This window comes from Uloborus diversus, chromosome 6 (genome assembly GCF_026930045.1).
Source record: "Uloborus diversus isolate 005 chromosome 6, Udiv.v.3.1, whole genome shotgun sequence".
Lineage (NCBI taxonomy): Eukaryota > Metazoa > Arthropoda > Arachnida > Araneae > Uloboridae > Uloborus > Uloborus diversus.
The window spans coordinates 94,515,361-94,803,718 of NC_072736.1; the positions used below are offsets into that span (position 1 = coordinate 94,515,361).

The window sequence follows — 288,358 nt, forward strand, 5'->3', positions numbered from 1 at the left end:
ATGAAACGCAACGTTTTGTGACTTAAACCACTTTTCACTCGCCGTTATTAACACCTTTTGGGGGAAAATATAGCAGTTGACAAGCGTTTAAAATTATATGTGCGCTGAGTGTGGTTTTTCAACTTGTTCGAGGTTTCGCAGTGTGTTTTTGCGTATCAAGGCATAACATTTGCATTTATTTTTGAATTGCATTGTAAAACATAAATACCTTGATTTTCTTACTTTGACGACATGTCATTCTTCTGAATGGCGATAAGTTCCAATCTCATCTTCTGTATGGTCCCTTAAAACATTGAAATGGAATATCTCCTTGAGTTTTTATCACACAAATGTCAAGTTTTTTGTGTCAGTAATAGTTTAAAATGGATATTATTTCTTTAAATATTAGTTAGGGGACCTGAGGCCCGTATAAAAATTTAATTTTTGTATTTTTGACTTATTTTTATTTTAAACTTTTCATATCTTAACTATGCATCTGATTTTGAACATTTTTGCAGTTAGAAGTATACATCTAGGACTAACGGTTGCTAAAATAAAGGTTTTGCAGGTTAAAACGGAACACCATGTATATTTATTTCAATGAAAAGCATGAAAACCAATCATAACATCAAAGGTAGGTACACAGGGACATTTTTTTTTTTTTTTTGAATTAGTCAACTCGATGCATTGGCCGTTCTAGAACATGTAAGTTTTATGTTAGTATACTATAGTGCGTAACAAAGAAACAAAATTTGCTATGAAATACGAGAAGGCAGTTATAACAAGACTCTGTTATGAAAACTGTTGCTGAACTTTTGCCTGCTGATAGCAAACTGCTTATTGATAACGCTTTATCTTCCGTTAGGTATTCAGATAGCGATACAATCACTATCTAGTGAATTTTTGCTACTCTACATAGAAAAACGTGACTGGTCATATTATTCTACATCGCCTTGTCCGTGCATCCACCTTACTAATTTTCTTAGTAAAAAACCTTCACCTGTTGGCGGCAGCTTAATAGCAGTAACCATTGCTGTATCCATCAGATTTTGCCTTATCTCTGTGGAAGAAACAGAGATGTTATGTGATACTCATGCAGGTTTAAGGAGTTGTACTGACTATTTCCGAGTTTTAATGGATTTTTTTCCCTTAATAGTATAGCAATAATGGCCAAAGCTGAGACAGAATTGCAAGTAAGTTTCAAGCATTTTACTCGTCTGAAAATTTTCGAGAGCTACGTACTCCATAAACCTATTTGGGCCCTTTGGGAGCCGTTTCGATCGTGCCAATACACTTTTGAAATACACTTAGTTAATCTTTTAACTGGGATCTAAAAGTATTTTCCACACCAGCAGCAAGTTTGCATTCATTTGACTTGACGTAATTCAGGAAACTTTTCGAAAATGATGCTTGAGTTTTCCAGGAAGTGGATTAAAAACCATTGAAATCCTGAAACGTTACACGGAAATACTCAGAAACGTTTCGGGTTTTTTCTACAGTGCGCCTTGCCTCTCTTTAGTGCGCCTTTACCCAAAGCGACTTGCCTCCGGACACAGACAGAAAATATTTACATGATAAGAGAAGGAATTAACACCCAAGGCACTCGCGGAAATTGAACCCACGGCCTCCGGCGTAGAAGACGAAGCTTCTACCATGGAGGTTCAAAGCACCTATATCTATGGCGAAGCTATCAGAGGCTAATAGTAAGATTCTAAAAGAACTTCTTTCGAATAGAGGCTAAAAGAACTTCTTTCGAATAGAGGCTAAAAGAACTTGTTTCGACAGCTAGTTACTCCTCAGCATTCTTTGTTTTTTCAATGCGTGTAAACCTGCGTTTTACTCGTAAATTACAAATTTAGCATTTTGCTTTCAGGCATTTCTTGATGCTGTTTATTGTAATTGCAACGAATGCTCTAATGCTACTTTACCCCATAGTTGAAGAATTAACTAGATATGCTACAAGAAACCGACTCCATAGTTCGTCCCATTCCAGAGACCCAAGTATACTAAACGGAAAAGTGCCCGAAGTTGCACATGTGAGCAAACAACTTTTGCCATAGCCAACGAGGATTCAAACAGCGCTGCATCCACAGGAAATGAGTGGAGCAAGTAAGTTTCAAGCATTACTACCCATCAAATTCCAAGATTCGTGCGTTCAACGGCGCCCAGTGGCTACCTCTTTGAAGTTGTGTATCTAGTTATACTAAATCCATAGTTTACTCACGGAGCCTATTTTCGGGTTTTTTAATCTGCTTTGCAGAATGTTAAAAATATATAACACTTGGGTCATGATACGTGTGGCCCGTATTTTGACTTGATTTACGCACCGTCGGTTAGCAAAAATAAGCATGAACTTCACACAGTTTTCAGTTATGATTCTTCTGGAGATCAATAGCAAGGTTGATCGGACGTCGCGTTACATTGCTCCAATTTTAGCTTAACATTATGGCCTACATTGTCCATTTTTTCTACCTTAATAACATTCCAATCAAAGCATCAATTCATTTTATTTCGATACCGCTCTGGTCATCCTCTTCTAGCTCATCCTCTTCTTACTGCGCACCATCCTCGTGCATGCATTATGGAATCTATTTTATTTTTGCTCGACCTACTCGACTTTACACCATCCTCTTAAAAAGCAGCACAGTACACAACATCTATCGTCCAGCACACAACATCCAACGTACAGCGCAGAACATCCAGCATCCAGTACACAATATCGAGCACCCAGTACACAACATCCAGCACCTCAGACACAACATCCGGTATCCAGTACACACTATTCAGCAACCAGTACACAATATCCAGCACCTAAAACACAATACCCAACATCCAACACATAACATCTTTTATCCAGTTAAGTACACGGTAAAAATGTCTCTCCTTAAATTTTTATTTCCGATCGCTTTTTGCACAACACTGAAATCTTTAAGAAAATGGACAAGACTTGAATGTTGAATTCAATATCTTTACCGAAAATAACGGCCACGAAAAAAGCTGCACGTTACTTAACGCATCTTTTGAATTTTCAGATCTAATTTCATTGATTCAGAGCTAATGCGACTTCTTTGTCTCATTTTTCTACTATATATTGATTCGAAATTTGTTTGTTCCTTTCCCATTCGGACCCAGGATAAGAAGAAAGGGACAGGAAAAGAAATGCATTGATCCCCTTAATTTGCATTATGTCGAGAGAGAGGAAGCAATAGAAAGAGATAATGCATATAAAGGACTAAAAATGGATACCTTTCTGCTTAGGAACATTGTTCCGAAATGTCGAATAAATGAAGTTTTTTGGGGTCGATTTTCCATTTGAGTAAGAAGCGTCTCTTGCCTTCACTTTTGAAGTGTTATATTCGTATTTTATAAAAAAAGAACATTTACGTGTTCATGTTTCAGATTGATTTGATAGCGTGCAATACTGCTGGAAACAGATCTTTCCTTTAATTAGAACGTTTAGAGCTGAGGTTGTATCATTTAGATTAGCGCTTCCGAACCTTTTTTACACACGAACCTGTAAAACTTTTGACTAATTGGTTGTGTTGTTCAACAGAAAAAGAAAAAAGAACTTTATGAAGTATTAAAAAACTGATATGTAAAATTATTGTATGGTTTAAATTTTGATATTTCCGAAAGATGAAATTATTTGAAATTAAGTAATTATTGTATTCACTGGACGCAAGTTGAACTTTAAGGAAACTCTCAGGAAAAAAAAGGGAAAAGGTAATTCTAAAATTAACGTAAAAGATGTCGTATGAAATGTATTATTTTTTATTACTTATTTTCCAAATGAGGAGACATTTTTTAAAATTAAAGTCAGTGAAAATATTAAAGTATCGGTCAAGTTTCTCTGTGAGTCATTGCCGGCCTCCCAATTGAAAATGATTGGTTAGAAGTTTTTTCTCATTTATAAATGATTGCGTATATAAAGAGGCTCCATCTGTATGCATTCATTCAGAATCTCATGTAAATTGTTCTTTTAAAATGTATTTTTTGTTTAGGGGGGGGGGGGAATCGCCGAATGAATTATTCTCTACATGCTAATGGCTTTTTTTCCCTTCAGTCATAAGTACTACTTTTAGTAACTAAAATTGATTGACTAAGCAAAAATAAAAAAAAAATAAAAAACATGGAGCCAGGAAAACTTTTAGGGTAAAGGCACCAGTAACAGTCATGCTTAAAACATCGCTCTCAGGTTAACTCAATTTTCTGAGCCTTTAAATGTAATTAGATTTTTGAAACTATTTTTCTCCCATGCAAACAACATCTCATCTAACGTTTGGCTGCTTCTGGATTCTCTGAATTATTCAATTATATTTTTATTTGCTAAATTTCGAAGAAAGCTCCGAACCTCAGTAACAGACACCGAAAAATCTGATGATACCCAGTAACAGACAGGCTAAAAGAATGAGTAACAGACAGAATGAGTAATAAAGAAAATTCCATTTTTCTCTTAAAAATTTGTAAACGTTCTTTGTTTCTAGTACAAATTCAAATGAATAATGATTAAGTACCTACCCAACTAGAAAATTTTCATCAAAGAAAAAAATGAATTTTCGTCATTTTAAATTCAAGTTATGTTTTTCGCAATAATGAGCGTGTGTGTGTATGTATGTAGGCCTGTGTGTATGTATGTACGCATGTGTCTTTGTGCAGGCGTGTGCGTGTGTGTATGTACGTGCGCGTTTTTGTGTGTGTAGGCGTCTGTATGTGTGTGTATATGTATACGACAGTGTGTTGGAATTAATGTGTGTAGGATTGCGTGTGTGTATGTATGCGTGTGTGTGCGTAGGATGTGGACGCATCCGGGAGACGGATTTCGTCAGAGGAGCAGCATCGGGAGGGGACGGGAGAGCTGCACAGGAAGGCGGGGGGGGGGGGGAGAATAAAATCATAAGAATGTCATTCAAAGGTCAAATGAAAACAATAAGAAATTCATGATTTTTCAACTGAATTCGACCTTTGAGTTTTGAGCAATGACAGAAACACATTTGGCCAAAAACTAAAACCACGTCTTGCTTGTCATCCACCCTGAATCCGATTTTTCTAATCCCCAACCATATACTAAACTTAGTGCTATCTGGGATTCTTACGTATTTATGGATCACTGTTGGTGGTAGAAGATGCCCAGCAGCGTTTGCAGTGAATAAAACTGACACATTCTTTTTCATCATTGTTCACAACTTTGGTATACAATTTTGTCACCTTTCATTGCAAGCACTCGGGATACCTTTAGGTTGAGAAAAAAAAGCAGTTTCGTCGCAATTAAAAATTCAGTTTGGATTTTCTAAAGTGCCAAGATGATTGTTGTCTTTTAAATAGTCTTAAACGGTCTTGAACCAGTTGCCTAGGCTATCTGTAATTACTTTTAAACGGGACAATGATCCTATGAGCGACTGAAGGATTCCGTTAAGGAAAACCATTGTACCTTGATTTCCCAGGTTTTCTATCAGCAAAAGAATTATTTCTCCCCAATTCCTTTAAAAGCAGCTACACACTGTCTAAAAATTCTTCTTTTAATATCGGAATCCCTGCTTTAGATGATGAGGCTATCCAGAGTACGAGTATTTACTCCTCATCATTTGAAAGCACTAGGTCTGGACCTATCCTTCTTATGCTAGAATAAACCCCTTTCACTTTGTTCAAAAGTGTAACTCGTGGGGCTCTATGTTTTCTTCCTGAAGCGGCAACAGTCATACCATAACTGTTTATATCCAATAAGGCAGTTTGCATCTGTTCTTCGCTGTAAGAGAATTTCCTAGCAGGGGGGGGGCATCCTGAACTGAAAAAAAGAGATTTATTCACTATTCTGAGGTTTCAAAAAAATATGGCATGAGTAACAGACACCCTTCTGGACCAGTAACAGACACCCTGTCTGACACTAGTCACGGTGTTTGATTTGTAATATTGAACCTGTGGGCATAATCAAATCAATGAATAACCTCATCTGGAGCGAAAAAAAAAAAGATAAAAATGAAAAAGGCTTCGAGGACCAATAAGAGACATGGGTGTCTGTAACTAGAAAAGCGAGTTTTCTGGGAATGAGTAACATAGATAAAACTCACATTAGAAGTGATTGTACGTGGAAAACTATGAGAAAACTTAAAAGAGCATAATTCAAACATTAAAAATACCTCCAGCATGCACTCATGTCGACATTTTACAATGCAAAATGATGGTTGAAAACACTCACCTTCTTAACGTAAACAGCTAGATGCAGCATGAAACACCAGCTAACCTCGAGGTAGCTATTCATAACCTTCCACTACTGCCTTGTAAATGCATACTGACTCATGAAATTCACTCTGATAACACCAGATGACTGCACCGCATTCATTGCCCACAGCAACATCAGTTTAACTCGCCTAAAATTCTTATTATTTTAATCCAAACATGACTGTCTGTTACTGGACCCTTGTCTGTTACTGGTGCCGTCACCCTATTTTTTTTTTTTAAATTGTCATTTCTTATTTAACTTTTTATCATTTCCGCTTCTGGAAATAAGGCGTGGTAATATGATTTCAAAAGTAATGTTCTTTGGCGCACTACGCCACTGGCAAGCTGAATGATTGCGCTTTGTTTTTTTTTTAAAGGTTGCTATTAAACAGTAAGATTAAAAGCAGTCATAATGAGAATTTTGAGCGAAGGTTTTCTGAAACAAACATGAAATCCATTAGTATTATTGCGCTATAATATTTTAGTCTTTATCTAATGCCAAAATATTGCGCTGTTCGCAGATAGCATCTGTGAATGGCATTTAATCATTTGTAATGCCATGGGCAGAAGCGTAAAAAATTAAATTGAATCCGGCATCGATTAAAGTATTTTTTTTAAATCACTAAACTCTGTCAAATTATTTTTAAAAAATGTTAAAATCTACGTTTTTAAACATACTCTTTCAGAAAAAAAATCTTCAAGAATTTTGGAAATGACCCAATTTCCTTCACGAGTCAGATTAGCTCAAATAATGCTCTGGTTCGTAGCATATTTGATTTACCGACATATGCTTGCTTTAGCAGGCATTATAGATCTAACATTTATTCACTTAAAGAATTGCTTTTTATCTACGGTTAAAATTTATACGCATATATTTTTTTTCTCCAAAATATATGCTCAATTAGATGCATCTTACCTTTTGCCTGCAATTGTTTTGTAAACTGATACACTGCTGTTTTCAGCCTAATGATCCAAACATCACTTTAGTCTACGAAATTTATGTAATCGTTATTCAATTTAAGTTTTATCAATAATTTATTACAAAATTTAAGGAATCGGAAAAAAAGTTTTAAAAAAATGAAATACTTGTTTTGTTGTCGTGTGCCTGCTAGGCTGGCAATTTTGGGTGCGCTGCTTCACTGTTCCAACTGTAAAGTAATTTAGTGTGAAGTCCGACTTTCCACATTACCTGCATGCCATTAGGACACGTTTTATGGGGTAGACAATAGGATGGGCCGAAAAAAGGAAATATTTGATAAGCAACTTCTAATAGCAAAATAAAGTTGTGTATTGTCATCCTAAACATGGGGAAAAAATTTAAAAATAATATTGCGCATTTTTTGAAAAAAAAAAGAAATAAAATGGTCAATTTTCAAATATTTTTATAACAATCTAAATGTTTAAAATTTTTGTTCAAATCCCGTTTAACTGCTTCATTTTAATAGTCTTTTAATATATGTTTGAAAATATTTAATTCCTTTACTGTTTTTAGTTCGCTCTTAAGCCGCAAAATTACGTGAAATCAACCAAAAATCGACGTTTTTTGCTTATTTTGTGTATTGCAGTATTTCTTCTGTTAGATCCCAGTTATGTATTTTTTATAGTAAGTGTGCACTATACAGCTTTTTGTTGGAACTGCAATTATATTGTGTTGCATTCACCGTTTAACCGCCAAACTATTGACGGAAGATCAAGTTTGAATAATTTTTTGAAATTATGTCTATTTATGTCTAGTAAATACAGAAATGAAAGAAAATTTCCCGAAAAAATTTTTTACTATGTTTTTCAGTGTGTTCCATTTTTGAAAAAATTGGCGCTTTGCATGAAGGATTTTTTTTTTTTTTTTCAGAGAATTTTTTAAACTAAGAGGTTTTGAATGCGGTTTTTATCTTAGCATACTTTATTACGGAAAAAGTAATATTTTAAATTGCATTTATGTACATACCAGAATTCAGAAAATCCAATACAGAAATATCTAATGCCCATGATATAAAAGGAAGCATTGCTGGTGAAGTCGTTTGTCGCAATGGAAACATTCCTTAGTCGTATTTTTTTTTGCACACCGCACAACGTCCTTGGGAAGCAGATACAATATAATGTCCGTCAGACATTCTTGATTGTTTATGTAAATGACAACGAGGCCCTGGATGACTTTGCACTCGTACTTTTCTTTTTAGGAGGTGAGTTGTCATTTCTCTTCGGAACTCTAAATGATTCATCTTGACTTCGTGTAACTCACAATGAAGTAACCAACTAGCTACAACTGAAATATTTAGAGCATTACTAAAAAGATTCCACCACCATTTTTTACTCCTCAAATGAGGTCTGTAGCTCCCTAAAAGTTTATCCAAGACGTCCACATCCCCCATTCCTTCATTGTATCTCTTGATAAGATGAGGCTGTGTCACATCTATCTTGCATTTCTGCTCATTTGAGTAACGTTTTACAGATGCAAGTGACTCATGTGTATAACAATTAGATGCTACTGTAACCACTGCATTATCGTTCAAGCTGCACATGTACACTGATCCATCAGATCGATAGTCAAAATTTCCTCGATCTTCTTTAGAAAGGGCTTTTTTGGATTTCAGTGGACAATGGCCATTCGGTTTTCACGAATTGTTCCTGTTGCTCGTACACCTTTTTTTGATAGCTGATAAATTAAGTCATGTGATGTAAAAATAACTGTGTAAAAGTAGCTAACAGAAGACAAATGAGTAGAACAGCTAACGCTATATTAACTCTATTAAAATTGACTAAAATGTAAAATGGAATATTAGATATGAATAATTAAAGAAACCTTAATTTTAAGTCTGCATATTATAATAATAAATAAAGAGTGATTTGAGGATGCATTTACTATTTTGAAGACATTAGTTTGCGTTGATTGAAAATATCGGATATTTTACATATTTTCGAAAATAGCACTCACATGACATATTTTTTTCTCTCCTGTAAAGTAGCGTATGTGAATCACGTTAGTTTAGCTCTGAGGTACAGATTTGTAATTTATGACCTGTAAAATTACTATCGGATTAGCTTGTAAGGAATTTTACAAAAAGATTTAAAACAAAAGAGACTTTCTAAAAAAGTCCTAGTCAATGCAATAAACAAGTAAATATTGTTCAAAATTCAATTCCTCATTTCTTGCTGAAGTAACTTCAAAAGATTAACGTTTACAAAATAAATTGTTTAAATGTATCTGCTTGCGTCATGTATCATTTATTATTCCTGGTTTAGGCTGATAATTAGTAATCATTTATCCATAGCATTGAGAATAAACTACCTTCTAAAACACTCTGAAAACCAGACAAGGTGTGTACCTTTTGAAATACCCACGGTGGGGGGGGGGGGGTCCTGGTTGAACATTTCGGAAATAAGGCAAGCCTAGGTATACCGCTATTACGATCACTTAGTCTCAAATATGGCGAGATTCGAAACATAAAAATGCACTAATAAAGAAAAAAATATACATATACAAACATAGTATGTAAAAAGTATGCATAGATGTATAAATTTGCAGTGCTTTTTTCCCCCAGCGTTAAAAGAGAAACAACGAATTGCTATTGCGCGGAAGGGGGGAGGGAATTCCTTTATTGCTTTTTATTATTACGTATCATTTCAGGTTATGCAAAACATTACAATCATAACTAAATGCATTTAGCTATTTCATATTGAAATAACTTGTTCCAAATATTGTTTTATAAATGTTGAATATGAGTAGTTAAATTCAATAATAAAATATGTGAATAGTAATTTAGAGCAGTAGTAGGAGATAGCAATTCCAGAGATTTAAAATCTAGATTATTACTTCATAAATATTACAGAAAGTTGTGATTAGTAAAACACGACTGGCTGAAAGGAATTCAACTCGTTTGCTACACGTGTTGAAGGGAGAAATGGGCGGGACGGACCTTGGCAGCATGTCTGGAGGAGTTCCACTCTTCCCTGCGACACGCGTTGAAAAGAAAGGGGTTGAGCTTTGACAGCACGTCCTGCTCAAAAGGGATTAAGTGCTTTTTATCTCCTTCCGAAAGGGGGAGGGAATTTCAAGATAAAAAGTATTGACCATTTCGAGCAGATAGCCATGTTCCCAAGGTGACCTTTTCCAGGTGAAATTCCGCTCGTATGTCAAACCGCCAGAGAGTTAACTTGTATTCATTTATTTATTTGTTTTGTTCAAATTACACACTCAACACAAAAGCACAATAACACTACTAGCGTTAGCTAAATTTAAAAATTAAATTTTAAAAAAGACGATCAAATTTGCTGCTCTTGTAAAAAGGATAAATTTACTTTCTCAGGATAAAGGTAGTTTTCGATAATGCTTCTGTATGCTTCTGCTTAAACATTATCAATGAATACATCATAATTCAGAAGTTTGAGTTTAGAAAAACATTTTTAAGAGTAGGGTTATATATTTCTATAGCCATACGTAATATTTCTCACTACAGTCGACTCCCGCTGCAACGCGACTCGACCTACGCAAAATAGCTGTAGTGCGAGTTTTCCACCGGTAACGAATTTCAGATTTAACGCGAATTTCTCGCCCGCCACACTAACGTTTTTGGAAGGAAATCCGGTGTGCAAATATCGACGTCGATTGGATCTTCTTGAATGGACCTTCATCCCTTTAGCATCACTGACAGCGGAAATTCTCATAGCGTACTAGTCTAAACATCGCTTTGTTAGTGCATACAAATAACTGCTAACAAATTTTCATCTATTTTTTTCATTAAATGCGAAATTTGATAAAAGATATAACACACCTAGGAGCGCTGTTTCATGTAATGTTTTTTTAAGACAGAAAGAAAGAGAAAATGTTTCTGATGATTAAAGAAAGCTAAAGGTTATCGATGTTCTTGAACAACTAAAAAATGTGTTAAAGGTAGCACGACAATAAGGTTTAAGTGAATTTTCCATATGTACAATTAAAAATCAATAAAAGAAAATCCGTAGCAGTTCGTAGAGTAAGCAAAATGCAAAAATTATGAAAAGGGAAGCTGCTTTGTATTGTGGATTAAAAAGACCAGGAAGAGGGATGTTACCATAGATAAATATGTCATAAAAGAACTAGCGAAGCAACTGCATTTAGAAATATATTCGAATTACGGTTTTATCACGCAGCATAAATCATCTTTATTTTATTTTTATAAGTTGTAAATATTATCATTGGATCTACTGTACAGTACTTTTGTAGTGCATTATTTTATTATTATTGCATACTGTACGTACCGTACTTGTTTATTTTACATCCCTTTTTCCCACTGATCATTGATTTTTGGTATCGTAACAGTATTTTATGTTGTATAAAACATCATTAAGAAAAGTATATCGCTCATTTGGAAGAAGAGTGCTACAATACGAAGAAATGAAATTTTACAGGAGAAGCGTTTGAAGTTTAACTCTTCAGGCATTTGCATTAAGAAAAGTGAGTTTGATGTATTCTCCAGCGGTTCATATTCCGACAAAAAATTTCATTATTTTCCAAAGAAAATAACGTCCTTTAAGCGAATAAAAAATTAAATTAAAATTTCGTATTGTGGCCCTTTTCTTACCAAACGAGCGATATACAGTTAAAGTTCAGTGCTTTATGTAGGAAACGGTAATATTCAGTTAAGGAATGGTTTAAAACAGTTTATGGTGGTATTTACAAGTGCCTAAAATAATTGAGTATGTTTCTAAAAATTTGTACATACATCCTTTTCCACAACGCGAAATTTCGACCTACACGAGGGGTCTTGGAACGCGTCTCTCGCATACGTCAGGACTCGGCTGTATATAGGGTCAGTTGTGTTAAAACGAAGCATGAGGTAAAAGAAAACTCTTAATACCACGCGTATATTAATTTTTCAAAAACTTAATTGCTGGTGATTAAAGACTGGGCAGTTCTCAAAAGGTGGGAACAAAAAAAGTTAACTTTGAGCAATTTCAAAAAATTTCGAATTTGATATCAATTTTGCTTTTATTCTATAGTATGCATACCTAGAACACAATATATGAACATGAAAAGACAGCAGGTATTTGTAAAAATTATTAATTAGCAAATTAAATCAGCAGTCTGTAGGTAACAGATTTTGGACATTGTTGTCCTGTAGGTAACGGATTTTGGACATCATCATAACGTAAGTTTCACCATTTTTGACAATTGTTAATCTGATTTTTAACTTTTCCAATGAAAATTTTATTTACTACTTTTTAAATTTTGCAATTCAATAATAAAGAGGATATTAATGAAGTACTTGAAAGGCTATACATACTGCTCTTTACATATAATAAAGTTTTGGAATGATTTTGAAGAAGTTGATGAAAGGTAGAAAAAAGCTTCATGGAAATAATTATACAAACTTGTAGTTTGATTTATTGGGACAAATAAGGAATAAAAATAGAGACAAATAAATACGACATATATATTTTTAAAGCAAAAATAAACAAAATATGCTTTAAGAAAGAATGTAAAAATTGACATCAGTTTTAATAATGAATATTTTTTCTAATGTCATAAGAATTAAAACGATGTCTAAAAAAAGTTATTGAAAAAAGAAATTCGTATTTCTATTTGGAGATCGTTAAATTATGTTTCCAAAAGAAAGAAGAGAAAAAAAAATTCTAAAATAATAAAAGCGGCGGGAAAAAAAATTGCTAGCGCAGGTGATAAAGTCGCCAAAACGTGCAGCTGACGATTAACTACATTTGTCAAACTGGAATCCCCCTCTGGTAACCTTTAGCTTATCATATACTGTATTGTCGCCGACGGAGGTTTGCTTGGCGATTTTCGCGCAAAATGGCTTTCGTTCGATCATAACCAGCCATGTTTCTACTGTAATTTATGTATTGCTCAATGTGTAACGTATTAATTATGCAAAATACCAATGGATTAAAGAAGATAACATCATAATAATCTATTTTATTGATGTTAGAGGACAGTGGATTATAAAAAAATTATAAATAAACGGACAGAATTATCGGCGTCAAGATCGTAACGCCATTTGGACATCTCACATGTATGTTTAAGAAAAACTATTTTTCTTCTAAGATACTGCATAAAAGCTTATGAAAAAACTTTTAAACAATTAAAAACTGATTCTGAGGATCGATAAATACCTTTAAAACGAAAACATCATATACTTAGTTCTCAAATATTAGTATTGTAAAGATCGTAACTTTTGGACATGCATCAAATTTCAAACTTACTTTTTTCTAAAATCGTTTACAAAGTAAATAATCTGTCTTTACTTTTGTTATTTGTGTAAAATATTAACAAAAAATTATTCAGTGTAAGATTCATGCCTTTATTATTATTTTTTTTTGAAACGTATGGAAATAATTAAAAAAAAATTTTTTAATGGTACATTTGCTCAGTTAACGTTTTGGTATGTCCAAAATTGTGCCATTTAGCAAAGAAAATATTTTTTAAGAGCATTTGAAGTGCTTTTTTCCATAATTTATGTCAATTCTTGTCTCTATACAGCATTATAATTAACCTCAAAAATTTTAGAGTTAATTAAGATGAAAGTTATTTGGTGTTGAAGCTTCAAAGTTGAAGTCTGTGTTTGTTCCCACCTTTTGAGAACTGCCCGACTGGGTAACTTTTAGAAGAAACAAAGAACACCGCTTGTTTGTACCAATTTTGTAGGTGTCACCATTGTTTGAAATGACGCTGGGTAAAAACAAAATTGTGTTTCAAAGTTTATTTATCTTATACTTTTCTTTCTAGCAGGTCTACAAATGGCATTAATAATATTATTTTTTAATAACTCTTAAACAAAAACTAAACAACTAAATCACAGAGCAAATCTCACATTTTACCTACCAAGGATGCGGTCTTACTTATGAGAATGAGACTTGACACCAAGAAAAAGTTGCACTAATTGCAACGCGTCTGCGGCAATTTGAGCATGATCCTGAAGAAAAAGACACGCAAAGAAACGCAGCTAATTTTCTACAAAGTTATGGGAATACCTGTTTTGTTATATGGGTCAGAGACCTGAACACTAAAGAACCAAGACTTAAACAGAATCTAAGCATCAAAAATGAGATACCTCCGATCACTAAATGGATGTACAATTGCTGACAAAATACGCAATGCAGATATTATAAAAAAAATATGGATATTAAGCTTGTGTGATAGAGTGAAGGAATACCGCACCAAGTGGAAAAGTCATGTACAGCGCGTACAAGATTCCCTAGAGCTGCCCTCAATTATGCTCCTAAGGGCAGAAGAGACCGTGGCAGTCCCAAAAAAGATGGATGGATCAATGACGCCAGAACAGGCATAATCCTTGCAGCTGATGATGATGATAATGATGATTTATTATTTTATAACGCCTGCAGAAAGATTATCCCGCAGATAAACAGTGGAACAAAATTAAAGGATAACGGAACGAATATTTTTAAACGAAAAACAATTTTTCTTAATCACCGCTTCTAGAATTTAAATTCTCGCAACTTATTTGAGCATGATGACAAACATTTCTTCCACTTTACCTCCCAACGAACCCTTCTACTTAATCTACGCATAGAACACAGTGTATTTCCCAAATTAGATAATTAGAAATGCCTCTATGATCACACGTTTAATTATAGCTCGAACGTATATGCAAATCAAAGATAAAATGCAGGAAAACGTTGATGATTCAACACAAAATGCTCATCCAGGCACTCAAGAGCCGGAAGACATTATTGAAATCTAATTTAAACTGCAATAGGAAATGTCTGGCCAAAACACCGTTAAAGGAAATGAATCATTAGAATAGAGGGGATACCAGGCATTTAATAAACTGCTAGTTGAAATTGAGAATATATTAATTGGTTTGCTTCTAAATTAACTTTATGAGAATCTGACAACGTAATGAATTACCTCATTACAATCAATCACATTTTCCCAAGGAAATTAAATTCGCACCAAACTATTGTACCCAATATTAAAGACTTAAAAATATTCCAATTCAAAAGTGTTTTTTTTTTTTCTTTTTTTTAATTTTTTATTTAAGTAAGGGAATGTGGAGCAAAGGGAAATAGCGAAGCAAAATGAAATAGCGGGACAAAGTAATATGGTGAAATATTTATTCTGCTTTTAACACCATCTACCTATTAATATTCTAACTATGTCGTTACACATGTCGTTGTCGTATGTTTTAGTCACGAAAAAACCCTGTAATAATTAAAAAAATATGATAACACAAGCACTTTTCAAAAATTTATAGTCATTTTATAGTGTAAGTCAAAAATTATTTTTGTCATTATTAAATAATAAAGTTCTAGTTATAAGCATTTTAAATATTAATTAAAGCCCACTAATATTCAGTGCAGTCTTTAGTTGTTTATTATTAAGCTTATTTGTATTTTAAATGCTTTGTAGACTTAGTCAATTGCATTCGGGGCAAAGCAGATGGGGCAATGTGAAATAGTTTATTTCAACTGCTTATTAAATCCTTTATCAAATCACTTACGCATTCATTTATTAATCATTTTATTTACGTTAAATCATTTAATCATTCTCTTATACTTATTCATTCATTCACTTATGTTCTTAATCATTCACTAATTTATTCATTCATTTACTATTTTTCATGTAGTAACTTATTTTTTAATTTATTTGTTCCTTTAATGCTTCATTTCTTTTTCATTTATTCATTCATTTTTTAATTTACTATTTAGTTGATCAAAAATATCTTTAAAAATACCATAGGAAATATTTCACTAGAAAAATATTTTATTTTGCCACATGAAAATAAAGTGAAAAATTTCTACCTTTTTTTGAAGGTACAAACTTACTGCCAAAATAATAATAAGAAGAATGTTTTAACGCAAGTTTTATTATGAAATATATGGGTTTTTTTATGTGCTGTAATTTTCTGAACAAATTTCCTATTTGTTCATTTTGAAAAAGTTAACTTAACTATTTCACTTTGCCTCACACTCCCTTACTGAAAATCAACAACAGAAGCAACAATTAAGAGCTTTACTGCCGTTCTAAGCACAAAAGTCTTATCTACATTTTTTATCATAGTTGAATTACGGACACTAGGTGGTACTTTGTCAAGTATTTTACCTAAATACTATGTTTTATGGTCATTGGTCAACGAGAAATATTTTGGAAAAAAAAATCTAAAAAGTTGCATCTGATTCAGTAGAGAAGTTTTCGATTTTTCAATTTAATTTTTATATGATAGAGTAATATCTATGAACATCATAGGTGAAAAAATTTTGCGATACGATAAGTAGTTTTTTTTAAATTAATTTTTAAAGTTCAAGTGCTTGTGACGTCAAATGGCATAGGAAGGGACGTCATGCGCCCTTCCGATAGGGGAAAAACCGAAGGACGTGCATTCGACTTCGAAGACGAAACGTAAAAGGCTTATCTCCTCGCATTTAACTCCTCGCGTTTCTGGAACATTAAACCTCTCATCCTCTCGGAAATATTCGAATATCGTCATTGATGTTACTTGAGGAAGATTATTTAGATTGTGCTTTAACGAATCCGGCCCCCATAGTGTGTTCAAAAGGATTATTGAATTTCTAAAAAATAAAAATATCAGCGCGCTCAAAATGTCCCTAGCGAAAACAAGGGATCTTCGGCGGAAGGCTGCCCATTAGTGCCCTGTGACGTAAGTTCGTGACGTTTCAGAGGAGCGCACTTTTGCGCGTGGATTTTTAAAAATTCATTAAAAATCAATCACGGTGTCTTAAAATTCGGCGATGGTGAATTTTTTAGTTTTGAGGGTCAATTAACAATATCCCATAGCCAAAATATGAACATTTAATAGGTTGTAACTTTCCTATTACATGAAGGCGTAAAACTTTAAACAGAAATTTCTCATGTTGAACTCAGCTGCAGATTCGACTTTTGCGCTTAGCAAGGCTACTTTTAGAACGTGTGTTTAAAATACTCGTATAATTTGGTAATATATCAAACTATATTGAAGACCAGTTTTTCTTAAGAGGGAGAGACTAATAATAGACGCCTTTCGAGCATTCTGTAGAAAATGATTTACAGAATTTTTTACTGAAGATTTTACTGAAAATATGCAAAGCACTTGTGATAAATCTGAATGTGTTCAAGGCGGAATTTACAGTGATTTTACTGAAAATATGCAAAGCACTTGTGACAAATCTGAGTGTGTTCAAGGCAAAATGCTTTTTTAAATTAAAAATATATCGTAGTTGAAAAACGTAGCATGGTAAAATTTAAGAAAAAACGTAGCCTAAAACATTAATTTTTAATATTCTTCAAGTGCTTGAGATACGCGATAAGAGGTAATATCAATGTTTTAAAATACATTGATAAACAATTCACGAAAATCTACGTTATTAGAAGAGATATACGTGAGGGAGCACAATCCAAACTTCACGTGGTTGTAGAAATAGTTGCGGGAAAAAAAAATTATTCTGAAACAAAGAAAAAACGAACAAATAAAAAAATATATACAAATAAATTCATTCAAATTAATTTTTATAACCTTACGAATGAAGCAAGCATTGATTTTAAAAACAAAATTTTAATGAGCTACCAAGTGATTTGATGAAAAAAAAATTACATGGTGTACTTGTATATCAAGAAGAGAATTTTGAGAACTTCTCAAGAGAAATGAAAAGGTGAGAGGAATGGGACAGTTGCTGCATTTATGACGAAATAAAATGTGAAAAATATTTCTAGCTTGTCAGTATTTGTAGTACTAAGATACTGAATCTCCCACATCCACTACACAAGCTAAAAATATGTTTTTAACATTTTGCTTATGACTTTTGTTGTGAGCCTGTCCCGCTTCTGCCCACTCTATGTGTGTATTGAATGCAAATTTTGAATACGTATATTGAATCAAATACTTAAATTTATTTATACGACTAGATTTTCACACTATAAGTTGTTACCAAAGTCAAAGATATGCCAAAATTTTGCCAGTGGCGTTCGAAACAAATACTAAAAACATAAAATGGATCTTAAAAAATTACAGTACGGGGAAAAGATATACTTCATCTGAGATTTAAACCTAGACACATATTTTAAGACATTTCAACAGTTTTGCATTTGTTGTGAATGAATTTCTATTCACTTGAAAACTTAAAAGAAAAAAAAATTCCGAAATACTAACATCCTTTTACAAACAGCATTTGCTAAGAACTTGAAAAAGTGATTTGAGCGTTACAGGCTCTTTTACTTGAAGCTTGCATGTAAGATACGTAAGAGAAATATTTTTCGGCTTTATTTTTCGTTCCAATTGGATTCGGAAAATGGGTGGAATTCTTTGGAGCTCAGGGAAATTCAAAAGTAGAAGGAAAAATATTTCTATTACTCAAAAGGGATGAAAATTTTTCAAAGGGACATTTCTTTCAAGAAGATTCTATTTAGAATAGACAAATATATTTTCCTTTCACCTCAGAAGACAAATCTCTGGGGTAAAATGGAGTCAATAGAATCTAAATCTTCGTGTCAAATACTGAAGTATGTTTTTCACCTTCAATGCAAAAATAGCAAAGTGAGAAATAAGTTTGTTGAGGATTTCGATGATTGTACAAATCTTGAATTGAGCTATCATGAAAACCAAGATATCGTATGCTCTTATCGTGTTGCCAACTAGAAATATTAAACACACAAGGATAATTTAGGATTTGGTATCTTTTGTTGGCTCAACTGGTATCAAAATGTTATTCTCCAACTTCATACTGAATATTTGAAGCGTACTAAACACGTTTTCGTTTCTTAAAAGCATTAGTTATACAGGATTATTTCGTTCTATAATTTCTCTATTTCTCCAAAACACTTTTATCGTATTATTGCATCTATTGGTATAAAACTGAAGAAAAGCATCTAAAGTATTGCAACGTTGTTCAAAATTGCAGAAAATATTTGAAAAGAGTTAATAGCTTAATTCAAGTGTGCCTTGTAATTTAAAGTAACTTCAAATTATGTAAAAAAAAAGACATAAAATAAATTATTTTTAACTTAACCTAAGTAGTTAACGGTACTTAAGGGCTAAAAACTCTCCTTTTTTATAGCATCAAAATTCTACATTTAGTTTCTCAGGATGAATAATAATACGCTATACTGCCGTGCTAAGCACAAAAGTCGTACCTGCACTTTTTATCAAAATTGAGTTACGGTCACGAAGTGGTTCTATGTTACATTAGGGTGGTCACAAGGTATATGGGGAAAAACTTTTTTCAACAAATCTTTTGCGGCACCCCCCCCCCCCCCCCTAAAATGTGCCAATAGACTAGAAAATGTGATTTGGAAAGTTTCAAGTCATTTCGATGATATTAATACGTCCCGCAAAGAGGCTAAAGTTACGAAAAATGGCAATTTTTAGCAAAAAATCGTAGTTTTTCATTTGTAAAACCAAAACTATTCAGTCTAAAAGCTTCATTCTGGTCTCATATTATAGCGAATTTTATTCTCTTTAAGTCTAATTTCATCTAAATTCTTGTAAAATATATTAAACATTATTTAGGATTTTTCAAGTCAGGTCGTAGCTAATATCCTTAAAATCGCGTAAAAAGAACGAATCATTATAATATAAATTGTATTGCTTGTTTTAGTTAATGGTTGTAACAACCTTACAATGTAGAGATATCAGAGCAAAAACAGCAATATTATCAGAAATATATGCAGTGAAATCCCGTTACAACGAAATATCTGTTTCAACGAAAGAAATTTTCAGCTCCGTTTTGATTTCCATTACGTTGCTTGAATTTCATTACTACAAAATCTCGTTACAACGAAAAAAATTTCTGATAGTTTGAAGTTCGTTGTAACAGAATGTCACTTTACTATATTAATGTCTCTAAACCTCAAAGTTAAAACAAATACCTGCACGTGAAACTTATGAAATTAGCTGTAGAGGCCATAAATACAGAACGTTACTTTCCTCCTCGGTGATCAGCGCTAAACACCAGTTAAAAATTCCAGTCTTGCAAGGGTTTTCGATCCCCCAAACAAAAGAAAAATTACGATTTCCAGGAAAGTGGCCTGTTTTCTTAAACGAGGACTTGTTAGGGCTTTCGTTGCTAAACACCAGTTAAAAATCCCAGTCTTGCAAGGGTTTTCGATACCACAAAGAATGGAAAAACTACGATTCCCAGGAAAGTGGCCTGTGTTCTTAGACGAGGACTTGTTAGGGTTTTCGTTAAACTGACAGTCATTTTATGGCTCCTTTCTGCAGTACAAACCTGCGTTTTGTGAGTACAGTTGTTACAGAAAAATTTTTGTATTTAGCATGTCGCTACCACATCTTAGAAGTCGGTTTAAAAGCAGTTTCGATTTGCAAAATAGGTACGTCCACTAGTCCTCAACCAGATATTTTTCAAGTATTTCATGATGAATGGTCTAGATAAGAGGCTATTCAAAGCAAGTTTTGAAGATTAAAAACAAAATAAGCAATCCAGGTGACATTTCAAGCTATCTTTTTGAGAAATAAAAACAGTAGCAGCTTAGGGATGCCTATAAGAAGTTCATTTCACTTTGCTTAATTTATTTAGGGAGTCTTTCTAAAAATAATGTTAATTTTCGAGTACCTGGCACTATTCATTACACAAGATGGATGGCAAAATCCATATGACGTAGTGAGAAGCAAAGGAATGTAAGTGAACTTTTTCAAGTTCCTTATAAAATGCGTTTAAAGTGCAGATCCTAGGTAGGCTTTCATTGACCTTTCTTTTCTAAATCCTGCTATATAACAGCCCCTACCAGAGCTACTAGTACTCTTGCCCCTAAGCAGAGGAGACGTTCCTCTAATATTTGTAACTTTTATCTCGAAAATTTTAATTTTGTCAATTACATTCCTTTGTTTCTCACTGCCTCATAAACTCTTTAAAAATATATCTTCTTAGTGATCATCTTTCCTTAATCGATTTAAAGGTAAAAGGTATTGAAGATATTAGGTTGTTTTCAACAATATTTACGGAAAAGTATGGTTTATTGTCTGCGATCCAGCTTTGGCCCCCAACCAAGATCTATAGTTAATAAAATCTTTGGTGCCATATAAAAGTATGTATGAGGATGATTTAGGCACAGAACTACCTAAAATAATTAATCATTTGTAGTCCCTGAACTCAGAGAAGGTTGCATTTCCTTTTTTAACCGACTTCAAAAAGGAGGCGGTTATCAGTTCATACCGTATGTATGTTTTTTTTTTTTTTGTTTGTCCACTCATAGCGTCTCACCTAGTGAACCGATTTTGATGATTCTTTTTTTAATGGATAGGGGATGGCTCAACTTAGGTCCCATTACTTTGTTTGACCATATTTGTTCTGTAGAAAAAAAGTTATGGGCAAAAAACAGTAAATTTTATGCAATTAAAATGATATTGTAGCGAAGTTCGCACTTTTTCATCCGTGGATAACGGTGGCTCAGTGGTAGAATTCTCGCCTCCCACACGAGCAACCCGGGTTCAAATCCCGACTAGGACACAGTGAATTTTACTAAAATTTCGTTTCTACTGTTTCCCGTATTTTCTCGAATGTTCTATTAATTTCTGTATCTTTCCAAGTCTGGAAAGTTCCAGCACTTTCTCAAGTTGTATATAAGGAGATGTAACGTTCATTCGTGGTTCTGAAGAAAGATCTCGAGTTGAGACTAACGAGTATTCGCTTCATTTGGCTTTCACATTGTCTTCGCTATCTTCATCTACGCGACAATATGAAACTCATTGTTATAAAAGTTTGGTGCCATATAACAGTAACATTAATAGTAATTGTAATGATAATTTTGAATAAAGGTTTTTCTAAAGCAATACAGTGATATAGAGCCGAACTTCTTCTTTTTACTAGGTAACTTCTTACTTTTACTGAAATATCTACATTTACACTAAAAAGAATGAAATAAAAAAATTTTGAAAAAAAAAAAATAGAACCGACTTCAAAATTGCTCTAAAAAGTGAAAAATAATTTTATTCTTTAAACACCATCGATAATACTTTTAAACATAATTTTTGAAGTTGGCGCAAAAACAAAAAGTAAAATCCATTGTAACCATGCTTCGTTCATATTTTTATCAAAAAATCATCCAAAGTTAGGAACGAAACATTTATATCGTTACTCAAATATGCTGTCATCAATGCGTAATGCATGTGGTAGTGAAGAAGCTGGACCTGGTAAAATTTATACTTGTAGTTGAGTTATGGCTGTGAATGATTTTATCGATCGTTTTTGCGCCAACTTCAAAAATTATGTTTAAAAGTATTATCGATGGTGTTTAAAGAATAAAATTATTTTTCACTTTTTAGAGCAATTTTGAAGTCGGTTCTTTTTTTTTTTTTCAAAATTTTTTTATTGATGATACTTTAGGGAGAAAATAAAAGATCAAAACAAAGAAGGATGCAAAATTAAAATCCGAAGTAGGAGATAATGAAGATCATTGTGATGATAGGGATATAAAAGCACAGTTCAATCTGAAAAAAGCTTAGTTTATTGAACAAAGAAGTAGATTTTTTTCATTTCTCCTCAAACTTTTTAAGAGATACAATTTTTTAAAGAGATTCGAAATCGAAAGAATGTTTTTAAATACTGATCTTGATGAAAAGTGAAAACCAATATTATATTAAGGCTAAAGAGATAGTAAACAGTTTAAGGGTTGTCAATGGCACAGCTGAAACAGGTGTAAAACTAATTTCTAACTAACGACAGTTTCTATTACAAGTTATGTCTGAGTGCAGGCACATTTTTCCACATTTATCAAAATCTGTCACATCGAAGCCATTACCACTTTAACTTCTAAGTGAAAAGTAATAACATAATGATGTCTAATTTAACAGTGTAAGCAATAAAATACAATAGATTTTTTCTTTCCTTTTTTGTAATTTTAACTCTGCTTTTTCTTCCAAACTGCTTAGTTATTTTATTTTAAACCAGCAATATGTTGCATTTAATTTTTAAAGTACCTCAAAATGAAGCCTTTTAATGGATAAATTAAAATTAACAAAGAGCAAATAAATGTAATTGAAGATTGTAATGCTTTTAGATCTTTTCACGAAAATTCCTTTTTGATGATATCTTCCATGACCTGACCTGAAAAATGCCCAGTACCATTCTATAAATAGTTGAAAAAAATGGATTCGATAACTCATCACAAGAATACAATTTCCTATAAAATGAAACCAGAACAAAGTTTCTAGGATGAAAAGTTTGGGTTTTAAAGAAAAAAAACTACCATTTTTGGCTAAAAATCACTGTTTTTCGAAATTTTAGCCTCTGTGCGGCACGTGTTAATATTATCGGATTGACCTGAAACTTTGCAAATCATGTTTTCTAGTCCATTGGCACATTTTAGAGGGGTGCCGCGGAAGAAATTCGAAAATCGATTTTTTTGACCACCCTAATGTTACATATTTCACCTAAATACAATGTTTCATGGTCATTTGTCGAATTAAAGTATTTTCCAAAACATTCTGAAATCTGAAAATGTTGCATCTGAATCAAATACATGGAGGCGCACGCAAAACTTTAAACGGCTTTTTTTCACTTTGAACGCAGCTGCTGATACGACTTTTGCGCTTAGCTTGCCATATTTCAGAAACTTTAAATCAACATTCTCAGGTGTAGTTTCTAATTTTTAACTTAAAAACCAATGGATTGCAAAATCACCTGTGTCCGTTGATGCCAATTTATTTTGTAAAATAAATGGTAGAAAACTGATAGTACCATTTGTCAGCAGTGTATAGAACTTGACTTTCTGCCACTAGACGTTCAATATTCCGGAAGAATATTTTTTAAATTAAAATTCAGATTTTTTAAAAAACGATGAAATATCAAACAAACTTTATTGTAAAATGATCTTCAAACAATAATGAAACATGTCATAAGCATTTGAAGTAATTAATAAAAAAGTATATACCTTTTTAAAAAGTCAGAAAAAAACCTCGTCTTTGCGACAATAATCCATGGTTGGAAAAATGAACCACTCTATCTCCCTACCCCTATATGTTAGTGTTGTCAATTCCAAAACGCAAAGTCACACATCCCAATTGATACTAATTAAAAAAACTACAATGAGTAAACCAAAATCGATGAAAAATTCAATATTCAAATTTGTTTTGTAATCACCAAACGTTGAGCTCATTTTACGACTACCTATTAATTTATTTTCGCGCAGCTAGCTTTAACTGCCTTACGTAGTGATCTCGCTATTATTTTTAGCATGTTTATCACCAGACCTGCTGTTATTTCATCCAATAAAGCTGTAATTATTATATCAGAGATATTACCTTGTGGTGGAATTTGAATTTATGAGTCATTTAAGAAGTTTTATGGGAAAAGGAGAAACAAAGGATTGCGTTGCAAATATTTTCACGAAATATTTCCTATAGACTCTAAAAACATTAATTGGTTCTACGGGGAACCACCTTAATTGCTAGTATAATCTTCCGCGCCATATAAAATCACAATGCATTTACATTTTCGGAAATCCGTGTATGTGCAGAGTAGGGTGGGTCTATTTTAATTTGTTTTAAAAATCCAAACCGCCCATGGTGGGAAAAGTTGTGTATCGCATCAAATTTTCGTGTACAACTATTTTTGGTGATAAAAATATATTTAGATCACCCGGCAGGCCCTTGCGGATTCTTCAAATATATAAAAACTACCATTAAAAAAAATTTTTTTTCACTTCTTTTACATATTTTTTTAGTCGCTTGCCGTGGGAAAAGCTGTGTATTGACATCAAATGCTAATGCATTATATATTTTTTAAATTGTAATCAAAACATACCTAGACCCCTGCCAGGCACTTGAAATTTTGCCAAAAATGTAAAACGTTTGCATTTATTTGGTTTGCTTTAAAATTTTAAATGTAGATTTTTTTAATCACTTTATTGAGACTGTAGCCTAGTAAGATTTTTTGCTCATGGAAAAAAAATATTATGCTACCCTACAATATTTAAGCACCTCCACTCCCCCCCCCCTGCTTCTCACCCGGTGAAATTTGGAATGTTTGCAAAATTTTAATTATCTTTAACCATTTTAAAGCAAAACTTTTACTAAACACTTTTTTTTAATAAATAAAATCGATTTCACAGTTATTTTCTTTGATAACACTACAGAATTCTTTCGAATTAAAACCAAAGTATAAAAGTTAAAGCACCAGAGGACCGCTAATCACAATCTGCGTCGCAGTTTTATAGCAACTCTTTCCTTATTATTTTTTTTTTTTAAGTTAGTTTAAAATAACTTGGAATTTATCTCGAAGAGGTGGCTGCATTTGAACTACACCATAGAAGCCACACAACCATCCACATATAGGCACAATGTTTTTTTTTTCTTTTTTGTAATACAGAAATGTTACACCTTATACTTTGCTTTATTTTCGAAGTTTAGCATGACTTCTCGGGACACCAACGTTGTATGCGTATAAATCCACCACGAATTGTTACTCAACAAACAGATGAAGATGTTTTTGTCACTAACCTAACTGCTGTTTCGGCAGTTTGTTGAATAGCATGGTGAATTCCGCAACTCATTTTCAATACCGTCATCTATTTTGACATTTTCTCAAGTTCCGCATTAGGTATAAGTTTGGTTAGCAGAAAGTCTGTAAGGATAGCTCTGCCAATCGATCAATTCTGTGTAGTATGCTTGAAAATTGAACGGTGGAATGACAAAATCACGAACAGTTTCATTGGTAAGAGCTCGAGCCTTCAGGATTGTTCTGCAGCTAAATTTTCTCACAGAGGACGGTATATCAATGGATTTTAGCAATCGGCAGACTTTCGAATTTACCATAAAAACCATTTCATTGCACAAGGTCAACTAGAAATTTCAGATTATCTCTGAGATATCTTGGATATTGGATAAATTCCCAAAGGTGCTGTGCACTGGCTATGCATGAGGGTTTAATTTTAATGAGACACCAAACTTTTGCATACACTTTTACAATCTATTCGACAGTAGTTTTTATTTCATGTGATGAGTGTTTTGTACAAGTTCTAATCGCTGTTGTAAGCCATCTTTCTTGAGATAGTTTGGTGATTTGGCGGACAATGATTTTGGGCAATATCCGGAACATATCGTTTAAATATAGAACATATCGATTTCTACACAGCCCACATTTACTTTACTAAAAGCCAAGAGCAGGCCAATTTGTAAATCGGGAGAGGGGTGATGGAATTTAAGTCCTTGTATCACTCAATAAGAAGAGCAAAAAGTCTGCGCAGTCGCACCGACTGTCACCGACAGTCAGAACTAAGCAGAAAGGGCGAATAAACCTAGCAAATTTCAAAGTCCTACTGGAGGCAGTACATAAAATGTAAAAATTATTTTGTTCGCAAACAAAGGCTCCTACTATTCAACTATTTACAATGCAGGCGATTTAAAAAATAATACATATTAAATGGCAAAAAACTATTTTTAAACATTTGGCTATTTCTCAAGGGACTGGCGAGGGGTAAAAATGTATTTCAACTGCCAAATAAACTTTTACACGAATATTTTATGCCAATATCTTTTTTTTTCCCACCGCATGCGACTAAAATAATTAAAAATAAGAAATTTATTATTATTATTTTTTACATCATGTCAATTTTGGATGTTTGGCGCAACTTAAGGGCGTACTGAGATGATTTAAATCTATTTTAATTCTGAGTCCCCCCCCCCCGAAAAAAACCTTTACGAATATTTGATGCCAATACACAACGTTACCCTCTACGGTCGATTTCGATTCAAAAGTAAAGTTAACCTCGATCCTCCCTAAAATCTTAAAATAGTGGACATGTTTGATTCACATTTGTTACTGAAAATTATTCTATAAAATTTCACTGCTTTATTTCAGTCCGTTAAAACACCTGCTATGCTCTTCGCTAGTCTGATATGTTAGCATGAAATTGCTCTGGAACACTGTGCATTTAATTTTTTAATCGCTAGGTGTTGCACCCGCAACCACGCTGGTTTTTAATGCAACATTATACATTGCAAATCAGGGGAAACCAATCAGGAAAGAGACAGAGCGATTCTGAAACTTTGTAAGCAGGGACAAGATTACCTATAAAGGTAGCAAACTAGAAAAAATCTGCAACTTAAAAAAAAAAAAAAAGTGAAAAAAAAAAAACAAGGGAAGAACGGTTTTAATTCTTGTTTGAATAAACTTCGAATATTCAAAAAAAAAAAAAAAAAATCATAAAATGCAGAAAACTTAGGGTTTTTAATTAATTTAAAGTTATCAAACACAAGCGCTCTTTTGTGTTACAGTTTTTGAATAATAACTTAAAACTGGAATTTAAAAGAAAAGAAAGAAAGAAAAAAACAATGCGCATTGGAATAGGTCTGTAAACAGTCTCAATTCTAATGAAAAACAAACAGCGCAATGTTCAGCGAAATGCGTCTCGTATAAATCCAGTCTATAAGGAACAAAGAAGCACAAACAAGTATAGTATTTTTTTTACGTATGTCTTTTCAAAAAACTTTGCATGCAAAGAAAAATCATGCGCTTCTCAAATTTATTAATGTCATAGAACTTGTTTTGTGTAATGATCTCTATAAATTTTAACGAACTTGATACGAGAGAATTTTTGATGGGTTAAACAAACTCATATGTTTTTCACGTTTCGTAATCTTGCAGAACTCTCTTCGTGTAATGCTCTTTCTAAATTTGAATAACTTGGTACGAGAAAATATTTGATACGTATTCCACAATCAGTTTAGCATTTTAGAGAAACTAAGCTCTGAAATAAAACCAATAATAAAATATGAACTTATCGGAATTAATTTATCTTAATAATTGAAAATATCGTAAAATGAAAAAATTAAATTTATCGTTTTTTTTTTTTTTTCTGCACAAAAGAAGGGTCATCTAACCTATTAGTTCAGTTCCTTAGTCACGGGGAAACACATCAAAATTACAGCAAGGTGGAAAGCAAATGAAATGACTTTATCGATAATATCGTGAGTAAAAATAGAATATCGATAGCTGAAATAATGGCTGAGTTAAATTATGCTGATTGCCAAAGTTTTACCTTATGAAAATGATCCGATGAATAACGATTTATCAGAAAAATGATTTGAAGTCACAGAAATGTCGAAGAAAATGAAATGAAATGAATAACTTTAGTTTTGCTACATTAACATTGATGACTCCGATGGAGTACATATGGGTTATTTTTATCGAAATCAAATCTCCCAAAATTCATCACTTTCAACTGTAATATATAATCCGGCGACGATTTTTTTTACGACTTTATATTGATATTCTTTTACATAATATTGAAGCATGACTTTTCCCAAAATATAGTTTTACTCACAAAATGTCTTTATAACAAGCAGCTTCAAAAGAACTGTTCAAGCCTTTACAGTTTTCTTAAATATGTGGCATGTATTTGGTAAACTATTTTAAGTCTATTATTATATTGATACTACTAATATTTTTTGAATTAAATGAGTTCAGGAAAATAAATTTATGTAAGCTACTAAAAAACATTTTCTGCCACCTGTTTAGGACGGTTTTCAGAATTTAACATTGGTGTATTGGCTGTATGGCGTAGTGGTTAAGCGTTGGCCTCGTACGCATTTGATCGTGAGATCTAAACCTGTGGCCGAAGTAGTCGGTAAATTTTCAAAGTACAGAAAACAATCGGCGCCCCACGCCTCATCATTACGCGACGTGCTAAATATTTATTGAAAGCTTATTTAGCATAGGCACACTCGGCCAACTGCATTTCTGAGTGCAATTTAGCGTCATCAGATCCCAAATGCGTGCCTCCTAACGGGAAACAGGAAGTCAAAAGTCTGGCGTCAGTACCTAAATGGTGGTCTATGAGAGACTATAGGAAAGGAGGAGTCGCATTAGGTCTGGAAAATGATGAAGACCTCTTATGCAGTCGCAGCGGACAGACAATGATTCTCTAACACAGACTACAAAATAAACTTCTTGGAAATTCAATTAAACTCAGTTAAATTTCTTAAAAGCAATGTTTTTTAACTCAGAAAATAAAAATACTACCACGTCTCTAAAGGTAAATTAAAAGAAATGCAAAATATATTTTAGGAAGAAATATGCATTATAACAAAAAGCAACACTACCAATCCGAGTATGCCACAGGTGTAAAAATTTGGGTCATGCTTCCGATATCCCCCCCCCCTTTCACGAGTGTGTGTGCTCGCGTTATTAATTTTGTCCAGTTTTATTTAATTGGTATATAATTTTTAATAATAAAGTATAGTTTTAATAAAGAAAAGTAGAAGAGGTGCTGGTGGATTTAATTTTTCTGAAGACAGTGTGAAATTTTCGGAAACTATAAGTGCGCTTGAACCGCCCCCCACAACCCCCTTTTAAAATTCTTCAAATATCCATACAAAAATCATTGAAATCATTGAAAAGAAAAAAACATTTTTTTTAAAGTTACTTTATACTTTTAGAATGTGTTATTGTCATCCCAAAATTTTCTGAAACAGCGACACAAAAGTTTCGAAATTTTTGAAAATTTCGGATCATAAACACTTTTGGGAAGTAGATCATGAAGATTTAAAATTACAATTTTTTAAAAAAATCTTGTTTTTCTTTTTTTTAATGACAGATTATTTTTTATCTTTATTTTTCAGTTGCTGAGAAACTGAATACATTAGCGCTGGTATTATCTATTTCACTTCAGTGAGAAAAAAAAAGTGCATGATCTGCTGTTATTTACAAGTCTTGACTTGTTGTTAAAGCACAAAAGATAAAACATTTCTTTTTTCATAGCTCGAACCCTTAATTGGCAGTTTTATTTGATCCTCGCTGAGTGCTTTTCTTCATCTAATGACCTATCATTAAGCCTCAAACCCGTCGGAAATTGAACGGAATTGAGGAAACAATAGGTTACGCTACTAATTAGATCAATCGAGAGAAATTCTTACGATAATTAGCTGAAGATAAACGAAGCTTGGGGTTTATTTTCCTGATATATTACTCACTCGTTATCTTTCTTAGCAGAGAAATTCACGAAAAACTGTGCACTTAATCGAACATATTTTTCTTAATGCATACAATTTGAGTAAAAAAGGAAAAAATAATAAAAATTGTTTTCATTTTTTTCTCTACCTGTATAGTTATAAATAGTAAGTTATTTTTATAGTTAAAATAAGAATCAACTAGTCGCAGTACACATCTTATTTTAAATTATTCTTATTCTTTCGGGCAACGCTTAGGCAGGAATCAGCAGCCATACAATGTAACTCAGGCAGGTATCTACTTTATCACATGAACTGATTTTAGTAAATGTTAAACTTTATGTAATTTCCAACAAGTCGAGAAAAATAAGGTTCAGTACCATGTGTCAGGCCTCAGCAGATGCCAAGCAAAATACAAAGAAGAATTAAAACTCCTATCTAAAAAGGTAGCAAACTGACCAAAGAAGAATATAAGATTTATTATGTACTATCAGTGACAACATGGTCTGATTAGCAGGAGATAATACAGGTTCAAATGCATTAAGCATGTGGTCAAAAAATTGGAAAGGTTGCATTTTCATGTGTTTCTATAAGCTAAAAAGAATCATATTTCATTATGGCTTTCTTCCCACAGTGAACCTAAACGTTCTTTAAATTTAACGGATTCAATAATCGTAAAATGTATCACTATTTCAGACTTAAACTATTATTTGTATGTGATAGAACCTACACAATACCAATATCGTTATATCTCAATAAAATAAATAACGGAAATACTAGTGCTTCGGAAAAGTATTTTTCAATACTTCGTTCTTATATTTAAGATACGGACAAGCAGTGGGTAAGACTTGTTCAGGGTTTAACTGAAAAAAAAAGTAATACAAAATAAAAAAAGATGTATGTATTCTTCGCAAGTTGGAACAAGAATAGTGTCTGATAAGTTCCCAGCATTAAAAAAATAATTAATCTAATGAATCCAACAAGTAAAGCCTACTTTCAAGCGGGGGAGGAGGTTCCAAACAAGTTTATTCAAGAAAACAGGAAAGAACTTAAGGTATCTAATGGATCGTTTGAGAGAGTTTTGAAACTTTTATTTAAACAGTTTGTATTTTTGAAGCAACTTATTTTATTTAAAAGTACATAAAATAACAAAAAAAAAATTATGGTAGTGCCAAATGAAAAGTTTTCATGTACATTGACGAAATATGGTAGCAACTGCTACAGTTGTCATGCTTTTGATGACTGTCGCGAACTTGGAAATAATTAGCTTAAATAATGATAAACCTATTATTTTGCCCATTACTTATATTCTGCACTGTAACCAAACTTTATAAATCTACGGAAGAAAGTACAAAATGTACTAAAATATAATAAACGCATACATGACCTGTATATAAAACATTATACTTGCAACAATAGGGTTAGATTTAGATGTCTGAGATTATACAATTGCCTGGGAAAAATGAATATTAAAAGATTCAATAATAAAACAAATTTTCTTCCATAAAAAAACTTCATCGGCGTTCAGACATTAAACATAACTTTTACACATGATTGCATACCAAAAATAGACATAGTTGCGTTACAACCAAAAGAGAGACAAATATTGACCTAAACACAAATAAACAATTGAAAAAAATAGTTAACTAAACAAAGAAAATAAAAGTAATGCAAATACCTTGAATTTGAATCTCCTTGATCAAAGCCAAAACACACAACTATGCTAACCTAAACACCTTGACTTTACCGAATTATAGCTTCTAACCTACGGAAAAACTTAGCAAGCGATAGAAAGACGAAGTGTGTGCTTAAAACTTCATCTGAATCTTTTTTTTTTTTTTTTAATTTATTGACAACATACATTTCGAGTTCGTGTACTTGGTCACACAGGACCCGTTCATGAACTCACGTCCAATTTGACAGATAGCACAATACAGGGACATAGTGTAGGACAGAATTAACAGCACAGAGAGGGAAATTACAACCAGGGCAACGGGCGGGAATCGAACCCACCACCTCGGGATTACTACAATGACGCGCCAACCAACTGCGCTACCGAGGCCCCATCTGAATCTTATTCCATAGTTTAGGTTTGGACGCATACGGCGAAACTAACCGTTAAGGCCCATGCTGTCGGTTCCCAACAGCAATAGAGGCAAAGCAAAATGGAGAACTGATAAAATGGGAAAGTATGCCAGTGATCACGAACCTAACATACAGAAAATAATGCGTAGGCAACACAGCTTAGACTGTAATAGCTTCAATTCACGCGCATTGCAAAGAAACATTTTTTTCCCGGTACGCATCAATTAGTCAATTGTTGCCACCAAATCCGTTTCTTAAATGCATCAGGTTTTTCGAATTCGTCCTTCATCTTAGAATGAGTTGGATCATTCCGCTTATCACCCTTTTTGCACAGCTAAATATTTAAATTTTTATTGTCAACGTATCCAACAATGACCCCACTAGATGGTACTGACGCTTAACGGGCCTTGACAATTTCTGACTTCTCTGCGTTAAACCGGTGCAGCTCATGCATGCACCAATCCATTTCAACGTTTCAAAGTTTGTTTATTTTTGATTGGCTGTCGCCCATTTTTACCGCAAGAGGCGCTGAGCGGAACCCCTGCATTCCCCAATTAAAGGCAGTGTAACGGAAACAGGGGTTCACTGTAGCGTCTTTTTTGTTGCCATGAGTTTCAGCGATTTTCACGGCCTATAAAAATTAAATGAGGCCATGATCCAACACATAAAACTCAATAACTCAACCATAAAAATAAAAAAAAAATACTTTTACTTTTTAAAGAAATTTTATTTAAACATTCCTTACATATAGTAGTTTTGTAAATACCTACTTGAAATAAATATGCTGAGTAAACTGATCATGAATCGATGTGTTAGGAAATATCGATAATAAAAAAATTTATATTCTATTGAGCGTTATACCTTATATTGATTGCAATTACACTACAACCTAGCTAGCATTGATCTTCGGTATAAAAAAGACCAACATAAAATTCCAAACTAAGTCCATGTCTATACATTAGTCTAATAGAACGGCTCTTTTTCCTGAAAGTTTCAGCAAACTGCATAGTTTGGCTAAAACTGTTGGTTATAGTGAAAAAAAAGGTAAAACTTTCTGTGAATAAAAGTTTTATTTAACAAAACTTTTGTATACAAGGATCACTTTCTTCGGTCAGACAAATCTTTCTGGTCTGGCTGTCCAAGGTCAATAGTTCCAAATAAAATTGGATACACCAATTGATTTCCTTTGTCCCACGTATAAATTTTTTTGTGCTTTGGGTTGTATGTTATCATACTGTTATTTTGAAAAGGGTTCGAAAAGGCGATATTTGCATCCAGCACCTTATCTTGATAAAGATCGAACGCAAATCTGATATGAGTAGAAGCAGTTGTCACTGAGTCAACACCGTACAACACTCCACAAGCGATGAACATTTCACCCACACTTCTATGTGGCAAGGTGATGTTCCATGCATACTCTGGAACTAGAGTGAAAGGATGCACCTTGAGCACAATCGTGTTGTTGGTGAACTTAGAGGCATAAACTAGCCATAGTCCATTCTCGTCGGCCATGACGTCCATGTAACTCATGTCCGTCGAATAAAGATGTGGCCCCTCTGGTGCAGAGGAGTCCCAGATCTTGAGTCCCCAATGTCGGCCATCCTGTAGCTCGAATCTTACCAGAGAAATGGAGTTCGCTTGGTGGTAGTAAAATGATCCATTATAAACCAGGTGTCCAGTGCCAGTGAAGGGGAAGGGAAGTTCGTGGTGGGCCGATTTGTTATCGGCGCGGAAGTTCTCTCGAGAAGAATACTCGTACAGGTGTGTCGGGTCGTAAGCAAAAGTGGCATAATACTTGTGTTCTGATGTGTCAGTAGGGAAGGCATCGCGGAACCAAGAGCCAACTTCTTCCTTGGAGACACGCTGAAACACTGGTTTTCCCAACTGATGAATCATACAATCTGGAAACAAGGCAGGATATTTCATACAATAACAATAATAAAAAAAAATAATAATAACAGTAAAAACACACATTGCTACTTTAATAATGCTAAACTTAAACAGACTTTAAAGTACGATAGTGGATACATTTTTGAGCAACACAGATCTATCAAACACCGTATGAAAAAATTGTTTTTTCCTAACAAAACTAGAAGGAAAAAAAAACGACCATCCTACAGTACCCTATAGGGCAGATTTGGGGAACCCACCGTAATTTTTAACTTTATTTTGTATAAAAAAAGATCATTGGTTTTATTCTTATTCAACCAATTTATCAAGAATATATGTACTTTTGCAATAATTTTAAAAAAAAGTTTAACTCCTCCGATACCTTTGCGGTAAGATTCCGTTCGGCAAAATCAATGCACAGTGTTACTAAATCAGTTCTAATTTCTTGAAATGAATTACATTAGTGTATAGATTACATGTACATTGAACTACCTTTTTTTTGTTCTATTTATTGTACCATTTTTCATTTAAGTAATATTTCCGCCGTTCCACAGACTGCACATTTGTTTTCAAGTTTAAAACAGTTCTTTGAGCCAATTAATTCATACAGTGTAGTATATCCAATTATATTTCCCCCTATATTTTGTTTGTAATAAGATCCTTGCCAACTTAACCCCAAAAAATGTTTGTCGTCTTCCCCAGGGCCGCAGAGAGCCAAGGCTGGCCCCTTGTCAGTTATGTCACCGGACCCCTCCCGCCCCCCCCCCCCAAAAAAAAGGAAAAAAAAAGAAAAGAAAAGGGAAAGAAAAATGAAAGGGGGTGGGGTGAAAGAAAATCAAAACTATTTACTAGAAAACAATTAACTCTATTTTAAGTGAAACAGCAGTAAATACCAAAAGAATACATTTTACTTATTATTTACGCTTTACCTTATTCGGAGACACCCCCCACCCCTTTTCTTTCTTCTTTCCGTGTTTTTCTTTCTTTTTTTTCTTTCCATCTTTTTTTTTCTTTATTTTATTGCGTTTGTCTCGCCGCTCTCCTCCCCCCCATACCCGGGCCCCTAGTTTCCGACTAGGCTGACATGTCCCCTCGTCGGGCTTGGTGTTCCTCCAAAGCATTGGACAAGATGCCACCCACGTAATGTCACGCAGCAGAAACAGGCGAACCCGATTGAGCGACTAATAGACAGTTCATACTTAAAACTTCAAAAAATTACTGTCCGGGTTATTTCTCTACCACCAAAACAACGGTTAACATGAGAAAGTGAAGAATGTGGAGATATGCTTTCGCGTACTTACCAGATCACTTAGAAAGACAAAATGATTTGAAAATACCGCTTAAAATTGTTCTTAATTATCAAAAACTATTTCTATACGCACAATGCTAATGCGCTTTCGTACTATCTGACCAGCAAACTGATTTTGCGTGTGCTTGGACACGTTTTACAGCATCTTGTACAATACGGAGTCTTACCCCAATCTTCTTTGTAGTAAAAAGATACAGACTTTTTTTCTCGCTCTTTTAAGTAATTTTACTTTTAGCTGGATGTGGAAAAAATATTAATATCAAATAGAAACTAATAAAGTTCAAGTGCCGTCAAGAATTGAAAGCACAAAATAGCTTAGGAATATCGGCAAATTTGATGCCCGAAACTTTGTTACGGCAGATGGGAAAAAAAATAAAACTACAATTTACTGGCAGAGCCAAAATGAAGGGCAACAGTATTTTTAGGAAGCAAGTGTCTGTCACGAATGAATAGAAATACGTATTGAAAGGCCATAATGTGCAATTGCGTAACTACGATGCATAACTAACATTCTGCTCCACTTGAGTCAGACAAAAAAAAAAAGAAAAGAAAAAATGCTTTTTAGATAAGTAGGGCGATGACCGATATTTAGCTGATACGAAGAAACTATTCCTGTTACACTTAATTCTATCACTTTATCACAATACTCAGTCTGTTGCATAAATTTCCATTTTCAGTCACACATTGTGCAGATTTTTTAATGATGTGTTTTCTATACCTCTTGAAATATTTCAACGGGGAGAAGATATTAGCGAATATTAGCTTCAAGAAAAACCGGATAGCATATTTTAAGGAAGAATTAATTTCACATCGACACATTATCCGAGCAGACCAAATAGTACAGAACCTTTTTAGATACTGTGAACAAAGGTTATTCGTTCTTTTATGAGACATTTTTTTGTATAGATCACTACAACGCAATCTATATTACGCGAAATGAATGATACATTTTTTTTTTTCAAAAAATGAGATTTTTTGGAAACTATGCGCTTAAGTACCTTCGTGATTACTCTATTCTCTAAAAACTGCAGTAACCAAAGATAATATCATTCACGATAAATAATTCTGATGTACCAAGAAAAACCCACGAAAGGCAGAATATTTTCTGGCCAGTGGCTACTCTTTCTTTGTACTGGCGCTGTCGGACTACAAGCAATATTCAGATCAGCTGCACAGGACCAATCTTCCTCTTATTCCTTCACAGTTAAAATCAACACCACTGTCCCGTACACTGTCATTATTCAAATTTTGTACGTTATCATGATTTAAGCATAAAAATAAATTCCTTCAAAAAAAGAAAGAAGGAAAAGAAAACAATGTAAATAAGAAGAATAAATAACATAATAGAGAAAAGAATCGTTAAAAATTGCTGGCATGGTGTAAATTTAAACTATTTGTGTTGTACTAGCTTTAATTCTTCCTTTTTAAATTTTTTTGAAATAGTTTAGCAAAAAAAGATTTTAACTAATATTACACACAAAAAGTAGCTCTTAAATATGACAAACACATTGAATACGAAAGCCAACACTTTTACAAAACATGGTGTTTAATACTCAGTGCAAGAGGTTAAAAATGAATTTTGTGGAACCTATTCGAAACTGTTTTTTAATTCATGCTACTGGAGTTAAGAGAGTTTTTAAACTAGTGATTAGAACTACTAATTGCATTCAATGAGAACATTTATTCATTCAAAGTTCGTAATGTTTCTTACGATGGAAAATAATAATAACAAATCGTAGAAACGTTTATATTTTATCTCCTAACGAGTTCTGCATCAAAAGTCAAAAGCAGAAAAAATTAAATGAAAACTTTGCTTAATCAATATAATTTTTTAAACAAAGAAAAAACATCAAAAATTTTTACTTACTATCTTTCCTGGGATGGGGTGGAATAAGACCTGTGTAGTTTTGAATTGAAATGCTTTGAACCCGAGATACATCCAAAGAACCTGTAAAAATTATTTCAGCACATCAAACATTGTTTCCAAGGGCAATATTAGACATTATCAGGAAAGAAGTATTATTTTTAAATATACAGCGTTAGCATAAAAGAATATCCCAGTTTAAAAAAAATTATATTTCATAAACTATTACACTTAGTACTATAAATGATACATAAAAATAAACTGTCAAAGTAAATTTTCCTTCACAAATGTTCGATGTGGGCACCCTTCGTAACGCGACACACATCTAACATACAGTTGTTTCACTGTCAATTTTTCGTAATGCTACACATATACCGTCTTTCAGTTATTGCAATGTTGTAGGCAATGGTGGTGAATAAATAATGTCTTTGAATAAACCACATTTAAAGAAAATCACATGGGGATAGGTTTGGGGATATGGTTGGCTAACACATAAAGGGTAAATCATAATTACCTGCACGGCCAATCCATTGTTGCGTAAAGTCAGTGGCGCAGCGAAGTGGAGGGAGGGGGGGGCAATCCTAAAACAGTAGTTATTACACGTGTAAGAATTGTTGTGACCAAAAGAAACACCCTCCAAAAAGAAATTCTGACTGCGCTTATGCGAAACGTGGGCATAGTTAGGTAATATGTTCAAAAAATCTTTGACAGTTTATTTTTATTTATAGGGCTAAGCGTAATAGTTTATGATATTTAAAAGTTTAAAATCGGGTTATTCTCTAATGTTAACGCTGTATACACATATACAAATATATAGTAGTTTAAAAAAATGCTTGGGATGCCAACCAAAAGGAAACATGATTTGAAACAATTGTATTACATACGCATTATTTTTACAATATAAAACCGAATAATTTGGCGAACAGCCAGGCTTCCCCTTTCATTCCTCTCTAGCTACAGCCCTGCATATATAATAAATATATCGCAAAACGCTGGTTTAAAAAAATACACTTAGGGCTTAGCAAAAAGATCCGTCTAACATTATTTAAGATTAATGCTTTACATATAGTTTTCCCGTATTCCCAAGCAAATACGATACGCTGTAACCAAAGATTATTTCTAACAAAGATCCATTTTTCCGCAAGAGTAATCTTCGGCTGACTCTCCCAACAATCCACTCCCTTTTTCTCCATGCATCTTTCATTTTCTTTCAGAGTTTGTATAGAGTTTGGCAACATGTCTCTCGCTGATCCTCTTACTAGAGATAAGTAGACTTACAACTTCCGGTCGCCACAGGATCTTTGGTTTATGAGGCTGAGTGACGAACGTCTCTTCTGTCTTATCTAAGGAGACTTATTCTGGGAAAGTTACTCACGTTCACCTAGTTCCGTTTTCTGCCAATATGTAGTAGCCCCTGTCAATCTTACTTCCGGGAGGAGTTTTTCCTGCTTTCATTTATTTCTTTGACTTCAGATCATTATATATGTTGCAGGATGGTTTGATAAGTTTTAATCTAAAAAATTTAGTGAAAAAAGAAAAAAGCGAGTTGATGTTTGCATCACATGACTTCCTTTTACTCGATTTTAATGTCATTTTCTCATTATTGGCAGTTTTAATATGATTCAATAGTTTACTCTCTAAATATCACCAACAGTGGCCAAATTGAAACCAGATTTTACAAAAATAAATAAATTAAAAAAAAAATCGCCAAATTTGTCCTTCAAGTTGGCGACAAAACTTGGCGACCAAAAGAATGGCGATATATCGCCAAGTTTCCGTTAAATTTTAACACCACGTGAGTTTACATCGAAATTAACAATGATTCCCCCCCCCCAAAAAAGGGGCAAAATACCCCATTTGGTGCATACGAATGCAACCAAAAAGGAAGGTGCACAACTAGACCCCACTAAGAGTCTACGTGCCAAATTTCATTTTTCTAGGACATTCCGTTCTTGAGTTATGCGACATACATACACACATATACACATACACACATACGCACATACATACGTACATACAGACGCCATGAGAAAATTCGTTGTAATTAACTCGGGGATCGTCAAAATATATATTTCGGGTGTATGTACGTTAATAGGCACATATCCACGTGGGTTGGATCGAAAAATAAACTCGACATTTATTCGGGGGTGAGCAAAATGGAATTTAAGGCCGATTTTTGGGTGGAAATATTTTCGCGAAAACAATACTTCCTTTTTTTTTTTTGTAAAAGGAAGTAAAAATAAGCTTATTTGACTTAAGTTTCTCCCTCACAGCTCTTGATTTTGACACTTTCTTTGCAACGTTTTCGGCAGAGTAAAGGCAAATTTAGAGTTTTTATTTGTTTTATATCTATTACTGGCTGTTTTGTTAGTTCGGATGGGATTCGCAGTTCTATAGCTTGAATACCTCCTTGCTGTATATTGAAAAAATTAGCCAAAGAGGTAAAAAATTTCAATTTTGCTCAAACTAGGGAGATGCCTTATTGTAGGGGTGCATACCTAAGGGGGGACATGGCGCAGCCTGTACCATTAGAATATTTAGGGGGCTGAGGGGAGTTTTCTCATTTTTTGGAGGGGACCTTGTTTTGGGAGGATTTTTGCGATGTCTAGGGGGTGCGCCCTTGCTCTTAGGGGGGGGGGGCATCCCTGCTATTGGACGGGTTACATCCTGCGCAAGTAAGTCGGTCTTGGTTTTATCTCTCTCATCTGCCAGTAGCCAGAAATTACAGCGCTTCCTATAGTTGATAGGAATTGCGAATAAGCTTCTCAATCATTGCAAAGAAAATGACAAAGTTATTTGTTAATAAAATTAAAAAGCTAAGTCCAAACCTGAACTTCATCAAGGAAAAAAATTTGGGTTTCAGACCTCTGAAACTTTTTACAGAATTCAGATTGACGAGGCTCTCCTCGAGTATCAAAGTATTTATAAGGAGGAAAACTCCGATGGTTTGAAAATTATGTAAATGAAAGGTTTACCTTACATTTCCGTGACATTTAAGATTTCCTTCCATCTTAAATCTATCAAAAGGTAATGAGAAACTGAAAAACAAGAGGGAGAGGGGGAGAAAATTTCGTGCAGAACAAACGTAGAGGACACCGAATGCAAGATATTTTTCTGATGTTCTATTTTTTTTTTTTCATTACTGTGAAGAATAACTCTAATATAAGGTTTCTTAATAAATCTTAATGATTTGACTACTATTGATTATTCAATACGCTGATTCATTGTACACTAGGACAAGAATAAAAGGTTGGTGTGCTAAAAAAGAAGTTTTCAAAATTATTGTTTAGATAGATTTTTAAACATATACAGTTCGAGAGAATGTATTTTATTTATTTCTGTAACTTGTACAAAAGTAATTTGATGAATGCTAAATAGTATTTAATCGTCGAAATAATTTAAACATTATACAATTTTTGTTATGAGTTTTCTCTTCATGAACAGTTTTTCAATTATTTCGTCCTGCGTGTAAACCTATAAAAACTTTAAATTGTTTTTTGGAAAAAAAAAATATTACCACTGTTTAACGGGAGACGAATATTGAACAAATCTAATGTTGTGTATATTTAGCAAACTTTTAGATAATGGAAAGATTTTTCTTGTCAAATTATTGAATCGTTCTCACTCTTAAGCTTGACGCTAAATCAGAATATACGCAACAGCATTCTATAAAAATTCCAATAGCATTTTTTCATCACGTAATGTGACTTGTAGGGAAATTCATGACGGAAGATCGATTGCTTATTATTTTATACAATTCACATACAAATATACTAGCGATTTTCTGAAGTTATCAAGTTTTCTTTTTAAAACCAATATAGTAAACTCCCGGTCATCCACGGAATTGGGTGGCTCAAGTGCCCCCGGCTAATAAAAACCATGGATAAGCAGCAAAAAGGCAAAAATGAGAGACTAATAAGGTAAAAATTGTCTTTCCTCCAAAAATTAACTGTGTTAATGCACAATACTTTCTTCAAACTCTGAAAAGATATACAGTACTGTAAAAATATTGTGCATTTTTGCACAACATATTTTAATATCAATAAAGTACAAGTGTATATGATACCGCTAATATATGAAATCCGTTATTTTGTAGAATACCTAGTTATTTCATGGAATAACTGATCGTGTCCGTTAAAGTGTAGAACTCTCTTGTATTTCATGGTTTAACTAGTTATTTCATAGAATAACGATCTGCAGCCCGTTAAAGTGTAAAATAATCTTTATCATATATCATGCACGACAAATACATTTACCTTCCACCCGTATTGCATTCACGAACTATTTCAGGCCATAGGGAGAGAACTTGTTTAGCGTGTTTCCGCCAGTTTTTGTAGAGAAATAATGTTCTTTGTAATTCCAAGTGTCACTTTAGTAATCCTTGTTATAACAAATGATTTTATGGTACGTTTCCATAAATACTATTTATACGCTGCATAAAGTAGTTAAATTCCTTTTTTTTTCACCTTAATTGTCAATAATTAGTTTATTTGTAGAATACCTAGTTATTTCATTTCAGATAAATTGTTTATTTTACACTTTAACTGTCTCTCATTAGTTAATTTATAGAATACCTTGTTATTTCATAGAATAACTAGTTAAAGTGTCAAATTAATAACATATTACACACTTTAACGGACACGATCAGTTATTTCATGGAATATCTAGGTATTCTATAAAATAACTGTATTATATACTTTAACGGTAACATATGTTCGGTGAAAAAATCACAATAAATAAATAAATAAATACATAAAACAAAAACTGAGTTTAAATTTACATTTTTTCGACCGAGAAAAAAAAACAGCTTTTGATTTTGGTATTTTACTGCGAAAATACATGTTTCTGATCGTTGACTGACTTTCGGATAATCTGCTAGCGAATAATCGGGAATTCACTGGATTGAACACATAATGAACGCAAAAAACTGCATCAAAATGATTTTTTTTAAACTCTATTAATTTTGTAGCTCGTATAAATAATCCTTAGCAGAACCAAAATGTTATTTTACTACTCTATTAAGTTATTAATACTCCTTCAGATTAAAAAAGAACCTTAATATTATTATCAATGTTTTTTAAAAAGAACAACTTCCTTAATTCGTAATTAAATAACATTTTATAAGTTTGTTCCGTTTAATGAAATTTGACTGTGTGTCCAATTCCAATAAATCTAAAAATCTTAAAACGTGCCCTTACAAACAAAACCATAAACCTGGTATTTTGGGGAGGGAATTAAGGAAACTGTTCCGTCGTAAATTGTGGTGGAAAAATCGCTCGAAGTAAATAAAGAAAGATTGCAGTTAAGCTGATTTATGACACATATCCATGGATCGTGACTCAATGAATATTAACGGTTCCATCCCTTTTTAGGAATATGGTTGATTCCTGAAATATCTCCAAAAGTCGCATCTTCCATTCAAAACAGGTTGAGTTTAAAAGAATATTTGATTTTTTCTCTTTGATAAATGGTTCTTAATATTTATTATAATAAAGACAAGATATGAGCTGCACACTGCGCATATTTAAAAATACACAATTGAATTTAATCACAGGATTTGGCTCAAATTTAACAAATTTGGATACGTACTATTCCTTCATACACTACACTGTAAGATTTATTTCAGAAATAAAGTAAAAGTTTATGAATAAGTATAGCAATTGTACCATTTGAATTTAAAAGAATATTTCATTTTCTTTTCTCTGATAAATGGCTCGTGATATATCTAATAAGAAATAGAAGAAATGGGCAGTACAATGTGCACAAAATACGCAAATAAATTTAATTACAGGATTTGGTTCAGATACAATAAATTTGGACATTTTTCTTCATACAATGCAATGTAAGACTTACTTCAGAAACAAATTCAAACAGTTTTTCAATTAACATAGGAATTGCAATATTTGCATTCAAAAAATATTTGTAGTCAAATAATATTTAAACCCTTAAAATTAACTTTATCGCTTGTAAAATTGGAATTTCACACCTTGTCTTTTTTCCCATTTTTGTCACTAGACAAAAGGACAAAGAATAAAATAGTAAAGCTAAAAGCAGTAGGTGCACATTGCATATAGTGACTGGATAAAACATAAAATAAAGAAGTGAAACCGAAAACGTTTCAGTAAGGAGTGTACTTTTAATTCTAATTGCCAAAAACAACGAGTTGGTTATTGAAGCAAAATATATGAATGTAAAATACATAAACAAAAAATATGAATATTAAATAGTGCACTTGTGGTAATAAAGAAACTTAGAATTCTATTAATTACGGAGTTGTGCATTGTAGTATTTGTAGTAAACACAATGTTCATGAAAATATATTTCTGAAATTAAATCGAATTTAAGCTAACTCATACTTAAAGCTTCCTTAAAGCATATTTCAAATGATTGTCTTAAGGTTTGATATAACCGTTTTGTTACTGTTATAAAATTTAAAAACGTTGTTCGCTCACCAATTTTGAAAAAAAAAAAAGACTGGCTCCTTTAAAGATGTCGGATTTAAGAAATAAAAAAATATCTCTGTGCAGAGTAGTAGATGCAAATCAACTGCGTTTTAACGCACAAAATTAGCAGTTTACTGCATACACGTATTTCAGGGTTTCAAGGAACTCCTTTTTCAAAGCAAAATAATGAGCTTTAGGATGTAAAGACATCCGGTAAAAGCCCGGATGCTTTTACCAGAAACTGCTTAAAATCCCGTAAGCTTGTACCGGATGTCTTTACATCCTAAAACTTACTATTTTAAATTGAAAAGGAGTTGTCTGAAACCCTGCAGTACGTGTACGCAATAACCTGCTAATTTTGTGCGTTAAAACGTTGTTGATATCATTAACGTTGGATTTAGTTACGTTATCTTATTAGTTTAACGGAACTGTCTTGACTTTCTTGGAATGGAGTTAAAATTTGGAATATATAGCGTCTGAATTCCCATTAATTTTGAATTTTCTTGCTGACTCAAAAAGAGGAATATTTTTTTAGTTCTTCATCAAGTAAAATCTAAACATTTTGAAATTATCTTTCTTCAGAAAAAGCACCATCAAAGAGTTACTTTAACGTAAACTATTTTGAAAAATGTAAAGAAAACAATGAAGATGATTCAACCAAAATGTATTTTATGACATCAAGTGATCGTCTTGTATTTAACTAATGAAAATTTTCAAAATTTTTGCGTATTTTAAAGTTAATTCGTACGTAAATGCAGCTAAGTTGTAACTAATGTTTTTTTTATTCAAAAACTTTAGTAATACATCAACTTACTTCAATTTAGAATAGTCAGTTTTAGCTAATGCCTATTATTAATTTCTTTTCCTTTTTACTAACTTAAAATGTTTTTGTATGAATAATATAATGACAAATAATTTCAGAAAAAAAACTAATTTTAAAATGAAACCCCTGTGGCTAAATTTTAAGAAACAGGTCAAGAAGTTAGTTTTGTGTTTAATACAAATAAATATATATACTTAATACACTGAGCTTGTAGTGTGCGAGGATAACATTTTTTAGCTTTGATAGCTTTTATTGCAAAAAAAAAAATCAATACAAAGCAGTTTTTAAAAGAATAATGCTTTTTATTTTTTAATGTTCTGCAGGTGATAAAAATTTTGAAATCACGTACGTGTATGCTAAGTCAGCATTGATCTTTTAAACAGTTATTTCAAAGAACAAGAACAAAAAAATAATTGACTTATGCCATCTGAGGCCAAAGCAATTTCTTTTCCAGGTTTGTTTAACATGCACAGACTGTTTCCGATTTCCAACAGTAGTATAAAAAAATACTTCTTATTACCAAATTGTTTTTCTTTATTTCCCTTTCGATTACATTTATTATATTACAATATTGTTTATTTAAATGTTTTTCCCTCTAAATGTGCATTATTTAGTTCTGTATTTCGAATGAATTTCTAGTAATGCTGTATTCAGTAATTCTGTGTTCGAAAGTTTGGTTATGCGTGATAATTTAACAAACTTTAACATAATATTAACTGCTCTTAGAATTTGGTAAGATGAAAAAACAGAGGAGTATTGTATTAACCTCGAGATATCAAAATATTACACATACACGCGCACACACACGTACATCTACACACGCACACCTACACACACACGAGCTTGCTAGCGCGTGCGCACACACACAAACACTTACATATAGTATATACATATTATCTAGGTGATAACAGTACCTGACGTAGGACAAAATGGTGTCGGATCGCACTTTGTGACACACGGTTCGCAATCCAATGGCTCAACAATTGATGGGGGAGGAGCTGCAAGAAAACACCAAAACTTATATTAAATTATTGATTATTTTGTGGCTATAGAATCTATTTGTCTTCAAAAAAAAAAAAACTAATAATTTATTATTTTGCCGTAAAAAAGGAATCCTAATTTTTTGAAATTCATACGATTAAAAATGGCAGTTTTAGAAAAATACTATTTTATTACTTTATACTGAAGCAGTTTTTACTTTAAGGGGACAAGGGACCTTATACATTCGGAAAATCAACCAAATTTCACAAAAATTGTTTTTGCGCCAAAAAAATAGAGCTTAGTACCAGCTTTGATAATCCATTTTCATTTTTGCGATATTATGATTTTTACGCATTTTATTTACATTTTTAAAAAAGGGAGCGTGGTATTTAAAGGGATAAAAGTATCAGCTGATTTTTGTTTACACGTTTTTAATCATCATTTTTGGCTCGAAATGCTCCCACCGCATTATTTTTCACTGTATCGCTTCAAAATTTTTTGAGCACATTAACAGTCTTATACTTCATAAAACTGGGCATTACTTTACCCAAATACAAAAATTTACTATTTATCCGCTGTTAGCAAAGTAGCATACGTATTAAAAAAACGTAAAATTCTATTCATAATTTGCTTTTTTTTTTCTAGTTTATATACGCACATAGATTGAATTCAATGCCCATTTATGTTCATACGGATAAACTACATCTGGAAAAAAAATATTGTTGGTTTTCGTTTACATGAATTGCGCCTGGAGTGTTTTCAATTCTGCCCATGTTGCGTTCCATATGCCTCACAAAACACCTTTTTTAACCCTAAAATTTTTAAATTAACATTTAAAATGTCTAATATTGATATGAAAATATTATTTTTGTTCTATTACTTCAAATACATGGTGTAAAATTATAAAATTGAAAAGTAAAATTCAAAAGTCCCTTGTTCCCTTAACGTCTTTTAAGTGGTCTGTCTACCAAGAAAATGGAAAGAGAAATACGTATGTAAAAAGTGGTTTAATTTCCTCCAAAAACTTTATTTTAAAGTAATCGCACAGGGGAGTAGCCAAAAAAAAAACAAAAAAAAAACTGACCATTGTCTTTAGATCTCTGATAGGTATGTTTGAATATCGTGTAAAAACACTGTTTATGTATCCTTTAATTGCGAGTCGATAGCAAAAAACGAAAGTACCACATAATATGTGAGACTACAATGGAATCACGTAGTTCAATCTTAAGTCGAGTTTAATTTTTTAAAATGAAAGCATAGGGTCAAGCAAGTATTTTTCTTTTAAATCAAACCTAGAATTTTATCCTTATAAACATCAGGGTTTAAAAAGCAAAATCAACATATTGGTCATTAGCATAAAAGTTCCTGTATGTTGAGATCAGGTATGACATACTTATTTTTTTTTTATCGATGAAACTTCCCTCACCTCCCAAAAAAACCTCTCCAGTTCGGATATTTTCTTTAGTACAGTCGTCCCTCGCTACTTCGTGCTTCGACTTTCGCGGCTTCACTACATCGCGTTTTTTTTTTTTTTTTTTTTTTTTTTTTTTTTTTTTCTTTTTAATACAGTAATTAAAATTTTTTAAGCGTTTGTGTAAACTTTTTACTACAAAAAAAAATAACAAAGTATGTCTTTTAAGTAAGGTGAGCTCTTTTGAGGGGCTGTAGTTGTACTAGTTGAGGGAGTGGAGGTTTAAAATCTTCGAAGAAAGTGAAGGAAATCACTATCTCATTTTAACTGTTATGCACTAACTGAAAAGTATAAATCACTGTATTATTGCTAGGGGATAAATACATCTGTAATGTAGATGGTGTTCAACAATGTACTAGTTTTTAAAGTTGTATACGTAATCCCTTTAATGAGGATGAATGTTGAGGAAAAACGGGTGCTCATGCGGTCACTAACTGGCGATTAATTCATCTTCAAACAGGTTGAGCTTTTTTCATAGATTAGTAGTAGTGTGTAAGAACTACAAGTGTGTGTGTAGTTTATATCCAAATAATTAACAAAGTGATATCTTTTTAGTTTAGTGTATTATTTTCTGCAATATATTGAATACTACAAAATGGTGGCTAAGGGTGCTGTTATGTCTAGGGTGCTCTATCTTAAAAACCTATTTAAATAGTCGTAAGTTTTATGTGCTCTAATAGGGAAAATATTCGGTTTATAAATACAGAATCCTACTTCTCGGAAATTCAGTTATTGCGGTAAAGTCTGGAACGAATTAACCGCAATAAACGAGGGTTGACTGTAGTTTCATATAGAGTGCCTTTACTATAATTTTTATCATGTAAACTGGTGTTTAGTGAATATTCATTATGTTGTCTTTGGAAATGATACGATACATGTTTCATTGGGAATTATTGGTTGTGAGCGTTAGGAGTCTTACAGATGAGGCTGTTAGTTGAATCAATTTGTCGAAAAAAGTGCACGTGTTTCGTTGTGCTCAGACGAGTGTAACTTAGCTGAATCATTTTTGTCCTGAAAAGCCGTATTTATTCCAGCAGCTGGTCCACAGCGCTGTAAAAATGAACAGAGCTTCTCAATTAGTTTGCTAGTGTCTGAAGCGAATGCTTGGCAATGACCTGTTGAGTTGATTTAGCAAAAAAGTAGATTCAACAAAATGGTGGCGGCACATGTGCCTGGCGCTCCTAATGAGTTGACTGCCGTGTGAAGGATGTCGATAGATGCCTTCACTTTTCTACCTGGTTGACCAACTTGACAACCGCAAGTTCAAAAGTTTAAAGTATCATATGAAGGAGGCTGTATTCTCCTGCTAGGAGCTCCCAATTGCACCCTCGCTCTCTCATAAAGGAGTAAGAGGGTGCAGATTAATGTTTTTTCCAAGTTGACCAGCAAAGCTTGCCATACAGGAGCTCTTGGCTTGAGCCAGTGCAACATGCTATCAGCTACGTGCCAGTTTTCCTCTCCTGTAATTGTAGTTAGCAGAAAAAAAATAATCTTAGGTCTAGTAATCTCTTGTTTAATTCTTTTAATTCTTAGTTACGCGTTTTAGTGAATCGAAGATGTATTATAAGAAACGAGGGTAATTGTGGGAACTTAGTCTTGAAATGAACTATCGTTAACAGCTTCAGTTTGCAAATATAGTTTTTCTTTCAATTAATACCAACTATACAATATTTTTACTGCAGTACAAGGTATACAGTCCACATGTATGGATTAAAATCAAAAACCGTCGAATGATGTGATAATATACTGCTTGAAAGTAGCAATAAAATGTTTTAGTTAAAAGATATTTCAATGGAATTTTCAGGCTTATTTTCCACAAAATATTTTAAATTACAATTTTTCTCGTCATTGATACTCCACTGAGTTTAAAGCATAAAATGTCGTACTTAGTCATTAAAATTATGTTAGGGCTATAAAGACGCTGAGATTATCATGACCCAATAATCTTTCTACTTTTAAAAAATATCAGAATACATCTAGAAGTTGAGATAATGACGGTCCATAATTTTAACATTCTAGTCCAATTGTAGCGCAAAAGTACTTTTACGCTTTACATGATTTTCAAAAGAGAAATACTAAAAGGAAATTTGTTGCCATACAAAAATTAAGCAAAACTGTTCTATAATTATGCTTCTGTGAGCTAATGAGCTAACCTGTTGATTATGTCCCCCAAAGCAGCGATGCTCAAGGTTTTAATTTTATATCGTTTGAGGAGTGATAAAAATTAATTAATAGGTATTTATATATATATATATATATATATATATATATATATATATATATATATATATATATATATATATATATATTTACAAAATGTGGTGATGACTTAGTTTGAACAAGCAAGTGCTTTTGCAATTACCTTAGAAGCAAATATTGTTAAAATCTTTTAAGCAATCACAAAGCATTCCTTCATACTTACGGTGGTTCTTAACTACTTACGTTAATAAAAGATTTATACTTACGCTGGCCGTAAATTTCAAATGTTTCGACAGGTGGTTTTCTAGTAGGAGTGTTCGGATCAATTTCTGAAAACAACAGACAAAACTTTGATACATTGAAAAAAATGTAAATGCTTACGTTTGCTACAAAAAGAATTTACACATTAAGTAGTTTAAATAATGAAAAAGAAATCTTCAAAATGTTGAAATTTGGAAGAAAATTATTCCAGTAACATATATTTACTTATATAATCAGATAAAAAGATAACTATGAAAATACAACTACAATGACTTACAACTAACTTCAAGAGACCGGAATTTTTTTTTCGTTGTTACGGGAATTTCGTTGTAATATATTTCAAGCATTGTAATCGCATGTTTATTGCGACAGCACATTTATTTCTTTGAAAGGGATATTTCGTTGTATTGGTATTCGTTGTAACGGGATTTCACAGTGTATATGCAATTCCTTAATAAGTGTGAGTTGCTAATAAGAGTATCTTTGATTTTTTTATTGAAAAAAATATATACACTCTTTAACATGCTAAGCATCGTTTCGACCCTTATATCGAAAGAATAATTTATTGCAATTATTCTAGCATGTAAAACTTTACTTTAGCGCTTAAAAATTAACTTTTCATAATTTAAATAACACTAAAAAATATCCCGCAATATATTTTAATTGTTCAATTTATTGAAGAAATTAAGAAAATGCTGATGAAAACAAGACAATTCTCATAATTTACTTTTTAAAGTAAATATTAGTTAATAAATTAATAATATAAAGTTGTTGGAACATCTAAAAACTTTTTCTAGAAATATATGTCAAAAAATCAGTTTTCTTTGACTTTGTGACAATTTTCTTTCATGGCAAAAGCCCCAAACTTGTTAGCATCAATGCGTGCACTTTGTTGATGCTCTCGCAGTGACACATTAGATACTTTATCTAGTCTTCACTATGTGCAGAGTTTCAACGCTCTTCATGCCAACGACAACAGGATTCCTATTGTTATCGTACTTATTGTCTAATGAATTTGTCCTGTTGAATGTTCTTTTCGACAAGGATATCAAATCTTTGCTAAGAATTTCTTGGTTTCATTATTTATTTCTTCTTTTCTGTTTCGTATTTCTTTTATTCTTCTTTTATCAACAAAATATTAAAAGGACCGCCTGCAAAAACTATAGCAGAGAGCTATCATTCTTCCTTACCCTTCTAGAAGTTATTTTTTAACTTTATGAAAGATCCAACATTTGAACGTATATAATAAAATGCCACATGAAATGCCGGAAGCAAGATTGCATAAGAATCATTAAATGTTTAAGATAGCATATATTTATTAAAGTTTTCAAACTTATGCTTTTTGCAAAACTATTACTAATGTTGAATAAAATATCTCATATCTTTTACAACTCGTCTCTCATTCCAATGTTCGCCTCGACTGTGTTTTAGTCGGGTTGAACCTGTCTTCGTTTTTAATTGCACTGATGATGGCACTTGTATTTTGAAGTGCCGAAACAGCTGTTTGCTGGTTTTTTAACCTTTTTTCATTCTTAATTTGTACTTTATATACGTTGTCATATTTTATTCACTATGCAGTACAAAGTTTTCGACTACTTTTTATGTATTACTAATGTTGATAAAAATTTCTTCAAAAAATGTTTCCAAAATCACATCATCAAATCAAGTCATTCTTTGAAAATAAGTATTATTTGCAACTACTTTTTAAGATATAAATGTATATTATCTTAGGTTTGTGTTTCTTTTTTTTTTTTTTTTTTTGCACGAAATGTAAGTGGCAGAGACCTTTTTTTGATTTATTCCTGGTAACATACGCATTGCTTTAATGTTTTCTAAACGCTTTAAAATGATTTTCACAACGCGGACAACCATTTTAAACCGTTTACGAAACGAAGTCTGCTACCTGAGACATTTAACTCAAATTTTCTAGGAACAGCGAGTCCATCTATAAATATTTAGTATGGCGCAAATATATATTTTTTAATAACTGGTACTTATCTCATTTAAAAGTGATTAACTCCGTCAAACACGCTAAATATATATTTTTAGCTAAGGAAAAAATAAAGGACTACAACTAAAAAATTAAGTTAAATCATTTACCGAAGACCGTGAATACGCCAAGGGTTTTTCCTTTGTCGTTTTTAGAGACACATTTGTACAATCCGTAGTCTAAGGGCTCGATGTAGGTTACATTCAGCACCATGTGAGTCCGGTATCCTTCGTCTTTTTGTTCAATCCGGTACTTCCATCCGTGCTCCACCATCCGGTTGTCACCATGCATCCAATAGTTGACAGCTGGAGGGTGGGCCTCGACAAAGCACTCCAACACGGCGCTGCTGCCGTTTACTGTGCCCACCATTTGGTTACGGATTTTGATCAGAGGAGGAACTGAAACAAAGGTTTTCAAGAAGTTAACAATCTTCGCAATGTGTCACTAGTCGTAATCGTCATGAGTTCAGTCAATTATTAGCAACTCTTTTTAATATCCTGAACTATTATTTACTGTTCAGTATTGTAGTTCTGTGGTACAACCTTCATAAAAGTAAATACACTGTTAATATCCTTGTGTAATTGTAGTTCTTTCCAGTGTTGCTTTAACCATAAACGAAACACATAAATTGACCTTCCTTTTTTAAACCAATTCTGACGTAATTCGGAAACGTTATTACTTTTTTTCACACTTATTCACTTATTTAGTTATACAGATATCAGACTTTTGACTGTTAGGATATTAGTCTTTATCCTGATTCACAATACTTACGAGCCATAGAAATTAAGCAATTAGAGCATCGCATCAGTTAATATGTTTACTATTCATAACTTACCTCAGTCACATAAAGCACTAATAGGAGAGTCTTAAAGACCAACCATGAATAGAAGGTTTTTTAGTAAATTATATCCACACAAAAAAGGAAATATCGACACAGCATCAGATCGATGAAAATGAGGAACAACGGGTTTTAAATAAGAGAAACAATAACAGGAATCCCCCGCAGCTTTGTTCAATAGGTAGGAGGCAAATATTAGTTTAATTAACAGTTTTGCAGTACTTAATGCGGTTTGACTTCTGGTTCACAGCAAACAGCAATTTCTTTCTTAGGCAAAAATTTCGCATTTTCGTTTCATTTTATTCGCAACTCCACCGCTCGAATACAATACATTGATGTGATTTATAAAATTAAAGAAAAAGGTAAAACATTGTGTTCCACATGTGTCTGTTGGTAAACATAGACAGTTTGTTATGAGTATTTATTAACGCATTCGATGGGTCTTTGATTGCTTTCAGCAACAGAAATTGTTTCGTCCCGTAATGGTATTCTCGAGCTTCTCAAAATAATGTTAGTTTTCATCATTTTCCTTTAAAAAGTGAGTTGATTGCCGTAAATGGCGAAAGCATGCGTTTGTTTTACCTTTTTCATCCGCCATTAGACGGTGGCTGCAGTGCCCATATAGTTTGTTGGAGTTGCGAATTCCGCAACAGACAGGTATCTATTTTAGTCAGAAGTATCAGGCAAGATGTCGCTAATCTTTAGTACAACATTCATGACTCTCAATAGAATGACAGCAGAAGGAAAATTAGTTTCATTAAACTCTATAAATATTAAAATCACATTTCAAAGTTCTCTTCTTTTTTTATTTTAAGCATTTTATTTAAGAGTAACTGCAATCTGTAACGTAAAATCCCCAATAATCTTATTTATGAGTCGTTAAAAGTAAAATTAGTGTAAGTCAACTTTTTAATAATTCTTATTTAAACCATCAAAAATTAGCTTTAGCTCATTCTACATCATGCGAAAATGGTGTAAGTAATATTTTTTTTTTTTTTTTTTTGCAATTCTTATTTACTCCATCATAAGTTAGTTTTAACTCATTATACTTCATCCAAATGTGGGGTAAGTTAACCTTTTTATAATTATTTTTTTTACCTCATCAGGAATTTGTTTTAACTCAGTCTACTTCATGCGAAATTGGTGCATGTCTAGTTTCAACCATTTGCCGATAGTTAGTTATCGGAACCGTAGTATTTTGCACAAAAGTGGTTGCTAAACCATTCAATTTTCAAAATCTTGTGCAATTCACGTCCACTTCTTTTACTTTTAACAGGTATTATAATTATTATAATAATTGTTTCTTAAAATGTATTTTTTTACTAATTTATTTTTTTAATTAAAAAAAATATTCTGGATAGTGTCTCAAAAAACAAAAAACAGAAAAACATAAAACGCCTGTGATACATAAAATTATCGTTTAGTCTGGTGAAGGACACTTTAAAATCTGCTCATGTATATTGTAAAGTTTCACAGTGAGGTTCTCGAGCGAACTGCCTACATTTTAAAATGTCTGTACTGCTAAAATTTAGTTTATTTTTTCAGCATCACTTCCAGTGGCTTTTTGTCCTTCTATTGTTGCTGAAATAACCCTGCCCTCATATTAGTTAGTTATTCACAATAAAAAATCTAAACTATTGAGATTCAAATTAAATGTTTATGGAATGATATAAGTAAATAATTATTTATTTAAAAGCAATATGAGTGTCGTTACTTATACACAGAAGAGTTAGGAACAAGAAGAACTAAAAAGAAAAAAACAATTAAAGTCATTACAAGAAATCAACAGAATTCTAAAAGCTTTAAAATGCTTCTAAATGGGTAAGTATTGTGCCTCCCTAGAGATACAATACTTACCAGAATGCAGAAATCATGGGTGAAAACATTTATACTTGCCTACAAAATTGCTACCAACATGCATTTTTTTAAATATACTAATTCTAAATATCAATTAATTTTAGCCGGAAAGATAAAATCGTAAAATTATACTTAGTACGAAATAATTCGTTAAATTAGTCTTATTTCTCACAATTTTTATGAAAACTTCGTTGAAGAAAAGAAGAATAAGAAACGATATGAGTTTTATATGTTGATGACACGACTTCGGCATAACAAATATTACTTTTAGAACAAAAGACACTGAATCGAACAAAATTTTGAAAAGTTAATTTGTGGAAACTGAAACATTTACTTCAAATCATCTTGCAATGACGATTGGCTCATGTTTTACACCAAAAAACTTAAATGCAAGAATATCTTTAGAGATTTTTTATGCTGCTTAATACGTAAGAAACATTGATAAAGGTACTTACAAGCCACTTCCAGTTTGATTTTCTTGATGGCAGGCGGAGGCACTCCATTGGATGCGATGCACATGTACACTCCCATATGGTCCCTGCTTACTTGTTGAATTTCCAAAATGTTTGAATTATACGATGATTCTGTTTAAAAAAAAAACATATACTTATGCAAACGCGTTGGAAAATTGCTAAATCAATTAAATATTCTTGATTGGCGGTCTTAATCACTTTTATTATTAGAGACAGATAAAAAAAAGTTGATTAAATAACCATGTATTATCTAACATCAATTAGTAGTTGTAGAAAAATCCACCAAAAAATGTTCATAAAATAAATTTCAACTATTTCCGTTATGTAAAACTTTGACTTACTGGAATCTTTGACTATTCTAGTTGTTTGCATAGCATTTCTAAACAGATATGCTAACTGAATTTACAACTGACAATGGAATAAAAACTAACGGTTGAGTATCTTAGTTGAAAGTAAATTAAATCGAAAATATCTTTTATGTTTCTAATTTAAGATCAACTATATCAAACTACGTTAATCTTATTAAATATATACTCCATTATGCTAACTAAACTAACGAACTCAATATAGTAACACAAACAATATTTAGTCCTTTTTCTGAGGTATTCAGTATACGTTTAATGTAAATTAAAGAAATTGATTAATGTGTGGTAACGTTTATAGTGGCTGAAATAACGCAGATAGTTCTGCTAGAATTTTAATTGTTTCCATCTGAGTTCATATTTGAAACTAACTCTGCATGTAAATGTGAATCACTCAATGTTTTGGCTTACAAAATATACTTAACTCGTTAAAAGTTTATTTCAGGTAGCACATTTCGTGTCATAAAGTATTAAAAATGCTTTAACTGCTGTGACAATCATATTAAAACGTTTCTAAAATGTTTAAACGTTGCCCATTCTACCTATCAGAATCAACCAGAGTTCTTTGTTTTTTAATATTGCAGTTTACTCTTTAATACTGTAAGTTCTCCTCTAGGCGCCTTTTGATAAAGATGAGAACTTATCTCCAGACTGGCATCCCGAACGTCAGTGAATACGTCATCTGTTAATAAGCATCCATACATTTTGCATTGATCTTATGGTCCGTAGACTGCAAAAGATGAAACAGCGAACTAGCGTACAATGCTATGACTTTTACGTTCCACAACCACAATTTCGCAGCCAAAATCCAGGTAACAGGCCTGAAGTATCTAAAAGCAAACAAGCTTAATAATCACAGCAACAGTCACAGGTCCAGCAACCACAGCAACAGTAACAGGATCACTAAACGACAGCAGCATGTCCAGCATCAGCAGAAACCATAGCAACAGTAACAAGATCAGCCACGACAATAGCCCCTCAATGACCCCTCGTTGCGTGCACCAGAACGCCTAGCATTGGCCTCCCATTTGCATCATTATCTCTCTCTCTCTTTCTGCTCTATCATCTTGAGAAGGAGTAATGCATAGAACAGCTGAAAACTAGTAAGCCAACTTTGTTGCTGTGGCATTGGAAACGTTTTGAGGTAGTGCCCAATGCTCGAATGTCATTCGAAAGGCCCATGGATGAAAACACACCTCAACGAGCCTCCGACTAATCTGCATAAAATTTTCCAGTATCATGGTTCATGTACAACACAGGCTGATGAAGTCAGATTCAGTAAAAGGTTTTTTTTAGTCTGACTTTTTTTTAGTTCTACTTTGGACAAAATGTCCTTCTGTATTTAGTCAAAAAATATCTATATTGGTTATTTTAAATATTCAGAATTGATTCATGCATTGAGCTTTTTGAGAAATTTTGTTCTTACTCATGCTCTAACCTTATAAAAGTTCGGATCAGGCTAATTAGACTATACCGCAAAAAAGGGGGTAACTGTGAAAAAAATACTTACGCTGCCAGGATCTTAGACGAATCGGCTTGCCTTCGTCACTTCTCCAGGTATACATTGGTGGAGGTTCTCCGGTAGCTGAACATTCCAATTTGACCCTGTGACCTTCATCGACTATTAGAGACGTTTGTGAATCCACGTCGATCATGGAAGGAGGTACTGAAAAAGAAAAACAATTATTTTAATATTAAAACGTAATAAGCTGTGCAAAAAAGCAATATAACGAGCTGGAAAGCGGTTAGTTCTATTCCCTAAATTGGTTTATCTTGTCACTAGTTTTGAGTTTCTAAAATCTCTATTGAACTGGCTTCATTTCGAAAGCAAAAACAGAAAATGTTATGACACTCACGTCCTGCTCAATTGGACTAATTCCAATACTTTTTTAACACAATGCACCAGCGCAAAGCGCCAATGACAGAATGTATGTTTCTGTTGCTTTTTGGTTGCATCCAGTCATTATTTATCACCTTAATCGAGAGGCACATTCAACAAACTTGACGTCAATTATTGAAGGTTTGAGTTTTTGCTATTTGTATAAATAAAGCTCCTAATCGCTATTTTCTTACTGAGGCTCAACTGTTATTGATTTAGGCATTTTGATCCCCATAAAGTCTCTATACGTTATTGTATTTCTGCAAGATAATCATTGTTACTGCTCTAACTAAATTGTAGGTTAGCTGTTCAACTAAAAGTCCAACATAATAATATTTTAGCATTAAAAAAATCCAGTTGAGTATGGGTACATAAATGAGAAGTTTTACTGTAAACTGAATACACACTTTACATCAATTATCTAGTCGATGGGTTATTTGATTAAAATGTTAATCATTTATTAACTTGGTGTTACGTATATGGCCGTTAGTAGTCGATTCTATGCAACGAAGGTAACATTAATAATTCGCTAGAAAGTAAAAGTTACAAAGCGCTAAGGTATTGTAAAAAATAGTTTACAATAAACCAAAAGAAAAAAAAACTTGTTTCTATACAAAATATTCGGTTAAAAATCAATGTAGCATTTAACAGTTCAACAAACTTCCATCAGGAAAAAACGCGACCTTTGTATGCAAATTTTTAGAAGCTTGAACTCATAGCGACACGAAAAATATCCTCAATGTCGTCGGTAGATTCTGAAATTTTATTGGAAAACTTTCATATGCAGTTTCAGCAGAAAAGTCTTTTTGTCATGGCTTACAAATTCTTCTTTTTCGGAATTTGCATGCAAGTTTTCTATTGTTAATTTCCAAAAGTTTTATTCAAATGAAAGAAAAGTCATCGTAATGCTTCGATATTTGAAAAGGTAAAGCAAATACTTCGTATGCTTTATCTTTTAGCATAATAGCCCTAAAATGAGCTTTTTGGATGCACGGCCGAGTACATGGCTTTGAAGCATTTCCTTTCATTACAATTTTTTAAAAGAAGTCGATTTGATTTTTTCTCAACGAAATAAAGTGCTTTAAAACATTTTTAGGCTTATTCTCTATAATTTAGCGGTTTTTTTTTTTTTTTTTTTTTTGAATGTAATTTATTTAAATGGCAATTTTCTCATGCATAAAGTTCTTTATTAGAGGAGTTCAAAAAAAAAAAAAATGCATAGTACAGTTAAATTCATTCGAATGCGCGAAACATACAAAAATTATATAATGTACTTGATGCGTTGCCCGGCTTTGCACGGTCTGCCTTGAAAGTAAAATTTATGTCAAGTGACGCGTGTTCAACAATAAAGCATAAATAAGAGAAGAAAAAATACTGTAAAGTTTTTCGTCGAAATAATGATTCTTAAATTTCGATAACGGCAAATCTGAAAGTTCCCAACAAATTAAACGCAACCCTTCAGTAAATACAACTAAAATCCTTAATTATCATTTGCTGGCAGTCCAAAAAGAAATTAAAAAACAAAATAAAAGATAAATGACCAAAAAATAATTAAAAGAGGGAAACTTTTCTTCAAAACAAAGAGCAAGAATTTTATTTTTTCACAGTCGAGGGGAAAAAATTTGCAACAGATCAAAAATAATTTTATTCAGGCTGATTTAATTTGAGCTCGTTGACAAAAATTAAATTTCCTATTTGATTTTGTTGTTCCATTAGGCATAAAAATGCTTATAACTTTTTTCCTATCAATTTTACAGCTTTGTTTTTTTTTTCTTTTTTTTTTTAATTCGAAGGAAGTAAATCAACACTTGGGTTATTTTTTACCGGCTTTCGAATGGGTTTTTAGTCAAGAAAATCGGATGATTGTTTCGAGTAGAAAGAGCCATTTAATGCGATTTTCGGGATCTAAAATTAAAATTCGAACGGTTCAGTTCTTTTTTGGCGGCGTTTCAAAAATCCTCTACGTTCCTACTCGGGCACCCAAATACCTCCCTTCCAAATTTGGTCGAGTTCCGACACAAACTGTGGATTTGTATAGGGAGCACACACACACACACACACACACATATATATATATATATATATATATATATATATATATATATATATATATATATATATATATATATATATATATATATATATATATAGGGGCGGACTGGCCAGGTCGGCTAGTCGTTGATCCCCGACTGGGCCAACCGCCGAGTGGGTCACTTCAAGTCTTTTTTTTTATTGAACTTAACTCAAATTCACACTTGACATTTTTTAAAGTGTCATAAAAAAACATGTAATTTATTTACTCCATGTAAAAAAAGCGTTAGGAAACAGGTTTATTTTTTCCCCACCCTAAGCTGGTACCAAAGTAAATAGTCGAAGTTCACTCGTGAATACTTTCCTCTGCTATCAACTTTCTCTCTAGTTCTTAGAGCTTTGGGGGCCATGGCTCCCACATTGAGAAAAAGGGAGGGGGTCAGAGAAATTGGGTTCCAACGCGGCAAGAAAAGGGGCCCAGGACGATAAAAGAGCGTTAAAAACTTATATTTGTACGTCTATTAACAAGCATTGAAGGGGCCTGCACCATTAGACGAAGCGGTGCGCCCCTGCTATAAATGTGTGGATCATGCTTTGGGGCGGCTATACATGAGCACGAGCAGGAGCGTGGACATGGGGAGGGGAGCAGAAGGGACACCTGTTGGCCCGGTTCCGAGCCTGAAGGAGGTCCGAGATTTTTTTAAATGAGGGGTGAAATATATGTAGGGACGTAGGGGTAAACAAGATAGAGAGGGGTCCGTAAAAGGCATTTGTGACGTGCACCAAAATTTCTGGACACACCCCTGATATTCAGTGGTTGTGACAGATTCAACTAAATGCTGTCAGTAGGCAAGATATTTCATTGGTCTATTGTAAATTTTCGCTATAGAAGTATTTTCATATCCGAATCGCATACGGGAAAACAAGTCTGGAGTACGATAAACTGTATCTGAAACATGACAAAATTTCGACTAAGAAGAAAGAGCTCCTGAATACCGGCGGATTTAGGACCGAGTTCCGGTGGCTGGGGAGGGCAAGGCTTCTTTTCTTTTCTTTTTTTTTTGAGCTACATTAGTTGTAATCAGGCCCAGATTTATACTTAACGAGGTACCTAAGGTGTTTCGGGTATGAGGTCCCTTTGTAGTCTAAAGTCACCGACGATACTAGTCTTAAGTCTACAATTGAGGACTTTGATGCAAGAACCATTTCACACACACAGTCCAAACTTCATTTTTTAAATTCATTTTTGCGTGTGGCCGATAGTAAAAAAGTTTCGATTTGTGCAACAACGGGACACAAATGTAAGATTAGACATCTACTTTCTAGTAAATAATGTGGGAAAGATATTAACCTTTCTACCGGACACTGATGTTATTTGTTGGTCTTACCAAAAATCAGTGAGTCAGGACTTACCTGGTTCTTGGTTCTTGCATCAAGTCCCTCAATTGTGTTTTTCAGATTTACATATCGAAAAAAATTGCCAGAAAAAGTCTTCGAACCTTCGCCATTCCCTTGAAGTCACTAAAGATAGCTTAAAATTTCACTTCTTGAAATTTTCGGGAGAGAGCTCCGTAACCCTTTTATGAGCACTATAGCCTAAAATTGATTTCAATTTCAGAAAAAAAAATGCCCAAAGGGAACAAGTGTTTACCCCAGACCAAAAAAGGGGCAGTGCGCTTTCAAATAAAAGGGTATCGTTTAAGAGAAGTTTTGTAAAATACAAAAGGTGCTTCTTTTACTTTTTGGTTTTCTTGGTACATACAAAGTTCAAGTGTTTTCCAAAGTAATTATTTTTAAAATATTAAAAAGCCTTTTGATGTTTAGTTTTAAAGGTAATTCAAAAAACATTCAGATATATTCTAATAAGATTCTTGTGGATATGTTATTGAAACGAGAAAGTGACGTTTCAAGGACTGACTTATGTGAATCTTTACCTTTTGGAAAAAAAATTTAGCGTTTGTGAAGTTTTGTGTAAACTTTTAAAGGGCAAGGAGGGTTGATCAAGTTAAGGCTCAAAAGTTAGCTTAAAAGCGCGGAAAGGTACATCGCCTTCCTTAGAAATTTTGGGGGAAACACTCCAGAAACCTGTCTCCTTTCCTTCTAATGTTTTTAAATACATTATAAACTTTTGTTTTTTAAATTTCAATGTCGAAAAATTCCGAAGGAGAGTCGCTGGATTCCGTATAGTAACTAAATGCAGTTTAAAATTGAGTAGAGTATACTTCAGTTTTTAAATGTTACCAAATGATATCACTGAGCCTCCTCTTCTCTCAAACGTGACCAATGATAGTTTTTCGTTTTTTAATAGTTGAAAGTCGAAATGTTTTCGTAGAAAGTTCTCGATGCTTCCCTGTTCTAATAATTTTACCAAACGTAATCTAAAACCTCATTTCTAAAACTTTCCATTTCAGAGAATTTCTCGGAAGAGTCCTCGACAATCTATTGTAAACAAAAATAGATTAAAATAGACTTCAATTTAAAAAAAAAGGTAATAAAACAACATCATGGTTGAACCCTTTTTTTTTCCTCTCCTCAACATTACTAAAAATTGTGAAATTATGCTTTTTGACATCAACTTTGAAAACATTGCTTGGAAGGGAACTAGAACCCCTTCTCCCGATTCTTTTCTCCTTATGCCTGTATAGATCAACTATATTCGAAAAATTTCCGGGGGAATTTACCAGATTCCTCTTTTTCCACGTGTCCTTCCTATGTTGTAAGTATAGAAGCCTTAAGATCTGCTTTTTCAGACTTGCATATCCATTAGTATCCTTCTTTGAAGGCACATAAAAAATGGGTCAGTGTTAGCTTTATTTTATGTTTCACAATTTTCTTTTTTAGAACTTCAAAACTTGATTTAGAAATTTGAAGGAAAAGTAGGAACTAGCGGTAGTTTAATGTTTGCTCAGAAGAATCGAGATCCGGTACTGTTTAATTTAACTTTCTTAATTTACAGAGGTGGGCCAAAATACTCTTTTGCCAACTGGGCGAAAATCAGCCAGTCCGCCCCTGTATATATATATATATATATATATATATATATATATATATATATATATATATATATATATATATATATATATATATATATATATTATATATATATATATATATATATATATATATATATTATATATATATATATATATATATATATATATATATATATATATATATTATATATATATATATATATATATATATATATATATATATATATATATATATATATATATATATATATATATATATATACTTACACAATATTCTTTTTTTTTTATAGATTTGATAGTGTGAACGTCCGAAATTTGATAAACATCGACATCAGTCGATAAATGCCAACACCAAGTTACCTAAAAATGGGCGAAAGACCAATTCCAAGTCAATCAATACTCACTATAGAGTATTGCAAACTTTTAAATGTAATCAAATGTTGTATTATTCAAGCATGATATTCTAACTTTTTCGTATAGTATTATTCGTAATAAAAAATAATTTAAAAAAAATAAAAAAGTTGTACATAACTTGCCGAGTGGTTTAGAGTTCAATTACAAAAAACTTTGATTTCCCGCACATAAAACAAATGTCACGATGTTGCTTACATTGTGAACATTTTGCTTAATTCTCAAAAGAGGTAGGGCAAAAAAAAAAAATTTCTGGTGTATTTTTGAAGGTGTTAGTCATTCACTTCAATGTATGTAAAGTCAATAAATACCTTATAACACAAAAATATCTCAACGCAACATACAATTCAAACGAATCTTCACAGCCGATGGGAGCGCGATAGTATATTGATCCATAGCAATTAATATCATACAAAGATATAAAGGAGCTAGCACATATTTGTTTTTCTTATTTTTTTTTCAGTTTGTATCTTTTTTCGTAAACATTGTTTTGTTTTACGACAAACTGTCCTTCTTTAGAAACTTTCCTTCGCATATTACTCGAGTTATGGGACATTTGAGCACTGCTAAAACATTCTCTCAGAGAGAAACAGAGTTACAAAAATTATAACAAATAAAATTATATGGCACATCTTTCCGACACACATACAAATGAAACTTTAATATTATTGGGAAGCACTTGATTGCAGAAAGGGTTGTATTGCTTGTCCATTTGACGAACTCGATGAACCAGTAACACGTCCTAGAACCCCATCAGAGGACAGGCCGATTAACCCTCCATTTTGGTTCAAACAGCACTTGGATCCATACTTGTTTCAAGTACATATGAATGCACTTCACTATAGTAGCTAGTTTCTATGTCGTAAAAATAACTGACGAAAAGGTGAGTATAGCGCACTTTCAGCAAATCTCGCAAAGTAAATATTTTTTTTAAATAAGAAATAGCTCCTCTAGAAATAATTCCTGTTTAGAAAACCAATTTTGAAACCTAAATTCCTTTAAATAGGAACGAAGGAAATCTCCTTTTACTAACTGAAAAAATCAAAATATACGTCTGAAATTAAAAAAACTGTTTTCTTTAACGCGGGTCTCATGCACAAGTTAATATTGCCTCACAGCGCAATCTGACTGGCAATCATAACGGCTCATGCGGCAGAGCACAAAGCTTCGAGCCCATCAGACCCCGGATCGATTCCCGGACAAACTGTTACAGACATATTCACAGCAAATTCGTAAATTTTATTAACAAAAATATATTATACACAACGAGAACATTAAACAATACTCGTAATGCTTAGATTACACACACGTAATATAATGAATGCTCTGTTCATAACCAATAGCTGTAATTAGTGTTAACCATGCCACCTGACGCATGGACAACGAGAAAGAAAGAAAGCGCGACATTTCGCCACAAAAAAAAAAAAAAAAAAAAAAAAAAAAAAGCTGTCTGATCAGAATCAAAACCATCACGATCCGTAACAGTTCTCGCACTTAACGAAAGTGAATACTCACTCAGAATATTGTAGTGAGTTCCATTTATTGTTCCATTTACTGTCCAAGCTTTAATGCCAGGAACACCTATATACAAAAGGATTTTATTAATTTTCATGAAAACATTTGTTAACACGTAACCTAAGAATCACAAAACGGGATCATTTTTAATGTTACACCTTTGGAAAAATAAACGAAACAATTGAAATCATGTGTTATCTACGCAATTAAAATATGGATAATTTTTCCTGGTTTGGCAACAAAAATATTTTTTAATGTTTTTTTTCTAATCATCAGGAAAAATATATTCGCAAAAATTTTTTGATAAAATGATTTTATAGCACATCCATAACTACTATTTGAAACAGTGTTCGCTTCTGATTTTGTAATAAAATTTAAAAATAATGGTCTTGCAGTTAAACTCAATGGGCTTCTCAAGCAAAACAATCATTTTTTAATAAAAATTAGAGCACAAATTTTTGCCAAAATCACGATTTTTAAATACAATCACAGTATTTTGTCTATTTACCAAATTCCTTCATTTAGTCATGACTCACTGACATATTTTAGTTTCCAAATAAATTTATAAAGTCTAAACAATTTTTCGTACCATTTTGAAAGCTCCTCAAAGGAAACCCGTGACAGTTTCTCAAATAATGTAACTGGAAAAGAGTAATTTAAGAAACATTTTTTAAGAGTAAAATGTTTACATTTTGCATGTCATACATTCTACAAAGGAAACAATCCATCCTGACTTTATTCATTCTATTCTGACAGATCCCGGGTTTTTAAAAATAACTCCATAGCAACATGTTCTTTTAAAAAAGAAAGGACATTATCGATTAAAATTTTTTTTATTTAAAATGTTTTAAATCTTTCTTTAGACTTCCCAAATGAAGTAATATTTTCAAGAAAGTAGTATTTACGCTTATTAAGAAGGCACACTTTTCCATCATCTTTTTTACATTTCTTCAGTACAACATAATATAAACGTCTGAACATAATGGGAAGGATTCTAAGACATTTTTTTCAAGTTACGGATTAAATATTTGTTATTATTTGAAAATTTAGACGAAAATGTATCTTTTGAATATTTCAAGTTATCTGTCGCAAAACAACACTTTTACTAACCTCGTCAAATCCAAATTTTCCTGCAGATATCAGATTTTAATACTCTCAACACAATAAAACCAATTGAACCATGATGCGAAGTAACTGCATCTACAATCAAAGACCTCAATAAATTCCCCAAAGAAACTACCTCTTATGCAGCTTACCAACAAATCTTTTATGACGTAAAAGAAAAATATTCAGAATATAAAGCCATTTACACTGACGGATCAAAGGCAAACGATCATGTCGGCTTTGCTTCAATAATTCATTCAAGCTACCGCTGAAAAACTACATCCATCTTGCTCAGTTTTTACCTCCGGAAATAAAAGCTCTATTTACATCTCTACAATCAATACCCCAATCTAACCAAAAAGTGTGTGATTTACACGGACTCAAAGAGTTCAGTCGAAGCCATCACTCACTGCAATAAAAATAGCCACCCCACAGTCATTCAGTCCTAATATTTATACAAAAGTCTGAAGCAAAATGATTTTCTTTTTTTTTTTTTTTGGACCTCTGGTCACGTAGGCATTGCAGACAATGAGGCAGCTGACTATGTGTACTTTTATTTTTTCCTGTCTTTATTTTTGAAGAAAAAATAAATAGTGTATGATAAAAAAAATCGTTTGGTGCAGTATAGCCTTCAAGGGTTTTTGCGCCATAAAAATCAAATAAACCAACCAACCAAATTTTAGTTTAAAACGATAAAAAAGAATAACTTGCATTGTGTGGTGCCTATTTTCTTCTGGATCCTAATGTTTAAACTGAATATGTGCAGTATTGCATTTTAAGTATGCACTCTAACTGTATGGTAAATACCCAGAGATTAAATAGACCCACAGTTGCATGAAAAGCAGACAGAAAACCTTGTACTAAACTGTAGTAAACAGAATACGTACTTTGTAGTAAATGGAATGTGCTTTAAGCTACACAATATAAGTAAAATGGTTCAAACCTGGCGTTCCACTTTTTCCTGGTACTCCTTTTCTTCCTCTTGGGCCTGGGAGACCTGTTGAATAATGAGAAAAGTAAAGTAACGTTAAAAAAAAAAACATGTTTATTAATATTGATCAAAGTTTTCAGGACTTTGATTTACAAATTACATTATGCGTTACTAAATGGGCAATACATTTATTATTCAGACTCTCAATGCATTGATCAGAGATTTGTTTAATACAATGTTGTTTTATTGATATTTAGGCAATATGTCACTAGCATTGCGTGGGTAAAAATATAAATTTATTTATGTTTTCAACGCTCCTATTTTTTATTTTTCCTTAATTCTTTACACTAGGTATCCGACATCCATGTCTTAGAGTCAATGCTTTTCCTAGCCCCAATGTCTTTCGTTCGATGTCGAAGTTTAATGACTGAACAAAAAATATTTCAAAACAGAAAAAATAAGAATATGGGATGCTTATGAAAATATAGTTTAATGATCGCGATATCTACTACATTGGAAAACATTTTCCAGATTTAATTGTCAAAAGAAATACATTTCCGTTGGGAAAAACTTAACATTCCTGTTTTTTCAGCACACTGTTTACTAGACTATTAATTGTTGTTATAGTTCTCCCCAATTTATGTTTCCCAAATAAGTATAGTTGATTCAAATAGGTAAATTAAATTTTAACTTTATAAATATGCACCATATTGTTAATAACAGATCATTTTAAAACGCTATAAATAGTTTACAAATTTTTAATATATTTAAGGTTTTAAATAGAGGAAGGTGGCCCAAAGCGGGTAGGCATTCGCATGCCGCCGTATTGGTGTGCAAACTACGACGCATGCGTATTCGTGTTTACCCGAACACCCTCCAATTTCAGTCAGTCACAGCGAAGCAGCAGTGAAGCGGCATGGCATAACCTGGCTTAAAAAATAAAAAAAATACATATTTTAAGAAACTGAAGTGATTTAACTTGTAATTAGTAGAAGACCAGTTTATTATTATTTTTTTTACTATCAATAATATTACGTTATTCTGACACTATCCACCTACGAACTAGGTCATTTTGTTTGTTTCTTTTTTTTAAATTTAAGGTTATAATTATTAAAATGAAAAGTGTGCCTTCGGGCAAAGCGGGTGTAAGATTTAATAATGTATTTATTTATAATTTCTTGATACATGTGCTGACTTAAATTTTCTATTTCAATAGGAAAAGTATAACTAGAAAAGGTTATTTTTTAAGATGGCAATTAGTTAGTCTATTAATTTAATCAGTTTTTTCTTTATGTTTTATAAACAAATGTGCTGACTTAGATTTTTAATTTTAATTGGATAAGTATAACTTTTTTTTGTAAGAGCTAACATTTTTGTTTTTCGGTTGTTACTAACTTTTTTGCCTCAATAATGTTGTAAGATTCCGGGCTATTGTGCTCTGGTCTGAGTGTTGTTACTCCAAACATTTCGGCCGCATCTGAGCGGCCCTCTTCAGTTTTAGCGTGGTCAAAGCTTCCAGGGAAGCGATTTCCTAGAAACTGATGCAGATATCGAAGTGCTATCACTATTTATGCATGAAGAGCTAGCTGTCCCTCCGTGCCGGGCCAGTATTGGCTCATGAACGTTCGCCCTTGTTTCTGGCTGACTCAGGGTCCGTAGCAGTTTCTGGTTGGCTAGAAGTACCTCTCGGGATAATCGGTCTAAGTGCATCATGCCAAAGTTTGTCGACCTTAATTCCTTCTTCTTTTCTGTTAAAATTGTTGTGATGTTTAAAAATTTCGATCGCTTCTTCGTTTAATTTGGCGTAATAGTGGAAAGTCCTTGAAAGCTTTTTGGTTTCATTGAATTTAATGTTATGGGTGCAATCACTAAAAGTGTGTTCCGCTACTGCTGATTTCTCAGTGTGGCCCAAACGGCAATTTCTCTGGTGTTCTTATATTCTTATATTAACGCTTCTTTCAGTTGTTCCAATGTAGACTGATCCGCAGGAACTTGGTATCTTGTAAAATGATAGCCGCCGCAGATGGGGCAACTTTACTCAGACCACGGCACAACAGCCCGGAATCTGACAACATTATAATTTTTATGGCAGTTAGCTAGTCAATTTATTTAATCATTTATAACTGCATATATGATTGGCAAATGTGCCCCCAAATCACAATTCGTTAAGCTTACCCCCTTTAACCGAACGGCTAACCCGCTTTAGGCTTCCTGTTAAAGCAAAGTGGGTTTTTAGTATGTTTGTAATGTTTGATAATAAATAAATATTGGGTTTGAAATCATGCAAAAATAACTTTTTATTTTGAAGTTCAAGAACCGTGCTAGGAAATAAAACCAAAATTAACAATTTTTTAACGTTTTACGTTAACTTACCCGCTTTGGGCCAGACTCCCCATTCTTCGCACAAGTCAATACGTTTCGGAAAAATCGTCTTGGACTGGTTTTTTTTCTTTCAATTTTTTGTTTCTCCTAGTTTGAAAATCATTATTAATTTATCTAATTAGTTCGCAATCACCATTAAATACCTTGATTTTTGCCTTTGTATAATTCGTGAACATTAAAAGCCTAAACGTGTTATGAAATTTCTCTAAATAATTTATGTTTATTTTCATTTTTTTATCGTTTAACAATATGCTTATTCCTTTTTGTATTGCCATATTTATAAACACAACATTTAAAATAACTCCTTAAGGATACAATAATTTTTATTATAATTGACGTTCCACGGGTAATACAAAAACACTTAGTTATTAATTTATAATTACAAACTATGCATTCACTTCTCCCATAAAAGCATTGGTTTGGGCTTTCAAGGCTTTAAATATTGGTAAAATTTCCCAAGTTTCAAATCAACACAGTTATTGAGATCGATGTATCTGTGCCATCGATGTTTAAGCTGAGAACATCGATATTTTATCGCACCACCGTTATGTACTGTTGATGCAGTTTTATCAATTTATTACTGAAATTAAGAGTACGTTTATAAATATAAAATCTTATTCTCATTTTGCAAGTTCAGATAAAGTCACATAGTTTCAGTTTTAATTGAAAACTTCTGTTTTCTTTCGTTCTTTTTCTCCCTAAAGCAGCTCATATTTTTACTTCTTTCACTAATGAAAAAAGATAAGGCTAAAAAATAAAAATAAATAAAAAAAAACACATATGAATTGAAAGATTTTAATAACAGTAACAAAGTAGTGGAGTAAGATACTCTGATACAAACACATATAGTTTTAATTAAGAAAAAAAAATTAAGGAAAAAATGAATTAAAATGATAACAAATTGAAAAGAAGTCTGTTATTTTCAGTTTTTGATTGTCTTCTATTATTATTCTCGAAAGCTAAATATGGAAACTATTTGAAAACATTAATTTTAGCTTCAATCTCAGGTTATGAAAAAAATTGCAAAAGAATTGATTGAAAAATGTTATGTTTAATTTTTTTGATAGCAATAAAGCTTACGAAATGCTGATTTGTTTTTTTGTCCAAAAATTCCTCAATGTAAAAACTAATTTGTGTTTTGTAATACTTACCGTCAGAAAACCCATTTGTCATTTTTTGTTTAAGCAATTTCTCACTGTTGTAAAAGTCATTTGTTTAATAAGATGAAAATGGTTTCTCAAATTGTGGTTGATAGATTTTATGATTCATTTTCCTTCTTAGAGATGTATTCACCGCACGTAATTAAAAAAAACCCTTCAAACTGAAAATATGTTTCATTATGTTTTTAAAAGTATACAATTCCTGCACAATTTCACTTTCTTAGATGCATAAGAATCTTAATAAATGTTATTTAATGAACCTAAAACTGAACCTAAAGCACGCGCTTCTAATATACAAATATACTGTCATGTGCAGTTCCACTGAAATGACGCACAGCTGATAAAAGTAATTAAAAAACAGAAATATAAAATGTAAAGAACATTTTTTTAGAAATCACAAACGCATGCCTGATTTCTTAAGAAACCTATTTTGCTCGTTGCCTTTTGAAATTATTATTTTTTTAATAAAATATGTTTGATGTCACTTGGGGAACAAAATCGTGGCTTTTTCGTGGAAATGCCTCATTAAGGAGATAAATTATTCATAGAAAGTCATTACAAGAAGTTAAAAGGGAAAATAGTAAGAAAAATTCGGTCAGTTAACACAATTTAAATACAAACAATTTTTAAAAATCAAAAAAAAAAAAAAAGAAGAAGAAGTACTGCCTGCACGAACTACAATTCCCAACTCTAGAGCTCGAATACGCTACCTTGTGGTGATTAACAATACTACCGAAAAAGGTAAAACAGTCCATTCCACGTATTTTCTTTGGGGTAAACAGACAGTTTATGGTGTAATGTAATTTCAGAACAATAGAAAAGAAACAATAAAAAAATACTGTCACTCACAAAGCATCAAAGCAAGTTATAAGTTACGGCATTTGTTTGTTTTACCTTTTTCATCCGCCATTAGACAGTGGCTGCAGCGCCCCCTATAGTTTATTGGTGTTGCGAATAGTATAAATAGTATAAATTGAAATAGTATAAGTCCACTTCTTAACACTTAATCAATATTTTATTAATGAAGCCCGTGTTGAACGTATTTTCATTGCCATGTTTGTCTTGATTTTTATCACTTGATTTTTTTGATTGGTTTTGTTATTTAAGCCGTAGCAGTGTTTTCAAAAACTAATAAACGTTAGTTATTTATATCTTCACTTTAAGATTCTATCTTATATAAACTTCATTTTATCCTCTTTTTCACCAAAATTATACTAAACTGCTTAACGCTTCAGTTTTTAAATGTATTTAATACTGTTATGCTACTTAAGTACTCACCTTGAGGCCCAGGAGGACCTGGTGGACCTCGGGGACCAGGGGAACCAGGAATTCCTAGCAAAAAAAGGGAAGAAAATTAAATACATATTTAACAAACATTATATTGTGATTACAAATTAGCAGTTGCTTTTCGATTTGTATGTGAATAAAAAGAAGAGTAATCCTGGCGTTATTATTTCTTCGGCTGAGTCAACAAGGTGGGGGCAGTTTGGAAAAAACAGAACGTATTAATTTTGCTGAACATTTTTACGCTGACATGAATGTTTCTAGTCAATAAAATTTTTCAATGACAGTTTAGTAACACAGCAATCCTTCTCGTAGTGCACCCTGGTTAACAAGTTCCTTTTTGAGACTGCTGGATAACTGGATAATGTAGATATTTTCGCATTTTACGGGTAATCGTTTTTGCGTATAATACATACGTCGTACCTACAAATACTACTCCAAAACCAATCAAAAAGATTTGAAGTCTGTACAAAAATTATACAGGGTATCCGAGAAATCTTTGACACATTTCGAAAATTCGGTTAAAAAAATAAACGAGACAGAAAGTAAAATTAAATTACATTTATTACCTCACATAGTGAAGTTTTTTAAACGTATCAATGCACCTCGATGTGGGCCCCTTTCGTCGCACGAAGAATATCCATCCTATAATCAATTTCTGACCAAGTTAGTTGTAGCATTGATTCTGTAACTTGTGAGATTGCAGCAGTAATGCGATGTTTAAGATCTGAAATGGTTGTGCGCTTTGGTGGAATACACAGTGTCTTTGACGAGTCCCCAGAGAAAGAAAGCGAGGGCCACTGGATGGGACCATCTCGTCCGATCTACCTGTTTGGGAATTCTCGATTTGAAAAATTCCCGTACCCAATTTTGCATTGCAATTTTGCGGCCATTTTTGCATTAAAAGAACTTTACTATATGAGATAATGAATGTAATTTCATTTTACTTTCTATCTCGTTTATTTTTTTTTCACCGAATTTTTTAAATGTGTCAAAGAGTTCTCGTACACCCTGTACTATTTTGGTTGCAATATACTTGTAAGAACATGACGTTTGTAAAGTTGTCACTTTCAAACCATCCAAAATTCTTTTCAGAATGATTATATTGGACAACGGACTATTACGTTAAAATCAAAGTTTGAAATGTTTACGACCAACGAAAAATTTGTAGTCTCTGTTTCATCTACAGGGAAGTAAAAACAATAACATGAATAAGAGGTTCTTTTTAGATTTAACACAGTATAAAAATACATGAGTCGTGCTAAAAAAATGATTTTAAGCAACACAACTACTTTCAAAAGAGCGTAAGTAGCAATAAGTACGTTTTACAATTTCGAGTTCATTTCCCACTTCAACTACGATTTCAATTAAAATTCAGTTTCATATTACAATTAAAGAGATGAAAGAACTGGAAAATTAATTAAGTGGTAGTTAAATTACTCATCTTTTGAATAATAAAGGAACTGAACTACTTCAGATATTTCTTATCCCTTAATTTAATTACGGTAGATTTTTATTTTTAACTGAGTTCAAAGTAGCGTTTCATTAGGTGATACAAGTAGTACCATTTAATTAAACGACCTCTCTGAATGCAAATAAATACTTTTTCAAAGCATTCTGTTATTTTATCCGTGAAATTAGTTTTAAGTTGCTATATTGTCCTAAAAAACTCTTCATCTTATTCTTCCAATTCTTTTTTATCCAACTATGGAGTTAATACAATGAACTAAAAGTTTGAACACTAAGCGTAATTAAAGTGCTTTAAAAAAATTTTTAAAAGAAAGTAATTTATCATTTCATTTTTCGAAACGAGAATAATTGCTTTACTTTTTAAAAATACTTTTGAGCATTTCAAAGACAAAATAAATTATAATCATCTACTTCGCTATTTCTTAAGGAAGCAGAAATTATGTCTTATGAAATAATACATTTTTTAAAAAGTTAAAATTAACCAAGTTTTAAAAGAAAACTGCACCAAACGACTTGTCAAAACATACTCTTTTATTTTTTTAAACTTATGACAAAGTTCGTTTCTTCATATTTGCTAACAATTTTGTTTCCATATGTCCTTCCGCAATTTTTTACAGTCCTCTCATGTAATATCAGATATTGCGAAACCACTTTGTAAATTTCGGAAACCTTGTAAACTTTTTAAAGTATTTTCAGACTCAAATAAGATTTTAATTGTTCACTAAGTAATACAATTTTACATTTATGAGAAAAGGGAATTGATTGGACATTTTTTGATGAAAGTTACGTTTTTAATGCAAAGTAAAAGTGCACTTTATTATCTTTAAAAATGCCATAGTTAGAATGAAGCAATTTTGCATTATCAAAAAATATAGCTGAAAATAATAACAGTTGAAAACTGACACAACAAACTGACGTAGGATGTGCTGAAGTGGAAAAGAGATTTTGGTCGAAATACCTCTTTTTATTGTGTAGTTGTCATCGTTGACGAACTTTTGCTAGGATAGATAAGGTCAGCTTAGATTGCCAAGTCAGATTTAGTTATTAAAATATACATTTTTTTACAGATGGTTTGAAACAAATTAACATTAAATTTGTAGTGTATTACGGCGATAAACCAACTGCCACCCCCTTTCCCTCCTCAACTACAATACTGAAAAATTGTTTGAAATTAACAAATACTTTTCCAAAAAACGGGGAAGGCAGGACCGTTATTTTGAGCTTTTCCAGAGAGAGGGGCGAAGAATATATACCGTAAAGTGGGGCTATTTGAGCCTCCAGGGGCTATTTGAACCCATGAGAAAAAGAAAAAAGTTTAAAATCCGTCCTGGTCCTATATAACTCAATGTTTAGACCTAAAATTCTTTCTCCATGACTGGTAGCAGTACTAGGTAGGGACTGGAGCGTCAAACAAAGTTTATGCCATTCCCGCCTTTTTAAGCACTTTTATTATACTTGGTCTGATTGTCACGGAGAAATCTGAGGCCTGGTTTTGCTTATATCTCTACCACTAGACCACTTAGAGACTTCGGGATTTCACTAAATGATTTGCTTAATCTTAACACATTGACTGCGTCGTCGACAACCTATATATGGACTCCCTGCGCTAAGCTAATTATTTTTTTCAGCGTGTCCTTCTGTTTCAGCTGTGAAACTGTGTGAAAGGTCATTATCAGTAGATGCAGGTTGAAGGTCTACAAGAGCAGGCCTAGGCTTGATGAAATTAGTCTCTTCATTGTCGATCTCCCTGTCGCTCAAGTTGCAACTGTCTCTGTCACTGTCTTCATCGTCAACTAGTACGTCGTCCGATAACGTAACATACACTGCATCTTCGAGCGACATATACTTACGTTTGCTCATTTTACGGTTTTATTTACTCACAGACTACAGCAAAAAAAAAAAAAAAAAAAAAAAACCTCGCGCTGTTTCGTTTAATCGCGCGCACACCTGCTTGCATCAGAAAATGTTTTCACAGCAAACGTAGTAGTGGCGCCATTTTGTGTTCTCTTTTTGAACCTTGTCTAAATGTTCGTCTATGCGCGGCAGAACAGCCAGGAAAGCCAATGGAACCTGCTGAAAAAATATAGCAACGTGTTGGCGGGGGGACGAGTTATCTCGTCCCTAGCGCATACAGCATAATTCTGGAGGACGCGTTATCTCGTCCCTAGCAGTCAATGTGTTAAGGTACAACTTAGCGCTGAAAAATTAAAATTCTAAAATAAAATTATTATTTCAGTTAGGATGGAAAACAGCAAATTTCATGTAATTTCCCTACTAAATGTTTAAATATACAACCCATTGCTACACATTTTGTTGTCTTGCAAACTGTAATCTTAAAAGCAATCACAATGAAAATTTTGAATCAAGGCTTCTCTGAAACAAACATGAAATTTGCAAGCATAAATCCTAGAGAGGAACAAGGATTAAAGTTTAGTGCCAAATGCTTAAAGTTTTAGACACGTATAGCTTTTTTCCCTTTTAGCACCGAGCATTTATGTGACAAAATAAGGTGAAGTTTCGTGAGGGTAAAATTATTCTAGTTCTGAAATACATTTACACAAAAAAGAATGAAATAATAGATTTTTTGTTAAAAATACCAAGCACTTTTCATAATGCACTCAAAATTACAAAATAACTTTTCTGGGTCAGAAAGGACAATTTCATAATTTCTGTAGTTTTCGAAAATTCTAAGAAAATAACACCACAAACGAAGAAAAGTGCGGTTCATAGTCATTTGAAACCAAACTTTCCCAATAAGAAAAATATGTTTCAACACTCAAAGTTATGGTTGAAAGCTAGATAATGATAAGATATTCTCTTCATGACTTGAGTCGCACTTTTCTTCCTTTATGGCTTCATTTTCTTTGGAATTTTCGAAAACTATAGGAATTCTTAAATTGTCCTTTCTGACCCAGAAAAGTTATTTTGTCCTTTTGAGTACATTATGAAAAGTGCTTGGTATTTTTTAAATAATTCTATTATTCTGGTTGAGGTTATGATTGTGCAAGTTCCCTAAACAGTTGTGTTTTGTGCCTGCAAACTTTAACATGTAAGTTCATGGAAACATCTGATATCATTAAGGTCAAGATAGTTTTATGTTCGCATTGTGTTTCCTTATAAAATAACAGTGTCTTAAGTTTATAGCTATATAATTTACATAGTAACTAATATAAGTTAGTAAAAGTGCACTGGTTGCCTTGAAATGGGCCTACTTGAACCCAGCGTTCAACCAGCCCCAAACTACATTTCATACCTAAATTATGTTAAGTAAGGTTTGTAATCTTTTAAATTTAAGAGGTTAGTTACTATTTATGTGCGTTTTTTGCATATCTGGGGATAAAAAAAAAGTCCGAAAGTAAAAGAGAACCCGTTGAAGCAGGAAATAATGCGGATTATTAAGAAGAAAAATTACAATTTTGTCCAGGCTCAACTAATTTCGGAGAAATGTCTTAGAGAGTGACATGAGCCCATTTTGACTTAAATATATCAACTCTAAAAAGGAAATTAAAAGATTGTTCACAAAACAAGGCTGAGCATCCTGTAGTATTTAGTAGCTAGGAAGAACAAGTAATCAATAATATCAGAGGAAGAAAAATCCACCCAAGTCATTAAATTGAGGGGTTTTCATTCTTTCTAATGTTTAAATAATGAGCCTTTCAATCGGTTTTAACTGTAGTTAGATTATGTTTCTATTTGAGAAATTATGTTTGCCTTAAAAATTTGTTTTTATATATTCGTTGGTTTTATATTAATTTATATAAGTAATTTGCAATTTTTGTAAGTAGTTTGTTCACTAGAATGTACGTTTTGAGTATTTTTCAAAATCATTGGTCCTTCTTGATACCACCACTTGTTTTACAGCTTTTTTCTAATGATTTTGCTAAGTGAGACCTAGTAGCCACTGTGCGGGGCTACTTGAAACCAATTTTTAAGAATAAAAAAAAATAAATAAAGAGTTCAAATTGTTGTTTAAAAAAAGTTTTAGGTGGTAGCAGAACGTCTGAAAAGAGGTAAAAACAATGTTGACAGTTCACATAATGGGTTTAACAAAGCATTCAGTGTAAAACTCGCAAAAAGTATGAAATTTCGGGTCCAAGTAGCCCCACTTTACGGTACCGAAGTAATTTTCACCCGAAATTAAAAAGAAAAAAAAAACAAAACAGCAATACCACTCCCACTTACATACTAATATATTTGTTACCAACAGCCGGGGGGGGGGGAGAGGTAAATTACGCCCCCTAATGACAGGCCTGGGAGGAGGAAACATATTTACACCAGTTTGCTTTTTGGTAGAAACTACAAAATTTTAGAGCTTCTTACCAATTTTAAAATAGGCTTATAGCTAAATTAAATTAGCTTTTCTTTTCATTAAGAAAAAATGTGCTAAACTAGGGGCTAGTGTTTCCATATATTTTCCTCTTTTATTCATATAGTTTTTCTGATGAGAACCAGCGGTCGCAAAATTTGTTTGAATGGATATTTGCTGAATTTTCATTTCCTTTTTTATGAATAAAAAATTTCATTTAAAGTTTGAATAAATTAATAAACTAACTAAAGAAACTAAAATGTAATCTCTATATCTGATGATTTTTGCAAAATATTTTTTAGTTAAGTGAAACTTCGCTAAACCACTTGAAAAAATATTTGAAAAATAATATTTTAACTTTGACGGATGTTGTTGCTATGATTTAAAACTGGCTCATTTGGAACGAAGCACGCTTAAACGTTTACTTAATGGTTATTTTAGCTAAGCAATAAAAAATAACTAATTACGAATAAAAATGAATTCAGAATGGGCAAACATATACCATATCACATATATCATCACATAATAAAACAAATTTTATACGCTTAAAGAATAAAACTTAACTTCTTGATTGCTTCGTAGTTACCGTTTTTATACTCCGTTTTCAAGGAAGAAAAAATTCGTTTTCAAGCGTGTGCCAAATTTGAGTATCACTGGGGATTGCAATACCGAAACAAAAATTCAATACCGCTATTTGGTATTTTTAAAACGTGATTCCGGCATACCGGTATTTGAAATTTCTCCAAAAATGCTTGAAAACACTTTGTTTCGTTGCCACATTTCATAATTTTGTACAAAAATTGTAATCTTTATGAAAACTTATTGTAAACAAATATAAAATGAAGGAACAAATGTCATAATAAAAAATCAATAATAGTAAAAACATATTGCATTTCTTGAATTGCCTTTAAGCCTGGAACTCATTTTAGTGCTCAACTTTCCTGTAGTTTAAAATATTTTTTCTGATTTCATTTAGGTCTGTGGTAGTGTTAACAATGCGTGATTCACTTCTTTTAATTGTCTAGAAATCCTTCTTCTTTACTAGTCTAGAGTTCGATCATTTGCGTGTTATTTTTGAATAAATCCTGTTGTGTGTGTTTCTTTTATATTGTGAACATTATTATTATTATTATTATTATTATTATTATTATTATTATTATTATTTTGATATTATATCAAGTTGTAGTTTTTTTTTTCGGGGGATGATACTTTTTCAATATTAGCATCATTTTCTCTTGAGCTGGAGAGGTTTGTGTTTGCTTTTAAATAGCACTTTGGTTTGAAATTTAGGATTAACTTGACTAAATTTCTTCCTGTGGTTTTTTATGATTCGTTTTCGTATTCTTTTAAAAATTCCTTTGTATTATAATAATGTAACTATCTGAAAATATGTTTCAATTGTATATGCTTTACCTGTATGCAAATTTTCAAGGGACTACATAACTGCTAAATATTATCTTGCCAAAAATAAAGCCAAAGAGTGAGACAGAACAACAAACCAATACCGTTGACAACAAATAACCATTTGTTATGCTAACAAGAAAAAGGTTTTGTCAAAATTTTGTACAGTTCAGACAAATATTTTTTTAAAAAACGTTAAGTATTACTACAATTGATGTTTGGAATAAATTGTTCATAGGACAAATGCATTCAAAATTACACTCAAAATTAATTTCACAAACGGGAAAGGTAATGATCAGGAAAATGGAAAAAATATAAACATTGTGCACAAAAGCGCATAAAAATGCGATTTATCTCACCATCTAGTAATGAAATATAATTTTGCAATCTTTACGCTACTTTTGTTTAATGATTTTCTATAAGTTCGTACTTTTGAGGCCTAAAAATGTTTGCATCAATAAACTGATTTTGGTTCTGTATCATGGAAAAAGAAATGTACATTTGAAATATAAGTAGGTAGTTAATAAGTTAAGTAGAAAAAATTCTTTAATTCAAGCTATTTATTATTTTCAGCTAATATCGAAAATACCGGTATTTTAACTTAGCAATACCGGTATAACGAAATTGCAAAATTTCTCAAAATACCGGTATTCGATATACCGGTATACCATTGTTGCAATCCCTAAGTATCACTAAAAGCAATATATGCAGTATTTATATTTTTTTGCAAAAAATCCTTATTTCTTTAAAAAGAAAACAAGAGAACCTCTAAAATAAAGAAAAACCTTTTTTAAACTCAAAAAACGAATAACTTCATTTTTCAAATTTAATTTGAATTTCACATCTTAACTTAAAGGTGTTATTTAAATCATCGTTAAGATAAGAACAAGCATACTGATCTTCCATTCATGATTGGACAATGACAAATTTACATAAAACAGGAGCATTTTCACCAATACATGAAACACACCGTCAGCTCAGTCAGTGTATTTCATGCATTTCTGCCTTAGCCCTGGCTATAGAGCGGTAACTTATTGAAAACATTTTCATCAATGTTTGAGCTTAATTAGATCGCATTCGCCTTACTTCATTTTGAAAATGATATTTATGAAAACGTTTCTATATATATTTATTTTAGGAACAGGACTTGCCATTTGTGCCATTAATGCCTGATCTCCCTGGGGTACCTGGAATACCAGGAATGCCATCTCTTCCGGGTATACCATCGATGCCATCGCGTCCAGGAACGCCATCCAAGCCTGGTTCACCGGGTATTCCATCACGGCCATCTAATCCTGGAATTCCTGGCTTGCCGTACTCTCCTCATATTCGAAAGAAAAAAACAAAATAATGGATATCTAATCAGTAACCTAAAAATCTTTTTTATATTTTTTAAACCATATAATAATATTTACAGACTATATTATATGCAAATGCTTATGTGGGTATGCAGCTGCATATTTTAACATTTTTTGATGTTTATGCATATTGGATAAAAACAGTTGTTTTTGTAGAAATAACTGCATTATTTTTGTTTTCATTCGCTTAATTTTTTTTTAAATGTATGGTCAGTATGGAAAGTAGGGTTATGGGCTGTAGCAAAACGTATATTCAACAGCATTCAATAGTAAAGTTGAAATGTACAAAAGGATAAAAGATAAGTACAAATACCTTTCGGGCCGATGGGTCCCGGAATACCCGGATGTCCTTGCATGCCTCGGGGTCCCCCTTCTCCAGGTAAGCCTCTATCTCCTCTTTCACCTTTCTCTCCTTTGAAACCAGGTATGCCTGTAACAGAACGACAAAAATCATTTAAAATTGTGGATGGAGTTCATTTCAGATATTAAATCAAGAAATTTATTGTCAAAAAAATAAATAAATAAAAAAAAGTAATAATTTGAATTTTGACAACTGGAAATCAAATTATGTTTTTCGCAATCACAAGTGTGTGTAAGTAGGCGTCTGTGTACAGGCATGAGTGTGTGGGCATGTGTGTGTATGTGTGCAGGCATGAGTGTGTAGGTATGTGTGCGTATGTGTGTGTGTAGATGTGTGTATGTATGCGTGTGTGTGTAGGATATGGACGCAACCTGGAGACCCTGTTTTCTCTGGAGGTGCAGCATCGGGAGGGGCCGGTCGACGGTAGTGCTGTAGAGGGAGGCGGGATGAAAATAAAATCATAGGAACATCAAAACCGTCAAGGGAGAACAATAAGCAATGTGATTGCTCAAAAAAAAAACACTTTAAAACACATGAACTTTATCATTCTTCCTCTTTCTCCCATCTTTCCTTTTTTTTTCGTGTTCGGAAAAATGTAGATTCATCTCTGTTCCTATGCTCGGAGCATTTATTTTAACAGAAATATGCTTGCTTTTTGAATGAAAACGAAAAATAACGCTAAACTTTTCAGAACTAGTGGTTTTTAAGTTATGTCGTAATCTGGTTATCAAAAAAGGGAATAAACATTCAAAGTAACTTCAAATCTTGAAACTGTATGCTTAGATATATAGAGCAGAGAGTCTTAGAGTAAAGCGAAAAAAAAGAGATTCAGTAAGACAAAGGCATTTACTGAATACTGACGATGTCCGACGAATGATTGATTACGTGTTTTATGTAAGTTGACAAACAAATGTTTATAGCTTCAAACGGAACTGCAAGTAACATACTGGTGATATGAGCGGTTTAAAAAAAAACAGTCGTCATTTTTTTTTCTAAATTTTTCTTAGTATATAATGAAGTATAAATCAGTATCACCTAAAATTAGTATTTTTCAGTACCCTTGCAACACAAGCATTATTTCGCGTAAATTAATCACAGACGGAATTATTAATAGCTAATACTTTTTCAAAAATCAATATAAAGGTCAATGTAATAATATTTTTTAAAAAAATCAATGTCAGAAAATTTATATACACTGGTGTAAGAAATTAAGAGAATTTTCAGATTTGGTCAATTATTTTCAGAACCACTGGACCGATTTTAATGAAATTTGGCATTTGCATACATTGAAACAATACAAAACGAATAACCATCTAAAATTTAAAATACACAAGCTTGATCATAAATGACACTCGTTAGAGTAGGATGGTATGAAAGAGCAATTGCAAAACTAAAAAAAAGGGGAGTTAGTAGGGGGCTCGGCCCCTCTAACAGACATATAGGCCTCGCAGTGTGACTCCATACTTGAAATAAAGCAGTTTATGGGATCCTTAAGCAATTATTTCCACTCGTTCAACAACGCCGTTCTCAGGCTATGGATGGTCCCCGGAGGGGTGTTACGTGTTGTTATTGCCCTCCTGAAAGCGTGCCAGACATGTTCTACAGGATTGGAATCTAGAGATCTACTTTAGCAATCCATCGAGTGAATATCCTCCCCTTCCAGAAATTCGTCGACCGGAAGAGCTGTATGTGGTCTTGTGTTAACATCCATTAAAACTAACTCAGTGCTAACAGCGCCCCTCAAGAGGGGATTATAGGGCTCCTAGATCACATCCCTATATTTCGCAACTGTCACAGTCTCTCTCAAAGACGTGGAGGGATGTGCGGCCATCCAACATGATGCCTTCCCAGACCGTCAAACCTCCTCCTCCATAATGGTCGATCCCCCGGACATTGGAGGGTAAATAGCGAGTACCGTTTCAGCTTAAACGACTATTCTTGTCCTACGTTTACATGGATAGAAGCAGGAATCTGCTTCCGAATTTCCAATATCGGCGACCATTATGGCGGTGGTGGTTTGACGGTCAGGGCAGGCATCATGTTGGATGGCCGCACACCCCTTCATGCCTTTGAGAGAGACTATGACAATTTCGAGGTACAGGGATAAAGTCTTGGAGCTCTATGCTCACCTCTTGAGGGGCGATGTTAGCCCTGAGTTATTTTTAATGGATGTTAACACAAGGCCACATACAGCTCTTCTGGTCGACGAATTTCTGGAAGGGGTGGATATTTATTCGATGGATTGGCCAAGCAGATCTCTAGACTCCAATCCTATAGAACATGTCTGGGACGCTCTTGGGAGCGCAATAGCAACTCGCAACACCCCTCCGGGGACCATCCATAGCCTGAGAATGGCGTTGTTGAACGAGTGGAAATAATTGATGAACTGCTTTATTTCAAGTATGGAGTCACACTACGAGGCCTATATGTCTCTTAGAGGGGACCATCCGTCCTACTAACCCATTTTCTTGTTCAATTTTGCAACCGCTGTTTCATGCCATCCGACTCTAACGAATGTTATTTATGATCATGCATGTGTATTTTAAATTTTTGAGGGTTAATTGTTTTGTATTGTTTTAATGTATGCACATACCAAATTTCATTAAAATTAGACCAGTAGTTCTGGAGATAATTGACCAAATCTGAAATTCTCTTAATTTCTTACACCAGTGTAGTTATCATAATATTTTTATAATTATCAACATAATAATGTATATAAATATCAATATAATAATAATTGTATAAATTTCAGTACAATAATATTCATATATAAATATCAAAATATGAAACAAATGTGCAAAACAATAAGCGTATACATGTAGTTTTGAAAGACAGAACTAATAAACAATTTTTATAATGTAGTTGAGAAATCTCTTCAAAAGATGACACTTGTCATTTTAGGAAAAATTCAGAATTCAATAGACAAAAGTGCTCAAGAACTTCTGTATGCAGAAGAGAACTTCACAAAAAGCCGTCACAAAAACAAACCCATTTGGTAACTTTTGGAGCACTTCCTTTATAACGGAACAGATTCGTTATACATTTCAGATTTTTTTTTCATAATGGAACACACTTCGAAACATATTTTCGCACACAGTCAGGCAAATGAGACACTATTCCTGGCTTCATTCAATTCGGTACGCTTAAATTTGTTTCCAAGTTTTATTTTAACAAACATTATAAACATGGCACATTCGGTACACTTTTGAAAAACTCCCTTTATAAAGGAACATATTTGTAAACAAAACTCAGAGTGCTTTTCTGAGAACGGAGAACATTTTTAACATATTATAGCACACTAGTCAGGCAAATAACGTTTTCTTTGACATTTTAACTAGCACTTTTCTGAATTAAAGTGCTCCAAATGTATTTGTAACCTGTGTTCTGTGTTAGGAATTTTTAGTGTGTATTTGTCAGCATTATACGAAAAAAAAAGTATGTAGAAAGGTTTATGAAATCCACAATCAAGACGCAAAACACGCTACTTCACCATAGCAGAGATAGGAAATAAGCGGTGTTTAGCCCCAAAATGGCGGAAGTGTCGGTACGTAAGCTACAATCAAGGGTTTTAGGTTCAACTTCCAGTGTCTTCATAAATAACTTTTTTAATACTTTTTGATAAAAATTGCAAACACAGAGAATAAGTATTTACGAGAGAAATTGAGACCTTCAACAGACAAAATGTTTTATTATTTATACGTTGAAACCTAACTTCATCTTTCTTCTTTTCATCTATTTTTCCCAAGTTTAAAATTGATAGTGCACAGAAATCATCTTACGCGCTTGCAATTCTGTTATCTCTAGGGAGCCATTTATACTTATCTTCACTAAAAGCTATAATCCTGTTGAAATGATTGATTGTTGTCAAGATGACCACTTTTATCGATAATAAATGATCTTATCGAGATTAAACTCTCAATCAAATAACAATTAATCACTCTCGGGATTGTATTTTCTTTTCAGAATGATTACGTTAATTATGCGAAGTTCCAAACATTTACATTAAAGATGGCTTGTTGACGACATTTGGGTACTCCCGGGATATTCTTTGATTGCAAAAGGGGAAGTAGTGTTACCTAGTTGCCAAAAGATATATTTTCAAAGAGATGCATTGATCATTTTTAGAAAGATATTGCAATAAATAGATAATGATAGTGGTTCAGATCCCACTTTGAGATATACATTTCCGAGCGATGTATAAGGACATTTCGGGCTCAGAAAGACTAGCCAAAATAGTCGATTGTGTGAGTCACAACCAGACAAAGAATAATATTAACCAGAAGAAACAACGTAATTAATGCACAAATGATGCAAGAAGTGGCAGATATGTGTTTCTGGGCTTCAATAAACCCCCCTTTTCGAATTAAACGAGCTGATGTGGGCATCACATGACTTTCTTTTACTCCAATTTAATGTCATTTCCCTATTATTGGCAATTTTAATGTGATTCAGTAGTTTACTCTCTAAATATCAAAAAAGTGGCCAAATTGAAACCAAATTAAAAAGAAATCACCAAATTTGTCACCAAGTTGGCGACGAAACTTCGCGACAAAAAGACTGGCGATATATTGACAAGTTTCCGCCAAATTATAACGCCACTTGAGTTTGCATCGAAATTAATAATGATTTCTCCCTTTAAAAAGGGGGCAAAAGCTTCCTTTAGAAACACCTTAATGCAACCAAAAAGGGAGGTACACAACTAGACCCCACTAGGAGTCTACGTTCCAAATTTCAACTTTCTAGGACATACCGTTCGTGAGTTATGTGACGTACATACGCACATACGTACATACGGACGTCACGAGAAAACTCGTAATTAACTCGGGGATCGTCAAAATGGATATTTTGAGTGTTTGTACTTTAATACGCATATATCCACGTGTGGGCGGGTCGAAAAAAAACTCAACTTTCATTCGGGAGCGAGAAAGGATGGATATTAAGGTTGATTTTTGAGTGAAATTTTTTTTGCGAATACAATACTTTCTTTTTTGTAAAAGGAAGTAAAAAGTGTGAGCTTTAGGATGCAAGGATGTAAGATGAAGGCAACGAAAACAAATAATTGAGAGCTTGAATAGTAAAAATTGAAAAAGGCTTTCAGTGAAACCCCGAAATGCATGCCGCAATCCTTTCGGAATAGTAAGGCATGAATTACATTGCTTCTTATGGCTTCTTTATAGCTTAGACATGTTTATTAAGTTCCTACAGCATATTATGATCAACTAATAAACAGGCAGATTGAGGTTAATCCGTTAAAACGTTAGATTGTTGAAGTAATGTAAAACAAAACCCTAATCAATTTAAAAAACGAGCTGATGTGTGCATCACATGACTTCCTTTTACCCCAATTTCATGCCATTTCCGCATTACTGGCAATTTTAATGTGATTTAGTAGTTTACTGTCTAAATATCACCAACAGTGGCCAAATTAAAATCAGATATAAAAATATCGCCAAATTTGTCGCCAAGTTGTCGACAAAACTTGGCGACTAAATGACTGGCAATATATCGCCAAGTGTCCGCCATAGTTTAACACAACTTGAGTTTATATCGAAATTAACAATGATTTCCCCCCAAAATTTGGTAAAAGACCTCTTTAAAAACATCCAAATGCAACCAAAAGAAGAGGTGCACAATTAGACTCTACAAGGAGTCTACGTACCAAATTTCAACTTTCTAGGACATACCGTTTTTGAGTAACGCGTCATACATACGACATACATACGTCACGAGAAAACTCGTTGTAATTAACTCGGGAATCGTCAAAATGTATATTTCGCGTGTCTATACGTTCTTAGGCACTTATTCACGTGTGGTCGAATCGGAAAAAAAAAAACTACTGTTTATTCAGGAGTAAGTAAAATGGAAATTAAGGTCAATTTTTGTGTGAAAATTTTTTTGCGAATACAATACCTCCTTTTTTGTTAAAGGAAGTAAAAAATCAAAAAAATATATTTCTAGTATTATTTTTTTAAAGATGTATAAATGCAGTTCACAAAAAAAGATGCAAAAAATAAATTTAAAAAAAAGGTGCATAAGAGATATGTGTGCATTTATGCGCATATGAAAAGAGTTTCTAAGCATATGCCAATTCACCTCGCAATCCTATAAAAGTCATTGGTATTTTTTATGTTTCGTAAGAATATTTAGAGGGAGCATCGGAAAAACCTCCAATCAAAGAGTAGAAGAAAATTTTAAGTAATAAAAATTTTAAGTATAAAATGACAACTTTAAAGGGAAACTTTTTTTTAAAATATGTTTTGATAAAATAGCGTTTTAAATTACTAATATTGGACTAGATGAAATTAACGGTTACATAATAAAATGGATGAGTAAAGCATCAAACAAAGATTTCATCAAAAAGTGGCGATGATTTGGTTTTTCAGTCACCCTACAATTCTAATGTTTGTGGCTAAACTCAACTTTGAGCTCTGTTTGAAAGGACGATAAAAATCATTCTCCAAAAGTGAATTTCATATAAAAATCCGAGTATCACATAGAAGAAATTGGGAATGTTTGAAATAGAACCTCAAATTGTTTTATATTTAATATTAATTATTGGTATGGCATTATAAAACGAGCTGATGTGTGCATCACATGACTTCCTTTTACTCCAATTTAATGTCATTTTCTCAATATTTGCAGTTTTAATGTGATTCAATAGTTTACTCTCTAAATATCACCAACAACGGCCAAAATAAAACCAGATTTTTAAAAAAAATCGCCAAATTTGACGCCAACTTGGCGACAAAACTTGGCGACTAAAAGACTGGCGATATATCGCCGAGTGTCCGCCAAATTATAACACCACTTGAGTTTACATCAAAATTAACAATGATTTCCCCCCAAAAGGGGACAAAAGACCCCCTTTGCAGCATCCGAATAAAACCAAAAAAGGACGTGCACAACTAGACCCTACTAGGAGTCTCAGTACCAAATTTCAACTTTTTATGACATTCCGTTCTTGAGTTATGCGACATACATACACACATACGCACATACATACGTACATACAGACGTCACGAGAAAACTCGTTGTAATTAACTCGGGGATCGTCAAAATGGATATTTCGGGTGTCTGTACGTTCCTAGACATATGTCCACGTGTGGTCGGGCTGAAAAATAAACTCAACATTGATTTCGGGGTGAACAAATTGGAAATTAAGGCCGATTTTTGAGTGAAAATTTTTTTGCGATTACAATACTTCCTTTTTTGTAAAAGGAAGTAAAAATGAAAATTTTCATCTTTTGGCCAGAATCATCTGACTGTAAAGAAGCTGCCAATTGATTTCTAACCATTTAGAAACCTTTTACAATCTCCTGGTGCTGGCAACCATTCTGTCTTGTGGCATCATTATACCGATTATCGTCATCATTCATTTCGGTGAGAATTGCCAATATCTCCCAGGTAAGTTCCTTTAAATCTTCTTTAAAACTACAGCACCAGTGGTGGCGATTCGAGTCCCCCTCCCCCCACACACACTTTTTATGGTTCAATTTTTTCCACTTTTAGAACAAAAACTAGAAATTAAAAAAAAAAGAAAAGAAAAACAGAAGTGTCAAAACTTTCAGATTATAATTATGTGTTTTAAAAAATATTATTTAACAAAAGCAGTAATTTTTAGCTTATATATTCATTGTTTAGATATTAGTACATCTTACCTACCTACATTTTGTTTACCTCAAACAAGCCATACCTGCTTAATGAAATTATTACCAAGTGTTTGTGACTTCTCAAAATACTTTAGGGTAAATAATGTAAGCCTTATTTATGTCAAAGTGTTTCTCTGGAGAAAGTTATTGTGCACATCAAAATCTTAAGAAAAATGTGAGTAAAGCTGTTAAATTTGCATCAATTACCAATCTTAGGCTCTAAAAACCAGCCTTAGCAAAGTTTTGAATTTTCTTTCCTTTCCTTTTTTTTTTTTTTTTTGCTGCCACTAAAATTTCTACGGCTTTTAGTTGCGGGTTCCCCCCCCCCTTCTTTTCAGTTCCCATTGCCGCCTCTTAACACTACTGCGCGAAAATTGTTTTTTTTTTTTTTTGGTTGTCTTCCTCTCTTCATGCACATGCACATACTTTGGCAATACATTGTGAAAATTCCCAAACAAGTATGTCAATAACTACAAAAATTATAACTCACCGCATATTCAAAGAACAAAACAGATAAATAAATTTAATGCAGACATTAAACGCAGTATCGTGACCAGACATTTCCCGCTTGTTAATAAACGAATGTCATATATTATAGAACATTCCACTTACAGATGCTATTAGCTTACAGCAAATAAATTAGATAATGTTGCACCCATAAAATTTAAACGCTTACTACCGAAGCTAAGAAAGAACGTAAGGCATAAAAAGATCACTTTCAAAAATTCAATTTCGCAAAAATTGTCTTTGAAAATGAAATTGAAACTGCATCATTGGTTAAAGAGAATGGAATTCCTTCTAACGTTTCCAAGCGGGGAAATAATTTTATTAGGTAGTAAATCAAGCTTTTAACTTTTAGTTTTGAAAAGAAATGAGGCATCTTACCAACTCAAGTATCGGAGAAAATGAAGAGGGTTTTTAGTTTAAAGATAAAAAGTGTATCGCTTATTCCATTTCGAGATTGAAAATTGAGCTTTCTATGAAAGAAGGAAGCTCGGCTCTTAAAAAAGGTATTCTTTGATAGCTACGTTAAAGTATTTCGTTCCGCGTTTATTTTCAACGCTACGTGTTTTATCTGAAAATGTGTAAATTATTATTTTTTCTTTCTATGCGTTATTAAGTACATGCAAGTAAAATGCATTTTCATTGAAAAGGAATAAGAATAATTATGTAGCACATATGTGAGTTATAAAAAAACACTTTTATTTATTCATTAACGCAGGTTAAAAATTTCATTCTATTTGAGAGTACAAGCATTTATATATGCATGTATAAAGTGTTTCCAATGGGGTGGTTTCCTTCAGTCGAAAGTACTAAGTTTAGTCATTAAAATGTATAGAATGAGCAAAAAAAAAAAAAAAAACATTGACCCAGAAAATATTTTTATTTTCCCAACAGTTTATTTTTAATTAATTTTTTTAAATGTCCGATTTTTCAAACAAGGTGTGGTATGACGTTATAAATGATGCAATTTGGCGCATTTTTCTTCCGCGTTTCCACGTTATGATAATCAAAGAGCGAATTAAAATTGCACTCTACGCTTGCTATACACGTGAGTAAAGATACTAATTAAACATCTTGCACTGTGTCGGGCATTTCAATTTCGGGCGGGCTCATCATTTATGACGTCATCGGCAGAAGCCCTAAACAATGAAAGCACTCAGATTTAAGTATTTTTTTTAGTATTAAACTTTAACACATTATTTAAAAAATGGTCAGATCCTATGTTTTTAAGCATGCTTTTTCAGAAAAAATACTTTTAAAATTTTGGAAACGACCCCAATGCAAACATAACCATAGATTAATGTATAAAAATGATTTCATTACATTTCGCAAAAGAGTGAAAAATAAAATAATATTTGAGACACATTTGTAAAACAATTCCTACCATGGTTTCAAAAACACGAGAAACCTTTTCTTTGGTGTCTGAAAATGGATTACGTTACAAGAAAAAATGCAAATTTCTTCAATTTATAAGTTTTACTGGACTGAAAAAATAATTCCTGATTTTCCTGAAAAATGTGTATAATTGCAACTGCTGAATAAGTTGAAACATATAACGCTACTGCAATTTTGTCGGAATAAATTGTTAAAATTTATTACTAGCTTGTCCATTAGATGTATCAGCTTTAGACTTGTATGATTCTTATCTGCTACTTCTACTGTAAATGGACAAGTTAGAAAGAATTCTTTAAATTTTATTTCAACATAACGCGCCTCTTCACTACCCCCCAGCTCTCTCCTACTGTCAGCGGTTTAGCAAAATATTAATTTTTTTAGAGATCTATTACTACAGTTGAGCTCTATTCATACAAATAAATGATGCTTGCAAAATTTTAAGTCAATCCATGAATATTAACACGTGCTCCTAGGGCCCCCTTCTTTAAGTTTCGAAGAAAAAATTGCGGATTTTCTCATACCGCTTTTCTGCGCTTATTCCAACCAAGCGGCAGGGGAACGTTTCCTCCCACTAAGATAGACACAAGGGATTCTATAGGTCATTAATAAATGGCCTAGGCCATTAATGAATGATATTTGACAACAACAAATTGCCTCCTCCAGGCTTTGGGGGTGTTGATTTACAAAATTATCTGTGTATGTAATAGGTGTGGCAAATAGAGTCGCAAGGTTTCAATGCTATAAATATAAGTAATTGCAATTATATTTTAATTCGCTGTTCTTTAGTTATAAACATACCTAAATGATTATGCAATTTTTAATTTTTAAAATATAAATTTCGAAAAATCCTCGATTACTCCTAACATAAAAATATACTGTATTTTACATAGCTAAAATATAAATTTTAAAGAAATATCCAGATCGGAACAATGTAAAAATCTATAAATTAATGTTCTTCTATTTCAGTACATAGTCCTTTATTATCATCAAATTCTTGAGATTCACAAGATTTATAAACCGAAATGGGTATCTATCCTAACCTGTTGAACTTTTTCTACGACTGATCTACTACAATGCAAAAAAGCTTGCCAACTATTGATATCATCTCGCCTTTCATCACTGTTAAATAAATGCCATATTAGGGATAAAGATGTTGTTCATTTATTTACAGCCTATGTAGATGCAGTAAATTTAAATCCAAATGATCTAGTGATCAATCGTTTATTCCTTAAGAGAGCAAGAGAAAATCCTCGAGAGGTAAAATTAAATTTCATGAATTTAAATTTAGATTTTGTAGTTATTCCCTGCTATACAAAGCTACATCCAGATGTAACTGGAAAAAGAACGCCGACAGGATTACCGTGATAGCTTCAGGTCCTAATATTGAACAGCTACTCGGAATTCCTTAGATATTTCTTCAGTTGTATATGATATCTTAGATGATAGCTCTTTATTGCTAACTGCTCTAGCTGTAGTGTTTGATACAACGACTTGTAATAACAACCGTATAAATTGTGCATGCAATTTTTTAGAGCAAAAACTGAACGGTGATATATTACATTTGGATTGCCATCATCATGCACTTGAAATCGTACTGCAGAGTGTGTCCTTAAAGAAATTCTTCTATTAGTTCTAGTTCAGATGTTCAATTATTTAAGCGCTTCAAAACTTTGTGGAAAGATCTCCATCATCCAGAACTTATAACATTTCAATCAAGTACACATACCACTCAAATTCTAAAAGACGAAGTTGATGGCATATTATTGATCGTAAAAAGCGGAATTTAGAAGATTACAGAGTATTCTCGTAACTTGTAGTAATATTTCCTGGTGAATTCCATTCCCTCCTACAGGGATATGTTTTCCGCAACCTGGAGCTTATCCCTGAGTCACATGGGTGGCAAAAGGAATTTTTGATTGAAAATTTTTATATTTAGGAAACAAGTTAAATTGACCTTACATAAAAGGAAAGCCCTTCAATACTGTTTTACAATTAAATGCTGTATGTAGATGTGGTTTTTCGCAGCAACCGAATCGAGGCTCCTTTAAATAATATAATATGTCTGAAAAACTAGCAGCGTAAAAAATGATGACAAACATGCAGCAGCAGCAGTGATTGGAAAATTCATAAATCGCTTATATTATTTAGGGGATAAACTAGTAGCTTTGTCGGTAATAGATGAAGGAATTAACTTTGAAGATAGGAAATGAATAGTCCAAAAAATGCTTGTGATAAGGAAGACGTGTCTGATGACTGTTTAACAAATTTCAGATAACAGTAGATGATTTGGAATACTCTTTTAGCAAAGATCTTCCTCTTTATAGAATCAATTACGAGTCAATAAAACTGTTTGGGATAAGTTACAAATACTAAAAGATTTTTTCCTATTTGATCCTGATTCACGGCAAAATGAAGGAAGTTATTTAAAGGGAAGAGAGATCGTTAAAATACTGAAAATTGTGAATGACACAATTGAAAGAGAAGCACAATTAATCGAAGAATTTCACAACTAATTTACCAAATATGAGTCACAAAAACAATTGATTTTACAGACCGTCCAAGACTATCGGAAAAAAATACACACTATCGACATACATTGAGAAAAGCGTACGATTAAGGAACGTTTCTTAAACGTTCCTTAATCGTAACGAACGTTCTGACAATTCGCAATTAGGGCAATTCATAGTCACTTGATAAGAAACAAAACTGAAGCACTTTCCAAGAAGTTTTAGACTCAATTAATTATTTTCAAAAAGTCGAGAACAATTGTTACTAATGCTAATACCACTCGGACCACCGAGCTCGAGTAGCAAGTGCTAGTCGATTTAAGGCAGTGAGGGACGGCTTCCGTTTTAACGAGAACCATTTAGGTGGAAGTCTGAATAAGCTCAGACAGCAAACGATAGATGGAAGCAAAGTCTATCAACAATTCGAAATTTGGAACCAAGCATGAAGACGAATAATTCCTGGTTCAGCATCCCTAGAGGTATTGACTCACGTGGAGAACTTTTATGACTGCGATATATTTAACGTGTCCCAGTCATCATCAGTGAACACGGAGCATCTCCGACCGGCTGGTATTGAACTCGGAACTCTCCAGTTACGAGTCTGGCACTTTACCGATTAGTCCACCTCGGCGATGTATTTTTTTCTTGCGTGCTAAACTGGTATACTGGATGCAGTAGAAGAAAGATAAAAGCAAACAACAACAAAAGAACTTCCAAAATCCTGAATTCGAAATTAAATAAATAGAAAAATATGACGCATATGAGTTACGAAAATTTATCTCAATCAATATGTTTCAGAAAAGTGAGAACCATGATTTGTACATTTTTGCTGCAGGATTCAGTAAGGATGTGAATTTGGCATATTTTGGCATTTCCCCTCCCATTTGTTAAAATTTTAAAATACAAGGTTTGCTGCTACTTTTAAGGCTTTATATATATATATATATATATATATATATATATATATATATATATATATATATATATATATATATATATATATATATATACATATATATATATATATATATATATATATATATATATATATATATATATATATATATACATATATATATATACTAGCAAAAATACCCGGCGTTGCCCGGGTCAGTAATAATTATGAGACAAAATCGTTACTTGCTTTTGTTTTATGTTTTAAGTGAAAGAATTTAAAACACATCTTTTTGACGTGATTAAAAATTGAGTTTCTTCCTTACCCATAAAACTAAAATAGCAATAATAGCAATAAGTATAAAGAACAAAACAGTATTGATTTAGAAACGAAAGCACTATATTTAAGCATATACAAATTTCCAAAACATGGAATTAATCTTCTCATGTTTAAAAAGATTAATCTGTTGATACTTTTTTTTAAACATGGAGTCTAAATCCTTCTCAGTATGGCTAATGAAGTACGAAGTGAAATTGTGCAAAAAGGAAAATTAATGGAAGTTTTTGTGCTGTTTATGGATTTGTTTAATTTAGTTGCTAGATTATTTAACACAGTAAAAAAAGTCTTTTGAAAGTTCTTTGATTTTCGATGTTTTGTTTACATGGTGAAAGCTGAGAAATATTATGACGTAGTTTTCGGCTTCAAAAACAGCGACGTTGAAAAAACTGCCAAATGCATCAGCTACGGAAATCTTTCTGCAAAAATAATGGCGATCTGCTGGTTGATTGGATAATGAGTAAGTGTTCAATCAGCATAAATAATAATAAAAACCATTAATTACATTAAAGTTCCGTTTAAGTGGAAAATGATCAGCCAAATCATGTATTATTTGCCAATCTTGTGCAAAAATCTTATTTCAAGATTTGACTTGAGAAAAGCCTTGAACAGTCACGAAAAGCAAAAATAGTCAACAATTCGCAACTCCAACGAACTATAGGGGGCACTGAAGTCACTGTCTAATGGCGGAATTGAAAACTACAACAAACGCACATGGTAACGAAGAAAATGCTAAAAGTGTTGTGATTTTTGTTCGTACGTATGATTTTTTCGCTTTATTCTTTTAAAATTAATTTTCAAAGTCTTGTGGATATTCTGGCCCACGTAGAAAAAAATGAGAATTCAAGAAGCATTACTAAACGTCAAAGATTCATGCAAACTACGTAGTTCGTAGTTCTAAGCAGCTATTTCCACGATGTTGAATTCGATATTCATCAATTCTTGATAAAACTAAATAATAATTGTGGCCTGACAAGAATAACAATTAATGCTAGAAAATTCAATGTGACATTACAAATTGTTATCGAAAGAAGATGATACTTTTTTGCCTTGCTTGGCTAGCGCTTATTTTTTTTTTCCATTTGTAGTTGAGTTATTTCTCTCGAATTCCCGAATCGGTTCATTTAAAAATTTTCTGTTTCGATTTTTCTAATTTCTGAGTTACGATTTAATTGTGTCATGTTATGCAAATCATCAACAAAATTCTCACGGATATATGGTGGTAGTTTTCTTTTCAGTTGATTGACCATTATTTCCTTTCACTTATCGAATTCTGTAATCTTACTACCATTTTATTCCACTCATGATAAAAATTAAAAATGGTTTAACTAAAAACGCGAAATCTCGCCAAGGCTACTTTGCTCGCACAATACTAAAAATTAATAACCCTAAACAAATTTGGCGAAACCTTTCAGCTGAGAATAAAAGGAATAAAGTAAATTCTTTCTCGGTTATTCATTTTGTTCTACGATAATATATTCAAGAAAATATTTTGCATACTGTCCATTCCAACTAAATGCTGCTGTAAAATATGGTAAGTTTAATTAATTTAAGATTAAAAAACCCCCCATATTCTTACAAATTCATACAAAACAATAAAAAATTTTACCTGGTATAACGTTATCCAATTTTGTTAATCCAGAGTTTTCTTGTTTACGCTTCCACCATTTAATACTTTTTTGAAAGAAATAAGGAAAACTAACATTATTTTGAGAAGCTCGAGAATACTACTAAGGGACGAATTAATTTCTGTTGTTGAAGGCGTTCTTAGACATGTTGAATGCGTTACTCAGAACAAACTGACCGCGTTTACGTCAACAGACACACGTGATGCGCAACGTGGCAATGTTTTAGGTGCAGACGCAGTTTTATAAATCACCGCAAGGTAGCGTATTCGAGCGCTGGAGTTCCGAATACAACAATTGTCGCTATCGACAGGGAGTTGAGATGATACACTAAATACTGTATTGAGTTGAGGAAAGCCTTCGAACATGGAACTAAAAAGCTCATAACTCGTTTTTTATTCTACTTAGAAATTTCGAACAGGTGCCATCTTCAGCAGAAAAATCAGAGCTTTCGATGGACATATAATGTAAATATGTGCAAGTATTTTTTCATCCCAATATTAGAGAATTTATACAAAAATTGTGTTTTATTGCCCCCCTAAGGAGGTTTTGCCCCCCATAACGCGACGAAAACTACCCTATGTGTTATTCTGATGCATAAGCTATATTATTGTAAAGTTTTATCAAAATCCGTTTAGTAGTTTTTGCGTGAAAGAGTAACAAACATCCATACATCCATACAGACAAACTTTCGCATATATAATAGTAGTAAGATATATATATATATATATATATATATATATATATATATATATATATATATATATACTAGAGTGGTCCTTATTTTTGAAGTAGTAGATATTTTACGTGACGCCCCCTCAATTTGTTAAATTATACAAATAAATGACCCATGCAAAATTTTAAGTCAATCCATGAATATTAACACGTGCCCCTAGGGCCCCCTTTTTTGAGTTTTGAAGAAAAAATTGCGGATTTTCTCATTTTTATGTAAAAATATTCCTAGGTTTCATATTTAAAGTAATTTTGAACCTCAATAGATGTTGCAGCTTCCAGACCAACCATTCTCTCAGCTTCATTCTGTAAAATTTTACATATTACATAGGGTACATGTACACCAATGGCCTTGGGACAGGCATACCGCTATTCGCGCTCGTTTCAAACCAAGCCACAGGGGAACATTTTTTCCACCAAGATGGACACAAGGGATTCTAAAGGCAATTAATGAATGGCCTAGGCCATTAATGAATGATTTTTGACAACAACAAATTGCCTCCTCCAGGCTTTGGAGGTGTTGATTTAGAAAATTTTCTGTGTATGTAATAGGTGTGGCAAATAGGGTCACTAGGTTTCCATGCTATAAATATAAGTAATGACAATTACATTTTAATTCGCTGTTCTTTAGTTATATACTTAAATGTTTATGCATACTTATAATTTAAATTTTGAAAAATCCTCGATTACCCTACCATAAAAATAAACTATATTTTCCATATCTAAAATTTAAATTAAAAAAAAATCCTAATCGGAATAATGTAAAAATCTATACTTTAAACCTGTCTTCTATTTCAGTACATAATCCTTTATTATCATCAAATTCCTCTTGCAATTCACAAGATTTAGAAACCGAAATGTTTATCTACCTTAACCTGTTGAACCTTTTTTCTATATCTGGTCAACCACAACGCAAAAAAGCTTGACAACTATTGAGATCTGCTCGCATTTCATCACTGTTAGACAAATGCCATATTAGGGACAAAGATGCTGCTCATTTATTAACAGCCTATGTAGATGCAATAAATTTAAATCCAAATAACCTCATGATCAATCGTACATACCTTAAGAGAGCAAGAGAAAATCTTCGAGAGGTAAAATCAGATTATGAATTTTAATTTAGATTTTTTAGTTATTTCCTGGGATACAAAGCTACATCCAGATGTAACTGAAAAAAAAAATTACCGTGATAGCTTTAGGTTCCAATGTTGAACAGCTACTCAGAATTTCTGAGATATTTCTTCAGTTGTGTATGATATCTTAGATGACTGCTATTTATTGCTAACTGTTCAAGCTATAGTGTTTTATGCAGCGGCTTACAATACCGGCCGTATAAATTGTGCATGTAATTTTTTAGAGCAAAAGCTGAACAGTGATATATTGCATTTGTATTGCTATCATCATGAAATTGAAATCGTACTGCAGAGTGTCTTTAAAGAAGTTCTTGCCTTTCGTAGTTCTAGACTCGATATTCCATTATTTAAGAGCTTAAAAATTCAAAAATTACACATACCACTTAAATTCTAAAAGAAGAATTTGATGACATATTATTGTTCATAGAAAGCGGAATTAAGAAATATTACAGAGAATTCTCATAACGTGTAATAATATTTCTTGGTGAAGTCCTCCCTCCTACAGGGATACGTTTTCGGCAACCTGGAGCTTATCTGTGAGCCAGATGGGAGGCAAAAGGAATTTATCGTTTGAATATTTATATATTTAGGAAACAATTTAAATTGACCTTACATGAAGAGATTGCCCGTAAATGCTGTTTTACAGTTAAATGTTGTATGAAGATATAGTTTTTCGCAGCAACCCATTCTAGGCCTTTTAAATTAATATAAAGTCTAGTGTCTAAAAAACCTGCAGCGTACAAAATGATGACAAACATGCAGCAGAAGCAGTGATTGAAAAATTCATAAATCACTTATGGTACCTAGGGGATGAACTAGTAGTTTTGTCCGTATTGGATGAAGGAATTAACTTTGAAGATAGGAAAAGACTACTTCAAAAAAAAAGCTTGCTGAATAGGAAGACGTGTTTGATGAATGTATAAAAATTTTCAAATAACAGTATATGATTTGGAATACTTTCTTAGTAAAGATCTTCCTCTTTATAGAATCAATTACAAGTCAATACGTTTCAAACACCAAAAGATGTTTTCCTATTTGATCCTGATTCATGGCAAAATGAAGGAAGCTATTTAAAGGTAAGAGATATCGTTAAAATGCTAAAAGTTGTGAATGATAAAACTGAAAGAGAAGCACAATTAATCGAAGAATTTCAAAATCAATTTACCAAATATGAGTCACAAAAAGCAATTTAGTATTTTACAGACACTCCAAGACTATCGGAGAAAAAATGCACACGATTGAAATACATTGAGAAAAGCGTACGATTAAGGTAAAGTTTCTAAAGCAATATTTCATTCTTATTCAATGTAAAATCTTTAGACGATATGAATTAATTAAAAGGATTAATTTTAGTGCTACCTCGCTGTAAAAATATTTTGCAAACATAGGAGAAACGATGTACGGGGTCTGAAGTAAAAACTCGAAGATTTGTGGGAAAATTATCAAAAGTGTTAAAGTTCAACGTCCTAGGGGCACGTGTTTTTATTGACCCATCGAGTTCAAATTTTGCACCGATTATTTTTTATTAAAATGTCACAAAACTAGGGGGCGTCACTTGTTGAATTTCGAAAAAAAAAATTCCCATATAAATAAGGCCCACCCTAACGAAATCACGGCTGAAACGAACATTTACCTCGTTAAGTTTGGTTTGCTATCTAATTTCCTTAAAAATTTCACGCATAAAACGTACAATTAATTGAAAGTTTCGGCAATGACGAACAAAATTTTCTGTAGTAGTTGAAGTCCCGTTGTGTATCAAGAAGAAAACATTAAATATTTTGCATAGAAAATAAAGCCCCTGCATCTGTTTACCCGAGGATATTTCAATTGACTCGGAGATAAAACTGTTCATCTTCCATTGTGGATTACAACCTATTCTGTGATTGCCGATTATCATCTTCCTTTTTTTAATATTTTCCAAAAAACATTCTTTTATAAGAAATAAGGGATTTTTTTACCTTAATATATTAATAGATTACTATGTGTATATTAGTAGTAACATTCTCTAAATATATACGTATAAGCTTTTCTTCGTTTTTACACAATATTACTCAATCTCGGTTGTTACAAATAACGGTTGAAACGAATACATTTGTGGATTTTTGGCATTTCGTATTGACCTAGTACAACTGTATTTGTCAAAAATTGGACATCCAAACCCAAAAATAGCCTATAAATTGGCAAGTTGCAATTTAAAAACCAGCTATTATGGATATTACTTAAAATTAGAAAAGAAATAACGTTAAAAAAGATTATATAAAAGAAATAAAACTTCAAAACCCAAAAACGCTCACAGTGCGTGTGTATGGATGTATGTGTGTGTGTGTGTGTATGTGGTATCTTCTAATCATATATATTTCCGATTGGAGTTCAATTTCTTAGAAACTCACAATGAAAGCAAATCGCATAGTTTATCGAACCAAAATCTCGCCAAACCAAAGACATTTCAATCAGTTTCTATTCTCAGAACTCTTTAAAACTATTCCTTTTTCAAACTTTTTCGTTTAAGAACCAAAGTGAAAAATTGACTTTCGGGAGTGAGCTGTTTGAATGCTTTTAGCATACATTAACTTTTCCATCACATGTCTCCATAAATTGAAAACGAAACAATTTACCTAGAGCAGAAATAGCTCCCCAAGCTCCTTTGAGATTAGATTTCAACCTGATTCGTCATCTGCTTCGCGCTCCAACTTCTAGGATGGAGCTTTTGAATCAATATGCTTCTGAGGATAATGCAATCGAATTTTGATTTTTCTTCCTGGGGTCTTGCTCACATGCAAATTGTGTATAAATAATTCATTAACAAGTTTGAATGCAATGAGTTTTCTCTCTGCGAAGCATTATCAAGAAATAAATATTGGTACATAGTGTCTTCAAGTGTGACATATTAAAATATAAATTACATACGGATGCTTGTAGTTTTGATTACAGTTGGTTTTAGTTCTGATTGCGATCGAAAACCAAAAGAAATATTTTTTTTTTCAATTTTTTATTAGCTATTTCAAAATGTAATATAATTCATTTGCATTTCGTAAGAACTTTTTTACTTTCTTCAATATCTTGTAACTAGAAAAAAGTTTTGGAATCGTGAACATTTTCTAACTAGAAAATCGCCCATCAAGGTATGTCGTATTCGACATTTGATATTGCTTCGACATTTGAACGAAGCAATTGCCTGTTTGATGATGTTTTGATACTTGAAATTTTAACCATAATTCCAATAGATTTACCCTAAACTCCAGTAGATAGCGTTCATTGATAACCACTTTTCCGTTTCTTCATTCCCCTGAAATGAGTCTTACCAGTAAAACAGTTAAGTTACCGCATCCAGTTCAGCTCTGTCAAAATAAAGAATTTCCATGCATGCCAAGCATTGCCAAAAAAACATTATCAAATTATCATGCAATGACGTGAGTTTGATTGTTGGTGACGTTTGAGCGTTTCTCGATCAGCGAATTGGCTATTATATACTACATGAAGATTTCGACGGATCTGCACGCTTCGAGGTGTGCTAAGTTCATTTTGATCATTTTTTGGAAAATTGTTTGTCTGCCCGCGGGTCTGTTTGTCTGTGACCTTCTTTTTAATTGTATTTATTTATTTATTTATTTTATTTATTTTTTCAGTGATGAATCTGAAGCAAAATAACTACTGCAGGAAATCGAACGAAATTTGGTACACATTTCGTAGCCTCAGAACAACAGCAGGAGATCTCTCTGTTATTCCTGGAATTAGATGTCTGACTGCTGCCTTATTGCGACGATATGTACCCCCATGTGATTTGGAGCCCATTAGTTTTCGGTGCTCTAGCTCTTCCAAGGAAGACGGACCAACCGAACGTTTTCTCCGTTATACGTGCCTGCTATATCTCAGGAAATAACGGGTGGAATCAAACAAAATGTGTGCGATACGTTGAACCTAGAGTGTACAGGTGCTGATTCAATTTTTATTCCAATAGTTCAAAAAGGAGTTGAGCAATCAAACGCTTTCTCGGTCCTGTTAACTGCTATATCTCGAGAGATAACTAATAGAAGCAAACATACCTTTATCGGCAAGAAGACCTTAGAAGAAACAAGAGCTGAGTTGTTTTTGTCGCAAGTTGCTCAAAAGGAAATGATGCAATCGAACGTTCATCCTTGTTCATAGCAAGTGCTATATTGCAAGACGTAATAATACATCTATACTAATGCAAAACAGCTGAAGAGTTTGTGTGCTTGTTTATTTGTTTGAACGCGCTAATCTCAAGAACTACTGCTTCGAATTGAAAAAAATATTTTTGTGTTGAATAGTCCATTTATTAAGTAAGGCTATAAACTAGTTATTTTTTTCTTAATCAGATCAACTGAAATATTCCTAATTGTAAATTAAATGTTTAATTAACTGTTTAGTTCTATAAATTCCTTACATATGACGGGATAAGTTAACTCTTTGAGAGGCCGATAGTGTCGATAGCTGCGAGGAATTATGCCGAACGACTCAGACGCTTGGTCGGCTACGCTATCGATAATCAGGTACATGATTTGATTTTGTTAGATTTTTCTATTGGGATTTGTTTTCATAATGTCTTCAACGTTTGTTTTTGTTCTTATAATTTAAGATAGTTACTTCTCTAAGTAACTAATTGGATGTGTCGTATTATTCAATTGTGATTGTTCTTTTTAACGTTTTTATTACAGAATTGTTTGCTTGGCGAAACATTTTACATTACCGAAAAAACCGTTTCACTCGCTAATGGCAGGGTTACGGTAGCGTGGTTGCTTGGTGCGTTAAGCGAACTATACAGTTGAACGATAAAGTTGAAGAATTATTTTGAGTTTTAAAGCTACTGTTGATCTTTTTATGTGTTTTGGCGAATAGTTTTAAACTCCAAACAGACTTTAATAGGTATTATGAAATGGTGTGTACGCATTTTAGTTGAGGAAAAATGATCCTTTCACATCAGAAGATGATGAAGGGCAGGGGATGGATTTTTCTTTTTTAACGGACTTTCTGTAATTCTTAGATCAGGCATCGCCATGCGGGTACTGCTAGTATTAGATATATTTTGAATTAATATAAACGCTAAAGCATGCGGTGATTCAATTTCTGCGTCAATGCTGTAGCTGAAAACAACTTCTTAAATATTTTTTTTTTCGCAAGGTATTTTTTGCATAAAAGTCCTGTGCAATACTAAAAACATTACAATTTAAATGCACCTCCTTTTAGCAAACTGCTGGTTAGAAAAAGAGACCGCTTATAGCTGTTTTTTTTTCTTATATTATCTACACCATTGACACAACAGATCCGATTAACTAAAACATTAGAAACCAAAACCAAAAGTTTAAACAAAAATGGTCAGTTTTCTTCTAAAAGGAGAAAGTTCTTCTTTTCTGTTGAAAGTGAATGAGAGATCAAATAGGAAGCTAACCAAATGCGTAGAATATCTCATCCTCAATATTGGAAGAAGGAACTTTACACACAGCGAATTACCCGGTAAAAAAATAACTCTCCCTGAAAAGATTCAATTTCAATCACATCTAAAAATAACACTTTTCCAACATAAAAGCTAACGGAACTTCAAGCACTGCTTGGAAATTCGTCGCGACTTTGGTGGTTGAGTATAGGAGTAGATTGATAGAAATTTGTGAAATTATGTTACGGAAGTTTTTTTTTTTTTTGTTTTTTTTGAGCATACATTATCTACAAACCTATAATTATCTATATTTTATACTGATTAGCTCTTTTAAGCCAGTACTTTGTTGTAACATGTTGATAAACGAAAAGCAAAAGACATGTGTGAAGGAGGATATTACAACTGGGGCTAAAGAGGAGAGAAGATTATATTAGAAAGTTCTTAGTGCAACATTGCGTTACAATCTTTCAACCAAAGAATTAAATAAAACAATTTAAACATTTTCGTGCAATATTTTTTTTTTCAAATAATGTAAAAAAAAAGTTTAAAAATTTTTCGTCGTAAGCTTCGTTATTGAGATGTTAGTCGTTGTAGTGACATTTGTTGACATAATTGAATCATTGTTTTTTTTTTTTTTTGGACGTTACTACCGTTAAAAAAAAATCCCCCCCCCCCCCCATAAAATTAATATTGAAGATAGCTACTAGTAGAACTTAAACATGGTAATGTATTTACAACGAAATGTCCATTGGTCGAAATAGAGAATATTTATGTGATTAATGGTGCGGCAGTATACTGCCGTGCTAAGCGAAAAAGTTGTATCTGCAGCTGAGCGAGAAACTGCTATTTAAAGTTCTACGCCTCAATGTATTTGCTTCAGACTCTACTTTTTTGGAATCTGTAAAAGAATATTTCCCATTCACAAATGATGTTAAAACATTGCATATTTGTAAAACATGTTATAAAAAACCACCTAGTGAGAATAACTCAATTTTGACAAAAAGTGTAGATACGAATTTTGTGCCTAGCACGGCAGTATTATAGAGAAGTCATAAAACTTTCATCGTGGTAATGAAAATCTTATTTTGCTTTCGAAAAAGGTAGTTTTACTGAATACAGAACGTATTAAAATGAAGTTCTTTTGCGAATAAAACTCTGACTACCCCCCCCCCCGGGCATTTTGAAATTACTAAGCACTAACGGCAAAGAGTACAGTAAACCCTCCGTTTCCTGAGTCTCTTTTTAAAGTAACCTTATTGAAGCGACGTTGATTTCCTTACATTGAAATAATGTAAAAAGTAATTTAACTTTAAAAAACCATTTCAAGGTCATCATAGGCAATCACTTGTGCAACAGGCACCAAACTTTATATGTTTATTTCTATGTTTTCTTTTTTTTTTTTTTTTCGAAATCAGTTGAAATTTTTGAGCTACATTAATTAACAATTTTCTAAATGCTAACTAATGCGAAAGCGTTTAAATCGGAACCCTAAGTGTTGTCGTATTTAATAATGTTTTTATACCCAATTTATGATCAAAATTAGCTTAAAGTTAATAGTCAAAAGAAAGCTTGGTTAGCATTCAAAAGCCCTGTTAAAGATTTTCTTGGAAATAAACGAGCATAGAATTACACCAAAATTGTATAACAACTTGTAGAGAGCTTCCAAAATGTTTGGTTTCCACATGAGCATCAAATTGCATTTTTTACATTGCCATCTTGCAAACTACCCGAAAAGTATTTGATTAATATGGTGAGCGATTCTACCAAGATTTGAAGGTCATGAAGACACGATATCGAGGTAGATTAGATGCGTATATGATGGCTGACTGTTTCTGGAGCATCAAGCAAGAATGTCCAGATTAAACATTCCAGAAAATGCTATAAGCGAAAATATTTACCTGAATAAGTATAAATACACAGTTTTAATTGCGGTAACTATTATTGCCTTTGTGTGAATAAAACTGTTCATTTTAAACATTGGTAAAAACATAGAATGTGGTAAGTTTTTACTTTATTTCACCTAATATACCTAATTTGTATGTCTTTTGAAGGTATCCTGTAGTTTGAAAAATTGACATGATAGACAAAAACTGAAATTATTTTTGGATTCAGAGACCAAAAGTTAATTGAAATTAAGTCACAGATTTAAGACAACAAAATTGCAGTTCTCCAGCGTAATTTTCATATAGGAACTACTTTAAAAATGTGAATTCTTAAATTTTGAATTGAAGTTTCTGCTGACTCCTGACAGCCGTTTTTATCTGCACTCTTTTATCCGGCATTCTTTTATTTGGTTCGGTCCCGAATTCGGTTAAACGATACACTACGGTAATTCTAATAATTCTCTTAGCAGCTGTAAATATTGCATTTCTTACGTATTAGGTACAATTTTCCGTCTGTTTTTATTCCATTGGGTATTCAATGTAATATAATATTAAACAATCTTATAATTTGATATTCAATTAAATTAGGTATTCAATTAAATATCAAAACAAGCTGCAGATAGGAATTAATATTTGAGGTCAAGTTCTTTTTCAGTTGCAGCTTATTCCAGCAACAAATTCAAAAGAATCCACAGACGAAGGAAAATAAATTCTTTAATGTTCTTTAATGCATTCCAAGCTTCTGCGGTGGCTGCAGATTCTTTGAGAAATTCGTTAAAATTAATTAATCTTGAAGCAAAACCGCTGAGTGGAGAAAGAGTTTGAATGTGTAAATAACTGTTGGAATTCCTGAGTAGGATTTACCTTCTTCACTCTATGTGTAAAAAACGAAGGGCATACTTTAGTATTAATTGTAAAGAAAACTTCCTTTAATTTTTTCTTTTGATAAGAAGTTCTTTTCACAGTTCTTGTATGGGAGAGAAGTGTTGGAAGTTATTTATCATTGCATGAAGGAATAAGGGAAAAAATTGTTTAGGTTATGTAAGGGGAAAAAATAACCTATATTGAGGATTACTTTTTTTCAAACTTTCCCGTAAAAGTAAAAAAATACATAGAAGCTCCGTTTAGAGCAAAACGACTCTACTTTCATGTATACAAAAATCGATTTCTAGCATTAGATGAATATTTTCTCCATTAGTTGAGTGCCAAGCATACCTCTTTAACATATAAATCTGATTTCAAACAATTAAATGTTCCTCTCTTTTTTCTATTTAAAAAATAATTAAGGACATTTGATGATACAGAATGTATATCAAATTCAGTTTCTCAAATTATTAGAGTTTATTTCCGAATAAATTTCATTTTTTAACTCGAGAGAGATCGCGCACCTAACAGTGACAAAAGAAATCGCGCGGGGTGACTGTGTTACCCCAATCATTTTTATCTAAAATTTTATAAATCATCATTTTCTATCTTTTCATAATCCGTACGTTTACGTTAGCATGATATAATTCAGAGCACAAAACGATACAAATCCAAAGAGAGAGCTAGAGAACGCAAAACTACGCTCCTTAGAATGAGAAATTTCGAAGCGGAAATAGTAGCTTGGAGAGAGTGAGGCACCCCATGTTGATTTGAATTCTAAGAAATGATTGTTTCTATCGCAGAAAGAAAAGAAAAGCTAAAATAAAACTTTGCCTATCAAGTGAACTGTCTGATAGGAGGATACTGAAAGGGATATTGATTACAGATAAATATTTACCCTGAGACAGGCGTTTGAATAAGACTGGGGTAACTGTGTTCCCCGCATGATCTCTCTAGGGTTAATAAGTTTTCTAGAAGAAAAACTTTGAATAAAGTCATTATGACTAATATTTAATCGCTTGATTTAATGAAAGGCAAATTGATGAACACAAATAAAGAAAAATATATTTTTCCCAACATGTAATATCAATTCTTAATTAAAAAAAATATATAAGAGCAGCAACATCATATTTTCTACAACACAAAGGCAGATATTTTTTTAAACTGTGTATAAATTATATTATATATATAGCTCAAAAAAAGTTTTATAACTCGAAAAAAAAAATTCGTTTGAAAAATAAAAATAATTATTCCGGCATACAGGGATCACGCTGGTTTTTCCTTTAACTAATACATAGTAAGGAAATTCCGAACCATCATAGATGACTTCCGCGGAAGATTCGGGATTTGAAACCAGTTGTGTTCATCAGTTTCCTGTGAAAAACAAGTCATATTGGGAAACCTTTCCTGGATCTCCAAAAATTTTTTGATTGTAGGCATCTCACGTAAAAAACGTTTTCAGCTACCAAAGCAAAGATATACTCAGATACTTTACTAGATGTTTCGTCTTCATCTCAGTTAGAAAAAGTATCCATAGGTGAGCTTTTCCTACACTAAAAAAAATTCCAAAACGTAATGAGTATTTCCTTGTAACGTTTCGGGATTACAATGGTTTTTATCCACTTCCTGGAAAAATCAAGGGTCACAGCATGTTTTATAATATATTGAAATGTTTCGACATGTTTTGTTTCAATTCATTCTACCTTTTTGAAATTCATTATTTGTGAAATGTATTAGTCAAGCTTTTATATTTTATATATAACTCGTGCAAGAAGACAAATAGCCTGCTTTTAAAAGATTGATTTGAAAAATCGATCGAGTTGGTTCCTTTTTCATATACGTTTTAAAATAACTATCACTTTTTCGCACATTTTAAAACAACTTGGATTACGAACTAGGCCAATCTCGATTGCGAATTTGCTGTAAACAGGAAACGCTCTGGGCATTGACTCAGTTCCGACGGATTCTTCTGCTCTGGAAACGGATTAAATTAATTAGTCTCTGCTTGAGTTTTTTTTTAGATTGGCAACAAGATGTAATTTTTGTGAAGTTATAAGACCCCTGACACCTCCAACTTTGGGATCTTCGAGTACTTCTGGAGAGTTCTGCATTGTCTCTACTTTTTGTTTCGCGGATTACCTGCCCAGCCTCGTCCCGAAGAAATCTTGGGGATGTCGCGCTTAGGAGCCGGCGCACATCTCAAGGCTGATTAACTTTCTTTCGTCCCCCCCCCCCACCCCTTGACTGTTTGCTTCTGTCCGTTTCTTCTGGTTTAGCGGTTATTTGTTACGCAAGGGAATTTAGTTCCTGTTTTCCAGAGGCTTTTCGACTTCCGCGGCCTTTGCTATTCCTGGCTCCCTGCAACCAAAGATTTTCTAGATGGAAGCTGATAAATGTCTCTCTCTTCCAGAGTTGATGCATATTTAGCAGCGACGCAGTAAATGAAGACTGAGGTCGACAAGATCACAGGTACCCCATCCTACAACGAATGACCGAACCTGAGTCCAATTCCCGTGAACATTAAACGAACTTTCGGTACTCCAACTAAGGGGGTTTCCCTTTCTTCCATTCGTGAATAGAAAATGCGTTTTAAAAGATATACAGTGTCTTTGTGTTGTTTCTAAAATTATGAAGTTATCCGGATTAAAAGATGTTTTCTTCCAAATGGGTGAGTTTGTTTTTTGATTTAGTGTCCGATCAGAGTGCAGTATCGAGCTTGGTAAAAATTGCAAAGCCCCATCTCTATGTTTTAGCTTGCTCCTGTAACTTATTTAATCCATTTGTTTCAAAAATGCTTTTTCTAAAATGTCCTGGGTTTCCTCCACATATTTCGTTTCTCACGAGCTAAGTCTTGTTTTTCAATTGTGATATTCCTGTGTGTTTCCCCAGGGATCTTTGCACGTTTCTGCCGGATTCCTTTGAATTTTATTTGCAGCAGGAAAAATATTTAACCTAAATGTTTTGTTTTGGGTTTTTCCACAACGCTATGGTACGGCCAATTTCTTTCATTTCTTAATCTTTAATTATAACTTATCACCACATCAAGTATTATCGTCGAAAAATTTCCTGGCTTTCTACAAGATGCACGAATGCAGACTTCTCACTGTTGCGAAAATTATTTTTAGTTCAAAGTTTTAAGATTAACCGAGCGTATTTATAAAGAGTATCGGCTTCTGTTTGGATACGGCCTGTCCATGCTAATTAAGCTACCAAAGGGAGCAAATAAGTATGGACCACGTTGCTTTGCAAGAATTGCAAGCGAGTAATATTCTGGATACTTGCTTGTAATTCAGGCTTAGCTTTGGTTATGCTTGCATTACTGCTTGGGGAAATTCCTTAATAAATTGGGAAGGTGCCAAGCTATTATGTTATACCTACCTAAAGTTACTCTTAAGTTCCAGAAGCACGACAGACTTCAAACCAGAAGATTTCTGAATTTTTCAGGAAGCTACAGTATAATTGCGGGGAGATTACTGAATTTTAGCGGAAAACGTTCCTGATTTTTGTAAGGTATATGACTGGCAGAAATTGGGCACGTAAGCTGCCTATTATTCTCCAGGAACGCTTCTGAATCGTTTTTACAGTGTAGAGCTAAATTTAAGCTTTCAAATTCAATCCTAAATTAGATTTTACTAAGGTCAAACACACATGTCTTTATCGACATTAGGAATCATCGTTGAATTACAAGTAATAAACAAGCAAGGTATATCACCAATACAAAAAACAGCAAAAATTTGAGCGGATCTTGAAGAAGATTACTTCTAGAGTTATGATTTTTCTGCGGAAAAAAAAAAAAGGTTTTCACCCAAACGGTTGAATAAAAATATACGATTAAATAATTTAACCTTATCAAAAGTACATCTCTAATAACATTACAAAGCTACTGCAGTATAATCATTACGCAGAAAAATCTTTAAAATGTATTTTTTTTATTTATTTATATTTTTTATTTATTTATTTTTTTATTTATTTTTTTTTGTTTACCAAAATCCAAGACTATTGTAATGATTTAATTTCTAGAGAAAAAAATGTGTTCAAGATCTTGAGTTACAACACTGAATAAACATTTTATCTTAATAAACGACGCAAATACTTCTTTTCTAGATCCCATTTCTGATTCCACGCTCATAGTTTCTTCATTCTAATAAATATTTCAAGATTCCTTAATGAAATGTAAAAGCATGAGGCGGAAATGAATTAATATTTAATGTAATGTTTCTTTCACTGCTTGAGGTTCACCTCATAACTAATGCCTAACATCTCGGCCTAGAAAATAGACACAAATTAATTAATGGCTTAGTACGCGGTCTGCTGTTTTGGTGTCACAAAATTCTTCCAAGAGAATCTAAAAAAACTAATTAAATCCGGAATAAAAGGACTTCGAGTGAGATTACTCTTCTAGAATGGCTAGGAAATTAAAAGAAATATTTAACCGTTGCGGGCAGAACTTACTTACTTACTTTGTCTAGGTTTTAACAAAAAAAGGAGAAAGACGGATTTTGAACTCGATGTAATGAGTTTTATGCTTTTAAATCATCAAAGTTTGTGTTGACTTCTTACGTTAAGTATAAGCAACAATTAAGCCCATTTTTTGGAAAAACATTGAGCAATGAAATACAGATATTTAATAGCAAAACTGCTTCATCGACGAAGAGCAAGAGCAGTAGTTACATCACTATATTTGAAATTGTCTAAAGAGGTCAGTAGCATACCAGTCAGTGAAGTTTAAGAATGTATAAATGAAAACAGTCAGCATTTTTAGGTTGATTTGAGCACTAAAACGAGTTTTTAGAACACTAGAATGAGTTTTATAGAGGTTTAGAACCAATTTCAGAAAATTAGAGCGCAAACACACACACACACACACATATATATATATATATATATATATATATATATATATATATATATATATATATATATATATATATATATATATATATATATATATATATATGTATGGGGGGTGAAATACACTTATAACAAAAAAAATCGACAAACTGCGAAACTTTACTATCATGAGAACGATACTAACATGAAAAAGTGATTACAAAATGAAAGCAAAATTGTCGTTTAATACAGGAAAAATCTCAAATAAATGAATGTTTTGATATCCTGCTGGGACACATCTAACATGCATGCACGAAATGATACTGGCGAGGATTGAGGCTTAAATATATCGTACGAACGTATATTTGAAGTGGAACGTACGAGTTAACGTTTTTAATGCGGAACGACGTAGCGTTCTACATTTACTGTAAAGGTGCCACTTAGTATTGAAATAGGGCTCCTGGAAAACCGCCTTGAGTACCAACATATGCATCTGAAGCACGACTCAAATGTGCCGTTAAAGGCTGTAATGGTAATGTGACACAATATTAGTGATGACCATGTGTCGTTTACGATAGTACCACGCAACGTCACCCCAGTTGTGGTTGCGGTATACAACTGAAAAGCAAAGGCATTATGGGTTCTCTACGGGCGTACAAGATTATCATTATTACTGAAATTGAATCCAGATTCGTCTCTTAAGATGATCTGAATCCACTTGGTTGCACTCGAATCCCGTCGATTACAACACTACTCCAAATGTAGGTAACAGTGTGACAGTTCTAATCTTTTGTTTTCAGCAGTTACTACACCTGGGGATGTACTATCGGATACCGTAACATATGTTCACCCTTACAATTAATCCACAACAGCATGAGAGCCAAACAGTACGTTTGTACTAGGCTTCAGTCTCATTTGCTGGCACTAGTGACCGGTCTACCAAGATCCCTTTTCTGTACTATTAACACTCCTTTTTTCAGTAATATTTATCGTATAATTTTCCTGAATTTTTAACAGTAACGGAGGTCATGGATTGAAGACGTACGATGTAAATATTGTGATTTAAGCTGCATTTAGCAACATGCCATTCTGTGTTCCAGAACTAGGCGGCGCTACTTAGAGGGGTGTCGCAAAATCATGTTAAAGAGTACGCAGATGTAGAGAAAATAATACTTTGAGAAATAAAGTTAGGAAAAAGCAGGTGGAGGTTTTCTCGGTAACTATAAAACAGACTTAATGTTCTGTCATTAACAAAAATTTGTTTAAAGTTTTTTTTTTTTTTTTTGCTATTTTTTTAAAACTAACAATAACATGTTTTTTTCTGCTAAAAGTCATGTTTTTCTCTCTCAGATTTATCTTATTTTGTTTTATGCATGAATGTTATATAAATTTCCCCTTTCTCGTCATTTCAGCCTAATTTCTTACGTAAGTACCTCATACATATATACACTCTTATTAACACATTTAAATTTGAATAATTTTAAGTTATCTCTTTCATTACCAACTCACGTTATTTAGAAAAAATCTACTTCTTTCTATCTACCTTTTTCCTAACTGATTCCCAACAGTCCAAAAATGAAAAGAAAACATTTTAAAAATATTTTTTCTTTTTCCGTCCCTTTTAGGTGTTAAAAAAAAAAAAAGAGAACTTATTAGATTTACTAACGAATCGTCAAAGAAAACACTATCGTTTGAAACATAAGCTTTTAAAACTCAATATGGTTTTTTTAAGTTTTATAAGCTGTCAACAAAATTCTTTCACTCAATATTTCAGTAATAAAAGCAAGCATATTTTTAGCTTAAAAGTATTCTTTTTTTTTTATAGAAACGTTTGAGCTAATTTAGATACAATAGAGTTTTTTTTTTTTTTTTTTTGTTTACTTTTTCAATATTTCGAATCCGTTGGAGCTCAAATTTCATAACAGCTTCACTTTTTGCCACATAATGCTAGATTTTTCTTATTTCGGGTTGTTGCATAACAAGAAGAGAACTGGCTTACTTGCAGCCTTAAGTGCTTTAGTTTATTTTGGAAACATAATTTAAAAGTACTTATTCTCCTTAACTGAACTCAAACAAAGATAATAAGCAGAACAAAACTAAATTTTCTGCATTTCATTCATCTATAAACTTTTTCTCTTACGAATTAAAATGCAAAGAATAATTATTACTGCTATACAATTATTCATTTATTTTAGTATCAAAGCTTTTGCTCTCTAGCTCAAGTTTCGAATTATTTAAATTTATACTAATGAATATCATACTGTGTTAACTCAAGCAGAAAACTCAGGTTGTTAAACTATTTGAATTCTAATTATACACTGGATATTTTAGTGCTAGGTTTTGAATCTTTAATAATTATTTTTTTTTTGAGTTTGCGTGCGTATTTTTGTGTATAGTTGATTGTAATTTTAATAGAGCATTATTTGAAACAGGTAGTGAGTTAATGATGATGTAAAATGTCTCCGCTGATTTTGTTTTCTAATAAATATCGCGTTTATGTTTTTTTCTTTTTTTTACCGTACACAGTTTTTTCTAAGCGAATGTAATAGAGCAAACGGATGATATTTTGTACCAAAAACACCGAATTAATGTTCGATAATCTCTTTAGGTGTTTTAAAATGAATTACATTTAAATAAAGTCGATACCGTCTCACTGTATGAGAAAAAACCCTATGGTGCCATCATGTCACAGATTGTTTTTTTTTTTTTTTTTTTTTGAAAAAAAAAATTGTTAAAGCATACAATAATGTTTTAATAACCCATTCGTTTGGGTTATTACACAACATCGGTTTTTTAATCGACAAACAAGGAAGTAGTCAACACAACTTTTTTTTTGCTTAACCTCTTAACTGCGTAACCCGAGCTGAGCTCGGGGTGAGGTTTATGTGCCTTTAACTGTGTAGCCCGAGCCCCTTGAGTAGGGGCAGTGGACTTTCCTGCAGTACTCGAAGCAACTAACCGCGGGTGTCTTAAGATAAATTCCGAAAAAGGAGCAACCGCGAGTAGGTGGAGAGTCAGTTGTCGATGTCATTTATTTCCGCTCACTGGACAGGCGCACGTGTACGAGAGCTATGAGTAAGTTCATCTTAACGCTGCTTGAAATGGATGTGTGCTCAGAAATGGTGTATTTTTAGATTACAATTTGGTACTAAAAGTAAATATTCTCGCAAAATGCTGAAAATGAAGTTTTCATTATAATTAATTATCAAATACAAAAAGATCTGGATTAGAAATCTTAGTCTGAAATAAATATAAAAGTATAACTAGCGTGCCAGCATAAAATCTTAATTAATCTGTTCAATTATAAATAATCTGTCAATGATACTTTTTCAAAAATATCATAAATTTAATCTCTCTTATAAAATGAAAGTTCATGGCACTAGCTACTCTAACGTGGGAACTCTAAGTGACACCATTGTCCGATGAAATATAAACTTAATCTAATAATGTGGGTTATGTCATGTATCTTATTTTTTGATGATTAATTCTTTCCGATTTTTTGCGCTAAATCAAGAATTGAGAGGAAAATTTTCTTGTCACACAACACAGTTCCGTAAAATTAAATTTTAGTATTTGCAAAAACATGTGCAAAAAAAAGAACATGTTTACAAGCGATTTTAAATAATGAAATATAAGCACCATTTTGGTTTTAAAAAAATGCAAAGTCCCCCCCCCCAAAAAAAAAACAATGCCGACATCTGTTTTGGAGTTACAAGCCGCCCGTTTTTCAAAGCAAAAAAGGTACGAGCTTATTGGTATAAAATGCATATTTTCCATTAATTAAATTATTTTTTATGAAGTATGTAATACCATCACGAAGCCCTTTTGCTTTATCAACTCTTGAAAAGGAAGTATGAAGGGTTTTTAGAGCAAATTCAATGTGTTCAGAATACTCCCCTAAACATTCGAGATGTCTACAACACTTATCACTTAAAATTAATCCTAAACGTGGACTGATATTTGCAATTCAAGTCTTCTGAAATATATTTATTTACGAACTGTTACGACAAACCCCTCTCAAGATAAAATTCTAACTTGCTATACGTATATCTGTTCTGCGCTTTTCTTTTCTCTACATAATGCCTTTCCGTCAAGTTCTTAATAAATTTCCTATTATGAAATAAATAAATATCTTAATTAAAAAGTAAATGGGGGAAAAATCAACAACTTTGGAAGTAGCACAAGTTTACCAAAAACTTCAGTCACATGTTTCGGGAAAAGGGGAGGGGGCACGAAAGACCTTTTTCATAGCAAAATTTTTTTAAACTTAGGTACGAGCTTTATTGGATGTCCTGATTAACTCATTATATCCAAAGCTCACATCTTCTTATATTACAAGTTTCTCATTGCATTCCTCCTCTTCACTGCAATCCCCTTTTTTCTGCAACATTTTTCTGCAAATTATTGCTGTTTTAAACGTTGTTAAACTTATAAACTTATAAATCACCAAGTGCTTCAAGTTTTTATTTAAAAAAGAAAAATGTTACATATTGCACCTTTTATGCAAATGTTTTCAAAGGAAAATATTAATTATTTTAAGGTGAAATTGCGAAACGCTTCTCATACACCTAAGTAAAGCTCGACCGGAAAAAACTACACAGAAACATGATGAATTATAATATATTCAGGGTGTTTCAGTTGAATGTTTCAGAGCTCCTAGGAGGGGTAGGATGCATCCTGACGACTTGAAATTATATCGCATTGCGGGGTCGAAAATTCTTTCCCTATTCGAGAAATTCGACATAGGCCAGAAGTATTGTGCGAGTTTTGTTGGCAAAAAAAGAGCAATAAATTTAGATTTAAAATAAATATCTAGTACGTTTTTCTCCAATTTTGAGTTGTGTCACTTTCCTTGCAGGAGTGCGAGAGATAAAGATATAATTAGAGAGAACATAAGCAGCTGGTGCACAAAAAAGTTGGAGATACGGGGGGGGAGGGGGGGGAGGTAGGTGGTGCCTCACAAGTGACCTTTTCTAAAATTTAATTTTAACGTCATTATTGACTAACTGACCTTCTGTTAAAATGTCCGGGTCATATGGTACTTCTTTCAATTCGATGCTACATTTTTTAATTTTTATAAAATAATAAGAACCTTTTCTTTTGAAAGAAAAGGGAGCAGTTGTCCCCCATACTAGTCGATTATAAAAATGTTTAAACACAGAGAGAATCTAGTAGGACGTTTTTTTTTTATTACAAAGAGTCAGCTGAATCTAAACTTGTGCGGCGTTTTAGTTTGTGTAAACTAAACGTAGTGCAAAAAAAAAAAAAAAAAAAAAAAATGTAAAATCGCGGCAAAACGTGAATTAATTAAATGTATCAATCTGCAATGATGTAGTTTAAGGGAAAGAGATGCTGCCCCCCCTCGAAATATTTGGATTTCTATTGTAAAAATAATGCATATTGTAATGTAAACTCGTTCAAAACCACCTTTACTTATGCTGTTGCTTTTTGTGGTCCCAAAACCCAAGTTGAGGCTAGTAGTTTTCCTTCTAATCAATATGTTCTCTCTTCCTGTTTTTCCTTTAAAAAAAAATAAGATTTAAAAAGTAAGTTATCACATCGCATCACTTTTACTATTATAGAGTGACAAGGTAGAAAATACAACACGAGTGTGTGAGCTGTTTGCACCTTAAAAAGATATCTATTCAGAAAGGCTTAGAATGCGATGCGAATAAAAGACTTCAACCGATTTCAAGCAATTTAGTTTTTATCATGATCAAATTTTCACCGTCATTTGGGACGTTTAGCCGTGAATGTGAAAAATTAAGAAATAAGAACAAACTTCAATAGTTTGAAAGAAGAAAGGATAAAAATACTAAAATGTATGCTTTCCCCTCTTACTTATATATACACGTATATTATATATGCATTAGTTTAAACATATACAAACACAACCCAGAATTTTTCGAGTACTAATTCTAACCACAGAAACTAGATTCTAATGCTCGTTCAAGCACGAATTCCCATGTTGATTCTTCTACAATAGTTCAGGTTTTCTTTTGAAAGGGGAATAATTCTTTGCTCGTGCTTTTCATGGGTGCAATGTCTGATGAGGTGTATAATGGCTGAGAATGCGCACTTCACAGTAGCTACATTGATGTATCTACAACGAGAAGGACTTCATTCTTTGTTGAACATTCTCGATGCATTTAGAACATTTTCTTCTTAGAGAATACTTATATGCTTCATGATGTCAGACACAGATTATTCGACCAACGACAGCTCTGATTATAGTATTTATTCTGATGACGAAGAATCTTCTGATCTCCTGTAACTGTTTTTTTTTTGGTTTTTCCAAAGCATTTTTTTACGTCAGGAATAATAGTTGAAATCTACAAGTCTGCAACCTGATAAATACTGCGAGCCCAATATGTTTCAGTACAGTAAACTCCGATTATTCGTGGGTGGATTATCTGCGGCCTTTCACAAATAAAAAAGAAAAGTTATTTTATTACATTTTTTCTTTAGCGATGATTAACTGAATGAAGATAAATGAACACATTTGAACGGAACAAAAATCTATTTTTAGACATTCCAATTTCTTTCTCACTTGTGGAAACCCTCCACGAAACCCAGGTCAAAGTCCTCTGTCACAAATCAAGCACATTTATGTTCCCGGATTTGCTATTAATCATCATTATTTCAAAGCATTTTATTAACAGTTTAAAAATCGTATCATTGTAGAAAAGTTGCGTATCAAAAAACATGACAGTACGAAGAGAGATAGCAAGAGGGTTTAGAGTTAATGCCCAACGGGATTTCTCCTTTTTTTTTGTAATAGGTTGTATCGCAATAGCAAAATACACCCCCCCCCCATCTCCGCCGAAAGAATACGTACTACCACGATCCGACAACGATACTTGAGTCGCTAGTCACCATCTTTATTTGGGGGCCCTCCCCTCTCCTGCTTATATTGTTTATAAGTTTAGAACAGCGATTCTCTCTTGGTGGTTGTGTAAACCGGTACCGTCCGAAGGAAAATTTGCCGGTCCTCAGGGGTTTTTGCTCGTCCTCGATTTAAAATCTAAATAAATAAAACATTCAATATATATATATGTGTGTGTATGGCTCCCTATACAAATCCACAGTTTACGTTGGATCTCGAACAATTTGGCAGGGAGGTAATTGAGCACCCACGAAAGAACGTAAGGGGGTTTTCGAACGCCAAAAAAAGAACCGAACCGTTTGAATTCAAATAATAAGATCCCAAAATGGCTTTTTTCTATAATATGAGGGCAAAATAATGCTCACCAAAATTAGAATAAAACATCCATGGAAACCTCTGATTTTTCTGCATCATTTGTTCCAATGTCTCAAGGTGATAAGAACGTGAGTGTACAACTGTTTTTAACTAATTTCAATCTTAAAATGTAAGTAAGCCTTCAATTTGAAATTCATTGCTGCTTACGGTCATTGCTGAACAATGATTTTATTAAAATTAGTAGCGTGAAGAAAATCATTGAGAAGAGGGATCTCTTGCCGTTTTTTTTTTCCTCGAATATGAACGAATAAAATTCTGCGTTTTGTTTTGTGGCTTTTTCAATAATTGGGAAATTTAAAAATTTTCTATTTTGGTAACTTTTCCTCGCTTCGTCAGGAAATTTTGCAGATTTTTTATATTTTTTAGCCTGATCGTTTGACATTACTTTTATTTTCGAGGTAGACCGAGTGAAGCCTGGGCGACGCAGCTATGAAGTAAACAAATTAAAAATTCTTTATTCAAAAACAAATAAAGAAATAAATATAAAAGTCTAATAATATCCTATGTAACGGTTTTTGCATGAATTTGGTGATTAATTTTCAAAATTGTCTGATTTTTCTCAAATGTTCACTTACTTATGGATAGTTGTTACAACAATTAGCTATCTACAACCTTTGCTATGAAATGTTTTGCAACAAATCTTTAATATGTAGTAAAAAAGCAAAAAAAAACTCAGCTGCCCACTAACTTTTTCCACAACAATCCGCGAGTCTAGTATTTACTTTTTTTTTTTTTTTTTGAGAAAAAAAAACAAAAAATAAGAAGAAAAGATGGGGGAGGGAAGGGGGGGGGGATTCTCCGGTCCAAAAGTTTTTTTAGCAGATTTTTCAGGTTCTGCGAGTTAATTTCTTTTTTTTTCATATTAAAAAAAATAAATAAATAAAGAAGAGAAGAAAAAAACTGACCGGTCTGGGAGTTCTTTTAAAAAGATATTGCCGGCCCGCGGGTCAAAAAAGGTTGAAAGAAAAATCAATTTGGTGCTTAGGTATTATAGTAGTTAGTCACTGGCGTAATCAGAATTACAATCTGGGGAACTAGGACGTAGCCTACGGCTCCTGCTTTTAAAATGCTCTCAAGTGGCTACGATTTTGATTTAGCCAATGGCGCACATGGCACCCCCGCAACCCCGCGGTGCGGTGGGGTATGAGGGAGTACGTTCAGAAAAATAAGCTCTATGGTGAAATTTTTAAAAAACCTTGCGGGGGGGGGGAGGAGAGCATCAAAGTCTATCTACGCCTCTCTCCCCATATATTAGTCGGATCCTGCATATGATTTTGATTTCAGTTACAGTTGAGGTAAACCTAACCTGACAGCGTCGTGATGTTGTCATTAGGATCTGCTCAGTCTTCAAAATGCTACCAGGTTAGGTTTGTCCCATCTACAGTTACATTTTGTAAACAAACTCTTCTTCAATTGTAAATTTGTTGTAGACGTCGGTTCCGAATGACAATATAACATATACGAAGCATTCAAGTTTATCGTTTAACAAAAATAAAATTGCTGTTGAATTTTTTACGGGCTTGAAATTATTAATATAGAACTTGATAAATTATAAATGTTTCAGTCTGAATTTCATTGCTAGAAAACTTTGGTTTTAAGTTGGTTGGAGCCAAGGAAACATTAGCACACCCAGGTAAATGGGTTTGACTCAAGCCATACGTAATGAAAGTTAATGCCCCAGCTTTTGGCTACCATATTAAAATTTATGCAGCAAAACTATAAACCGTTAGTTTGTAAAAAAATAAAATAACATTGCTTATCACAGTATATAATCATGTAGCAAATACTAAGCTTCGCAGTTTTAATAAGCAATCTAATTGTCCATAGATTATAAAGAACTTCATGTTAAAGTTTGTGGTAAGGGAAAGTTATTTCAACTTCCATCAATTTTTGTTTCTTTTTTAAAATCTTATTTTTTTAATTTTTAAATTAAATTGATTTAATTGCGCAGTTTTAAAAGTTGAACAGCAAATTTCAATAACTAAACTAGTTGACTAGAATTTACAAAAAATATAACGTCTGTCTGAGCATAAGTAAATATTTCGAAATTTCGTAGTAAAATGCTTAGAGGTCCTTTTGAAGCTAGGAGAATTTCAAAATGGTGTTCAGAACAAACCTAAGAAAAGAGAAAGCCAAATGAATACATTCCAGCTGTCATCCTCAACCTACCCCTTGCACCTCAGGGACAGCGTCCCCTCCCACTCTTTAGAAACTATCGCACGCTGGATCCCCATAATGGCTTGATTGATCAAGCAGAAGCTCCTTTGTAAAACGAAAGAAGTAGCAACCCAGGAGGTCCCGGAACCAAATGCATTGCTGGGAAGTGAACATTTCTCTTCAAAATGTTTACGCATAAAATGACCTTTTTTGGCGAAGAAGTTCCCACAGTAAAGAGGTTTTAACTACACAGATTTGTTTTTAAAAGATACATATACACTGCGATGCAAAAGTTACCGTAAAAATGCCGTAATTCAGCTGTAAAATTTAAAACTACAGTAGTAGCATGCAAAGATCTGCAACCATATCTAAAAATTATTTTAAAACATTGAACTCAAAACACAATTTTAATATGCTTTAACAGTAATGTTTTGTATAAAAAGTTGTTTGTTGCAAAAGAGTATACACTATTACGAGTTTTTGTGAATTTTTGTTGGCATATTCCAATTTAAAAGATATGACAAACACTTGTTAGTTGAGATGCCTCGGGTTAAACATATTCAAGTGGATGGTTACTTAGATTTGGCAGTAGAAAGCTGGAAGTAAGCGTGTATCTAAAATTTTTGCTATCAATATAATTTCACAAATGTTTTTTTTTTAAATTTTTTTGCTTATATAATAATATATTCTCTTAAATTACCTCGTATTCATACCCACGACTCTAAAGTAATCCACTGTTACGTAAAGTAAAAGAAAATTTTAGCATATAGTAAGTATCACGCCCCACATAGTCCTGGTATCACGTCCCAAGTAAACAGAATTTTAAAAAAAATTGTAAAAAAAAAAAGATAAAGATAATAATACTACTACAAATCAATTTTTTTTATTGCCAAAAAAAAGAAGAAGAAATGCAGCTTTGCGGAGAAAGTCAGACAATTTGCGCCAGTCCATCAATTAATATGCCTCACTTGAGGTAAAATAACCAAATTTGTTATAATAAGAAAAGAGTATTTTTACTTTACTAAATTAATACAAATCATAATATATAGTAGCAAATGAAAAATCATAATCAATTTTATTCTAGCAAAACAAAAATGCAAAAGGTTATAAACTGCGTTAAAAATTGTCTTTTTTACTTTTCACTTGGCTATAAAGCTGTAATTACTTGTAAAAACTTGCTGAAAATGACTGTTGTGTACGCGTAAAACTGTTTTGTACACAAATCACTCTTGAAAGAGTCGACACAGGCACACTCTATCGCTGAAATCGTGAAGTGCAGTTACTGAGGCGTTTTACCCGGGCGAGACGTAATACCTCGACTTACTCTATACTTCATCCTGCAAATTAAACTGCAAGAGGGATAAAAAACTCACCTGGATTCCCAGGAGGTCCAGGATCTCCACGCGGACAGTGTTGTTTAGCAGAGAAACAGAATTCTTGCAAAACCTCCAACTGCAAAAGAAATTGTGATTATTTGATTTGAGTTAGAACTATATCTTACGTTAGAATACTTAGTTTTAAATTTTCATTTAAATATATCACACCAACAAAGTTTCTTTATTTTGGAAAAATCAATCAACTGAAGATTATTTAAAATTGAAAGACTGTATGTCAGAAAAAATCGTCAACAGACAAATCAAAACCCTTTTTTTAAATATCTTATATTTATATCGACAATTAACGCATCACGTGAAATACTAATCCTAATTTATCATGAAGTTCGATGCTAAGTCACAAGTCGTAACAAAAGTATTTCATTTTCCTTTCATGTTTATGGAAAATTAAGGGAAGTTAAACTCAAAAATGGTTTCATTAATATTTACGTGTGTTCCGGGTTAATCTATGTGCTATTCAATTTAAAATGTGGTTGAAAATAATTTTAAGAAGCCACGTCTAAGAACGAAATCGTGAAATTCTTTAAAAGCCGAAATGAAATAATTAGAAATAAAGTTTTATTAGAAACGCCATAATATTCCACTAAACACAAGAAAAAATATAAAATCCATAAAACAAATATTTATGTTTTTTGGCTAGAAAATGTTTTTTTTTTTTTTTTTAATGGAAGAAACGGTCTTCCGACTACTTTCTTTTGAAATCATCTCGTTTAATATTCTTGAAGCCGAACGATATCATGATAATTTCCATTTTAAAAGGCTTTCCACATTTTACTTTAATGTAAGCAGTTGACATTCTAAAACGTTTATATTGTATTAAATAAATTTTATTTATGCAAAGATATTTTTTATACGCAATGGTATCTCTTTTAACCAGATAACTGAAACAAAAATCAGGAACTGTGAAATTTCCTTTTTTTTTTTGTAATGAATTTAAACTTCATTATTGTCATTTTTTTTAAATACTTCACGATCGAAACTTACTACAGCTCCTGTAATATTTTTTCTAATTTCAAGATGGTATGGTAAAATAGGTTTGTGCAAAGATTCCCAAAAATTACTCAAATGCATTCTAAATTTCAATTTTTCAGACAAAGTCTCTTCTCTGAGCGACACTTGCACTCATCATTTCTTACACAAACGCCTTTTCCTCCGACTCTCATTTTCTCTATAAGAAAATTGGGCATCAAAATACAACGGCAATGTGACCCGTCAATTGATGTGCCACATAAAAAATATGTATGCAAATTAAATGAGACCTATTGGCAGACCTATTTAAAAAAAACTTTTTAAACGTTTAATTTTTTATTAATTGTCCTTTTGATTTCAAAAAGTTATTTTCGGACTAAAGAAGAGTAAGTTCCATTTTCATCATAAAGAATTCACAAATATGTTTATGATTAATAATTTCTGTGAAAATATCGGAACGCATAATGTATTTCCTAACGTATAGATAATTTAAAGTTACTTTCTTATAATGTCTTAAATAAGCACTTATGACTCACGACTTTTAGTATTTGTGTATTTTAATTTAGAGAACAATCCCTCTTTCACATCATTTATAATAAAAGATGCGTTATTTTGTAAAAAAAAAAATTAATTTACAAATGCGTTTTTTGTGCACCGCGTTTGTTCAGACACATAGTTTTGTATCTCTTTTCTGGTGTGTTCATTTTATTCACTTTCGTATACATAAACTGGTGTGCTCCTCCAGAATACGCAATAAAATAAAACTTTCACCGAACACTTGCTGAAAGTACTTTCCATCGAATAAAAGTTATAAATAGCAATTAAAATTAGGGAAATTTTAAGGATATCTGTGGAAATATCTGAATTAATAATTGTGTTTTAATAAGCATTGATAATTTGATTTTTTTTTCTTCTTATAAGAAGCACGTTTGCCTCAATATCCCAAAAATATGTGTTTATTTTGGATCAACCCCTCTTGCCATAAAATATGCAATTTTGTCGCAAAATTTTCATTAGAAGGTTTATTTTTGGTACACAGGACTTATTCGAATACATTATTTTGTATCTGTTTTCTGGCGCGTTCATCTTTTTCACTTTTATATGCATAAATTTATGCGCTTCTCCTGACTATAAAATGAAATAAAACAAAATCACCAAACACTTGCTGAAATTACCTCCCATTTAATAAAAGTTCAAAGTAGCTTTCGAAATAAGTGAATTTTTAATTTCAGCAAAATGTAATTGCAATGCAAGCGATTCTAATTATTCCATCAAATAGAAAATGTGCTTCTGAAATTGGAAAATTGCTTCATATTTTTCGGAAACGGGAAGCCAGTAAATTAACTTAGGTATGCATAATCACTGCGTGTTCGGTAATGCTCCATAATAGGCGTAAAAGATTATATCATGGCGTCATTACAGTCGTTAAATTAGCCTGTAATGGTGCCTAATTGTTTCTCATGTTGATGGCTTGGCCGCTATTTGCCAGTTATTAGAAAATACCTCCGCGTACTCAAGACAACACTGAGCGGGTAAAGAGTTTAATTACACATACTTACGCGCCAAATTCTTTAGGGTTCTCAAGAGTATTAGCAAATGAGCGGGAATTTATATAACTATGCAGGTAAATACGAAAAGACGATATCAAATAAATTTAAAACATGATAATAATATCTGTGAGTGATTAAACTATCAATAGTTTTAACGAGCCAAAGAGTTATGACTGTAGTTAAAGGACAGTATTTGTCTAGAATCTTGTATAAAACGCTAGTGTTTTTTTTTTTTTTTTTTTTGCAAAATCACTTGATTTTACATTATGGACCTTCATGTATCGTAGATACATGAGATTGGAGCTATAAATTGAATTAGAGAAACTATGATAACAATTTTTAAAATGTAAAAACAGTAAAAGTATCAACAACAAAGCAATTAGAAAACGTAAAACGATTCAAAACATGACAGCATCATCATCACCCTGGCACACCATTGTAGAAGAGCAATTAAGTCGATGTTCTTTGTCCATCTCTATATTTTCATAGTATAAAGTGCAGTTGGGACTAAAACACCAGTGTAAAACATATGGGGTGGTCATAATGATAGCTGTGTCATTATATTTGTTTTTTGATCCAGTGTTTAGAAGGTTAATTACTGTTTGAAAAAAGTATGTATATTCATAGCAAATTGATCTAAAACGAAAATTTGTTTGCCTCAGGTATTGGTTATTATCGCGCGGATAGTAAAAAAACAGTAGAGACACTTAGTTTTTTTTTTTTTTTTTTTTTTTGAATCAATCTTAATAATTTCCACCAACTAATCATATAGTTTGTAATGAATCCCCATCGGTTTGTGTACAACAAAGTATCAATGGTCTGCGCGTAAAGACGCGTTACTATTACAGAAGGAGCACAAAATAAAACAATGATTAAAAAACGTTTATGCTTGCTGTCACAAAAATAAAAAGTTTTTAAAATCATTTCCGCAAATGTAACAAACAGAGTGGACATTCAAACAAGAAGTTCAGTCTAGAGCTATACGAGCCTACTTTCCCGTATACCCATACTACTTTTTAGTACCTGATCAATATTCTCAAAAATAGCTAAAATCACAAATTGTTTCAAACATACTTTTTTAATATTTTAAGCTAATTTCTAGGAATGAAATATTCCTCACTCATCTAAAAAAATTAGATGCGTAAAAAATAAAAAATATAAACAAATAAAATAAAAAAAATACGAACAAATAAAATAGCAGCACCTTTTAAACAAAGCAGCTAATACACTTTTTTCCATTAAAAAAAATCTTTAACAGCTTTCAAAACGAAAAAATAATAATTAAAATTATTAAGCTCATTAAAATAAATACATCATATCAAAAACAAAAAAAAATCGTTTCTTTTTCCCTTGTTGCCAAAAATAATTTTTTAAATGAATTAATGCACTTAGCAAAATAAATAAAAACAATATAATGTCAACTTAAAGAAATACTTTTCATTGTCAAAAAAAAAAAAAAAAACAATAATAATAATAATAATCGTCTGCGCATATCTTTATGTAGAAACATAAATGACTTCGAGTTGATTCCCCGAAAACTAAATACCTAAATTAAAACTTTAGCATGAAAAAAAAAAAAGTCATATCAACAATAATTATTTCGCAGTTAAAACCATAGCTGCGGAGTTTGAGTCGGAGTCAATCTCATTTTGAGATAAAGGAGTCGGAGTCGAATATCCGAGAATCGGACTCAGTCATTTGTTCTCCGTGTATAAATTTTTGCCAAAGCTACGAAGTCAGAGTCGAAGTCAGGGAGTCGGAGTTCGATTAATTGTCGGGCACAAAAGTCGAAGTCGGAGTCAGGTGCCCCTAAATTCTCAGATTCGGAGTCTGGAGTTTGGCGTCAAGAGCTATTTCCAATAAAGTTTGTTTGAAGTAAATCCGCCTTCAAGTACGGAATCTACATTGATTCTCAGTATCCCCGTAGGCGCAAATGTTAGGGGATTTGAACTATTCAAAATTGAGCGGAAAATTATTCAAATCAAAAAGATATTTTATATACAAGTTTTTTATCAAAAGCTTTTTCCTACAAAGTTTGTTTGAAGCAAATTCGCCTCACAGTTCGGAATCGCCTTCAATTTCCCCGTAGGCGCTAATGTTAAGTTTTTTGAACTGTTCAAAATTGAACAAAAAATAGTTCAAATCAAAAAGTGAAATATGGGAATGAGGTGTACTTGCCGAGATCATTCGAAGAAAAAAAGTTTGTTCGAATCGGACTATTCATTCAAAAGTTATTACGGGGGACAGACAGACAGACCGACAGACAGACCGACAGACCGACGGACCAACAGACCGACAGACAGACCGACAGACATTTTTCTCCATCTCAATACCCTACTTTCCAATTTTTAACTTTTCGATATTAATTTAATTATTTTATTTATTTTTGTTTTGTTTTTTTTCGCGATATTTTTAAGATGCATTAGAGCCTTCTTTCATGCTTTTTTCTTCTTTTTCTGACTTTTAGTGGGAAAGTAGGCTAAAAAGAAACAAATAACTTTTGGACTGACCGGTACCGCAATTTTGCAGATGGACAATATGAACCTTAAGTTCTATGGGAAGTTGCTTTTCCAAGTTGTCTCGCTACAATTATTTTTCTGTAAAATTTTTTTTGCAAGGTTGTTGCAGTCAACACTGTAAATCATATTTTAAGTCCTAAGAATTTTAAGCTGATACATTGAAATCTTCTGCTTCTAGTTTCAAAACATATATTTAAAGCCCTTAACAAATGACTTATTTAAAAAACACTGATACTTGATTATAAAAAATTAAATGAAGTTAAAAAAAAAATTGCGATTACTTAAAGGGATCTAATAAAATTGATAAAAAGATGTCAGACATGATTTTTACTGATTTCGTGAGAATGACCCGTATCTTTTATTTTCTGACATAAATAACACAAGAAAATCCCTTAAAGTAGTTAATATGATCAAACATAAATTTTGATTTTAGAGGGAAGGGGGTTGTGCGCAGTCAAAAAATGGTATCGAATGAATCAACAAGAAGAGGCAAAAGCGTAGTAAGCAAATGACTTTGATAGCTAAAGCACGTGCTTTGTCAGGAACTGTTTTATAAGAAACATTCGTTTTTGAAGAACTCGAAACTTTTCTTGAAGCTTGTACAAGATAATTTTCATCTTTCTAATTTATACAGTAAAAAAAGTGGTTTTTATCTTAAAACAAAGTAGGATTGATTTGTTTAGTAATGGTTTAGTACACCATAAACTTAAAATACTGCGTGGTGTAAAAGCGTGCTTCCAATGGGGGTTCGAAAACGGGCTAGCCCATTTTTGGACCACCATTGGTAGCCCGTTTTTAGACCACGCTGTTTTCGATACTTGAAAGTTTTGACTTCAACATCCAAACCCGTCAATTCATATGAAATATCTCCAATTCCCACTATTGCGAAGAAAAAGAACAATCCTGGCCGCAAGAGTGCCAAGACTTTCATCATCACTAGATGACCTTACAAAGACGAACTAGCGAAATATGTGGAATGTATATTGAACAACAGCCGGAAAATTGTGAGTAGGGAATCAGTTGCTCGTGGAAAGAGAAAACATCTAAAATCTTCAAGTCAAGCCAGCAAGTCAATAAGGAAATCATAACGACTGTAGTCGGACTCGAAATTACACAACCCTGATCTTCCTACTTATGGCAACGACAAGGATGACGAGTTGGTAATTCTTGTTTTTGATAAATCTGATGATGGCAATGTTGTATCAGGGTTGGCAAAAACCCGGGGTTTTTTTAAAAAGCCCATGGACCCAGGGTTTTTTTTGGGTTTTTTTTAAATAAAACCCAAAAAAAACCCAACTAAAGCTGGGTTTTTTAAAAGAAATGTGGGTTTTTTTGTCTCTTTTTGGGGAGAACGTGGGTACTTGTAGCATATTGTAGTGTAAGTACATGGACAAAGCACAAAAATTGTCTTGGGGTAAAAAAAGCTCAAAAATTCTTGTCTCTTTTTGGGGAGAACGTGGGTACTTGTAGCATATTGTAGCGTAAGTATATGGACAAAGCACAAAAATTGTCTTGGGGTAAAAAATGCTCAAAAATTCAGCGTTTTCTGAAGAAAAGTATAAAAGACGATGAAACCCAGGAATGGTGAAGTTTCAGATTTTTTAGTTTCCATGATTGTCAACAGTTAAGGCGAAGATACTACTCGAGTGATAAAATCTATTGTTTGTTAGTTCGTTTTTAATTACTACATTTTTTTTTTTTTGAATTCTACTTTATTGTATTTCATTTTGTTATGCAAACCAACTGTAGAACCTCAAGTAGTTTAAATCCCTTTTTACTGAATTCCAGCTTAATCAAGACATTTCTTTGAATTTTATGTTGCCCGTTTTTCTATTTCTTTGTACAGAGTAAGAAATATTAAACTTTTTCGTAAGATAATGAAAATACTGTACATCCTATTCTGTTTTCCGTCCGACCGTTTGTAAAACCTGTTAAGTTAATTTTTAAAAGATATTTCTTGTTTATTCGAGATTTGTGACGTGTTGGTTTGCAGAAAATAATTCAAATGAAAGCCTTTTAGCTAGAGTAGTTTTCTCTGTATAATCTACAAATATTGAGAAAATCAGACGTTACAGGACTTAGTCAAGATAATTTGAGTTATTTATTGACCAGTTAAATAAAAAATTTAAATATATTTATTTAAAATCTTTGAACTATTTTTTTAATGCCATTAAGAGTTAAGAAATACTATTAAAGTTCAAAATTCATTTTTATGTCCATTGTCTGTGGTGAAGAACAAATAAAAAAGAAGTTTAAATTGTGAAAGTATTTAAATTGATTAATTTTTTAAAAAACTTCTCAGAAAATTTTTAAAAACCCAAAAGTGGGCTAAATAATGGGTTTTTTTAATGTTTTTTTACAAAAAAAAAACCCCATTGGGTCCAACCCAATTGGGTCCAATCCGGCCAACCCTGTGTAGTATGCATACTTTCCGACAGATTTTTTTCAGATGACATTAAAAGAGAAGTGTGGATTCTCTGCTGCTAGGCTAAACATCCGAGTGTGTGGGATGAAAAAAAAAGGTTTACTACATTTGTAACTTCTGCAAGTAAAAAATGAAATAAATGATATTTATTTTTCATAAAATATCTAAGATAATATTGAATAAAATTTTTAATTAAAAGTTCATGCTTTTTATTCATTTTTAAGAGATAAAATAGTTTTCCTCATGAGGCCCGTTTTTGGACCACCTCTTGAAAAACGTGTGATTTTGCCTTTTTTCGTCATCATGAAGTTTTAAAACACTTAAAATTGGAGCAATGGTTTTTGAACCCTAAGATCACCTTCATGAATAATTTTAACAGTTATTGGCACTTTAATTATCCCTTTAGCGTGAACAGGTAAATCAGTAGTTGAAAGTGAAAGTGGTGGCCCGTTTTTGACCTTTTCCTCTATTGCTTGTTCACTAGGTGCAGTTTAACTTCTATTAAAAATACTTAAGGATAACTATAAAATCAGAACACATTAAAAAATTTCGCTTAGTATCAAATTCTGCTTAATATTCATTTAGTCGCGATCTTTCTTTCTATTTGTGTTTTTAAAGTGTCGTGTTTTTGAAAACACCCAAAGCGAATAATTGAAATAAAAATACACTTAACTATGTGAAGTTTATATTTTACTTTCTCCCAGAGAAGATAGTGGAATTAAGTTTCATATTAAATGCACAAAATTATGCATTTGAGTTTTTTGACAAGTAATGTTACATTATAGTATTCTACAAAACTATTATTATGTTAATAATAATTATTATTGTTATGATTATTATTATTATTGTTATGATTATTATTATGTTAATAATAATAATCATAACATAGTAATAATGATAATAATAATAATAATTGTAACATAGTAATAATGATGATAATAATAATAATAATAATAATAAACCGTAACATAGTAATAATGATGATAATAATAATAGTATTAATCATAACGTAGTAATAATGATGATAATAATAATAATCGTAACACAGTAATAATGATGATAATAATAATAAGAAGAAGAAGAAGAAAATCAAATTAACAAATAGTTGCATTTACTGATTATGGAACACATTCTCTATCATATTCTACATGAACATAAATGGTTGTTTTTACTGATGATGAAAATTACGATTGGAAACACTATGCTGAAAAATTGTTTTGAATTATTGTTTCATTTAAAATCTAATTCGATGTAAAATTATTGGAAAAATCTTTTTTGACGATAGTCTCCAGCCAATTTTGGTTTTGAAATACTTGTTATGTGGCTACGTTTTCTCTCTCTTTATTTTTTGAATTTTAAAGTCACAGTTCGAGCGGTTTCCAGTAGAAGACGTTTTTAGAAGAAAAAAAATAAGAACGTGTCATAATTCCACACGGGGAAAAGATTGAAGACGAGTCTAAGTCATTTCATAATCGACAAATGAATATTGTTTCTCTAATTTTTGCTTACTTATTTTTACTTTCCTTTATAATAATTAATAAAAATTAATTTTTATAATAATATTTTTTGTTTCCTGTGGGGCTGTGTAAGCGACTACTCAGCCATAACCAGATCTAGTGCGCTCCCCGACAAGGCATCAGTCTTTCATATGCCACCATTAGGGCTCTGATGAATGACACAAGTAGTTTTTGACGACCAGTTTCCACCAGCTGGAGGCACCTGAATTCTCTTTGATGCGAAACTAAGAATTTAATTTTTCCGAGGAAATTCAAAGCCAAAGGAATACCCAAGGGATCTTTTACGTGCCGCATAATCTAACGACAAGGGCACTGATGATTTTCTGCAGTTATAATTATTATTTTTGTAATCATAACAATTATAAAATATAAATAGTAATAAATCTTGCATTTTTGTGTCGAAAAACAAACTCTTTTCAGAACGGAAAATGTGCATTGGGTTCAACTAAGCTAAATATGATTTTTATCAACTCTTAGAAATGTAAAAAATGCATTTTTGGTCTTCATTACTCACAGCTATCGAAAAAGTTAGAAACATTTTTTCCATTTTGAATATTATATCCAGTTATTAAGTGTCTCATTTAAAATGCCACAGCTCTGGCATACTTAAGAAAACGTTCAGTATCTTATTCTCCATTCCAAGTTTTTCTACAAATCTTTATCGCCGCCCAAAAATAGTTTGCTCTTTCAAGCATAAATATTTGAACACGATACGTTTTAATGGTTTAGAGTTATTCCACACTGTATGATCTGAGATACCGCAAAATACTTTTTTTCAACCAAAAAGGAATCATTAAGTAGATTAACGGTATAGATAACAGGTAATGGAACGAAAGTAGCGAGGAAAATATTTTGGCCTTGTCCGCAGCACGAACGTTCTTGACAGAAATATCTGGCACGCAGATGCATTGAAGAAAATTTTCTTACGCTATAAAAATTCTTTGAAACGGGTCCTAATGACTAACCATAAAAATTAGTTTTCTTGTTTCTGTGATTGGAGTCTGGAATTTAAGTTCATATTATGTATAAAGTCAGTTGGGGTAAAGTGGTCATAAAATCCAGGTTTTTCAACTTATGTAAATTATAATATAAATACAAAAATCTCTTTCAAAACTTCTAATTTTTTGTCTTTATTTTACATGATTTTAATATGAGGTGTAGCTCTCAGGCAGAAAAAGGTTGGGCAACACTGGTTTAAACAATTAAAAGACCTATTTTGCAGCTTATATTAATTTCAGGTGATCCTTTAACTTTTTTTCTTGGTAGGTTCCTATAGAAGAAGATTTAGCTTTCCTGTGTTTACTTGGCCTCTGCGTTTTTGGAGATGGTAGTGCATAGGAGAAAGAATGTTGTCTTAGAACTATCAAGCAAATCTGCATCTACGTACGGTTACGTCATATACCATTAGATACTTCAGGTATTGTGAAAAACCGAAGGCTGAGCACCTACGTGGTACACAGGCAGGTGTGTTACTTACTATAGGTGGGGTAAACCTTACCTGGCAGCACTGTGAAGGCTAATCGCAGTATTATGACTCTTCCAGGTAAGGTTTTCACCAATTATAGGCCATTTTGCCACTGGCACAATACTGAGTTTACTAATTATATATAAGCTAAGTTTGAAGTTTGAAAGGCTTCTTTTTCGAATAAACAAGATATTCAGCACTATTATATTGAATGCTGAACATCCTTAACGAATAATAGTAGAACTCAGATTCTCATCCCCAAATTAACTTTCAGGTGCCCCTCCCTTTGTTATAGGTATAAATGAAAACTAAAAGAAAAATGTGTTTCGCATAGTGTCATGTTAAAAAATTCAACGTCTCATGCGATTTATAGTTAATACATTTAAGTCTCTTGTAGTTCCCGTAAAAACGAAGACTTCTTCAGAAATTTTTGTAATTAAGAAAGGAGTAAATACCTATGTGCATGAAAAGTATAAGAAAAAAAAAACAACGTAAAAGGCACAAATTTTGTAGGAAAATTCCATACACGTGTTTCGGAGTTTCAAAATTAGAGTAGGTTTTATCGGATATCTTGACATCCGAAATCTCATGTTTGCTTTGAAAAAATGAGTTCTCTGAAACCCCGAAACATGTGTATGAATGCTTCCTGAAAGACATGTGCCTCTTACTTTTTTTCTTTTATGTTCATAATTAGGTTCGTTTCTAGGTTATTAGTTCCTATTTACTGCTTTTGTGTCGATAACAATTTTAAAATTTTACCAGTGTGATAAAAAAAAGGCAGACACAATGATATATTGCGAAGAAATAGCTGATATCAATAGTGGATAAGAGGTACTAAGTAAGTGCAAGTACTTGAAATTTTTCTCTTTCTCGTAATGTTATAGTTTTTTCATCTTCACACACAAAAAAAAAATAAAATAAAATAAAAAAAAAAACGGAATCATAATACTTTGTAAAAGATTCAGAGAACGGTCATAAGTAGTTGATTCATTTCGGTATGTTTCTGTTAATGTGAAAAAAATCATTACAAAAAAGATAAAACATGAGGAAAATGCACAGCACTATTATTTTTTCTAATATCCGTGAAACAAAGTACTTCCAATAAAAGAAGACCGAATATTTCTTCCGCCATCGTGAAGGGAAAAAGACCCGTGAAAAAGATATTCGATTCTCCACAAGAGTGACCCTTTTCTAAAGGACTTTTTTTCGAGACGAGCTATTTGTTGAACGCATCTAATAGAAGCTATTTCTTCAACCGGAGAATTAAGTCTGAATTAACCAGCCCAATCTCCGGAATAAGAGTCTGTTTTACCATCGCTTTTTAATCTTATTTTAAATAAATTGATAGAAAAATAAAGTAAGGAAGGTAGGGTAAGTTACCGGTAAAAGGAAGCAGAATTTCAGTGATTCAACTTGAGATGTTTACCTGTTTTCTTAATGAATTGAAACATAAAATTGTGTACACTATGTCCAAGACCACTCTCTGAGAGTGACTGTGTATTAAAATTTAGATTTTTTGCCTGTTTTTCAGCTATAGTTGAAATCATATTTTCTTTTGCCCCAACGTGTTTCCTTTCGCCCCAGAGACTATGGGGGACATGAAAACATCCCTTTTAATTACCCATGACGCTGATGTAGATTAAACTTTTTGACTGTCAGTTAGAGAAGACAATCATGTTCCCTTTTACCCCAACGTATTTCCTTTTAACGCCGACACTATGGTGAACATGGAAACACCCCTTTGGTTTTCCCATGAGGTTGATGTAGCTATGTTATCGCAATATACAGAAACAATACTTAACAATACTCAGTCTATAGACTGCAGGTTGCATGCGGCCAAATGTAAAAATGGACATTATTTAAAATAAAACTGAATTGTGCACTCAATTCGTCTAAAATACAAATACGCACACACACACACACACACACACATTATATATATATATATATATATGGGCAATTCCACAGGAAAGGGAAAAAAGTGGCAGAATTTCAAAATAACCTTTTCCTCACAAATTTGGTATCAATGGAAAAGTAATTAACTGAAGTGCATAGAAATAACAAAATTATGCAGCAAAAGCAAAATTAATTAGAGTTCTGAGGCTTCAAATCAGTTTGTTATGACCATGTGCTTACGAGTAACTTTTTTTATATGACTTAAGAATGGCTGTTTGATACTTACATTGTAGCATTTTTCAAATACTCTCTCTAAAATATGCTTCTTAGAACTCTCTAGAAGAATTATATACAACAAAATTGCACTTTAACTGCAAAACTTAATTTTTAGGGATTTTTTCATATGAGGCATTTTTGTAATTCTACGTCCGACACCAAATTGGATGAAAGTTTATATTATGTAAAACTGAGTGGAGATTTTTACAAAATATTTTGTCTGCAAATAAAGATTTTATATGCAATTAAAAATAATCATTTAAATTAAATTTCAAAAAACTAGTTATGCTTAAATTAATGGTCAGAAAAATTTCTACGTCCGACACCAATATTTTCCTAACTGAAACTAGGTTCATAAGTATACGAAAATTCCTGGTTATGTAAATAATTCACACATGGTATGCATGCCTAACTATGTAGTTATATTTTTATTTTACATAACATAAATTTAAAGAACATATACACAATATTTTGACTGGAGAAAATATCTGAAGACAAGAAATGAGTCTCATATGTTTATCAATAGCGATTAACGTAGTTATGTATAAAGTTATGAATATTTAAGAAGCATTAGGGGTCTTAGTTCAAAAATAACACTCCTCCCTTCTCCAGTTTTTACTTAAAAATTCTCGGGTATTTTTGGTGAACTCACAACAACCCCTGCTTGTGCCTCAAAATGCTCACTTTTGTTTTCAGCAATTTGTAACCAACATCCAAATTTCTTATTAATTTTAAAGTTAGATTTTTCTTCATTAAAATTCTATAAATCAATCTTCATTTCTTTTTCACCCTAGAGATTGAGTTTTTGGTTTTCCACATAGAGATTGCAAAAAAAAAAAAAACCTTGACAAAATGCGTCTAATCTCTCTTGTTCTCGTTATAGTATTTTCCTTATTTTATGAGTGAAGCCTTAAATTACAAATTTCCTGGAATGGTATACAGATATCGATACATTAGGGTGTCCATCTCCCCAAAAGCAATAGGATCCCTCCTGCCCCCCCCCCCCCAACCCAAATTCCTCACGAACACCCAGAAGAAGAATATTTTGTCAGAAAAACAAAGAAATTTCTTAAAAAACCTTCCCTGTATTCAAGTTCTATGACATAACTTGCGCCATGACCCCCCTCCCTACATTCTTTTTGAATAAAATTTGGAGTTTCAAATTATTTCAATTTTAACAAAATTATTTGATTTTCACAAAAAATGGAACCTTGGGAAAAATTCTGCACAGATCCTTGTTATGCATATTTTCCCCTTTTTTATGCTTTAAAATACCATAATATATAATTCTATAAACAAATTAAGAGTTAAACAGCTTTTTAAGATGTTCATTTCATGTCGGACGTTGTCTGCTTTGCACATTCTATGTCCGACACGAACTATTCTACGTCCGACACCAAGGGAAAAAAAATTTTGTGCTATTTATTCGTGAATTAATTTGGTGAAAAAGGAAAAATTATTCATATTTTAGCTTTGCTTTTTAACATTCAAGTAGTCAAAAAATCTGAAAACAGTTCATTGAGCTGAAACTTGGGTTTTTTCAACGTAACAGAATTTTCAGTTCCCCTTTCATCTACGTCCGACACCATGAGGTTTTTTATTTTTAATAATTATAGTTCGATTTTTTTTTCAGAAATTCCATAAGTTTTTATATTGTTCCTACATATATAAGTATTGAAAAAAAAAATTGGCTTAGTTCATCCATTTTATCTCTGAAAAATATGAACCTTTATTGGTAAATTTCGTGCGAATTCTACGTCCGACACCGTGGAATTGCCCATATATATATATATATATATATATATATATATATATATATATATATATATATATATATATATATATATATATATATATATATATATATATATATATATATATATATATATATATATATACAAACACCAACACAAAAAAAAGTCCATCAAAATTAAATGGAAGAATAAAAAAACTTCGATGTTTCCATTTCCCCTCATATATGCTAAACAGAGGTGGCCAAAATCATAAGGACAAAAAAAACTGCAAAAATCTTGACTGCATTTGGTCGGAATGATGTGCAAATTTTATGACTGAAAAACTAACGTAAAATGAACATTTTTAATTACTTTTATTGGAAATATGTAGGAGTTTCGTATTCACAGAATAAAGTTTGAATTTATACATCCCTATAATTTGGACAAAATTATAAGGACAATTAGATTTGCGTGCTCTAAAAAGCAAAATTTTCTTGTCTTTTGTTCTGCACACTGCACCCCGAAACGACACAAATGCTTAGTAACGTTTGAGGACGTCACTTTCTATATTTACAACCATGCCGCTAGGTACTAAACTTAAAAAAGTTGAGAAAAGAAAAATGATTAATTGAAAAACTTCATGACTTACTGTAGGTCAAATAAACAACAGATCGAAATAGACAGAAATTGGTTATTTAGAGTTTTCTTAAAAATCTCGGCTAATAAGGACACCAAAGACGAACAGCTAGGAAATCTTCTGTTTATATACGTGTTAAACGCTTAATAATAAGACGAGCTTGCTCCAAAAAACAAACATCATGAGATATTAGATGGGAATTCAAGTTCAATGCAGTTCTCGAATTGTTTAAATGCTTTACAAAACGAGAAAAAGTTTCATGATGTGAAACTAATGTCACGACGGACTCTTTAAAAAAACTCGTAAGACATCAGGGTTTGATCGTGCCAAAAATGCGTCGTTCTGGATAAAAATTGGGTTAATGTTATCTTTTCTGATGAGAAAAGTTTCAATTAGAATGAACTAGATGGGTTTTGCTACTTTTGGTAAGATCTCATTGATGGAAAAATCCAAATCTTAAAGCACACATTTGGAGGCAACTCAGTACTTGTCTAAGGAAGTTTCCCGACGGATGTAAACTGAACCAATATTTTTTGTGCAGGGCAGAATGAATACTGAGAGTATTGTTGGTGTACAGAAAAACTTTTTTTAAACTAAAAGTATGGTTAAATTACGAGTTTAAACAATTTATTTCATCAGGATATTGCATAATTACATGTTTCTCAAATCTCAAAATGATTTCTTTGTGCTTATTTTGTGAAATTACTATACTAGACGAATAAAAGGCTCTATCTCAATTTATTGGAAACTTTGTGAGGTATTTTGGCACCCGAAGTATGAAAAAATGGAATTCAATATCGAAACAAGCAAGAACTTATTTTTTCCATTAAAAAAGCAAGGATGAATATTTCCAATAATGTTCTTCAACTTCCATGACATCAAGACTGATAAAATCAACTGGAAAAAAAGGGGTATATCATTCATTGCTAAAAGTTATCGAGGCAAAACGGATATTGTCCTTATAATTTTGTCCAATTTTAAAAATGAAATTTTTTTTACTAAAGATTTATAGTTTGTATTTTTAAATGTTCTGCATTCCACAATGATTTCTAGCATAAACAGGCATCCACTGAACTATTTCAGAAATACTTGTTCTTACTGTGCACTTTTCTGTGTCCTTATAAATCTGACCACCACTGTATTACGCCAGAAAATTTGTGATTCATGCTTGTTTCAAATATGTGGAACCGGAGTGTAGTAGAAAACGCGAGGGAAAGCCGTCCCCCGAAACATATTTTCTTATTGCAAACGTAATGCAAATATAGTGAAACCCCGTTACAACGAATGTTAATACCACGCAATGTCTGTTTCACGAAATATATTTTTAGTCCCGGTTCAATTTCCGTTGTAGTATTTGAATTCTAGTACAACAAAACTATCGCTACAGCAGAAAGGTTTACGGTCCCTTGAAGTTTGTTGTAACGGATTCTAACGGATGTAATTGCGTTTCAAACTATCTTTTCTTTTCATGAGTCCCCCCAAGAATTTTTTTTTTCAAATAAAATATTGAGTAAAAGAACGTAACGGCGCAGTAATGCGATATGAATAATCGATTAAAAAATTATACAATGCAGAAAGTGACGGCGTGGAGATCAAATTTGTAAATGCAACAAACTGAGCAAGAAAACTTTTATTACCTTCTCCATATTTATACGTGTCTGAATACGAAATCAGTGTTATGAAAGGTTTTCTGCCAAAAAAAAGAATTCGGTTGAATGTAACTAAATGAAAAGACTTGAGACTAAGGTTAAATAAATAGAAACTTGGGATAGGAAAATAAATTGAAACAAGCATCAAGTGCAAGAGCGCATCATTTAAGCTAAATCATAAATAATTACTAGCGTCTGTATTTTATTCAGTTTGCTTTAAAAACAGTAAATGTTTCGTAAATTTAATAACTGATATCTGCCTTATAAGTGAAGATCAAATGGTTTTAGATGGTTGATACACTTAGTGTCCAAAAAAATGTCGCGGTCAAATTTTAAACGTTCCAATTTTGGAAGAAGGTGATTCGATGAGTATTACAGATATTTGCAAAAATCTTTGCTCGATGCAAGCTTAAAATGCAAACGTTGCACTAGAAGACAGTTTAGTTCGAAGTAAGCATGGCTGGAATCGGTAGTTGTGTTCGAGGAAGTGATGTAACAGTGTTCAAAAAGGGGCAAATTGCTGACCTGTACCAAAGTGGGACAAAATGCAAAAGACATAGTTGAAATTGGTGGTATTAGATTGCGAACTGTTCAACGCATTATTAAAAGATGGAAAGATGGCGGAGAAGCTACCTGTTCGCGACATATTTGTGGTCGTAAATCCATTCTGGACGAACGTGACCGGCGTTCTCTTAAGCGATCAGTGAAGAAAAATCGCAAGAAATCGACCATTCAACTCACAGCACTCTTCAACGAGGGAAGTAAAACAACTTCCAAGCGCATAATGCGACGAGAACTTCAAAAATTGGGACTAAGAATCTGTGTTGCAATAAGGAAGCCACTTGTCAGTGCCATTAATCGAAAAAAGAGACCGCAATTTGTAAAAGAGCATAAAAATTGGACTGTTAATGATTGGGGAAAGGTCCATGTGTTCCGATGAGTAAAGATTTACGCTCTTTCAAAATGACGGATGCGTCAAGGTTCGAAGAGAGCCACGCGAAGCAATGGACCCTACATGTCTCGTTTCCACTGGGGACTCTTTCGGTGGCAGTGTAATGATCTGGGGTTGTTTCTGTTCATCTGGACTAGGCTCCGCTGCATTGTGCACCAACCAAATGAAGTCTTCACAGTACTTAAAGATCTTGGATGATCATGTTGTGCCGTCGATGGACTTTTTATTTTCTTGACGTAGTGGTGTATTCCAAGACGATAACGTCAGAGTACACCGGGCTACAATTGTTAAATCTTGGTTCGGTGACCACGATGCATCATTTCAACACATGATTTGGCCACCACAAAATCCAAAACTCAATCCAATCGAGAATTTGTGGGACGTACTCGAAAAGGATTTAAGATCACACATCACACTTCCTTCATCTATCGAACGTTTAGGAGACCTCTTGATGGAATTGTGGGCAAAATAAAAACAGATTCTCCACAAAAGCTCACTCAAGCAATGCCACGGCGTATGAAAGCTGTAATACGTGCAAAAGGTGGTCCAACCAAATATTAAGGCATGCGACTTTTTTTTCGGTCACGTAGTGTACATTTTAAGCTCAACCTATGACCACGTTATTCCATCTTACTTAAGTTGTTCTAAAATATTATATAAGTGGGGTCCAGCTTAGCTGTTTATGCAAGCTTGTTCTAGAGACATCCGGAAAACTTCCTGCACAACCAATCTGCTAAAAATTTTAATTAACAAAATTTTACAAAGAAGTTAAAAGAGGTCCTCAGATTTAAAAATGTTTCATGTGCACAAAAAATGAATTTTTTCACGAAATAAAATATTGTTAGTTTCAAAATTTTGAATTTAAAATCTGGTTCTTAATCGTTAAAATCTAAAATAAAAAAAATTACTCTTATTCTTTGATTTATTTCGAATATATAGCTGTTAATTTAAGTTATGACCAATTTACCTCACTGACCACTTTCCTCCATTAGACTCACAGCTTAAATGCTCATCAATTCCATAGAAAACTTTAATTTTTGAGGATGAAAAAAAAAACGCAATGACAGGGAGAGACACGTACTATTTCGAATTTTAATCATTGTTTTTTATTTATTTTTAATTTTAACTGATTTTTTTTCAATGTTTACATTTTTCCTTTTAAAAAATAATAAAAAACTCAAATGTAATACTTTATCACGGTGTTAGGTTTTTACTTGCAAGTGAAATAATCTTGACTAAATTTTGCGACTTATTTCTGATTTTTAAAGCGTGAAATACGATAGTACTGTTACAAAAATATATCTGTGCAACCATATATATATATATATATATATATATATATATATATATATATATATATATATATATATATATATATATATATATATATATATATATATATATATATATATATATATATATATATATATATATACAGATAAATAAACCAACAGCACACTGTATATGTGTTTATGCTTAGTTTTATACTTTTATATCGCTCGTAAGAGAAGTGCCAATTTTGTTTTTATACACACGTTGAAAAAGATCTGGGTGTCTACGAAGGAAAGCACAAAAAAAATTGATGTTCACTTTCACCAGGAGTGTATCGAGCAGCAAAGAAGATTTTAAAGGAGTGCATAGTATACTATCGATTAGCATAAAGAAGAAAATAGCTCAAACACAAGTTGTCTAATAAAACCCTGGTATTATATCGTCTCGCCGACATCGATTTTCGATAGTGAAAAAAGTAAAACTTCAGTTCCCCCTGCTCTTTTCAAATATGCAATTCTAATAATATTGCTCAGTAATGATTGTCAAAGACGACAAATTAGGATATTTTTGAAATATTAAGTATCGATTTAATATTAACATGCATTATAATGCTGAACTGTGTCGACTGATTTTCATCGTAAAATTGCACTCGGTGATAAAATAAAGTGGAAAAAAAAGTCAGATTGGGGTAATGGAAGGAATGAGACTGCTGCTTTTAGGTGACTCTTTCCTGATTTTAACAGTAAAACGAATTGTGGTATTGCTTCTTGTTTAATTTTTACATAAAAATTAAGATTTCTTACTTTATCGAATATTTTTATTTTATTTTTATTTTTTTTTGTTTTCATTTATATATATATATATATATATATATATATATATATATATATATATTTGTGAAATGAAAACGATAGAATGAGACACTAACAGAGAGAGAAGAATTAGACATGCCCAAATCCTCCGAATTGATGTTATTCAATTTCACTCTCTTGCTATTAAATTTCTACATTTGTACTAAATTACAAATGTTTACGATTTCAGATTTTACTTTATATTTAAATTGTTTATTAAATTTGTATGTTGGGGCACTGAAATGAATTTTTAAAAGATTATCTTAAATTAATGTGAAATTGTTTAAGATATGCAAATATTTCTATGTAATCTACATTATAGTTTTAAGAACATGGTGTATTAATGTATGCAACATAAAATTAGGGTTTCCATTCTCCAAAAACGGTTGTTAAATTAAAATTCCGCTCCTTTTCAAGAACCCATATAGAACACGAGTGTTGGGAAACATTCAATATCGTTTTGCATAAAAATTATTGTTCTAGCTAAAATAATATTTATTACCTAATTTCAATTAATCGATACTGTATTTCGTGCATTAATTATAAATGTCTAAGTAATAAAGTAAGCATTGCATTACGAGGGAGGGGAATAGTTGACTTTTGTTACTCCTAAGTAGAAAAGAAAATAACCAGTGGTTATTTTTCTTCTTTTTTTTCTAGAAAATCCCACAAATATCGAAACAAAATTATCCGAAAGGAGGAAATATATCAAAAACTAATACAGTTAAAGTAGTAGGGTTGGGTGCAGAAGAAAATAAAAATGATTTGAGGGATACAGCTGCTTTGTATGAAGACTTAAACTCACCCTTCGTGAAAAATGTAATTGATTATGGGTCAGTCTTCAAAAAGTGTAACTTTTCAGTCACACGCCTTTTGCAGTAAAAGCTTTAAAGAACATTTCATTCAACAGTGTTTTTTAATTTCATCAAAAATATTTATATTTGAACCTGCCAAAAATTTTTTAATAGTAATTTTTATTTTAGTAGGTTTTTGGTTCACCATATGTGAATTTTCACCTCCGAAGCATGTCACACACCTTGCGTGACTGTTTATGTTGTTTAATAACTTGTTTAGTTAAAAGTATATACTTATTTATTTAATATTCCTTTCACAATTGTCTCAAATAATAATTGTTTAAGCATATTTATTTTAATTAATATTGTGTTTTAGTTCGTTTTAGTAGGATACGGAGTCATGTCACACAATAAATTCTCACCTCCGTTACCGAAACACAAAATGCCATTTCACATTAACACGTGGCAGTTATGACATCAAATTTTATTTTCCATGATACAAGGGATCCCCTTTGTTAATTTTCAGTCATTAAGCAGTTGTGAGATTTTTGTCAAAAAACAAGAAGATAGATTTTCTTTTAAACACTAAGTGTGGTTATTGTGACTTCTCACGTCCGTGAACTTGAATTTTAGGGATGTAAATAAATGTAAAAAAGGAAGTGAACATGTTTTCAAATGTTTAACATGGGCAACATGGGCAAATTGTAACAACGAAGAAAAAAATATTTTCCTTAAAAATGTATCCATTAGGCATATATTAATGGAAAATTCCTCGTCTCAGTGACAGACCATATCAATGTTATTATTTCTGAGGTGAAAATAAATGATGGAGATATTAAATTAGGCTCGATTTTTAAACATTTTTTTTTTCTTTTTTTTTCCGTTTCCGATAGCACGGCATTTGTTTGTTTTTTTAATTATTTTTATTATTGAGTAAAATAATTGGAACTTAGTTAGCTGGGTCTTTGGTTTATGATTACTTCTAATAGGTAACACTTTCATGAGAAGGGAAAAAAAGAAAACAAAAGGTTTCGAAAATGAAAAATATTTGCAATCAAAGTTACATTTTCTGGAGAATGACCCTTATCATCTTTGTAAATTTATGGGAATAGACATGATATGGAACATTCTGTGTGTGAGAAATAATGAGAAAGATAAAGTTTCATTTTCAGCAAAAAAAAAAAAAAAAAAAGAACTTCAATAAATCAGAGAAAAATGCAATCAAACTGAAACTATCTACAACAGCAAATATTTGGAGATACCAGACAAGCAGTCCTTCTTTTTTTTTTCAGTTTCGACTAACCAAATGACAATATTAATTTAATTAAATATTCTCAAGTCTTCTCTCAGTCCTCCCTTATGTAAAGGAAGTGTGGGAAAATAGTGTTCCAATTTTAAAATGTATGCAATTAAAATTCAAGTTTTTTATGTTCTGCTGCGTAGTAAGTTTGCTGCAATCTCATACAACAATCTCAAATCAAAATGGAAATCAGAACTCTGTCTCCGTTGCTCCTCTAAGAGTTGGAATGACATTCTTAAACAACAAATTGCAAAGAAACCTCATGTTCAGGCTTGCAGTTGGCCACGGCTATCTGAAAAATCACCTACCTTGCATTGGTATTTATAACAACAACTTTGTCAGGAAAACGAGATAAAGGACTGACACCATAGAACAAGAATTAAAAAGGAGGGAGCAAGTCCAATCATTTGCTAAGCAAAAGCTTGGAAAAATATCTCAAGTCATCTGACCCAACAACGACAAATGATTGACAAGTTTTGCGCAAAATTAGCGAATGAAATCCGATTTCTTCAAATGATTTTCTTTAAGATCTATCACGTGATTCGTGGGCTTTGGTTTCATGTAAGACTTCACTCCCTCCATTTTATCTCTTCTCTATGTCAGAAACCTTCTCAAGAAGCTCAGCTCTGTAAGGTGGCTCGGAAGTTCAGAGGTATTGGAGTGTTACACGCCTGCTACAATGAAAATAACTTTATCTGTTCATTTTTTGTTTTATAATAGGATATTTAACTTTTTCTCATGCCAGATGAAATTTAAAACAGGTTTTCCTATGTTTATATGCTTTTTACAGAGGTTTAAAACATATAATATAGGATTTTTATGTGTTGTTCCATCGTTAGGTTTTAATAGAGGAATAAAGCAAAAACTGTCCTAAGCACGAAATTACGAAATACCAAATGAAATGCAGGTAACTGAAATTATTAAAAATTTTGAATAATTACAAAAACTTAAGGAACAATTTTGGAAAATATGTGCACAGATATATATGCATACGCATACACAAATAATAACTAGGAGAATTTAAAGAGTGTGTCATTAATAAAAAGCTTCTCAATCTTTCAAGATGAAATTAATTAATAGAACATGCGTAGTTACTTATCTAATTGATCTTTTCTCGTGAAAGAAATTTCATAAAATCCGTTTTTATTAAAAAAATAATTTCAGAATCACTCAAAACCCTTACGTGGACATTTTTGTGGGATATTTTCTGCTTCACATGCAAACGCACATAACAAAAATCTTTATTCAAAGGAATTTCAAAATGAATGTCGAGTAAATAACTCAAAATTAAATTTTGAGCGTAAAACTATGGACAAATACAAAGAAGACTAAAGTTCTTTAGTTTTAGAACAGTTAAAACAAAATTCTAGGAGCAATTTTCAGCAATATACCCATAGACAAATAGATTTGGATGCATACATTTTTAGAAAAAAAATGCATAATTTCGATCAATCTTCTTAGAATATCTTAAAAACCTTACGTAAGGAAAGTTCTTGAGGACTATTTCATGCTCGTTACGAAAATATTTATACGAAAATCCTTATTCAAACCAAATTTACAGAATATGTATGTTTTTTAATTCTAGGAAAAAATATATTATAAACTATTTTTCTTAATACTTACATAGTATAAACAACCATATTCATGCATTTATTCTTATAAAAAATACAGATTTTCGAACAATGTTCTTAGAATATCTTGAAACTGTATTAAAAAAGAAATTTGTGAGTGATTTTCGTACTCTACACAAAAATGTGCATGAGAAAATCTTTTGTCAAACTAAATACAAACTGAATAATTTGAACATTTCTGTACCTTAAAAACCAGACTAACAAAAGGCACATGATCGCTACAATGCAGGATATCGTAAAAACGTTTGTCTGGTGCATACAATGGTTGAATCTCGCACTCGTATAACACTGGAAAATAATTATAAAATACCTTTTTTAATACTGTTACGTTTTTATAGCTCAATGCGGAGTAACATTCGACATATAATGTAGCTGAAAGTAGCCATTTTTTGTCTTACATTAGTCTAAGGTACAAAAATGTAATGAAATGATAAATCTCTACTTTAAAACTAAACGAACGTAAATCACATTACCACTACTTTGCAGGAGTGCGTACAAACGTTTGTCTGGACAACATAAAGGTTGGCACTCGCACTTCTATAACATTGGTAAATAATTACGAAGGAAATTTTTGTCCATCGAATTATGTTTTTATGTTCAGTAAGATAGCGTCCTATAGCCAGGGTTAAGGCAGAAATACATGAAATACACCGCCAGCTCAGTCAATTCCAGCCGAGGACTGCAGTTTCGTGCTTATTAGCACTCATCAGCCCGGCATAGGAGTGACTGAGCTGGAGGTGGAAAACCGCTTAAGGAAGCCAAGAGTGCCAAACAAACTGGTAGCTAATACAGAATCAGCACTGACCAGACGAGTGACCGAAACAATGGTTCGGTTCAACTCGAAACGAGTTGAACCGAACTCGAAACGAGATTTTCTGAATAAAAATTACGCTTTGGAGAATTTTTTCAAAAATTTGATTTTTGATCATTTTTCGGAGTCGCCGTTTTGGCATGAATTTAGAAAATCTTTCTAATTTCTTTATTTTTTAACCAATTAAGCTGAATTTATTATCAATTTCAAGCTAACATTTTTCTCTTTTGGTGTAAACGACAGAAAGTATTCTATGAACAGTTGGGCGCTGCCACTCTTTATATAAATTCAGTTTTTATGTTTTTTCAATTGAGAGATTAAATAAGTTATATCTCCGGAGTACCTACTACGATCTGAATCTTTTTTTTTTTTTTTTTGTGTCATATTTTAATCATTATCTTGCTATGTAGAAAAAAGTAGAAGGATGTTTTTTGTTGTTTTGAAATAAAATAATAATGTTTGTTTTGCAGAAAATACAAGTTTTCTATTACTTTAAATCCCTTTTAAGATTAAAAAAATTCCAACAACCTTTCAGAACAATTAATACTGGACTCTCAAAGGATTTATATCAATAGTTAATCGCTAAAAAGTTGTTTACTTTGGAAAAGAATTGTGTGAATAATATTTAGTACACTTTCAGTCTTTTTACTTCAGAAGGGTTTCCCACCCCCATAGCGGTGACGCAGGTGCACTTCCGAGTGAAAATTAATACCTTATTAATAGCACTACGACGCTAAATGTTTCCGTATGCTCCCCCTCCGCCCGGTGTTGCTCAAGCTTTAACTATTATTATTAGAATACATCCCTAAATTATAACGTTTAAAAAACAATTTGTCCAACACGTTTTTCGATTCTGTACTGGAATATTTTGTTGCTAATGAATGAAGATTGGAATTCATTTATAAATGAACTGTTAAATTATAGGCATATGTATTTGCTTCTAAAACCTCTAAACTTTTGGTATTTTAGCATGGTTTTTTTTTTCTTTTTTTTATAATGCTATATATTTTCGACTCCAGTTTCAGTCATTATTTTTTTTCTTAACGTTTTGCTAATATACATTTCTATTCTATTTTTATAGAAAAAGCTTTTGTATTACAGTCGGACCTCGATTTAACGAACCTCTATTTAAAGAATTTCGTGATTTAACGAATTTTTCTTTTTCACCGACTAAAATGAAGGCAAAAAAAAAACCCTATTTACCAAATAATAAATTATTTTAACAGCCGTTTTTTTTTGTTAATGTAATTTAGAAAATATTGGACTGTTTTGCAAACGTTGTATTCATATTGTCCGAAATAGAAAAAGATTTTTCTTGGAATCAATCAGCAATTTTTGACGGGTGAAGGGGCAACCAACGAATATAGATTTTGAAGCAGAAAAGCGATAGTGAAATTCCCACTAAAACTTCCTTTTTCAAATGCTTCATATGGCCTGGAAACTGCAAAAACATATCTCATGCAGTAGGCTGCAAATGACAGTTTTTTCTCATCTCCATAAAGTCGAAAAATAACTATTTCGAGTCAAGTGTTAAGGAAGTTGTCAAACATCAAACATAATTACTCAGTGTTAGTATTTTAAAGTTTCGAATTAACTAGTGTGTAATAAGTCGTGAAATGCTGGATGAAATTTTTCTAATTCAGTTTCACTTTATAATTATGGATATTTTTTGCGCAGTTGCTTATTAGGGGTTTCAGATAAGGTAAGTGCAGTTTATTTATTTTATTTTTTTTCACAACCCGATATTACGAATAACCCCGATTTAACGTATAAAGGTTTCGATCATAATGAATTCGTTAAATCGGCGTCCGACTGTACATATTTGTTTTGCTGTATAACAGATGTTCTTTTCAACATGACAGTTACTAGAATTAACACAATTTACTTAGAAAACACAGATATACTACAAACAAGTATTATAAAGCATAAGTAATAATATGAAAACAATTTTGACATTACATCTGCTTGGGCACTCGCTTGGGCCACCGCACGTGCCTGGTTTTAAGTAAATACATAGGTAGAAATATATCCATGCAAAAATTTACATATATTACAAAGAAGAGAATGTAAAAGCTTGCGGCGCGAGCAGTGAAATGACACCAAGAAGGAACGGAATAAGGAAGGAAAGGCATTTCTCGGAAGTGAGCGTCGGACTCCATTTCGAAGATAAGAGGCTCCTTCGTCCGAGAAAGTAAATCAGGGAGCATAAAACTTCTTCCGTCGCGCGAGTGATGGCCCATAAATCGCGCTCAGGAAGTCGTTAGAGAAGCGTGGGACGAAGTCGGCCCCGCCATGATGAGCCCATAAAATGCGGGCCATATTAGTCAGTGCCTGGCGATGGGACAACGTCTTCGCAGCTCTCTCTCTCTATGGCGAGGAGGTGCTTCTTACTCCTTGACGTTTGACGACGGGAGGAATTTTTTCAATTACGGGCGAAGTGAAATGCTGTCTTGAAGTGACCCTTCCACCTGAAACTGAAATATGCACACACACACACACACACACACAAGATTGTGTATATTAAATATATGTGTGTGTTGGGAAGAGGGAAAGAGAGAGAAAGATTTAAATAAATAAATAATAATATGTAAATAAATTATTATCTATCTATCTAGAAAGACAAATAGATAGTTTTAATTTTATTGCGTGAAAATAATTATTGGCGTTTTATAGAGAAATGAAATCCGAGAAAACTAAAATCTTCTATAAAGTTCAATTTTATAAAAAAAAAAAAGAATAATATCCTTGGAAACAGTTACAAGGGGACCAAACTACGCAATCTTTTCCTTTGCTTACCCTTCGACATAACGCTTTCTTCCTCTTCGAAAAAATGTGTACAACTGAAGCACTGAGAAGCAAAGGGATGTAAGCGGACATTTTCAAGTTTTGAGTAAAATGCGTTTAGAGATGCGGTCCTAAGTAGGCTTTCATTGAATCTTTTCCTAAATCATTCTGTACAGCCAGCGCCTAACAAAATTACACATACCCAAAACAGCTCTCGCCCCAGATACTCCTGCTCCAAATCAGAAGAGAGGTTCTCTTATCATTTCTACTTTTTATCTCCTTTTTTTTAAATGTTAGAACTTTCAACTCTTTGCTTTCACTGTCTCAACTTGATTTTTTTAACCTTTAAAATGTCCTAATAAATATGATATATATTTTTTATTACTTTAATTGCTTTGTTTGCACCCAAGAAATCTTTATGAAAGGAAGTTGGTTGTGGTCTTGATGTTTGACGATGGGGTACCTTGGGGTGGGAGAACCTATTTTTCAATTACGGGAGAAATAAAATGCTTTCTTGCGGCGACTGGGGAAACCCAAATGAAATTAAAATTTGTATCTTGATTAACATTGGAATTGTTTTGTTGCTGAATTTTTTGTGCAATGCATTAAAATTTTGATTAAACAAAGTGATCGAGATCAAATCACCTTCAAACAATCCAAAATTCCAAAATTAAAGAAAAACTTCAAAATGGCTTTCAAGACACCCCAGAAACATGGGATTTAAAAATGTAAACTTTTACAAAATGACTATTAAATGTAAAATACATTGTTATTTCAACTTTAAACAATAAAACGCAACAAAACTCAGATATTGCAATGTAGATTTTACGAGAAAAAATATCGCAAAACTCAATTTTTATTGCTTATTAATAACTCGAAGAACTATGCTTTTTCTTATTTAATTTTAATGAGTAGATGTTTGTAAAATTAATGACTTAACAAAACAATATTTTACTTTGACACTCAATCACATTTAAACGTAATGGCATTTAAAAAACTGAATAATTTAGTGCTTCAAAAATGTATTGGTGAATTTGAAAAAAAAAATTAAATAAATGCACGGAAGAAACCCTGCTTCGGTTAAAAGAGTTTCGGATAACTGCGGTTTAATAGTAGTGTGAAAATGTCCATCGATTTGAAACAGAAGGGGTAAGAAGAACTTTAATATAACTGCATTCACTAACGCAAGAGCATGTACAGTATGTTATGTATATCGTCGACAAATGTTTACGTCTTTCTCGGTACTTATTATTTATTTATTTTATTTATTTATTTATTTATTTATTTATTTTTTGGATAAGGGAACGGAGATGCATAGGGTGAGATTAAATCATAATGATCACATTTGCGTCGATGTACTTACATCGTTTTACAAAATTATGTGATGAAAATCTCACCCCTGTATCGCCAATTTAAAATACGTTTGTGCGTTTCGAAAGCTCTTATCTTTTCGATTTTTGTATGTTTAAGATCTTATCTTATGTAACAAACAATCTTGGTAGTGTCTTCTTCATATATTTCATTGATGAAATATTTGAAGGATTAATCCCCTAACAAAAAGGACTAGAAAAATTAGGAAAACTGAATGCGTAGATTACATGGACGAAATCCTTTTAACCTTCAAAAGCATGTTAAAGAGAAATAAAAAGGTAAGCTTGTTTGTTTATACTAACTCCGTCGTTACTGGAGAACTGAAAAAATAGCATGGTAAGTTGCGCGTTCAGTTCTCCCCCATACATTCCATCTGATCGCTTCGTACGCGTTTTCAAAAAAAAAAAAAAAGTTCTTCGCAATCGTTTTTTTTTCCCTTACAGTTCTAGTTTTAATGCAAGAAGATTTAAAAGGTTGTGTTCATGAAAGGAAAGTTTTATTCAACTAAATGTTTTTTGCATTACGATTTTTTTTTCTCTTTAAACAAGCTTATATACTTTTTGGTTATAAATTTCTATTAAAAGTATATTTTTTCGACGTCTATGTATTTTGGAAGAAACTGTGTTACAAAAAAGTTCATCAACGAATATTTGCAAAGCATTGTTTGGAAAACTTGATTTTTTATCATGTATTTTCTTTTTTTTTTCTTTTGAAAAAAAATCCGGAGTTTAAAGTAACAAAATATTTTGCTCAAAGCAATTAAACATTCAGAGCATAAAAAATGCACGTTTTTCTTAATTTATTGCATTTTATTATGTTTTTTTTTTTTTGGTATATTTTTAAATGACGTTACATATGAGTTAGAAACTTCTTGTGTTTAAACAAGAGCGAAACTACAAGTTGATATTAATTTAGTTTATATATAAAAGAGAAAAATATTTTTACCCATGACAACACCATAGAATAATCATTTTCAGAATTCATTAGATTTTAAATCTTTAGAATTTTATTTGATAACTTGAAATAAATTTAATTTTTCCATAATCTGAACTTGTGTTCAGCAATGTATCTGTAAAAATATCATAAAAGTGCAAAACTAAAAGTAAAGCTATCCTGAAATCTATGTTTCAACTTAATAAGATTCTTGAATTGTTTTGATCTATAATTAGACAATTTAAAGCATAAACATATCGAGGAATATGTATTTTTTAATGATTTTCGGATATATATTTAATGCGTGAAACTCAACTCCTCTAAAAAACAGGCTTCTAAAGGTAAAAACGCGTGCAGTTTCAATTTTTTAGTAATTTCTAACATTAATGTACTGTTTAATTTATTGCCATCACGCCCACAGAAAAGGATCAAGTACAATGGTTACACTCTAAATCTTCAAACTTTTTTGACTCGAACACGTGTTCCCTTTTTAGAACAGGCTGAAACACAGTTTTGAAAAGGCATTTAAGAACTTTTTTTTTGTCACTGAAACACCTGTATCCTTTGCAGCACACTTAACACTTACGAAACTCTTTTGATTACACCAGTAATTTTTGCTGCGAAATTCACAGCAATTTCGCTAGGTAGCTATCAACCTTCGTCAGAATGGACGATCTTCGAACAGGGAAGTCCATTCTTCTTTACAGGATTTGAGATTCCAAACTGACAGCATTTCATTGCAATCAAAATTTCTACTAACATCATATTGAGAGATTATATTGACTGGTAATTAAAGAAAGCTATTAAAACTATATTTGTGCGAAAAACAGCAATGATTTTCCAGTGAGCCAAAATGAGTTCCCAAGCTGTTCTGAAATCTGTTTCCAAGCTTACGCTTATGAAATATCCTGAGTGACACACGTTTAGAGCACATTTCAGTGCACTTTTTTTCTTAACAGATCACAATCGGAACACATTTTAGTGCACATTCAGGGAACTGAAATTTTTTTTGGGAGTAAAGCGTTTCAAACGTGATTTTAACGAATACTGGGAATTTTCATTGTGAGTATAATGTCCTTTAACATTCGGTATTTGAAAACAATTGCGCATTTCATTGATTATTTAGCATTGGAAACTGAGCTTATCTATGCATCACATTACATCTTTTTCTAGTACACAATATAATATTAATAAGAAAAACTCAAGGAAAGTTTAGTCTTTTAAATTATTTAATCTCATGTATATTTCACTTTAGTACGAAATTTAATTAGATGAATGTATCACTTGGTATATTGGACCGAGTACATAAAGAATAACCCTAACGTGTACAGTGCTTTTGATAGGAACTCATGCTTATGCATTTTATCTTAAAAAGGACATTGTAACTACCATAGAATGTAGGAACAGAATTAATTTATTTATGCTTTATATATAAAACAACTTCTTAACACTTAATTAAAAGTATGAATTTTTACTTTTGCGCAACAAAATAGTAATCATTACTTAATAAAAATAAATGTTATCTATATTCCTTTATAATTTTTGAAACCCATCATCACATTAACTAATTCAAACCATCTTTCAAAAAAATAAGAATTAAAACAAGCTATTGAAAACTTAAAAAGTCAATTTCGCCTCAACTTTTTTCCGATAAAAGTTTTAACAAAAAATCCACAACTAAAGTGTTTATGATTTTTAATTTTGATTGTATCTCGTAACTTCTAAGAAAAAAATGTCAGAAGATATAAAGAAAAGGGATAAATTTCGTCGCTTTTTTCCTTCTGAAGGAAATCGAAACAAAGGCAAAACGCTCCATCGCTCCCCCTAGCCTCTGTTCTTCGCATAGGTCTCCGATAAACAAGTATCCAATATTGCTTCTACCATCATTAAGAGGAAAAAAACAGGCCTAAGTATTCCGATTTTCCCGTCAAGTGGCTGTTTTCTAAAGGGCTCTTCTTTTCTAAGTGCAGCTATTTGTCTGAAGACATGTAATCGAATTCACCGATTATTCCAACCAGATAATTAAACCAAAATTAACTACCTCACTGTTTAAGGCATTACTTTTTTTATACCTTAGTCATGCTCTAATAAAATAAATTAGCAAAATGGAAACTAGAATCTATGTGTGCGTAGTATTTTTTAACAAACAAGCAATACAAATACGTGATATTCACCGGAGTAAAAATAAGAGTAAGATTTATTTCTATAACAAAGGATTAATCAAAATTATGTTACATACTTAACTAAGTAATCGCACTGCATTAAGGATTGAAATAGTTGAATTTTGAATTTCATCCTGAGCACAAAGTATCTAACTTACATGAGTTTCATTTATAAAGAAAAAAAAAATGCCTAAATAAGTGAATGCACTCAACTTTTCCATAACCGCAACTTTTAATATTTTTTCAAGCACCAAATCTACTGATTCAGATCAGTGACCGTATCTAAAACAATGGGGTTGTTTCCTTCAGTCAAAAGTACTACTTTTAGTCACAGAAATTGATAGAATAAGCAAAAAAAAAAAAAAAAAAAACATGGACCCAGAAAATACTTACATTTTCCCAACAGTTTTTTAGTTAATCTTTTAAAATGTCCACTTTTTCAAACAAGGTGTGGTCTTTATGACATCACAAATGATCTCATTTGGTGCCTCTTTCACTGCGTTTTCACGTTATAATAATCAAGAAGCGAATCAAAAATTGCTCTCTCGTGTGCTATCAACCATATCGTTGCCAGTACAGGTGAGGGAAGATGCGAATTGAATATTGTGCTCTTCTGAATGGCATTTAATCATTTGTGATGTCATCGACAGAAGCGTAAAAAATGAAAGCTCACCGATTAAAGTAATATTTTAAAATATTTAATTTAGTCAAATTATTTTTGAAATGATCAGATCCAAAATTTTTAAGCTTGCTCTCACAGAAAAAATACTTTTAAAATTTTGGAAACAACCCCATTGCCAAAAATACTTTCTTCTTTCATTTTTTTTTCTCATATGCGCCATTCCCTATCTTGATGGAAATATTTTGAAAATCGAACAATGACAAACAATATAATCTGCAAGAAAACGCCCGCAAACTAGATGCAATGATGAAATTCGAAAATTGGTACGCATCAGATGGAAATCCCAAGCAGCAGATCGAAAAATTTGGAAGCAGTTGAAAAAGACCTTCACCCAGCAGTAGATTGACAATGGTTGGAAGTGATGATGATGATCATCATCATAACGAGACGTATGTCCGTGTGGCACTTTTTTCATTTATCGGTAAACAATAAATGGCTTTTTTTTTCTTAAAAAAAGCTAATTATTATGGTTAGGGACACTAAAGGGAACAAAAAATGATAATAAATATTTTCTCAGATTTATTTCAGATTGATAAAAATAACAACGAATATACATTTCTGAATTACTGAAATATCAATTTTGAAGATTATACGATATTTATTGGAATACGTTTTCTACAGAAGAACACACTTTATGCACACTAACTTGGGCAGGTAAACGGCAGTATCTGCAGAAATAACTTTTCGAGATATTTGAAGAAATGTTCGTTGGATTCAATACTTACAATAGGGAAATGTTAAAATCTGACGGTTTTTATTTATTTTTTTTTTCACCTTTTTTTTTTCATCGGCAACGAAATAAGCAAGCTTGTACAATAAAGCTAAGTTACATTAGATAATAAAAATGCAGAAGAAAAAAAAATGAAAAATTTGCAGTTACTGCCCTTTACCTACCCACAGCAGTTTATTAAGATAAGCTCATTGGTACCTGTGTTTTACACTGTTTAAAATTCAGGAAGATTTTCTGGTAATTGTTACTGTAAAATTGCATCGCCGACGCATCGCTGATTTTTACGGTAATTTATACCGGAGAAATAAGCGATCCCAGCGCCAATTGGTTGCTGCGACCTACCGAGGATACCGTAAAATTTTACAGTAGCATTTGATTTTTACGGTAATAGTTACTGGCAACATGGATGCCAATAACAATTACCGTAAATTTTCCGGAAAATTTTTAACAGTGTAGTATCTTCTTTGTTCTCTATGCATGAACTAATTCTATAGTCGTCAGAAATTATTTCCTGGATAAATTAAATTACTTTCTGAATTCTTCACCACATATGTTTTACCTGTAATTAACAAATCAACAGAAGTACGTTTTTTAAGGTATAAAAAGCTTGTTTTCAACATGGCAGGCAATACACAAAGCATGCCCTGTTAGGCGAATATGAAAACATTCGTCGATAACTTTCAAACATTTACCCATAAAGCTTGATTTTAGATAATTAGTTTAAATTTCATATCATTATCTAGTACCTAACAAAGAGTTAGACACAAAAAGGTAAAAAAAAATATGGGAAAGTGATTGCACTGGAAATGCTATAGAAAATGTAGTTTATTTTTATTGGAGAAAAAAGTCTTGTTACCGTTGAGAAGAGATAAAATGGAGGGAGTGAAGACTTTCCTTCGTAAAATCAGGACCCAAAGTCACGTGATAGATTTTAAAGCAAAGCATTGGAAGAATTCAGGTTTCTTTCGCTCGTTTCACGCAAAACGTGCCAGCCATTCGTCGTTTTTGAGTCACGTTACTTGGGGTCTTTTGGGCAGTTTTTGCTAAGCCAATGATTGGACTTGGATCCATTTTAATTCCTGCTCTAAGCATTTCACTTTAAGAAAAAAAACTGTTTTAACGTGTTTTTCAACTAATAAATGGTCAAAGTATGTTATTTATGTTTTACTAAATAATAATTTTAAGTTTTAGAAAGATGCAATTAATATTAGGGATTTAAAAAAATATATTTTGGGTGTTCACTACCTTAATCTAGGATTCAAAGATATCAGAAATGAGAATTTATTTCGCTCCATCTGCATAGAATGTTTTTATCGCGTCTTCGTGCGCCAAATTCCGAGACGAATTTCTCAGGTATTATGATGGTCAAAGAAAAGTCATAAATACAAGATTATTTCAAGATATTATCCGGTTTTACTTTCACAACACCGCCTCTCGTAAGGAACTGACCATAAAATAAGATCTCCTTATAACGTCCGGCATCGTAAAAATGTGACCCGTATCCCTTTTATTCCCTGATAGTCGTCATAAAGACGATGAAATGGATTTAGAAAACAGATGCGAGAAATATGGGTTCGAAAAAGGATTTATCTAGATTGTTATAGATATGCTGAGTAGTATGAAAATAAAAATAACCGATTCATTTTTGATGCATATCAAAAATAAAATTGTCGTACAACTGGGTTGTTTCCAAAAAAGTATTTTTTATGAAAGAGCATACTAAAAAGCATTTGACAATGTTTTAAATAATTTGCCAAGTTTATTATTTTTTTAGTTACTGTAATTGGCGTGCAGGTTCGGTTTCATTTTTTACGCTTCTGCGCATGACATCACAAGGAATAAAATGCCATTCACTGTTGCCATTAGAGCAAAACGCAATATATAATTAGCTCCCTTATTCATGAAATACGTCTCCAGATCAGTCAATTCCAGTCAAGGACTGCAGTTTCGCGCTTAATAGCACTCATCAGCCCGCTATAGGAAATCGACTGAGCTCAAGTTGGAAAACATCTTAAGGATGCCAAGAGTGCCAAACAAACTGGTAGCTAATACGGAATTAGCACTGACCAGACGAGTGATCGAAGCAATGGTTCCGTTCAACTCGAAGATTGAAGGTAAGGCAGGTATATTCAGTAAGTTACCGCTCTATAGCCAGGGCTATGGTAGAAATACATGAAATACATCGCCAGCTCAGTCAATTAAAGCCTAGGACTGCAGTTTCGTGCTTATTAGCACACACCAGCCCATGATGAGTTTCGACCATAAGTTTCGTCCAGTTGGACTTATCTTTTACCTGGCCTCTCCTACTGTAGTGACTTTGAACTGTACAGAGGATATCGATATACGGAGATAGTAAAATACCTTAAATTGTAAAAAATGAGATGGGAAGGACATTTTATCCTTATGTCCCCTGAGTTCATCCCACTTAAGATCGTAAATGTAAGATCATCTGGCAAATGTTCAAGAGGAAGACCAAAACTTAGATTGTTTAGACGGAGACTTTGAAAAGAATAAATTAACTGCATTAATAATAATAAATATTACTGTAATATTAATTTAGTAGCATTAAATATTATTAAATTCTTAATACATTTGTGTGAAATTTGTTACGCAAAATTTATTGTTTATAATTTTAGAAATGCATTTAAAGGCATCGCAATAGCAGTTAATTTGCATATCTGTGTGCATGTTTTAAATCCAGAGTAAAAGTTTCTGCAATCTCCGGAGAACCTTTTTTAAATATTCTCTTTCCCTTATAATTCCGATATTTCATGTACTAAAGGATATCCGGACCTGATCACTTCGGTTAATTGAGGATCCACTGTGTCTTTAGATATTGTTTTCTCTTTATTTTTCCGTTTTGTGTTAGCGAGGCTAGCAATTGGAGATGCGCTGTTTCACTTTTCCAACTGTACCGTAATATGGTGTGAATTCCGACTTCCACAGTACACTTATGTCATAACGATCCGTTTATAGCGTAGGCAACCATTCAAGACACAACAACACATTCACACAAAGAAAGGACAAGACCAGGGGAGAAAATGTCCATCCATGCCCGAGCGAGCTGGGATTCGAGCCCTATAGACCAAAAGCTGACCCCCCAAAACACGATTTATCTCTTTTATGGCTTGTGGCCGGTTAAAATAATAAAAAATGCAATGAAAAAACTTTGGCTCTAATCCCCCCCACTAATTCTGGGTCACACGGCTGTGTGGGTGGATGAAAGGTCAAAAAAAAAGAAGAATATTAAAGTGATGAGTTAAATAGCTAAAAATTATATAATAACATTAAATTAATTAGAAAAAACACGCAGCAAATTTCTCCCCCAGCTATGTTGGGGCGAACGTGGTGCCCCCCACTGGTAAAGTATCGATTATCAAACTAAAAAAAAAATCATCACTTTCGTGAGGGGGAATTTTACAGGGTATTAGTTTCATTATTTTGATTGCCAAAAAAAAATTCATCCCCCAGTAACTATGGGTCAATTTGTCAAAACAAATTTTTTTTTGTTCCTCTTTATTTGGTCCAAGTCGAGTATTATTCGAACTTACGCATAACTGTTTAAGTTGCAAAAAAACCCCCAAAGTTTGAACGTTTATTCGTTAAAAAAAAACTCGTAGCAATTCCCCCCCACACACACCTATGGAGGGAGTTGCTACGCGGTGCGCAGTTTTACAACGTGGTGCCCCCCCCCCCAGGGGTGAATTATCGATTGATTAAATTAAAAATAAATGATCAGTTTCGTGGAGGGAATTTTACAGAGCATACATTTAATTGTTTTAATTGCAAAAAAAAAAAATCTCCCCTCCCCAGCAGTTATGAGTCTACTAGCTGCATTGCCCGGCGTTGCACGGTCTACCTCAAAAATGTACGTGTATTCGGCGTTCCAAACATTTTATACAATTATATAAATTTTCCCGTTTTCATTACATTTCTTATAGACCAAGAGCAGAGCCCCCAAAACAAGATTTATCTCTTTTATTGCGGGTGGCCGGTTAAAATAATAAAAAAATTTAATTAAAAAACTTTGGCTCTAATCCCCACCACTAATTTTGGGTCACACGGCTGCGTGGGTGGATGAAAGGTCAAAAAAAGAAAAATATTAAAGTGATGAGTTAAATGGCTAAAAATTATATAATAACATTAAATTAATAAGAAAAAACACGTAGCGAATTTCTCCCCCAGCTATGTTGGGGCGAATGTGGTGCCCCCCAGGGGTAAAGTATCGATTATTAAACTAAAAAAAAATGATCACTTTCTTGGGGGGGAATCTTACAGGGTATTAGTTTCATTATTTTGATTGCCAAAAAAAAAAAAAAAAAAATCCCCCCCCCCTCCCCCAGTAACTATGGGTCAATTTGTCAAAAATAATTTTTTCGTTCCTCTTTATTTGGTCCAAGTCGAGTATTATTCAAACTTACGCATGACTGTTTAAGTTGCAAAAAAACCCAAAGTTTGAACGTCTATTCGTTAAAAAAAACTCGTAGCAATTTCCCCCCCCCCCCCACACCTATGGAGGGAGTTGCTACGCGGTGCGCAGTTTTACAACGTGGTGCCCCCCCCCAGGGGTGAATTATCGATTGATTAAATTAAAAATAAATGATCAGTTTCGTGGAGGGAATTTTACAGAGCATACATTTAATTGTTTTAATTGCAAAAAAAAAAACTCTCCCCCTCCCCCTCCAGAAATATGGATCAATTTGTCAAAAAAAAATTTTTTTTTTTTTTTTTTTTTTTTTGTTTCTCTTTATTTGGTCCGAGTCGAGTACCATTTGAACTTTAGCCTGACCGCTTAAATTGCAAAAAACAAAGCTTGGATGTTTATTCGTTAAAAAAACTCCCCGTAGCAAATCCCCCCCCCCATCTATTTGTGGGGGAGGATTGCTACGCGGTGCGCGGTTTTACAATGTGGTGCCCTCCAGGGGTGAACTATCGATTGATTAAATAAAAAACAAATAACTGTCGTGAGGGAATTTCAGAGTATACATTTAATTGTTTTAATAGCAAAAAAAAAATCTCCCCCTACCCCAGTAATTATGAGTTTATTTCACAAACAAAAGTGATTTTATGTTAAAATTGCAATAACGATTTTTTTTTACTTGTAAATTTTAATGAGTTAATCCGATGCGTTAAATGAATTTTTAAAATAATAATTTGATAATTCATATAGATTTATTTACCTTCAGCATATTAGTTGTGATAGTGTCTATCTAGTTTGATAAAAATGTTCCTACAATCTCGATGATCTGCTTCTGTTAAGAACTCGGAAAAATCTAAATCACGGAATCTCAGTTTTCAGTGTTTTCGAATCTTTGAAACTTTTATTACTTCAAATAAAGTTTATGTCAAAACATTCAATCTTTTATCTAATGGCTGGCTACACTTAAAAGTACTCTTTAAAACACTCATAATATAAAAACATCAAAATATATTTTTTAAAAAAGGATTTTTTTACGTTTTCAGTTTAAGGATGCGGTACAGTGTGCTCCGAAAAGAAAAACCAACAGCTATAACGACTTCACTGTGTTGGCTACAGTTGATCACTGACGAAACTGCCCTCGAAATAGCAAGAAGAAATCATCACAGGCGTATACTTTCCCCTTCCTTCTTTTCATGCTGAGCACACAATGGTAGAAGCAGATGTACGGACGCTGAATTGCTTCTTTTCATTTTGAAAAATATTTCAAAATTTCTAATTCAAATTAATTTTTTTTGGGGGGAAGGGGGGGGGTTCCTGCTACAATCAAATGTAAACTCTGAGAAAATCCCCCCTCTCTACGAAAGTAATCTTTTTTTTTATTTAATCAATCGATAATTCACTCCTGAGGGGGGCAACAAGTTCGCCCCAACATAGCTGGGGGGGGGATTTTTTTTTTTTACCGAATAAATAATTGCATTTTTTTTTTACAATTTAAGAGGTCATGGGAAAGTTCGAATAGTTCTCGACTCGGACCAAATAAAGAGAAAAAAAAAATTTTTTTTGACAAATTGACCCATAGTTACTGGGGGGGGGGGAGATTTTTTGGCAATCAAAATAATGAAACAAATACCCTGTAAAGTTCAACATCCCCAACTCCACGAAAGTGATCAAATTTTTTAATTTTAACAATCGATATTCCCTTCTGGGGGGGGGCTCCCACATTCGCCCCAGCATAGCTGGAGGGGGGTTGCTACGTGTTTTTTTTTATTAATTTAATGTTATTATATAATTTTTAGCCATTTTACTTATTATGTTAATATTTTTCTTTTATTTTGACCTTTCATCCACCCACGCAGCGTGTGACCCAAAAATAGTGGGTAGGGGGGGGGGGATTAGAGCCAAAATTTTTAATTACATTTTTTTAGTTATTTTAACCGGCCACCCGCCATAAAACCGATAAACCGTGTTTTGGGGGGCTCAGCTCTTGGTCTACAGGGACGACGGGTTAGAACTGAAAAATTCATTTTGTGTTGAATTGAGGAAGGGTATAGGCTATAATAACATTGCGCTTTGACTAATAGGAGTGGAGCAGCAATAAGAAATGTAATGAAAACGGGAAAATTTATATAATTGTATAAAATGTTTGGAACGTCGAATACACGTACATTTTTGAGGTAGACCATGCAACGTCGAGCACTGCAGCTTGTAGACTCATAATTGCTGGGGAGGAGAGATTTGTTTTTCAATTAAAACAATTAAATGTATACTCTATAAAATTCCCTCCACGAAAGTGATCATTTTTTATTTAAGCAATCGATAATTCACCCCCGAGGGGGGCACCACGTTGTCAAACCGCGCACCGCGTAGCAACCCCTCCGTAAATGTGGGGGGGGGGAGGGATTGCTACGAGTTTTTTTTAAGGAATAAACGTTCAAACTTTGGGGGTTTTTTTGCAACATAAACAGTCATGCGTAAGTTCGAATAATACTCGACTTGGACCAAATAAAGAGGAACAAAAAAAAATTTTTTTGACAAATTGACCCATAGTTACTGGGGGGGAATTTTTTTTGGCAATCAAAATAATGAAACTAATACCCTGTAAAATTCCCCCCTTACGAAAGTGATCATTTTTTTTTAGTTTGATAATCGATACTTTACCAGTGGGGGGCACCACGTTCGCCCCAACATAGCTGGGGGAGAAATTTGCTACGTGTTTTTTCTTATTAATTTAATGTTATTATATAATTTTTAGCCATTTAACTCATCACTTTAATATTTTTCTTTTTTTTTGACCTTTCATCCACCCACACAGCCGTGTGACCCAGAATTAGTGGGGGGGATTAGAGCCAAAGTTTTTTCATTGCATTTTTTATCACTTTAACCGGCCACAAGCCATAAAAGAGATAAATCGCGTTTTGGGGGGTCAGCTCTTGGTCTACTAGATCTCCCCTTAAAAGTCAGACTTCTTTCATAACTAGACAAGGCTGCCGTTTTAATTGCAATTGAATCGCTGATTTTGAAAAGGGCGTGAGTCACCAGTAGCTGATTTTGAGAAAACTTGATAAAACCGTTTATCTCAAGTTACAAATTAGTTATTATAAATCTATAGCAGTCGTTCCAAAGTCATTGCTTTTACATATGTTCAGTCAAGTTTTGGTTAATTTCCGATTTAAATTGGTTCAAATACCGAATTTACAAATTAGATGATTTACACCCTTTTGAAAATCAATCGGTTTTTGGCAGTAAAAAAATATTTTATTTGCACTTATTTAAAAGATATTTTTTAATTGTATAAATGTTACAAATTGGTTAGCGTTGTTAGAAGCCGTATTTTTCCAAGAGAGGATCATTTTGTAGAATCCCTGGTGTTATTCGGGAATGTGAAAGAGGAGCTTTCTAATGTTAGTCAACTTCTTTTCATTGATGGGCACCTGATCAGTGAGTGTATGCTGGCGTGGTTGGTAGGGGATGTTCTTGACTTTCAGGAGTTTGTAACTGTTGTAGCTAAGACCGTCAATCCGGTCAAAAACAATAAGGATCCTAGCTGTTGAAGAATCAAACACTTACATCTTGTTGGAACTGACCCCCCCCCCCCCCCGAAGAATAAATCGTGATAATCTCTCTTCTGGCCCGGGCGGGTCTTTTTCAAAGAGAAGCAGGATTTCTTATAAAACTCTGGCCACCATTGACTGAAATCTTTGACTTCTTTGGGGCGTAGCACTTTGACAGTGAAGGGATCTTTTCTGGTAGCCAGAATCAATGCATGATATTCGTCAGGGACTTAGATGTTTTCTCTGCTGGAATAGTGGTACGTTTTTGTGGGAAATGATTTAATATACTCCACCATTCGGTGGATTTCAATGGCGGAAATCTTAAAAATTTAGGCGAGGAGCTTGAGCGCGCAGTTCTTTTGGAGTGTCTCCTCTTCTTAACAATCCCTGTAAACGCCTTAGCTTCTTTTCGGAGACGCTGTGAAGACTGAGAAAAACCTTTTGACAAACAGATACTTTTTGGGAGCCCTGCAAGACATGATAGCTGAAAGTGGAGTGCCTCACTCGTGGTTCTCTTTTCTGGGACGATGTTTTTCGACTTCATGGTGTTCAACGAGGGATTGAAAATAGATGTCTTGTATTGTCTTTGATTTCATAGAGTACAGATTAGCAAGGACACCGTCACGTTTCTCTGGAAAAAATGAATCAAAGCATGTTTCTGACTCCTTTTTTATGTTTTTTTTTTTTTTTTTTTCATTTACTTTGTCCATCATCAATGTTTTTAAAAAAAATACCTAAACCAAAACATCGTAGATAATGACGACGTAATATTGGTAAAATAATGATGCAATATCGCGTAATAGTGACGGAAGATTACCCACTACAGTTCATAAAACACTGTAATACAAGAGAAACAAAAAATATCACCTTGCACAACCAGCGACATCTATTAGAATTTGCCAATGAGTTTGAAAAGGGCGTAAGTTCAATGACTAACGCCCTTTTCAAAATCATCGCAAATTTCCCCTCCATTTTTCTCAATCACTTTTCATACAAACTTATGCCGTTTTTAATCTCATTTAGTAGGTTTACGTTCACAGTACCGTTTCCCATTATTATCTCGATTTGTCAAAAATGGTGACTTACGCCCTTTTCAAAATCAGCGATTCAATTCTTTTTGGAAGAATAATATTTTTTTAACCGGTGTCTATTAAGTATGCATCATTTAAAAAACAAATCTTTTTAGTTTCATTAGTAAAAAAAAATATATTTCTGTTTTGATTCAAAAATATAGATTCCCCACACCTCCCCCATCTCTCAAAACTTTATGTAAAAACATATCTTCAAAAGCCATGTAACAAGTAAACTTTAAAATCATACATCTTTTGGAAACCAAGCAACCAAATTCTTTTTGAAACCATATAGAAGAAGAAAACATATGAGTTTTTTCGTACACATATATGCAAGAAAACCTTTACTTCGAAAAGAAATCTGAATAAATAATAATCTCTGGAAAAAGTTTGAAGTTTTCTTATGTTGAAATTTTGAAACAAGAGAAAAAAAAATGTATTTCTTTCCTGTTCTCTTTTTCCTTTCAATGCATTTACAGCACACAATTTGTATCACTTTTCTTTTAAAGTAAAATATTAACTGCTGGTTGGAAAAACAAAAGTCTGTTGTTAAACTTTTTTGTCTCATAAATTAATTATATTTATTCCTTGTATTATCTTTGTGTGCAATTTCGTGAAAGTGGATTATTTCCTTTGAAGTTTGTTGAGTTACGTTTATCGATTACAGTGATTAATTTTCCAAATAAAGTTCCATTTCAAAGTTTTTTTTATAATATTTTAGATTTTATTATTGCATTATATTAGTTTTTGCATTAAATTTAAAACTTTATTTCACAAGACGACTTTAACCTCGTTTTAAGAAATTCATAGAACTTTTTTTCGTTACTAGTTGAACACATTAGCACATTCTTTTAAGTGAGCTTTGCTAAAAGTTTTGATTTTTAGTAAACCGGTGTTCAACGACTTCATAGGGTCAAACTCTCAGGGGGAGGGGCATACATTTAGTCTTAAGAAAAAGCCCATTATAGATTACTATTTACTATTATTCAAATTAATTTTCAAAGTACAGGCGTCCTTCGTCTAACACGATACTTGTACAAAACGGTTTCGATACTACACTGTACGAAACTTTAAAGCTTCACGGTTTTGATTATAACATGAATGTTATCTTTAAAAAATATGGAATTTCAATTTTGTTTATTTCATTATGTTAATGTTTGATAACTCTAATAAGTTTTTACTTTGTTTTTATGAAACTTAGTTTCAAGATAACACGGTGCAAATCCCTTGATTTACTTTATTTCTAAGTCTCGTAAAACACGGTTTCAATATAACACGAAACACGGTTTCGATGCAACACGATACATATTCACATGATATTTACTATGTACATGATTAATTAGTGTAAAAAATTAGTTAAAAAGTTTTTTTTTTTTTTTTTAGTTTCGTATAATACGATTTCGATACTACAGGGAGTGAATTAACCGTGTTATACGAGGGACGCCTCTATAGATTTTTTCTGAATTTAAAACTTGCTGAAATCTAAAAAATAAACACTCATGTTTGTGGAAATTGCTACACTAAGAAGGAATTATGCAAATTAATTGAAATTCACAGGAAACGGATTCACAGGATAAAATATGCAAATGATTTGAATTACAAGGACATCGCGCATGTGTGCACCGAGTTACGCCCTCTGAACTGCGGCGTAGACACTGTAAATAAACGGCTGTAAAGGTTTTTTGGAATCATTGTATAATTATCTGCCGATGGTAGATGTTTCTCTAGTACTCAATATGCCTCGTCCAAACGCAGAGCGTCATACGAACAAGTAACGAAGTTCGAATGGGGCCGCATGATCTGCATTCGTGAGGGTAAAAAGTATAAGAATAAAGCAAGCTGATAAAAATAAGCTGAGTGTCCGCAAGTTGCGTAATAACTCAGCTGCGATGCGTATTTGTAAAAGATGGACAAAAGACAATGAAATTATCCGAAGGAATCAAACCAGCTTACGCAACTGAACGACGCTACGGGATTTTTGACACCTCACCCGCTTAGCTGCGAAGGATCGTATAGCATCCTCTAGTATACTAGCTCAGCGTTGGACTACAGGTGTTACATTTCCTGCGTCCACAGTTCGTCAACGTCTGCTGCGCCAGGTCCTGCAATCAAAGATCCCCCCCATAGAGGGTTAATTCCCTTCACCCTCAACTATCGTTGTTCACGGCTTCAATGGGCCCACCAGAAACCTTAATGGCGTACGGACTAGCAGCAGGTCCTCTTCTCGGATGAGTCCAGATTTAGCCTGCACTATAACGATGGACGTGTACACGTCAGACGTTGCACATGAAAACGTCACTTCCCAGAGTGTGTAATCCGATCTTATTACCGGCATAACACCAGGCGTCATGGTTTGGAGCGCTATTGAACATCAAGGGCAATCAGATCTACTCTGAATTGCATGTAACCTCAGTAGCGAGCACTAATTCAGGGACGCTGTGACGCCGGAGGTACTACCCTTTCTTCAGAGCATTCCTGGTGCAGTGTTTCAGCAGGACAATGCACGTCCACATGTCGCACGTAACGTGCAAGTGTTCTCCGATGTTCGACAGGTTACGCTACTTCCTTGGTCTGCTCGTTCTCCGGATATGACGCCCATCGAGTATGTCTCAGATTGCGTTGTTCGGAGACTCTCCCATGTGTCTCGTCCGGCAGTGGGCATGGATGAACTTTGGCTTCAGATGAAAGCCATATGGGGTACTATTCCCAATCTTGACATTCAACACCTCTATGATTCAATGCCAAAACGTGTACAGGAGCTCATACCTGAGCGGGGTAGCTACATTATAAATTAATTTACTGTTTATTTTCATTTCAGTGATCTGTAATTTTGATAGTTTATTTGTAATACTATGAGTGATATGTGCAATGAATTTTATTCATTTCCAATGAGTCCTTCATGTTGTTGCAATTTTCACAAACATGAGTGTAGTTGGTTTTTTAAACACTAGAATAAAAACAAAATTCTTCTTCTCTCAATCTTATAAATATTAAAGTTTAACTGACTGTTTTGCCCGGAGAATTCAGTGTACTTGCCAAAAATGAGACAAAACAAAATCAGATAACTTTTCTCAAACTAGTGTAACCACAAAAAAGCATTCAATCGAATAGCCTCCTTCTCAAGTGAGGAAAAGTGCTTACTTTCGAAAATTCAGTAAATCTCAACCAACATTCGTAACAAGACGGCTGTGATTTATCGATGAGACGAAATGACACTGAGTTGTGATGGATAGGCAAGGCAAGTTTATCTGTTTTGATTTATTTTCGACAATAACAATTCTAACTTTTTGCAGAAATATTATTTAAAAATACTTTTTCCGTTATCTTCTGGTAAAAACTTACTAACTGTTTCTAAAACAAATGAGTACTTATTATATACAATTACACTTTTCAAGTAAAGTCATTTAGGATTATTTTGAGCAATGCAGGTTAACTTTGTGACACTCAAAACGTTTTGAACTTTTTATCTTAAAATTCTTATTTATATAATAGCGAATTCAACTCCACGTTAAATCCCGGTTATCACAAATTTGCCATTTCAACTGCGCTTGCGCGCTGACTTAGCTGATTTCAAAAATCTTGCTAAAAATAATTAAACATTTTAAAATTTGTTAATAAATATGAGATTGCAACAGATAAAAATTAGAAATCACAAAGCTTTCTCTGATTTAGTTCTTAGGTCTCGGTAAAGATTGAGTTTTAAGTTTTAATTATTAATGGATTCGGAGTCTGATTTTTCTGTCAAAGCCCCTTTTCAGGGCCAAATTTTCAACCTCAGAAGAGCGTACTAGAATTGCAGCATCACTTCTAATACAAAGCCGAACCATCAACCTAAATAAAAATGTATAATACTGCTGTTTACACCTAACGTAAAATACCCGCAAAAGACGGAGATCTGTACTTATATTCCAGTCATTTTTGAAGTACACAACGTGTTTTACGTTTACGTGAAGTAAATATTTTCAAACCAATAAATATTGAAGTGTCATTTTTCCCTTTACATTATAAAGATTATCAGGTATTCATATCCGTAGTTTCATATAATATATCACGAAAACGCTGTGAAAATATTCTAATCACATTCATTAATTTGTTGGAACACTAGCTCAACCGAAATATAAACAAGCAACACAAAATCTTAAAACAGAAAGCCCAAAAAGCTAAGTCCGCGCGCAAGCGCAGTTGAAATGGCAAATTTGTGATAACCGGGATTTAACGTCTACTGCGAATTCACCGATCAAGAAACGCTCCTGACGTCACGAACAATGATTCTCGCGCCATAGCATGATAATTTGATGATATTTTTTGGTACTATTTGACATGTGGGGAAATGCTTTATTTTGACAAGGCTGAACTGGATCCAGTAACGTCACAGCTTTACTGATAAAACTCTCATTTTAGAAGAATGACGAATTGAAAAAAAAGGGTCAACAATGAACGCTATCTACTAGATTTTAGGGTTAGCCACTGGAGTTAGGGTTAAAAATTCAACTGCCAAAACATCCTCAAACAGGCAATTGCTTCGTTCAGATGTAGAAGCAATTTTCACCCGTCGTACCTTGACTGGCGATTTTCTAGGAAAAAAGAAAAACTAAAAGGCGGAATGCTATACTCTCCTCCCAGCAAGGCTAAGAAATAAGTTTTCTACCCTTTTAATTTTCTAAACAAAAGTTGTGAACGTTGTGCATAGTTATTTACATCATTCAAGTATCCTTACACGAGGCATCTTAGTTGAATTAACTTTCGAATGGGCGGTTATCAGGACGGGTGACCAGGTAGAACAGTGAATGAATCACCGGTATTCTTCACACGACAATCAACTAACTCACAAGGAACATATATGTGCCGCCACCGTTCCCATCCTGATTTGAATCAACGTTTTTGTTGATTCAATGCTTTTTGACAGTTATTTATGTCAAAGAAAGTAAGTACAGAGTTTTTCCGTCATCTCCTCGAAATAGGCAACAAAGAAAGTGGAGAAAAAGTCTATAAGACGCGCTTTGAGAGGCTTAGTCAGTTGCGGAGCAAGTTGCTGACAAATCATAGCAAGCAATCACTCCCGCACAACAGTCAAATTCTTTGTGATTAGTGCACATTTGCTAATTGAACTCATAAGTAGATTTCCAAGCGTTCCCTTTGCACACACGAAAACTAGTTGAGTCAACTCAGTTCAGTTTTAACAGCGTTGTGGGGCAGCTGCTCAAATGAGGCTTATTGGAAAAATGTTGATTCAACTAAAATTACAGTTAGTGTAGTCTGAAGACTTCAGAAGACCCCAGTCACCTGGTTGAGAGGCAACTTTTTCGAAAAGTTGATTCCACTAGTTTTCTCGTGTGTAAGGTGGCCTCAAATTACTATTTATAAACTATTTTTGAAATTTTTGAAAGATGTCTTCCTGCATTGTAATACTCAATGCAATATTTTAAATTATTAGAATCTTTTGATGTTGTCAAGTACAAAGAGGGAAGATTCTAACAATTAAGAAATTTATTTTTCTGCTTTGCATTTGTTTTACTTTTATTTACATTTTATTTCCGCCGTGGCTCATAGTTACCCTAAAAAGAAGGAAAGCTTTGTACAAGTCTAATGATTTATTTTAAATGTTGTTAATAATTATTTATCCTTAGTTTTGAATAACCATTTGATTGTTTAGAAATGTTTCTTTTTGTTATAATATATAGTGGAATTCATGGAAAATGAAATGACAACGTATGTACTTTGTTTTTAGCACCATTTTTCTGGTCTAAAATTCCTAAAATTCGTGTATATTGAATGCATAAATGAAATCACTTGTGTATTAATTTATTAAATAATTCATTTCCATTCCTTCACTTAAAAATCAGCTTATTTATTCATTCATTCATTTATTTTCTTATTCTCACACTTATTTACTTATTTATTTTTCTCACACATTAATTTTTAATTTACTAATTTAGCCGTTATTGTTTAATTTTCTACTCATTTATTCTTTAACCCCATTACTTACTCATTTATTTCACCAACAATATTCTTAATTAATCGAAAAGAAAATATTTCCTTAGAAAAATATTTTAAAGCTGCTTTTCTTTTGAAGTAACTAATTTACTGCTAAAAATGAAAAGTAATTTTTAAATTCAAGATTCATTCCAAAAAACATTGTTCTTTCGTGAGGAACTGCAATTTTCAATACAAATTTCCAATTTGTTTATTTTGGAGACGGGAAGTCAGCTATTTCGCTTTATCTCAAATTTCCCAACAATAATAGTATTAAAAAACAAGCGGTTATGTTAAAACTAGAGAAAATTTGATTCAAAGATATCCTGATTGGCTGCTAATCTTATTCTGTTTCAAGGCCCTTTTTCCATAAATTTGATAAAATCGGCAAAACATATATCTAGAGCCCGGATTACATGCACAATATAATCGTATATATATATAGTGTGCACTAAACATTTAAAATAAATACATGGGCTGTAATATCTGAATAAAAACACACATGTTCTTATTCTCTCAGTTTTTTTTTTTACATTAAAGATATTATTTTTAATTTTTGGCAATTAAATGTCAATGGCATACCTAGCATGGATGACAACAGGGGCAGAAATTTGTAGTGTCAAAACTCCTCTCTACAATTGAGAAAAAAAGAGGGGGTTAATGTTCTATGTAAACATGAAAACATGAAATTCCCACATGTTTCACAAGCAACTACGTTTGTGTTACAACGAAGTTTTAAGTTAATGTACAAAGACAAATGAAAGCTATGAACGCGTTTTATGTAGCATACCCTAGACACATATGTGCAGGGTCTTTGAGAGCTTAAAAAAGTAAGTGGGGTTGTATGAAATTGATAGCCCTTTAATTCATTCAAACGTATCTCAAACACAGGGAAAGATAAAGGGATCAGTTTTTTTTTTTTTTTTTTTGTTTAAAACGCTGTCACTACTAGGTCTTAGTATTGCCAATATGAACCTAATTTTAAGCATAATATTAAATCCATGATGGTAGGGGAGGGAAAGAGGGTTGGGGGGGCACAAATTTTGAAATTTGTGAACTTAAAAATGCATTTTCGGTGACCTTTGATAATGTTAGGGGACAAGAGGTTCGAGAGAGCATCCACTTCCATTTTTCGAAATTGAAACCTTAAAAATGCAAGTGTTAGATCCAAGTTTGTTAGAAAGATTGAGTTTCGTGGAAACGCCCCAAGAAAACTTTTCGAAATGGTAGCTCTTAAAACTCAGTTTTAGACAAACTTTGGTAAAGTTACGGAGAGGAATATTAGTGGACATTTTCTGAATAGAAGTATATATACTTTTCAAGAACTTGAAATTCCACTTTGGGTGTCACCCTCAGAAGGGTGACATCCGAGAAGGACCGCTTCCTCCACGCCCCCGTAGCGACGCCACAGACTGATTGTGCTCAAAAAATAGTATGTGGATTAGTATGCACAAAAAATGGTGCAACCCGAGAACAATTGGGTTGCCCGATTTTTTGTCTTTATGAAGAACAAAATGTTTTTTTTTTTTTCCATCATTCTTCTCTGAAAAATAAATTTTAAGGGAGTGAGAAACGCAGTAATATGCAGTTACTTTGAAAATCTGCCATTTTTATACAATGACATGCATAACGTCAAATTAAAAAAATTGTATTAAAATATACACGAGTGTATAAGCATAAAATCAGTGCATTACATACAACATTTTTTTAAGGAGAAAAATATTTTAAATAATATGCTGTTTGTGTAGTGCTTAAATTCAGGAAAATAACAATTAAATGGGCTGTTTATTGTAAAACTGCCTCATTTATAGCACCTATTAGAAAATACAATGCTTTGTTTTTCATTGATTAAAAAAAAGATGTTTCCTGCTCCGAACAAAGCCATTAAAACTGGAAGTAATATCTAAAACAAAGCTATTCTTTAATTCCGAACATCCAAAAAAATTGTATTCAAAGTAAAAAAAAAGTATTTAAATAACAACAGGATATAAACAGGGATTCAAGTTGAAATGTTCTTAATGTTTTCCTTTCGAGTCGTTTTTAATGAGGAAAGAGTTCGTGCCCATTTTACAAAAATGCTACATGGGTTTTTCTATCTTCTTAAAAAACAGTTGTTTTACTTTAATGAGACATTAAAAAGTCTGTTCTGGTAATATATTTTTAATTCAGAGAGGAACGCAATTTTTATTTGAATTTTTCTCAAAACAATCTTTTTTTTTCTGAATGCATAGATTTATATCAAAGAAACAATGCATCTCTGAGGCCATTAAAGTAATGATATTCAAAAACTGATATAATGACTTTTTCTAAATTTTAATGTTTTAATGCATTATCGATGCAACATATCTTTAATTCATACGGTCTTCTTCTATATTTGTCTTTGATTTTAAGAGCATTTTCACAAATGCAAATGCATTTTTTTCTTGGCAATGCAAAACATTTAGTACTCCGAGTAGGATGTAAACAAAATAAAAAATATATGAATTGGGATTTTAAAAAACATAACGTCCGAAATATAATGCAAGTTCAGAGTCTTACTTGTTTAGTGAATGGAGAAATATATGTTGAGCTATCTAGAATCATAAAAGCTACTTAATATTGTTTTTTGTACATATTTTTACATTATCATTTTTGCTATTATGTAAAAAAGAAAGAAGGAAAAAAAGGAGGAAGCCCGTCGTAGCATTTGAGTATACTTGCTACAACCGGTCCGCTAAATTTTATTTACTATAATTTTTAATATATTTCTTTTCGTCAATGTTTTTTTTTATATTGATCCTCTTTTACATAATCAAGTTCCAAGAAGAAAGCCGAATTTTTAGCACCTTCATCTCATCCGTTTTTGTAAACATCGGTGAGAGATATGGAAACGCGTTTGTTTTCCAATTAAAATTCACTTAGCCGTTCTTTTTTTCTTTTTTGGAAAAATGTTGTTATTGTGGATGTTTATAGTGAGCTGTTACCAGGCATTTCAACTTGTATGTAAAACCTTACTAACCAAGAGTCTTTTTACTGTAAGTATTGTATATATTTACTTTATTATTCAATTAATATTTTTATTTTAAATAAGGGATGTATTTATAACAGCATTTTCACTCATTGATTCCTAGAAACTCGAAGCCCCAATATAACACTTCGTGTCTACTAACTTTTTCAAGCCTAATTCCCTTTGTATATAGGTGCATATAGGTGTATAGATGTATATATGTGTGCATAGGTATATGTTTAGGCATGGGTATGTGTATATAAATGCATCGTAATTTTCTCTTCCGTTTCTTCTTTTCCTCCCCTCTGCCATGGTACTCTTCATCCGGTTAAGCTAGAAATGGCAGGAACGAAGGTATCATCAGTTAAAATAAAATATATATTGTTACAATCAATGATGAGGAATTCTTTTCAAAAATGTATTGGAAGCAAAATTTATAGTATTATCTTACGTACATTAATCTGTGTGTGTGAAGATGGCATTTTTTAGTTATAACAAAGGTTATATTTCAACTACAAGAAAGATACTTAACGAAGTTTTTCTTTGTTTTTATTTATTTATTTTTTTTCACTCAATTGCTTTTAGCTCCACACCCATCCACGTAAAAATCCCATGTTTACAGAAACTGCTAGCAAAGAAAAGAGGAAGCGCGGGCGTCCAAAACTAACCTGGCGTCAGATGATCATACAACAAAAAAATGCCTTTGGTTGGCCAAGCTGGGGAAGTGTCAGGGAGGCGGCATTGAACCGGTCGGGATGGAATCCACGCTAGAGGCCTCATGCGCCACTAGGCGTTAAGACAATCAAGTCAAGTGAAGTTAGCTCCATTTTTTTGCAGATATGTAAATTTGAGCAATTTCAATTCTACGTAGTGTGCATCTTCTTTTGGCAACTGCCCCCCCCCCCCTTCAATGCATATACTATTCTGGGATAATCGATATGTGAACGGTAGAAGCTTCGCGGTTGCGAAATAGTCACCCTGAAGCATTGATGTTTTTTTTTCCTTTTCTCGGAACCAGTATTTTTTACATTTTTTACATTATTCGTGACTGAATAACTGAATAATTGACAATTTAATTGTTGGAGAAATATCTTTAACATATAAGTAAAATATTTTGCACGCCATGAGCATTTTTATGTCCATTGCTTGAAAAGTGTTGAGCTCTGTTAGTCGACGAAAACCTTGTGAACAAATAAGCAAAGATAGCTTTACGTTTTCTCCTAATCCAAAATGTAGATAGCCAATCTCAGCACCGCCATTTTTCATTTTATGAATAATCTCACTAGCCAAAAACGCTTCGTTAGTTATAGGGTGTGAAACAACTCCTGATTTGGCGATAGTGACCCAATGTCGGTCATTGACACCGTTTGACGATACTGTATCATTACTCGACGCTATGAGAATAAGTTATAGGATCTTCTACAATTGCGTGCGAAACAGGGTCCTCATCTATTACTAAAGAAATAAGTAATTGGTAATGCGTGAAAGTGCCATTTAATCTGGGATTTTTGAATAAATCAAATCTCAGCTATTATTGGACCTTTAAATTTATCTGAACCACAGCATTAAGAAAGTTTCTCACAGGTATTTATTTATTTATTTGAATAGTCTGAAAATTTATAGGCGGTATTTAAATTTGCAGAAATTCATAAAAGGAAACAACTGTCAACTTCAGAAAAATAATGTTAAGAACTAACTCGAAAGCACGCATAAAAGCGAAGTTTGAAAAGCAATTGATCAAAGTGTGTCTTTTCTTTTTCTGTAAAAATAAAAATGTGGTTTTTATATGATATTGCTGCAATTTCTGAACAACCAGTCGTTCAATGATTCAATTGTAACAATGATGTTTAAGTTGAATAGATTTTGCTTTCACTTAAGTTTCCTTAAATCACGTTTCCTAGTTGCAATCTTGAATCCATTCGAGTCGGTTTAAAATGTGGATTTTGAATTTTAATACTTGTCATATTACACAGTTCTTTCATTTAAAAACCTTTTTCTTGCTCAATGCTGCAAATTTTACTCTCACAAATCGTTCCTCTTAATTTATTTATAAGTAAGATTTCATAACTTGACGCTTGCCATAAAAAAATGTTATCAATACAAATAATATAAATCTGATGAGCTTGTTTGTTTTAAAGCGCTAATCTCAGGAACTATTGGTTCGAATTAAAATAAAATGTGTTGAATAGTTCATTTATTGAGGAAGGCTATAGGTTATACAACATCACGTAGTTGAGCATCAATAAATGGAAATCAAATCAGTAATTATCATGATGCATTATTTGTTGCATCAATAACTCGAATTTTGTTGCCCGAATAGCTCAGTCTGTAGAGCGCTCTACTAGCAACATTAGGGTCTCGGGTTTGAACCCGACTGCGGACAAGAATATTTTCAGCATGTAGTATCACCCGGCTCATTTTAAAATTAATTAACCTATAAATCATGGGTTATCAATTTTTTTATTAAAATTTTGGCTTCGATTTTCTTATGTAACGGAAAATTTAGATGTGGATAAGGATTTGTAATTTTTTACAGTATATATATATATATATATATATATATATATATATATATATATATATATATATATATATATATATATATAGCATGATGTACTTAAAATAGTTTTTAATACATTGTTGTATAATTAACGCGGGTAAAACTGCAGTGCAAAGATAAATTAAAAAAAATAATAATAAAGAAAAGTTTAAATTGTTTCTCATTAGTATTACTGACCCAGGCAACGCTACGTATGTTTGCTAGTCAACTATACACCCACTTCAACCAACAAAATGATATATTTAACATTCAACGTAATGTATAGAAAATTTACAATATAATATATCTCTCAGTCTGAAATCGAAATTCGAAGTGACTCCATGTTTTCCAAAATTGAAGTCACCTTAGTTCAAGTTTCTCATTACATTGAGAATAAAAAACGAGAATTCCAACCGAATCGAAGAAATAGAATTCTCTCTTGGATTTGTTCCATCAACCAGACTCCCTGGAATGTCATGTTAAAGATGGATTCGAGATCAAGGTGGTACTCACTGCGCACACACGCGTATTATTATTTCTTTTTCTTCTCAAGAAACCTCGTCGAAGAATGTCAATCTTACCGCCTAGGCAGACAATTGTTTTCGGAAAAGGAAAATAGGAGTATATTTCTCTCATATATAAACGTCAATTCCATAGATCTGGAGTTTTCGTCATACCACGAATCTCTACTTCACCCTATACGGATACGATATCATTTTTAAAGGATATGGTACAGACGAAAATCTATTTTCACGCCAACTTTTCGAGATTTGATTGAAAATGAGTTGATAAAAAATATGCATAATGATATAGTTTTTTGGGTAGTTAAAGTAGTAGATTTTGTTTCATAAATGCAAGTAAACAAGCTAGAAGTTTTATTTTTGATAGCAACAGAAAATATTTGGCATACTAATTACGATTTTTTTTTCGAAGCAAAATAGTTGTAGAATATGTAATAAAATGCTCGTGACAGAACGGGGTTCGTCTGAGTCCCGTTCCGTCACAGGCATTTCATTGGATGTTGTTCAAATATTTTCTTGAAAATGATTAATTTTTAATGCTCCACACATATTTTATGACAAATCTGTTACTATCAAAAATTACAGTTCTAGCTCGTTTTCTTTGTACTTATGAATCAAAATCTAAGTACAAACCTACTTCAAATGTCTTGTTCTGTCACATGGAATGATCCAAATCTTAAAAAATATTCTAACGAAAGGAACGAAGAAAAATATTTGAAGTTAAAATCATTGGTCGCAATATGAGTAACTAAAGACGCAATAATTGAGAAATTGCTGATCTATAACAAGAAAACTAATAAAATGAAAAATACTTTCTTTAGCGAGTTCAAAAATTATACATTTAACCTCCTAGATAAAATGAGAAAGCTATAAGTAAAGCAAAAACCCTAAAAGTAACTAAAACTTTTTTTAAAACAAGTCATCAAACCTCACAGTTAAAATGAGAAAGTTAATGCAGATGATGCCCAAAAAAGAACTAGTTCTCTTTTTAAAACAAAGCACATCACTCGGAATAAGATACGATTTTTGTATAAGAGCAAGAGTAATTTTCTGAGTAGTGAAAAACATGAGCAATTACAATTTGAAGTTATGCTAGATTTATTAATATTTACGTTAGATGGCAGAATTTAACAAATATAATCGCATAAAAAATACTAAGTTAAACAGAAATATCGGGCGAAAAATGATGTAAAAGAAGTGATAAAAATAAATACATTAATTGTAAAAGAAATAACTAAAAGCAGCAAGTAGAAAAATGTAAATACAATAGCAACCGAGAAGGCACAATGGTTAAAAATTAACAAAATATATAAATTAAACATTAAAAATACTTAGGGAATAATTAATTCAACTAAAAATAGCATTTTAAAATATTAAGCAACATTTTAAGTTAGCTACGTATTAGTTAAAGTTAAGCACCCATCTCAAAAAGAGTTTAAAAAAATTAAAAATTTCATTATGTTTAGTTTTCTGTAACTGAAAGATAAGTTAGGCAGGAAACAACTTCTTTTGTTCAAAGAAATTAATCTAAGCGTTGAAATTTATAGCTTCGTTATCGGATGACAGAGTTCATCATATTTATTTTAGAACACTTATTTTTAAACACTTTCAACTTGCATTGAAAATTAATATTTTACTGTAATAGATTATTTAGTTGTAGATTTTCCTTAAAAGAAATTTTCGGCTTTGAAAAAAAGGGCTATATATCTCAACTCTAAACACGTAAATTCATTACTGTGGGCTACGTAAAAACCTCTTTGAGTGCAAGAGTATCTCCTAACTTTGTCTTGAACACTGCAATAAACTGTTTCTAAACCAGTGGTACCCAGCTTGTTTTTTTTTCCTCAGCGTACTTAAAAATGACATTAACACGGAAAAAATTATTAATTTAAAGACAAATAATACGCATTTCAATCACACCGTCTTAAATTATTTTTACAAATATTCCTTTTTTAGGTAAAACAAACGTGCAAATGCTTCGAATTAAAATAGCTTCTTTTAAGGGAATGCCAGACGAAAATTATAACGGCTTTAAAAATATCTTGACTGCATTTACATTACCACGTGACAAAAATATACGGATCATGTTCCACAGGTTGTGTATTTACGATTTCAATGTAGCAAAACCATGATGTATCAAACGAGAATCTAAGTGACCATATTACCAACCGACAAAAAAGAAAAATGCAAATTACAATCTTATGTCGTGCATAGGATGAAGTACACGAGAAATGTTGTAATACCAAATGGGTATTACAACACCCGCGCACGCGAAAGGTATCCGATTTCGCGTGAAAGAACAATTGGAACAAAGAAATGACAAAAATATAAAGCGTTAAACGTTGGAGAATTTGTTGCTTACCAACATTCTTAATCCTTGAAAATTGTCTAAAAAAGAGCTGATGTGTGCATCACATGACTTCCTGTTACTCCAATTGAATGTCATTTCCCCATTATTGGCTATTTTAATGTGATTCAATTCTTTACTAACTATCACCAACAGTAGCCAAATTGAAATCAAATTTAAAATTATAAATCAAATCACCAAATATGTCTCCAAGTTGGCGACAAAACTTGGCGACCAAAAGACTGGCGATATATCGCCAAGCGTCCGACGAATTATAACACCACTTGAGTTTACATTGAAATTAACAATGATTCCCAGCCCCAAAAAAAAAAGAGCAAAACACCCCCTTAGGAACATCTGAATGCAACCAAAATTGAAGGTGCACAACTAGGTCTCACTAGGAGTCTACGTACCAATTTTCAACTTTCTAGGACATACTGTTTTTGAGCTATGCGAGATACATACACATATACGCACATACGCACATACATACGTACATAGGGACGTCACGAGAAAATTTGTTGTAATTAACTCGGGGATCGTTAAGATGGATATTTCAGGTGTTTGTAGGTTCTTAGGCATATATCCGCGTGTGGTCGGGTCGAAAAAAGAAAAACTCAACATTCATTCAGGAGTGAGAAAAATGGGAATTAAGGCCGATTTTTGAGTGACTTTTTTTTCGCGAATACAATACGTATTTTTTGAAAAAAGAAGTAAAAAAATTCATGACGAACTTCTTTGCAGCAAATATATTTGTTAATGTCTCTACCGTTTTAAATACACACCGGACACTTATTTCTTCTTTTATACTACACATTTTGAAATATACTGCCGTGGGCAATTAAACGACAGCTATCTGCAGACATGCGTTTTCGAGATATTTGAAGTAATGTATGCTGGATAAAAAACTAGGAAGTGTTGGGATTCGACGTTTTTTTCGCGCTTTGTTTTCAGCGGAAACCATATAGGCTAGCTAACGTACAACAGATAACAAAAATGCAAAAAAAAAGTGAAAAATTTGCAGCTACTGCCGCTTACTAGCCCACCGCAGCATATCAGATTCAGAGTTTAAAAAATATATCATTTAATGATATTTTTTGATTACACAAGCTAATAACTACAACAAACATGTAAAAAAAGCATATTCGTGCAAGAGTACACCATGTAGTATAATGAGTGTTCGTCGCATTCTTTAATAGCAAAGCAAAAGCCTAGTTTTAATCCCTTAGTTTTTGTTTACGTGGTTTGAGTTTCAGAGTTTTCATTTCATGATAATCGGTTTACGTCAGGAAATATTTTCTGAATAATTGAGGGTTGTACATTTGCAATGCATTATGAGTTCAAACATATCAATGCTACATTACTCCTAGGAATAAAGCTCAACCCACGGAATTCAGGTTTGAAAAAAAAGTCAACGATGAATATTATTTATTCTATAGAAAAATGTTCTAAAAATCGCAAATAATTGGAAGCAAACGCTCTTTTTACTTTGCATGAATCATTTCGTACCATTAACATTTTATTTTTACTTTCTCCATTGTAATAATTTGAAGAAAGCTTTTTCAAAATGCACGTGAAAGAGATATACTTTTTCGAGAGAGGAATTTGGCTGGACACTAAATATTTCTTAGTGAAAGAATGTTTTTAATGAAAAAGAAGTCCGTGATTGTTTTGAAAAAACTTTTTTCATGCGCTGTTTATATTAATGAGGTATTTATATTCTTGTATTTGTACATATAGAGAAACAATTTAGCAAAAGTTTTCTTCGAAAAAACAAAGACAGTTTATGTTCAAAAACATTTGTACCTTAATAAATTTAAGCTTTTGTGCTATTTTTTTTTATATATTTTTGCTTTTTTTAATGTCGAGAATCTTTCAAACAGTTACTTTTTCAAAATAAGTGCTTCTGAATGCTTCAGGACTAAATTGTAACATTTTATGTTTTGATAGTTTACTTCCCGATAGTTTATCACCAATTGCAAATTTGCCTTTGCAATTTTATTTTGGCGACTTATATTTTCTCTAATTATTGAGTTTAAACTCCGAGTTGTACTGAATCTGTTACACACAGTACAATGAATCAATGATTTGATTTTCATTAAAATTGGTTTATATAAATCTTGTAATATTTCTTCTCTGGAGGAAAGATACCCTGTGTCCTTCCCTGAACTTTTGACATCGTGTATGCAAAATTATGCCTAATTATGATGATCAATTGAGCAATCAAGGCGTGAAAGCGTACGAAACAAACAAAATCAACAAACCCTGGTTGCAATAAAATTTTTCCTTTTAAAACGAACGTACAGGTAGTAATAATTATGTTCGTACGTCATTAAAAGTTGATATATATGTTATTTTGTTATTTGTACCAGGGTAAAGAAAAAACCATATGTAAATTAATATAGGGACTTTAACTCATGAAGAAGCTATACCAAGCTTTGATCCTAACATAGAAGCAAACCGAATGATTTATGAGGTAACTTAATGTAATTGTCTCTAAGATTGTTGCTTATGCGCACCTCTTAAACCTGGAGGTACAAGTTTGAACTAACGTTTTCTAATTGCTAATTCCTTTTTCCCAAAACTTATGTAACCAGTAGACCAAATTCCGATAATTTACCTGTTAGGCCTGTTAGAACAATTCCTACATTTATTCAAACAAGGTAACTTTTTATTATAACCTCCAGTACATTAAAACAAATCTGTGGCAGATTTCTTTTTAAAAACATCCTACTGCGAATCAGTTCACAATAGAAATTTTATCGTCTGTTTCTCTTATATGCTACAAAAGAGTTTAAAACTTTCATGAAAACGATAGATTCGTTCAAACAAACCCGTATTATCCACTACACAAACTACTTTTTCCTTTCGTCTACTTTTTCTATAAAGAAAACGTCAATCTTGTACCTAAGACAGACAAATTGTTTTCGAGGAACTCCATGAAAGGACGTAGTACATTTATCCCATATCTAGATGTCAACTCCAGTTCTCAAGTTTTCGCCAAATCTTTTTCTTTCTTACCCTCCACAGTGAATGAAGAACCTTCTTCAAATTTAACAACAGATTTGGAAACTTCAATTTTCTACAAGTAAATCTGAATGTTTTTTTATGAATAAAACCGAAGTATATGTTGGTTGTACGGAAATTCCATTTTTATAGATTTATGATTTGGTGTACAAAATACCCCGGAAAGACTTAGATTTTTCATCAGTTGTATGAATTTTATGAACAACACGGACTTTACTTATGTATAGTACAACTACAATTTGAAGATTTCCAGAAAAGACATTTAATTAATGCTTATGGATGCAGTAACAGACGTTTCTTGTGAAGTACTTGAGTTACAGAGAAAAATTATTTAAATATGATTTTGAACTTTAAATATCTTAATGTTGTTCATTAAATTCATACAGAAGAACGAAAATCTAGCATATTTTGAGTCTTTGAAAAATATTCTATGCATTTTGTAGTAAGTTACCGCCCTAAGCCAGAGGTGAGGCAGAAATACTTAAAATACACCAGCTCAGTTATTCCATCCGAGGACTGCAGTTTCGTGCTTTTTAGCACTCGTCAGCCCGGAATAGGAAACAAATGAACTGGAGGCGAAAAACCTCTTAAGGGATTATTAGCTACCAGTTTGTTTGGCTCTCTTATCTCCCTTAAGAGATTTTTCGCCACCAGCTCATGTGATTCCTATTCCGGGCTGACGAGTGCTAAAAAGCACGAAACTGCAGTCCTCGGATGGAATAACTGAGCTGGTGGTGTATTTTAAGTATTTTGTATATTACCAAAACTTTTGTTACCATGGAACTGCCCTGTAGCAAACTCATCGTTACACATTCAGATCGAGGAAACTTAAAAATAGATTTATTTTCATGGAAGATTTATGTTACAAAACCCGTTATAATTTCCGTAATCCAGCGGTGGTTTTCGTACAATATTTTTTCAATCCATCTGAGGTAACCGAGCAGTACCAGTATGTATTTTATCGTGTTCTCATGTAATGATGAAAATAGGTCAAGAAACCAAATTGTCACTGTTTTCTCTATACAACAATGATTAATTCTTTGCTTTACAGCCTAAATTTTTTTAGTTATAAATATGTCTCTAATGATTACATCTTAATTACTAGACAACAAGAATTCATTTCGAACTTATCATGATGCATGTAATAATTTACGTCAAAAGTTTTAGGTTTAAATATCTCATTAAAAACACAAAAGGCAAGCACAACTTTTGTAATTTTAAATAGAGCATACTTTAAAGTACCAACAACCTGAAATAAGTAAAATAACAGTTTTGGCATTAAAGCTTCTTGTATCAACCTAAATTCACTGACAAAACTAACATAAACACGAGCAAAGCCGTAGGTAAAAAATAGTAAAGTATGAAACTAAAACACAATGGCCGAGACTTTATGTACAACTTCAGACATAATTTTCTACACAAAGAAATGCATAACTAAAATATGACAACATCATCGCTTTACGAAAAACTTATAATTTGTAAATCTTCAATGCTAAAGAAAAATATTAATAGCTTATCTTCGCATAACGATATTATTTTTTCAAAAGTGAATGTAACAAAAAGCTTCAATTTCCTCTTGTTGCACAACATCTGGGTAACAGAAAGAGCTTGTTTCAGTTTTAATAAACTTTAAACTAGTTTCTTTTTAGTGGGAGCTCTTAAAATCTTGTTTTGAATGGCGTCAGCTGTGGTCGTTGACGTAAACAATAGGGAGAATTTTGAGCAACAAAGGTTCGCTCCATTTTAGAAAAAAAAAAGTAATCGACGAAGCGGTAAGTACATAAACTGATCTGCATACTTTCACGATTAGGTTTTTTTTTTTTTTTTTTGAGCAATCACGATTGCTTATTGTTCTCACTTGACCGTTTTTGGCGTCCGTACCTTTTTGAGCTTGGACCAGGCCTGCAGCACCACCGTCCACCGGCGGCGGCGCGGCTGGTCCTGAGCACTGTCCCCCGAAATCCACTTTTGCTGGGCGGTGGCGTCCATGTCCCACACACACGAACGCCTACACACACACACACACGAACGCCTACACACACACACACACGAACGCCTACACACACACACACGAACGCCTACACAGACACACACACGAACGCCTACACACACACACACACGAACACCTACACGCACACGCACGTACACAACACTCACTCACACACACGTACACAACACTCACTCACACACATGCATACATACACTTACGCACCCACGCACCCACACACATGCGCCTACACAAACACACACGCTCGTGATTGCGAAAAACATAATTTGAATTCAAGATGCCAAAAATTCAATTTTTTTTTTTTTTTTTTTTTCAGAATGACAACTTCCAGAGGGCTAAACAATTTTACTTTTAAAACATGCCCTATTGAAAGATGTAATAGAATTTAATACCCAATGAAAAAGGATAGTTTAAATGTAATAAACCGAAAGAAAAGTGAAAAAAAAATTTACAAGTTAAAAATGTAAAAAGTTTGTTAATATGTGATGTTAGAATTTCTTTCAACGATGCTAGAGTGTATTTTGTATAACTTGTTGACTTGGAGAAAGGGAAAGTAAATTGATTAAAAAATTACCACTATTCTCTTGAAAAAAGAAGGTGTTTATGCAAACAAAAGTTAGAATAATATTTGTTTGCTCAAAGATCTTCATTTTTTGATTAACGTGGCACGTTATAAATTGAATACATCCACCAAAGCAAATAACGAACTCAAATACTCAATTTGTCTCTAACATTCCTTTGAAAAATAACGATTCAGAACTTGCCCAAGTCAATGTCCAAAAAAAAAAAATTATTAAATAAAAACAAAAAACCCGACTGCGTAAAAACTAAAAAAACTAAAAAGAAAAATGTATAAGCCCAGTAGTTTAGAATGTAATAAGTACTACTGAATAAGTGCACCGTTGAAATAGTTTTATATAACCGTACACAGATAAGACAAATCATAAATTCAAAAGCAGAATAGAAGGATCAACAGTCGGGGCCCATTCCTTTCTGATTCAAGAAGCCTCGTAAAATTTACACTTTTTAGTTAATATTCATTTACTTAGCTATTATGATTATAAGACGGTACATTTTGCAACCTTGTCATTTCATTGAGAGAGTTTGTATCATGAGGTTTATTAAGTAACTTGCGATGGTCTAAACTACTGATAATTAGTCCCTCTTGGGACCTAACTAGGCTTAAAGCTACATGTGCTTGACCTCCAGTAAAAATGCGCGAACTTAAGTCAACCACAGCACAGCTATATAAACAATCTGTATAAACTTATGATGACGCGAAATCAGAAGCGCCCCCCCCCCCCCTCAGTCAAATATTTCTCGCAAACCAAAAAAAGCCTCTCAAAAAAGTACACGTCGTGAAACTCAATCTTTGAATCAAGGCAAAAACAAATGCAACATATGTTAGCGATGAAAATCGAATTAGTAGACTTTCTGTTTTTGGTACTTGTTGCATAGGTTTATTTTGTTGAGGATTACAAGCTGAGTGTCTTGTCTTCGTTACGCATGATATATTTTCTATTACAGTACATAATACATATAAAGAACACATGAAAGAATTTACATCACATAGAGGGGAAAGTACATTCGGAGCGAAGGTGTCTTGACACTCCGCCTCAAGTGGGAGAAGCAATCGCTTCCCAATTTATAGACTTAGTAAACAAAAAATTCAGGCAGTGAAAACTACATGCATTTGTCTCACGCAGGTAGCGTGCGACACATTGTGCAACACCCAGCGTGCGCTGATCCCAAACTGACAAAATGGCAACTGGTTTTTCAAATGGTACTTGTGATTACTGTCATGTGTTTAGTGACACTCAGAAGGTTAAGACAAATCGATTGACGTAAGAATTACCAAAATTGGCCAAGGCGTTTAACCTGTAGAACGCCACATAGAAACGGAGGTACATACATAGACTGATAAACACATTACCCTCCTTTACGTCGCGCACGCGCAGTCGGGTAAAAAGAGGAAACAGTAAAATTCCAGTATTACTTGATTACTCTTATTAAAATGTCAGTACTTTTGGTAACTTCATCCGGAGTAGTTTTTAAGGGCCTTTTTAATGGCGTCATATTCGAAACTAGACGACAATTCGTTTTAGAAAGAGCAAATTTTTGTCATTCTTGGTTTAAAAATTGTACTAAAAAATAGAGTTCAAGTCTTTGGAAATACGCTACCGGCTGCATCAGGATCTGGACTCAAGACAGCTGTAACCCGAATTTCACACTTCTGGAAATTTTACCTGAACTGGGCTGCGATCAACAAACAAAGAATCACACGCAAAACGTTATGAAAAATGTATACATATTGAGTGTAAGATACAATATCCACTAAAATTTCATAGGTGTAAAAATGTTAAGCTAAACGTGTTGATTTCAGAAAACATTTTGGTGCTAAAGAAATATTTATGGCCTGGTATGATATTAAATTTGGTTTCACAAGCAAAAATAAAGTACTTCAAATTAGAATACCGTAATAAAATCTAAACTGATACTGCTGAAAATACATCGATTGTGCAATCGATAAGGCTACGTGCCTCTGTGATCAACTAATTCTTTCGACCCGTAAATGAAGGCGAATAGAACGACACGTCAGGTATACAGACGATAGCAGGCTTGAGACAATTTCTAAAGAAAGCCGGGTCGTTAATAATATATTTCAAAAGAAGTAAAGGATATTGATTAGAAAGACAATTACGATTTTATTATCATTTATAGCTTCCGAATCAAAAACATGCAAATACCATGAATGGAATTAAATTACCAACACGTTTGATCGATCAATTTAACGTCCATAAAATAATAAATTCGCCTGTGCGTAAAGGATGTTTAATTACTAATTTATTGCTGATAAAGTAAATGTTTTTTTTTATTATTATTTGTAGTTGTTGATTCAAAATAGATTTTATTTGTGAAGATTAGTGGGATATATTGTTGGGATTATTAGTGGAGATTCATATAAGTGGAGATATAATTGCAAGAAATGGGAATCTAAATCTTTTCAAAGCAAATTGCAAAACAAATGTTTCAGATAAATCATATCCTGTTGAAAATTTGAGAAAATGTTTGGGTTCTTTTACAAAAACAATTGGCATCTTTCATGCCCTGTTTATTTTTAGATTTTTAATTAGAATTATTTTAGATGTTTGATTACTTATATTAAGAATATAACGAGATTAACTTTGCATTGACGTTTACAAATCTGACTGTGGGTTAAAAATATTTTTTTACAAAGATTTCGCTTTTTCTTATTGGTTATTCATTAGTTTTTCATGCTATTACATTAATTTTTCTCACTTCCTAGAACGTCCTTTTAGTTACGCACCCAAACTTCAATTTACATGGCACTTACTCCAAACTTAAGCTTGATGTTTTAGCTAGACTTCTTGTGGAAATTATTTTCTTCGATTGGTCTATTTGAAAAATACTTTGCATTAGAATAAAGCATGCTCTTTAACAACACGAATACGTTTGGAAGAAAGGCAAAGGAAAAGAAAGTTTTGCTGTTCAAAATGTATCAATCTGCTGTTTTAAAACAGTTAAATATTGTTCAGCTACTGAAAAATGCCTTTAGGCAAAATAAAAATCTAGACTTTGTTATAGTAAAGGTTCTCAATCGATGTACGTGAAAATCAAATTTGGGAACACTTAAAAATTCAGGAAACTTTTATGGTAAATATTACTGCAAATTGAGTGTTTACAGTACAGAAAAAAAATTATAGTAAATTGAACCAAAAATATATAAATGAAAAACGATTGCAGAAGCCAATTGATATACCACGTGACTTACAGTGCGAAACATATCACATTGTTTTTCTCGTCACTGGATGTGTTCCAACACTTCGAGCGACGATATGGTGGTTAGCAAAGCATGAAGAACAAGTAAAGACATAATCTTTATATTAAGGATGTGTTTTGGTTGTATTTGAATAAGTTGGAGCCAGACATTCATGGTTTCGTCAAGAAAAAAAAACCCATAGTGTTCCCATTAACCACTTAACGATCCCCCCCCCCCCCAACTTCATATTTCATTACTAAAACCTTAAAATAAATCACATATTACAACAAATTGTTTTATTTTTTTACTTCAATTACTCGTCAGTACTTGAAGTTTAACAGTTTTACAATTAAACCTTAAATAATAACCCATAATTCGTTAAAACGAAAATGTTTTTGTTGTGAATGATCAAGAAACATGGTTAGTGATACATAATAAGGGGTACGTAAGTTGAAAAAGAATCAAAACTCCTGCTTTACAGCAGTGGAAAATCCAAACTTAAATACTTTTAACGGCATGTCAAAAATTAATATAAACACTTTCCCAAGGCGGTAATAAAAGTATTCTCGAAAACAAAACAAGAGTAGCACCGAAATTTCCTTCTTTCAAAGCATTTGTGAAGCAGAGTATTTGTTTCAAATTTAATAATCTTTAAACTAGTTTTTTCTTAAGAAGTTTAAAATTCTGTTTCGCCTGGCGTCAGCTGCAACCGTCAGCATAAACAATTCAAGTACTTTCCAGAAACAGTTTTTTTTTCTTAGAACATTCCTCCTCTAACGCAGCATTTACCAGATAAAGCTGGGATACATAGTTTTTACACAATAAGCTATTATAAAGCTCTTTTTTACTTCAGAAATTAAAATACAACGCTTAGAAAGTTAAGTAGAAATTGCTTTTTCAAAAATTAAGTTTCGGAAAAGCATAATGTGAACAAAAGCGTGAAAAAAAATTGAACGAAGAAACTTTTAAATGAAATGCATACATTATGAAAAGACGCTGTGGCATTTTAAAGAGAAAAAATGTTGGAGGAAATCATCTGAAAGAAGTTCAAGTTTTCTAAAATATTAGATTTTTCACATATTATAAAACTAATTAAATGTAATATTTGGGTGTTTTTGTTTTGAATAACTTTAGCTTAATAAATGTTTCGAGATATTGGATGGTTGTTAGCTTATTAGTTTCCAATGCTTTTAGTTCAAACTCGTTGCAAAAGATTTCTAATAATTAAAAGCCTATTTCATAGATTACAATTCAAAATACAGTGGCTCCCAAAAGTGTTCGTACACCTTAAAATTTTGTAGTAAAACCAAAATAACGCGAAGCTGAATTCGAATATGAAGTCTAAAATTTTTTCACATCATTCCTATGCCATCCTAAACGAAACTCAGTAGTTTTTTTTTTTCAAAACATTGACTGATTTTATTTTTGAAATTTGTCAAAAAACAAAGAGACAGAGAAAAATTACGCCACAAAAGTCATTCTACGATAACATATTTTCGTATAAATTTATGGTTAAAATTATCACATGTCGTTTTTTTTTATTATTTTTACATTGTGTTGACAATGTAAAGTCATTTGGCTTTAATTTTTTGTTTATCTATTCTCCAATATTCTGCTTATTATTTTTAAATTGTTGTCATTCGCAGCCCAAAACAACAAACATCAGTCGAAATTTGATTTTTTTCCTCACAGTAGCTGTAAATTGGTTTGAAATGTCTCTAAATTAGTTAATTAATACAATTCTATAGTGAAGTGCTTGATAAAATGCTTTAAACAGAAGAATAGGACCGAATGCAAGGTAAGAAAAGGTCAACCGGCAAAGTTAACAAAGCGTGATCCGGGATTTACAGTTAAAAAAATTATAAAAAAATACACATTTGAGTGCTGTTAAAGTTTCTGTAGAATTTAATGAACCATTTTACGTTTAATTTTCACCTAAAACTGTTCTCCAAGTTCTCTGATTAGCTGGATTAAATGGGACCTCCTCCCGCAGAAATTTTCTTCTTCGTGCGAAAAACAGAAAGTTTACGCTTTTTGTCGCAAAATAAATGATAAATAAGCTCAAAACGTTTTGGAATAACGTCTTACTTACACACGAAAATAAATTCATTATTTTTGGTTAAATTGTTGTATCGTTGTAAGTAGGAGAAAAAATAAGGAATTTAATCTTGAGAACTTATTTGGATCAGTTAATCAGGGCGGTGAAGGTGTTCTTGTCTAAAGGTGCATATCGGCATCAGGACTTGGTAGTTTGGACTTTTTTGATGAAATAGTGAATCATCCTGTTCATTTAAATATTTTAAAAACAAATATTAAACTCTTAGCCAAAAATTTAGTTATCAGAAGCAACTTCGTATTTTTATCAAGATAATGATAAGAAGAACACGGTTTTCAACGTTTGTGTCTGGTGCCCCAAAAACTCTCCTTAAGCTCAGAAATATCTCCTCAATCGTCAGATTTACTCTAAATGTACCATATTACCATATTTAGAGATGTCTGGAGGCTAGGTTACCAAAATACGGCACTAAACCGAAAAGAGAGCTGGAAACAGTAAGACTGGAAATGTGGTTGAACATTTACTCAAAAATTGCGCAAAAAAAAAGAAAAAAAAAGAAAGAAAGAAAAAAACATAGAAATCTATTTACAGATGTTCAAATGTTGTTGTGGATGTTAAATGATATTCTAATAAATAATAACTTAATAAAAAGTAGGATTATTCAATAATAAATGTACGTTTTTTAAAGTGTACGAACACTTTTGTGAGTTAAAATTTCCGGCACTTTTTGGTTTTAGATTTTTTAAAAATTAAGTTTTAATACGTTATTAAAATTTTTAATGTATTTTGTTAGAAATAGATCATAGATCTTATAATTAAACACCTATTCCGAAATGTAAATTTTAACCATTGGATAGGGGCCTATTTCATTGAAAGTCGTAGGTGTACGAACACTTTTGGAAGCCAATGTATATAACTTAAAAACTCTTTGAATGATGTAACAGATAAACGTGTATAGTTTTTAAAAGATTTGCAAAATTTAACTATAGTAAAGGGTCATTCCATAGTGACTAACGTAACATTCGCAGCTGATTTTCTTACTCTTTCTACTTTCACCGGGAGAAAAAATAAGTTTTTTTTAGTTTAATATGCAGATTTAAAATGTACAAGGTGACTATTTTTCATTTCCACAAAGAATTTGAAGAAAAATAAGCGCTGGCAGGTATTTTTTCACCAAAAAAGGCATTGTGACTAACGTAACATTTTTGCAATCCTGAGAAACAATGCTTATGTTACGAGGCAAATTTTTCTGAAAGTTACGCAAGCATTTTAAATTGGCCGATATATTTGTAAGAGGTAAACAGTCTATTTTCAAAAATATAGAACAGATTTATTACCGATGAATCTTTTTTGGCCCTTAATGGTACTTTTACGAAAAACTGTGTGTGACTAACGAAACGTGACTAACGTAACCATCGAATAACAAGCAATGAATGCATATAAAAAGCTTTTTGTAAATAATCTCTTGCTCTTATATTACTTTTACACTTTTTATGAACCCTTTTTATGTTGCATTATGGTTTTCTTTACTTTTTTTCTATAATGGTGTAAGAAATTGAATGGAAGGATTCAGTTCAATTAACTCAACTTGAATGTGCGAAAAAATAAATAAATAAATAAATAAATAAAAAATAAAATAAAAATTAAATAAAAAAAAATGCTTTTATATATATACTAACTGAATAACCTCATTTTTGGTCTAGTTAAATCCTAAATATCTCTCTTTTAAAAAGTTAACTTTATACAAGTTGATAGTTTCACCAAATTACAGTATTCTGCCGATATACCAGTTACCGTCATAAGAAACTCCGTGGTACTTTTCAACGGCATATTATTTTTTTAGGTTTACTGATTCATCGAACGAATAGTGTTGTGCATCCTGAATTAAAATGTAACATTGAAAAAAAATATTCGAACATTTTTGCAGAATGAATTTTAATTCCAGATATCATCGCAAATGTTATAAATTTCTAAATGATCATTCATGCATTTTCTGAAACATGCTGCAGCAGCGCTTGTTGTCACTGTATCATGTAACATCTTCAAAGTTGTTCCCAACGAGCTGCCATTACTTCATTTTAATAATAGGTGGAAATGTATTTTCTAAAAAAAAAATACAGACGTTCTCCTTACTATTTTCTTAATTCGGATTCTTGTGTTGAATGCACATTCAGCAGAGTACTCATTTTGCTTTACTCAACTTTTTTTTAATTTTAAATAATAATTCTTTAAACTGGAAGTATCTTTTTAAAGACCTTTAAAAAAGTATTTTTCTAAGTAGACAGAAGGTCTACAATGTAATATTACTGTTATTTTTCACCCTAAATATTTTTAATCAATATAGAATGCCTACTTATTCAAAATTGTTCATGAAAATGTACATTGAATTAAATTAAGTTTTAAATATTAGCAGTCTCTTTAAAATGTTACGTTAGTCACATGCAAACTGTTACGTTAGTCACAGCTCAAATGTTACGTTAGTCACACTAATTATTTTATATCTACTGATACTGAAATAAATATTTTGCACTTTTTAAGTAGATATGACACAGATGAAAGAAAATAAAAAGTGCTGTTTGGTTCATTCATCTGGTTTAGTTTTTAAGCAGAAAATAGTGCATTTTGTGACTAACGTAACGTGAATATTTTCAGTGAAATAATCAAACTAATTAAAATACTTATCTTATAATGTATGCAAAAAGAGCAGTTAATTTTATTGGGCCAACATCTAATCTTTTAGAATAAACATAGTTCTTTTAAAAATTTGCAAAAATTTTTACATTACACAAGAAAATTTAGACGCATGTTTTTTGCGTATGCTAAGCCTTTTCTACCACCTCGCACGTTTAGAGCCAGAAGAAAAACACCGAATGAAATTTTTGCAAACTGTTACTGGAATTATATACTATAAAGTATGCTGAATGAAGTGATATGTCACAATTAGGGCTTTGTGGAAAAAAAAATTCCGAGGTTGAGGTTGACATTTCTATGGAATAACCCTAAACTCACGGTCCGAAACGCTTAGGGAAAAAACTACGTATCAACGAAGTGTAGCAATACAACGGCTTTTATATATATGAAAGACATCTGTCTAAGTTATTTTTTAAAAAACTATTCATGTTTTATTTATGCTTTTGAAATTTTGAAAAGCTTTTGATGTTCTCTACAAGTAAATATTGTGTGAACTACAGGTATCCCTCGTACAGCACGGTTAATTCCTTCCGTGTAGTATTGAAACCGTGTTGTACGAGACTTTTTATAAATAGTTTTTTTCAAATCATTTTTAAGCTAATTATTCATGTACGAACCATAAATAGTGTCAATTTGTTTCGCGTTATATCGAAACGGTGTTATACGAGACTTAGAAATAATGTAAATCAAAGTATGTGTACCGTGTTATATCGAAACCAAGTTTCATAAAAACAAAGTAAAAACTTAAAACAGTTATCAAACATTAACAGGATGTAGTATTAAACAAAAATGAAATTTCATTTTTTTTAATATAGCTTTTTCTTTTTTTCCCAAAATCATGCAGTATTTAATTCAAGCCTCGAACACTGTAATATCGAAACCAAGTTATAATAACCACAAATTTGGTATCGTGTAATATCGAAACCGTTTTGTAAAAGTACCGTGTTACACGAGGGGCCCCTGTACGTAAAACGATCTCTATCACTATCGTGAGTAGTTTTTTTTTTTTTTTCTTTTTCGGGATGTTTTGTTTTTGAAAAAAATATCAAATGTGATGGAATAAAAAATATATAATAGTTTCTCTAGAGGAGCATAGCTGCAACAAGGTTACAAAAAGCTCTCAATAACATTTTTATTAATATTTTATTAAACGCCGAAATTCCACAGCAATTCAATTTTAATGTTTCAATCACGTCAAAATGCTTTTAGTGGATTAAGATGTTTCTTAAAAGAAAGTCTTCTTAAAAAAATGAATTTTAGCATTTATCTCTTATTTTACTGAAGTTATTTTGTACGCTACGCGCATTAAGTTTTAGGAAAATCATTATCAAAATATTGACATTTTACCAAATAAAGGATGATTGATAATGGCAATATTTTAAGCTTTATCTATAAAGTGGTGGCGTAACTTTATGGCACAAATTCTACCAATGAACTCACGATGCTTCAATGGACACTTTGATGTATATTTTATGCTATATGATGTAAAAACGAAAACTTGCTAAGCTTTGCTCCTGACCATAAACTGTTTAGCTAAATATCATTTGTTTCCAACAAAAATTGATCTTAATATTTCAGAGAAATACATTTTATAAATTGAGCTGAAAAAAAAAGTATTTTAAAGATTACATTCACTTTCAGAAAGCAGTATTTACTATACATATTTTGGATGATTGTTATAGAATTATGATTTCAAAACGCTCCAATTTTAAAGTTATTGGTCAAAATTACTTGATATTTCACAAGAACAGTTGTGAGACCATGGAATGTTGTTAGGCGAAGGAAAATAAATAGTTCCAAAATGTGCTGATAGATCGCACTGTCGGCAAAAAAAGGGGTAAAGCCTACTAAAGGGATTCCTTGACATGGAAATGTTGTTAATTGAATGGAATCATTAGATTATATGGCTTAACAAAATATTAACAAGTGAATAGACTACATTACGTGTTACAGAAAAAGCAACGATTGTGAATTGAAAAAAACACTTTACAGATTATGAAAGCTATTCTATATGACCTCGTTTTGTAACAAAAGCAGTTGGAAGTCTAAACGGCATGTCCCACAACAAATTGGTTGGCGTATGTGCTGATACTATATCTGCGGTGAGCACGTCACGTGGTAACATACCTTCACTAGAGCAACTTCATCATTTATCTAAACAAATCTTCCTGAATAAACCCTACACTGCAAAAAAAAAAAAAAAAATGTTTTTATAGTAATATACTGTTTTTTCTTACAGTTTAATACTGCTCTGCTAAATAACAGATAAAAACTGTAAAAATGTTTTAGATTGCGCAAAACGATGCGCAAAAGGTGTTCCTTTTCATACGGGAAGATAAACTATTGAATTCAAGGTAGCGACAACCATTTTAGTTGATATTTCGGCTGTGCTGAGACAGGACTGCTCATTTGTAATCCAAGTTAAAGGTAAGTGCTAGTTATATTATTCATTCCTTTTTCCTCAAAATGTAGTTTTCTTTATCATCGAGAATGTATATGAAATAACAGTGTTTATTTTGAAATCGTATTTCGTATCCCAATATTCGTTTATGTTGACTTTGCAATTTCTTTTGGTTGTTAAGTTGTAGCGATTGCATTATAGCTAAAATCAGAGTAGTTGTTGTGATTCTGAATATTTTACTGCACGTATGATAGTTTTTAAACATTTTCTGAAACTCAAATTTTATTTAAAAAGAAATCAATTCCTTCCTTGATCGTATTTAAAGTTATTAGAACATTAGACTTTGTTTACGATTATATTTTGTGTTATATAGGATGTGAGTACTTAAAATTTAAATTCTTATGTTTTCTAGTAAATTTTTATCGTATCGCGATTGACTTCTTTCTTCTGTTTTTTTCTTTCTTATATTGTTTTAAATCCTTTAACAGTTTGCATTTAACCATTTTATTGATAAACTTTACGTTAGAGCGTCAGTAACTTTTACAACCTGTACATAATTCGATGAATAAAATGTAAATAAATAACGTGACCGAGAGACATGCAAACAGTATCAAGTTTACTGATATTTTTTGTTGAAGAATTTGCCACTCTGGAAATACAATACTCTGATGTCTGAACGACTCAAAATTCTCTGAAATCTGGAGCAAGCTTTCATACTTATCGATCAAAACTAAAACAATAATAATTAAAAAAATCATCAGTGAAACACTCCAAAAATAATAAAAATCAAGCATATTTAGATACAAACACGAAGCTCTTATGTTTTAAAAGTTTTATATTTGCGTCGGCAGGAAATTAAAATTTTACTTCAGGAAAAACGCACTAGTACCATTGAAACTTGTGAACATAAAATTAATTTTAGAAACTGTATCCAAAAACACTCGATGGGAGGTCAAGGGAAGTCTCTATGACCTCCCCAAAATTGCCATATTGGAAAAATTTTATCTCGCGATTCGGCAAATTTGGGAACATAATTGTAATGTTGCAATTTTTGAATTCTCGAATGTCCAAATTTCATTAGATGTTGTACTTAATTGTGCGTACTTAATGTGTGTATGCACCAGTATTTTATTAATCGGCAAATATGTAAGTTCCAGTCGACAAATTGAGATTATACACCTTCCCAACATATTTAATTAAGTTCAGGCCGTGCCTGGCTATATTCTTAAAATTTTCAGCTTTTCATTTCTGATCTGGCAGTGTTGCGTTCTCGTCAAAATTACTGCTTTTTAATTTAAAGTAGAATATTTACATTATTATGCATTGTTTGTCATATTTTATTCGCCTTGAAGGACATGCTCATTTTGAAAAGTAGATGAATCGAGAACTACAGTAGAATTTGAAACTCTTGTAACCTTGAACTCGTCAGTTTCCTTACATTTTAACTCTTAGAACCTTTTGAGTCTTAAAGTTTGGCATCAACGTGTTTATGATGAAGGCAAAAACTATATCATAAATACTGAAAAGGGCCGTGGTAGCCCGATCGGTAGAGTGTCGAATTCGGGGCCGGAGGGTCCTGAGTTCGAACCTCGATGGTCGAAGACCCTCCGTCGTCATTAAAGGGGACTGGGCGACGTTAAATATGCTCGTAGTCTCAATGTCCTCCAAGTGAAACGATACATCTGGGGGTGCTAGCACCAGGTAGCTATTAGCTCCTGGACTAGTTCTAAATTCTCGATAACTGTTCGATCCGGTGATGGTGCTGCCATCTATCGGTATATAAAATAATGGAGGCAAGGCACTTAGTATGCAGTCCTCGATATAAATACAGTTGTAGTCAGTTGTGACTCTGAATAGGAATAGGAAATACTGAAAAGTGTGATTATGTACTTCACTGTCTTTCGCTGCATATAAAAGGTAAAAATATGTCAGACTGTTATTCGTGTAAAATGAAAAAAATCGGAGAATTTTGTTTAAACCTGTAACGGAGATTCAAGCCAAAGCCTATATTGTATTTAAATGCGATAGGTTCCTTAGCAGTTGAGTTAGAGAACAGAGATATTTGCGGCAAAGATACGATAACGGAAATGAATTTTTGAACCCCCGGGTTTGAAATTTACCTTAGCGACCAAAGCATAAGAATATAAAAAACTAACAAATCCTCCAGTTAACAAAGTAGCGTCATAGAACACCATAACTCAACATTAATGAATGTAATTAGGACACTTTTAAATTAAACTGGTTTGCCTCAGCAGTTTTGAGCCGAAGCAGCTATGTGCTCCCACTACTTACGGACTAGAGCGGTTTTCAAAGGAAAAATCAAAACCTTTTTTGAGCTATTTCGTGGAAGAAAGCCATCTATTAAAAACTCCCTTGTTTTTTTTGGCTGTATTTCTTATTTTGGACTTTTAAAACAGAAAATAAACAAATTGGATATGAGAGCTAAACAGGGAGTCATGGTAGGATATGCGTTTTATACGAAAAGTTACAGAATTTGGGATTCCGAAAATCGCGAAGTGACAGAATCGCTGAATGTTAAATTCGATGAAAATAAATTCTAGGCGGGGGGGGGGGGGGGGACAGGAACGGGAAGCAAAGGAATACAGTTTTATTTCATTACTGAGTAAATCTGAAGTAGAAGAAGAATATCCTGAAAATCATAAAATAGCATGTTGAGAATTAAATTGGTTAAAGAAATACCAAGGCAAAGTAAAGAATGCGGGGTAAGGAATTGTTTTATTGACACGATGCTGACGGTTCTGAAAATCCGAATCGCGAAGCCGAGGTTTATTGTTCTGAAAATGACATTAAATGTGACCCAAAATAGTTCGGTTTCACTTGTGATGATAATTCACGAAAAGTATCAGATTCTGATGAAGATGGGATAGTTCAAGTAAGCTAGAAGCTAATATTTCCGAAGATGTAATTCCTTCGAATTTCAAACAAAGTTTGAGCACGCCAGAAAGTGAAGATTGGCAAAACACAGCGGAACAGATAAGCAGAACGAAATAATGCGCTTCAAGGCCAGACTGGTTATTTTGGGTAACCACCAGGTATGGGGGGGGGGGGATACTTTTCGCAAGTGTTCTCTCGAGCAATTTACCTTTTTTTTTTATTGATGCTTTCTTTTCAATTTTTGTGTATAAGCTACATTGGGTTCATTTCCAAACTAATGTTTGCAATGAGTATCTATATGCGGATTTAAAAGAGGAGATTTGTGAGTTGAAGGGTTTGTCGATCCCTGAAATCTAAATTTTGTCTGTAAATTGAATAAATTATTGTCATTCTGATACAGATTACTCCTAGAATCACGACGACCGGATTCCATTGGCGTGAGGGGTTCAATGAGTGAGGGGGATCTTGTGTTTTTGCATAGGTTCAAATAATATGGTGTACATTCAAACAAAAAATGCCTAGCACTGTCAACGATGGAAGCGGAGTATATTTCAATTAGTGAACAATCTAAGGAAGTTATATGGACAAAAGAATTTTAAATGAATTGACCATGAAAAGAGTTCAGAATTTTAGATTGATTAATAGTACTCTGTACTGTGACATTCTAGTTGCGATCGATTTTTCTAGATTTGTAACAGAAAATTGCAGAACTAAGCAGATTGATGTGGGGTACCATTTCCTCAGGAATTCGATTAATGAAAATGAATTTGGAATAAAATCTGTTGAAACTAAAAATAATTTAGCTGATTGTTTCACAAAACCTTTCTTTAGGGAAAATTTACGTAAAGCTTGAATTGCTATGACTTTAGAGTTGCAATGACAATGTTTCAATTATTCCATTATGTTTAAGTTATAATTTGCGCACACAAACGGATAGCCTGTAATAAATTTTTTATTCATGTTTTAAAGTACTTCTTTTTTTCCGTGTGCTGGCGTGCCAAGAAAGGAGGAATTTGCTAGTGAATATTTTGTTCCTTTCCCTCCAGCGCACGGAGGAAATAAAATTTTAGTTGATTTCATTTTGAATTTTGCCCGGTGATATAGTTGCGGTTAGATATTTAGAAAAAATTTAAACTACAAATTTCATTCTAGCCGCCTGAATTTTTCATTTAAATTTATTCACTAATGCATTTTTTTTTTTTTTTTGAGTTTAGAGGTATGCAAATGTAAAGAACTTCCTTAACTTGCGACCAGAACTGAATGGAATAATGGTTTGTCTCATTTTATCAAGATGGCAGTTCCGCGGTTGTGTTCCGCTTGTAATTTCAAAGAAGACCCTAGTCTGAACGATGTTGCAATGATTCATTTAGTGACATGAATGCCGGCAACGGAAGTTTATAAGTATCTCTTTTTATTTATATTTTTGTGTTTACGGATGTAATTTGTATTCACAAATGCTTTTAAGTTTTAGAGCGTTCTTAGCCACTAAAGCCTATATTACGGTCTGCGTGCAATATTGGGCCCCTAAAACTGATTTTGTAGCCCTTTGTCAGGTTCTATGTTACAATCAAGAACTATGGATTGGAACAAGATAAACTAAATTTTATTTTGTTTTGATTGAAATGTGATATCGGTTATACTATTCATTTTAATCTGAGTTTTTTAAATTTGTAGTTCAATATTGGTTTTTACGGGTAGTTGAATATTATCACTTCAAGAATCACCGGAATATAGAAATTTGTGTTGCTAGAGGGAAATTAGACGTACATTTATTTAATTATTTATTTTTTAATTTTTCAGTAAATTTTGGAACACTGATTCTTGGTTTTGACATGTTATTAAAATCGGAGGAACCAAAACAGAATGTTAAGTACTTTATTATTCATTGTACGTATTTTTGTAAAAATTACAGGAACAAAATTTAAATCCAACTTCATAATGATAGCAACAATAAAGATTAAAGTTTAAAGTGCGATATACTACAGCGTATAAAACTTTCTTCGCATGTTCAGACTTGTGTGACACTTATCAAACAAAATTATTGATTATTTTTACTGTAATGTGAATAAAAAGCAGTTATTTTGCAAATATGAGTATGTTTAAATCTACAGTTAAAAAGTTGTGCGGTCTTCTGGCAAAGCATTTTCAAGAAGGGTAACATTGTTTACAACAAGGACGGCGGGCCAAATGTGGACTTACAATTTCTTAATGATTGGAACTGACACTACCAGATTTACTCTATTTTTTTTATATGTTTGACGATCTATTCTTTTGTTAAAAACTTTCAACTTTTCTGACCGATTTTCATTTTTTAATGAATTGATATGAATTAAGCCATCTTGATTTTGGGAATATAGAATTGTTTCTTCCAGATTTCAGGTAAATTCTGAAAAACTTTAAGATAAATTGGGTAAATCCCCTCAAAAGAAGTGCCACTTAAAAAAAAAAAAAAAGTCGCTGATGGCTTAAATAGGACATCGATAGCTGTTCAAATTGGGGGGAGGGGGGCGACCCCATTTTGAAAGACACAGAATATAAATGAAATATTTTATATTTGCTTAAATATTAAGACATAAGATAGAATGCTCTTACGGTATTATTTTATTTCAACTCAAATGACTCTTTTATGTGATTCCTTAGTATTTAAGAAAAAAGCTCCAAATAATTAAATTTTAACAATATAACAACACATTTGTGGAAAAAAATATATGAAAAAAAATATTTTGAAAAATTATAAGTAAAATATTTCATATTAAGAACAGACAGAGTTCTAAGTAATTACTTTACGTCACACTTTGTTTTATATTCAGATTTATAACGATGGGGAGCTGTCAAAGAAAAAGATGAAGCTGGTATCAGTTGAACATATTTCGAGCTGCTTAACATGTGTTGGAAAGGAATATGGATTACCAAAAAAAAAAAGGAAAGAAAGAAAAATCATCTATATACGACTTTCAGTGCTACTATAGCAACTCGGAGGAGGGGGGGGGTATTAAAAGGGACTAGATAGAGCATTCATTGTTTTAAATGAATACCCCAATATTTCCCAATTGGTTGTCCTAAACATCGACCTTGCTCCATTTTCTAAAAAATATTTCTCTACCTCATCCTTATTGTTTTGAAGTAAACATATTGTAATCCGATAATCTGAAGCCTATTATAAGAAGAAACTAGATTCAAGTTTTATCATTTTTAAAACATTTTAATTTTTTTTCTTTAATCCAAGATGTTAGCTTTCCCATTTTGGACAACTTGGAATTCTTGACTTATAGAAGGAGTTATTCTCCGGATCACTTCAGTTATCCGATCGAAAAAAATTAACATTATTCTTAATCAACAGTCTCATATGTATTACGAAATCCTTCAAAAATACCGAAAATTATAAGGATATTTTTTTAAAATTGTACTTCAGAAACCAGTATAAGTGCATTTCTTAACATGGAAGATAAAATGTAAAATATTATTTTCTTTATTTTTTTCTTTTTTGAGTTCTTATGTAAAGTATCCAGATTAGGTCTACTTTAATTAGACATAAAAAACCACCGTTACAAATGCGTAGTTTAAAAATTGCTGCCAAACAGTTTTTTCCTCCTTAAAACAACATATTTATCGCTTAACTGGTTCCTGAAATAAACGTTCAATTACAATTTAGGTATAGGTTAAGCGGTTTCAAAATAAAAGCAACTCTCAAGGCAACCTTAATTTCAGATCATTCAGAGTCATAATTTTAATCATTTCAGGGCGTATTTTTATACCTTCGTAATTTGATTTTTCCGTGTATTTGTTTTTTTGTGTCCACAAGTTTTATTCTAACAATTTTTATTTTGACAGATGCTTTCTAATGATGGCACCAAAGTCGGCAAAGATGTCACAAAGAAGAATCAAGTTCGTGATGTAAAAATGTTGACCTTGAAAACATTTGCATTCGGTTTTAAATGAATTTTTGCAATTTCACTGTAAAAACTGCTAATCTATATGTGGAAAACGCCCAAGAACTGAACTGAACTGAGTTAAGTTTAAATAAATTAGCCGGACTCGCGCACCTCGTAGCAGTTCTTATGGAAGTATGTAATATTCAAAATTCTGGAGATTTTATTTTCGAGAGAGTTCGTTGCCGATATCTTCATTATGTTGTGTTTATTAATTAACAAGCTTTTATTTGCAACTAACATTGTAGTTTATTGTGCTGTAATTAAATTTTTCTAAGTTAAAAAGTTCAAGTGTTTGTGTCACAATTTCTACACGAAGGAATATCTGAAGACTTCAGTACAAATGATTTCATTGCCCCGCGACTTTTGGAAGCGTTGAAGAAGTTAAATAGATGGTAAGAGTTTTTAAATTTAGAAACTTACTTTGACGCGCAACATGGCATCCCTGCCGGGATTGCAGTGAAGTTATTTGATTTGTATTTAAAAGTTAAGAACTTTGTTGAAATGTCTAAAACAAATGAAGATATTCAACCTAAAATGTCAAAAAGTGTAGAAAATTTATGTAAAAAGCGAGCTGTAATGCGAGCTGCTGTAACAAAAGCAGTAAATAAGCTAGAAACAGAATTGGCAAAGAGTGAGGTGGATGCAAACATCGTGGAAGAACTTGTAGAAATATTAACTTTAAAATTTGAAATGCTAAGCGCTGTAGATAGCGAACTAGAAGCTAATTTTGAACCGAACGAACTCGAAAAAGAAATTGAAACTTCGGAAGAATATCGCGAGAAAGTGACTGTTTGGAAGTTTCGAGCTACTAAACGAATTAATGAAATGCGTCAGAATTCGTTGGAAGTCAGTCGCATCAGCGAAAATCAAACTAGAAGCTTTGAAACAAGCAGCAACAGTACTATACGAGTTAAACTTCCGAAATTGACTATCGCGAAGTTTTACGGAGATGTGAGCCAATGGTTAACATTCTGGAACAGTTTTGAATCTGCGATACATAAAAATGAACTTTTGAATAATGTTGACAAATTCAACTACCTAAAGGCGTATTTAGGTGGAACTGCCATGAACACAGTTGAAGGATTTCCAATTACAGCTGAAAATTATGATAACGCGATAAAAGCATTGAAGGACCGATATGCTGAAACTGACTTATTAATTAGTGCTCATATGAATAATATCATCAATATGCAACCTCTTAGAGACTCTAATGATGTTCGTGCATTTCGAAGATTTTATGACAACTGTACAACGCAAATACGGTGTTTAGAAGCATTAGGTTTGTCATCGGAAAATTACACTAGTGTATTATGCCCCCTGCTATTAAAAATCCTTCCTGCGGATTTAGTTTTAGAATATAGCAAATTAGAAAGTAATACCCATTCAAATCTGACAAACTTACTTGATTTTCTGTCAAAATCTTTGATGTCGCGAGAAAGAGCAATGCATATTATGTCAGTTAACATAAATCAAATTTCCGCCAACGAGACTTTCGCGCCACATAGGCAAAATACTGTCGAAAACCGTGTTAGAAATGATTCAAGGAAGAATAGGAAACAAATCGCTACCGCGTCTGAACTGATTTCTACAGATGAGATAGAAAATCCCAGAAAAATTAAATGTGTATTCTGCGATTCATTTACCCATTTCAGTTCTGAATGTGAATCCGCTAGTAATTTGTCGCTAGAAGAAAGGAAAAATATCCTGATGAAAAAGGGAGCGTGTTTCAAGTGTTTAGAAATTAGGAAGCATATTTCTCGGTTTTGTAAAGCAAACGTAAATTGTAAGCATTGTAAGGGAAAACATTCTTCTTTAATGTGTTTTACTAAATATAAGCAGAAACTTAACGTAGATAAGAATGTCCCTCCTGAAAATTCCGTCCTCTCAAACCAATCTTCGTCGAATGAAGTTTATTTGCAAACTTTAATTGTGCGTATTCGAAATCAAGGTTTAGAACATTTACTGCGTGTAATTGTCGATTCAGGGTCACAAAAAAGTTACATTTCGGAATTTGCTGCAAATAAAATGGGGTTAAAGAGTTCGGGAACTGAAATTGTTAAGCATGGGCTTTTTGGAGGGATAGAAACTACAGAACAGCATAATCGTTATTCTGTGCTCTTGAGTAGTCTTGATCGGAAGCATAGTTTTCAAATTGAAGTAATGGATCAGAAGAAAATTTGCGCTTTTATTCCGAAGGCTAAGACAGGTCAGTGTATTAAAATTATGAAGCGGGCTGGTATATTTTTGAGTGATATATCGTCAATGAGTAAAACATGTTTGTATGAAGAAAATAATAATGAAATACACATGTTGTTAGGAGCAGATATAGCGGATAAATTATACACGAATGGAATCAGACATTTTTCGAACGGTTTAGTTGCTGTTAAAACTAAGTTGGGATGGACACTCATGGGAAAAGACTCAAATAAAGCTAACGTAGATAATTCACTGTTACTGTTATCTCTTCATGTTAATGACGCTAAAATAAATGATTTGTGGAATTTAGATTCTTTGGGAATTCTTGATCCAAGTGAGAAAATAAATAAAAAAGAAGCCCAAGAATTGGCGTTAAAGCATTTTAGAGATACAATAGGAAGGCAAGAGGATGGGAGATATATTGTTTCTTTACCGTGGGTAAAAGATCCTCATTTGCTAAATGATCATAAAAATTTGGCAGAAAAACGTTTGAAAAATACGGTAAAAAATCTTAAATATACAAGAAACTTAGGGGACTACGAAAATGTCTTTTGTGAATGGGAAACAGAGGGAATAATAGAAAAAATTCCAATTTCAGAAAATAGAACTGAAACTGCTTCTCATTATCTCCCACACAGAGCAGTAGTTAAGGAAAGTTCGACTACTAGAATTCGTCCAGTTTTTGACGGATCCGCTCATTTACCAGGAGGTTTATCTCTTAATGATTGCATCGAGAAAGGGCCTAATTTGATAGAATTGATCCCTACCATCTTGAACCGTTTCAGGATTGGAAAGTTTGGGGTGGTTGCTGATATTCGTCGAGCTTTTTTACAGATAGCTTTGCAATCAGCCGATAGGGATTTTTTGCGTTTTTTGTGGTGGGCAGAGGGCAATCCAGAAAAGACACTAATTTATCGCCACGCTCGTGTCGTTTTTGGCGTAAGTTGCAGCCCTTTTCTTCTGGCCGGTACACTTGCTTACCATCTCGATCAAGCCCCAGATGAACTTAAAGAAACTGCGCAAAAACTTAGAGATTCTCTTTATGTGGATAATTGTGTGGCTAGCGTAGACAGCGTAGCAGAATTAGAAAATTTCCGTGAACATTCTTGTAGGCTTTTATCATCCGCAAAATTTGATCTTAGAGGTTGGCAGAGTAATGCATTAATTCCTGAAATCGCTAACTTGGAAAAAAGTGAACCGGTGTCGATTTTAGGACTTTTGTGGAACACCGCTGAAGACACGCTGTCGTGCGATGTCAGAAAAATAACAATAGATGGACCAATCACAAAAAGAACTATTTTGTCCGTTACACATCAAATTTTCGATCCGATTGGTTTTACTTGCCCAATAACTTTGATACCCAAAATAATTTTACAAGAATGTTGGAAAATCAAAGCTTCGTGGGATTCTCGGCTTCCCGATGAATTAGTGAAGCGTTTCGAAAAGTGGAAAAATGAGATTGCAAAATTGTACAGTCTAAAAATATCCCGACGTTTATCCAAATTGCCATTTACTCTTAAAGACATAACTTTACATATTTTTTGTGATGCTTGCAAGACATCTTATGCTACGTGCATATATTTTAGAGTGGAACAGGTTGGATCCCCAGTAACTTGTCATTTGATTGCCGCTAGAGCTAGAGTTGCTCCTTTAAAAAAGATTACGATTCCTCGTCTTGAACTTTTAGCTTGTTCGATTGGAGCTAGATTAGCAAACACCATCATATGCGACCTACGTCTCGAAGCCGTAAAAACTGTCTTTTGGTCAGATTCTATGGATGTGCTATTTTGGATAAAAAAGGAAGGCCCGTGGGCAACATTCGTAGAAAATCGTGTTCAAGAAATCAGAAGACTGACAAAAATTGAACAGTGGAGATTCGTACCAGGAGTAATGAACGTAGCTGACATTCCGTCCCGAGGATGTACCTTAGGAAAGCTATTGCGTACGGAATGGTTGTGCGGACCGGACTGGTTGAAGAGATCTGCCGAATATTGGCCGAAAGACGAATTTCTGCCTGACATGGAAGTAGTGAACGCAGAAAAGAAGAAAGTTATAATCACAGCTACTAACTCCGAAGATAAGGGAAAATACTACTACAGATATTCTTCTTACGTTAAACTACTACGAATCACCGCGTGGATTTACAGATTTGTAGAAAATTGTAAAAAATCCAAAAAAGATAGACGATTTGGTGTTCTTGACAGTAAAGAGCTTCAAAAGGCTGAACAAGTAATTTTAAAGCAAATTCAATCAGAAGCTTTTGGAAGAAATCCTGACGCAAGATTAAGATCGATCAATACAATCGTAGGCGACGATGCCTTGATTCGAGTGAAAACGAAGATATTTTTTAGAGATGATGACATGCATTTTCGGCTTCCAGTTGTACTTCCCTCCGAACACCCGGTTGTCCTTAGTCTCATTCGGTGGAAACATAAAGAGTTAGGACATTGTGGCGTACAACTGCTTATGTCAGCGCTTCGAGAAAAGTACTGGATTTTGAAGAGCCGGAAAACCATTAAGAAGGCAATCAAGTCCTGTATTGTGTGTCGAAGATTCAACTCTAAACCGCCCGAAGTTCAGGAAAGTGTTTTACCGGAAAATCGTGTAAAAGATGCATCAGTTTTCGAAATTCTAGGAATAGATCTAGCAGGACCCTTGATCCTCAAAGATAACTCAAAAGTTTGGATTTTGATTTTCACCTGTGCTGTTTTTAGAGCTGTTCATGTTGAGATGTTGACTTCAGTGTCTACAGATAACTTTCTTTTGGGGTTGAGGAGATTCATCGCGAGAAGAGGCAGACCGTCAATTATCTATTCCGATAACGGAAAGAACTTCGTTGGCGCAAAAAACCAATTAAGCAAGATTGATTGGAAAAAGATTCAAGATGAAACTACTGCTTCTTCTATTGCTTGGATTTTTATCCCCCCTTCTGCTCCCTGGTGGGGAGGATTTTGGGAAAGGTTAGTAGGAGTTTTGAAGAGAATTTTAAGAAAAGTTTTGGGTCAAACATCGTTGGATTATGAAGAGATGTTAACAGTCCTCTGCGACTGTGAGAGTATCATAAATTCGCGACCGTTGACTTACGTTAGTGATGACGTTCAAGATCTTACCCCGATTACACCTTCTATGTTTTTGCAAGAGATTAGAGAAATCGGTGTTCCAGACTTAGATGTGCTGGATCATCAGAAATTAAATAAACGTCACGCGTATACACAGAAAATACGAAAAGATCTCCGTTCGAGATTTCGAGTGGAATATCTCGGACAGTTGCGACAACCTGTGACTAATAGAAATAATTCTCCAGTTCTAAAAGTTGGTGACTTAGTTATCGTGTGGACAGATAACTGTAAAAGAATTGACTGGCCACTCGGAAGAGTTCTAGAAGTGTTCACAAGTAAGGATGGATGTGTGCGAGTTGCTAAAGTCAAGACAAAAACGGGTGTGTTCATTCGTCCTGTTAAAAAGTTGTGTTCTCTGGAGTTGGGAGCGGTGTCATCTTGTGAGCTTCAAAAGTTAAAACCCCCTCCTGTGACTGTTCTTGAGGATTTGTGTTGCACCACCACCACCAGTTCATCACCTAGCCTGACAGCATTGAAGTTGAGTTCCGGAATCCCGAGCCCTGAACTCAAGGTGGGGAGTGTGGAAAACGCCCAAGAACTGAACTGAACTGAGTTAAGTTTAAATAAATTAGCCGGACTCGCGCACCTCGTAGCAGTTCTTATGGAAGTATGTAATATTCAAAATTCTGGAGATTTTATTTTCGAGAGAGTTCGTTGCCGATATCTTCATTATGTTGTGTTTATTAATTAACAAGCTTTTATTTGCAACTAACATTGTAGTTTATTGTGCTGTAATTAAATTTTTCTAAGTTAAAAAGTTCAAGTGTTTGTGTCACAATTTCTACACGAAGGAATATCTGAAGACTTCAGTACAAATGATTTCATTGCCCCGCGACTTTTGGAAGCGTTGAAGAAGTTAAATAGATGGTAAGAGTTTTTAAATTTAGAAACTTACTTTGACGCGCAACACTATATTTAAGGTAATGTATACGAAATAAAATAATTTGGCAATTTTTAATGGTGTGAATGTTTCTTTTTTTCTCACGAAAACAGTATAACAGAATATAAAGTTAAACTTTATATAAACCCTGACAGATTTTACTATACCGAGTGAAAAATTGTTTCTGTTTAGTAGCTCTGGAATTCTGAACTGTCACATATTTATTGTTTTCATCTATGTAAACTTTAAAAGGTTAATAATATCAAGTATTATCTAATCTATAATAATATTCTGTTTACAATAAAAACCATTCTGTGCAGTCTAAATGCTGAATACTGCACATATGGTGTGAAATAACGTTAGTTTGTTAGTAGTATTTCTCAAATAACGTAGGTACAAGTGCAACTTATAACATTAAAAAGAAGAAAACCATGAAAATAATCTGTTTTTCAGAAAAGGAAAATAAATGCAAGGAATTTTATGCATAAAGTTAAAAATAAACTTAAAGGTATAATGGATTGCATACTGTAAAACATTTCCCACGTTATGCTGCTCATTTTAGTATTACAATAATGCTGAAAGTGAAAAAGGTACTTTCAGTGAAGATACGATGTAGTGTTTTCAGTTATGTATATAATAAAAAACTTCACATTTTTACTACCTTCATGGATCAAAAAGTTTTGTTTTATGAAAAGGCTATAATTGTTCTTAAAATAAAGCTTCAAACCATATCTTGCAATTACCTTCTATTTGTAAATTTTTAAGTTGGCAATAAAAGCTAAAAGTTTTTTGTAGAAATGAAAAAGCACCATTTTTCCTCCTTTAACAGGTGTTTATAAAATATAAAGACGGGCATTGATTTATTTTGTGTACAATGAAATTAATATGAATAAAACATATATTTAGCAGCAGTTAATTATTTTTATGTAAAATGCTTTTATATTCCTTTACTTCTTGCTTTTCATAGCGTAAAACGTTATTTTTGTTGTTGAAAAACTTTAGAAAAGGAACAGATTTCGTATGTAGGCTGATTTCTACCACGTACATACAGAATCAATTGCTTTACTTTTCTATATTGTTCTTCATCTGTAAAAGCAGTGATTTCGGCTATGAAAAGAGACAACGATAGAGGAGAAAACTCTTTTGCATAAAAAATTATAACTATTTAATTTATGGTTTACGGCTGTTAATTTTACTGTACAAATCATTTATAAAACCGTATACTACTGCTTTTACGGAGCAGTGGAGCTGATTTCACAGCATATTACTGCTAACTTTACAGTTTGTTACTGTTAACTTTGCACGGCAATTTCATTAAAAAGCAGTATATTACTGTTAATTTTACATATTATCTCTGTTCAATGTACACGCCATTTCATTCCTAAAACAGTATATTACTGCTAATTTTACAGTAAGTCATTGTTAATTTCACAGGGCATTTCCATTAAAAGACAGTATATTACTGCAAATTTTACAGTTTAGAATTGGAGTTTTTCTTTGGAATGTGAGCTGCCAGTATTATACAGTAAAAACAACAGTTTTTTTTTTCATTGTAGGGAGATTTGTTTACCGCGGAGAAAATAACTTTGTACCTTAGAGCACATGAAAGTAATGTAGATTCGAAAGCTCATTCGCCCCCGCTGGTACACCGGGAGTTTTAGTATAATTTTTTATGATTACTTCTCCCCCCCCCCCCCCCCACAAGCGTTCCCTCATTTTTCTAAAATTACAGTTTTTTCCCGCAAAACATATTTGAAAACATGGCTGAATACTTTTTACAAAAGCAGATACTACAATAAAGGTTTTTCGTTGATATTTTTATTTAGGAAGTAGCTTAATTACCAATAATGCTTCGTGATATTCAGGGAGCAATATTCAAGTTTGCCTGCTATAAAACTTTAGAAAACAATTTACGTTTATTTTTAGAACTAAATGAGCTCCAAGTTTGTTGTACTGCTTTATTCTGTTAAGAAGTTCACTATGTCCGAAAACTAAGTAATTAAACACTTGGAGAAATGTACGGCTAACCCAGCATCCTAAAATGAAGACATGTAGCTTGTAAATCATGCAGTGAGTTATGGTCGCATCCACATTACGAGGTTCCTCAGAGCAACTAAAGGAAAGTTTATTTACCATTTTCCGGAAGCAGAATCAAGCAGACCCACTTCATATAATTACTTATTTTCTTATAATTACTTATTTTCTTATAATTACTTATTTACTCTTGTTGTTCTAACTATCTTAAGTTGTTTCTTTTTCGAGTTACAGTAAAAACTTAAGATTATAAGGAATCAATTTCTTTAAAGTGACTTTAGAACTCTTGCGTTGATATTGCGTTTCTCAAACACTGTAATATGTTCGTTTTTTTTATGTTCAGATTTTGTTGGTTTTAGTACATCAGTATTGTACATGAAAATTAAACAAACTTTTAAAACTTAAATGCATATTTTTTCTCATTTTCTTTTCTTTTTTTACATTGTATCATCAGGTACATATGTCAGTTATCATAAGTCTAGATAAAAGAAAAAAAAATGTGTTTTTAAATATTTTGAATACAAAAAGTAAGAAAAAATTGAGTTTTAAAGTTTTAAAAATTCAATTTTCTTTTAAAAAAACTCTCTTTTGTTAATAAAAAGTTCAAATCGTAATGTAAATGAGGTACTAAATAAAAATATTGATATATTAGTCTATAAACCACCTGGGTCCATGATAGGTAGCTTTTCTGGGGCGATAAAAACATGTAGGTTTATGGCACGTTACGTAATTAGCTGTCTCTTAACACAGCAAATTTCTCTACTTGGAAGGAACATTTGGCATTACTCGTTTTTCTTCAGATTTACAGCTTGAAACAAAAATAAAGTTAAGGGGCAAAAATTAATTTTTGTCTATGTTATTTTGGAGTTAGCTTGTTTACGGTCTAAGCCATCGATATGTATCTGAAACAGCTGAACAAATGAAAGCTGTGCATTTTACTCTTAGCTCCTAGGCTTTTCGTTATCAATCATGGTCTGACTTCGAAACTTCTCCGATTTTTTTTTTTTTTTTTTTTTTTTTTTTTTTTTTTTTGAGTTGAGTTATCATACTTTAAAGAGAAAAGTCAAGAATCTGCATTATTTTCCGCACAACCTGATACATAGTTTCCTTTCTTTCCTAGCACGTATAATACCCACTAATTAGTTTTCCGTTTTTTTTTTTTTTTTCCATGACCATATCAAGTAAAAACTACAAAACACAGGAAACCTAACTAAACTTTATCTGAGGCAGCTGAAATTGTCCTCAGCATTATTGTGGCAATATAAAGCACCCCACAAAATTCCCTTCATCGATTCTTTGATCGATATTATGCCGTGTATTTGTTAGCAACTACTTCGTCCAACCTATAAATGAAAGCGAGTAGAACGAAATATCGAATATTCAGACGATAGCATGCTCCATCCCATTTCTAAAGAAGCCAGGTCGTTAATGATGTATGCCGAGACGAACAAGCCATCGATTAGAAGGACGATGATGACTTTTATTGTCATTTATAACTTCCGAAACAAGTACAATTAAATCTCATAAATGGAATAACATTTTCAAAAGGAAAGTAAATGCTTATTTTAGCAACAAAGACATTTGTTTAACATATATAACAATCCTAATACAGAAGACTAAAACGCAGTTAGTTGAATTTACCGAAACGGGTTTTATGTTTGGCCATAGTAAATACTATTTGTTTACAACGCTTGTTAAGTTTATCTACAATAGTCTTTTAGTGAAAGTCCTGAATACAATAACTACACAGTTGACCGCAGTTGGGACAAAGCTAACGTGGCAGCATAGTGAAGGATATGCAGATATTAATCATAGCATTGTGACGTTGTATGATTAGGTTTCCACTAATTATATTTATTAGTAACAGTTGATTACATGCTGCCTACTTTTGTACTTACAAGCGTCATTTGCTATAAACTGCTTTACACAATGTTTTTTTTTTACATGTAGTTTAAGTTAAAGTCAGACTTTTAGCAGTCCACTGAAATGGAAAAATTAAAGCATTTTTAAAGAACGGTTTGCAGTATATTAAAACATGAAATAGAGTAGAGGTTCTCAACCGTTAGTCCAGTGGGCCGAAATCGACCTTCAGGAAAAGTTTGACTTGTCCTCAATGAATTTTGCCGTTCCGCTTTAAAAAAATTGCTCTAATTATAGACTAGTCATGATAATATTTTATTCGTTAATTTTTACGCTAGTATTTTTTTTTTTAATCATCCGACTGCACGTGCGCAACGCAAAGGATGGCAATGTTTGTTTCTGTGTGGCGTTGCAGAGACTAAATGCCTTGACCAAATTTGATTATTCTTACGTCAATCGATCTGTCTTAACTTTGCCCCGGTGTCACAAAAAAAAACGATAGCAATCAAAATGCACCATAACAACAACCAATTGCCATATTGTCGCTTCGGGATCGTGTCGTGCGAGATTCGCCGTCTCAAATCTGGGAGGCGCAGTGCTATACAACACTTGCCGTGGTTGAAAAACAATTATAATTTAAAATCGTTTTTCGAATTCATAATTACTTACATAAAATAATTATGGTAATTTCCAATCTTTACATTTAAATTTCATATTTAAAAAAAAATAATGTTTGTGTCACATTCTTCCTAGAAAAGAAATTACTTAGTCAATGTGACGTCTCCGTTAAAAAAAAAAAAAGAGAACGGGTCGACTTAACGCATTTTTATGATTGTTCACGTGGCTATAATTTAAATATCAGATGTAATAAGATATATTTAGTTGTTTCTACTGTATTTTACGGCACTTAAGGAGTTTTGTTTATCCAAACTTGTTAAGTATTTTCCATACAGAGCAAACGGAAACCTCTATGTTATTTCTCATCAATTTATGTTTCGAAGCTTCTTCTGAGATTTCTTTTCATCTTTTTAGAGAAAATGTTCCCTCGACAATCTCTTTATCAAATTCATCTTGGCAGCAAACAATGTCAACGCATACTGGCAATATGGCTTTGCAGTGGTTAACATCCTCTTTTAACTCTCTGCTTCCCACTGTATCTTTGAGATCCCATGAAATTGCATTCTTATACTGCTTTTCTCTGGGAGCATTATTCCCAGTCACTTAGTCACAACTCACAAACCTATTTTGTAAGAACAAACTATTAAAAAAAATGTAGCCAGCTTATATGTTTTGATTGAGACATTACTCGCTAACATTCGGTGAAGATTTTTCTTCCTAGAGGAAATAATAATTTGTACAATAGATTTTAAAAAGTTTTTTTTTTTTTTTTTTTGGTATTAATTCATATGATATGGTCTAAGTTCGAAGTTTGACCAGTTCGCGAATTAGCCAGCAAACTTGCGCTTTGGCCAAGAGGTTTTGTTGAAAGTCTGTACTTGCAATTAGTATCGTATATTCTATTTTGCTGGCCATTTCTCGAAGTGGCTAGAAATCCTTGGTCAAAGCCCGAAGTCGTAGATTTACAGGTAGGTGGCACATCTGGGCACATGGGATGTGGGATCTTTAACATTAGGTGTATGGGGATGAAAAAGACTTAGGATTCCCCTTATAGGTCGTTGACAAATTGAGTTCTAACTTTGCCTTTGCATTCATATACGATAAGCAACGCATTTGCTCAAGATATAATTCCTCATTTTAAAGGGAGAAAGGTTAATCTTCTTCGCTCTATCATGTTGTTACAGCATATACGTTCACTGAATAATTTCTAATACGACTTTAATATAAGAGCAAATAACGCGAGATCATGTTTTTATATATTAAAAGCTTTTGTTCAATCAGATGTGATACTTATATTTCAACTAGTTTCTGCTCTGTAACAATATACTTAAAAAAAAACAGTACAGATAGTACTCATTTTTAAATATTTCATTTTTTACAGTGTGTAAAATAATTTGCTCTTAATTCCTTTCTTCCTACTTTGGTCGATCAACGCAAGCCACTTCGCGAACTTTCTAGCCAAAGACTGAAATTAATGAAAAAACCGAACAATGGCCTGTAAGTACACTGCTCGACATTGAAAATGCAGCACCAAGAAGAAATGTTCAGCAAGTGATGAAAGTTGGAAAAAAGACACAGACCCCAAGTAATAACAAATGATCTTAATTTCAAAATGATAGGCAGAATACAGAGCGAGAACGGCGTCGGCTCAGTAGGATGTAGGACCACCGCGGACAGCGATGCACGAAGAAACACGTAGGCATAGAGTCAATAAGGGTGCGGATGGTGTCCAGAGGGATGGCTCTACATCCCCTTTCAACCATTTGCCACGGTTCGACTTCTGAACGTGGCAGGAACAGAGTCTGCAAAGGGCTTCCAATCACATCCCACACATGTTCGATTGGTGACAGATCAGGAGAGTATGCTGGCCAAGGAAGCATCTGTGTGCCTTGGAGAGCATGTTGGCAGTGCAAGCACTGTGTGGTCGGACGTTATCCTGCTGAAAAATTGCATTAGATAGCCCTTGAAGGTAAGGGACTGCCACCGGCCGCAGCACATTATCCAAGTATCGTTGGACCGTCATAGTGCTCTGAATACGAACTAAAGGTGATATGGAACTGTACGCAATTGCGCCCCAAACCATTATGCCGCGTTGTCTTGCGGTGGGATGCTCCACAATTACTGCCAGATTAGATCTGTCTCCACGTCGATGCCACACACGTAAGCGGCAACTGTCATTGGATAAACAAAAGCGGGATTCATCTGAGAACACGATATTTCACCATTCTCTGATCCACGTCGCTCTAGTCTGGCACCATACTAAACTTTGCTGTCTATGTTGTGGGGTCGATGGCAGTCTTCTTAGCGGACGCCGTGATTGCAGACCACGTGCGACCAAACGGCGGGAAATGGTTCTGGTTGACACGGGAACATTCAGAGTATCGAGCACCTGCTGCAGAATCGAGGAACAAGTGACTTGTGGGTCTGCTACAGCTTGTCGGTGGATGCGTCGATCCACGCGTTCTGACGTCACTCTGGCTGCCCCTGCAACCCTCAATCTTGCCACATTTCGTTGCTTCAACCATCTCCGGCACAGCCAATACACCGTGCTCGCATCCATGTGGGTATTAGCTGCGATTTGACTTACGGACTAACCTCTCCTTCTCAGTCCGATCACCATACCCCTCGTAAAATCGTCTATCTGCTGGAAGTGCCTTCGTTGACGGCGCCCTGGCTTTCTCTCGTGTTACACGTATCCTCAAAGACAAAAACAAAATTTCTTCGATAATTCTGCAGTCAGAAATAACGACACGAATATTGCCCATCCTGCAAGTTCCTTCCCTCATATCTTACTTCACGTCTTCACGTGCGTCGGAGAGCTGTGCATTTTACATCATTTACATAACTCAATAATGTACATCTACTCTAAAATTTGCATAAATTTCTGAACACTCCTTCTTATTGTTGCATTTTCAATGTCTAGCAGTGTATATACCAATGTTGGTATAAGCGAGAACTGGCCGATTTCGGACTCTGTCCGTAACATATATATATATATTAACAAAAAAATAATAAATAAATCACAAATGGTCTAAGGGGATATTTTTGCACGAATTAAAAAGTAGCAAGTCTTCGTTTAGTTACATTTACGCATTACCATAGGCACATTTTTTTAAGCTTTACCGTTCTCTTTGGAAAATATAACCACAAAAGGATTGCATCGCAATTAATTAAAAAGATGTGAATTATGCATGTTAATAAAACAAAAACAAAAAACTAACTGAAAACGAAAACATATCTTAATATGCATTAAAATTGTTTTAAAATATTTAAAAATGTAAATATCTTGTTAAGGTAATGACGTTCATAAACATCCGTACATTTTTTTTTCTTTTTAATCTATCTTATCAAAAGTTCACTAAAACGTTTTTTATTATGCATCGCATGCAACGCTAAGCAGAGAGAAACAGAAAAACATCAACAAGATTTTCAGTTTAAATTAAGAACAGAGTCAAGTCGGGGACATGGCATCTTTTAAAGTTTAATTTATTCCTTTCCGCAAACACTGGGAGCGTTGATCAATGTCACAGAGGTGGCAGTTATATCTGTCATCGTAGTTTTAATGCGTGGAAACGAGAAATCCGCCAGATGGTTTTTGTTTTTGATGAAAAAAGGATGCCGCTTTTTGCTAGTGACATTTTGTCATTAAGGGCTTGTAAAAATGATCGAGTTCAAAATCCGTCATAAAGAGAAAGATAACAGCACGAACATGCCTGGTTTTGATGTACTGCAATTAAGTTTGTTATGTTCAGAAAGAAAAAAAAGTAGTGAAATGATGGACAGTTTGAACGAAAAAAGTTCTTCGAATGCCATAAACGAATGACACGTAATTTTTTCTTGAAGTTGGAGACTATGTAAAATGTACTTATTAATTAATCTCTATTTCTTTAGTAAATGCATTCACAAATTTTTTATTAAAAGATGAATGGATAATGGTAAACACAGAGGGCCGTGCACAGAAATTTGGGGGCCCGTCAAATGCCTTTTACGGGCCCCCTTCATATTGTTTACCCCTATATTTCACCCCTAATTTTAAAAATATTGCCCCTCCTTCAGGTTTGGGCCCGGGCCAACAGGTCTCCCTTCTACCCTCCTGTGCACGCCCCTGAATCGAGGTAGGACAGAGAAAAGCTATGCATTATCCGGTATATTACCCCCCCCCCTCTTTCCCGTGTTTAAAGAGGGCGCTATGTGAGTTAAGTTGGGGATACGATGGTGGATGTGGTATCAATATATAGCACTATATGTGCCATTTGTAATACACCCTATCTCTTTTTGTGTGGTCTTTTCTTGTTCGATTTTTTTGTGCGACTGTTTCTGTGGTTTTTTTTTTTTTTTTTTTTCGTGCGGTGTATGAAATCTTCAATCATATTGGGACTCAATTGACGATAGTATTTATAAAACGGACGAAGTTATTTATGAAACGAACAAACTTTTTTTATGCGTTTTTTATGCAGTCCCTATCCACGGAGCAAAAAGAAGTTTGAGTGTAGTAGCATCGGTTGACGAGGTAAACCTCCATGTTTTGCGCAGGAGAATTTCGTGTTCGATTCCAGTTAGGACAGCATAGTTCTGTTTCACATACCAAAAAACAATTTTTGGGTATCAAACTTTAGAGCCAAAGGTATCTGTGCGTTGAACGAAAAAAAAAAACGGTTATCCCGCCTCAGACCGTTATAACGCTGAAAAATGTGCCACATGTAAAAACGTCCATCCAGGGATCTACAAAGTGTTAAGCAGTTAAACAACAGCCGAGCAGTTTTCTGACAGGAATGTAAGAAAACTCTTGACCGGTTAGTTTCACAACGAGAATTTCTTTCCTCTCCGAACATAATCATTCCGGTCAAATTAGAACCGAACGTCAAATTCTAGTTGAGCAGTAATCAGAAAAAGAAATCTCGAATACTCTATGCTTACCACGCCATGACATTGTTGCTACTACAAATGTTATATACTGCCATATGACGATACAGCTTCCATCATCTATCCCCACCACAATTCACACAGCACCCTCTCCAAAAATACAGAAGATTAATATCGCGGACTCTGTATGCAGATAGGTCATTGTAGAGATAGATAAATGTAAAAAAAATAGTTCCTTGAAATTAATAGATAAACATCATTAATAAATATATAGGTACATACACTAAGAAAATTCCGAAACAGGACTGATTATTTCCGGGATTTTACAGGTTTCAATCAGTTTCCGGTGAAATTCAAATATTTTTGCAAAAAAGTTTCCTGAATCACTACAAGCTGCATGATTGATGGACTTCTCACTTTTGTGAAAAATATTTCGGACAGTTTCAAAATTCAATCAGCGTTTTTTTTTTTTTTTTTTTTTTTTTTTTTTTTTTTTGAAGTGTTTCAGTTTCAACTCCGGTGCGGTCTGTGTGGATTGATTAAGCCACAAAACGAGGTACCTCTAAGTACTCCAGGTTTTCAAGAACTGTAGGCAAAGAAGGGGTTAGATGTTTGCTTGCAGTTCTGCATTAGATTTGGTCATGTTTTCTAAAATTATTTAAAAGCTTTCATAGTGAATCAGAATAGGGCCGAGCGAAAACTATCAACATGTGTAAGGTTTCTTGATTTATTTCGTAACTGACTTTTGTTGGGAAGGTTTTTGAATTTCACAGCAAAATTCCAGATCAATTTTGGAAAACTCCTGAGTTTTTGCTGGATACTTTTCTGTTTTCTTGCCAGGTGCGTTACTGGCAGAATTTAAGCACATTAGCTGCACCTTACTTTCGAGGAACGATTCTGAACTGTTTTTACATTGTAAATAAACATAGAAATAGAAACAGAGATTGATCGATAGACAGTTAAATACTAAGATAGCTAAATCAAATTTAGAGATTTGCAGATGTACAGAGGCATAGTATTAGATTAAAATAATACTTGTACCTCCACCATATTTATTTCAGCAGTCACCAGAAGCGTCACTTTTGATGAAACGAGCTGAAGTGTGCCTCACATGACTTCCTTTTACTCCAATTTAATGTCATTTTCCCATTATTGGTAATTTTAATGCGATTCAATAGTTTTCTCTCTAAATATCGCCAACAGTGACCAAATTGAAACCAGATTTAAAAAAAAAAAAAAATCGCCAAATTTGTCGCAAAGTTGGCGACAAAACTTGGCGGCTAAAAAACTGGCGATATATCGCCAAGTGTCCGCCAAATTGTAACACCACTTGAGTTTACATCGAAATTAACAATGATTTCCAAAAGAAGAGGTGCACAACTAGACCCCACTAGGAGCCTACGTACCAAATTTTAGCTTTCCAGGACATACCGTTCTGAGTTATGCGACATACATACGCACTTCCGCACATACATACATACGTACATACAGACGTCACGAGAAAACTCGTTGTAACTAACTCGGGAATCGTCAAAATGGATATTTCGCGTGTCTATACGTTTTTAGGCACTTATCCACGTATGGTGGAGTCGAAAAAAAAAAAACTCAACGTTCATTCAGCGGTCAGTAAAATGGAAATTAAGGTCGATTTTTGAGCTAAAATTTTTTCGCGAACACAATACTTCCATTTTTGTAAAAGGAATTAAAAAAATGAATGATATAAAAAGCGAATTGCGTAAAAATACATAAAATTCAGCCGCATTGGTTCTACTAGCAATTAAAGGAACAAAGAAAAAAAAAGACACAGCAAAGGAAATAATCAAAAATATTGGTATGGTACAAGAAAATACGCCTGCAAAAAATATATTAAAACACATTTTTACAAGTATTTTAAAAAGGAAATAAAAGTATTACGTGTTCGAGACTTCTCGTTACATAAACTTGGAATTCCGAAAAATATCCAGAATAGCAATATACCGCCATATACGTTTCCAAAAATGTGAGTTTAAATGGTTCCATTTCAATTGACAACGAAGTCCTCGCGATGGATATTAAATGTAAATCTTGAAAGAAGCTTTTTTTTTCCCCCTGGATAATGTTCAAGAATATCAGAATATTAAAAATGCAAGAACGGTTTGCAATAAATGGAATTTTTTTCCTGGTATAGCACAATAGGAGCAGAGTTTGTGGTGCTTTTAAATTCTAATCTACTCGAATCTAATCGCAAGCTAAGTTCGAGTAGTTTAGAATACTATTTTGCGAGATTTCTACGTCACAACCAGTCACGTGAGCGAGAATGTCGATCTCGCAAGCTGACGAGTTTGGAATGACCACCCAGAACTGTGTCTTCTCGCAAGAGTCATGCAATACATTTATGACGAGCTCCATGTAACGTAGCTGTAACATTTAATTTGTGACCGCTCACTTTGTGATAGGGGCATTCCACAGTATTTTTGACATTTATGTAGAGTCCGTAACGTGACCTTTTTTGCCATAACTTTTTAATTTACTGTTTGATTAGCATATTATTTTATTTTGATCTTTTCCTACCAACACACCAGCTCAAATTAAAATAATTTGCAAATCAAACGGTAAATTAAAAAGTTATGGCGAAAAAGGTCACGTTACGGACTCTACATAAATGTCAAAAATACCTTGGAATGCCCCGATAGTAAAAAACATCATTGCAACTTCCCTTTATGACGTCACCACAAACTGACATTCGTAAATTGCTGCAACCTGTTGATGAACCGTGACTTTCACATAAAAGTCCCATTTTAGTGACTATGCTATTAGGTATATTATAGACTTTGTGCGCTTTACTTGAAGAGCACATGGAAGAAAAGCTAAATGTCATATTTTCCCGGTATACTAGAAAATCACGTTTGAAAGTTCCAAATCCCAACCTGTCTTCAGTGGGAAAGTGAAAGGCAGTATGACGTTTTAATTTTCTGCAATCAAAAAGTGTGTACTAAATGAATTCGGAAATTAGAAGTTTTCTTTGTATTGTAAAAAAAACATATAGATTTTCGTTTTTTTTTTTTTTTTTTTTTTTTTTTTTGATGAATTTTGATCAAGTTTATACACGTAACAGGATTGCCTCTGTTAATTGATTTTTCGAAGTATTCCATGAAAAAGACATTAAAAAATTATCCTTTTCGCAAAACATATTTTATCACTTTTCACTGCGTACAAATGTAAATACTGCTGTATGAAAGTAAAGGATAGTATCTGTAGAAATGAGTTTTAAAGAAACACGTTTTGGATAACAATAGGGAAATGTTTTAATATGATTTTTTTTTTTTTTGAGCAATCACTATTGCTAGTTGTTTTTATTTGACCGTCCTTGATGTTCGGTTCCTTTTTACACCCACCGCCCTCTGCAGGCGTGACTCCTCCCGTTAGCCGCTGCTCCTGGTCTGTGGCGTCCATGTCTCAGACACACGCACGCTCATACACACTCACACATACGCCTTTACACAAATAAACACACGCCAAAGTGCATGCACACAGGTCTACGCACACACACAAGTCTACACATACACAACTGTACACACGTAACCGCCCAAGAGGAGGGACAGGAGCCGTTTCTAGAAACAAGTGAGTAGGGTAGTAACCAATGAGTAGGGTCCTGTTGGAACTCGAGATTGCGAAAAACATAATTTGAATTCAAAATTTCAGAATTCAAATTAATTTTGAAAATTCGAAAGTTTTTTTTTTTTTTTTTTGAGCAATCACGATTGCTAATTGTTTTCATTTGACCGTCCTTGATATCCAGATCCTTTTTTAACCCCACCGTCCTCTGCAGACGCGGCTCCTCCCGGTAGCTGCTGCTCCTGGTCGGTGGCGTCCATGTACTAGACACATGACGCTCATACACACTCATACACATACACACACCGCGCTTTTACACACATACACACACGCCAATGTGCATACACACAGCTCTATGCACACACACAAGCCTACACATACACAACTATACATACGTAACCGCCCAAGAGGAGGGACAGGAACCGTTTCTAGAAACAAACGAGTTGGATAGTAACCAATGAGTAGAGTCCTGTCGCAACTCGTGATTGCGAAAAACATAATTTGAATTCAAAATTCAAAAGGTTTTTTTATTTTATATTTTTATTTTGAGCGAACACGATTGCTTATTGTTATCACTTAACCGTTCTTGATGTTCTGGTTCTTTTTTCAGCTCTCTGGTCCTGAGCACTGTCCGCCGAAATCCACTTCTGCTGGACGGTGGCGTCCATGTCCAACACACGCATGCTCATACATATTCACACTCAAACACGCGCGGACCTTTACACACATACAAACACACACCTACGGGCACACACGTAAGCCTACACACATACGCACTCAATTTTACACATGTAACCAACCAGGAGGAGGGATAAGCTTGGGGGAGGGAGAGGGGAGCCGTTTCTAGAAACAATAACTCCAATGAGTAGGGTCTTGTCACAACTCGTGATTGCGAAAAACATAATTTAAATTCAAAGTTTCAGAATTCAAATTAGAGTTGATTGGAAGAAGTGGGGGGTCACAGAGTTTTTTTTTTTTTTTCTGTTTTTTTTTTTTTTTTTTTTGCTTGTTTTATCTTCTGTGGAAACCAAATAAGTAAGCTTGTACAAAAAAGCTAGAATACAATAAGTGAGAAAAATGAAAAAAAAAATATTAATAAATTTACAGACACTGCCTTTTACTTCTCTACGCAGAGTAAACGATTGGGTAAGTTTTCGCCTTGATCCTTCTCGTTTATTATCTGTTTACATAGAAACTCAGTGTTGCTATATTCAACTGAAAAAAATGTCTTTTTAATGTGCACCACACGACTGTAGCTTTGTTGTGCTTTTTACTTGTTGACGTTTTTGGGAAAAATAAATTAAAGGGGCGTCGTTGAAATATCTTTACTGATAATAAAGCTGAAAGTTTATGTTTTGATATCTGAATCTTTGTATGTCTGTTACACGCATAACGCCTAGACCGTTCTGCTGATTTTCATGAAATTTGGCACAAACTTAGTTCGTAGCATAAGAGGGAGCACATCGAAGCGATTTTTCAAATATTCGATTTTGTTCTTTTTCTGTTCCAATTTTAAGAACATTTTACTGTGCAAATTATCACAGCATGGACGAACAAATTACCATTACGTGGAAAAGCAAATCACCGTAACGAGAGCGAAAAAACTACAATATATGAATATAGGCGAGCAAATGAACATAGCAAATTGGCGAGAAATTCATCATCCATTATTTGAAAATATACAGGCGAAACAAATGACCTTTTAATTTTCTACTACGGGCAAACACTTGCAGGTACCGCTAGTTTTTCGCATAAAACTTAACTCACCGGGATCCTGGAGTAGGAGGTGAGCCAAACATATCCATCCGTCTCATGCGTCGGCTGCGGTTGCGGGAAAAACTCGACACTCGGCACACCTGTGTCCTCCGGATATTGCCGCTTCTCCCGGTGGTGCTCTTCGGCCGCCGGAGGACCGGGGAACGATTCTTCTCCCTTTCCGGCATCCGGCCGTTCGATCTCTTCCAATCCCTCTCGAACTTCGGGCGGAGACGACGAAAGCAAGCGCGCCGTCAGGTAGAAGTTGAAGAGCAGCCCGGCGCAGAGAAGCGCAAGAAGCACGTAGACGAGCTGCAGGCGCTCGGCGGCAGCGCCCGCCATGACTGGCGCCGCGCTGAGGGAGAATAGCACCGCGCGGCGCTCTCGCAACTTCCAGCCAATGGGAGGGAGGACAGAAGGATCCACTCTGGCACGGAGGAGTAAGGAGAAAGGATGAAGAGTGGTTTTTCTCGCGAAAGCGCATAAATGAAGAGCTTGTTTCAAAAAGAAGTAAAGATTTTCAAAAATTGACTTTTCGAAAGAAAAGATAGCTGTACATGTCTGTCTAACAGTGTATTAACAATAAATAAATTTTCCAAAGTTTAGTCTAATTGAAAACAATGGTTTTCTGTTCGTGGTTTTCTCTCTATCTCTATTCCTTTCTTTTTTTACAACAAGAGTTCAGTCAAAAATTTGTTTTGTACCAACAGGAATTAAGTCAAGTTTAACCAATGGAGCTTTTTTTTTCCGTCAATAGTACTACTTTTAGCCACTAAATTTGATAGAACAAGCAAAAAAAAAAAAAAAAAACATGGGGCAAAAAATACTTTTTTTTTCTCAACATTTACAAATTTATTTATTTTTCTAATGTCAGATTTCTAAAAACAGAATGTTTCATTTTATCGTCAGAAGTGAGAAAAGCCATCTCTAATCGGAGTGCGTGTCTGTCTTTTCTGGCAACAAATCACCTTTTGGTGATTTTTCTCTGCGAGCAATAATTAGCGGAACGAGATTTGCTACATAAATAAAATATCTATTTGGCGAAGTTTGGCAATGTTCTGAAACTTTATTCTGGTAACCCTAGCGACTTGTTCCTTTTTGACGTCAGAAGCGAAAATGAAAAAAAAAAGACTGAACGTCTTTATTTTTTATTTATTTATTTTTTAAAAGTGAAAATAAATCAAAATTAAAAAACAAAATAATTCACCCCACGTTTTCGACCATGCTTTTGGTCTACGGGTATTTTGACCCGTAGTGCTGGTAGCGCTAAAAATCTCGTTTTATTTAAAGATTACTGGACTACACACGCATCATGAAAATGCTTAGGGCTTATACAGACTTATGACTGCATGAAAAAAGCTGAGAAAAGAGAAAAGACAAAAGAATTGAAGACTTAAAATAGAAAACGTAGTAAGTGCCAAAGATCAAATTTTACAGGGCATCAAAAATGAGATTCTAGGCGAATTGTTGCACTTACTGCGTTTTCCATTTTTTTGGCTTTGGACTTGGACTAGTCAAGATAGTATAAAAAATCTTGAATGGCACTTACTGCGTTCTCTACCGCATAGGCGCTAACACTCGCTCCACTGGCGGATTGTAACAACGTTTTTTTCAACTACATTTAGGGGTATACTGCGGTGCTAAGCACAGATGTGGTATCTGCAGTAGAGCTCAAAATGAGAAATTGACGATTAAAGTTTTACAACTCATTTCTTTTGATTTATGACTTAATTAAATGCTCAACTTGCGGTAGTTGTTTCGTAAATAACTTATCTAAAAACCGTAAGAGAATATTTTTGTAAAAATCTTAATTTAAAATTAATAAATGTAGTTACGACAAATTTTCTTTTCAAAACCTTTTCATGTACTAAGCTATTTGCACCGTAAGTGACAATTACTAGGCATTTTTAGGGGTATCTGCACAGATACGACAAAAGTAGCTTAGAAAAACGTGCTCAATGTATCATTAAATAATACTGAAAACATCTGCTTTCTTTGGACTTAGCTGTTTCGCTTTATTTGGTAATACAAATCTAACAGAATCTATCTTCTGAAAGATACCATTTTCAAAACTCCGATAAGTTAAAACATAACAACATCCATAACAATTTTCTGTTTTTTATAATCAAAGAATGTGTTTTTTTTTTAATAATGTTTTATTTTCTAGATTCATTTTTACCGAGCATGAAGATAATTTTGGCAGCAGACGATACTTAAATAAAAATATTACTGACCGTAGAATGAAATGCGTTTTTTTTTTGCATGAAAGAATTAGTGAATATTTTACATGCATTTCATCTTTAGCATTCGCATTTTAAATAACCATTTAAATAGAAAAAGCTGGATATTTACTTTAACAATTATGCAAAGTTGTATTAGTTTTTATTATCAACCTGTATCAACTATTCAATGGTAAACTAATTTTAATATTCTGTGTTACAATAAACTGCTACACTATTAAATTTGCTACTTTACTAAGGTATAAAAGTCGTATCTACAAGTTGCTAAGGAAAAAAGTGGTAACTGCGCAGATACCACATTAAAGGCTTAGTATTTGTCACTTACGTTCAAATTGCCTTAGCAAACTAAGCAAATTTGCAGTTACGACTTTTTTCTTAAAGCTTTTTTTAATATTTCGCGTTTACAAATCGCCAAAAAACTTGAGATTTAGGTAAATTAAATTACTAACGACCACCTGGTGACAATAACTCAATTTTGATAATATGTGCAGTTACCACATCTGTGCTTAGCACGGCAGTATAGGTACATAAATTGTTTGCCATAGTGAGATGCTTGGCATTTACTTCATTTTGACGAAAAAAAACTGGCACTTAATGCGTTTTCCAATTTTTATCTTCATCTAGAGTTTTCACCATGTTTCTGAGGCGGAACCGAAACCAACTTAAAACCACACATGAAAATACGATTATAAAGACAGTATTTAGAGATAAATAAATCATTGATAATTCTTTAACAACGTTTCTTAGTTAAAAACTTGCAATAGCTATTTTTTAAAGAAGACAGAATAGTTTATAAGCCGCATAAAAGGAAGTGTTATTATACGTTGTAGTACTGAATTTTCGTCTGCTCAAGTACCCACAATGCACTGCAGTCACATTGTATACCCGCAATGACGTCAGGTGAATAGGGTCCACTGCATGTCTTAAGATCACACTTTGTGTCACGTGAAGAGCACGGAAAAGATTTATCCCGTGCAACCTTTCTGAAATAAAACCTTAAAGCAAGATACAACGAGTAAAGTTATAACAATTAAAACAAATCAGATGTTTTGAAATTACTTAAAGTTTTGGGAATTAGCAAATGGCACGAATATTTTTATTTTACAACAACTCTTGTAATGACAAACCTAATAAAAACATAAGTGAAAACATAATATTAATTTATTACCAAAGCAAAAGATCTCAATACTGTTACTATTTATTTTTTTGTTATGTATGACCACATCTGATGGAGGCCATTGAAGGATGAGTACTTTTCCAAAGTCCATAATGTTTCAGAGATAAAAGCTTGAAAAATACGCATTAAAATCATTAATAAATTAGATTGGATTGAACGTACTGATTTAGTTGTAAGAAGATTAAAAAATCATGTGGAAAAATACAATTTCCATTCATATTCAAAATGATGCAACACAGGTATTGGAAATTTACAACTGAAATAGTGAATGCATCCATTTACACAAAGGTCTTAGGGAAGAACTTTATGCCAGTTACTCAGGATTATTCGAAAAGAGCAGGAAGTTACATGTTTCAACAGAATCCGTGATGAAAAATATCCCCCTGAACTTTCTCTGTGTGATAAAACGAAATTGGTTCGTGCACTCCAACTTATTTATTAATGGTTTTATGGTCTAACTTACAAGTTTTAATCTCCCAAACATTACAAATATAATAAGTAAAAAATACGGAAAACATTACAAAAGCCAGGCTTTGGTCGGACGTCTTTTCATCCATAAGCTCACTAGTTTTGCACTGAAAAGGTGTACCTTGTAACCACGAAACACATTGTGCAATTATGCGTTGTTCTTTCTTGTTTTAATTTTCAAGCACAAAGGTATTCCTGACACTAATACCACTAATAAAGTTGAATCAATACCTTTGTGCTTGAAATGTAAAAAAAAAAAGAAAAGGAATAATAATGCATATTTGTGAACATGCTTCGGAGTTACAAAGAACACCTTTTTCAACGTAAAATAAGTGAGCTTATGGATGAAAAGTCATCCGACAAAATATTTTTGTCTTTTTTTTTAATAACACTATCTTTATTTTTTTATTTCTTGTATTACTGTAGCACCGCGGACTTTTACGGAAACAAACTTTACAGATCAAATCTGTAAGGTTTAATTAAAAATAAATAATGAAAAACAGCAGTTCGTTCATCACCATCTATTTTTACTTTCAGTTTAAGAAAGTAATTCAAAGCTACAGGAAAATCTCTCTTCAAAACATAATAATGAAACAATGTAAGTCCCAATAAGGTACACTGCTTGAATGTACAATATGTTTCTCGCTAGATGGCAGCTGTGTTCATAAAGAATTTTCGATCATTTTTGCTTCCTCTCTCAGAAAGTCACATCTTATCTTCAGATCCCCGCGCGTTAGAATCAAATAATGGAAAACTTGGTTAACAACCTGTAACAACATGAAAGTTCAATTCAATGTCGTACCTTTCGAGTGTGTAAAATGCAGATAGACTCTGTTATAATAAAATTAATTAAAAATAAAATTAATAGTAAAAGTAATTATTTATGTATTTACTTTAATAACACTAGGGATATAATTAAATTAATATGTGAACATCGTAAGTTGTTCAATCTATTTTCACATTATTTACAAAAGGAAGAAATAAATTGTGTGCTTTTAAAAAGTTCCTTATGTGTTTTTTATCAAAGTTCATTGTGCTATTTTCCACCTTACCTATAAGCAAATTTTGTCCTAAAGTTCCTAGATTTGGAGAAAAAAAAATTCTGATACGGTTTAATTTTTGACCGATTGGAGGATCTGTTGTTTTTACATGAGAGGATCTTTGCTTGAACTGTCTACGTTAATTAGAATAATCTGTAATAAAAAAGATCAAAAAAGCTAGTTCCCAGCATTTTTTTCTTGAATAAAGAATTAAAAGGGGCTTGTGCGCGTGTGCGTGTGTTTCCATTCTGGTTTTCCCTTTGTGGTTTTTTTAATTAATATTCTGATACATTTTTGATGCGTTATTACTGATTTTATCAAAACTTTTGCGCGTTTAACCCTATAATGACGGAGGGTTTCTACTTGATCCCCATTCTAATTTGCTGTTCAGTAAGACAAATAATAGCCAACTGAACGTAATGGACCTTTCCGATTCTTTTTTTTCAATATATCGTGGTTCAAATGCTTATTTAGTCAATTAGCCATTAGCCTTATAGAAGTGTCAATATTAAACTTTATACCGAGAACGGCGGAATAAGCCACAGTGGCTCTTAAGATATTTTACGAATAAAAGCAGATTTTTTTTTTCTGCCGTAGCACGTAAAAGTACTATCCACTCCAGTTTCACGTTGACCTTCTTTATTTTGCACCCAGTTGGAATTCTTAATCCTAAACGTTGTCGACGGCCCACCAGACAACAAGAAAGTCACAAACGTAGGGTGCAACTTCCCTTTTTACTTCCTTTTACAAAAAAGGAAGTATTGTATTCGCGAAAAAATTTTCACTCAAAAATCGCCCTTAATTTCCATTTTGCTAACCCCCCAAATGAATGTTGAGTTTTTTTTTCGATTCGACCACATGCAGAAAAGTGCCTAAGAATGTATAGACACGCGAAATATCCATTTTGACCATCACCGAGGTAATTACAACGACTTTTCTCGTGACGTCTGTATGTATGTGCGTATGTGTGTATGTGCGTATGTGCGTATGTATCTCGCATAACTCAAAAATGGTATGTCCTAGAAAGTTGAAATTTGGTACATAGACTCGTAGTGGGGACTAGTTGTGCACCTCCTATTTTGGTTGCATTCGGGTGTTTCTAAAGGGGTCTTTTGCACCTTTTTGGGGGGAAATCATTGTTAATTTCGATGCAAACTCAAGTGGTGTTATAATTTGGCGGTCACTTGGCGATATATCGCCAGTCTTTTGGTTGCCAAGTTTTGTCGCCAACTTGGCGAAAAATTTGGCGATTTTTTTTTTTTTTTTAATCTGCTTTCAATGTGGTCATTGCTAGTGATATTTAAAGAGTTAGAGAGAGAATCCCATTAAAATTGCAATAATAGGGAAATAGCATTAAATTGGTGTAAAAGGAAGTCATGTGATGCACACATCAGCTCGTTTATTCTCGTGCGTAAATACATTTAAGGGGTGCAGATGGAAAACATTGCCAATCAATGCAAACCCTAATTTTTTTTGGGGGGGGGGATGCAGTTGAAGACATGTTTAACGGTTTCAGTACAGCCTATTTTCAAACAAATATTATCTCTTTGCAGTTTTTTTGTGCAAGATTCAATAACCAGGACGAAACTGCAGTTTATAAATGTCATAACCGGGATGTCGGTATGTTCCATGTGATTCTTCCTTAGTCCTGGCTTGGGTGATAACTTACTGCTTATGACAGAAGCTTTGCCTTCATCAATTGACCAGTTGAACCGCAACATTGTTGCGGACTCTCGTTGGTGTGAAATATTGATTTCAGCTACAAGTTTGTTGGCACTCTAAGTTTCAATGAGATAACATCCGCTGTAGTTGAGTATGTTAGACTAATGAGTCCATAACAAGAACGAAACTGCAGTCTATTCACGTCATGATCGAGCAATATGTATTTTGTGAGACAGACTCTTTGAAAAGCATACTTCAATAGTCACTAAGGTAAAACACCAGTAGTGGCCAATGCTTCAGTAGTGGTCACTTGAAGGTATAAAACGCACTAGTATAGGCCACAATGAAATATATTTTTAAACTGTAGGTCTACAATATTAATTTCCCCTCTTTGAACTCAATGAGCGTTTTATAGTCCAACACTTTCCAAATCTTCCCAATTTCTAAAAATGCCAGAATTACTATTTATTCAGTTTTTATCATTTTTTTCTGAAACCTCAAATTTGATCCTGTAGTGGCTACTCCAAAATCTGAAAATTTCAGTAGTGGCCATTTGACATTCTCCCGTATTTACACTACTTACTTTAAATTCAAACAACAGATGAATAAAATTGATTTAATATGTTAGTTACCTTAAGTATCAACAAAAAATCACATTATTATTGTTCATTTCATCCTTCAAAGTACAAAAGCAAAATTCGCAAAGTGGACACTACTGGTATTTTACTTAATTAGCATCAGTATTCCGTTTCCTTGAAAAAACTGTCTGATGAGGGTTTTCCCTATACCTTCACTTACCAGTATTATTATGTCACATTATTTTCTATGTTTGGTGCACAAAAATAAGTTTTTAAAACGCGTAGAAACCTTTTGAAAACTTTACTGCATTTTTTACTTCCTTTTACAAAAAAGGAAGTATTGTATTCGCGAAAAAATTTTCACTCAAAAATCGCCCTTAATTTCCATTTTGCTCACCCCCAAATGAATGTTGAGTTTTTTTTTTTCGATTCGACCACATGCGGAAAAGTGCCTAAGAATGTATAGACACGCGAAATATCCATTTTGACCATCACCGAGGTAATTACAACGACTTTTCTCGTGACGTCTGTATGTATGTGCGTATGTGTGTATGTGCGTATGTGCGTATGTGCGTATGTATCTCGCATAACTCAAAAATGGTATGTCCTAGAAAGTTGAAATTTGGTACATAGACTCGTAGTGGGGTCTAGTTGTGCACCTCCTATTTTGGTTGCATTCGGGCGTTTCTAAAGGGGTCTTTTGCACCTTTTTGGGGGGAAATCATTGTTAATTTCGATGCAAACTCAAGTGGTGTTATAATTTGGCGGTCACTTGGCGATATATCGCCAGTCTTTTGGTTGCCAAGTTTTGTCGCCAACTTGGCGAAAAATTTGGCGATTTTTTTTTTTTTTTAAATCTGCTTTCAATGTGGCCATTTGCTAGTGATATTTAAAGAGTTAGAGAGAGAATCCCATTAAAATTGCAATAATAGGGAAATAGCATTAAATTGGTGTAAAAGGAAGTCATGTGATGCACACATCAGCTCGTTTTATATCGTCTACTAACCAAATTTGGCGAGCAATTTATGCAAATGCTCGTTTTCATCCTTTCATCTGCTTTTTACGCTATAGCAATACAATATTAAGGAAATTTAGGTTACGTACCCAATCTAATGTTACAAATCTAATGTTAAAACATTGAAGTTCTGCTTTCAATTTCTCCAACATTAAAACAATGAAATTTTGGTTTTCCACTACCCCAACCAGGAGCGTCCACATAAATTTTGGGACCCGTCAAAAATTACTTTTACGGGCCCCATACATAATTGTTTACCCCTACGTTTCTACATATATTTCACCCTATTTTAAAAATATCAGGCCCCTTTCAGGCTCGGGCCAACAGGTGTCCCTTCTATTCCATTTATTCAATTCTACTTCCTTTTCTTCCTTTCCCCATTTCAAAACTTAAAAATTTTAAATGAGGATTATAAAGAGCATTATATTAAAAATTTAAAACAAGCATTGCATTTGAAATTTGTTTTTCAGGGATTAACTTTTATCGGGTTTTTAATACATTTTCTGTTGAGTAAAAATTGTTTTTAAAACATTCATATAGTTATAAAGAGGATACATTATAAAAGTCATACATTCCATATACTGTGAATTTACATTAGCGTACGTGCTATCTATTTAAAATAAATAGCCGGGAGGAGTTTTACGCTCAAGTTGCTCCTAATTGCTTTCTAATTACCTGAGGCTTTTTCCATAGCATTATCCTTTTATAAACTCACATTTTTTTATTTTTTTATTCAAACTTTTACTCGATTTTGAAAGTTGAAAGTCTTAATATTTTTTGCGTTTATATTTGTGTTTCAGTAGAAGTAAACGACAGATATAGAAACATGTTGCAGCCTATAAAAATAAGCATTCAATAAATTTGTAGATATTTTCATGAATTAAGTGATAAATTTCATTAATTCATGACATTTTGGGTAAGAACTTTACTATTATAAAATAAATCTTGACTAGAAAAAAGAGTGCTTCAATAAAAATATGATTGTAAAAAAAAAAAAATACTGCATGAAAAGTTATTTCAACTGAAAACATGCAAGAAATAAAATTTACATATTTCTAACATACTGTTAGTTATTTTCTAAAAAGAGAATGTTTAAAACCAAATTTTAAATACTTCGCTATCATAAATATTATCGTTTATGATCTCACTTCTAAACAAATAGATGATTCCACTTTAGATAAAACTTTTTTTTTATTCATTTTCTGCTTGGAATTTTAAAGATTAAAAAATATTTTCTTAAAAACAAAGAATACTTAAAGACTTTTAAGAAGCTATAATCCTTTTCCAGCAAGTAAAAAACTTAAACAACAAGAATGTTTAAAGACGTTTTAAAAAATCTCAATCTACACTCTTTTTCCGAAAATCGAAGGAATAAGAATACTTAAGCTCTTTTTAAGAATCTATAAAAACGTATAATAAAATAAAGTCCTTCTCATGAGCTTAAGTACTTTTAAGGACTTTAAGTCATTTATGTAAAGTAAAAATTGTTCAGTGTTAATAAGAAACAATAAATCATTTTATTAGAAATTTAGAATAAGATAAAAAATTTATAAGGGCATACATTCTCTTTCAGCGAAGCTAATTGGATCATTCTCCTTCATTCCAATGTAAGGTATTGATGTTCTTTTTTCTCGCCAAACATCAAAAATAGTTGAGGATTTTGAGTGATATTCGAACGGCTTCAAAACGTATACCCGATTTCAGGACTGAAAATGCAGTTTGTCTAAATTCACGATAGATGAACTTTTTCAAGAATTTCAGCAACGTCTTTATCTTCATATATATATATATATATATATATATATATATATAATAGCCAAAATTATTCATCGAGTAACGCTCTGACGTCACTAACAACGAAACTAGTGATAAAATGGATGTACGTCTGTTTGTCAATCTCTACCTTAATACTAAACCATAGTTTATAAATGATTAGCGAGAGGGTATTACTTCATTGTTGGGGCACCTAAAATTCGGTAATTTCATTTTAAAAAGGTAGTATACCTGAAAACTAATATGTGCATTTTAATAAACATCATCATAAAATGAATTTTCCCTAAACTGACGAAGAATGAACTTTTTCAAGAATTTAAGCAAGCGGTTATAATCATATATACATAACAGCCAAAATCACTGATAGAGTAACACTGTGACGGCACCAAAAACGAAACTCGCTATAAAATTTATGTACTTTTGTCCATCATTCCCTACCTTAGTACGAAACCATAGGTTATAAATAATTATTGTGAGGGAATTTTTTCATTGCTGGATCACCTCAAATTCGGTCATTTCTTTTACAAAAGGCAATATCCCTGAAAGATAATAAATGCGTCCACTTCCGCCTGAAAACTGGATGTTGGCCATTCCGTATCATTGGTGGTATGAATATATTCCTATTCCGCATTAAGCCATAAAAACGTAATTTTCTCTTAGAAAAAATACATTTATTGACTAGTTTTATAAGAGCGCGACTCCTAACCTTTGTATGCAGCCAGCAAACGTTCTTACACTCTCCTGAAAAATAGTGAACATATGACTTACGTCGGTCTGGCTCTGAGGTACAGATATTTATTGGAACATGTCAAATTTAAAGGCCAATCTCTATGATAAAAAGGTCAATTTCCCCCATCACAACATGACGGGATATTTCCTGGTAATGTACTATTTAATAACTAAAAATATCACTGAAAAGCAAGGACACATAGAGTGATTTGGTATAAAAAGAAACGTGGTATAAATGAAAACAATATCTATTACCACACTTGGGGTAATTTTTGAAACTCAACAGTAGTAAGTGAAATCTAGATAACATATGGAACAGAGTCTAAGAGTTGCACGTGTTTAGAACAAATGTTTAGACGTCATCATTGTTTGAAGATGACGATGTGAAAGCGATGTTATATAAAGTTCAGCTATTTACATTTTCCTCTACAGCAGGCTTTCAAATGCAAAATAACTGGTTGCAACTAGTTTGACTTGTCATGTGAAAGGTTACTAAAGAAGATGTTTTTTTATGAATTTCACCTTCTAGGCAACTTTTGATGAACAGTTAAGCTGCTTTCATATTCCCTATTAATAAATACTCCTGAATAAATGTAAAATCAACTAATTTATCAAACTTCCAATATTTAGGGGAGCACGTTTTGATGCAAATGATATTTTTGTGTGTCTTTTACATAAATTCAGTGCATAATTCTTTAGAAATGATTTCAGATTACATTTGAAAGATTAAACGGATCGCATTTGACCAACGGGCTACAAATTGTGAATTGTTGGTGTAGAACTTACTGAGCTTCTAAATCGATTGTGTGTAGTGCGATTATCTACCTACATGAACTTCTGGAAGAAATAAATAGGGTGTTTTCACCTACCCTTTAGTCTATGGAATAAAAGAAAACATTATTTCAATCTCTCATGTAGAAACAAAGAGGGGTTTTCATCTACCCCCATAGTATTTGGAATAACAGGAAATCTTACTTCGTTCTCTTATGAAGAGATAAATAGGGTGCTTCCATCCACTCCATGGTCTTTGGGTTAAAAGGAAATATTTCATTATTCTCCCTTGAAGAAGCAAATAGGGTTTTTTCATCCACCCCATAGTCTCTAGAGTAATAGGAAATCTTTCTTCTTTCTCTCTTGAAGAAATAAATAGGATGTTTCCGTCTACTCCATAGTCGCTAGTATAAAATGAACATTACTTCAATTTCTCATGTAGAAACAAATAGGGTATTTCTATCTACCGCTTAGTCTCGGGGGTAAAAGGAAACATTACGTCATTCTCTCTTGAAGAAATAAATAGGGTGTCTCGGTCTACCCCATAGTCTCTGGTATAAAATGAACATCACTTCAATCTCTCATGTAGAGACAAATAGGGTATTTCTATCTACCGCCTAGTCTCTGGGGTAAAAGGAAACATTACATCATTCTATTTTGAAGAAATTAAAAGGGTGCTTCCATCTACCTCTTAGTCTCTTTTAAAACAAAAGGAAACATTACTTCATTCTCACATGAAGAAATAAGTAGGGTGTTTCCATCTACCCCATAGTCCTATCGTATAAAATGAACATTACTTCAATCTCTCATGTAGAAACAAATAGGGTATTTCTATCTACCGCTTAGTCTCGGGGGTAAAAGGAAACATTACGTCATTCTCTCTTGAAGAAATAAATAGGGTGTTTCGGTCTACCCCATAGTCTCTGGTATAAAATGAACATCGCTTCAATCTCTCATGTAGAAACAAATAGGGTATTTCTATCTATCGTCTAGTCTCTGGGGTAAAAGGAAACATTGCATCATTCTCTTTTGAAGAAATAAATAGGGTGCTTCCATCTACCTCTTAGTCTCTTTTAAAACAAAAGGAAACATTACTTCATTCTCACATGAAGAAATAAGTAGGGTGTTTCCATCTACCCCTTAGTCTATCGTATAAAATGAACATTACTTCAATCTCTCATGTAGAAACACATAGGGTCTTTCCATCCACCTCATAGTCTTTGGGGTAAAAGGAAATCTCACTTCCTTCTCTCGTGAAGAAATAAATACGGTGTTTCCATCTATTCCATAATCTCTGGAGCAAAAGGAAGCATTACTACATTCGCTCATGAAGAAATAAACAGGGTGTTTCCATCTGCTTCATAGTCTTTGGGTTAAAAGGAAACATTTCTTTAAACTCTCAAGAGGAAATAGGGTGTTTTCAACTATCTCATACTCTCTGTGGTAAAAGAAAACATTACTTTATTATATTAGGATGAAATAAATAAGGTGTTTCCATTCTCCCTGTAGTCTTTCGGATAAAAGGAAACATTACTTAATTCTCTAACAAACAGTAATTAAGTCAAAATATTTAATACCCAGTTACTCTGAAAGAGTGTAGTCTTAGACGCAATACGTAAAACTTTATGTCCGGATTAATGCAATAAAAAGTGAAGATTGTAAAGTTGAAACATTGAAATTCAGTTTCCCTTTATCGCAAGTGATCCCATTTACTTAAACTTATTTATTAACAAAAAAGTAACTAGCATGCAGCGTTTACATTTTTTTTTCTATCTCTTGAGAGTTATTCATTCGCATACACAAATTATTCTTAAATCATTGTTGTTACTCCATATCGCTTTATTATTCAATAAAATTCATTTTTCCGAAAATGAAAATGCAAAATAAGCGCTTTTAACTAAAACAAAAAACATTAATGAAACTTAGCACTTCACACACGAAGCACTAATTTTTATTATTTATTAATCTGGAATCTTTCATTTTTGTGGTTTAGTTTTAATCTGCTGTCATCATCACTTTCATATTTATAAAAGCAGTCTAATTTTTAACTTAAAGTCAAACTAATTAGGCAGAAAATAAATTACGCTTTAAAGATGTTTCTTCTTTCCAAGATCAAAACATTTCTGCTTAATCAGAAATATTCTTTTTTTTATAGAATCTTTTAGTTTCAATTTACAAATGCTGAGCGTACTTTTAAAATGCTGACCAACCTAAATTACTTTTGAAAGCGATAAAAATGCATTTTGAAGTGTCATTAACTAACGTTTTGTGAGGGGACGACATTGTTATCTCAAATGAAAAATTCATGTATTAACAGCAGTTTTCGTTCAGCTTATTCGAAAAATGTAACGCTTTAAAAGAAAGCCCAAAAATCATTAATCTAGCGTATTTTATTGATAACCCGAGGTTCGTAAAAAACTATTACAGATCCTGCTGATTTAGTTTAGGATTTCAAATAATCTGCTATTCTTTTGTGTTCATAAATCTAGCCTGAGTGGTTATCTCTAAAAGAAAAATGATTACCAGGAAACCATGGGATGGGGTAGTTGTTAAAAAATAAATAAGTTGCAATCGGAAGAGCATAGCAAAATATATTTCTGGTTGCACAATTATTTGTCCTCATGTCCCCATTCTCAAAATTGCAAGAAAACTCACTAAATTTAGCGAGTTAGTTGAGTAATGGAAAACTTCTGTCATACGTTTTGAAGATAAATGTCCTGCCACATGCACATGGATAAATCGCGTGTTATCTTTACATTCTCGCCAAGTCTTTGAATTTGGCGACTTTCTTAAAACTTCGGCAGATTTCAAGACTTTATAACATAAGGGGGAATGAGGGAAAAAACATTTTTCGTTAATATGCTCATTCTATTGCTACCTTTTTAAATTTTGGGCATTACTACACTACTCGTGTGGTTTTCTGATTAGCAGAAAACGTCAAAAGAAAAATATTAGTACACTAAATAGTTATTTTGATAATATTGGTTAATGTTCTTAAAAACAGTCCTTAAGCATTTACTCTATTCAAAATTCATCATTTAACTTACTATTTGTTTCTTTTCGGCATAAAGATTTTTTGTTTCCGATTTCTTGTAAAATAAAGTTTTAAAAATTAAAGCGATCGTTCTTTAGTGATTTAAAGAAGGACTAACATCATATCAAGCATTTAAAAAAAAAATCTCCGATTGAAATGAATCACAACTAAAAAAAAATACTCTCGATCAATTCATATTTCAAACCATATATATATATATATATATATATATATATATATATATATATTCAGTTTATACTTTTAGGAGCTACGATTTACACGCATAGTATACTAGTGACCGCTGCACCTTTTAATATAATTGATTTTGTTCTCGTAAACAGATTTACAGATACAAAGACACACAAATGCACACGTTAACTTATAAAGCTCCTCCCTTTGGGTCGGGGTTTGAAAAGACTCCTTGAAAGGAATTGGCTCAGGTGGCCAATTCCAAATGACCATTTACTGAAACTGAACACAAATGCTTTCTAAAAGCATTAATAAAATGAATATTAAGTAGCAGTGTAAAGTCAAAATAAAGAAAAAGCGTCAATAATTAACTGCATTTATTTACCTGTTTCAATTCTAAAGAAGATTTCATTTGAAAACGCTCAGAACAATCGAGCATAGCTAAAGCTAAAGATGGGCGATCAAAGTAACATGCTTTTTAACTCAATATCTTGAAAAAAGTTACTTTAAACAATTTGTGAAAGGATGTGTGTGACGGGCCTGCGCTCAGGGGAGCCCATAGCACTTACAGCTCTGAAATTTTGTATAAAATTACCTCGAGCCCCGGGGGCTTGCACCTAGAGTTTTTTAATTTAAATTTCGCATTAATTTTTTTGTAATTAATTTTTTGAGCTGTACAAGTTGATACAAACTAGTTTAGAGCTCAGGAAAGGAGTGCTCTTTGTTTTAATATCTCGATTATATTTATATCATATTATTCTTTTATTTGAGTGGGAGCAGGTGGGAGGCTTTTTTCATTGATTAGTTAAATCTTTTCAATTAAATAAGATTGCCAAGCAATATTCGAGGGTTGGTGAGCGTCAGTGAGCAGGGGATAGGACATCCCTAGTAATTTAAACATTTTTTTCGATCTTATTTAGTCACTTTAAAGTATTATTTGCATAAATGAAAAATTATATAATATGATCTGTGTCATCATATGACTGAAATGAAAAACGCAACGTAAACAGAGCACAAAATGTCAAGAAAATGCAGCACATATAGCTATTTCAAAGCTGCAATGTAGCCTCTTCATCAGTGCAAATGTGTTCAATATGCAAAAAAACAGCACTCTTCAACACTATTTTTTTGTGTGTGTTGAACACTTTTGCACTGATGTAGCTCCATTCTAGCCTTAAAATAGCTACATGCTGTATTTTCAAGCTTTAGTTTTGGCAGTCCTCAGTTTTGAAATTATTGTGGTTTATTAACAATGTTTTTTTCCCCCACTTCAGTCACATTGTTTGCATGTTTATAAACTTCAATAGTCAAAGTTTTACTACTCACTCCAGAGCCTTTTGACATTTTTTGAGAGATTAGCAGCTTAGGTAAAACTAGATAAAAGTTACATAAAATAAACCAGTTACAATTCTTTACGAATTTATTTCAACACAAAACCAAGTTTTCAAACACACTGCATTTTAACATTATTCATTCATGTGAATTATAAAATGAATGATTCAATTATAGCAGTTTGAAGTAGCTTTCCTCAAATATCTGAATTCAATTTTTCAACTTCAAAGTTATTTCAATATAGTCATTCATCTATATTAATTGAAGGCCATTTTTCAACTACAAGTAGTATTGGAAAATGTTTGGCAGTTCTTCAATAAATCTATTGTGAAACCTTTTAAAATGAAGACTTCAGAAAAATGTTCAAAGCTTTTATAATTAATAACTCAGAGCTAGATTTTGTTTTTATTCTACTTTTTCTTTTGTCCGTTTCTCATTTCTACTTTTTTCTTTTTCTAAAATACCAGCTGTTGTTTTTCTAGTTCTTAGTTCTGAACTGATTTATTTATTTATTTAATTATTTTTTTTCATAATAAATGCTATAATTACAGAACATTAAATGATGCAACAAAAATTAAATGAAAAAAAAAAAAACAGCAAAATATTTATGGTATGGTAAATGTAAAACACTTCACACAGAACTGTGTCACAAACTTAGATAATTAGTTGTCACAAAAGTTTAATGAAGAACACAATATTTTTGGACCTGCGAAATTATTGATGAAGTTTAATATAGGGCATTTCCACGAAAAAGTGGACATGAGGGTAAAAATTTCAAAATTTTCCTTTTGCAATAAATAATATATCAAATTAAAGGTAATAATATGAGGAATATGAAACCATAAAGAATATTTTCATTATAATTACTTTTTTTCATTTTTTGGGGCTTAAAGTTAGTGCAACATAAAAAACTTTCAGTTTGAAAAAATAGGGTATTTTCATTCTCTCTGAAACAATACTTAAAACAGTAGCATTTTTATTTTGTGTACATTTATTGTCATTTCTGACCTTTGACTATCTTTTAAAGTACTTAAAATTTGCTAAAAATACATTAAAGAACATTTGTAATACAAATATACTTATAAGGTCTGTCTGTCACACCCGTCACAGAAAAGATGCTTAATATAGCATAGCAAATGCAGTATTCCATGAAAAAGCATAAAATTTCATAAAAGTCTAATTATTTTGCATCTGATTAAGTATGACACAAAACAAATTTGATTAAAAAAAATTAATATGAAAATTTTGGCGTGACGGGTGTGACAAAAAGTTTGTGACGGGTGCGACAAAATCATTGTGACGGGTGTGACAACACTTGAAACACTTTCTAAATTTCAAAATAATTCCTAAATTTAATAGAACAGTTTACATACTTCTGTTTCACAAAAAATTAAAAGATTAAAAAATAGTAATAAATCCTGAAATTCAAAACATTTGAATTTGGCAAGAATTGTAATTATTTAGTATTTCATTTTTCCTTCATTCTTCATAAATTTTCTGATAAATACAAATTATAAGATTAATTTTATACAGACATAATTGTGCCATAGAATTTAATGTGGTTTACAATTTTAAACTGTAACTTTATCTCATATAACTCTATCTCTTTGTAAGAGTTCTTTTGTGATTCTGATGGTGAAGAGATCAAAGTTTCTTTCCTACAACAGAAGCTGTTTTTCTTCAATATTACATCTTTTTACGTCACAGCTCTTCAAATACTACAGTCAAAGGCAATGTTGTCATCAAGATGGGACAAATCTATCGCAATAGAAGGCATAAAATCGTTTCACCACTTTCAGGTGTGCGATTCTACAAATCTTTTAATTGGAAAGACTGCTAAGTCTACATTAAAAAAGTAGTTGTCACTTCAACTCAAAGAGTAGATCTTCCTCTTGCAGGATCCTACAACCACCTGAGCTTACAATTGGGATTTTGTTTTGGTTTCACTTACCACTACAGGCAGCAGTACGAAGCACTGTATAAATAAATTTTATTATGCTACTGTTTTGGACATTGACATCACGAACGAAGAAGTAAGTTTAAAATATATGCAGGCTAGTGAACCCCATTGGATTTGGTCAGAAAAAGAAGATATTTCATCTGAAAAAATATCGGTAATTATTAGAGACGTACCGAGTACTCGGTAACTACTCGGTACTCAGCCTTCTCGGCCAATACCGAGTAGTTGCAAAAAATTGAATATTGTCTAAGACATATACTAAACTTTATTTAAAAATAAAGAGCAAGCATTATATTCTACAATCATTTACAATTAAAATTTATAAGTCAAATTTAAATTTTGAGAATAATGAAGTTTGTAATGTTCCTGCACATTTGTTTTATCTGCTTTTAAAAAAATATTTATGTTTGGCGGACTAGAACTGTAATTGATTGGTATACAGTGAAACCCCTCCTAACAAACACCCCTCTTATGCGGACAATTTTTAATTCCTCAGTTCCAATGCAAATAACATTATTAAACACCTGTCCTGCGGACATCTCTCTATTGCGGACAAAAAAAATTGTCCTGTTAGTGTCCGCATTAGAGGATTTTACTGTAATTTGTTTTAATTCCAGCTTGATTAATCATACCTTTTATTTATTTTTAATTTTAAGAATAATTTTTTTGGTAAAATTTTTGACACAAACAAAATTGTTTATATAATGCGTAATTAAACTTCAGCAGGAATTTAGTTTTCAAAATTATAATATGGACAAGGAGGTCAATACTACTATTCCAATAAGTTCAAAATTCATCACATGTGTATCGGTGGTTCTTCTTAAAACATAATTGGTACTTGGTAACTCGGCCGAGTCGTGAAAGACCGAGTACTCGGTAACTCGGTACTCGGCCGAGTAGTGAAAGGCCGAGGACTCGGTACTCGGCCAAAGTACTACTCGGTACGTCTCTAGTAATTATTAAAAAAGTTGCTCCACCAGCCCTTGTAACAAGTAGAGGCCATTATAAGTTCTAAAACAATGGTACATATAGGTATAGGATTTAATTTCTTATAAAATGTAAGTATATATTAACTATTGTCAAGCTCACTATTTGTATGTACTCTTTGTTTGTCTGTACTCTTCTTTAAAAAGTTGCTCCACAAGCCCTTGTAACAAGTACAGGCTACTGAAAGTTCTAAAACAGTTGTATGTATGTTTATATAGGTGTTATTTCCAATAAAATGTAAGTATATGTTAAGTATTGTCCAGTTTAATAGTTGTACTGATCACTGTTCTTCAAAAATTTGCTTCTCAAATTAGCAACTTGGCACACTGTCACACCCGTCAAAAATTCTGTCACACCCGTCACGCCAGGAAAAAAAATTCCTACGAGGTAAAAAAATTTAATTGTGCTATAAATCTTGTGTTTTAAGTTTCATCTGAATCTCATTCAATAGAAAAAAAATGCTACAGAAATGAAACATTAAAAAATTCACAGGAAATTGTACAAATGCAAAGGTAAGTGAAAACTCATGTCCCGAAAACGTCACACCCGTCACAAAATTTAAAATATTTAAAAAAAAAACTTAAACCTTCCACAGTTTCATTTTAGCTTAATTATTTAAGCAAATGCTTAGGTTAACATCATTTAAAACTTTGTTGGTGTTTACTAAGTTATTAACTGGGTAAAACTCAGATACAACTCTCAAAAATAGCGTCTCAACGTCACACCCGTTACAATGGAATTGCCCTATAGTGTAATGAAATTATCATCTTTCGGTATGTTGAATAATCTCTTGTAACCTAGAAACAGGATGTCTTTTTTTTTTTGGAAAAGATGAGGCTTTTTTAAATGGTTAATTGATATTGACTTTTTAAGATAGGAATTTATTTATTTCGTACCAAAGTTGGTTTTCTCTTGCATTTGACGCGTTTTCTCCATTCCACATTTGAGGCAGTGAGAAGCAAAGGGATGCAAGTGGCAAAATAAAAAAATTGGAGCTAACCAATACAAATGGTACGCGACTTTTTCCTCTGTCTTGGGGCAATATATAGTACTAGTAGCCTAAACCATGCTGTAAAGTAGGGCCTGATGCTTTACAGAATGATTGAGGGAAAGAAAACAATGCAAGTCAACCTAGGAAGTTATCTTTAAACACGTTTTACACAAAACTTAAAAATGTTCCCTTGCATCCCTTTGCTTCTCACTGCCTCATTTGACATCTTTTTTTCTCTCTTTTTAAGTAACCAATGATATTATTTTATATCGTGTCTTTATCTACTAAAAATGTATTTTCTAAAAGAATGAAAAAAAAGAGCTATTTAATTCTGAAGGTACGTAACAAAGAAGTCTGGTTTTTAAATTAAAAATCTAGTAACAATCATTCATTTACATAATACTCATTGTTCTAAGAAATACCATAAAACTGTTTAGAATTTCACGCCTAAGTACTCGATAATCAAGAACTAAAATTAAGCAGTTAAAAAAATTTCCCTGAAAAAAGTTGGTCATTTAAAGTTTTTTCTTTGTATCGTACTCCTTCGTTAACAAGAATAAAAAAAGTTTCGTATTAACACGAAAGAGTTGGGGGTTTCTTTTACAAAAAATTCTGCTTCGGTAGTTTTGAAAGACAAACTAGGTAACTTTTGAATTAATTTGCTAAAAATTATAGATAAAAAAGTAATAGCATTTAAGCTTGAATAAAATTGCTATTTTTCATAATATTAAAGCAATCTACTATTTGCATGTCGTGTTAAGAATGCTTTCTTTTGTTTTTATTCGATATTTTAATATTATTAATCTCTAATTTTACGATATATTAAAAGTCTTAGAGAAGAACATAAGCTTTGAAATGCCTCGATAACAAAGTGTACTGTACAACATATAGCAGTTGTATACTTTTACATTAAGCAATGAAACACTCTTCATTAACCTAAAAGGTTTTTACTGCATCTATATGCATTTGCAAATACCTTTCTATGTGTATCCATTTCGCAAAATAAATTCGTCTCACATACGAAAAAATCTTTAAATTATAAAATAGTTTTTAAATACTAAATGCTATAAAATATCTTATCAAGTTACATTATAGAAATGTTTAAACTGCATTCAGCTAAATTAAACTATTTCAGAAGATGCCATTGTATCTCTTAAAATAAGTTGGTCATATAAGGCCAATCTAAGGTTCTTCGCCTAGTATCTTTTTCATTTATGACTCCATTCACATCAAATTTTGCATATGCACCACATGACTCATAAAAAATAGAAAAAAAAACAAAGTTGACTTGACCTTATTAGAAACACGAGTCCTGAAAGAAGCCAACTCTGAGAAAACGTCAAAAATTAGTATCATATTAAAACATGTTGGAAAATAACTATCCTCAGATACTACTGCCACTTAAAAAAAATGGATGCCAACCCCTAAGAGAATCGACTAGGTATGAGAGAGGTCTGCAACATGCAGTCCCCTTGGATATAAAACAATTCAAATCTTTTGCACTATTTATAGTCTAACTTGCTCTGATAAGTCGACCACCGTTTGGTTGAAACTTAAACAATTACAGTTGCTAAAGTAGGGGAGGTTTGCCGATAATGATTGGTGAGGCTGTGTCAATCGTTCAATTTAAAAAATCTCCTTTTTAAACTTTTTATGAGCGCGTCCATGTTCAAGCATATTTTTACCAGAGCCAAGTTCATACGTTTAAATGAAACATCTGCCATTTTCAAATTTAAAAAATAATGTGTCCATTTGAAAGGTTAAAAGTGAATTAAAAAAATAAACTTTTTATAGATAGAAACATATTTTTTCTGAAAAGTAATCAGTTTTCATGCAACAAATATTTTACTCATAGCAAGTTTAGGTGTCGGAAAACATCAGATGCAAAAAATTTTCTACTGCATGTCTTTTCGATTTAAATATTCTTAATTTTAAAGCATTACCTGAAATTTGAGTTGCAGGAGACGGTGTTGAAAAAATTTCTTTCAGAATGTTCAGCTCTTGCATCAAATACTTTAAGATCTTAAAAACATTTTCTCTGAGCATTTACCTTTGAGAGTCTACATAACGAAGATAAATCTCGTGAATATTCTTAAAGAGCATCAAATTTGCGTTTTCTTACCTGAACTTTAGCATTCCAGTAACGAGACTGAAATAAAACTCGCTCATACCAAGAAGCAATTTCAGATCCAACAAACTCTAGAATATTTTTTTTTCCCTGTAGAAGATTTTCAAATAATTTAAGTTGTTTTAAATCAATAAAATGAAATATTTCTAGTAACAGAAATTTTGCTTACAAAAATAACTATATATTATGTTTCCTAACTTGAATAACACAGAAGGTGAATGCATTCGAACAGCATTAATACCAAATTATTAATGCAAAGGAAAATATCCAGATATAACGGAAAATGCCAAATTCGCTAGCTTTATATTTGAAACTTGTACCTAGTGCATAATATTAATTTAGTCTAAAACAGAAATATGATGGATTTAATGGAGTTTTAGTATATTCATTTTGTACGAATCTTTGTCGAAAATTCAAGAAACTTATAAACTTTGGTCTTACTTAAAATAAAAAGAGACATACACTCAGGGATATTTTTGATTTTGTAAATACTAAAGCATTCAAAATGTAAAAATTAAAAAAAAAAGATTTTAATTTTGTACGCATGCACCACAGATATCTCTGCAGCCTTTGTATGCATAACAATTTCCAGTTCATAGTATCAAATATAAAATTAGGACATTTTCTTAGAACATGGTAAAATTACCTCACTGTTATGCGCAGCAATGTTTATTCATTTAAAATTGCAGAGTGAGCATCTTATTGCTACAGTTACATTTCTGTCTTTTAAAGCTTTCATTAAATTACAAAATCACGAAACGACGTAAGATAAAAACTTCAGACGCAACTTTTTCCTGACTTATATACACGTGTTACTACATGGTTCAATTATTACAGATAGGTGGTGCTACGGGTAGAGTAAATATTTCACTATTTCACTTTGCCCCACATTCCCATCCATTAATTTTTTGAGTTAGAAAAATAGAAATTATGAAAATTCTTTCTGCTACAAAGGTTTTAACAACATAATGATGCAAGAAAAATAGAACATATTTATAGATTATTTATGAAGTAAAGATTGTATGTTGCTTACATTCAGCGACTAATGGTCTTTCGACAACTTGTCAAACTTCATAATAGAAGGGTTTTTTTTTTTTTTTGAACAATCACATTGCTTATTGGTCTCACTTGACAGTTTTGAATTCCAATTATTTTGTTTTCCCCCCACCTCCCTCTGCAGCACCGACGACGACCGGCCGCCAATCAATGCTGCTCCTGTAGTGAATACCGTCTCCAGATTGCGTCACTTACTTGCCTACACTTACACCTACACACACACACACACATACACACACGCATACATACAGACACCACACATACACAAACACAAACACACAAGCACATGCACACACCTACACATACACACAACTACCCACACATACACATACCCTCCCCACACAAACACACAATTACCCACACACAAACACACATGCCTACACACATACCCCCACACAGAAACAAATATATCATCCCCTTCACACACAAACACACACGCCTACATACATACACACTCTTGATTGCGAAAAACATAATTTGAGTTCAAGATATCCAAGTTTAAACTATTATTTTTTTTATTTTTTTAAGTAATTATGACGCTAATTTGGTAACAAAGTATAACAATGTTACTATCTATCATAAAGAATCAGAAACTGAATTTTATTTCTTGTCATAAAATATTTGGATACGCCCGTTTTATCGAACAAAAATCAATTAATTATCGACTTTTGTTTTAAAAACACAATTTTGGTAACAATAAAAGTTTTGAACTAATTACTAAAATGAAATTACAAGAAAAATGCATTTCCTGAAGTAACGATAGCAAACTTTTTGTTTTTCAGAGGTGTCAAAGGAGCTTCGTTTTAAAGACAGAGATGTATGGTAATTTTTCTGCGTATAATCTTATAATACTTATTTTTGAAAACAAAAAATAAAGAAAACATTTTTGCTCCATTAACGAAGTTAGTTTACCAGATCAGATAAGTAATCTTGTTAAAATTTAATTATTGTCAGCAGGGATAGATAATTTAAGTCGCAAAGAACGATGAAGAGTTTTTCTGAGAAGTTAAGTAACACTGATCTCTCTTTCTCTCTCTATTTCTCTCTCGTTCTCTTTCTCTTTCTTCCTCTCTCTCTCTCGCTCACTCTCTCTCTCTCTCTCAATCTATCTCGCTCTCTCTCTCTCACGCTCAATCTCTCTCGCTCACTCTTTCTCTCTCTCTCTCTCGCTCACTCTTTCTCTCTCTCTCTCTCGCTCACTCTTTCTCTCTCTCTCTCTCGCTCACTCTTTCTCTCTCTCAATCTATCTCGCTCTCTCTCTCTCTCTCACGCTCTCTCTCTCGAAGTCAAGTCATCTCAAGTTCTTTCATTTGAAGAAGAACAGAAAAAAATCTTTGTTCCTTTTGTAAAGTTCGTTTTCTTCAAGATATGTTTCATAAGGGTCATTCTGCAGAAAATGTAACCTTTGAAAAAAATATGTTTTAAATTCGAAACCTTTTGTTTTCTTTTTTTTTTCCATTCTTACATGAAAATGTTACCTACTAGAAGTAACCATAAACAATGGCCCAGCTAAGTTCCAATTATTTTACTCACAAATAAAAAGAAATTAAAAAATGCATTGTTCACGGAAATAAAATAATAAGAAGAAACTCTTAATGTTTAAAAATTAAGGCCAAATTAATATCAAAGTATTATTTTTCTTAATTGTACAAACTATGATCTATTTTAATGATCATTGGGAATCTAATATCAAGTTCTCTTAATCAAAGTAGGGCTTAATTTTTAATTATCCTTTTAGTTCAAATGTGTGTTAAAAAATAGTATTTAGTAAATTTCAGAATATACTGGCAATTAAAATTTTGGTAGAATGCCTTATATCGATTTATTTCCCGTCCATCATTTATTTTCACCTTAGAAATAATGACATTGATAAGGTCTGTCACGGAGGTGTGGAGTTTTCCATTAATACAGACTTAATAGATACATTTTTCAGGCAAATATTTTTTCCGTCCTTGCTACAATCTGCGCATGTTAAACATACGAAAACATGTTCATTTCTTTTTCTCCCACTAATTCACATCCCTGAAACTCAAGTTCATGTAGGTGAGAGTTCACAATAACCACACTTAGTTTTTCAAACAAAATCTTTTTTTTTTCGATAAAAATCTTACTTCTTTATGGCTAAAAATAAACAAGGAGGCTCTCTTGTGTTATGGAAAATAAAATTTGATGTCATTACTTCCGTATGTTAGCGAGAAATCGCGTTTCATGTTTAGGTAACGGAGGTGAGAATTTATTACGTGACATAATTCCTTATCCTACTAAAACGAGTTAAAACACAATATTAAACAATTAAATATACTTAAAAATTTAGTATTTGAGACACTTGTGAAAGGAATAATAAATAAATAAGCATATAGTTTTAATTAAACAAGTCATTAAGCAGCATAAACAGTCACACCAGGTGTGTGATATGCCACGGAGGTATGAATTCACAAGTTGTGAACCAAATAAATATATATAAATATATATATATATATATATAAATATATATATATATATATATATATATATATATATATATATATATATATATATATATATATATATATATATATATATATATATAATTATTGCTTTAAAAAATGTTGGTAGGTTCAAATAGATATATTTTTGAGGAAATCAAATAGCTTTGCTAAATGAGCTGTTCCTTAAAGTTTTTACAGTAAAAGACGTGTGACAGAAAAGTTACACTTTTTGAAGAATCCCCCATAAACATTCCTCCCTCCCTTTAGATGCCTAAAGGGATCTTAGAGTTACAGTCGAGCCTCTAATGGCATAGCCAGTTTGACCGAAAAAATTATTCTAATAGGCAGGATATTCTATTAGCCGGGATCGTTCCCGGTAGACTAGCCATTGGTCAGTTGACATTCCCACGTGGTCTAACGTTACTGACCGGTACTCTAACGTGTCTAAACGTTGCTGGACCGTTCCCGGTAGACTAGCCATTGGTCAGTTGACATTCCCACGTGATCTAACGTTACTGACCGGTACTCTAACGTGTCTAAACGTTGCTGGACCGTTCCCGGTAGACTAGCCATTGGTCAGTTGACATTCCTACGTGATCTAACGTTACTGACCGGTACTCTAACGTGTCTAAACGTTGCTGGACCGTTCCCGGTTGGTCAGTTGACATTCCCACGTGGTCTAACGTTACTGACCGGTACTCTAACGTGCCTAAACGTTGCTGGACCGTTCCCGGTAGACATTGAATTGGTACACTGAAAATGTATTTCATTTATCGCGATATTCTAGTGCGTGTACTCGGATGTATCATCAGTGTGTAACTCAATACTTTGACAGATTACGTGGATTTTATTTGCTTTAATTTGCGTTGGATACCGAATGGCATTATATGCTTTTCAATTCTAATTTAAAAAAAAATCACTGAAATATTTAATGGAAAGAAAAAGAAATACAGTAAGTTTGAATTAATTATGATATTATGGTCATTTTGAAAATTATTATGATCTAGTTATGTCCCCTTTTATTTATAAGTGACACACACTTCACCAGAACTGGAAGAAAAAACTCGACAGTATAATGCATTTTTTGAACTGCAAAAAAGTGCATTATATGAAATGTTTTCATATCAGATGGTATAGCTACCAACATTTTAAAGTTGTATTTTGTCTTTTCATATCCACGATTTAGCTTCTTAAGCATTGGTTTACCAGGAGCGAATCGCCAACCTTCGGCGTCGCTTATCGCCGAGAGGAAAAGTTGATTCTTCTGCGCATGTGCGCCCGAGCGAAATCGACGTTGGAGTGGCCACGCCGGAATCACTTGATTTTGATTTCAGCGTCACGCCGAGTAGCGACGCCAAAGTTCGGTGATTTCACTTCTAGGAAACCAGGGCTTTCGCTATGCAGCGTAAAATTCGAAATTCTAGAGTGCGCTTACTTCTTTTTATTTTTTAAGAATAAAATCTCGTTATAAAAAACATAACTTATCGGAAAAATTATTTGCATATTACTTTTTTAAATAAAAGTCGATAAGCAAAAAAAAAGAGTAAAATACACTTATTGCTACGATTAGCTAACATTTTTTAAATGTTTAACGCTAAGATTGTTTGCACCTCGACCGCTCTTGAACCCAAAGCACTTTATCTAAATTAAATCGGGAGGCAATACTTTTAACAAAATTTATATCACTGTATTAGTTGAATCTTTTCTTTTTTTTTCTCCACACCACGCTTTAAACGTCGAAGTGAATGCTATACGTATTTCACCATACGGCGTGGGAAAGGTAGCCGTCGATCGTTGGAGCAAAACCGCAGGAAAAAGTTCATTATGTATGTTAAGTAAGATTGGAATTCTCCTCCCACAGCTAAGCATTATAGTTTTAAACCCAAAGTCCTAGCAACTACCGGTCCAGCACCTGTAGATGTATCAATTTAGATTTAAATGAAATTGGTTGATTTAATCAGATTAGATAAATAAATATATAAGGCAGCTACTATGACACGAACAAACTAATTAGTCAAGATTTCTGACAGGGACGTTCCTAATTTTCTCCCAATAAGTTGCAAAGGCGAGGAGCTCCTCCCACAAGAGTCCTCCTGGAACTAAGCAACAACTCTACTTAGAACATGGGCATTAGGATTCCTGACTTAATTGTGCCCTTAAAATTGGAACCATCACCCACTTAAAATGTAGTTTTCAGTAATTGTGGGTTGGAAAATCTAGAAAATAGATTGGCACAGAAAATAATAATAAACATGAATCTAAAGTTATAGCGTTCGAATCCACGTTTTTATGGGGAAAGTAATCCGTCTTCTTAGAAGATGCATAATTTCTAAATCCATCTTGCAGTTTTCTATCCTCATATACATATATGTAATAGCCAATGATCGAGTAACGCTCCTGGCGTCATCAAAAATGAAACTCGCGCCACGGCATGATAATTTGATAATATGTTTTGGCATTGTTTGGCATGCAGGGAAATGCTTTATTTTGACAAGGCTGAGCTGGATCCGGTAATTTACTGTTTTACTGGTAAGACTGCCGTTTTAGGAGAATAAAGAAACGAAAAAAGTGGTCAACAATGAACGCTTTCTACTGGAGTTTAAGGTTAGTCCACTGGATCTACGGTTAAAAGTTTCAACTATCAAAATATCACCAAACAGGCAATAGCTTCGCTCAAATGTAGAGGCAGTTTTCATCCGTCATACCATAACGGGCGATTTTCCAGCTAAGAAAATTTACTAATGTCTCTTAACATAATCGAACTGATGTGTACATCATATTACTTTCTTTTACACCAATTAAAAGTTATTTCTCCATTACTGGTAATTTTAATGTGATTCAATTGTTAATTCTCTAAATATCACCAACAATGGCCAAATTAAACCAGATTTTAAAAAAAAATTCCAAATTTGTCGCCAAGTTGGCCACAAAACTTAATAAAATAATAATAATAAATTATTTTATTAAATTTTATTTTATTAAGTTATTTTATTAAGCATAAATTATAACATCACTTGAGTTTGCATTGAAATAAACATTGATTTCCTCTCAAAAAGGGAACATCCGAATGCAACCAGAACAGGAGGTGCACAACTAGATCCCACTAGGAGTCTACGTACCAAATTTCAACTTTTTAGGACCTACCGTTCTTGAGTTATGCGACATACACACGGACATACATATATACGTACATACGGACGTCACGAGAAAAGTCGTTATAATTAACTCGGTGAATGTCATAATGGATATTTCGGGTGTCTATACGTTCTTAGTCACTTATCCGCTTGTGGTCGGGTTGAAAAAACTCAACATTAATTTGAGGGTGAGCAAAATGGAAATTAAGGTCGAATTTTGAGTGAAAGTTTTCTCGCGAATACAATACTTCCTTTTTTGTAAAAGAAGTAAAAAAGGTAATTACTTCCAAAATTTAATGGAGGAAATGTACTTTTACTTCTCAAAGTGCCGAGCCAGAATAGTAATTTATGAAGTAGAAAACCACAAAGAGCTTATATAACCACATATTTTTTCTTTCTTTACTTATTAACCGGGAAATTTTATGTTATCGCTCCAGCCTACACGAAGAAGAAATTTCTCCGCTGCAATTCCGAAAAAGAGTCAACTGACTGGAAAGGACATCATTCTCTGTCGGGTTTGTTCCATCGAATAGAACTCTCTGGGGGACGTCACGTGCGAGATGGATTCCACCTCAGAGTGTCAGTAAGCGCCCACACACACACTAGGCTCTTATTCTTTAAATGATACTCACCAAGCAACGTCAATCTCTTTCTTTTCTACGCAGACAAATTGTGTTTGAAAGGGAGTTCTAGGGAAAAGAAACGAACTCAGAACATTTGTCTCTTATCGAAATGTCAATTTCAGACCTGAACTTTTCGTCATGGCTCAGAACTATCGCATTTTGCTCAATGGGGAATTTCAACTCCGTTGCGAGTATGAAAGGAACGCGTGTTCTTTTACTTAAATATGGACTTTAGTTGAAATCAAATAGATAATTTTAGTCATATTTTCTTGACATTTTATTGTCAAATTACTCAATGTTTAAAAGATATAAAAGATGGACGCTTGCTCTTTTACTTCGGCATGAACTTTACTTTAAATCTAATGTATAATCATTGATCATATTTTCTCGACATTTTATTGTCAAATTACTCAATGTTTAAAAGAAATGAAAGATGGACGCTGTTCTTTTACTTCGACATTAACTTCACTTTAAATCTAATGCATAATTTTTGGTCATATTTTCTGAAAATGTTATAACTAACTTACTAAATGTTCAAAAGATATGCAAGAAACTAGTTATCCTTTACTTCAACATGAACTTCACTTTAAATTTAATGCATAATTTTTGATCATATTTTCTGAAAATGTTATAACTAACTTACTAAATGTTCAAAAGATATGCAAGAAACTAGTTATCTTTTACTTTAACATGAACTTCACTTTAAATCTAATGCATAAATTTTGGTCATATTTTCTGAAAATGTTATAACTAACTTACTAAATGTTCAAAAGATATGCAAGAAACTAGTTATCCTTTACTTCAACGTTAACTTCACTTTAAATCTAATGCATAAATTTTGGTCATATTTTCTGAAAATGTTATAACTAACTTACTAAATGTTCAAAAGATATGTAAGAAACTAGTTACCCTTTAGTTCAACATGAACTTCACTTTAAATCTAATGCATAATTTTTGATCATATTTTCTGAAAATGTTATAACTAACTTACCAAATGTTCAAAAGATATGCAAGAAACTAGTTACCTTTTACTTCAACATGAAATTCATTTTAAATCTAATATATTTTAGACACAATTGCACAGAAATTTATTGCAAACTTGCTTGAATGTCCAAAAGATATTTCAAAAGGGCACTTCTTTTACTTAGTTACGATAACCACTTTAAATATTAAACATAATTTTTTGTTAATGTTTCATCAAAATGTTACTGAAAAGTTACTTAAATGTCCAAAACACATGGAATAAATACGTGTTCATTACCTTAACTATGGACTTCAACTAAAATGTAAATGAACATTTTTAGTCCTGTTTAAATTAATTTTTGCTGTAAACTAATATAATTACCCAAAAAATATGAAATAAATAAATGTTCTTTTATTTAAATATGAATTTTAACTAACTAATAAATAACTTTCCGTCATATTTCTAAAAATTTCATTGTAAACTTGCCTAAGGGGAGTCAGTACCCTAAATACTTTCAAAAATTCGAGTTTTTGGTTTTTATATATTTTGAAAATCCATTTCAATACCTCTATAATGATACAAATTTCTTGACCGAGCTCATATTAGAAGTAAGTTTAAATAAGCTTTAAAAAAATGTAAACCTATTTTGATGAGGTATGATTTTCCCTTTTAAATTGCAATATCTCGAAATGGTATTTTTGAAACTAAATGTTCCTTTTTCTCAGAAACTTAATTGTTTTAGGTTTTGAAATTTTTATCACCTATTCCATACACCTAATGACATATAGTGAAGTAATTTTTACCTCACATTAGAGAAATATTTTTTTATGCAGCTGATTTCGTGTCATTTTTTGAAAATCATACAGTGACTTACAAATTAGAATTTTGTTTTTAAAAAATAAGCTTTCTTTCTGTAAAATTTTACTTCAGTATAGAGAAAAGAGCCTACTTAAGGTACAGAAAAAATTTCATACTTTGTATCTTAAATAGATTTTCAGAAAAAAGTACATGAACCTGTGCAAATTAACAAATACGGAATAGGGGGTACTAACTCCCCTAAGTGCCCAAAAAGTGAAACATATTTTTTTGAAAAAGTGCGGAATTGACTTCTGATCCTTTTTCTATTAAATACAATCCGGAAACAAAGCTTTATTAACACTTGGAAAGCTACTTTTGTGTTTATTATGTATCTAAACGTTTTTATACGCAAAATCAAATTTCAAAAGGAGAGTTAGTTAAAATAAAAGGGTTCTAGGAGCTCTGTTTTTTTTCCTGAATAGCAAACTTTATTCCAGCTGTAAAAGAAAAATGGAGGAGGTATCAAAGAAAAATGAGTTAGTTGATGGTAGCTAATCATCGCTATGGTTTGATTGATATTTAGGACTGAAGCCTTGAGAGGTTTTTTCAAATAATTTAAAAATTATTAATGATTGTTATAATCATTATTTAAAATCATCTCTTAATGATAAAAGAGCATCTAATCCCCCCATTGAATTAAGTTATGATAGTTTAGAAATTTTAAACAAAGGCAAATATTATGGGTAACAAAAATAAATAACTGTATAAGCGTTCTAAAGTAACTATGACTCATAGCTAATTTTACGTGCCTTGTTTTTATGGGTGAGTAAAGAGTTTCTAAAAGCTTAAAAAAGAACTAAACACATTGAATTAAAAGCACAGTAAATAGAAACTTAGACTTGTGACAGTTATTATTACTAGATATTGCGGATTTTGCAGACCCCACAACGTTTCACTTATTGCATCGCAAAAGCTAAAAATGAACAAGTTATAAGAAAATTGCTGACAAGAATCTATTTAACCTACGACGCAAAAAGGAAGATTGTATCTGTGCACCTGTCTGTGGTATTCTAACTCCAAAAAAGAGTAACAGATTATCAAAGAAACATATTTCTCAATAATTCAGATCAAATGTAGGAAAAATCTCAGCTGCATTGGAAATCGTGAAATAATAATTTTCAATCGTGGTCAATTAATATCAGAAATTCAAATTTTTAAAGAAACAGTTTTAAAATTTAAAAGGGAAATATTGTATAGTTTTGCAGTTAAAGAAAAGCATTTTTTAATACTGAAAATCTCTATGGTAAAACTTATCATTCATTTTTCTAAAGTTTAATGTTTTGATAGAAAGGCAGTTTTTATTTTCCTCTTTTTCCAAGTGCTATACTGCCTGCTTTCAAGAACTTAAAAAACAGAATCCATTAAGAAATAGCAAACGTAAAAACTTTATGTTTTATATAGTATTCTCGAACTCAAAATAAGCTATAAAAATACAACAAAGTTCGTCAAACTTGTGGCTACCCTGTTTCTTTTTCTTTTTTTTAATAGTCCATAAGAATTTCGAGAAAAATTTTTTGAAAAGTATATAGAAACAAAGAGAACGTTCAGGATATCCAATTTTCGTTTTGTTTTTGTTATCGAATCGTATTCTCTATTCCCAAGAGGCCGTTGGTAGAAGTTTTTATAAAGAGCTTAAATATTTCATTTTCTATTTCAAATAAACTTCAATGCTTGTAAAAAGGAAAAGTATTTTTCAAATATTGTTGTTAGGTTTCAAAAAATAAAAAAATAAAAAGGTGAACTAACAACTAAGTTTAGCATTCATAAGCGCTACATAAGGCATTATTTGATAATCATTTTTTCATTTTGCGATAAATGGGGATTATTTTTCACAAACAAATCTTCGTAATTTAGATGTAAAGTACTCTTCATGTGAAAAAGTTGCTGAAATATTAAATTTCAGCAAAAATGTTATATTTACGTTTGATTATTATTAAGATGCATAAATGTCTACTCAACGCTGTATGCTAGTTGGGCTTGCTTTTCTATTTCTAATTTAATAATTTATTTAGTAAAGGAAGGGGGAAAATAGGCAAAAGAAAGAAAACTAATTTTTGAATAATTCAGAAACAAAGGAATGCTTCCGATCAAAATTTCTCGGAGTGCAGCTAATAGTGGAACTCAGTGCGATCTGGGAACAGTAATGTAAGGAGCCTCCCCTCTTTATAACGGAGTTGAGTTAAAAACTATTTTTTTTGCAAATCTGGTGTGATCCTCTGAAATGGCATCCATTTGTTCACGTGGCACTACCAACATAGGTGTTTTTACCACGAGAACCTTTAGAAGGATTTAATTTATTTATTCGTCAGAAAATTTCTGTCGGAATTTTTTGAGTGTAAAAGGTCGGAAATGCAAAAAAAATTGCACCCAGTAAAAAAGGATCCTTTTTAAATACGAGTACAAGTAAAAACGCCAGGCTCATTGATTTTTTTTTTTTTTTACTTGAATTGAAAATAATTGGTCTGAAATAAACGACGAAAACAATTATTATCAAAATAACGCTTACTATAGACTCATGCGAACGGTCCAAATAGCGATATTATATTTAACAAGTAAAGAAATACCTAGTCCCCACTTCTGGCACTATTTAGACTTGATTCTTTGATAGCAGTTTTCAATAAAATGGTCGCCCGCTGGCGATCGGTAACCTAGAGCTTTAATGTAACTGCAATTCAGACTCCACCTTGCCCTTCTCATTCACCCAACCAAAAAAGATAGTTTATTCAGTAAGTTACCACCCTATAGCCAGGGCCAAGGCAGAAATAAATGAAATACACCGCCAGTTCTGAGCTGGCGGTGTATTTCATGTAAGAAAGATAGTTGTTTAAATTAATTATACATTTATAGTTTACTGATTTTAAACAAGACTCTACGTTTGGATCGAATCAGACTACGTTTAGATCAGCTTTTGCATTGATGATCGTGAATAAAAATTGTTTCACATAAATCTAAATTTTGCCTCTTTCTTAAATACCAATCTTCCGACTCACTAACCTGTTTCATAACCCTTTCAACAGTCGGAGTGTCGAAGGGAAATATTTATTGAACTGTTGATAAAGTTTCAACTGTGTTTGTAAAATTAACTGTTTTTAACTTCGTAAGAGCTCGATCGGAAGAAATCGAAACTTTAGGAACTGAGTTAAAAAGCGAGCAAATGCATTTGATGGATAATGTCAACGTAATACAGAAAGGAAAATGTGAAACTGATTTCGCTCTCTCAAAACAAGACCATTCAGTCATTTGCGTTCGTTAAGGTGAGCTAACTGAGTTCTGAGGCGGTATATTTTTCTAACTAAACTATGCTACCGAGATTAAGATGCTCGTAAGTTATATATTCAAACTATATTGTTCTGACTGGATAAAAAAAATTACAAGAGGAAAAAACTTCTGCGCCACATCGAATACTTATTGAATTTCCGTACACTGATTGAAAGTTATTAAATCTACAAGTCATTTATCTGATGATCTCCTAAACATTGGGTATCCAGTGATTTACAGAAATACTTACCTTGTGAATTTTGAGTGCAATTGGTCATGGCAGTGAACGGCGGGCAAAATATAAAGGAACTGGATTACAGTATGGTTTACAAGGCAAACGACCCACCACCAGGAAACACTTGTATAGAGCAAAGAGAGAATTTTGTTTACCATCGTTAATTTTTGAAGTTTCGAACTGTTACAATTAATTGGCTAACTAACGTGTTTACTCTTCTTCTCTTCAATGATGCTGTAAAAAGCAAGAATATTTTGTTATTCCAGGAAAATATACAGTTACTGAAGTACAACAGTAAACCACCGTTTTACGCGGGGGTTACGTTCCACGGAAATGCCACGTAAATCAAAATCACGTAAATAGAGACCTGATAGTAGTGTTAAAATAGGGGTTAGGTTCCATAGACAAAAAAATACTTCATTCTAGTGATAACTAATTGTATAACATGTTCAATGTGTACTTATATCGACTTTTATGCACATCATGCATAAAGAAAACATAAGCTAATTTCGTGTTCTGTTTCTGCTGGCTATGATCGTCTTTTGACGGTCATTAATAATTTTTTTCTGTAATTCTTTGCAGAGCATTAACGCTTCCATGATGACTTGCGTCATTTCTATGATAGAATCTTCCTTCACTAACAAATCAGAAAGATCATTCCTATTGTCTAGGAATGGCTCAAAATTTTCAATGTGGACGTTTTTGGTTGTGTGCCATCGAAGTCGGTATCGTCGTTAGTTTTGGCCTCCTTTGTCACTCCTGAAAGCTCTTCTTCCGGTGAGTTTTGAAATGTGTGAGTTTAATAACTGTACTTCTAAGAAAGAGCTCTGGACCCAATTGCATAAAATGTCTCCAGGAGCCCAAGTTCGGTTATTAGCACGCCAAAATGCAGTTTATTACGTGTAATCTGCAATCTTCATAATCTGCAGGAGTTTGGATTTTGAAAGAGAGGAAAATGTTATCTGTTTGCATTGCCGCATCCGTGTAAAACCGTAGCCCATCCGCGTAAAATAAAATAAAGGTGTCAAATCTAAAACCGCGTATAATCGAAATCGCGTAAAACGAAGACCTACTGTATTCATTCTTGAAAATTCCCACATCTGTTTTGCTGCTGAAAGGATTGTGGAACTGGTCGGTAAATTTGCAGGAAAAGACTTTGGGGGAAGACGCAAGAGATACACACTTATAAGAAAAACTTACAATCATCGCTGCAAAACCTGAGTCGTAAGTTCAACTTCAATCATTGAACCAATTTACAAGTATATAAGTCCCGTAAATAACTATCCTTCTTGGTTTGGATGGATCTAAAGGACAGGGTGGAACACAAAGTAAACCATCTAATTGTGATAGGTTTAGGGTTAATAATGTTAAAAAAATATAATTTCATTTTCATCGAAAAGTTTTATAGTGCACATTTATTCCAAAACAAATATTTCTGGACGATAAAAGAAGAAATAATGCAATGTACAAAATAAACACAAAAAAGAATCGATTTTTCGTTAATGTAACGAAATTTTACGACTTATGAGTGAGTTAAAAACTGTGAAGGAGCATAAATAATCTTAAAAATATATTAAAAGAGTGTTTAAACGAAGCATCGGTACGGTAATAGAAGAAAAATTAAAAACATTTATTTTTTCAGAAACATAAAATTGAAAACTAATCCTTTTTCAGCATTTTTCCAAACTTAAAAAATCATGCGCGATCTGAAGACATAATTCTGTATTTTTGAAAATATTTTCCCGAACGTAGGATGCCAATACACTGTTTTTTTTTTTTTTTTTGGGGGGGGGGGGGGAGGGTTAGAAGTAGTTTATCGAAAATATCCTTTTTTCCACCCATCTTTCTTTGGTGCAACATCACGGTTTTTTGTAAACATAAATGTAACTGTTTAAAAACATTTAATTTCTTAAATTTTCTATTTGTAGCGAAAAAATCTAGATTTGAAGGAAAAAAATTTTAAAATTTTCTAACTAACAATAAAAAAGAGATGAAAGCTTGAATAGCCTCATCTAAAGTAGTTTTCAAATAAAATCTGTAAAACGAGCTTTCTTACACACAAACTACACTTGTAAAATAAACATCTTCACAACAAACACGGTTATTAGAGTTGATCATTTATTTATTTATTTATTTATTTCCGAAATTTTAGGGGGCCAATGATAAAAAAGGTGCTTAATGCTTTCAAACTAATGTGTGCAATTTTATTACATTCTGGTAAGTCTTTTTTACCGGTCTTTAATGCTAATTTTATCAAAAACATTTTTTTCTTAAATTTAATCTTTTAACATTGAATAATGTTTAAAAAATAAGTAATTCCGAAAGAAAATTAAAATATTTAAAGATGAAAGCAAATAAAGAAAAAAAATATTTAAACAATTTATGGTGTAAGGGTTAATCTATGAAATATTTTTGAGACACTAAAATTAATTTAATATGACATTGAAATTCAATAAACGTGCAAGCACGTTTTATAATTTTTCACTGCGTAAGAAATCAGACAAAGTTTCATTTCAAAAAAGTAAATAAATAAAAACTATATTTTTTTTTCTTTTGAGTTGTTCAAACATCACTCAAAAGAAAAATTACACAAGCTAAGTAATTTTTCGCTGTAAAATGAGAAAACAAAATGCTTCAAAAACTCTTCATTCGCAAAAAAATCACTTGCACATATTTTTACCGGTCCGTTTGAGTAGAAATTTATCTTGAAGTGTCTTCTTTATGCATAAAGTTAATGTGAAACGTAAATTTTCTTTCCACATTTTTGCGAAAAAATATAAAAAGAGCAAAAGAAGAAAGAATTTGAAAAACCTACAATAATTCATTGAAAGTGATGTAAATACATACAAGAAAATTCTTCCGCACACATAAAAAATATTTTTACTTACAAGATGTAACAAATATTAACCTTCTAAGTTCAAAACAAATTCATTTTTCTCGCAGTAACCATAGAAACTCACGTTCTGCCATGCGATGGGCAACAGCGCCAAAAGCACAGGCACATAAATGTGTTTGCTTAATATTTATATAGAATATTTCTTTAAAGAAAAGTACCTGCTATTCAAAGAAAATTTAAATAACAAAACCAACATGAGAGAACGCAGAAATTCGGCTCTTCTGTTATGCTTAAAATATTTTCAATACTTTCTGTCCTGCTTAAAAGTAGTGTGAAATTATGAAGCTTGAAAAAGAAAAGAGCTTATTAGTAGAAAAGAAGTAGCAAATTTAAATTGTTTTATTAATTACTAGAAAATCCACGTCAAGATATGAAGGGGAAAATTGCTTCTACATTTCAACGAAGCAATTGTCTGTTCTGGGACATTTTGATAGTTGAGATTTTACTCCTCCCTCCAGTACATTAACCCTAAACTCCAGTATATAACGTTCATTGTTGACCACTTTTTCGTTTCTTCATTCCCGTGAAATGACACAGTCAGTACAAGAGTTAAGTTACCGGATCCTGTTCAGACTTGTCATAATAAAGCCTTTGCCTGCTTGTTAAACATAACCAAAGCATATTATCAAATTATCATGCCGCGTATTGAGTTTCATTGTTAATGACGTCAGGAGCGTTAATCGACCAATTGCTATAAAATACATGAGGATTACTAATTTAAGGACACTACTTCTAACGTAGACGATATAATATTATTTGATTTTTTTTTTCAGTACGAAAGCTTTCGTATGTTAGAAAACTATTCAAAAACTACTAGAAAAGTTATGGCTGTATGTTTGACTTTAGAAAAAAATGTTCCAATTATAACACGAGGTTTTTCTTATCAGCAACATTATTCGGTTTTTGAAAGTTGTGATATCGGTTAATTGCTGTTGATAGACATACCCTTTAAGAAATTCTCCTACTCAAAAACTACAAGAATTGAGATTCCGGCGACCTCGTTGGCTCAACCAATGGCCTCTATATAAGCGGAGCTGAATCATCCAACACATTTGGTTCCAAATTTGTTGGGGGGGGGGGGGGGCAAAATTCGTTTTGTACAAAAGCTTCGTTGCAGAAAACTGGTGACCAAGCATTGGATGTATTGCCTGATTAATGTTTGATTATATTATTTTGCAAATGAAGATTTAATTAATACAAATTAAAAACAAACAAGGTATGAAAATAAAGTTCATTACAGTAAACATTTCCCGATACATTTTTTTTTTTTTTTGTTCAATTTCTGAGCAAAATTACCATTCTAGATTTACCTTAGGACCTTAGGAGTGTATTCTAGTCTAGAAATTAAAAAAAAAAAGAGAGATTTCTTTTCCCCTCTATATTCTCAGAGTTTAGATCTTTAAGAATAAGTTTCTAAGATGATTTATGGAAATTCAAATTATTTTTGGAGTTGCAGTTAGTTTTGTTGCAAAAAACTCTGAAATGAGACTGCAAACTTTAAAAGTGTTTTTCTCGAAACTATTTTTTTTTTCGATACGGTTTACAAGATATCTTAAGTTCTAATGCACCGATTTACTTGAATTTTGGTACCGATTTTCTTAGTACAATCAAAATTGTCCCTACGTAGGGGTTTTTGAAATGTTTGACTTTTATTATTTAAAAAAATACCAAAGTTCAAAAAAGGAGCCAAAAAAGGAACTTTTTTTTTTCAAAAAAACGCCATTTTGCGAAAAAAAAATTTCAAACCGGCTACGTCCAGACAATTCTACATCCTTGTATAATAAGAAATAACCTTGACTTTATGTTTCAAATCACCTGGAGAATGGAAAAACGTCAACCAGGAGACCCCAACCCTTTTTTTTAGAGTCCCTAATTTGTCAGCCTCCTCAAACTACTTTTATACTTATAAAGTATTACTACAAAAACTGATGAAAATTGACAGTGAAATTAGATGCTGTTTTTTTTTCTATTATACCTGTAAAATCACCTTAAAACTAAGCCTCTAGACTAGAATACCCCTTAAGTGTCATTTTGCTCAATTTATCATGAATTGTTTTACGGCATAGCAACCAACGAATATTATAACGTGTATATAAATACTAGAAACAGGGTTGGACCCAAAACTGTCTTGGAACCAAAATGTCGGATAGGTCGGTCTGTCCTTTTCAAGGGGTTCTAGCCCTACCATAGGAACTGCATGATGAATATGACCGAATTGAGACATCCTCGTTACAGCGCGAAAAGAATCTTCGTGGCAACTTTTGGTGCAAAATGAGACACTTTTGGAAATATAAATTTGGTGGTGGTTATACTACCCCCCCCCCCCCTATTTTGTAAGTAACAATCATTTCTTGTTGTTTAAACTGCTGGAGGTTCTACATTGATTGGTATTGAATTCTTTAGTATTCGCTGTAATATACAGTTATTCGTCACAGTATAGTATAGTTATAAGTCACAGTTCGTATCAACCTTTTAAAACAACTTCGTGTTGCGGGAGCGACTGTACGGTCACTTAGTAACACATAAAAATCATTACTTTTTAAGTTCATATTTTAGAAAGGTCACACTTTTTTCTTGTGATACATAATGGTTCCTTATATTCAAATAAGTAGAAATAAAGGTCCAAGGTCTAAAACATCGGAAGTAAAGTGCAAACAAATGAGTGAAAACGTAAAATTTGTTCAAATGTCTAAAGCAATAAATAAATAATTTTATTTTTAAAATATTCCAACCTTAAATACCGTAAAGTGAGGCTACTTGAGTTTCAGGGGGCTACTTGAACACATGAAAAAAAGTGTTTAAATCTGTTCTGGTCCTATAAAACTCAATGTATAGACTTAAAAAAACCTCCTCCACGACAGGTAGCAGTACTAGGCAGAGGCTGGTGCAGGAAACAAAGTTTCTGCTAGTCCTGCCTTTTTCTGATTGAGGTTATGATTACAAGTTGTTTAAACAGTTGTTTTTACTGTCTGCAAACTTTCATATGTAAGTTCATGGAAGCATCTGATATCATCAAGGTGACGATAGTTTTATGTTTGTATTTTATTTCTTAGTAAAATAACAGTGTTTTAAGGTTATAGCTATACAGTTAACGCAGTAACTAATATAGGTTAGTAGAAGTGCACTGGTTGCTTTAAAATGGGGCTACTTGAACCCAGAGTTCAAGCACAACCCCGGATCACATTTCATCACTAAATTATGTTAAGTAAGGTTTGTTATCCTTTAACGTAAAGAGGTTAGTTACTTTTTTTAACCTTTTATTTGCAGATCTAGGGATAAAACGGGTCCGAAAGTAAAAGAGAACTCCTGGAAGTAGGAAATACGCGGATTATTCGGAGAAAAATTTACAATTGTGTCTGGATTCAATTAACTCCAGATAAATATCTGAGACAGTCGCCTCAGCCCATTTTGACTTAAGTATATCAACTCTTAAAAGAAAATTAAAGGATCTTTCAAAAAACAAACCTGGACACCCTGTAGTACTCAGTAGCGAGGAAGAGCAGGCATTAAATATTATAATATCAATGAAAATAAATCCACCCAAGCTATTAATGAGAGTAGTTTTCATTTTCTCTAATCTTCAAATAATACGTATTTTAATTGGTTTTAGTTACGGTTTGATTATATTCCTATTTGGGAAATTATGTTTGCCTAAAAATATTTTTTTACGTTGATTTTATATTAATTTACATAAATAGTTAGCTCACAAGAAGGAAGTTCTAAATTATCTTTTAAAATTATTTTTCCTCCTTGATCCCACCACCTGTTTTACAGCCTTTTCTAATAGATTTGCTGAGTTTGACCATGGATTTATTGAGCTGGATTCAAGTAGCCACAGCGTGGGGTTACTTGAACCCAATTTTTAAAAATAGGGAAAAAATATAAAGGGTTTAAATGTTGTTTGAAAAAGGCTTAAGGTGATAGCAGAACGTCTGAAAAACGGTAGAAACAAGGTTATCAGTGCACATTATGTGCTTAACTAACAAATTGGTATAAAACTCACAAAAAATATGAAATTTCGGGTCCAAGTAGCCCCAGTTTACAGTAGCTAAAATTTTATGGAGTCCACAAGAAATATAATGTTGGGGTTTCATACATACACCTCTACAAAAACAAACACTTCACGAGTTAAGAAATAATTATAGATACCCTCTATTAAACATCCTATTTATCTGACGCCTCAATACTTGCGGGTTAAATGTAGCTACCCTCTAATAAACTTTGAAACTATGTGACACCTCACTAATTAAGGGCTAATTGTAGTTACCATCAATAGATTTTTCGAATTATGTGACACTTCTGTTGTGAAGGGTTAATTGTAGCTGCTTACTAATATTTTTTTTGAATTATATGACACTTAACTAGTTAAGGGTTAATTGTACCTACCCTCTACTAATTTTTCGAATTATGTGACACTTCACTAGTGTCGGCTTAAATGTAGATACTCTCTGTTAGGTTTTTGAATCATGTGATGCCTCAGTTAAATGCCTTAAAAATTAATTGTAGCTAATATCTAATAAATTTTCGAATTAGATGACGCTTCAATAGTTAAAGGTTAATTGTAGCTACCCTCTGTTTAATTTTCAAATTATGTGACACCTTAGTAGCTAAGGTTTAATTGTAGCTATCCACTATGAAACTTCGTATCTTGTGAAAGTATCATTCAAGAGAAAACACTTATCCAATACAAGCAATATCTAAAACTCCCTAAAGCTCATATGGTTACCCAGAACTTATTCCTTCTCCTAGATGGAGAAAAAGAAAAGAATGTAAGAAACGCTGAAGAAGCAGACTTCTTTGCAAAATAGAAACGCTTTGCCTTTCATCATGGCAGAACATTGCAGTTTTACTGCTTTGCCACTCCAGGGAAATCTGGATATTGCTTCTCTTATGCCTGGGTGAAGGGAAAATTATGATATTTGTATCACGAGATATTTTGTAATATTCTCCCTCACTCGGCTACCATTATACAAATATTGGATTCAGGAAAATATATTAGATGAAGAGAAAGTCATGCATATTTATTACGGATAATGGTTTTTGCAAGCCATTTTCAAAAAAAAAATTATATTCATTAATAAAATGAATAAGAGTTAGTTTTTAACCATCGAGAGGTTATTCAACAGTGAGTTCTTGTGAATCGATAATTTATTATGCAAAAATCTTTTAACCCTCATATATATAATAGTCAATGATCTTGTAACGCTCCTGACGTCATCAACAATGAAACTCGCTCCACGACATGATAATTGGATGATATTTTTTGATAATGTTTGACAAGCAGGGAAATGCTTTATTTTGACGAGGCTGAACTGGATCCGATCACTTAACTGTTTTACTGGTAAAACTGTTATATTAGGAGAATGAAGAAACATTAAAGCGGTCAACAATGAGCGATATCTACTGGAGTTTAGGGTTAATCCGCTGGAGTGAGGGTTAAAATTTGAACTATGAAAATATCACCAAACAGGCAAGTGATTTGTTCAAATGTAGAAGCAATTTTAACCCGCCATACCTCGAAGGGCGTAAAGCCCAAATCGACAAAAAACTACAAAAAATAGTTAATTCAGACTCGTAGGAAAAATGCTGTCTACTAATACAAAAAACGCTCAACTCGTCACATTAAAACCGTGTTTCAACGTTCACTAATAACAGTTTTGTTACTGCATTTTTTAAATGACAAAGAGCCAAAACAGCAGCCCAGAAATAGCACTTTCTGACACTTTAGGCTTCTTTTACGTTAATTACACTAGCAAACAAAGAATTTGGGGAATGAAACGTTTAAATTGTTCCTGATATAATTTTTAACGCTGATTTCAAACATTCAATCAGAATTTGTCCATTACCCACAGTTTTGTGTAGTCATAGCTTTTAAGTCATCTAGTTTTCCCATGTTTTTTTCTGGATCAAAGATGACTATAGGGTAATGTCACAAATAACAGACATGTTTAAGACATCGCTCTCAGGTGAACTCAATTTTCTGAGCCTTTTAATATATTTCTAGACTTTTTAATCTATTTTTCTCTCGTGCAACTACATCTAATCTAACGTTTGGCTGCTTCTGGATCCTCTGAATTAGGTAATTCTATTTTTCATTTGCTCAATTTCGAAAAAAAGTTCCGAACCCCAGTAACAGATACCGAAAAATCTAATGATAACCAGTAACAGATAGGAGGAGGAAAAGATGAGTAATGGACAAAATTCGCTTTTTTTCTTCAAAATAAAAGTTCTTTATATTTAGAATAAATTCAAATGTACATGAATCACTAGCTGACCTCGTGGTAGCTGTTCATAACCTTCCACCACTTCCTTGAAAATACCAACTGGCTCATAAATTTCACTCTGATAACACAAGATGGGTGCATCGTATTCATGGGCCACAGCAACATTTTACCCTCCTAAAACTCTTTTTATTTAAATCCAAATTCATGACTGTATGTAACTGGACCCTCACTGTTACTGGTGCCGTTACTCTACGGTGCTGGCCAAATTATTAGACTACAGAGTTTTTTTTTTGTACACTATTTGTACTAAAATACCAGTTATTTTACTGTTAAAGTACAGTACATACTGTACATTGATTATTACGTTATTTTAGCATAATTTAATGTTTGCAGGTGGCAGCACTGTCTGCTTTGTTTACGTTCTTTGTTTATCCACCTACCGGGAACATAACCTCAATCAGCTTAAACAGTTCACTAGTTCTTTTTATTAGTGTGTTCTGATATATTTAAAGTTAGTTTTAGGTAATTAGTGAGTATGTGTATGTGAGTATATATAATAGTGAGTATAAACAATTTTTTATCTCTTTTTTTGAAAAGTTAAGAAATGGTGTAAACCTTGTGAAAAGTATGCCAAAAAGACTTAAAATTCTCATCAAGAACAAGGAAATGCATACTAAATATTAGATAATTATTTCACTGTTCTATAGTCATGTAATCAATAAAGAATTTGCTTTTAAAACAGTCTTAGTCTTATAATTTGGCCAGCACTGTATGTTTAAAATACAAAATTCGAGATTAAAGTGTTGTCCTGAATGCAGGAAATTCGAAGTTATATAGTTTGGTTTACTTTTTCTGCTGCAGTGGTGGTTTGGTGATTAGTCGGATTGGCACCAATTTCCGTGACTCTGAAATGAATCATTTTCGTTTTTTTAATCTCATCTAGTTTGTTCAATTATAATGGTTGGAAAAAAATCATTTTTCACTCTCATATACTTGTGTGTAAGTCCTTACATATCTGGTAAATGTGTTAAGGGAAAGAATAAACGAAGTAGAAAACTTATGTTTTCTACTTCGTTTATGCATTCCCTACATGTAAACTTTATCATTTCGTTCCTTCACCAACCCCGAACGGACCACTGTCATCGGTCCGACACCAAATTGACTTTCCTTAACAGATCGAACTATAATTCTATTATATATACCCACGGAGGTCAGTACCAACCACTTTGATGACCCCCTCTTTACTAGATGAACAAAAATGAGCTCACTGATTACACTTTCTGGATTCTTTCCGAAATGTATTCACAATTATGACAAATAATAACGCAGAAAAAGGAAGCAACAGAGCTCTTTGAAGGAAAAAAAATCGCAGGAGCATCGAATGAGATGAGTTCTTCGTTTTCTCGGCGAATCAGCAATTTATGCAGAACCACATACAAATTAAATGTTATTATGACTATTATGTTTCTTTACAGAGCGCTAAAATGCAAACATTAGAGTGCATAAAAGAGGGAAACTCTTGGCAAGTTTGTTTCATTATTTTTCTACTTCATTCTTTGAAGAAAATTAATCTTTATCTTTTGAAATTAATTAAATAGAAATATTACTTGATGATGAAACATTTGTCTTATTGAAGAAGATAGGCACTTTGTACTAAGTAGAATCGACCAAAAATATTGAATTAAATTGAAACAGAAGATGACACTAAGATTTAGTTGAAATGCAAGTCTTTCAAAGCATCCTATGTAGGTTTGGACAGTAATTGAAAAAAAAAAAATGCAATGTTTTTTTTTTTCTTTTTATATATATTTACTATTTGTATTTATTTATTTATTTTAGTATTTTATTTTATTTATTTGTTTTTAATTTTATTTATTTATTTATTTATTTAATTTTTATTTTTTATTATATTGTTTTTTCCGCCTATTGGATTACTAAATATGTTTACTGTGAGCTACACCATTTCTCATATTTAATGATGTTTAATGGGGCGCCCCTTGATGGAAAGTGAAAAACGACCTCCGCGCATTTAAGGAGATCATAGGTTTGGGTTTCACCCATCCCCTGGATGTTATTTTCTTCCCTTTGTGATATGCATTAAATTCTGACTTGTTACGTACAAGTCAGGATCAGTTGTTTTATCCGCAAGCAAAACTTTTATTCAATGAAACTCCTATAGAACGCACTCTTTCAGAGTAGCGGATATACTATGTCATGAATGTCGTAACTGTGAGGGACATCCCAACGTCATTCAGGGGTATTAGGTCCATGAAAGAGAAACAAAACGACCACATGAAAAAAAAATGCTCGCATCACACAAGGGACCCTAAAAAAAACGCATTACGATCGGTCGCAAAATTTGTGAATCCGTTACTACGACTTTCACATGAAGAAACTACAGGGTGTCCTGAAAAAGACTGACTGTTTTTAAAAATTTATAACAGGAAAACGGTAAATGATAAAAAAATAATTCTTGCAGAAAATTCATGTGGTGGGTCGTAATTCCCCCCCCCCCCCCCCCCCCCCCAAGTTCCAAATTTTAGTTGAAAATTTTTCCAATAGATGGCGCTGCAGGTAGTAAGCCCGTAAATCAGAAAAAAAAATAGAAAATTACATCATGATTTTTCGAAAATAATGAACAAAAGAACAAAACAATATTTTCAAACAATCGTCGGCTGTAATCCCATGTCGCAATCGGGTGCAGCGCCATCTATTGAAAAAATTTTGAACAAAAATTTGGAGCTCTGAGGGAAAAGGCCCACCCTTGGTGGGCCTTTTCCCTCAGTGGGTGAGTTCCCTAGGTGGTGGGCTCACATTTAGGGCCCACCACATAAATTTTCTGCAAGAATTTGTATTTTATCATTTACAGTTCTCCTGTTATGAATTTTTGAAAACAGTCAGTCGTTTACAGGACACCCTGTATCTGGGACCCTACAATATTGTGTAAATCCAAATCGTCATAGTGTTCTCCCTCGTGTAGCATTTTTTGAATTATGAAAATGTTACTCAAGTAAAACAAATAATAACAAGTTTTGTAAAAAAAAATGACAGTATAGCTTCTATTTAACGTTATCCGATTTAACGATTTCCTCAATGCAATGATACATTTCACTGGTCCGGATTTGACTGCATTGAACATCTATGCTCCTCGATCTAACGATGTCCTAGATTTAACGATAATGTTTTCCAGCCTATTGACAATCGTTAAGTCGAAGTTAGACTGTAGTTTTAAACACTAGCAAAAAAAAATCTACCATAACGCTACTAACTTCAACTAAAACTACATGAGAAAGTAATCACAATGCTTTTAAAATATTTTTACCATGCTTTTGCTTGAAAAAAAAGTTCTGAAAGTGTTCAAATACCTTAACTTACGCGTGTTCTAAATTTTACCTTAATTTACTTTCCGTCGCGCAATCGGTGGCCATATGCTTGTCCCCAAGGTACTCACTTTAAGAAAACTAGTATTGTGTAGCCATTACAAACTATCTTTTATGTACTTCTAATGAGTTCTTGGCTCTTACTTACAAACGCTTCTACAAAGTTTTGCTATTGGCAAGAGCAGAATCAAAGCGTGAAAAATGAAATTTATTTTAAAAGCTTCGAATATATTATTTACTAACATTCTGGGGACATAAGGGCCCTGAAAAACATGCAAAACAGCACATGAAAAGGAGTTTACGTTGGACAAAGGGCCATCAAATGAAATGCATTGCGAAGAGCCACTAAATGTGTGACTTTCCCATGAGGAGCTATTTCCAACCCTACAATGCGGAGAAAAACCGAATCGCCATCGTGTCCAAGACACCTCCAACAAATTTGCCACTATAGCGACATTGCATTATGGGGTCCTAAAGGGTGAAGTGAATCCCCCTTCACACTACATTAATGCTCTCTCTAATTCAGCTTTTGACAATAAGAGAACTTACTTCCTTGAAGCACATTAAAGTTGTACTGTCCGTTATACTTTCGTTAACTCACCAAAACAACATTGCATTAATGTGGTGTATAGAGTGAAACGAGTTACCCTGTGCACTACATTAATGCGAATTCGGCTTTAGGCAACAACCGAACTTTCTTCCTTCAAGCACATTAAATATTTACCTTCCGTAAACTCACTAGAGTTACATTGGAGTAATGTGTTGTACAGGGTAACACGATAAACCCTCTACACTACCTACATACAAATTCAGCTTTAGACAACAACAGAACTTACTTTCTTCAAGCACATTAAAGATTTTTTTCCAATGGGGGTGTATAAGAGACCCCCCTCAAGAGGCGTCTGGGCCATAGCCAGACCTACCGCTCCCCAACAATGCATCAGTCTTTCGGGGGTGTCACCGTTAAGGCGCTGATGCATGACACAGTACTGTTTTTGACGCTCAGTTTCCACCAGATGGAGGCACCTGGGCTCTCATTTGATGCGAAATTGCTCTAGGAATTTAATTTAGCCGAGAGATATTCTAAGCCAAACGAATAACCTAAGGATCTTTTACATGCCGCATAATCATACGACATGGGCGCTGAAGATTTTCTGCATCTCAAAAATCCACCGACTGGCCACCCAGGTCAGAACGTGGGTGCATTAAAGATATACCTTCAGTTTTATTTCCGTTAATTCATTAGAGCAACATTGCTTTAAGGTGTTGTTCAGGGTGAAGCGAATCACCCTGTAAACTACATTAATGTAAATTCAGCATTAAAACAACTACAGAACTTACTTTCTTAAAGCACATTAAAGATATACCTTATGTTATATTTCCATTGGTTTATCATTAAAAAGTAAAATACGAAACAAAAAAAGCTGATGAAAAACCTTTTACTTCCGTTGTATAGTTTTAAAATCCTAAAACTTTTCAAGTGTCGAAACTTACATGGCAGTAACTCACGTGACATTTAACTATATATTTCTCAAAACCGTTGTTAAATTTGTCTAAATATCAAATTTCATCATAATTTTCACTTTATTTTTCTCCCTATATTCTTTAGTTTTTTAGAATTACTAGAAAGTTCTTCCATGATTTGAAACAACAAGAAAACTGTAATAGTTGCCATTATGTAGTTCTAGTTTTTAATTTCGTTGGAAGTTTCAGTTCGAATGTACTGAAACATAATTTGCATTTCTTTAGAAGTTATAGTTGTAAAATTTTTACTCGTTCTTGAATTTGCAAGAAAAATGATACAAAATGTATTAAATCAGTTTTATTGTTGAATATATGCAAGTAAATAAACTTAGAGTTCATGTCTCTAATATAAGTTTTTTTTTTCATAATAAAACAACAAAAAAACATTCAATGTACAAATAAATACCTTTGGAGAAAAGTCTCGCGTTTCTTGTTACTTCGTTAAAATCAAATTGTTCATACTTCATGACTTTTTATTACATTTATAAGACAGATGGAAAAAAAACATTTTAAAGAAGAAAATTTATGTTGGTAAATTAACTTAACAAAATTCAACATTGCAATGATTTTCGAGTCTAAATAATGGTGATAATTAAAATATTTCGTCATTTTCCGAACTAAAATTCATAAAAAATAGTAATAAAAGCTTTACCTTGATCCATCTGTTTGACAAAACAATCCAATATATTTAAAAGCTCTTGAGACATCGTGACAATTAAAGACTAAAGGTTTAATGGAAAAGCTGAATTAAAATTTAAAAAAAAAAGTGTATTCATTGTTTTTCTCTCCTTTATCGCTTGTAAATCTACAAGAAGAAAAATAATAAAGACTTAAAATGTACTCTGAGCAATTTCTTAAATAATGCCTTTTTAAAAGCAACTTGACAGGTTAGAAACATACAAGTTTTAAGTAGCGTGCTGTTTTGTGAAAAAAAATTGATTAAAAGCTTTCTGAATGAACTGTAATTTTAGAAATAGAAACAATGAAAGCTTTTCCTGCTTTAAATAGGAACTAGGCATAAATGTCAAGCATAATATTACTTTTCTTTAAAACAATAAATGCCCTTTAGTACACTTGTAAGAAGTATCCCGTTGGAAATGAATGATCCAGTCGTTCGTAAGATTTTTCATGTCTTGATGATGGATGTATTTCAATTCTTACCTTCGAAATTTTCTTTAAAAGAAAAATGTATGCATTACTACTAAATAATATAGTTAAACTGTTGAACTCCTCGACTAAAATGAGTCTTTTTAGGTTGTGAGGCATTTTCATAAGCATAATAGCTACGTTACACGGTTTACTACGAAAATGAATTTGTGTCACGTGACGCATTTATTAATCGGGCTAAAGTAAAAGAAAAAACATGGTGTAATGTTTCCCTTCAATGTATAGAAAAGAGTAATTTTACGACTCAAAGTTTAAATTTTGACATTTTCTGACTTTTTAAATTTAAAAATGCAGTGATTTGTTTAATACGCATGAACATTCTGTTATGCGAATTTTTTGACGAAAACTCCTCTATGCCAACTCTTGAGAATTAAAAGACTTCTGTGGCAAATTTAACAAAGTTCCAACGTAAACTGAGGATTTGCATAGGGAACACACGCACACAACCACTTTATGTATATATAAGATTTTGGGTGTGTTAATTATTCAAGACCTTAGTTTTAGTCAGCATTGCAGCATAGCAGCTAATTAAGTCAACATCAAATATTGGGTTCTATCACATGGATCAATTTCACATAATTCTAAGGAAATTCTTCTGCCTTGATCCAGAAGTTTGGTGAGACTTCATTTGCAGTATGCTGTACGATTTTGGTTTCCATAATCTCAAGGAAGATATTTTCTCATTAGAAATTGTTCAAAGGAAATATACTAAGGCAGTAAATAGTAAATAGACTTTCAGCTCTAAATAATGATTATATGCTTAAAATGCTTAATATGCATGGTATAGCACGAATCTCCAACCGTTTTTACTCAATCGCTACATTGTTAACTTTTGGAGGCAATCCAACAATATTTTGGTTCGTATGGTGTAGTTAGCTTTGTACCCCCCCCCCCCCCAAACACCAACGATTTTTTTTAAATATATAAGTGCTTACTGATGGTTCTTGAGATTTTCTGGACGTAGTTTTCTTTAAAATTGCTTAAAGATCGGTTGCAATATATTACCAAAAATAAATTTTTGAAAAATGCTGTTTTTTTAGTTTGTAAGCTTTTCGCTGGTAATACAAAATCTGTTGGCCATCAGGATGTGACCACGCGCGGGTTGCAGGTTGTAGCCTCTTGGTCTTGATCAAGGGAGGGTTAAATGGTACTTTATTTTAGCGCCTTTTAAATTTATTAAAACTATGGATGCTGATGAGATGAATTTCGGCACAGATGGTTAAGTCAGGGATCATTGATTTAAGATTTTGATAAGTTTATTGGAATGTGCTGTTACTTTAAATGCTGACGGATTTTAAGACGGATGATTGATGTTTATAGGGATAATCGATTTAAATTATCAAGCCAGTGCCTGTTGCTGATCTTTGCTTTTCAGATTTGTGCTTGCGTTGTATTTGCCTTGTTAAATAAAGCATATTTGTAAAGCTAACCGAGAACAATTTCCATTTCAACACCCAAAGACGAAACTTTAACCGTAGAACCACGGAGGCTTCTTCCGTGGCTCTGTGGTAAAAGCTTCATTTTCAAAGCCGGAGGTCGTGGGTTCGATCCCCGCCCGTTACCTGGATGTTATTGCCTTCTCGTATGCTGTAAAGCACTTTGTACGCAGTCCTTTGAGTATCTGAGGCGGTTTATCTTCTTTATAAATAAATAAATAGACAGCCTAAGGGTTATTGAGCGGAAAAGTTGTCATTTTGTCTCGCAATAGAGTCAACATATTTCATTAAAAAAATAGTTATAAAATGTAAAAATTTATAAATACTCTCATTCATAACTCTTAGTTAATTCAACGTTTATTTGCAAAATGTCACTTGATGATGTATATTTTGATACATGTTAGACTTTGACCATGCTCTACGTATTAACTTTTATACTGAGAGATATGCCATTATTAAACTAAACCATTTTAAGCAGTTAATACTATGTATATTAAGGCCAAACACTTACATTGGTGAAAACATGATTTGGAATATTGTAGCCCGAGATATCGAACTGTTTCGAAATGCAAAGTTTTACTCCCTTTCAACAAACATTGAGGTGAAAAAATTGCTCTACAAATCACCATGGCAACGCAACTCCCAAATGCATGAAAACACGTCATTGTAAACATAATCCAACAAGTTTTCAGACAGAAGTTATTTATTCAGTTTCATGATCCTTTGTGAAACGAAATGAGCTGAAAATCAGGAGAGAAAAGCTGGTGAAAGTAGATGCAAATGCGTTTTTTGACGCAAAAAGTAGTTTAAGTTTTGAGTCCAGGATATTATTTCTAAAACGAGCTGATGCGTGCATCACATGACTGCCTTTTACTCCAATTTAATTTTCCTATTACTGGCAATTTTAATGCGATTCAATAGTTTACTCTCTAAATATCACAAACAGTGGCTAAATTAGAATCAGATTTTAAAATAAAAAACAATCTCCAAATTTGTCGCCAAGTTGGCGACAAAACTTGGCGACCAAAAGACTAGCGATGTATCGCCAAATTAAAACACCACTTGAGTTTACATCGAAATTAACAATGATTTCCCCCCAAAAAGGGGCAAAAGACTCCTTTAGAAACACCCGAATGCAAATAAAAGAGGAGGTGAACAACTAGACTCCAAATTTCAACTCTCCAGGACATACCGTTCTTGAGTTATGCGACATACATACGCACATACATACATACGCACATACATACATACGCACATACATACATGCGTACATACAGACGTCACGAGAAAACTCGTTGTAATTAACTCGGGAACCGTCAAAATGGATATTTCGCTTGTCTATACGTTCTTAGGCACTTATCCACGTGTGGTCGAGTCGGAAAAAAAAAACTCAGCATTCATTCGGTGGTGAGTAAAATAGAAATTAAGGTCGATTTTTGAGTGAAAACTTTGTCGTGAATACAATACTTCCTTTTTTGTAAAAGGAAGTATTGAATCTATACAGAGGAATGTAGTCAAAAATCTTAAAATTGGTTGTAAAATAGTATTAATGGAATTTGGAATTCATATGAAGCAATTTTTTTAATGCAATAATCTACTACAGTAAAAATTAGAAAAAGATGTGTCGTAAAGACACACAATAGAAGTAGGTAAAACTTTTGTTTTACAGGGAAACGTTTTACATACTCATCAATCTCTTTTGAAAAGTTTAGGGCGTTTATTATTCATTTATTTACACAAAATTTTATACACACTAGAAAATCACCAGTCAATGTATGACGGGTGAAAATTGCTTCTACATTTGAATGAAGCAATATCCTGTTTGATGATGGTTTGATAGTTGACATTTTAACCCTCCAGTGTATCAACCATAAACTCCAGTAGATAGCGTCCATTGTTGACAACTTTTGCTCTTCTTCATTCTCCTAAAATTACAGTATTACCAGTAAAGCAGTTAAGTGACCGGATCCAACTCAGCCTTGTCAATGTAAAGCATTTCCCTGCATCTCACACATTACCAAAAAATACTTATAAATTATCATACCATTGCACGAGTTTCACTCTTGATGACATCAGGAGTGTTCCTCAATCAGTAAATTCGCTATTATGTATATGAGGATGTGTAACCGCGCATTATCTTCATCGTCCTTAAGAAAAGAAATTAACTTTTTCGTACACATACTAACATTGCCACACAGTACAATCTCACTGACAATCGCAGTGGCTCAATCGACAAAGCTCTAAGTTTCTAATCTACCGGACTGCGGATCGAGTCAACAAAGACGTTTCAGACCTATTCTCAACGAAACTATGTATATTAACGAAAAAAATAGATTAAAAACAACGAGAGCACTAAACAGTACTCGAAATGCGTTGGTTAATACACCCGTGTTACGGGGATCTCGTTAACGGATGCTCTGTTAATCTACAGCTGTATTCAGAGCCGGCCTTAGCAGATGGGGGGCCCGATTGGAGAGATCTGGCGGGGCCCTTTACAAAACGGTGATACAAATTCAAGAAGTGCCGACTGATTTTTCTGATTCGGGCAAGGATTCGAAACTGCCGCAATTGTCAGTCTTCCTACAAATTTCTATATCACATTTGATTTTTGCATCTCTTTTTTTTTATTATTTGCATTAAAGAAATGAATGAATGAATGACCACAAAAATAAGTGTAAATTTTAAGAACGTAAGAAAGAAGCTCTGAGAATATTTATGCTCAATCACATGCGTTTGGTGCACGAGAAAAGGGGGATGAAGAGAAGTGTGGAGTGTGGGGGTTAGGGAACGGCGCCCCGGCTGCTGATTTCTTGTTCCTTTTTTTTGTAAAATTGGACGATATTGTGGAATTTTAACATGACTGATTAAATTGATTCCAAAAAATGTGGAATATGGCCTCCAAAACCGGGACGGATGGCCACCGTAGACTTTCTTCTTCCAATTCAAAGTTCGATTATCGTGAAATAACACTAGAACAGTCCATTAAGTTGGAATTTTATTTCCTTGGAATAAATCAATCCACCCATAAAAAATCATTTTTGTATCGATCATTATTGTGCAACTTTGAGAAAATGAGAAGTGAGGGGACAATTCCCTTCACCATTGGAAGTGAGAGGGCGGTTGCCTCCCCCCCCCCTCTCGTACAAGCCGCCTACGCAATTTACAGCTTAGACGGAAAAAGAAAGTGCACCAAAATTTATCAGTTCTAAAAAAGGAATTTTGACTACATGCAAAAAATCAGTCGTCTTTGGATTGTCAGAAGTGGAACGGAATTGCAGGGAACGGGGGAGCTCTTCTTCTTGGGAAATTTTTCGAAATTGAAGTTTAAAAAAAGCAGTTTTGGTATGGAGACATGGGTGGGGGGGGGAGGGGCATTAGAGGTCAGATAAACAACCCACGGTCCCCGGAAGAGTCTTCAAAGCTAACGTCTAAAATCGCAAATTTGGACAATTCTGTAATTCTGTTTAAAAGGGAAAGGAGTAAGGCGGAGGTTCCTCGCCTACCGAATTATTTTTAAAATTTAAGATAAGTTTAGATGAACTTTGGTAATGATAGGGAATTGAGGGCTCCTCTCAGATTTTTTTTTCGAAATTTTAATCCCATGGTGATGTTGATGAAAATGGAGATGAGAAGAATTTGGTGATCTCCTATCGAGGGCTTTAAGGCGCAATTTTAGACTATCATTAGTGACGTTAGGGAATTCAGTGACTCTTCGAAAATTTGTCGATATTGAAGTATTAAAAACTCAATTTTGGCTCTGTTTGGAAACGATGGAGGAAAAGGGAAGAGATACTTCCCTTATTTTTTTTCGAAACTGAAATTAATTTTATGCTATCCATGAGAAAGAGGGGTTCGAGGGTTCTCTCGTAGTAGTATTTTCTAAAACGAAAATTTTAAGCTGTTATTCTGATTCTAAAGAAAGGAGTCATTAGTTAGGAAAAAGGTTTCAGAGACCTTTACCAGAAAATATTTTGAAATTTAAATCTTAAAAACACTATTTTAGGCTGCATTTGGAGCAGGGGCGAGAGATGGGACACTTGTTGGCTCGGACCCGAGCCTGAAGGGGACCCAATATTTTTTAAACTAGGGTTGAAATATAGGAGTAAACAATATGGAAGGGGGGCCCGGAAAAGTCATTTAGTCATTTGTGACGGCCCCAAAATTTCTGTGCACGCCCCTGCTTTTAGTTACGTTAGAGGAGAAGAAGGGGAGGAGGATGGTGAAATTTATGAATTTTCCTTCCTTGGAAATCCTTTAAAATTGAAACTGAAAAATATAATTTTAATCAGTTTTTTTGTGATAAAGTTGAGGTAAGGGTGGGCATTTGAGTAACCTTCTCCTGAATTTTTTGAAATTGAATTTTAAAAACGCGTCTTCAGTCACGTTAGGAGATATATCAGGGTTTGGTGTTTGCCCCAAGAGATTTTTTGGGCTTGAAGATTTAAAAACCTATTTCCAGGCTATATGTAGAAACGTTAGAAGATTAATTGCAATTTGCTTTATAGAATTGTTATGGAGATGTTTTACGCTAATAAGAGCACGCAGTATTTGAAGTATCTTTTGTTTATTTTTCAGAATCGCTCCTACGTTAGTGTTAATTGTGTATTTAAAAAATGTCATTGCTGCTGAGTTTTAAGATTTTTTATCAACACAAATAAAGAAAGTAAAAAAAATAATAAAAGTAAGTATATAAATTAAATAAATTAAAAAGATAGCTTTGGAGATTCCTGAAATTGCGGAGTCTCGGGGGTAAGTTTCCGCATTGCCAATGTGGTAGTAAGATCCTGGGATAGGGGCCCGTATTAATTGCTGATAATCATTAAAAATTTGTACTTTGGTTCCCCACTACCTAGTTCCTTTCTCTTGACCAAAAGTTATAGGGTACAGCGGGTACGGCCTTAGGATTTAAAAATGTGCGGGTACGGCCTGTAGGATTTAGGGGGTTAGGATTTAAAAATGTTCAACTGGCTGTATGTTTTATTTTTTTCTTCTGGAACTTTATCTGATACTACTAGTTTCAGATAGGTTTCTAGGGACAGATACTTGCTTACTTTAATAGGGATGCTAAAAGTATCAGGGAACACCCCCTAATCACACTGAAAGTAGCTTCATACCCCTAGCTTAAATATCAGTTAAGTATATTATGATTATTATCAGTTAAGTTCATTTGAACTTTTTATTTTCTTTATTTTCTTATTTATTTCTGCGAGGGAAAAATTTTTTTTTGAGCGGGGCCCCTGCTGGCGCGGGGCCCCATTGGGCTCTTTTGCTCTAATCGGCTTAAGGCCGGCTCTGGCTGTATTCAATGCAGTACATGCAATCGCAAACAACGAGAAAGAAGTAGAGCCAGAAGAGCGCCTGTGCGACAGGCATCTCGTCACAAAAAAAACAACTTCGTCACTTCCATCACACAAAATTTGCCGATCAGAATTTCAAGCATAAAAAAATTCCCTTCAAAATAACTCATCTGAGGTCACTGAAAATGGTTTCATATTGATAAGCACTTATATTAAATTTAAAACAAAACTCACCCTGATTGCCGATTTTTGTCAAGACTATTCTCGCGAGTCAGTGTATAAGTCTAAATGCATTTAACATTTTTCTAGATAATATAGAAAACACTGAAAAATAAAGATACTTACAAATACAGTAAAGCCCCTCCTAACGGAAGATTTGTTAGTGTTAAAGTAGAATCAAGAGTAAAAAAAATTAATAAAATCTTTTAAATGACTTACTTACACATTAAAATAAATTAAGTATTTTATTTACTAACACATAGAAACTAGCAACAGATAAAGGTTTTTAGTATTTGAGCTATCTTTCCTTGTAGACCAACAATGAAATCGTTAGCATTGGGATGAATGAAGAGTTAAAATTGCATTTAAAATCTCATTTTTTTAAATTATACAGTGAAACCCCGATTTTACGTTTATCAAGGGACTGGGTAAAAACGTAAAGTGCGGGAACAGTGTAAAATATGGGGAATATATTAGCAGCAAAACTGCTGATAGGACCCGATGAAAAAACGTTAAATGCGGGGAAAGCGTAGATTCGGGAAACTCAAAATCGAGATTTCACTGTAATTCGAGTTCTATGTTCCTTCAAAAGCAGAAAAAGTCGTAATTATAACTCCTACTATTATTTTTAAAGAATGAGTGAGTTTTTACTACCAAAATTGCAAAACATGTTCAATTTCACGATATCTAGTTAATATCTTCTGTAACTCAAATTCCACTCAGATAAGACTTAATTAAGAACACTCTCGATCAAGTCTCCTTTCAAACACACACAAAAAAAAAAAAAAAAAAAAAAGATTTTGAAAAATTGGTTCTTCTTTTTAGGAGCTACGATGGCACATACTTACACAAAGATACACAGACACGTCAAATGTACAACCTCGGACCATAAAGTTCAGAGGATGGAATCAGACCTGCCGACCTGGCCACACTAGCGAAACAAAACGCAGTAAGTGTTAACTATCCGCTCCCAGCATTGTTCAGTTGCACGCATTTGTGTTCTGCGTAAAATTTGTTCAACATAATTTTTTTTAATGATCAATTTGAAGTTTCTAGCAAAAAAGAAGATAGTGCGAATTAATCATCCACCATACTCGCCTTATTTCAATCCTCCTGACTTCTTCCTATTCCCATGACTCTACCTCACTATGAAAGGAAACAGGTTTGACGATATTCCTGACATTCAACGAAACGCGAAGAGGCTTTTCAACGTAATCCCTAAAAAAAGTCTTCTTGCAAAGTTTCCTAGACATATATATAGCAGATTTTAGATGTGCACAGTTATTAGTACAGTAAAATTAGGCCAAAAAATGGCCAAACTCAAACATCCAAAAAAAAAAGTGAAACCTGTTGCAAATTACTTCTTACCCTTCCAGCAAGAAGGGGTAAAAAGTCCCAGCACTTTGCGCGTCGGGTTTCAGGCGGAAGGGGGAGGAACAAAATAATCCTCTATTTAAACAAAAATAATTTCCATTACTTTAAAAAAATTCTCAAACCTCGCAGAAACCACTCTATAATAGTAAAATAATAAACTCTCACAGAAAAAAATTCTAATTAACAGGGTAACACAGGCGGGGGGGAATGGGGGGGGTTCATGGAGCAGCTTTGCGTTATTAGAATTTTTAAGGCAGTTTTTTCAAGGGGTATTTCTTTCTTTTTTGAGGGCTTTTATTCGGGATGGATACTCCGTCACACTTAAGGGATGCACCATCGCTTTTTTTTTGGGGGGGGGGGACCCTGAATTCACATTCTAAAATTAACTATTGCAGTGAAGTTCACGAAAAAATTTCCCTGATTTAAACTTTTCCGAAGCACAAAATGCCACACAATAATATAGTAATGTCAGAATGATAATTCTAAAAGATCTAAGCGAGCTCAGTAACCAAATTATTTGTGACTGGAGTTATTAAACTGTTTAGAGCGCTGGAAAACAAAATTCCTGTGCAGCATAAAAAAAGTCCAAATTGACCAAAGTTTCCCTACTTCTTCTTGATTAACAAACTTAAAGTATTCTACAATCTTTTGCCATCACCGTAAGGGGGGACAAACCGAAATTTCCAATAGTGAGATGGGCAATGCTGCAATTCTGCACCCTCTAAGTCGGTCATTTGCAAACGCCGAGCTACCTCTCTTTTACGCAGCTGGTTATGTGAATTATGCTAAATATGCAGACATATACTTTCAACACTATCTCAAACTTTTGAGTACATTATGCGATAAAAAAAATTTGATCGCATCAAACATCAGCTATACAACGATCTAACTCAGTGACAATTTCAGGTGGTCTAGCACCTGTAGTGATTCAACGATAGAACAAGTCTTGATGAGAGCAATGAGCAATACAACAATAGAATGCTAAATATTTACACTTTTTTTTTCTTCCAGTTTGGAAATCACAATCCGTTTCTAAAGCCCCCAGAAGTTTCTTCCCTCTTAAGTTGGTAGTGGTATTGCTCGCTAATTATAAGGTGAGTTGCGATGAGGTCTTTAACGTTCGGGTAGTAACATCAAAGGATATTGAAAGGCGAAGAATTTTGTGGCATTTCTTTGTAAAGGAGGTAAACAGTTATGTCTTAGCTTCTGTTAGGAGAGTAGTTACTATTAGTAAAGATGTGTAAGCCCAAACCATCTTTTACACCGAATGGTATGAACAGTAAAGATGGAATAACAAATTGTTAAAAACTTCTGGTTACGAGTTATGCGCTGATCCTCCATCAGTATTCGATGAATCTGGTTTCAGAAGGAAAGAAAACTTGTATAGTTAAAGGGCTATTATCTGAAACAAAAGGTTCATCCACCATCAGAGAACTAACAGCTGGTGTCATATGTGAGGCAGTGAGAAGCAAAGGGATGTAAGTGGACACTTTCAAGTTTTGAATAAAAGGCGTTTAAAGATAAGATCCTAGATAGGCTTTCATTGATTTTCTTTTCTAAATTATGCTGTATAGAAGCAACTACCAGGTCTACTTGTATCATCTCTTGCCTAGAGATAGAGGAGACGTTCACCAACCATTTGTACTGGTTATCTCCAAATTTTTATTTTTTCCACTTGCATCCCTTTGCTTCTCACTGCCTCATATGTAATAGATGGAAGGTACCTGCTTGATCATATTTTTGGTAATGATCTGTAAGCTTCAAAGAAATATGCCAGTAATGCAGTGTATAGGTAATTTGTAAGTATGGGAAAGCTAGTGTCATTTTTGATGGGTGCAAAGAAAGCACCACAGAAATATAATCTGCGTCTTATTACAACTGTCATGTCTTCTGCTCTAGAAGACTTTCTGCGTCTCAAATCTTGTGCTTGTTCTGAGGAGTTCATTGGATATAGTGAATGTTTGAAAAGAGTCTGAAAGTGGACTGAAGTGCTCAATTATATGCACAAACTTTGTTAGACATAGCTGCAACAATAACGAGTTTGCTGAGGATCTAGATTACAAAAAACAACTTGATAACGAAAACTTTTTGTTAGAAGCTTAGGAGAAATCATTTGAAAGCAAAAAAAAAAAAAAGTTCAGCGTAATTTTTCTGACCATTTAATCAAATGTGCACCATTAGAGGGGGTGGAAGGAAGGATAATATTTTAGTAAATAATTTCGTTTTGGGAGGTGAGCTACTGTTCTTATGGGGTGGACAGTCCTGATTTAATGCATTTTTGATTTGCATGAAATAATACATCTACTTGAAATCAAAGGAAAAGGGGGGCGTGAGGATTTATTTTATTTGGTGGAGGGGGGTGCTGCAGCTTTGAGAGGAGGTGCATCATCGATCTTGGAAAATGGACACACTCGATTTCTAACTTTAACTTAGCATAAAATAATGTTTCCATTTGAAATGTATGGAGAGGGGTTCGGGGGTACTGCTTCGCTTTACGGGGATAGGGGGCTCTGTAGCATTGGTGGATTACGTCATCCCTCTTGGGGGTCTTTACACCTCTAATTTCATGCTTTTAAATTTAGTAAAACATAATATTCTCACTTTAAATTTACTCTAAAAATTCTGGAAAAATACCCAAAACAGCAATTTTTAGATGCCCCCCATTCCAAAACCCGACTGGAAACAAAACCCGACGCACAATGGGGTGGGACTTTTTACCTGTTCTTATTGGGAGGGTAATAAACAATTTGCTCCAGGTTCAGCTTTTTTTTTTTTTTTTTTTGGATGTTTGGGTCCGACCCCTATTTATACTGTACTATATGGGAGGTGACTATTTCGAAGGACAAAAAGGTAACTTTCATTAAGAATTCATCTTCCTTAATGTTACAGGATAATTCACCGAACTCTCTTAGCACAGGTTATACTGTACATATAACCCGCTTTCTTTTTGCGTAGAGAATTTGTAATTTATCAGGGGGGCGAGTAAAATACACCAGTTAAAAAACAATATTTGTTGTATAGCGATACTTGACACATTAATGGCATGAAAATAAAATATCTGGAAATAATACGACTTTAAATTGCATAACCCTAGTAGTTAAAAATATATCATTGATTTGTTTTCTGAAGTTCAAATGTATTTTCTTCTGAAGAAGTATTTATAATGCTATAAGAGGAATCTTCCCAATAAAATATGTAATTGACTGGAAACAAAAATCTAAAAATACATATATGGAAAACTTTCCAGTTTCAAAAATCGGCGGATTTTTTTTTTTGCTCCCGAGTCAAAAGCACATTCATTTAAAATGGTTTTTACCAATGCTAGCAAAAACACAAGTCAAAAGCACTTAAAATAAATCGCTTTCTGAGAGTTATGTTGAAAGGACTTTTTATAAAATACATCTTTGAGAAAAAACAAAAACATGTGCATTTCGTTAACTTACTTCAAATAGCAAATTGTTTTTTCAGAGCATTTTTAAGGATAAAACGCTTATCTCCTTTATTTATTGATATTTTTTGCAAAATGACAGTTCCACTTTTTTGCTTGCATTTTTAAAGACTAATTGAGACTAAAGCTTACCATAGTTTATGATGATATTATGTTATGCTGACATAGGGGTTTCTTCGTTTTTGTGAATGCTCTAGTTTATGTCAGTGCTTCAGACCTTAAGTTTCTTTCACATAGTAAAAATTATTCACATTGAAAGAACGGGTTTGAAATAAAAAAGCAGAAAAATAGCTGACAGTTTGATTTATATATATATATATATTTTTTTTTTTTTGTAACAACGTGATTTTCTAAGATGTTTTTTTTTTTTTTATCAAAGCTGAATTCTTATGAAGTTAAGTTGTCATCTATTTTACGTTGTGTGTTTGTGTCCTAATGACTGGAACTGAAATAAATGTTTTTGAACTTTGTGAATTATATTTTATTCAATTCAAATAATCGTTTCTACGTCATATGAAGCAATAAAAAACTAAGCAACTGAAGCAATTCTTTTTATGCTTTCATTGCTTGGTTTGCGTTAACTGTTGTTCCATGCCAAATAAAAACTTTTAATCTCGAAAATGCGATTTTTTTTTTCATGAAATAAACTATGTCAATTATGAATTTTTACCAAGCGAAAAGAAAACGGAAACTTAAATTGAAACATAATGTCCAACATTTGTTTTTTAAATCCTGCTTACTTTATATATTTTCTTATCGTTTATCCCAATTTCAGCAATCGGTGTGCACACGGAAGTTAAAGTAGATGAACCAAGCGTGGGCAGCGTTCCTAAGTAGACCCCTCGCCTCCCCTGAATCAACTTTCGAATGGAGAGTTATTAGGAAGTGTTGGAAGTTAAGGAATAGTCATTTGAATCAACTTTTGAATGGGAAGTTATTAGGAAGTGCTAGATGTTAAGGAATAGCTAGTTGGAACAACTTTTGAACGGGCAGTTATTAGGCAGTGTTGGAAGTTAAGGAATAGCCAATTTAATCAACTTTTGAACGGGCATTTATTATGAAGTGTTGGAAGTTAAGAAATAGCCTGTCATTCTTCACACGACAATCAACTGTGCTGGTGTGACCGGCACACCAAGCACAGTGCCACTACCAATGAATGTAATCAACTTTTTAGTTGATTCCTCTTATCTTTATATTGACAAACTTTTGCTCTACACACTAGTAAACTAGCTGCAGGGTTCGACTAGCGCACAAGCCAACTAGGCGTGGGCTTGGGGCCCCATCTTCCTATACGGCTCCAAATTACTTAAAGAATTATGCATTGCATTACAACTATACGAATAATGCTTGTATTTTTAAAGTAATAATTAAGAAAAATGACTTTTTAGTTGGGAAAGACCGTCCTTAAAGGGGAATTTTTATTAATTCGGCCAGTAGCGAATTTACCGTGTCACAATTATGAGGTGCCCCGAAGGAGGTGCATGAATACATGTAAAAAATTATTTACCTAGTTCTGTGATAGACAATGTGGTCCCCAAAAATGCATTCTGACCGAGGTAAAGGGTCCTCAGGGAGCCTCGAAATTATTGTTAGCGTAGGGCTGCATTTTGAATTAGTCGGGCTCTGACTTGTTGAGAGTCCCCTCGGTTCGGTTTTAACAACGTTGCTGAGAAGTTGCTCGAATAAACTCGGTTTACAGTAGGACACATATGAATGTTTTTAAAAAATTCAAAAAGTTAACTATTTTCTGCTGAACATTAAGGAAATTTTATTAAAACTTCATAGGCGATCGGATTTTTGATGCTTCGTATTTCTGAAATTTGGATTTTTGACGTTCTACTTTAATAGAACTAAAATGAACCCCTCGGGGTGAACCATCCTTAAAACAATGAATACCTGACACAAACAAACTTTCTTAAAATACAGCTCTCTTACAAGAATAGCTATCATTCCACTCAAAACCGTTATTCCCCAAAAATCCTTCTCAATAGTGGGCTTAAAAATCAAAGAATGGCATTTATCGAGTCCCTTACTGGTAAGAGATTTCCGTAGCCTTATTAAGAGCCTTAATCCCCCATTTTCCCTTTGTACCGCCTTTCTTCTGGTTGAATTTCTTAATATTCATTAAAGATCCTCATTACTGTTACTAAGAGAAAATAGGGAATTTTCGGAGAAGGACGGCCTGAAATTTCCATAATCCGTTTTCCAAGGCTTTAAAGTAGGGGCGATAATTATTCTCTGAAATTTTGAAGCTCTTCATTATCAGGATCTTGAGTTGGATTTAAAAGACAGTCTTATGTTGCAGCAATCGTGCAGTAGTCTCCGTTGATTTGTTGTAATTTGTCCTCTTTAAAGTTTTAGTTTTTATTTTAGTCATAAAACTAATGAAAAATAAACATCTGCAAGTGTTTTTGATGCAATAATTAGTTCTGAAAAGGACATATCTCGGAAGTAATTAGCAATTTTCGAAAGTATCTGTTATTTCCTCCGAGAAGCTAATTTATAGCTTGGCTTAGTGGAGGAGGATTTCTACCTCTGAACCTAATTGGTTCTTGAGTGTTGAAAGAAATTAGCAGTGTATTAAAGAAGAGGAATTTCGAAAAAGATTTTAAAATAGCATTTGAATAAAATATAACACGCGTAGCAGATATATGAAGAAAGAACAAAATACTGTTTTTTTTTTTTTTTTTGCTTTTAGCAATGTTATTATTACAATTGTGTTTTAGAAATTTGTACACATACTGCTGAACCGTGCACTGTAAAAAATTTGTGTAACCTTACTCCGTAAATACGGGGGGTGAGGGGTAGGGGTTGTATGGTTACACAAATCTTTCTGCCTTTTGTGTAACGTTATTCCGGCGGCTAGCTTCCTCCATAGCAAAGTAACTTAACTGATAAAGCTAGTGTAGTATTAGGAGCGATGCGTAAGGTTACAGCAGTTTTATCAGTTAAGTTACTCATTGCTATGGAGGCAGTATAGCTGCCACCGCTTTTACGGATTAAGGTTACGCAAATTTTTTACAGTGTGTTTTACCTTGATAGAAATCTGAAGTTTATTTTGACTTCAGCCGTAGAAAATCTACATATAGAGAGCAAATACTGCTACATTTTCACTTTTTACAATTTTATTTTTATTATTATTATTACAGTAAAACCTAACTACAACGATACTGTTGGGATCTAAAAAATTATTGTTATAGACAGGTTATCGTTATAAACAGGTTTATTGTTATAGACAGTATTGTTATACACAGGTTTATTGTTATAGACAGTATTGTTATACACAGGTTTCACTGTAATAATAATATTATTATTGTTATTATTATTATTATTAATATTATTTTATTTCAAAATTTCGTGTACAGAGTGTTAAGCAATGTTTTCTTTTGATTTATTTTTGCTTTTCACAATGTCATTGTTTTATGCACCTACACTGTACGTACTTTCTGTAGGAGTACGGCAAAAGTATCGGAAAGCTCTGTTAAATTACTTAAATTCTCCTTCAAGCGTTACCAATCAAGTGTCTTGATAACACTTTTACAGAGAGAGAAAACTAGTTATTTTCCCTCATTTTCTAAAAATATAGAAAACAAAAGTAACAATCTCGGTTAAATTACGCAAGTTCGCCTTCAAACGCTGCAAATAGATCGTCTTCATACCACTTTTCAAGAAAACTTGTTATTTTCACGCATTTTGTAAAAATGAGGAAAACAAATTACGCAAGCACTCGTTTAAAAACCACTGATCAAGTTTCTTACGAAAAACTTCATAGAAAAATGTTGTGTTCATTCCCAGATTTTTACATTGTAAGTTATTGTTATAAAATATTACAGGGAAGACAGTGAGGTTTTTTTAAAGAGGTTATCCGTAAATTAAAGTATACTTTCACCGAAAAGTACGTTTATTTCTGTACATTTCCCATACTTTATGCTAAACACTTTTATCTGCTATTGTAAAGATATTCTCTGCTCATACGAGACGTATATTGCTTCTAAGTCTGCTGCGGCTATTCAAGGCTGATGAAGAACAAAAATGGTGAAAATCCAGTCTCTTATTGCCACAAAACGAGTTGGTTGGCCCCTGCTGGTAATTCTGGCAAAACTTCAACTAGAAGGCAGATCCTTGAAACGGTATGAAATCTTGCTTCTGTTAGTATTATATCAATTTACAAAATTTCAACTATTTTATTTCTGTTATATTACAGAACCTTGATACTTTTTTCGGTCAGTTTACAGAATATGCTCTTCTATTTATGGGAATTTTTAATTTTTCGTAGAAATTCTCTGTTTTCACTGTCTGTACTTTTCGATTTAAATATCTGTAAACTCCTTTTTCACAGTTCCTGTAGATTTTATGCTTTTAATTGTCTGTAATTCTGCATCAGTCTCCTAACAAACTATTTCCAGGCAATCAATTCATGTGAATTTTCACGGAACGTTTTTAAGCAGTGCATGTAAGCTCCACCGGAACAATTTTCCCGGCACAGACCAAAAATTCGCTGAAATATATGAAAACTTAATTCACATTGCTGGCTTTCAGCCTGAATGATAGATTATTCATTATTCTCACATTTTTCGTTTTCATCCATCTTTCGAGAATTGGCCAAGTCTTCATTTGACAACAGTTATCAGTGACGTTGCTCAATAAATATCTGCATTATTAATGAGCAAACTTAATCCGTTTACTAATTGATCATTTCTTTTGTGTTGGCTCCAATTCTTCACCATCGACGAATTTATCGATAATTTTTAATGAATGACTCAATATTGATTAATTTCCAAGGATGCTTAATTACATTGCCTCCATAATAAATTTTCTAAAATCCCATTAGCATTAAATCCTTTCCTTGCCAGATAACTTGATAATTTGATCTGTTCTGCCGTGGCCAAGTAAAGAGCAGTAAGTGCTTTTTCTTTTGAGCAATCACGATTGCTTATTGTTCTCATTTGACGGTCCTTGGCGTTGTGCTTCCTTTTCCAGCTTGAACCAGTTGCCTCTGCAGTACCACCACCCACCGGCCTCCGGTCCTGAGCACTGTCCCCCTTTAGCCGCTTCTCCTGGTCGGTGGCGTCCTTGTCCTACACACACACGTTACACACATACACCACTAAGTGCATACACACAGGTCTACGCACACACACAAGCCTATACATACACACACGTGGGCCTGCACACACAACTATGCGCACGTAACCGCCCAGGAGGAGAGGCAGACTTGGGGTGACAGAAGCCGTTTCTAGAAACAGTAACTCCAATGAGTAGGATAATGTCGTGATTGCGAAAAACATAATTTAAATTCAAAATTTCAGAATTCAATTTTCTTTTTTTTTTTTTTTTTTTTTTGTCATTAGCTTTATTGTAGAAGCTATCATGTTTGATTTCCACTGAAAAAAAAAGTCCGAAAGAAACCCTAATTCCAACATTTTTCTATTGTTAGTATTGAATCCAAAACTCGTTTCTTCAAATATCTCGAAAACTCATTTTTGAAGATATTTCCATTTTCCTGCCCACGGCAGTAATAACCTTCTCCCTTGAATTTTTTTTTAATCTGATAGTTTCAAAAGAGGTTTGTGACTCTGTGACTGAAATATTAACTTGCTACAGTAACAAGAACCTAAAGGTAAAGCAGCAATATTGCACCACTCAAGTCACATTGGTCAGCAAAGGAATAACGTTAATATAGGGAAATGTAATCAGAAAATTTGATATGACCTTAAACTCACGGTGGACAGTTGAGTGTTGTCTCTTTTCTGCCGACACACGACGTAATTACACTGTTTAGTATAATATCTCGTGTAAAACTGACACCTGATTCTTATTTCCAATGTGTTAACTTCAATTACATCTGTCAGTTTGTTGTTCCCTGTAGCTTTTTTGCGTTAGATTGCGGCTGATACATATTGTCATAAAAACGAAACAATCCATAAACAACGAGTCAAAGTTAACAAGTGTTCTCAAACGCTTTACTACTATTATGTGTTTCAGAAGTATCTTTACCTTTTTCAAAGATTCAGTTAGGTTTTGTACGTGCACAATTTTGAGTCAAACTTGTATGCAGCGCATTTTTGTTGCACTGCATTCATGAAAAGTATTCCATCAAAATTATTTCGTATAGGTTGTATAAAATTCAGCTATCCAGAATTAATTTAAATAGAGGAAATGGAAATGAGACGTTTATTCTATGCTGAAGATTGAGCCGATGAGAAAGAATTGCATAATATTACGGTAAAACGAAAGCATTCTTGATAAGTTTTCCACCAAAATTATTTCCTACCGGTATAAATTTTAACTATCGGGGATTAGTTTCAATTTAACTTTTAAGTAGAATTGGCACGAATAAATCTTTGAACTTTTTCTATAAGTAGATCAAAATCCCATGGTTTTCCACGTCGGGAATTGAATCCCTGTAAAACTGGTATAGACTGCCTAGTTTTTGCGGTAAAAGTAAAGCGTTTCATCAAATCTACCAGTATTAAATTCAACTATTGGCAATTAGTTCGAAATGAGCTTTTAAGTAGAAATGGCACGATAAAATTTTAGAACGTTTGGCATATGTAAGTCAAAATGCAGTGGTTTTTTCATGTACAAAAACGAACCCATGTGAAACTGGTATAAAGTGCTTAGTTTTACGGTTTAAAAAAAAAGCATTGATAAGTTTTTTCATCAA

At 32.9% G+C, this 288,358-nt stretch overlaps 1 protein-coding gene across 2 annotated transcripts; it reads right to left on the bottom strand.

Annotated features, from left to right (window-relative positions):
- Window positions 1–33,188: 33,188 nt before the first annotated feature.
- LOC129223869 (uncharacterized) lies at window positions 33,189–220,428 on the bottom strand. 2 transcript variants are annotated; one of them, XM_054858235.1, is made up of 14 exons: window positions 220,069–220,428; window positions 120,010–120,088; window positions 79,426–79,542; window positions 78,906–79,073; window positions 70,572–70,625; window positions 65,764–65,817; window positions 63,717–63,782; window positions 56,398–56,553; window positions 54,508–54,636; window positions 51,468–51,755; window positions 49,373–49,435; window positions 45,370–45,453; window positions 37,193–37,273; window positions 33,189–34,027 (listed from the first exon to the last, which is right to left on the bottom strand). In XM_054858235.1, exons 1-14 carry the CDS (start codon window positions 220,396–220,398, stop codon window positions 33,225–33,227), a joined length of 2,472 nt encoding a protein of 823 aa, XP_054714210.1. In that variant the 5' UTR covers window positions 220,399–220,428; the 3' UTR covers window positions 33,189–33,224. The 2 variants fall into 2 exon arrangements, with proteins under 2 accessions (XP_054714210.1, XP_054714209.1); XM_054858234.1 differs by having other exon boundaries at window positions 78,906–79,076.
- Window positions 220,429–288,358: the final 67,930 nt, after the last annotated feature.

Bases quoted from the DNA above. Each gene is read 5' to 3' on its own strand.
- LOC129223869 (XM_054858234.1), bottom strand. From the start codon at position 220,398: ATGGCGGGCGCTGCCGCCGAGCGCCTGCAGCTCGTCTACGTGCTTCTT. The intron at 70,626-78,905 runs GCAAGTCCTGTT...TTTTTTTGCTAG, and splicing joins AGGCATTAATGGCACAAATG to GAATTCCTGGTTCCCCTGGT. The intron at 56,554-63,716 runs GTGAGTATTCAC...TTTCTTTTTCAG, and splicing joins AACTCACTACAATATTCTGA to TACCTCCTTCCATGATCGAC.